Below are 288358 nucleotides of genomic sequence, written 5' to 3' on the forward strand. Positions count from 1 at the left end.
CACTTGTTTTTATTCCTTAGCTGGAAACAGTGAATAAATAATGAAAACATGTTTCTGCAATTGTGGAATGGCTTGAATTAACATAACAATGGAAACTTCCCCTTTGGTCACTTAACAACACATCCGTTTAAGTTCCAAAATTCAAGAGTACATTTTAACATTGGGAGAGCCTGGCATCTACAGATGATGACCAGCGGTAAGGTAAGCTCAAGAGTTAATTATTGCTTTCTGGACACTTCCCTACTTCCCCTGAATATCAACGTTAATGATATGACCTGGTGTGACGGTGGGTGTGTGATATATGGAGATACGGCCACAAAGGGCAAATTTTCCTAACTCCTCACATGATGTGCGATTTGGCTAATTGAGTCCATCTCAGTTGTAAATGAGCCAAAAGAGAGAAGAAGATATTTCCCAGAATGCGGCTTGATTAGAAAAGTCTGCCTTAGTGTATTTCAAGTGCAGGCCAACTGGCAGTGTCCTGAATCACCAAAGAGCACATTTCAATTCTGGGTTTTCTTTTATTTGCTCTCTTCATCATTCCTGATAAGTAATCATTGGCCACTAGGAGCTTTCAGAAAGCATTCATATAAACCCCAAAGCTCTGATTGATTGTCATGTAATAAATCAATTACAGACAGACGCTGTCTGTGGCTGAGCTGTACGTGCTTTATCCAATCATTTAAGCTTATAGAATATCCCTGGTGGTATGAAGAAATTTTAGTATGTAAAAGAAACCCACTGGTGAAACGGATTTATAAAATACTCCTAGAACAAGTTCAACAAAGATACTTGAGAAGGTTAAAGTTTCTCTTCAGGTTATTTTCCTTTATGTCACCAGTGACTGATGAGGGAACATAATGACATTTTATGTTGATAGATAGTATGCCTCTCAGAAGAATTGAAAGCACTATCTGAATGCCATTTGATTCATTGCCCTGTCCTTGAAGTAGGTACGTTGTTTTCTAAAAGGAAAATCTGAGTCATATTTTGAGATATGACTTTCTCATGATCCTAAAGTGCTGGGTAAAATCAGGGTGCCTTTTATAATTTCTAGTCATTACGTGCAAATTCACAGTAACATGTATAGAGTTTATTGAGCACAATTAGATATGCCCAGTAGCCTGTCCTGCAGTCTTTCCATCTATTTGGAACAGTAACCTTATACAGTGGGACTCGTTCTCATCTGCATCTTAAAGATGAGGAGAACGAGAGGTCTAGCTGCTTGTCTGTGGCTCCAGGCAGGGAAGTGCACAAGCATGGGAATGAACCACGGGTGATTCCAGAATGTGTTCTTTCTTGCTAGGTCTGGTTTATTCCTCTTTCTCTAAATAGCATCCATAAGCGGTCTCTTCTGTCTTTTCTGGAGACATTCTGTGACTGTGTTTCTAGCCAATGCTCATTCCAGAATTCATCACGATCCAAGGGTGAGCTCAGTTGTGTGCTCAGTAATCGTCTGTTGAGAGTTTCAGTCCTTGTCTTTGCCATCGTTATGTTCGATCCCATAATGTCACTGCTGCAGGCCAGGTATGGACTGAACTTGGAGCTCCTGAAGGACAGGCTGAGATGCGTCTGTGGGATGGAGCCCCTGCTCCTCAGCCCGTCCTCACAAAGCCAAGACTTCTAAGCTGGACTCAGGCTGAAGATGTTGGGGTGCCAAGTGCCTCCCTTGCATCCCTCCCGGCCATGCTCACATGCATGGCTATTCTTCCTATGGAAAGTAATCATTGTGTGTGTTCTGTATGAGAATGAGGATTAAGTGGAATTATCAACACCAACCCCACGCCCTGCCTCCGTGAGCACATTCCAAGAAAATATTCTGGGAGCCTAGAGGAAGAAGAATAAATAACCTTGGCCAGGGAGATGACGACCAAAACATATTTTGAGGTCAGAATACTGAGATTTAACTCTGCAAAAGTGAGTTGCTGTGAGGACAGTCTGTTTCTCTCAAAAAATATTTTTTCTAAATATGCAACATAGGTACAGAAACACTCCATCTAAAAGCAAAATAAAAGAACCACACAGCTGACCCTCACAATTGAATTATATGAAGTGTTGGAAAACCATTTGGATAACATTCATTGATGGGGGATAAGGGAGACGGGGAAGAATGACTTATTAATATCATCACCCTTAAATTATTTTTCCAGGCTTTTAACCATTATTCCATGTCGGAGGGGTGGGGTGGGGGAGTGACATTCAGCCTGAAAGCTGTTGACCACAGAGAATGGGCAAGGTGCCATTCTTTTCTGATACTCATGAAAGGTCTGTGTTACTTCGACCCTTAACTTTGAGGCCAGGGCCTCCCTAAGAAGAGGTGCTGCCTGCAAAGAGATGCTCAGTACAGAGCACACTGGTGCCTCCCTCCCACAGGTCCTGCCCTTTGGGGCTCACCATCGCCTCTGGCAGACCTCTCCTGGATTACAGTAACTTCCCAGCGGGGACCAGGCCACCTCCAACAACCACAACACCTCATTAAGCCATCACTTCCAAGGTCCTCTCCCACTCCGCCTTCCCGTGAAACTGTGCCAATAGGGAAAGCGGCTGATGGGTTTTTAATTCTATTTCCTTTTCCTTCCCGCAGATGGGGAAGGTCTGGTGAGGCAACTGAGCAGCAAAGAGCCTCAGAGAGAGCTGGAATCGAGGGCTGGGAACTTACAAGCTCTCTGTTAATTACAGGAGGAATCAATGACTGTGGAGCCGTGAGCACTGGCCCCGATTCAGAGAGTGTGTGTTGACCCATGTCACCCTTAGCAGGGTCTGCACACTGAGCTGTGGCCTGTCATCTCTAAATGTCTGCTCAGTCCTCTGCCCATGCAGTGAGCCAGCATACACAGCCCTGCCGGGGTAGGGGTCAGTTCTCTGCCTAGCTCACCATCCATTTCTTTTTTTAATTGACAGATAATTATACATATTTATGGGGTTTGGTGTGATGTTTTGGTAACTGTGTACATTGTGTAACGATGAACTCAGGATATTTAGATTATCCATCATCTCAAACATTCATCATCTGTGATGAGAACATTCAAATCCTCTCTTTGAGCTATTTTAATTTCCATGGTACAATACTGTTAACTATTTCTATTTCTGGAATTTTGCTAAGTCCTTTGTCTAGGGTACCTGCACACCTAGTTGATCCCTGCTACTGTGTTTCTTAGGAAAGCTAGCTATAGCTGGAAATCCTCAGAAGCTCAGTTGATAGAAAAGAACCAGCAAATAAAATACAGAAGGTGGAACAAGGCAGCTGACCTACGTTACAGTCCGCAGCACAGCTGAGGGGGAATGTGGCTTCAGCAGAAATGGGACTAGCGGAGCTGGTGCAGTGGACACGGGCCTTCAGCTTTCATACCTGGAACAGCTGGTCTTGCTTACGACAGCAATGACAGTAAAATTTTGCAAATAGTTTCATGACTAACATGTGAAATGAATATCCTCTCATCCCTTCTTTCAACCATGGTGGAGTCATTTAACAAATAGGAAATATACATCCTACACAAAGAATGTCACAATGCGCTAAATAAATCTTTCCCCTTCTTTATTCAATAGTTATTCATTGGGAACCCATTGCACACAGGGCCTAAGTGAAGTAATCAAAGAATGTATAGGCATCCTTCTCTTAAACATTGAACTTGGGGTTCAGGTTCTAGCAAATTTTAAGTGGTCCTGCTATTGTTCTTGTAAACTGTGGAGTAACACGTCCTTCTTTGGCTTGCGTATACCCGCCTTGCCTCTGCTCACCCTTGAAGCTGTTCTTCTGGTTGTGGTGATGTTTGCAGCCATCCATTTCCAATTTGCTCACAAGATTCCTCTCAGCTCTATGAATTTGCAATATGGCCACCTGAAATTACACACATGGCCCGGGTCACAGAGCTCCGTAGAGCTGCCTGGACACAAGGGACTGCTCTTAGAAACTTGGTGACATGAACCACCCCGTTGGCCAACTAATTGTGAATGGCAAGGAATTGCTGCAGGAGATTATGCTGAATGAGCCGCTGATTCATTTCCTCCTTGCTTAGGGGAAGCCCACAGCCCGTTTGTAGGAATGCTCAAGGCTGCCCAGCTGCATGACTCAGGCCACTGTGGGTCTCCAAGGGCTGGAGGGAGATGGGACCTATGAGTGGAACAATGGTGAGAAATCCAGGCAAGATCTCTACGAGGAGAGAAGCCTAGACAGTGACTCTGCTGAACAGCCCCTTTAGCTAAGAGGCTGGACCAGCCAGGCAGGGTGGTGGCTAAACACGGGCTCATCCAGAGCAGTTTGCTGGATTCCAGGCTCCCCCACTTTTTGGCCATGTGGCTTTGGACTAGTAACTGCCCTTCCCATGTCTCTACTTTTTCATCTCTAAAATGGAATAATACCCCTTAGCTCCCAGGCTTAGTATGAGGACTAGACAGAACAGCAAATCATTTGAAAACAGCACTTGGGATGCAGTGAACAGTGGATTTGGAGACATGGTGGGGCACAAGCTCAACCCTGAGAGGACACCAGGCAACCCGTGTTCTCACAGGGAGCAAATGCACTTCCCAGAGCTGCAAAGAATGTGTGTGAAACCCTCATTCTGGCACCAGCGCCTCATCCTGGCCATAGATAGTGGTATCACAGACAGGAAATACTCTCAGGGACATCCAGACAGCCACAGGGAAAAGGTCCTTCTTGTGGGGAAAAAAAAAAATGAGGTGATAAATGCTTGGGGGGAAAGCATTAGGGTTCTCAAATGTGTTGGGGTCTCAATTTGATCTCAGGAGAAAAAACAGCTTTCTAATATTCAGTCTTCCATACCTAAGTTCCCCTTGCAGGAATGACAGCATTTTGAAGGCTTATGGCAAATTCTGCTGTTTCCTTATAACCCCCCAAAAGTGGCTCTTGACCTTGTATTTCAAGGTCAAAAAATGGAAGAAAAATAATGGCAGCCTCAAAATAGTTACTGCAGGCTCCCAGTTCCATAATGTCGTGCAGGTCTCCTGTCAGGGAGCAGCGAATGCTGCTTTCCCAGGTGTCTGCACTTCAGCTGAGGCTGTCTGATGCCACCTGATGGGTAGAGAGTGTCCCGTGGCAACCATGCTACTCAGCCCACTCTGATCTATTAATGGCTCACAGCATCGAGAACAACAGTTTGGCTTGAAGAGAAAGAAGATAGCTTTCACAGGCAAGGACTGTTTGGTTGAGGTAGTTCCAACCACTTGCCTTCTGGCCCTTTCCTTTGAGATGTGATTGAATGTTGATAGTGTTTTTGCAAGAAGTGAGAAATAAATAAATACAGAGCCACGGAGCTGTCACTAACCATACAGCCACTCATCAGAGTCCTGGGTGTTTTGTGCTTTGAGGTCAAATGCAGGAATCTCCAATTACAAGTGGTCTTTTTCAGAGGGTTTTTCTCTCCTGCTGGTAGAAAGGGAGGGGCAGCAATGTGGTTTGCCTGGATTCTTGTGATGGATTCCACCAAGTGTTGTTTGAGTCCAACTGGATCACTTCACTTCACAGTTCATTCATCGGTAAAAGAGGGACCTTAGATAGGAGGACTGGCTGGGGTGGGACGGGTGACTGGGCACCGCAGATCCCTGCGTCTTGCCGTGCAGTACCCCCGCGTGGAAGGGCTGCCCACCATTCATTTGTTCACTCACTCATTCAATACCAATTGCCTGCAGACATTAACCAGCAAGCTCTACCCTGGAGGTTTCAAGAAAAATAAATAAGCTTTCTGGCTCTTTCCTTTCTTGGCTCAAGCTCCCAGATCCTTCTTTCTTAATAAGCCAAAGATGACAGATAATGGCTTTAAAAGAAACTCCTCTCAGGACTGCTTGCTCTGATTGAAAACGACCCCTTCATGGTAGGTTCCAGAAAAAAAAGGCAGCAGCTAGGAGGGAACCTGAGGGCCCCCCAGCCCTGCCACAGATTTTCTTTGCTGCTCATAAAGCTCCCCTGCCAGATCTTCTTCCCGATGCATCTGGAGTCACTGATGCCTGCTGCACCCCACCGTCACCTACCTTGACAAAATGGCAAACTGCAAAAACTTTTGCAAATCACAATTATTGTGCACCCATCCATTCACTCGTTCTATGTATGATTTGGAAAAACAGCTTTTTCGTCTCTTTAAAAAAACACCTGGAAATATTTTGAAGCTTAATAAGGCAAGATTCTCTGCTTAAGCTCTGCATCCTAATAATAGCAAGAATAACACACAGTTGAATATTTATTATGTGCCAGGCACTATGCATGCGTGTGTGTGTGTATGTGTGTGTGTGTGTGTGTGTGTGTGTGTGTGTGTGTGTATGCATGCGTATGGTGCTGGGGACTGACCCCAGGCCTGGCACAGGCACGCAAGCATTCTACTATGGACCACAGCCTCAGCCCCTCTATGAGCTTTAAATGCACCACATCACCCCATTCTCACACAAGCATTGAAAGAAGACGTGGCTTTTATTTCCATTCTCCTGATGAGGAAACAGAGGCACAGTGGAGAGACTAAATGACTTGCCAGGTTGGCCTGACCTAGAATCTGAGTCCCAATCATTATGTTATTAGTTGCTATCAACTGCAACTAGTTCCTAGATGAGGCTTCAGGCTCCTTTGTCATCTCTAACACCTGGGGTCTCTCTAGAGCACTAAAGCTACTTTAACACAACTTTCCTCCCTCTATTGGGTAATGAATCCCAGACTGCCACTGCTCTGTTTGCACCTGTACTAACTAGTTCAGGTTAAGGTTTGGTCGCACTCAGGCATTGCAACCTTGAGAAGGCTGAAGCACAAATATGCTAACTGCTCAGAGCCTCAGTGCTTCCCTCTGTGGTGTAAGGCAACCAGTCTTGGTCAGCAGCAGTTCCAAGCTTATCTTTAATGGGATCCTTTCATCCTGCGGTCTTAGATAAACCTGGAAGTGGATAAACCTGCTCTAACCCTCCACCCCAGGGAACTTTCAGAAAGTGCCTTCTGAGTGCTTTTTCTTAACGCTTTATATCCCCTGTGTTTTTAGACAGTACAATTTTTTCATTCATTATCCATTCGTACCACAAACATTTAAGGAATGAATGACAAAAAGTTCTTGAACAGCAGCAGAGTTCATAATATCAGATTGACAGAAATCAAGACACTGATTAAAAAAAAAACTTGAAAAGCATCATAATTTCACTGTTCTTCAATATTATGGGGCCAGGTAGGACCAACAAGTATCCTGAGAAAACAACAGAAAAAACCCCAAAACACAAAAAATGCAGAGTTGGAATCCAGGAGGTCCAAGTTCTAGTACCAAATGTATCAACTAGGTGTGACAGAATCTTCCTCGTTGTGTTTGCTCCTTATTTGTAAATTGGCAGTAACGATGCCTGCCTTGCAGAATGGCTTTTTCCCTTTCAGCATACGTATGAGAACTTAATGAAGAATGTCCCCTGGAACCAGACTCAGAAAATCTGAGCACATCCAGACATGGCCTAAACGTGTTTTATTGGCATGAGATCCCGAGCAGCACCTGGAGAACTGTAGAAAAGGTGGAGAGGGGGCTGGCAGGAAAGGGTGGACAGACTGTGAGGAAGGGCAGTGTTTGAGTATGACAGAGAAGGGTGTCACTCCCATGTCTCCCAGCCCCCACAGAGGGAAATGTATGTCAGGTGCTTAATTCTAAGGAGCAGGTCAGGTTGAAAAAAGTGCCCCACAAGGACTGGGGTCGAGGAGGAACGTGCAGACCACCTGCTTCATCCCCACAGCGCTGGTGAGTAGACATGGCTGGGACCTGGTCCTGCCCCAGACACTCACAGAATCCCCGTGCCTCCCCTTCTCCGTCCCAGTAAAGCCCATAACACTTCTTGTCTAGTCCATTCCTCTCCAGTTCCAATCCCTCAATCCATTTTCCTCCTGAGCTTCTAGACCAGCATTATCCAAAAGAACATAATGTGAGCCTCGTGGGCAATTTGAATTTACCAATGGCCACATTAAAAAAATAAAAGAAATAGGTGAGGTCAATTTTAATAATAAATTGTATTTAACTCAATATATCCAAAATATCATTTCCATAAAAATCCAGTAGGATATCATGTACATATTTTTTTATATCGTCTTTGGAATTTTGTATACGCACTCTACACCTTTCTTTTTTATATCGTCTTTGGAATTTTGTATATGCACTCTACACCTTTCTTTTTTATATCGTCTTTGGAATTTTGTATATGCACTCTACACCTTTCTTTTTTATATCGTCTGTGGAATTTTGTATACGCACTCTACACCTTTCTTTTTTATATCGTCTGTGGAATTTTGTATACGCACTCTACACCTTTCTTTGGACCAGCCTTATTTTCTGTGATCACCCGCCACAGGTGATGCTCGAATCTCGGACCGAGCAGCGCAGCTTTAAGGGAAACTCAGCATCTGAGCACCTTTCAAAGTCCTTCAGTGACTCCCAGGGGCTACAAGGGAAGCTCCAAACTTCACCTCTCCCCTCCTTTCCAAAATCACTCCCAACACATCCCATTCCCCCCATGTCAAACTCCTGACAGGTCTCAGCTGTGTCAGACTCCGTTGTCCCAGAGCCTTGATTTACTCTACTCTTTAGCCTCCACCGGGCTCTTTCTTTGGGGTCACCTCCCCACCCCAAGCAATGGGAGGAGTATGGTAGCCTGGGTGTTGGCCCCCAAGGTATCCACATTCTACTTTCTTCCCAGAAACTTACATGGCAAAAGGACTTTGCATGTTTGATGAAGAATATTCAGATGGGGAGATCTTTCTGGATTATGGGGTAGGTCCAGTGTAATCACAAGGATTCTTAAAAAAAAGGGAGGAAGGAGAGACAGACTCCAAGAAGGAGACGTGACAAGGACAGCAGAGAAAAAGAGATTAGAGGGTGTCGCACTGCTGGCTGAAGAGGCCGAGGTCATGAAAAGCAGGCAGCCTCGGGAGGCCAGAAACATCAAGGAATGACCCTCCTGTGGAGCCTGTGAAGATTACCACTAAATAGGGAAGAGAGGTGGGAGGGAAAGGGAGGGAGAAGGGGAATTGCACGGAAGATGGAAGGAGACCCTCATCGTTATACAAAATACATGTATGATGATGTGAGGAGGAAGAAAAAAAAGAGGGAAAAATGTGTCACAGTAGACTAGGGTAGAGAGAAGTGATGGGAGGGGAAGGGAGGGGAGCGGGGATAGGAAGGGCAGCAGAATACAACAGACACTAGTATGGCTGTATGTATAAATGTGACTGTATAACCAATGTGACCCTGCAACCTGTGCACTTGGAAAAATGAGAATTCATACCCCATTTGAATCAAATGTATGATATGTCAAGATCATTGTATTGTCATGAGCAACTAATAAAAAAAAAAAAAAAAGGAATCCATCCTGCATCCTGCTGATGCTTTGATTTTCCCTCAGATAGACTGATTTTGGACTTCTGACCTGTAGAGCTGTGAGGCACATGTGCACTGTGTGAAGCTGCTCAACTTGTGGTAACTTGTTCCAGTAACTAAGGAACAAGGAAGGCCTCTCCCCCTTCAGCTCCAGCAGCCTTGACCTCTTCTTGCAGGCAGCGCTGGTTTGGGCATCAGTACCTTGTTACTTTTCTCGCTTGTCTGTCCTCTAGAATTTGGAGACAGTTTCTCCTTCATCTACTCTAGTTACTCTAATGGCCAGCACTGCCCAGCATCTGGTCAACATCCACTGGTTATTTTAAAGGGTAAATGAAGGTAGGGGAAGACATTGCTTCCCTCTCTTGCAGAAGGAGAAGAGCGGGTACCACCAAGCCAACAAAGCCAGCAAACACATGTGTCATCATCACAAAGAAAAGCAGGAGAGCAGCCCCTGGGACCAGCAACCTGGCAGCTGAGGGGGGCACGGCAGGAAGGAGCGGGAAGGAGCGGGCGGAGGGCCAGCACCCACACGGGTCAGGCCCAGGTGGTATGCTTGAAAGACTTTGAAACCAGAAACATGGAGCTTAAGGACTGCTTTGGATCTGTGAAAACTTGGAAAATAAATGGAATTCTAAGAAAAATATTTTCACAGATCCTGGGGTCACTCCAGGACAGCTGAGAGATAAGGTAGCTGCTGGACTGAGCCGAGAAAACAAAGGCCGAGGGGGAGGGAGAAGCCTGGGGAGCGGGAGATGGGACCAAGTAGAGGCCTGAAGGCGGCTGACTCAAGAAGGCTGTGGAGGCAAGAAAGAGCCCTAAGGGTAGATGGGAGAGGAGGCGAAGGGCCATGTGGGGAGGGAGGGGTTAAGCAACTGAGATTTGGAAACAGGTGTTTAAAAAAAATTAAAGTCGAGTGCAGGGATGGACGAAGGGCTGTTGAGAGCAGGATTTCTCAACCTCGGCTCCCTTGAGCTGAAGGACGCCTCCTTGTATGAAGGGGAGGGGCAGCCCTGGGCCTGGCGGGATGATGAGGGGCATCCTGGCTTCTGGCCCCTGTTGCCAGTGAGTGAGGCACCCACGCCCCTGAGGGGACACCTAAGAATGTCTCCAGACATTGCCAAATTTCCTCTGGTAACAGATTGTTGCTCAGTCAATAACCAATGATTTAGAGGAAGAAATAGGGTCATCGGAGGGGGAGGGACCTACTTAGAGGAAGAGCAAAGGACACAGTAAAGGCTGAAGACAGTAAGTGCAAGCATGGGACCCGGGAGGAATGACAGCCGATGACAGATGAAAAAGAGAAAGGACCCGAAGGCAAGCGGAAGGCAGAGGGCAGAGGGCAGAGGGTAGAGAGAAGGACCCAACAGAGCATCAGGGCCACCGTTCAGGGGTGACACCAGCCTGAGAGGGACTGGGCTTCAGAGGGGGTCACTTGGAGGGTTCAATGACAGGTTACAGACACGCAGGATCAGGGGCCATCAGTCCTCTATCAGGACATGGAGACACCAGAAGCCAAATACATGTCAAATGCCAATGCACGATTTTCAGGCTCACTGTAATTATGCCACAGACAGACGGTGGAATTGAAGTAGCTTCAGAAAGACTCAGTTTGCTCTCCGATGGATGAATGATCATGCCACTCTTCAGAGGCTCCAAACCACATAAACATCTCTAAGAGATACATTCAGGTCTCTACACCACTGATCAGGCAGAAGGAAGGTAAACAACTACCCAGTTTCACCACAAACAAAAAGTGATGCATGCTAATTAAGCGAAACAGACCAGGTCAACTTACTTTATCTGGCATTCCTTGGGGATTCTGCATTGTTGGTAAAGATTAGGACTCAAGAATGCAGAACCATGCTGATATAAAGCATTCTCTGCAGACAAACCTTCAACCTTCGGGACCTGTGGGTGTGTTGTTGGGGGACAGGTGGGAATGGGGGGGAAAGGAAAGAGAGATTCAAAGCTCTCCAACCATCTGTCCCAAACCTTGTTTAAAACCATTCACCTTCCTTTGTTCTTTCTGGATTTCAGTTTCTAATCAAGGGGTTCCAAAGGAAGAGGCTGAACTCTCAAGTTCTCAAACCATTTTCTCCAGGTATTTCTTTGTGGTAAGTGCAAAAATGCTCTCCCTGTTTTCATAATTTCTGAGCTTCATGAGCATTCTAGACCTGATAAGGATTTCTTTCAGGTCCAGGGATGGGACTGGAAGGATGGTGTGCACAAGCACTGGAACTCCAAGTGTTTGGAAACCTAGCCTCCTTCTCAAGCCTGTATTCCCATAGCAACCACTCACTGCCTCCATGAGGACCAGTCCAATGAACACAGATTTGCTAGAGAGGTCAGCTAATACACAAAGGGGGGAACTTATGGGTCCAGCTGGTTGACAGAGCTGCAGAAGAAGGACTGTATCTGTGCATGGACGATGATAGATTCTCAGGGTTATTGGCAACAGCAGTGAACCTTGGGCCTTCCAAAAAAAAAAAAAAAAAAAAAAATTGTCCCTGAACAAAAAACACAGGATACAGTCATTGTCTTAGGAGAGAGTATTTTTACCAGTCTAGGAGGAAACTACCCTGAGGCTCCCTTGTCCAAAAGGCAGTTTAGTGTAGGGTTGAGAGCACAGGTTTGGGGTCAAAACTGCTTTTAAACTCCACCTCAGACATTTCATTAAAACCACTGCCTCAGTTTTCTCACTTCTAAAAATAAAGAGAATAAAAGAATAAATGACAGAAGATTGCAAGAGGATTAAATGAGGTAATACCTGCACATACCAAGTCCTTCATAAATATTTGTAGTTATGTGCCAAATTCCTGGAAAATCACCAATGATCATTAAAAACTTGCAGGAATGTAGCCTTCTTGGCATTATGTTATAAACAGGCCTCCATTTTGGGTTAAGAAATGTATTTCACATCCTTTTGGAATCTAGCTACCTTTATCCTGAACCCTGAAAAATTTCCATGCAATACAGATAGCTGTGTTTTCTTTAAGCCTAACTGATCTCCTGGAAGGCTGTGGGCTTTGCAGCAAAGGCCCTTTACACTGTTGTAAACTCTCTAAGTGTCACCCAGTTGATCAGCATCACAGAAGTATTAAGTGGTAGAAGTTAATTTCAAGCCTATACCAATTTGATTTTTAGGTCTAGTTTCTTTCCACTTTCTAATGTTATATGTTTAAGTTTGTTTCCTTAAAAAGGGAAGTAAGGTCAACTCCACATCTCCAGATTGGAAATGTATTTTTACTTATATTAAGTACAAATGTTTTGATGGCATGGGTTCTATAGGTATTTTTATTCTTTTTTAAAAATTTATTTAATTGTAGATGAACACATAGTATCTTTATTTATTTCCTTAATGTGATGCTGAGGATTGAACCTAGTGCCTCACACATGCTAGGCAAGCACTTTACCACTGAGCTACAGGTATTTTTATTCTACCATAAAAGATAACTTGGCGTATATCAGAAAAATGTTAAAGTCAGCCTTCTTATTACCTATCAAATTGGCTTGATACCATATTATTGAGCTGAGTTCTCCCAGTTCTCTTTTTTTTTTTAAATATTTATTCTGAAGTTTAGGTGGACACAATATCTTTATTTTACATTTATGTGGTGCTGAGGATCCAACCCAGTGCCTTGTGCATGCTAGGTGAGCACTCTACCACTAAGCTACAACTCCAGCCTCTCCCAGTTCTCAATCAGTATTAAACAACACTTTTCCTCATAGACTTAAAGAATAGAAACAGGGTTAGTTCTATAAAAAGAAGGAGATGATGTTGGTATTAGAATGACAGAATCAACTCACAAATCCTGAAATAAGTTGAACACCAATATCTAGACCAGAGACTGCTCAGTGGGGGCCAGCAGTTCTCCCTCATTGAAGGTCCCTTGTTCTTCCTTATTGTTGCTTGTGGGGACTGTAAGAGGAGCCACCCCAGCCAATGTCCTGCAGCCCCCAGTAGTGGCAAAACAAACTGCAGAATTGAATGATGTCTAGAACAGACTTCTCCAACCAAAAAAAAAAAAAAAAAAAAAAAAAAAATCCCAGGTGTGATCCTACACATCTGATTAGCCAAGGAGACTGCTGACTCCTATCTGCTCACCCCTATTATTGCAAAAGATTTTCCTTCAGGAGAAGCCCTAGACTTCTAGACTGGGACACAGAGTGTGTGTGTGTGTGTGTGTGTGTGTGTGTGTGTGTGTGTGTGTGTGTGTTAGAACTTTCTAGAACAAATGTGACATCCAAAGCACGTCATTTTTCTTCATATTCTTGAGACATGCAACCAAGGAGCAAGAAGTTCCTCTTTCTGTATTGTTTGCACTTTCCCTCCCCCCAAAAGTCGCATATCTGTACATAAAGCTAACCAATCTTTAAAAGTTGCTTTTACTTCAAAATTGGGCACAAATTGTGTGACTGTGTGAAACATTTCTTCTTGTCTTGGGAGAAAATTCCAGAGACCCACACCCTCAACAACATTCAGAACTTGTGCAAGTTAAAGCTAAGACTGTCTTAGTGCAGAGGTAAGGGACACACCTCCAAACCAGGGCTTTCCAACTCATTTACTGTACTAAGAACATTTTGACTCTTCTTGCCTCAAGCTATGCTTCACACTGACTTGGGGACTGGCACACTCCAACACTTTTAAGATGTAGCCCTAATTCTCTAAGTAGACCTGGCTGTATGTCAATCAAAACTGAAACTGGGGGAAGCTATCTCTGTCACCTGATGATTTGGGGTCCATCTTATCATGTACAGCATAAACTTGGCTTACCCTTGTTGAATCTTGATTCTATGAAAGGCCTTTACCTTAAAGACAGGAGACTGTTGCTACATGTTAGGGAGAACAGCAGGAAACATCTGTCATTTTTTAAAAAGTAGTTAATAGGCCTTTGCTTATGGTTACATGGACTTTTGTAACTCATCATGCAATTGTCCTGAACTATCTTCTGAGAATCTGAAAACTGATTTGTGATCTGCTTTAAACACAGCACAGGACTTGAATGCTACTTTGGCTTTATTATTCAATCTTGAATTCCTTTGCCTGAACTGCCCTATTTTATATGCATGCACAAAAAAATTAGTGTATTTTTGTGAGTCACCACAAATATTTTTTTTATAAGGAAAATTAAATGTTTGGGAAATTAAATGTCCCAATTAGTGTAGTCTGTTCTTTATAGCATGTTATCTTTTTTGTTGATCTTTCTTTTCTAAGACTATACATAAAGATATTGAAGTGCTTTGAGAACCTACCCTGTGGTCTAATTTTCTATTTTCTCTTTTTCCCCCCATGGTGTTGGGAATCAACTCAGGGCCTTATGCTTGCTAAAAATCACCGTACCACACTGAGTTATATCCTCAGCCCCTCCCCCCTTTATTTTTGAATACTGGCTTCTATCTTCCAGCCAGCCAATCTCAGCCACCCCCAAGCAACATTTAGCAGTTACTTCTTAACAATATCAGTTCCACCGGGGAATCTAACCTGTAGCAAAGACTGCTCTAAGAGCCCTGGGCACAGCCCCAAGCCCCTAGGACATGCTGGTGAATTGTGTAGCTTTCCCATCTCTGGTTTGTTTCAGGGCAGCTGACAGGTCTATATGGAAAACATTACTGAAAAGACATAACCACACAGCACCTCCCCCCAGGAGCATTTAGGTCCATATCATTAATCTTTGCAACAGGCTATGAAGGAGCAAGGGGCAGGTTCTCTCACACCAGGGGTTCATAGATGAGGTGATGGTGCAGATGAACTGGGCTCGCATGGGTCTGGGAGGTCCTGGAGAGAGCATGGGTATGAGGACAGAAAACCTAAGACTGTTGAGGTTCCTAACACATGCAGCCTCGGCACTTACTAGCATCTCCCAGCCTGCAGCCTGAGCAAATGCAATTTGTCTTTTGCAGGACTGTTTAACTTTTCAGTAACTGGAATCCATATATGGTCTTCCACAGCTCCTTCCGCTAGGCTCTGCATTCTGGCCCAAGCTCCTCCCTCTCTCATCTCAACAATTAATGTCTACTGTCAGTAGCTACCAATGGGTTGACATTCCAGGATTGCAGCCAAAGGGTTTTAAAAAGTGTCTCAGTTGCTCGCTTCTTGCAGAAATGCTCTGACCACCCACCCATAAGATTCCTCCCCAGGCAAATCTGGAGTTTCTCTGCAGAGTATCTAGCCCCTCCTCCTCATAGGTGCTGGGCATAGAGGACCAAAAATAAGCAGCTCTGACACAATTTTGTGCCACACAGTTTCATATAATAGACATAGCTCTGTTTTTTATCTTTTTGTAGCTTGCATTACTTTTCTTGAAAGGCTACATGTCCACACACGTGGCTCAGTAAGTGCTACTTAAGGAAGCCAATAACCTCTTACACCATGTTCTATGTAGAACCAGTATCCATAATGCAATAGTAGCAAAACAAAACAAGTGAAGATGAGAAAAAAAAATGGCAAGTTTTCAAAACAGAATAACTGTTAAGAAAATAAATATGGAACCTTCTGCCTGAAAGATGACCTTTCCCCTCCAAGATGGGATCGAGCACTTTTCTGGCACAATTTAAAGTGATCAGTTTTGATAAACTCCAGGATGGGTTTATTTTTCATGTGCTTAGTGAGGTTTCTCTTTAGGAACTCAGAGAACTGCTGTGAAATAGGCTCCTCTTTATCTAAAAAGTGAAAAGCTAGAAATCTAGAAACCTAAAACCTCAATTTTCATGTTGTGCAATAATTTATGTGTAACATAATGAGTTAAAAATCTCCTGAGCTGCAACATATGCCAGGCACGGTGTAAAAATGCTTTATAGGCATTACTGCATTATAAATGATTAAGAGGGAGAGTTCCCCATTTCACAAATGAGAAAACTGCATTTCAAAAAGTTAAATTACTGCCTGCTCAGTCATCTAGGTAACCACACTGCCTGGGTTTAAATCCAGGTTTTTCCCCTCACCTCAAAATGGTTACTCTCAACGTTCTGCAAGATTCTGAAGTGTCTTTTGAATTACCATTTGAAAAATCAACTGTTTTTTGTTAACTAGCAGGACCATATTTCAATATCAAGCATTATATGGACATCTCCTCTCTCTTTGTAAGCTTTGTAGGGAAAAAAAAAAAAAAGCCACCGTATTGAACTAAGGAATGAGATATTTAGGTTCAAGGAATTTTGTGAGAATCAAATTGGGAAAGTGGAAAACCTTTGGAAAAATACAAAGCTTTCTACAGAGGAATGAGAATATCTTTGCTATCCAAAATGTCAGCGTGTTATGTGACGTGCATGAAAATTTTCAGCTGACCAGAATTTCAGGTAAATCAAAACACCTGTCTTCTTAGCTAACCAATGCGCACAGGATAAGTGTGAGCAAAGCTACCCTCTCACATAGTCCTGAGAGGCAGAACGCACAGATGTTACAGATGGGGCATTAAAATCTTTTGCTTTTCCAAATTAATTCCACCACCACTTGCTTGGTTCTGTGGTCCACATCTCTATCTCAAATTTCTCTTTGACAAGCACAGAAAACTCCTGAAATGCACTAGTGTTAAGAGCTAACTTATACGGATCACAATACCCTTCCCTCCCTGGTTTTACAAGGTACCTGTAAACAGGGCTGCCTCAAACAGCACGTAGCAGGACGTGTGATTCACGTGCCCGCCCGGTTCACCCAGGTGTCTCTGCTGATGGGCAAGGCGTTGCTGATGCTGTGTGTGGCGTGGAAAATCAGATAAAAGCAGCTCAGGGCGGGCACCTCGAGAGGGTGGTGCGCGTTCCGAGTTATGGAGGGGAGCTGCGGCAAGTTTTACCAACAAGTGAAACTGGAGGATTTTCTTCGAAGAGACTTTAATGAAAACCTCCACTTGGTCAGTGGGACTATTTCAGGTCTGTAAAAGATTTGGGAGACTCTTGGGGAGACTTTTTCAGCCTTTTAAGCTTCCTCCTCCGGTGATCTAAGAGGAAAACTGGGGTAGCTGAAAAGCACAGTGCAGGTCCTCAAAGGGAAAAGTCAAACCTCGGCTTGACCCTGGGCTTTAGAAATCAACTGACCGCAGGAAGGAAGCCTATTAATCGCTCTCCTCCCCTCCCCTTTCCCGGGGTGAGAATCGGCTCCTCCTCCTAGGCGTACGACCCTGATGCAAAATGCAAACAGCCGCCTGCTTTCCCCACCCGGCTCTTCGCTCCCAGAGGAGGAAGAGTGGAGGGCGAGTCCAGGGCCAAGTCCAGCCACTCTTGTCAATCCAGCGTGAACGTCCTAACTGGCAGCCCTGGCCCTGGGATCCTCACGCCGGCAGATAAACGCCCTCCCTGCGGAGTCTGCATCAGTACGGGGACCCCCAGCCCGGTAACCCCCTACAGACCCTGCGCTTTGTACAGGTGGTGCAAACGCCCCCGCTCTCTGGCGCCCCCTGCCGGGGAGAAGGAAAGCGGCGGCCACGGAGGAACCCGACCGCCCGGCGGGAAGAGAGCTCCGGCGCGGGGAAGAAGCCCGGAGCTTCCCTGATGGTGCCGCCACCTCCTCCGAGCCGGGGAGGAGCGGTCCGGGGGCAGCTGGGCCGGAGCCTGGGTCCGCTGCTGCTGCTCCTGGCGCTGGGACACACGTGGACCTACCGGGAGAACTCCGAGGACAGCGACAGGTAAGCGCAATCGGCGCCAGCGGTGGGCGAGCTCCTGCGGGGTGCGGCGGTCCTCCCACCGCCCACCTCCGCGGAGTTCCGCACGCCTCAGCTCCTCTGGCCTCCTGCAGGCTGCCCATCTGCCCTGGGTGACTCGTACCTCGGCTCCCGTGGAGCAAGCCGCCTGGGCTCCCCGTATCCGTGGGCTGGGGCGCTGCGTCTCCCTGCGTCCAGCCTCCTCAGCGTTCCTCTTCGCTGGGGACTGAGGTCGCCCGGTTGTGAGCCTCTTCTAGCTGGTTGCTACGCGCTCGGGGACCCGCGCCTGCTCCGCGCGCCAGGACGCAGAGCCCAGGGCTCCCGCTGCCCTTAGCCGTCTTGCTGACGTCCTCCCCCCCCCAACTTTCTCATAGAGAAATCTGCTCGGAAAACAAGATTTCTACAACCAAATACCCGTGTTTGAAGTCTTCAGGCGAACTCACGACGTGTTTCAGGTAAGCCCCGGGGCTCTGCGGAGTCCGCCGCCGCGCACCTACGTGGGAAACACCGCGCTGTAAAGGGGCGGTGTGGAGACGCGCTACCAAACGGGCTGGGTTTACACTGGGACGTGCTGGGTGCCTTCTCCTTGGTGCAAACCTTTGTTATGTGTGGGCCAAAGCAATGAAGGACAACGGAGTTGCATCTGGAGTGCCCCAAAACCCTGGGAATGATTATCGCCCTCTGAAATTCTTGCTTGGTGGAGATCCAAAAGGAAAGAATTGCAAGGAGAATGGGTTGAACAGTGGGTGTAACCGGTGGGGTATGGCGAAGGTAAATGACTTCTGGTGTTTTTGTTTTGAAAATAGTCAACAAGGAAAGACTTGCACTTACACTGTCCTGACATAGGTCAAGAGACAGTTATCACTGACAAGGCCTGTGGGGGAGAATCGTGGGTGGTTGATCTTCTCCAGTGAAGAAAACAAACGTCAAGAGTGTTGACACCAGAAAAATGATTTTTTTAAGATAAAAATGTGACCCAACACACCTGGGTGTCATATCTACCACTTGGCTGCTTGTTAGAACTAAGGAATCTAATTTCATAATGTTCCCCAGGTGGCTCCTATCAACCAACAGGAGGTAAGAACAGTTGGTTCTTCTCTCCCAAAGGGGAGAGCCATGGTTTGTGCTTACAGCATTTTGGAGGTGAGGGCCGACTTGGAATTTTCCTCATTCAATTCTTGGCTTCTGATCCAGTCTCTGGACTCAGGAGGCACACACCTGTAAATGTCGGTTGTTTGCCTTTTAATGATACTACCCAAGTTACTGGGATCACATTCTTATAGCAAAATCTGCCTCTGAGACTCAACACTGTTTAGTATACTGGGGTAACTTTTGGGTAATAAAAGGCAACAGCAAATCCCAGGACTGTACTTGAAGTTTTATGTTGTAGCTGCTGAGTCAATCAGTACACCCCGGCTGCAAGCAGTTTCATCCCACGAGCTCAAAAGCTCAGATGTAAAGTGGCACCAAGGCTGGTTAATTTTGTGGTTCAAAGGTACCACCAGTTACATTCATGCACATGGTTTTAAATTGCTTTGGGAATAGTAATGCAATAACCATCACCTGTATGAATCACTAGCTGCTTGGGCTTGGGAAGGGTCCCATCTCCTGTCACATGGAGGGTGATGACTGAACTAGGTGTTAGAGGATAAAAGATGTTTGACTTAGCTGGTAAAGGCTTTCAGTGGTTAGAACTGGGTGAGCACAGTGGCCCAGCTGGTGAAATGACCTGGTGGGGTGGGGAGCAGGATTGCTTGCCTAGTTCCAGCCCCACACAACTGACCACAGTTGTCCTCAGGACATGTTTTGCTATCACTGCCGTTTAAAGCCTTTAACATGGAAAATGTCTGAGATGTTTTGTTCATTCAGTCCTCAAAGGTCAGACTTCACAAATTGAAAGTTTGCACAGTGCACATCAGGGTTTCAGAAATCTGATATGCCTGATGGTTATGCTGTTACTATCAACTTTTTTCAAATTTCTTAAAGCAACAAGCTATTTAGGTCGCTATACACCTAAATGTTTCTTGCCCTGTCTTAACCACACACTATCGGTGCCTCCGAATGTGTTTACTGACAGCTACCCCAAAGTGTATGGGAGTGGAGGGTATTTTGGTCTCAAGGAAAAGATAAGGAGTTTCCAGGTGGGAGAGATTTTTCGGCTTGGAAAAAGTAAGTCCCTCAGAATTTAGTTTTTAGATTCACATGCCCCCCCCACCTCCGGCCCCATGGAAGTCGAGTTCCATGGGCATTCCATTCCATTGATCTTACACTATTCCTGTAACTTCATCTCAGTTGGCAGTTGATACCTTCATCGTGCTCTCGAGCCTTGAGCGTGGCAGAGTGCTGTGTCCTTGGTTGAGAACTGATGGTCCTGGGCCTGTGGCCCTTGCTGCTTCAAGTGTAGTCTAGAAACCCACTGTATCATCTGGGTGTTAGTCAAAATTTTAAGCACTTCCCCAGACCCCTAAATCTGTAGATCAAGATACAAATTATGATTTATTAATGAGATGGACATCAAACCTTGAAGCACTGCCATAGAAAACAGGGTTTGCAATCCTGGAACGTGGAGTAAATCGATTGTGGACCCATTATTAGGAGCATGGGACTATCCATGGAAAAGTGAGCAGTTAGCACTTTCATCAAGTTAACCTAAAATAAGAACCACCTGCTTGCCAGGAAATCACTCTGCAAGGACTTGACGGATGGGTTATGTAACATTACAGTCCCAGGGAATGGACTAGGTAGAATCCCACCCTTTCCAGGTGTTCTTGGTGAACGTTTATCAGCACAAGAGAACTTGACTTGTTAAAGTGTTTTTCAGTTACTGTTACGGAAAGTAGATGTAACTAAAACAAGCACGGTAGGTGAGATCTTATCTGCCATGATAACCAAAAGTGTATGGTGACTTACATGACTTAAAGGTGAACTTGAAGTAGTCTCTCTATCCCCGAAACTCCTGTGGCTTCACCTAAGCACCTTTCAGCTCTTGGCATCTTATGAGTGAAAAGTAGAGCAGTTGCCTGGTAACCTGGCACTCTCCTATGCACTTCACATACACTAACCCACAGAACCACACTACAGCATTTGCACTACTAGTCTTGCAAAGGGAACCAGAAACGGGATTAAATGGGACTAAGTAACATGCCCACCATCTCAAAGCTAAGGTCTCCGAGCCGAGACTTTCATCCAGGTTGGTCAGGCTTCAAAGCCTGGGCCCTGTCATTATCCTGGAGATGTCTATGCATGGGGTGAATGTTCCAGATCTAGGATCTAAGGCGGACTAAATTCGGATGGCGCTGCGTTTCAGGATGGTTTCATAAGAAACCAAACCATCCACATCTATCCACAGTAATCTTTTTATTTCCCTTGAGGTCTGTCTTGGGTAACTGACTTTATTGTATGCAAAACTGGTTTCATAAATGCAAGCTTTCCTTCCTTTTAGGATTTTCTCAGTCTCGGTTGATGTCCTTGTAGACTGTCCACCTCCAAGGTGCATTTGTGCTGAATCCCCAGTTTAAATGCTCTTGCAGTAATGCTAGTGACAGCTTTAAGTGAGGAGTTTAAAGGGAACGAATCTGCTTGGCATTTGAAGTAGGAGCAGTAGTTCAGATAAATCACACCCCGACTCTGATCATAACTATGAATTTATTGCAGCCAAACCAAGCACATGTTATGGTATTGCTCTTCTGTGGCTGTCGGCTTTTCCCACAACTTGATATTTTCCTTTCCTAAACCATGTAGTTTAAACAAAAGGTTTGTTTAATCTTATTGGGTTTTACACCAATAAAATGATAAATGATTTCTTTAAAGAATGTTGTGTGCCAAAGACGAATAAAACCCAGATTTTAGGTTTGTGACTGTATCCAATAAACATTCTAATTTTATTCCTTAATAAATCCTTAACTATTAGCTCAAAATAGTCCTAGAGAATGAGGATAAAAGAATCCAGTCTTGGTCTTCTGTAGTTTACAGGCTTGAAGACTAAAGTCTTACAAACTGCAGCCAATATGCTACATCGTACAATGGAGTTTGAAGTTGTGTAGTTCAGTGCTAATGATGGGGTTGAGATAAGCAGCCAGGAAGAATAGACTAGTTTTCTTAGTGGATCTTTAATGTAGCATCTTGGGTGTTTCAACTATACTAGCTGACTTCCTGCTCCCTTGACTCATGGACCTCCAGGTGGAGAGTGGCACCAGTGTTCCTCCTGCCTCAGCCATGCCTGTGTTCCTACATTAGTTCACCTGAGGGATCCCTTATACATAGGGAATACTTTTGCTCAGGATGGCTGATGTTCCCATGGGAAAAATGACTCAAGGGTGCAGAAACTGACTTTGAGATGATGCAAATATGTTGCAATTCCTACCAGAACATGGAGGCTGATGTGCTATTTTTGCAGTTGCCTTCACTTAGAGTTTGTAGACCAAGATGAACATTTAACTAGGGCAGTGCCATAGGATTGACTGCAGTGGGCTCTAATCGTGGAGGAAAGTGAAGGAAAGTTGCGGTGAAAGCACTATTTGGATCAGGCCCCATGGAGAGGTCTTGATCGTGGCAAAATACTGACACATTTTGCTGCGTTCTGAATCTCGGCTTTTGTTTCATGATCTTGACCAGTTCTTAAATCTCCAGGCTTTGTCTTCACAAAACGAGCATCCTGCTAGTGCTGAAGTCATAGGACTGCTGAAAGGGTTGAGTTATAGAGGCCAAACATTCAGAGACTGAAAACGGGAAGTGTGCTGGGTGAGTGCTCCCTCCCTCCTGTCATTGCTGCATCTCATTAAACGTGGCATGGTGTGCTTGAAGGAGGTGCTCAATGGACACTGCTTATATACGGATTTTCAGAACTTTACAATACTTCTGAAGAGTGTATCTAGACCACAGTCAGAAATGGCTCCACCAGCCAACATGCTTTGTTTCTAGATGTTTCCCCAAGTGTGGGGCAGTTCTGTAACTTGGGGAGCAAAGATGTTAATTTTCCCAAGGTACTATCTACCCAAGACCATAGATCAGCGGGAGGTCATAGCCTTCTAAAACTTGGTTACCACATTTTGCAGATGAACAGAGGTGTGCCCTTTGCCCAGGGTCATGAAGGCTTTTCTTTGAGAAACATCTGTTGCCTCCCATCCTGTGTTGGCACACCTAGGACAGGCATGGCAGATAGTTCTGAATTGTTGGCTCTGCAGGTCCTGCAAGTCCCGCTTCAGAAAGCAGTGTTTTCACAACCAACCACATCCCACTGGGAGGAGTGGTAGGAACAAAAGTTGTGAGAAGTGGCAGGGATGGGGGTGTGGTCTTTGACAGAGGGCCAAAATTCCACGTGGGGAAGGTGGCTTCTCATGTGCACCAGGCTGTCTGCGGCACTGGACTGTCCACCCTCTGAGGGCACGGGTCATTCTCTTGTTCCCAGCCATATCCTCAGAGGCCAGCCTATGCCTGGATGCAGTGGCTGAGGCACATTTGTTAATGAGTGAATGTGTTTTAAAGGAAAGAGTGCTGAGATTTGACTTCTGTTGGGCATCAACAGAAGTCCTAGGAGGCCTAAGTGTGTGTCCTTTAAAAACTGAGAGATTGGGATGCTCTTGTAGAAACCAGGGATGAGCTGTTCCTCTGGGAAGTGATGCCGTTTTCCTTGGTCCCCAGCTCTGCCTGCTTCATATTAGCTGTTATGTTACTCGTGCTGGATTCTTGGGACTGTTGCTAATGTCATGGACTTGCTACTTTAAATACCTGGGGACCTGTGGCTCACCTGTTGGTCTGAAGGGGAGGATGATACCTTCCTCCACAAGAACGGGTGGGCTAAGGCCAGGTTCTGTCTCTTCTCACACCTTCTCAGAAAGGACTAGAAACCGCTGACAACTGAACCAGGCACAAGAGGCTGCCCGATCAGGCTGTATCCTTGGAGATGGAACTGGTTGCTATTCATTCGTATTGTTGTAACGATTGCTGCCTGACTTCCTCTGGTTAACTTCATCTTTCCCAAATGAAGCTGCGGGGGGTGCACCTGAAAAAACCAAATGCATCCTTTATTTTAGATACTCTTTTCTCAAGAGAAGGTTTGTATTTCAGTCTGTCCACATCAGTTGCTGTTCGGCTTCCCCATATCTGTCTTCCTGCTCAGCAGGACCCAAGCACTTCTGTGAGCTAAAGGGGCTGCCCAATCTGGGGTTTGTGGACTATCTGGAGAACAAAGGTCTCATTCTGTTCTAATTCATTGCTTTTGTTTTGCGGATGAAAAAGTAAACAGCTATGACATCTGCGGCTCCTCTTTTGCCAAGCTAGGTTTCTTCCATGAAGCCATTTACTAATTGCAGTCTTACCAATAGCTTTCAATCTGTGGGTGTTGGGTGCTTACCGTGTACCAACTGCTGCTCTGTGCACTTAAGATACATCTGGAATACAGCAAGGCTTTCCCCCCAAAAAAACCTAACCCTCCAAACTTGTGTTCTAACAGAATTTGTGGATTTTAATTAAACTTATCTTTTAGTAGAGGAATTTGAGCTGAAGATGTCTCTTGGGACATATTAAAGATATTTTTGGCGCACATCTGACTGTCACACTTGGGGGCTAGATCTGGAAATTTCCTGTAGCCCAGCTGTGTCTTCTCAGTAGAAGCAGTGCCACGGCTCCAAGCAGGGACAGGAAAACCAGGGATGGTGGTAAAGTGAGCTTTTTCCCGCAGAAGGACTAGCAAGAAACTAGCATATTCCCCAAGTTTCTTCTAAAGATAATTGGAATGTGAAAGCATTACATAGAAGACGAATTCTCTGCCATGTGACCTGTGAGGTAGGGGGCAGTGTCAGAATTGTCCCACTAGGGACAGACACCCCTAGCTCAGATCACCTCCATTGAGGGCGGCTTTGGTTTTCAACAGTGACTATAAGCAGAGGGTTATAAGAAGGCGTGCTGTTCCAACATTCCTAAATCTGTACTACAGCTGTCATAAATGAATCGGAATCTTCTGGGCAATTGTGAAACACTTGTAGGTGGCAGGGTGGTGGTTATGTCTTCGTTGTTGATCTTCGAGGAGTAGGTTTCCTTCTGCAGGACACATTGTCTTCATGTCTGAATCATCAATGAGGTGACTTTTGTATAGTCATCTAGTCAGCTTCATCTTTGAGTCACCTGTGAGCTGCCATGCTCTGTTTGAATCTCTTGACTGAACATCTTTCAATGTGCCTTAGTTTCCCGACCTCCAGGAGTTCAAGTTCTTGTTGAGCTGGAACTCCAAGTCTTTATCCTTAAGTGATACTCTAAAAGAGCCTGAGTTGTCAGTTCAAGAGGCTGGTTTTATTTATCTTTTGGACAAGCAGAAGTCGGGGCTCAAGTACTTTTCTACATGTTTCCATGATAGGCCTTCCTATGCCACTTAGGCAATCCGTGAGCGGTCTTGGGCTTTCTTCCTGCTGCCTTTGACTTGTACATCCATCATATGGTTTGGAAACTTCCTTTCTTGAATTTACACAATACAAAACTTTTCACATTCAAAAACCAAACGATCATGTATACTAAGGAACACACCTGTAGAAAAACGGCCATTGTCAATGAAGAGTACTCCAAATCATAGGATTACAATCGGTTTTACAACTATCAAATTCTATATATACTACTTCACAACTACCTTTGCACAGTATATCCATAAATGAACTTGAACTTAAATTTAATCTCTTTAACAATGCTATTTCATAAAGCTCAAAGAAAACATCTAAATTATTTCTGACGAGTATTGGAGGAAGCAGTAAAGACTGAACTACTTGAAAGAATCTGAGAAGCAAAGTCTGGTATTTTAATGAAGGGGAGGGATGGTTTGAATTCATCTATTTATTAGGAAGGTAAAGGAATGCTGTGGAGTAGAGCAAAGAGGAGAAACATAGGCATGGAAACTTGGTCAGGGATTAGATCCCTAGATATGAGTTATGTGGGAGACGACCGAGTCATGTGGAGGCTTCCAACTTGCTGACGTGTCCATTTGAACTTCAGCTCTAAGAGGCCAAGATAAAGGCAAATGTAAGTCTGTGTCCTAAACGTGAGTTTTGCCATCATCTGCCTCTAGCACTATTTCTTTGGAGGTGGGAGGCCACCTACAAGCCAGCCCAGAGGCCATGCCCTAACTCTTTCACTAACTTGCCTCCTTGGTTTTGTTGAGATTCTCTTGATGACTTGAGAGCTTTCCCACAGAGGAATGGCTCACAACTTCTCAACGGTAGAGTACAGGCTGCCTTCTTGGGAGCACAGACTGTTAAAACTGTGAAGCTCTGCTGCAAGCTGTGTCTGAGCTGCCCATGGTCCCCTGGGGAAGTAAGGCTGCCCCAAAGCAGGCTAGGGGCAGAGCTCAGTGCTCGAGCATGTGCTGAACATGCTTGCGGCCCTGCTGTAGGTTTTTGGCACCACACACAGTATTGGAATCTGTTTCTTAGCAGAATCTAAAAGACTAGAACATTGACTACATTATCAGTGGCCTCTTAGTGGTGAAGGGTTTTTACAAATCCATCAATGGTCATTTTTGACGTTTGCCGTATGTTTTCTGGAGATCCTCATGTGCCTTGGCCTGATGGGATGGGCAGAAACTTTACATAGTAACTCCATGCTTGAGAGGTCACTCAGTCTGGCAGTTTCTAACTGGAACACCTCTGGAAAGGGAGAGGGAAGCTGAGTTTTGAATATCAACAAATATAAAAAAATAAACCCTAAGCTTTGGATAGCCAAAGAGATAAAAATGTCATGTACAATCCTTACAGATGAGTCCCTCAGAATGCCCTGCCTGTGGTGCTCGTTTACTGCCTCCTTGAAGGCACTGGCAGTGGGCACCCTGGAATCACCTGAGCTCTTAAAATCCTATCTCTCAGGCTGTACTCCAGGCCAGCGTACCAAACTCTGGAGGTGCACTCAGAATCTGAGCTCTTTGATTCTAAAAATGCAGCAAAGGTTTGAAACCACTGTCCTTGACTTGGAAAGCATAAGGAGGTGAGCGGCCTATTTTTTTTTTTTTTTTCAGAAGATGGGTGAATAAACTCCATTACCTCATGGCCCCTTAAGCCTGTGACTTTTTCACATATTTAGCACTTGCTGCAGGTTAAGGTTCTTCAGTGGAAATCCATGGCTAAAACCCACACCTGTGAACCGTTAACGTGCTGATGCTCCTCATTCTTGCCAGTAGATCTCTCTTCCCTCCCACTGACATCTCCTTTCTACTGTGAGGGTTTGGGCATAGTCTGGAGTAAGTGATGCTGTGGGTCAAAGTGGACCAAGAATAGAACAGTTTTTTTTTTTTTTTTCAAATTCTGTGTTGAAGCTGATCAGGTCCAAGTCTCATGGTGCAGATTCCGAACATCACTTTGCATTTTGTACTGCAGGCTTATCTTGGTCTGGAGTCACTTAGCCATCTTTGGTACATCTTTTTTTTTCTTCAATTGCTTTGTTGCTGCTCTGCATGAACCTTCTGGAGATGTAAACACAGCTCAGCATATTATAAATGAAAGCTTTCCAGTGTCAGGCTGTGTTATTCTTTCCTTGTGAGCATCAAACAGTTTTTTACCCCCACATAGTATGATAGGAAATCTCTGCTGGCCGAGGTTCTCCCATCCCATCTGTAAGCGGCACCTCGCCCTGCAACCTCCCTTCTGATAACTGAGAGAACGCCTCAACCCCCATGCTTGGCAGACATGAGGCTTTTTATGGTCTTGAGTTCCTTCATGTGACATACAACAATGCTTTCTGTGACATGACCTGATAATTCTAACACAAGCTCTGTATTTACCATGTCTTTGAGCCAGTCACTATTCCCTGAATGTATACATGCATACTTATGGTTAATTGCTTCTTGGAGTGTTAGAACAGTGGTTATGCTGACTAAATAATAAACAAAACCAGTTAGGGATCAAGAAATCAACTGTCCTGTGTTGAGGTGCCCATGAGGTTTTGAATGAGGGGCTCCTTTGAATTTTGAGGCTGGCAAGACGCAAAATCGTTCCTAAGTGACTGAATTCTCAATGCAATTTGAGTTTGACCTTATATTCAGAACAAGGGAGGATGTCACAGGACTGCGTGATCAAAGTGAATGTGTGAAGGGATCTGAGCAACCTGGCAGTCTACTGTGCATCTATCCACACTGAAGTTTTCTGTGAGTCCTTTACCAGAGACCCCCCCCCAGCCTTTTGGGGAGGCATGCTTTCAGGTCTTAGAACTTGTAAATTACAGTTGGTGGAGACCACCCTAAGGTCAATGGGAAAGGGTGCCTGGCCCGTGGCTCTGGCAATTCAGCCGCCATCCTGTGTTGGTGGTGTGTGTGAGGGAGGTCTTGGCATACCTGGGGCCACTCCTGGTCAGTCGCTGCACTTTGCGGGGGGGCTTAAGCAGAAGTTTTTGTGCCCTGTTAGAGATGCTTCAGTGTGGACTTGCCCTGGTGCATCTGAACCATCTGCCTGTTGACCAAGGCTTCCTCGCTGAGCCCTGTCTCTTCACTGAATCCTGTTTCCTCAAAAAAAATGTTTCCCATTGTCCAGCCTTTAAAACAGGACTTGAGTGGCTTTGGGACATGTCTGTCCCTTTGATTGGACACAGCCTGACTCACTATTGGGTTGTCCTCACCCGAGTGGTATGAGCTCAGGGGTGTACTCTTGCGGTGATATCAGCTGTGTCTTGTGACGCTCGGAAACTGGGGCCATGACTAATGTCCGGTGCTTTGAGAAACGTGAGGGCTTTCGTTTCACTTCTTATTGCAGTGGAGATCTAGCCCAGGACCTTATCCATGCTTCTTTAGACCTGAAATCCAAGGGGTTTGATCCTAGGAGATGACTTCATGTGAGGAAGAGCACCATCAGGGGGATGGCTTTCTACCATCCCATGTGACCCCTCCAACTAAGAGGATGGAGATTCTTAGGTTTATAAATGGGACAACCAAGGGACTACAGGATAATCACAAACCCCTCCTACAGGGCTAGGTTGTGACTCAGCTGTAGAGCACTCACCTAGCATGTGTGAGGCCCTGGGTTTAATCCTCAGCATATAAAGGTATTGTGTCCCTACAACAACCCACAGGTCTCTTTATATAGGTCCTACAGGGAAGGGGACACCGGGAAGAGGGGAGCTCTGCATTTGAGACTCCTAAAACTTTTTTTCATAGTGTTGATGGCTGTATTTGCTCCTTCCCTGTCTGTCTTCATAGCATCCTATGACTGACACGCAGGCTCCTCTGACCCCAGCCCTCCAGGGTGATGACTATCAAGGGTCGGAGTGTTTCCTGAGCTTGCGTACTAACATTCTTTCAATTATTACTTACAGAAATGGGTTTATTCTGCAGTTGGTTTTTTTCCACTTGATAACAAGGGCTTCTTTCCTGGGTGCTCACAACTCTACAGCATGAGGTTCCCTTTATACTGTGGTGATGTATCCATCTATTGAACTTTTTATAAGGATATTAGATACAAAGGGAACCCTCATGCTTTCTCTTGAGAGTATAAACCTAAGATACTACTTTCAAATACAGTTGACACTGTCTATAATGGGCTCAACATGACCACAGGAAGAACATCCAGAGGAACATTCATCTGTACAGAACATGGGTGGAGTTGTCATTCACTAAACAACATAGTAATAAGAGCTATCTGTATAACATTTGTTGCATTAGGTAGAGTATACAAGAATATGTGCATAGGTTATCTGACTATTATTTTTGGTGTTAGGGATTGAACCACTGAGCCACATTCCCAGCCCTTTCTGTATTTTTGTGATAGGGTCTAAGTTGCTAAAGCTGGCCTTGTGATCCTCCTTCCTCAGCCTCCAAAGTTGGGATTATAGGCATGTGCCACTACATCAGGATATACCATTTCCCCCTGCCCCTCCAGGGTCAAGGAGTGAACCTAGCTTTTGCATGCTAGGCAAGTGCTCTGCCACTGAGCTGGCCACCAGCTATACCATTTTATACAAGGAACTTGAATGTCCTTGGAACTTTATCTTTGGGGGAGGGTTGTGGTCCTAGAACCACTCAAGGATGCTGAGGGACTGATCATACATTGTTTTAACCAAATAAATTAGAAGGTGACCCGGTGTAACCAGGTAGCACCTTGGTCTGGCACTTGAGATGTGGCCTCTAGTGCCCTGGCCTTTAGCCACACTCGGTGGCAGAACACGTGACTTCAGGGGTCCTCTGAAACCATCTGGCTGTCTGATACTCAGTTGAGGGAGGGTGGGGCTTTGTGCTCCTTCTGGATCTGACAGTCTGATCACTTGCTGCTTGAGAGTGGAGTGAACGGAAGCGGGCTTAGTTTACAACCCAGGGGATTTGCTGGACATCAGGGCGAGTATCTTGGCTGTGGAGATGCAGTGGAAGGCTGGCCAACTTATCTCTAATTGGCTTCAAAGCAGGATGCCATCGTGGGCTGTCAGCTGGATCTCTTGAATGCCTTTGATAGTCTTACCCCAGTTATTTAAAGAGGAAATGAGTCTTTTCACTCCCCAGGTATATGCCTCAGAGGTAGGCCCTCTCTCTGCTACAGGCTGGTACCTTGCTAGTGCAGGAGCCCAGCGCTGTCTTCCCCCCCCCCACCTTTTCAGCTTCTTCCAGGCTGTTCTGTCTCACGGACTGGGAAAGGGTAAAGTACCCCTCTCCTCACTTAGGGCCGCCCTGTCATCATAGGGCACCCCCTCTAAGGAGGAGAAACTGTTTCATTTGGTAAGGCCCATTCTAATGGGGAAAAAGATGTCACTGGATGAACTTTCTCATAAAATTTTTCACTTCTCATCCTCACATACTGGGCTTGACACTTGCATCTTTTATTTACTAAAACTTTAACTACATGCTTACGTTTCAGTATGTGTAAATCCTTCTGAATGTGTCTTATGGACCAAAGAGACTGCCTAGCAGGCTGAGGGCCCTTGTAAAGACAGTGTGTGCATCTGCCTGCTGCAGGCTCGCTGCCCTGTTCCGCTGCCCTCAGTCGGTTTCCATATTTGGCTCTGTTTAGAGAGAACAAGAGAAATGGTGAAACAACACAGCGATACCATGTGTCCCTTTAAAGGCTTTCCTCCCTGGGCCAGATCCCCTACAGGGAAGGATGAGCTTTGAGGATTCTCAGTGACCAAGATAACCATCAAGCTTTCTTAACTCTTCTGTGTGGACAGTCTTAACAGAGGTGTCGTTCTTGAGTTTCCTGTTCGGTCAACAGGATGCTCCGTTAGCTGCCAGCTTGTTCTGGGTAAAGTAGCCTGCCTTCTCTGCCTGTTCTCCTGCGTTCCTTTTGAAAGTATTTTCTCTGGTTGGGGCCATTGGATGGATGAAATGGATTCCCACTGCAGCTTTTGCCTTTTCGATGTGCATGGTTATCAAAACATACAGACCTACTTATTTTTGAGGGTAAAGTTAATATTTTCTCAGAATGTAACTCTTATGAGAACTTGGAGTATTCAAAGAACAGTAGAATGAATTCAGATATATTCACCAAGACTTAAAAACACTGCAAAAGCGTAATTATCATCTGTCCCACTTATCCTTTGCTAAAGCATTCTAAAATCCTGGGCACAAGTCACTTTAGCATTATGGGTTTCAGTATGCACCTCTGAGAAGTGTGGAGTCTTTATACATTACTAAAATTCATCATAGTCCCAAACTGGAACCCTGATGTGAATGTTACCTGTGAACATCTTTCTCCCAGATAAAGTGGATTTTTTTTTAAGTCATGGACATATGGTATTCCTACCATCGCCAATGAATAATTCTACACGTTAACCAGTGTGCTTAATTCTGAGTCAGTTTCCAGAATGAAAGTACTGCATTGTACTTTAGAATGCCACTGCATAGCGCTGTTCGCATTGAGAGCAGATCTGAGACCATCACTGGAGAACTACCTCCTTTTTTTCCCCAAAGAACAATGTGAGGTTATTTCATTCCAAGGCAGTTCCATGTCTTTTAGCTCCAAAGATAATATTGTGTGGTCAGGGTACACCCTTAGCTTCCCTTTACAAGCTGTATCTTCATCTGCTAACACTTTATTTTTACTTATGTACTTATGATTGCATTTTATTTACATTCTTGGCATCCTTTTAAACCAAACTTCACTAACTTTTATAACAAAATTGGATTCAATTTGAGATAAGTCGGTTTCCAGGGTTTACTGTAATGCTAGAATGTTTTTCTAATATAAAAACCCAAACTTACATATTCCAAAGTGAAGGGTATTCATAATCCTTGTTCTTAATATTCTGACATCTATTCTTACATCCCCCCCTCCCCCATATATTGAGTCAAATCCATGACTAATGCAGGAGTTTTGGCTACTGCCTTTAAACCTCTTCCAAGTATTCAAAGAGTCAAATAACTAGTAAGACAGGGCACTCAATACCTCCTGGACCAGCCTATTGTTACCATGGCAACTGCTTCCCAGCTGTTCAGCTTTTTTTTCCACTCTAGTTCTAAGAAACTTGCATACGTATATATTTTTTTCCCCTCAACGTCTCTAATTCCTTCCGGGGAGAAGAGAATTTGCCCAGCATCCGTCACCATACGTGTAATGTTTGCCCTGCTCAGACTCCCAGAATAGTCATCTTTTTTTTTTTTTTTTTTCAGTTGGAATTGGTCACTTTCTGGGATTTACCATGACACTGGAAAGCTTTGGAATTAAAGCCTTGCTGTATGTGATGATCGCTTTTTCCTTCTAAAACTTTTCTACACTAATTGGGGGGTTTGTGTTCAATATATACAAATTTATTAGCAAACTTATCAGCTGTTCTGTCTTTCAAGCTACTTTAAGTGTGCTGCGGGGCCTTGTTCATGCTCAGCAAGTGCCCAACACCGAGGTACACCCCCAGCCCTTTTCAACCTTGAGTTCCTCCCACAACCTTGAGGCCAGTAGCAGCCCAGTGGGTTTCTCACTAATCTGGCTGTGGCCTTGGCATTTCCCTTCTGACTTCCTGCGGGATATTCATCTGTTAGATTCTGGGTTTCCTGGATCCTACATTTCCCTTCTTTCCCTATTGACTTCTTCATTTGGAGTGTGGAGGCTCGTACTCCCCTGAGACTCTTGGTGTGTGGGTTTTCTTTTGGCTTCAGCAATCCCCATACGTACTTGCCTACTCGATCTCTGCTTGGGTGTCGTCATGGTATTCCAAAGATAACAAGCTAAAGTAGAGATGGTGATTTCTACTCGCCCACCCTGCTCACAACGCATGCTGTGTGCCCTCTTGCAGTTGGAATCTTTGGTTAGTGGATCTAGATACGAAGCTAGAAGCTATTTCAAATTGTTCTGCTTTTGCATACCTTTTTCAGTCTTTTCCCTGAACATATCTGATCTCGGGTTGTCTCTTCCATCGTGTCCAAGTTGTCAGTCCCCTTTGGTTTGGAATACCCCAACTATTCTCCTTGCTTCCTATCTTGAGTCTTTACAACCTGTTCCCATGTAGCAGAAGGTAGGATCCTGAGCCTTACAACAGGTGTTCCATACCTGACCCACCTCTAAGAGCCTGCCATGGCTTCTCACTGTTCTGAAACAAAATCCAAACTCCTTGCCTTGGCCCACGAGTCCCTGAATGATCTGGTTTCTCCTGTGTCTCTACCCTCATCTTTTGTGACCTTCCTCAGCATGTGACCTTCCTTCAGACTTTCTGAACTAGGACTGCGCTCTCAAGTGTGACTCACTCTGTGTACTTGGCTGAACAGTCTTCCCCCACTTAAATAAAACACAAAAAATACTCTTAATCATCCAGAATGTAATTATCTCATCATCATTGAGATGCCCCCGACTCTGCCAGGAGACACCCCCATTTCTACCTATAATTCTTCACTTTGGGTCCTTTATTGTAACAGTACTTGTAGCTTTTTCCCTGACTAGATGTCAGGGCAAGGGTCACATCTAGTGTCCCCGGTGCCTGGCCAGGCAGAAGACTCATTTGTGAAAGAGTGGGTGGATATACCCAACTGCTGTGTAGTAAAATTGACCTCTGGAAAAGCCATGTATCTTGTGGATTTAAATTTATGCTTGGATTGATTCCAGATATGTAAGACAGTTTACAATACGGAAAGTAGAAGATAGCATAAATTAGAGGGAAAATTAAGGAACTATAAACAGGACAGAGTACTCGGTGGAGCCCAGAGGTTGAATGATGTGCATTCTTTACCAGGCTTGCTGTGGGTGGGCCCTTGGCTCTGAGCTTTCTAGCATCCGGTAAGATCAGTTACAGAGTCTGTATGGTCAGGTCAGCAATGCCCATGAGAACAGTTCTTTATCTTGATACCACAGAGAAACTTTACCCAAGGATCATTGTTTAAAAAAAAAAAAAAAAAAAAGTATATACTATAAAGATTGTCCCTGTGGGAGACAAGGCAAATGTCACAGGACTTGTTCCAGTCGTCTTCAAGCATGGACTGCTCCTGTCCTGCCAAGTAGTTTGGTTAAGGCTGATGTATGGGCCCATAAGGTGCTGTCCAGGCGCTCCGCGGTATGATCTCCACTGCTGCTGTTTTTGCCTCTGTCTGCTTTAGGCATTTTCCTACACTGGCGGGTGTGTGTGTGTGGGGGGGGACAGCCCAGCATGCCCTCTGCTTCTGTTTGAAACTAATCAAATACTACTGTTTACCATTGCATTGTTTCTCTTTATTTGCTTCTGTTGACCCTCTCATACCCCACTGCTTTCTTTTAAGGCTTTGCTAATCCCTTCTATCCCAGCCCTAGGTCTGGCTCTGGCAGTGGGAGCGGGGACTTCCTCTAGCAGCATTTCCTGCTTGGAAGGTGGTGGACTCCCAGGCTAGATCTGGAAACTGCCTGAACCTACCTTATCCTTACATTGCCGACTGTCAACTCTGGACTTTCTCTGCCCTGAAGCACAATTTTCTCACTTAGCTTCTGAATGCTGAAGGGCTTTCTGTTGGTTCAGTAATGTGTATGTGTGCACAATTACTGGGAATTCTAAAGAGAGTGGAGTTACTTAACTTTGTCCCCCACCACCCAAAAAAAAAAGTCTTGACATGGGAGCTGTCCACTTAGAATGAAGCTGCCTCAAGTGAAACTGAGTTTAAACCCTACATTTCAGGAGTCCTGTGTGTGCATGTGAGAGATGGGCAAGTTGCTGTGAGTTCTAGTTATTGCTTGGTTTTTCTATAAAAAGCTCAGTTATTGAATCCACTAGTCACTGTTATGGAAGACATGCAGAATTAACAAATTCACTTAGCACCATGGTTAGGATACAATGCAGAAATCCCTCCTGCATAATGTCTTCATCCTACTAACTGGATAGGAGAGCGATTAGGGAACACCCTTGGCTTCGAAGCTCCTGCTCTTGATGAAGCTTTCATCATGGGGCACAAAGACTTCTGGGGATGCTTAGTTTGGGTAGTTGACTGATGGACTTTGGTTAGTTCCCTCAACATTCTTATGATTCAAGCTGTGATTTTGACTTTGGGGATTTTTTTTAATCATCCTGTTTCTATTTTGTGCTTTAGGGAAAGCCACAGGTGATAAAGATAACAAAGTGTGTCAGAGTGCGAATGATAGTCTTGGTGGAGATTATCATTTGAAAATGAAAAGCTTTTGGAATAAAACCTGGATATGATTAACTGTTGGATTTGCTGGGGGATGTTTAGGTTTTACAGCTAGAAGCTATTATTAAATTCCTGCAGAAAATGAATTTTGTTATAAATCTGAAATTTTATAGATCTTAAACCCCCTTTCCCTCTGAGAGCAGTTATTTTTATAACAGTTGTCGATTACACAAGATTTTGTAGAAAATGCAAATATTGTGTAATAGAAGACTGTGCTTGTTAAATTTTTTCCGGGCAGTGCCAAATAAGCATGTAATAAATTATATATTGTTTTGCTCAGAAATGGTATTGACCTTGTTTTTAATAGTAAGTGCTCAAAATATACTATGTCCCGGTGTTAAGCATCATATTACTTAACCTTCTCAAGTCTTAAACTATTTTCATCTTACAGACGAGATGACCAATTCTTAGGTTTGAGTGATTTCCTCAGTCACATAGCTCTTTCCTCAGTCACAGCTCATAAGTGGAGGACCCAGGTTTCTAGCTGAATTTGACAGTTTACTCACTTCTTAGTCGCTTTCTGTAGAATTTTGTTCTCAGGTCTGACATCTGTTGTAGCACACGTTACCCTGTGGCTTAGTATGGCAGTTATTCTCTGCTGGTAGTCCTGTGGGTTTGCAGTTTAGGCAGGGCTTGGTGAGGATGGTTTGGCTTCGCTCCTGTGTCGTTGGCTGCGGTGACTCAGCCAGGGCTGGAGGAACCAAGATGGCCTCATTCACGGCTTGGGCCCTGGTGCTGACTGCCAGCTGGATTGCTTCTCTTCTGCTTCAACTGACCTGTCCACTGGTTCCTTCAGTGGTCTAAACTGGGCTTCCTTTCAGGCTGGTACAAGCAGCCCAAGAGTCCACAACCTGGAAGCAGTCAGAGGTAGAAGTTCTGAAGGCCTAAATTACTGAAGACCAGTGTTAAGTATTTTCTCAGCTCCTTGTCAGTGTGACAAACATTTTTGGCTCAGTTTCAGAAGTTTAGAGTCCACAATCGGCTGGCTCTGTCATTTCTCAGCCTGAAGTGAGGCAGAACAGAGAATCCCTTTCAAGGACTTTACACCACCAGTTGGTGACGAAGCCTTCAATCCAAGCCTTTGGGGAAACATTCCAGATACAAACTATGACAATCAGAATAGCATAAGTCACTTTCCCTCCATACTAAAAGCCAGTGACAAGGCCACTCCAGACTCAAGGTGAGGTAGCCTGTGCACTGGGGTAGGAGGATTGTTGGTGACTTTATTGCAGATTCACTACCGTAATCTTCACCATTTCCCTCTGAACACCAACCCTGGGGATTGTGAATCTCTATCATTTCTTTCCTCTTCTGTCTTGTGGGACTATTCTCGTTTTCCAATCACTATAACTACTTCTTTTAATCTATCCTTTATTTCTTTACATAATATTCAGATCCTGTGGCCCCAAGTTCAAGTTGGATTATAATCCACTTAAGATTTCATGAGTAAAGATAGGCCATGTGCGTGGCTAATGTCCTGGTTACTTTCTTCTGTCTTTTTGAACATCATACAAGTTTTGCCCTTGGTGAGTTCCTCTGTTATGGCAAAAACGGCGTCCCTGCCAGACTACTTGTTGCTGGGGTCCACGTTTTCCTGATTCTCTGAACCTGCCCTCTTACCTCCCACCGTCCTTTCTCTGATGCAGCCAGTAATGCCAGCCTTTGGGCCTGCCCTCTTCCCTTGCAACTCAGGCTCTTATCACCTCATCTCTCGGTGAACATAGTTGTTGAAAGCACCCACCTTCTCTGCCTTGTCTCTCCCTGCTGCTTCTGTTCTTCCCACAGATGCTGGTCTTTGGAAGGGCCATTAATAAAACTTACACTCGCTTTCCTCGAAGGCGCTCCCTTCCTTCCACTGGTGGCTGGGGACTTGACCTGCTCTCCCTGTGTTCAAGGCCTGTCAGCAGCTCGTGCCTGCCTACCCCAGCTCCGTGGTATTTAAATAAGTCTCCACTAATATAACTGTTGACGTGTTTTATTTAGCTGCCCCCTGCAGAGGTCAGCTTGAGGCCAGACTCCAGGTTAGCTTTGCATGTCAGTCTGGAATGTAGGTTTCATTTTAACTTTTTAAAAATCTCCTTGTACAGTAGAATGCTAGAATTGATAATCGGGAAGATGGGGGTGGGGTGGCGGAGTGCTTGATAGTAGAATCACTTGCTAAGGAAGAGACAGGCAGGTCCATTGCAGAATGGTATCCATGGTGAGATGATGCATCATCGGGGTTGTCTAACGCGGACTACCCCATGACTGGGAACACATGACTGAGACAAGCCCTGATTATAAGGAGTCTGATAACTGCAGCTTGACCTCATCTTCCCTTAGGATCATCCTGCCGCTCCTGAACTCATGCTGGCTCTCCCACAAGAGCAGCTTCAGGCAGTTGCAAGCCCCCTCCGTTCTCCACGTCTTAGCTTCGTATCTCAACCCAGGTGCCCACCTTTGCAAATGGCTCCACAGTCCTTTGCTCCTGGGCCCCCAAGGAGGCGTTGTTCTTAACTTTCCGTGGTGGGCGTCCATTGCTTACGAGGTAGAGAAACGAGCCTGTGGCTTGGCTGGAAGCCTGGTGGCAATAGTAGGCTCTCCTAGATGTGATGTGGCAGTTCCATGGCCCTGTACGACACCTTCCTGAGCCATTACAGTGGGTGGCTCATGCCAGACCATCTGCTCATATACAATATCCTTTGTCACAAAAATGGGGAACTTTGGCCATTAAGGTTACTAACATTTTGCCTTAAGGAGGACGATCTCCCCGAGCGTAGCCTGGATCCTCTACTTCCTGCCCTTGGCATCACTCCCAGCGTATCCATGGCAGCATTTTGCACATGATGTACCCTCACGTGGTGAACTGATGGATTAACTCGACTCCTGCGGTCTTCCTGCTTGGTCAAAGCCAAGTTCCTCACTGATCATAATAGCCGCAAAACAGACAGATGCTCACTAGACACATTTTCTCTGCCTTTTGAGCAATATGCTTTTCAGTGGGAAACACTTAACCAGGAAGAGCTTGGCCCAGAGTGTATACATGTCAACTTGGATCTGTAAACATTGTTGCTCTTGAGCTTAATACTTCCTGACGCTAGACTTTAGTTTCTACTTTGCCTCCAGAAGAAACGCATGTTTTCCTGTTCACGCATGGTGAAGTGGTACCCACATGTTTCCATGAGCACCGAGGTGTTAGCTGAATCTGTCCGTTTCGGCTCTTACTGTACAAATTGGTGGTTAACGTGATGTGGTATACCCCCTGCTTTTTGTAGCATTTGCTACATAGACTGCTCCATCTAGTCTCAACAATGATTACCCAAGACTTCCCTTCAAATGGGAAAAATTTCTGCAGTCCTGACTCTCCTGTGGTTAGCTGCCTGAGTCTGGCATTCTAGTTTGTTAACCATGGGGGACCTTTAATGTGTATAAACAGAGGGCAACACACTTTCTGTACTGTAACAAGTAAAACTGGGTTTAAAATGGTGAAGAAATGGAACATGGGCACTTAAAGATGCAGTTATAGCTTGAAACAGACTTTCGCCTATGTTCTTAGGAATCAGCTGTTCTGGGGGGAGCACCCTGGCTGATGAGGGGGCAGTGGAGGCAGGGCCTCTCCAGAGCAGTCATGGCTTTCAGATGCTCACAGGTGCCCTAAGAGCAGGGTGCCAGCTGACGCCTGGCACTGCTTGGCCTTTGTGATTGCTCCTCACATCCTCCCCACTATTTGCCTGGAGCAAACTGGCAGAATTGAATCAAATCAAGGCTGCCTTTGGCTAATGGCTTGTGTAAGGAAATACCTCCTCACCAGCTTCCTCCCTTGGGACATGCACGTAAGGTGGCTGGCCCTGTTCCACCTGTGTGTCGGTCTTTCACTTTATTCTGCCTCAGCTCACCCCTTCACTGTGGGTGCTTTCAGATCAGTAACGGGTCAGCAGTTCTTAAGTAGGATGAGCACTTAATTGTGGCAGCTTGCTTTGAAGGGCCGGGTCTGACTGTGGCCAGAGGGCTTGTGTTGAAGCGAGTTTGTGTGGTGTGCTGGTTCTTTTTACTTAGATTGAATGTTGGGAGGTGTCTAGGGAGGATTAATGCTCAGGGTTACTCAATGGGTGTCTTCTTTCTGTGCCTCCCCTGTCTTTCCAGTGATGTCCCCCTGTTCTTTTTTCTTTGGCCACTACATGCGTGAGGACTGTTCTTTCTTTTCTGCGAAGCCATAGTTGCCTGTCGCACAACTTTGGAGGCCCCCGTTATGATCTGTGTGTTCCCACCAAACACGTATGTTAAAAACCAGACCCCTAAGGTGATGGGAACGGGAGGTGAGATCTTAAGGAAGTAGGGCTCTGTCTTCCTAAAAGGGATTCGTGCCCTTTTACCAGGGAGCTATCCGGCTTATTCCCATACCATGTGAGGACATGAAAAGAGGTTGGAAGTCTACAGCTGGGATGAGGGCCCTCCTCAGAAACCCAGCATGCGGGCACCCTGACATCAGATTTCCTGAGAAGCAAGTGGCTGTTTGAGTCACCTGGTTTCTAGTATGACAACCCTACAGGCTCGGCAACTCATCCAAAGCGGAGCTCACATCTCCTGCTCCCCTCCACTGTGCATTCTGGATCTTGATCAGCACCCAGTTCCTGCTCTCCCCAACTGCATTTATGGGACTTGCCCATTTCTTTCCAGCCTTTCAACATTTTCCACACTAATGCGGTCGATCACCAAGTCCTGTTGTTTCTTCCAGAGGGTCACATGGATTTGATTTCTTTTGTCCTTCCTGTTGTCATTCAGCTCATTGCTTGCCCTGGATGATACCCTCTGGGCTCAGCCTCTGGACTGTCATCCTCCCCGCTATCCAGGGGTGCTGATGGCTAGCTTTCCTAAGACAGCCCTGCTGGATGTCTCAGGCTCTGCACTGCAGAGACATGTCCCCTTAGCTCAGCTGATCAACTGACCTCATCAACTGACCTCAGTACATAACTCCATCTCTTCTATCCTGCCCTCTGCCAAGACCCAGCCTCACAGAACGCTGAAATAGACTTGTCATCCAAATTGGGTTACTTAAAAGGGACATTCTTAATAGCTACATGGGGACTGGCTTGGGCAAATCAGGACATAGGTTCACTATCACTCTGGCAAATTCCCATCTTTATCTTTGAAACTAGCCCAGGTATTACCCGTCTTGTGCATATTTTACCTCCAAAGAAAACTATTAGCTTCCTCCTTAGTGCCTGCCACAGTCTGATTCCCACTAAGGGTCTTCCCCTGCCATTACTGACAGAGCAATGTTATTCTCCTTTGTACCCCTAGCACCAGGCCTGGCATGTGGGAGAGTGAACCTTTACAACTACTCGCCTTTTAAAATTAAGCATAGTGAACTTGAAGCTATGCTCTAGGTCTTATTTTGCTATTGTATACCTTTGTGATAGTACTTATGTTCGTACAGTGTTTTAGAATGTATAAAGCACTTAATTCATCAGTACACGGTAATTACACAAAATGGTGGGTTTCCTTGTATACGCATGTGACATTTTGATAATCTGGACCCCCATTAAAACACTTTCATATGGCCGGTGCAATGGCTCACTCCTGTAATCCCAGCGACTTGGGAGGCTGCGGCAGGAGGATTGCGATTTCAAAGCCCGCCTTAGCAAAAGTGAGGCACTAAGCAACTCATGTGAGACCCTGTCTCTAAATAAAACACAAACTAGGGCTGGGGATGTGGTTCAGTGGTCAAGTGCCCCTGAGTTCAATCCCCAGTACCCAAAACAAAACACTTTAATGTTACTTGTGTTAATCCTTCCCCCCACCCTGTCCAAATCTTGTGTGTATTCTGTCTACCAGCAGACTTTCTCTTTACCCGGCTGAATCCCACCTGGGCTTTGGAACTGAACTGAACCATCATGGGCTTCCTGAACCTACTGGTAGGTTCAGTCACCTCGTGAACATTCCTATAGCTTTGACATGTAGTTGTCACTCTTGTGATTATATATTTGGGTGATTATTATTCTAGTGGGGGTGAAATTTATACTAGTTAAACAATGAAGACGAGAACTGTGCTGGTCGCCTTCCTACCATGGTGGCTGCCCTGAGGGAGGCCGTTGATATACAGAGAATGATAAAATGTAGCTGATCCTCATTACAAATAATGTAGTGTACATCACAAAATTTGTAACCCCCCAAATCTATTTCTAGTGCTTTAGAGCTTGGAAGCAGCTGAGTGCCTGTGGGTGCATGTGCTCCCAGCTGAGGTGGGAGGAGACGTTCTGTCTAGCTTTCGGCTCAGACTGCAAAAACTGGAGGAGTTTACAGTACACGAAGCTGTTTTTCATACTTGTTTTGATGTCACTTCTTAAAATGGCCCCCAAGTGTAGTGCTGAAGTTCTGTGCTATGTTCTAATTGCAGGAAGGTTGTATTGTTCCTTGAAGGGAAATCACATGCTAGACGAGCTTTGTTGAAACATGGGTTCTAATGCTGTTCACTGACTTCAATGTTATTTAGTAGACATTGATGATTCATCGAGGTTTGTTGGGGAGAAGCACAGGTTATGGAGAGATCAATGGATTGAAAACGTGAGTACCACAGGCTTTCGAGAACCTCGCCCTGTTTTCCCTAGGAGCTATGGTTCAATATTCATTGACTCGATGTTGGTGGCAAACTTATAGGATGTAACTACTAGAATAATGTGAATCATTTGTGATAGCTCCCTTTCTTTGTGGAAATCAAAGCTCCAAGGGTTTAAATGTCTTGCACCAGAGTAGTTAGCTAATGAGTATAAGACTTATTTGTTCAGCAAATATTTATTGAGCTCCTACTGAGTCGGGCACTGTGTACATTTGACTCTGCAGCTCCTTGGCCTCCAAACCAAATGCATGTGAGTAGTGTCCTAACTTCAGTAAATTATAATAAATAAGCTCAGTTGCACAAATCATCAAACTCCTTTTGAATTTGACCAAAAATATTTACTGTATGTTTTCAGTTTCTAATCTGCAGGCCCATAGAGACGCCTGTTAGATGTCTGACATGTTTTCTTAAGTTGCAAAATCTTCCAGATGAATTCCACAATGGGAGTATGTTAGCAGTATATTGTTGGAACATCTCCAGGGAAAACAGCTTTGGCCAAAGGGAAGGGGAGGGGAAGTACACACAAAAAATTTTAATCTAGGATCATTGAGTAGTCACAGGAGGAAATCGTTCAGAGATGTGTTTATATTTTTCCCCTTAGTCCCACAATCTGCCAGGTATTGCGATGTCTAGACAAAAAGGTATTTGAATCTGCGGTTGACCTTTTAGACATGGCATTATAAAGTTATTCCAGTGTGAGTAGTTCTAGCTAATTACTTTCATGAATCCAACTTCCTGAGCAGTTCAGGAAATATATCTTGATTACTTCATATCACTTTTTAGAAATATTTTTTTAGTTGTAAGTGGACACAATACCCTTCCCACTTATATGTGGTGCCGAGAATCGAACACAGTGCCTTACACATGCTAGGCGAGCACTCTACTGCTGAGCTGCAACTCCAGCCCCTTCATAGAACTTTTGGAAAAACAAACTGTTTTCACTTATTTGTCAGAAGCTGGAGATGAAACTTGGTAGGTGACCTTCCCTCTTGGGAAGCGGTAAAAAGAACACATGCAGAAATGTCAAAGGTGAGAACGTGGACAGTATTTGTCCATCGTGGTTCAAGTAGTTTGTATAGAGCAGATTCTTAACTTGGGCTCAGAGCCTTTGCCCTCTGCGCACACATACCAGAGTATTACAGGGGCTGTGCTCTGAGAAGAGCAATTAAAGTTGGTATCTCAGAATTGGAACACAGTCCACTGAGAATCAGATATTTAGGAGACGGATTTCCTTGGTGAACAAGACTGATATTGGTGTAAAACAAAGACTTGGTCTGTAGAAATCGAGATGTCTTGGTGTTTACAGTTCTGCTCATGTGTTGGGCTGAGTGATGGTTTGTCTACTTAAGCCCTTCACAAACACAAAACCGAGAACTACTTGTGTTTCCAGACGGGGAACAGCAAGTACATCTGCTGCCCTGGTTCGACTTGAATAGTGGTCTCTCTCCTCCTCCCTGATTGGAGGGCGTGCAGGCTGCACTTGAATCCCCTAGGGTTCCCCATGTTCAGGGCAAAGCACATAACTTCCCCAGAGTTTGGGATCTCTCTAGTTATCCGGAGAGCACACGTACTCTGAAACTCATGCGTTGTCCACAACCTGGCTTCAAAGACGTGATTAACGAGAGAAGAGGAAAATGTTTTGCTGGAGGTGCCGGGGATAAAGGGGACTTGGTGACAGACAGACTTAGAACTGGAAGGGTCCGCTGAGCTCTTCTCTATATAATCCCTCCACTTCATGGAACAGCAACTACTTCAGGAGGCTCCCTTGACTGTTTGATCATGCATTTGATGGTGGGAAAAGTTTGTTTCTGTCCACTCAAACTTTCTTATCCCTCTGCATGTCAGCATGGTCAAGTACCAATAGGTGCTGTGGCCAGGCCCTCCTGTGCATCCCTGGGACCCAGGTACTTCAGAAATCCTGGTACAGTGGCCGAGCACATCCCTGGCATGGTTTTCTTGCTACGCAATGGACTTGAAGGGTTTTGTTACATCTTTTTTTTTTTTTTCAATGTGCCAAGCAAAGACTAAAAGTTGCTAAATGTGCAACCAAATCACTTAGAAATTCTGTGGGCAGATTTCTACCTGCCCGTCTTACCATCATTTGGTGCGTGAGAGAGGGTCTACACTGTGCTTTAAAAATTGGTTGTTTGAAAACAATGTAAGATATCTGTGGTGTTAGATGTGGCAGTCTGTATTCTGGGTTTTTATATTCAAAATTAGTTTCTACAAAAATTGTGTGCTTAGATTTAACATTATCAAGAGCATTTTGGGAATGTACTTCAACTTCAGTGTGAGAGGCTCTGTTGCCTTTAACCACTACTCTAGTAACCTAGTTCTTACTATCTACAGGCCCTTTCTCCAAAGAGGTCAGAGTACTCTGAATCCTTATTTCAGGACCCCAGTAGATCTGATATAGATGGATGCCCTGCAGAGGAGCAAGTGGCATGCACAGGCTTGGGCCATTACTCTCATCCATTTTAAATATTCTGTAGAGCTATGGGCACCAATGTAATGATAATGGAAATATAAATTGGCCAAGACTGATTATATAGCCTTGAGCTATATTTTCAGTTCTGGGAACATAATGACATGTAAGAAAGTAGAATTTAGTAGTGCTTATTCAGGATTAGGTGCCTGGTCCTGTTGACTGGTCGCTCCATGTCAGCTAATCCTCACAGTAGCCACGAGAGGAGTTAGGCAGCAGTCATGCTCTCCACCTCAGATGAGTGCACGGACCACCAGTTACAGGGAGTCCTGACTGCATCTCTGTGACTTAACAAGTTTTATTTATGGTGGTAGATGGACAGCATGCCTTTATGTGGTGCTAAGGATTGAACATATGCCAGGTAAGAGCTCTGCCACTGAGCTATAGCCCCAGTGCCTCTTTTACTTCTTTAGGCTTAGGTTTTAATTAAAGGTCTAATGGGTTCGTGTCATTAGTTGTCTCAGGACTCAACTAGAATCAATGAAAGCAATGTTCTCTATAAAAAACTATCCCAGAACTATTATCCACCATGTGTAAGAACTGTGTGTAGAGTCCTCCCTGATCAGGTGTGATTCAAATGGAGAAGGGATTAACTTTTGGGGTCAGTCTCCCCCCTTTTGAGGGTTTCTTAGTTCGGCCACTTCCTTGCTATTTCTTGGGTGTCTTGCATCCCACACTGCACAAGGCCCTGCTGGGGGCTTTGGCATCCTCCCTCTGCTCTCAAATCTGTCTTGGGTTTTCCATGGAAGCTTGGCCAAGTTGCTTGGCTAAATCAACTAATTTACGTTGCATCCATCATGTGCATGTGAGTGGCTTTTTGAGGTGATGTATCTTTGCAAAGGACCTGTAGAGATGATAGAACCAAGGAAATGGAATGCTCAAGGTAGAATTCTAGGCTATGAAAGAAGGAATGGAGACTTCTGAGGGCTGTAACCTGACCAGTGGACAACCTATGAAGCTGCTAAACCACCTCTAAAGTGACCCATGTCTATCTTCTCAGATGTAATCGTCTTTTTGCCTGCTGGGATCTGTGGGCTATCCATCCAGTGGCAAATGATGGTGGTGGTCTCTGGGTGCTGGAGCATCCTGAGAAGGAGGTTTTGGTCCTGTCTACTCTATAAGTGAAGTTTATGGCCAAACGAATACCAAGTAGTTTCTTTTCCCTTTTTCTTTTTCTTTTCTAGGTATTGAACCAGGAGCACTTTACCACTGAGCTACCTCCCCAGTCCTTTATTTTTTTTTTTATTATTTTTTTTTCTTTACTTTAAAAAATATATTAATGTTTATTGATAACAAAGTAATACACACTTCTTCATTGCCATCTTGTTTCCCATCTATAATTTGTTGATTGTGATAGGAATCTAGTGATGGTAAATGGCTTTGTGTTTGTTGATGAGAAGAAACGCCAAGGAGTTTACTAAATAACTTGCCATCATGTTGAGGAAACCCAGTCCTTTGAGACAAGGTCTTGCTAAGTTGCTGAGGCTGGCCTTGAACTTGCTATCTTCCTGCCTCCACCTCCCAAGTTGCTAGGATTATGCTGCATCACTGTCTGGCTGAGTAATTTCTATAGTACTGGAGGCTTGCAAAATTAGCATCTGGTGTATAAGATTTGCTCTTCAGAAAGACTTGTTTACATTATTAAAAGTGCTGACCTCTTAAAATATTAGTCAAATAATTGCCCCTAGATGCACATGCACATAATGAGGCCCAGATGCTATTCTTGACCATCAAGAACAAAACTAGTGACCTGGAGTCCACAGAGCAGTGATCTTAAATTCTTTTAAGACCAATTTAAAGCAGTGGTTCTTGAGAAGGTAAATGAACCTCCGTCTACTTAAAATATATTGCATTGCAAGCTAGCAATTACCAAATACCCAAGAAAATTTAGTGTTCAAGTAGGGCAGTTGCTCTCCTAAAGTTTAATATACCTTAATGCTTCAATTGGTCTACAGTGGGATGAGACGACCACGAATGCTTTCTAGGGTTTTAAAAAAAAATTCTGTTAATAAAAAAAAGTTCTGTACTTTTTATAAAGCAGAGAAAATTTTAGTTGATTATTGTGTCTTCAGAAATCCTACCCCATCCTCTTTAAATGAATACTCTGATCACTTGATGTGGACTTGCACATTGAGAATCTAATTGTGAAATTATAGCATGCAAGTCGACTGGGCTCTAATCTCAAGAGAAGTTACATTTACCTCCTCTTCTTGCCTTTTCCTCCCACCACCCCCTTGTGCTTTATAACGCTGGTTACCACACTGCAGTATGGTGAACACTTTGGTATAAACCGCCAGGCCGTGCTACTTACGGGTTCGTGAAAACATCCCAGACTGGCTATCGGGCTTTGTAAAAGAATGGTGTTCTCTTTGCTCCCAAGGTGGTAGTGTTTGGGGTGCTCAGGTGGGGCTGCAGTGTCTGGGTGGTGGTGGCGGTTGGGAGCCAGAGTCCAGAGACCTCAGAAATGGACTTTGGCCAACAGCTGATGCCAGTGGGCTCTGCCGCCCCTCATGCCTTGGGTGAGAGATTTTGACTCGGGAATCGTCCTTTCTCGGGAGTCGGCACAACCAGCTCCTGGCTGGATCTGACTGTGCCTGCTTTTGTAAATAAAGTTTTATTGGCGTGAAGCCACATTCTCTTAAGTGATGCCTATGGCCGCTTTCCCACTGCAGTGCCGGAGTTGTTACAGCGATACTGTGTAGCTTGTAAAGTCTAAAAGATGTACCATCTGGCTCCTTGCTGAACTTGCTGAAAGAAACTATTCAAATCATTCAAGTCCTTAAAACCTGTTTCCTGTCTCCTCGTGGCACTGACTGGCTTCATGCTTGGTGGTTCTCAGCCTTGATCTGCTCTCCCAAGGAGTGAGCAGGTTTGCAGAGCAGAGCTTGGGGACTGGCTCTCATCCGTGGTCTCGGCCCTTGTCTGGATTTCTTGAGCTATAATTTCCTTATCTGAAGTAGAAAAAAATGGTATTGATCTCATAGGGTGGTTGCTACACGGAAACTGGCAGAAGGCAAAAAGCATGTAGTACTGTTTGTGAAACACCCCAAACAAAAGCCTGTAAGCTGTGGGAGCTGTTGGTGCTTTCACATGGATAAGTGAGCCCCTAATCTGTACTGTCAAACAGGTGCCTCAACAGGTCAGACGGTTCCCCTTACTTGGTGTGAAGTTTTGAGGTCCCCTCCTTTCTAGGAGGGACAGTTGGCTGTTTAGATTCATTGAAGGTTCTCATTAGGTCCCAGGGACAGGAGGCAAGTGTGCCCAGCTGTAGTGCCAGGGGCAGGAACAAGGGCATTCTTAGAGAGCTGCAGGAAGGGGAAGATGGTCAGCAAGAAGGCTTTGTGCAGGTTTCCGCCATGAATTTCGGTGGTTTGGGAACATGGCGAGGAGCTGAGAGGCGAAGCGGTCAGAACAGGAGGAAGGAGCTGTCATTCTAGAGCTTTCTTGGAAAGGACCTTCGCTGTGGGGCAGGCATCAAACTGCTGGGACTGAGAGTCCTTGCTGCAGTGGGGGAAGTGTCACTCTTCCTTGGCCCCATGTCAGTGGGACGCTGCTCTTCCACAGTGGCAGCTTCTGCTTCCTTTACCCCATTGTTGCAGAAGTGTGTGAGATCCAAGCTTTAAGGGATTGGAACATTTACTCTGGGCTGTCGATTCCACATTGAAAGTCAAAAGGGCATTGGTTTGCATTACTTCTGATCCTCTAGAAACACAGTGGAAGGAGCTTGAACACATTCCTGTAGCTTATGGACTTGGGCTGGATCTCTACTGCTATAATTTGGATCCTCAATGCCCCCCAGGAGCCCATGTGTTGAGGGCTTGGTCTCTAGCCTGTGCAGACTAGGTGGTGGGAGCTTTAAGAAGTGGGGCCTGGTGGGAGGTCTGAGGTCACTGGGGACACACCTTTGGGGGAGGGTATTGGGAGCCTGGCCCTTCTCTGCTTGGTTGCCATAAGGTGAGCAGCTCACTGTGATTCTGCCATGATGTTCTGCCTCACACAGGCTCCAAAGCAATGAGCCAAGCAACCAGGAGTTGAAACTTCTGAAACTGAGCCAAAATAAACCTTCCCTTATTGAGTTGATCATCTGGGGTGCTGTCAGGGTCAAAAAGCTAATACAGCTGCCTGAATGGCAGAACAAGACCCATGGGTGCTGCTGATTGGTGATAACCATCAATGAAAACTGAGCTGAGTTCTGCAAAACTTGTTCAAACCCATCAGGGATGAAAGATGGCTGAATTTTCCTCGATTCTTCGACTCTAGGGTTGAGATTTAGGGGGAAGTAAATCATGTACACGACAGCACTGGCATTTCACCTGGTGTCCTTCAGGCTGAAACTTCACTAGCTTTGCTTTATTTCTAAACTGAACACTACCTTTCTGAGGGTCTTGAAAAATACCAAGTTAAAGCTACAGATCAACTTGGTCCCTGTCACTCTCCATCTTGGGGAAAAAAAACCCTAGCTAAGAAATGCTGAGCCATAGCTAACAAATTCTTCGGTTCTCAAAAGAAAATTAACAGTGCAGTCTGGATTTGATTCTGCGATTTCCAGCCTAATATCTGCACTTGGTCTAAAAGAACCAAAACTAGCACGCACTCTTCGTGATAACCTGACTCAAAAAGGTGTCGTCTTGTTCAGAAACGCTGGGTTTTGTTCCAAGCCTAGGCGGTATGTGTGTATATATTGAAGGACACTTGCAGGAACCCCCAGTGCCTGCTGCTCGAGGGTTCTCGGCACTCAGTCATGCTGCCTTATCCAAAGGAGCTTTACCAAAGCAACTAGGTTTTCCTTGGAACACTTTGAAGTTGGGGGAACCCGAGGTCTTTCCCTTTCTGTAGTCTGGGTTTGGCTGCTCTGTTTATGCCTCTAGGGAGCAGAACTAGTGTTATCACAACTTGGGGTGACATTAAGATCCCATTCTATGTGACAGGTTCATTAGGTCTGAAAATGATCTGTACTTGATAAACTCTTCAGAAAATTCACCTGGAGTTTCTGGGGCTACACCAGTCTTTGTTGAGGCTCTGTGGATGGGTGTTCTCTGCTGTCCGTAGCACATGTGCACATGAATCTGTTTCCTTAAAACTCAGGATTCCTGCTGCTGAGGACTGACTCCCCTCCTGCTTGGGAGCTACTGGCTGGGTGCAGTGCAAATGGGAGTGTTCTCGGGTGGGATGTGCAAGGTTGTGCCAGTGGAGAAACTCGACAGTAAACAAAGACGCTCCGTAGCTCAAGAGGCGGCTGCACCGCCCAAACCCAGAATGTGTGAGGGGGACAAGTGTGGTTCTGGAATGTTTGAGCTTTCCCAGGGCATCAGAAACTCTTGACAACTCAAATTCCAGCTGGGATAATTTCAGAGGAAATTACACCGAGTGGAAGCTGGTACTAGTTTTCTCTGAAATGATTATCCTTATACTAAAAGGATTAGGCACCTTTAGCATGTTGGGGACTTTCTGAACCTAATCACGTTAGGAGGATTCCCAGGGGGTGATGAAAAGCCAAAGGAACAGGAGGTTAAATGTCACTCACATGGAGGAACCTGGGAGAAACTGCCTCACTCTGCAGGTTTGCAACACTTGCTTTGCTTTGGAGAGGAGCTTTTTGCTTTGTGGGAACATTGGCATGGTCCGTCGTCCATCCATCCACCTGGTGTCTCAGCAGAGGCAGACACGGGAAGCTGGCCTTTTTAGAAATCTTTGTTGTTTTGAAATGGGTTATTTTACACTCCAGAGTGAGATTGTTCTGAGGGCAGAATCTCTTCTGAGAGGGAGCTCTGTCTATGGATCCTGATGTATTTCAAGTCATCCTTATGGCTTTGCATGAGGGACCCCCAGAGAGGAGGAAGGGAAGGCTCTGGTAGGTGGCCTACAGCTGGGTGAAGATGGTTCTTCACTCTCCCAAACTGTTACTAAAACAAGTGACAAAGGTTGTCCTGGCCTCTCCCTCCCCATGTGCCCCTTCACACAACCTTTTTTCCATTTCTGGCCATGGGTAACACAAGGCCGGAGCTCCCCGAAGATGGTAGCCTTGGCCCAGTGCTCCTAGAGCCGCAGCACCTTGACTGGAGTGGCCCCTGCCCCACAACACAAGCCATTTGCATCCATCTACTCTGGCTGCTTTTTCTTATAAGAGTAGAAAGGTGTTATGTGAAATCCAACAGTAGCCTAGGTCGCGGGAGCATATGGTTGAAAGAACCTGGGCTTCAGCATCCAAAAAAGCAGGCCTTGAATCCAGATTCTGCCCCTTGATAGTTGGAGGCAGTGGGGCCCTGAGTCTGTTTGCCCATCAGTAAAATGATTGCTGTGAGAGGAAATAAGCTGATGTGTCTGGGTACCTGTCATCGTTAGAGTGCTGTGAATAGCTGCCATCAGGCATAGAACCTTAGTTACCAAAATGAAAAGCCATGTGTGAGTTTGAAGAGGATGGGGCGTGGGTTCACCTTGCTTGAGCCTGCGTTTACCGGGGAACATCAGGGGGCTGCTCGGGGTACCTCGTGTATGTGCAGGGCTTACAAAGCTGGCTGTGAGGGAGTCCCAGTTGGGAGGGCCAGGGAGCTGAGCCCAGAGGTACGACCATCAGGCTCAAAGGGGCAGTGCCTGAGTCACTGGTGGCCACTGTCCTCCAAGAAATGGAGAGGGAGGGAAGCTTCCTGTATCTTACACGGTAATCGTGTGCTTCCCCTCTGTTTAGATATACACATTGAGATTTTGAAGACAGTCCCAGGGCTGAGGATGTAGTCTAGTGGCACGTTCTAAATTGGAGTTGATCCTTCACAGGTGGAAGGACAAGCCTGTAATGTGTGCATTTTCTTTGGACTTGGGACTCATTTATGTGGTCCAATTGTTTAGTTACCAAACTTTAAGTTTTCTCTTGTCTAATTGCAAGAGCAAAATGCTGACTTTAAAAAAAAAAAAAAAAGCTTGGACAACATAGAACATTATGAAAGATGAAAGCAATCTGACTGTAATTGGATCAGAGATGAGATTATTTTAGCATCTATACTGTTGGTGCCCTTCCTATTGATCATGTTATGTATTCTCTAATTTTTAAAATTCTTAGACAACACCCAGGGCCTTCCACATGCCAGTCATCATACATACCCCCAGTGCCAAAACATTTATGTATTTTAACTGATATAAAGTAAAAAACTGCATATTTATGGGGTTCCTGGTTTCAATGCATGTATATATTGTATGTTTAAATCAGTAAATACACCTAGATCATCATATACTCCTTTTATGGTTAAAACATTCAAAATACTAGCAGCTTTTTGAAAAACATAGTACATTATGGCTATCTACACTTGCCTTTCTGTGCAGTAGCACCCCACAACTTTTCTCTAATCATGATTGAGTATACATTGACCAACTTTTGTTTTTGACTTAAAATTGTAGTGGACATTTCCCATATTCCCATATCACTAACTACACAGCCGTTAAACTAACATGGAATAATTATATGTGGGGATTACTTTTAATAATAAACTCCACTTTATTGTTGAACATCTTAAGGCTGAACTTACTGTTATTGAATACGTGCTGGATATTTTTAGGCAGACATGAAGCCAAATGTAAATAGAGATTAAAGAAAAAGGTCTGGGAAACTGTTACCACAGTTTTTGTGAAGCGTCTGACTTTGGCTTTTTGCTTTAGTCACCATTTCTATTATTAGACAAATCCACTCAGCAAATTCCTTCTGGAATTCACGCTCCCATCCTTTAGACCCATACAATGACCAGAGTGGATGCAGAGGCAAGGTTTGGCTAAGACTGGTGGTCCCCCATGCTTGATCAGGGTTCACGTGGACTTAAACTTTCTAGGAGCAAATACATGTGGACCCTGAGCATTGTCGTAGCTCCTCCGTATTCACATGACTCTGGTCCCACTCACAGCCTGGCTGGCTGTGAAATCTTTGGATTGACATCTCATCAGCTACAGAGGGGGGCTATAACCCAGGCCTGTGTCAGAAAGGATAGTTCTGGAACTATGGCTTCAAGACACCTGTCAATCTCTGCTGAGGTTTTTTGGGGGCCCTTTATTCCTTTAGGGCAGCTATTCTCATGCGAGGGCACACATACTTCTGTGATTCTGAACAAATAAAATGCATGTGAAAGTCTGCATTTCATGTGGTTTGCACTTCCTCTTGCACAAGCTTGTTCCCAGGTTGAAGGCTTGTATTAGATGCTCTGGCCCCTCTCCCTACCTGAGGCCCCCATCGGCCTCTGGCAGCCTTTTCTGAGCACAGGCCTGGTTCCTCCACACGGCCACGTGGATTCACCTCCTAGTAGTTCTTGGTCATGTACTTCTTGAACAATTCTTCTTCCAGGTCCCTCTTGGGGCAGTCCAGTCCTGCTCCCTCTTTTGGGTCTGAAAGTAGCCCATATAAACTGCTCACTCTTGGCCCTGATAACTTCTCAAAGGGATCTATTTTTAGAATTTACCACATGATTCCACCACTAGACGCTGTGCCCTGTGAATTCCATGCGGCACTTGAGAAACTTCACGTGGTTTTCCAGAACAGCTCTTGAATTAGGTTGCACAACCATGCATGTGTCTCACCTACGTGGCCTGCAGCTTCTGTGAAATGAGGCAAAATCCTTGCCACAGATGGTTTGTGTTAGCTTGTGAAGCCTCTGGATAACCTGAGATGGAAAGTATTCCACTAACATTCAAGCCTAGATTGTTCTCTCCATGGTTGAGAGACCTCAAGAGAGAGCAAGGTAGGAGGGAATTTGGACTGGGAAGTGCTACAGGTGTGCTGGGAGCATCTACAGGACTGAATCTGAAAGGAAAAGGGTAGTTCTAAAATCTTTTTTTTCTCACTGAGTAGCTGGAGGGACTTGCTTCAGCACATTTTTCGTAACCCATCATAATGTCTTCAACCAGATGTAAAATGCTTTTCAGAAGCCATATGCAAACCTGTGTTATTCCTAGGTTCTCTCAATCCAATGGGTGACTTAGATTGGGAGCCAACCTAGTATTTTGATATGGGCATAATTATGCATCATTATGTCTAGGAGAATAAGAATGGACAGCAACAATGAGATACCTCTTTTTTTGCACTAATACCTGGTGAGAAGCAGGAGAATCTTCAGGATTTCACATGCTTGTAAATAATACTTTTTTTGAGGAATTAGCAGGATGTCCGTATAGGAAGAGTGACATAGGTGGAGTCTCTTCTCAACCCTACACACAAGCTGGAGGTCAGTGGAAGGAGACGTGGAGGGAGAATTGGAGGTATTAAGGAGGCATGTATACAGGGAAACATTGTACCAGTTCAAGATAAACTTGTATGTAGCAAGGAGTTTAAAAGGGCAACTAGTCCTTGAAAGGCTTAACTACAGGCACGTGCATTTGGATAAACAAATTGTTCTGAAGTAATGATACTTATGAATGGGAAAATGTCCTTTTGGAACACCCAGCTCTTCACTGTTAAGCGGGTTAAAGTAGGTGCTAGGCTAGCATCTGGCAGGGGTGCCTTGTATATCTAAGGAGCATAGGAACAGCGAAACTTCCACATTCAAATGTGCTCCATAAACCACTAACCCTGTGGGCTGTTACTGGGAGGGAGGAAGGGTCTGTGGCTAAATGCATCCATTAAGTACTACTTGGTCTATCCCAGACTTCACAGCCAACACCAGCATGTTGAAGGTTGTGAGACTTGTAGTTCAGAAACTTGTTTAACTGGACTAAAGTGTTTCCCTAAGTTCAACTGGGAAACACCCTCTGCCTCTGGTGTCAGAGCTATGTATTTGTCATATCGGGCCACCTCCTCTTTGGAGGTTCAGATGCCTTCCTTAACAGCTGCTCTTGAGAAAATGCTTTTCAGGTTGAATCAATTGCCTTTGAGCCAATGAAGAATCTGCTGAAATAGCCTCTTTAGCTTGTCTTCTTTATTTTGGGGGCGACTTTGAGAACCAGTCAAATAAAGTCTGGTTGAAAGATAAGTAGGATGATTTCAGAACCATTGCTCAGTACGGTGTCAGTTGACTTGGTTAAAAGAAGACATCATTTATGGTGAAATTTGATTTCTTGATCACTCATTTTTCTAATCTTAGGCTCCTGTGTCTAGGATAGAAACACCATTTTGGTTATGATGCTTCCCTTTTGTTGTACCTCGTGAGATTCGGCTTGCTGATATTTTTGCATCTATGATCACAAGTAGGATTTTTCTGTAATTTTCTTCTGGATCTTTGGTTGTTATCCAGGATATGTTAACTTCAGGAACTTATCACCTTTGTTTCTGGAAGAGTTTGTAAATTGGATTTACCTGTCCTTTGCAAGTTTTGTAGAGCTTGCTAGGGAGTGATCTGGACCTGGTTTTTTGTTATATTTTTGCTTGGATTTGATAAATAGTTATAGGAATGTTCTGATGTCCTACTTGCTCAAGAACTGTTAACATGATTCCTAATGAAATTCAACTTTTCATGATTTAAAATCAGTTTTTAAATTCTAGGCATGGACTTATTCATTATACTGACTTTAAAAAAAAATCTGCATGTAAAGTTTATCCTGTTTTTCTCATTGATCTCTCCAGGGGTTTCCCTATGTTTTCTTTACAAAGAAACTTTAAGATTTTCTCATCAGTGTACTTATTTCTTTTTTTGTGTGGGGGAGGGGGATGCTGGGGATTAAACCAAGGGGCATTTTACTACCCAGCTACATCCCCAGCCACTGACTTTTTTTTTTTTTTTTTTTTTTGGAGACAGGTCTCACCAAGGGCTTTGCTGAGCTACTGAAACTGGTCTTGCACTTGGGATCCTCTTGCCTTAGCCTCCTGTACTTTGCTTTGTTCTGCTTCTCTCGTTTATGTCTATAGGTAGTTTTTTGTCCTATTTCTTTTGCTTCCTTTTGGATCCACTGAGATTTTAACACTCACTTGTAATTGGATGAATTGGCTACCAAGCTTTCTTTTGTTTTAGTGAAACTTTTTGTTGACTTCAATTTGGTTGCATTAAAAAAAAAAAGATCATTAGCATTACAATGTGAGATTAATGGAACTTGGATCACCAAAGGTGGAAATACTTCAGATCATGAAGAATTAAGATTAGTTCATGTTGTAAGACGGTGAACTCACTTTATAATTGAATGTGTAAATTCCAAGTGTGAGGCTGGAATTTCACCTTTTAGGTTGTGTATATTATAGAGCTTCCTACTTCCTACCTATAAAAATGCCTTAGGGAACACTGCAGGGAAGTATATTGTAGCTTGTAGGGAAAATGAATTTACCTTTTCCTCCTGAATCCAGGATTTCATAAGAATGTTTTGTTTTGACCATTCCTTTCTATTCTGCCAGTAATTTTTAATCGGTATTTTAAAAATGTTTCGGTTCCCTAGACAGCTGTTAGTTTGTAGATGACTTTTGAATTTCTGCATGTTTGTTTCTCTGCTTTTTTTCTTATTTCACCTCAGATCCCGTGATTCTTAGATCCATCCTTCAGTTCTTTTGAAGCTGTTCAGACCTTTTCATTTGCTAAAAATGATTCTGTCCAATTTCTTGAAGGCCAATTTAGCAGTGTGTATGCAATTGTAGATTGATAGTTATTTCCCAACAGCACTTTGAAGTTATCATTTCCCTGTCATCTGGCCTCCATTTGGAGCCATTAAAGTCTAATAACAAATTGTCATTGCTTTGAAGTAATCTGTACTTCTCTTTTGCCTTTATACTCCTTTATACTCCTTGCTTTCTCCATTTCAACTCTGTCACTAGGTCCCTTCTTTCCTTCCTTCCCTAATTAGAATATAGTTGTGCCTTCAGAATCTGAAGATTTATCTTCATCAACTCTGAAGAATTCTGAGCTCTTTAAATCCTTTCTATTTTGCCTTTTGGATTTCCAAACTAGACACGTTAAGCCTTATTTTCTTTCATCTCTTCTCTGTTCTGTGAACTTGGATGTTTTCTGAGAAGTGATTCTTCAACTGCCTAATCTACTTAGCCCATTTCTGAATTTATGATATACCAAGACTAAACATGTGTGTTGCATACTTAGAAATTCTAAGATCTCAGTTCATTTAACTTAAGTTCCTTTCTCATTTTGTTCAACTCTTCAAATCTTCTCAAATTTGGTTATCGCATACTATGGAAGATCCTAGTCATCTGCAGAGTCTGGGCGGGGTGGGGGGCGTTGTTCTGATTCTCTAATTTGCTGTTCCTTGCGTTCAACAGCTCTAGTTGAAGACGTTTTGTTTTCTGAGTACTTCTCGCTAATTTGAGGGGAACTGAGTTGTCTACAGGACTGTTGGAAGGCCTGCCTGCCTGTGGTCACGATTCTCTAGGAAGTCTCGTGTTTGCACTAAGCCAAGCTGCTTTCAGTAGGGACTAGTGTAAGTTCATTTTGGGGATCCCAGATCATGCACTTGGGGTAAATGCAAACCCTGGAGCTATGTGAAAACAGGTCTAGAATTGGGTTCCTGTAGAGTAACCTTTGCTCGCCATTTGGCACTAAGGTCTACATGTTTTCTACTAGCTCCCCATGTTGAAGGGCCAGGGTTTCCTAACTCTTCCCCTCATGAAGCCCATTGTGCAAAATGACGATTTGACTTCATTTTGTTCTGGACTTTGCTTCCCGGCTGGATTCGGGTCCCTTGGATGTTCAGGCTGAGACCCAATTTACGTAGAAGTCCTTTATTTTTCTTTCCTACAATTTTTTGTGCACACATCTGCCAGGCCTGCTTTATTTCCCATGTTGCCTGTATTTCCCTAGGGGGATCAGTGACAAACACTTTTTTTATGCTAAGTCATGTGCTCTCCTAAGCTTGGGCGTTTGTGCAATTTATAAAACCTATTTGTTGGGGGCCCATGTTAACTAGAATGTTGACACAATAAGACTAATATTTGTTTTCCAAAAAAATCAGAGTGGGGATTAGTACAGGAAAAAAGCGGCCTGTCTTTGGATAGATTGGCCACTTCTTGCTACTCAACCTCTGAACTATGTAGACGGTGCTCTCAATGTCTTGCCTCAGGGGTTATTGCTGGCTGAATATCCTTCACTAACTGTATGGATCCAAAGGAGTCTGGAAACGCAGCTTAATGAAATGTACAGATGATGCTTAAAGGAGGGATTTGTTCTATTCTCAGCGGGGGCAGGAGTACAATAGCAGAAGGAAAAACTAATGCTACTAATAACAATGAAACAAGAAAATATGCCTGAACTCGGACTGAGGAAAATTGTCTTTGGGAAGATGATCTGCAGTGATTCTCAGAGCAGTGATCCTGGAGAGAGAACTAGATTCAAGGAAGAAATGTGAGAGGGGAGACTGGGGAGCTAAACCATGGCTGCCACTGTGAGCTCCTTGGTCTTAAGTTGAGCAGTGTTACGTTCTGGTTTTCTTAACTCTTACCCCTGTATAAGAGTAAGTGCTGTGTAGTGCTTTACTGCTTCAAATCTGTTAGATCCATCACTGAAGGTCACTTCTGGCATGTGCTGGACTTTAGATGTCCCACCTCTGAGCTCCTGGAGATGGACTCCTTGCAGGTGCTTGGGAAGGAGGAGGCTGTGTGGATCACTCCCTCTGAATGAGGTTATTTAGGCACAGAATACATAAAGCCAGGAGAGGCCTGACTTGTCTGTGTGGTCCTCCCTTTGGTCTACCTCACATCTTCCTTCATAAACTTGAACCCAGTTGTCAAGTCACGGCCAGAACCCATGTCTACAGTGAGTCCTTGGTTTCTCCTGGGATCCTGAGGTCACCATACAACTTCTGGGGTCTTAGTTTCTTCATCAGTGGAATGAGTGGTCTGGAATGACTTTTCTAACACAAGGTGTGTGACTCCTGTGGTTCTTTTAGCTTGTGGCAGAAATGATCGGTGTTTCTGGACCATGCTGCTTTTGCAGGTGGGGTCTTAACATGATTTAGATTAATACTTAGATCCATAAGGTCACACACTTTAGCATTGTCCTAAGGATTCAAATAAGCTAAACAAATGGTGGCTGTATCAGATTTTTTCTGTTACATTTCTCTCTCACTCTGAAATATCAAACTATTGGTTCTTGGCTTTTAAGGTCCTAATTCAATTTACTTGTTAACCCCCACCTGTCTCCCTGGTGCAGGGGTGCCACCTACTGGGAAAAGGTAGTAACTGTACACTGTTCCCTTCCTGGGCTCCTTAACCTCCTGTTCTTTGTTTAATTCAAGACTGAGAAGTTATCCTTTTGGAGTGAGTTGCAAGAAAGTGACTTGAACCATGCTGCCCTTCAGCATAAGGCAGTAGGTGTCGTCCTGTGTGATGTGACTGTAGCCCTCTGGGCTCTGCTGTTCAAAGGCCTCTCTTCTCCCAGTGGCCTCTCATGTCTAGCTTTGGAGGTTCATTCCATGGTGCCTTTGTTTTGCAGTATACCCGTCCATGACATTGCTGCTCTCACTGTCCCCTGAGTGTAAGTCGGATATTTCAGAAGCAAAAGAAATCCAGTTCAGGCTTGCTTAGAGCCTCTGGAGGGAGTCTATTGTTTGATGCAATAGAACTCCCCTGGGGCTGGCTGGCTGGCTGAGGCATTGAAGGGGTTCAGCCTCTTCCCACTCCTTGACTCAACTCTTGGAGTCACTTTCTGGTGCTGCCTTTTCATCTGACACCCATCACTTCCCCACCCCACATGCTGTCTCCTCCTTCCAATCTGGAAGAACTAGAGTTTATTCTGTGTGTCAGTGTTGGAGTCGATTGCTTTGATGGGACACACTGATGTATTATGGTTGGTCTGAGTCATATGCCCAACCCAGTCACATAAAACGAAAGGGGGAAGAGATCATTCCAGAATGATCTCTGGACTAGCAAAAACAACACGTGGCCATGGCCTTGGGCATGGCTGCTGTGAACCCCTGCAGGCAGCATGCCATTTGTTTTGGTATCCGCTAGTGTTTGCACACTGCAGGAGACCTAAGGTAGGCTTGATAATTAAGAGCGAATGCTTGAGGAACTGGTGGGAAGGGAGGCTACCTGAGTAATCTGAGAAGGGCAGAAAATCAGACACTGGGTGAATTGAAAAGAACTGTGTAGTGGTCTTAGAACACGGCTGCAAATATTTTGAAGCCATTTCCAACAAGGAGATCTGTGTTCTCTCGCCTTCAATTCCAGTTGGTGAGTTTGTAACTTCAGTGCAATATAACGTGGCATTTGGCAGTCACGAGACCATGCAGCCCTGTTCATTGGGGTGCTGGATCTGGGAGCCTAGCTCTACTATGTAAAAAGCTCAACAGTTCACCACACTGGAGAGACCACCTCTGGGCTTGGGACAGTCCCAGCTTGAGCTGAGCCTCCTGGCCATCCCTACAAAGGATCCTGTGGTCCATTCCATCCACCAGCTGAGTGATGCTGTGGAGCCTCTGCTGCTGCCACACCAAACAGAAGAACCATCCAGCTAAGCCCTTCCTGGATTCCTGACCCATGACTGTCGAACAACCAGATGGTCATACTAGGCCATTAAATTTGGGGGTAGTCTGTTATCCAGCAATGGATTACTCAAGCAAACTGCCTTCTCTAATACCTTAATGAGACAGTGAAGACCAGACACGTTTCAAAAATACTTTGTGATCTCAACTCAAATATTTATGAAGAAAAATAAAACTCTTTTTTCTCAAAAGGCTGTGAGATAATAAATTCATCTTCCTCCCACCAGCAGCTGGTTGGCAAGCTGCCCCCTTTATCTCTGGGAGACTAATGCAGCACGAGCCAGAGGCTGGAGTTTCACTTGCTCGTCACAGCTTTGCTGCAGATGGTGGCTGGCTTACAGGTCCTGAGAGACCTGATGACTTCTGTTTCCTTGTGATCTTGGCGGTCCGGCACAGTGTCAGCAGTACTGCAAGATTTAAAGTAGGCTCCCTTTTTGGAAATCTCATTTGTCTTCTGCCTTTTGCAGATGTACTACCCACCCTTTCTCAAGAGCCTTGCAAGTAACCAAGCAGGGAGAAAACCAGGCTGAAGTTTTTGATGTCCTTTAGACCCAGCCCAGATGCATTCTCCTGGCCGCCTTGTCTCTTCCTGCTGAAAGCATTATCCCCACCTCCATAAGCTGTTCAGAACAGCCAGGTCCATGGGCGAGTGTTTGACAACCTGCCATCTCTTCAAGAAGCAGTCCCTCTAGCCAGGGCTTCCTGGGACCACTCCTAAAATACTGTTTCCTACTGCTGATCTCAGATAGCAAAAGTAGGCAGTTTCTTGCTGCAAGAGATTGTCGTGAGATGGTAGTTCCATTGGGTCTTTCCTTTTACCCAAGTGTTCATGGCATTCATCTGGTGCTGGGCATTGCTCTAGATTTTGGGAGTAAGTTCATGAACAAAACAAACTTCAGTGATTGTGGAACTTATCCTCTCTGGTTTAGATTTGGACTGTCCCCCAAAGGCTCATGTGTTGAAACCTTGGTCCCCAATGCCACAGTCCTGAGGTGGGCTTTTGGGAAATGACTGAATCATGATGGTTCTGACCTCATCAACCCAACTCTGTTGTTGGGTTTAGAGCCAATTGCGTTGTTGGATGGCGGTGGAAACGACGTGATGGACCTAGCCGAAGGGAAGGGCTTCTTGCTAGCATGCCCTTGAGGACCACATCTTGTTCCCAGCCCCTTCCTTTCTCTGCTTCTGACTGCCATGAGGTGAGCAGCTTTCCTTTGCTGTGCCCCTCCACTGTGTCCACCTCACCCACGCCCAGAGCAATGGAGCTGGTGGACCATAGACTAAATCCTCATAAATAGTGAGCTAAAATCTGTCCTTATCCTGTTTCTCTTGGGTATTTTGTCACAGCAACCAAAAGCTGATGTGCACTCTAAAGCAGGAGAAGGGCGATTGGTTATTTAAAAAAAAAAAAATGTTCTTGGGGAAAATGATAAATGAATAAAAGAACAGGCCTGGGAGTGGTTGAGGGGATTTGCAGCGACAACAGTCCAAGGAGGCTTCCTTGAACGTCAAAGTGAAGTTGGTTCCACTGTATCTAAGGTGATTCTGAGAAAAGGCTGCTAGTGCAAAGCCCACGGTTAGTAGCAGGAGGACTGAATGTCAACCTCAGACGAGGCCTGAGCACTGTGGGGCTGTTGCTGGGACCTCCAGCCCACAAGGCATGGGAGCCATCGGACAGTTTGGACAGAGGAGCAACAGGATCTGACTTATGGCTGAGTTCACGCCAGTTGGTGGCTGTGAATACGCTGTAGGGACAGGAGATGCCATGGGTGGCAGCTGCCGTGATACACAGGAGTGATGGTGACTGGGCCCATGGCAGTGGAAGAGGTGAAAAATGGCTGGAGTTTGAGTGTTGGTCTGTAACTAGACGGGCGGGGTAGCTTAGAAAGCAGCCTTGGGAGAAGATCAGTTCTGGCTGGGCCACCTCACGTACAGAAAGCAGGAGTACTGGCCATCCACGAGATTACAAGTGGGAAGAGGGGATACACAGACCTGGTGGCCAGGGGTGAGGACCAGTGTTTTGTGATGAATCCCTTCCCCAAAGACTGCTGGGTGGCCTCAGGGCAGAGTGGACAAACAGCTTTGTCACTGTAGCCTGGACTTGGGTTCTTTGTAGATTTCCTTTTTCAAATTCATGAGACAGAAGGGTGAGAGTAAAGAGGGAAGGGTCCCCAAAAAGGGATACCCAAGAGTGGCTATTGTCTAGGAATTTATACAGATCTACAGGTTTCAGGAAGTCGGCCCTCTGCCCAATCCTGGGTCAGGCATTTAGTGTCCATGAAGTATTTATGCAGCCTTTAATCCAATCAAAATAACAGGCATTTTCCCCTCTTTGGAGAGGCATGGACCTCAGTTACATAGGTCCTGATTAAAAAACACCTTTTGTAAGTTTCTTAGCAAACATCGGCAGGTGCTGTCTGTGCTCCTCTGCCCAGGAAGTTCCCCAGGGCCCATCTCCCTGTCCTCCCAGCCTAATCACTGCCTCCTGACCTCAGCACTGGGTTTCAGAATGTGTTCCAGCCCATCATGTCTTATGACCACCATCTGCCCCACAAAGCTGTGACATGGGGACAGGATGTGATGTCTCACTGCACTGTCCAAGGACTTAATTTGGTGCTTGTGTGTTCGGTGCTGGGGAACAGAACCAGAAAACTTGCATGCTAGGCAAGCACTGAGCGATGTCCCCAACCCAGCACTCATTTTTAATACTTGCCTGTACTTAAAAAAAAAAAAAAAAAAAAAAGTCAGGAAAGTCTCTGAAGCCCTGCAGGCATCAGTACATTGTGCCCCAACCTCCTGTCTTAATCTTAGCTTTTATATCGAGGGATTCTGGTTTCCACTTGTGACACTGGTGTCAGCTTGGTAGCATATTAAGCATATTAGAGATACTTGTTGAGTCGGGGTAGGAAAGATGGTGGAATGAGATGGACATTATTTCCTTAGGTACATGTATGATTGCATGAATGGTATCTCTACACCATGTACAACCAGAGAATTGAAATGTTGTGCTCCATTTGTGTATGATGAGTTACACATGATGCAGAATGCATTACAATTAAGAACAAATAAAAAAAAAATCTGAAGTGTGTGCTTTGTTTCTGTGCTGGGTATTGAATCCAAGGACCTGTGCATTCTAGACAAGAGCTCTGCCACTGAGCTGCATCCTCGGCTCTCTGAACTTTTAAAGTAATGAAAGTTCTACACTGAGATAATACTTAAAGGAAGAGTCATTATTGCACTTCATATTCTTTCCTCTCATTTCCAGTTCCACTGTTCTTATTCAGACTTTGGATCTCTGGCATCCAGCCTGACCCCCATGCTGATCAAGCAATGAAGGCTGTGGGTATACCCCACCCCATTCTAGAAACCGAGCTGCGATTCCTTTGTAAATGTCCGTTTGATACTCCTGCACATCACCATCAATTTCTAACCATAATTTATTATCTTGTTTATCCATGACAACATGTTTGCTTCCCCCAACCGCCTCCCCCAATACTGGGGATTTAATCTAGGGATGCTCTACTGCTGAGCTATATTCCCAGCCCTTTTTGAGACATAGGTCTCACTAAGTTGCTGAGGCTGGCCTTGAACTTGAGGTCCTCATGCCTCAGCCTGGGGAATTGCTGGGATTACAAGTGTGCACCACGATTGCACCACGATGCCTGGCCTGTATGCTTTTTTTTTTTTTTCAGATTAGTGTATTGAAATTACCCCAGGTGGTGACAGAAGTGATGAAGGTTTAACTACTGATGAATCTGGGGGAGGTATAAGTGGACCTTGACAGTGGCACTTTGTTGAGGGTCACAGTAGTGGCAAAAGTCTCTGAGCTTTTCCAAGGCTGTTTTCCCCCAACATTAAGAAACTTGATCACCATGGAGTCCAGGCTGGATCCCATTAAAGATCCAAAGTCAATGAGAATAGTGGAAAAGGAAATGAGGGAAGAATAAAATATGAAATGCAGTAATAGTTCTTCATTTAAATATTAGAGTAGAACTTCCACTGTCTTAGAAACACTTCTGATCTCATGAATTGGATTTTAATTTTTTTGATTGAAAGTTATTTCACATGTGCTTGGCACCTAGATGTGTAATAAATTTCTCAAAAGAAAAACTTGGCATGCTTGATGCCACTCTGTACTGTGCTAGAAGGAAGTGGTGGCTCCCGTGGGACCTGGGACCTTCACTCTGTGGCCACCTACATGACAATGCTGAGAAGCTCTGCTGTGCCCAGCTTCCGTGGCAGAAATCCTGACTCAGCAGTTGGTTGCCGTGGCCCCAGAGTACAGCAAGGTTGGAAAGTTGTGTTCCCTAGGAATTGGTAGTTCCAACAATCACAAACATTTTTAAAACTTTAAAAATCGGCTTAAATCTATCACGGGCCTCGTCTTTTTCCACTGTCCCTTATTCCCACCAGCCTCGTCTCCACCCTGAGATGTTCTTGCCTTTGCAGCCGAGTCCCCGTGTTCCCTCATAGCCTTGGAATGGCTGTATCGCAGGCCAAAGAGTTTCAGGCTGAAATGGGAAGGTCTGGCCAGTGAGAGGGAAACAACATCAATAATGTCACCGTCCAGTCCGTGGCCTTGAAGTGAAGGACTGGGCGGGTATCCTGCAAAAACACCAGGAGCTCCGCAACGTGGGCAGCAGCTACACGTCCTCCTCGGTTGCGTTCTAGTGACCTCAGCCGGGGCCCTACCAGAAAGGTAACTCTAAGTTTATAGCCCCTGCCACTTATCATTTGGAACTCCTTACTGCTAGCGGCCTGTGGTTTGGGTCTTGCACCGGGGAACGTAGTTAATGAAAACCACACAATTCACCCTGTGATAGCCTTGGCCCATCTCTCTTGAAGTGAGAAGTTTCTGGTGACGTGACGGGTTTCTATTTTCAGTCTGTATTTTTTTGGTTGCAAAACCAGGCATTCCTTTGAATTCGTGTGTGTCCTTAAAAACAGACCAGCTGCATTTCAAGAGTTCAGATGTGCCCCTCGCTAGCTGCTGGTGGGCTCCTTTATCCTTCAGCCAGGAGGGGGTGGCAAGCGAGAGTCCAAACAAAGGGCCCCCCTCACCTGCTGCTTGAAGGCAAAGGAGAAGCCCCCATAGGGCTGCCCTGCAGCCGGGGGTCTCCCAGCAGGAACAGGATGAGGCTGAGTTTAAAGCAAACTCGCAGTACAGGGTCCTCCTTCACTGCCTCCTTGGTTTGATCTTTTCCAGAACGCCATCTAGTTGGAATCCTCCAGTATGTAACCTTTTCATACCACCTTTTAAAAACTAAGCAGTATTGTCCCTTTACTTTTGTTTTCAAATCATATTTTGGCTCTTTGACGTCCAGAAAATATGAATAAATCTGAATTTCTACTCCTGAGAACACTTAGAACAATATTGTAGGTTAAAAATCGCCATAGAAACTTCTCCCACAAATACCGAGAGGCAGGATGGTTGGATGACACAGGCGGCCACTTGGAAGGGCAGGCTGCTCGTTTGGACAGGTCAGTCTGAAGGGCTGTGCCTGTCTGATCTGAGCAGGACAGAACGGTGTGGCCTTGTATCAGCCCTGCACATGGATCTTCATAACAGGAAGCGCCCTTGGAGGTTACCATGGAAGAAGGAATAACAGGTGAAACCTGACCTGGGCAGGTGAAGGGGGACGGAAAAGGATGTGCTGAGAGCAGTGGCTTCGGGTTAGTCTTTGCGAGGATGGGAAGAGCTGCAGCTTGGGGAGCATGCATTTAGGTGAATCTCCTTGCACTGAGGATGTCAGATGGTGCTGGAAGTGCATTTAGGCAGAGTGTCAGGGGAAGTCCATGGCTGGACTGCAACCAAGGGTGACGTCATCGTGTTGCCTGTGGTTTATCATTTGTGCAGCAGGCTCCCCACGTGGAGTTAAGCTGATTTACTGAAGCTTCGTTTCTGATGTTAAGGCAAAGAATAAAGAGGCAGTGGCTGCGGTCCCCAGAAAGTAGGCCTTCTCTTTCTTTGGTGCTCTGGCCACATATGGTGGAAGGGTAAATAGGGAAATCTGAGCCCATGGACTACAGCGTGGCTCTGGGGTAGGTTGAGCACCTCTGAGCCTCTTGGTGCTCACTTGCAAAAGGAGCCAATGCCATGTTTCTTACCTTTTCACTTCTAACATTTTTTTAGTTGGACACAATATCTTATGGGGTGCTGAGGATTGAACCCAGGCCTCAAGCATGTGAGGCAAGCACTCGACCATTGAGCTCCAGCTCCAGCCAATGCAGTGTTTCTTGATGGCTGTTTTGGGGACTGCTTATTGCCGAGGCCACATGACGTATGAGTGTCGATTATCCTTTAGATTTACTTGCTCCCCATCTCTCTGTGATGGGGCAAGAGTGGGTGCTCAGCAATCTCATCCGTCTACCAGCAGCTTCACTGATGGTTTTGAGGACAAAACCTGTGACTCCAGAGGCCCCAGAGTGGGTTGTGGACAGAGGAACAATTCAAAGACTTAGTCCAAGGGGGAGGAGCCACTGGTTGATCCTGCCCAATGGGCTGTGTCTCTGCACACTGACTGGAGTTGGCTCCAGGAACAGAGTGTCCTCCCTCTGGTCTGAGTGTGCAGGGTCGGTTTCTAGCAGCTTGTCTCGGAGCTGGGTCCACCTGGAAGTGATGGATCACTTCCCTGCAGCCCCCGAGCCCCAGCCACCTTCTCTGAGGCTCTGGAGTCCTGAGAAGCCCTTCTGAGAACCGTGTGGGCTTCCAGGTCCTTGTGTCCATGTCTCACTGTTGTCAGGGATTGGGCTGCTGAGTTGCACTACTACCCTGGGATCTGGGCACTCCTCTTCCTCTGGTCCCATGTGCTTGAAGCCTCTCTGGCTTCCTCCATAGCACCGTGAAGCCTCTTTGCCCTGATGTCCCTGGCCAACGCAGGGACATTATCCTGGAAACCCTTCCCATCTGGCACCTGAACTGGCATGCTGCCACATCATACAATTCTGGGATTTGTGCAGTCCCATGTAGGTTTAAAATAACTCATTTTTAAAGGAATATGGGGCACAGCTTTCGCTGTCAGCTGCAGGGCAGTGGCTCTACCGCAGAGGGGAATTCAGTCCTGTCAGTGGTCCTTTCTAGCTGCTTCAAAGTTCTTCAACCAGGTATGTGCCTAGTCCTAGATGAAGTGGGGTTCTGTTGATCTAGGGTGCTCTAGCACACCAGAAGAGTAAAGAATGAGGAAGCTCTGGGAGCTGAGGTGCAGGGGAAACTCCTAGTCGGCATCCAAGAAGCCTGGAGCCAAGGCTTATAAATGTGGGGAAAAGTGTGCGGGTGTCTGTCCTCTTTCCCTCTCTTCCCCCCCTGCCCAGCCCCCTCCCCCAACCTGTTTTGACTAGGCTTACAGTGGTGCCAAAGCCTGCAGCTGTTGACCAGCCCTGGGAATGTCCTTTGTCCAGTTCTCTGCCCCGAGACCCCTCTGCTTGGCCTGAAATCTCATCAGTGATGTAGACTTGAGAGTTTGTGAACATGGTTTCATCAAAACTGAAGTTAAACTCAGCTTGGAATAATTTTAAACCTCTTTCCTGAAAGCAAGGGGAGTCTTAAAAATCTATGGGCTTAAAAACACCTAAAACTTGTCTGGGGCCATCCACCAGGAAAAATATGTAAGAGAAGTCCAAACAAGAATTATGAGATGTGGCCAGTCTGACCAGATAGTAAATATACACACAGTGCTAAAAATTGTTTTTCAGTCAGTTTGTGTTGGCCAAAAACAGTCAAGTGGAATAGAATAAATCAAAGAACTTCGCATCTCTGACTGTAACATATAATAAAGTGGGTATCAAACCAGGAAAGAACTGTTTATATAGGTTTAGTACAACTGGTTTTCAAACTGAAAAAGAAAATAGTACTTTCTCACATGATTATTCAAGTAGAGATTGGGAAATAACAAATTTTGAAATTTGCTCTTAGGATTTGGTAAGTACATAATATATATGATGATGGCATCATTTCCAATGTGATTATGCTTCTGGAGTAAATAATTGGGAGCTAATATATTTTAAAGATTTTGATATTTTTCTTTAACATTTCTGGGTTTATTCTAAGGAAACTTCAATTTTTTAAACAACTTTATTTTTATGTGAAAAACTCTAGTTCTAAAAATGCTATCATATTAAAGCTAATGTTAGCCAATACAATTAAGTAATTTATCTTAATGTACCAATTGTATCTCTAATTCCATCTGTAAGACATCAGGAAGTAGATGTGATTGAACTACTGTATAGAAGCAACCAGTTTCTGCTACACTTCATGTACTGGAAGAAAATTTAAACTTCTAAATGCCAAAGATCAATATAAACTCTAACAATCTTAATATAACTTTGGAAAAAAAAAAAAGGATGGCATTTTATTCAGTACCAGTGTTGGCAGACATCTGTTGTTTCCTTTGCTACATACAATAAAACATAATTGTAAAATTTCAACATCAAACTATAGCTTAAAAAAAAAACCTGAGCAGGTCACAGCACACATAATAAATCCTGTGCACTTTATTTTATCCTGAGTAAAGATGGATACCTTCTAATGACCCTCAAGGTTTAGTTCAAAGGAGGACTTTTCTGATGAGGATGTTTTAAATGTAAGTGTCAGAAGGTCACCTTGTTGGGCTCCTGGGAGTTCATTGTCTATTCCAAATTTTACATGTTTAAGTTGCATACAAACCACCATAAAATTGGATTAATGCCTCCTTGTGGGAGACCCTGAACTTTTGGTACACAATCTCCTCTAGGCTAGTTCATACTGGTTATTTCTTGGTTTTTCCTGGATTTTTAACTACTTTGAACAGAGCAGGTAGATTCTAGATCCACTTACTCAGCAAACCTTTGGAAGACTGGCATGATCCTCTGATTGGGTTGTGGAACAGCTGACCAATTCTGCATGTCAGGAAAGACTCTGGGCTGATCAGTCCAGGTGCTGGGCCTGTCCTTTCAGCCGGGGGCAGTGGATCAAATACTAGTGTGTTCAGAGGTGGCAGCGTGAGATGAGTACAGGTTTGACTCGGTAATCCCCAGGTGAGGAAAGTGGACTTCAAGTGTCTTTGCTAATTTGGGTCCCTAGAGACCCAAAGCTTAAAAGCCTGTGTGGTCAAGTCCCCAAGAAAAGGGGTTGATCTGAGAGGAAGGCAAGGGCAGGTGGGCATTGCTTTTAACCCACTGCGAGGAATCTCCGGAAAAGTTGCCTGAAGGGTGTTGCCCCTTGCTTTCATCCCACTACCTGCCCCTGTGACCTGCTCTTGGCCAGAGAATGACAGGCAGTCACCCCATGGTGGAAAATTGCATCTCTCTCCATTTTAAACGGAATCGCCTTTCTCGTGTTTCCTGTTCTGTTTCTCTAAAGCTGCCCCTTGAGCTGAGGAGCAGGTCTTAAAATGATACCTTGCCACAGGCCAGGCTTGTGATCACCTAGGTGTCGTCTTCAAAGGCAGTTTTGCTAAGCAATGAGTCCGAGACTAAAATTTGTAAGTCAAACTTACATCAAAGGAGCTGCTGAATGTCTATGGTTTGCAGGTTAATGATGGAAAAATAAAAGGAATGTGGTCCCTGCTCCTCAAAGGTGTACCTGAATAATTCTCTGAATTTCCAGATCACATGAACCCATGAACACCGATGGTCTGGATCATTACCAGCATTGCCATCATCGTGTGAATGGGTCACGTGTTGTGATTCCCTGCTTTGGGGGCTTCTTTGAATCATGGGAAGCTTCAACTGAAACCGGGGTTCCAGACCTAGAGATCCTGATGAATCCCGGGTGAAAGCTGGACAATTTGGTTTGCGCAACAGAATGGGTGGCATCAGCTCTGAAAACAGAAGCCTAGAAGGACAAAGTGACTTGCCCAGTTGTGGGATATAATTGGCCAGTGGCAGAGCTGGGATGGGAAACAAAGGCTTCCCTTGGAAATGGGCCTTGAAATTGAAGTCTGGCAACCCATTTATCATGCCGTGGCCCCTGTGTGAAATTCTTTGGTTATTACATTAAGAATGTTTCTGGGAAACTCAATGGAACTTTTTAGTCCTGGAACCTTCTCAACCTTGTTAGACTGTTTCCTGTGCCCCAAACTCCTGGTGCTGGGTGGAGACAACTGGAACCTTGGAGCCAGAACTGAAGGAGTGGGTTTGGCCCCAAGCCTTGGAGTCTCACAAGAGACGCATTCCAGCCCATGAGACCTGCTCCTCCCTGGGGAGGCATGTTCCCCAAGAAGAACGAGGGCAGTACCCGAGTGTGTCCTGTCCTTAATAACTATACTTGAAGCTGATCCTGTTTCCTAAACATTTTCTAAATGTTAGATAACGCTACTTCACCTGAAGTTTCTCACCTGAGAGTTTGTGTTGATCATATTGGGATCTCATAAATCATGTAGCCACCATTTCCCAGGACACCCACTGGCTCCCCTTTCTGTTTTCTTTTTCCATTTTGCCAATTTTTCCTTTGAAATGAGCATCTCCCAAATCTGTCATCTCTTGATCACTTTCCCTCCACCCTGCACCACATGTTCCCCGCATATCCCTCAGGGCTGCCTGGCTTGAGAGAGAGAAAGAGAGGCCCTTTTCCCCTGAAATGGCTTGTTTGCTTTCATCTTTGTTCCCTTTATCTTCAGCAAATACTGAGTACCTACGATGTGCACTATTCCAGCCAAGTCAGTGCCCAAAAAGAAAGGTCCCAAGTGCATTGTGTCTGCTAAGGTTTTGATGGGTTTGGGAAAGGGAAGGATTTATTTAGCACCTATTTTCTGCCAGGAATAACTTCATATGCTTTATGGAATAAGGCAGCAAGTTAAATAAATACATGTCAAGTATTGCATGGAAAAAGAATAACTTCTGGCCTTATGCTCACAACCTATTTAAGAGAAATAAACATTCAAAATACTTAACTCGCCTCTTAGGTATTTCCATTAATTTTTCTTCTTGACAGCTTGGACCAGTGAAGATGACGCTACAAGTAATCTTAGAATGGTGTCTGAGCAAACAGAAGGTTGCTCTATTGAGAAGAAAGTGGGTGGGTGAAAGAGTAGTGAGCCTGAATGAGTGGTGTTGGGAACAAAGAGGAACAGACCTGGAAATGGAGCCTGGATCAATAATGGGGGGTGACCCTGCAGCTAACTAGAGACCATCCCAGGTATTAAACTTTGTGGGCTGATGCCACCAGAGCTGTGTGCTCCCAAACTCACTTGGGTGGTCACTTGTATTGGAGGGATTGGCTTGGATTCCAAGCCATGGGGGGACCTGCCTTGGGAGAAAGTAACCAAATTTGTTGATTTGAAGGAATGGTATAAATTAAATAGATGGCTTTTGTATGCCTTACAGAAAAAGCAAAGGTAACCCCAAAATGCATCATCTTGGTGACCAGGGAGGTTACCAGAGGGAATGAGGAAGTTGGCCTGAGACTCGGCTCTCCTCACCATCTCTCAACATGTGCTTGTCAGATAGTCTGCCATGCCAGATTCTGGGGCTTCCATCTTGTGTAAGTCAGTTACATGGTCACTCAATTCTTTGGATTTCACCTAGTTAATCAGATAATGCATCTCAAGTGGGAGTTAATCTTGTGGCCAGTTTGTGCAGTTCTAGTAGTGACAGGCTCACTTCTTTCCCCAAATGTAAAGCAGATTACTTATTTTAAAACATTCTTTTACTTATTTTTAAAATTTTTGGTTATACATGATAGTAAAAGGTATTTTAACATACATGGAGTATAACTTCTCATTTTTTGTGGTTGGATGTGATGTGGAGTTACACTGGTTGTATATTCACATGAACATTGGAAAAATGAGTAAGACATAATTTTCCTGTCTCTCCCATTCCCATCCCCTCTTCCTCCTCCCCACTCTCCCTGTCCAATCCAGTGAACTTTCCCTCCTCCCTTCCGTCTGCCTATCGTGAGTCAGAATACACGTATCGGAATATTTGGCCTTTGGGGTTTGGGGATAGGCTTATTTTGCTTAGCATGATAGTCTATTTTTATCCATTTTCCAGAAAATGCCATAAGGCTGAGTAATATTCCATTGTGTATATGTCCTACAATTTCTTTATCTATTCATCTGTTGAAGGGCATCTAGGTAGGTTCTATGGCTTAGCTACTGTGAATTGAGCTGCTATAAACACTGTGGCTGTGTCACTATGGTATACTAACTTTAAGTCTTCTGGGTATATGCTAAGAGGTAGAACAACTGGGTCATAGGGTGGTTCCATTCTAGGTTTTTCTGAGGAATCCCCATACTGCTTTCCAGAGTGGTTGGTTGCACCAATTTGCAGTCCCACCAGCCATATACCTTTCCCCTACATCCTCGCCAACACTTATTGCTGCTTGTATTCTTGAAACTTGCCATTCTGACTGGAGTGAGATGTAATCTTGGTAGTTTTGACCTGATTCTCTAATTGCAAGTGATGTTGAACCTTTCTTAAATTTGTTGATTGTTTCATCTTCTGTGAAGGGTGTGTTCAATTCCGTTGCCCATTCATTGACTGGGGTTTTTTGGTGTTTAACTTGAGCTCTTTATACATCCTAGAGATTAATGCTCTGAGGTGTAAGTGGTAAAGATTTTCTCCCATTCTGTGCTCTGTTAACATTCTTGTTTCCTTTGCTGTGAAGCTTTTTAGTTTGACACCATTCCATTTACTCTTCACTTTTACTTATGTTTTAGGAGTCTCGAGGACTTTGGTTCGTAAGCTGACATGATGGAGACTTGGGCCGATTTGTTTTTCTTGTAGTAGGTGCAGGGTCTCTGGTCTGCCTAGGTTCTTGATCCACTTTTGTGTAGGGTGAGAAATAGGAGTCTAACTTCATCTTGCGACACATGGATTTCCAGTTGTCCCTGCACCCTTTGTTGAAGAGGCTATCTTTTCAATGTATGTTTATGGCACCTTTGTTTAGTATGAGATAATCGTGGGTTTGTGTTCTATGGTGTTACACTGGTTGTGTATACCATTGGTATTCATGTCCAGTTTTGGTGCCAATACCATGCCATTTTTGTAACTATGGCTCTGTAGTATGATTTGAGGTCTGGTATTGTGAAGCCTCCTGCTTTGCTTTTCTCAGGATTGCTGAGTATAAAGCACTTTCCACTGAAAGCAGCCTGTCCCCTCCATCACCATGGTATGGTCCCTCTATCCTGAGAGAAGGTTTGGCCACCTCTTTGGTTCTGTAGCCTCATCAGTTTCGCAGCATGTTCTCTCATGAGGTTTGTGAATAAAGTGCTTGGAAGGATCTTCAAAGCCACCTAATTGCCGTCAAAGTAGTAATGTGTGGACAGGTAGCTATAGGAGGCCTCCAAGTCCTGGTGGTAGTTTGGGTGTACCGGCCAGAGGATGCCGATGGCTGCTTGGTGCTGGAGTGGTGTTGGAGGCCTTGGGGCATTCTGAGGTGCTGTGAGGTGGTGACAAAGGGCCCATGGCTCGGGCTGGCCAGGCTGAAGGATTGAGCACTGTTGAAGCAGGAGACCTTGGTGACTCAGTGAAGAACACCTCCATGGTGAGTCTTCAAATCAAGACTTGTGAGGGTCTGGTCTCCGTGGACAGGGCACTGGATATATGGTTGTCGGGCATTATAATTGGCTGTGTTACGGGGGGAGGGACAGGAGTCGCAGTATTCCTGGTTTCTTATAGACTTGCCAATCAATTGGAAATGGAATGTGCTGTGGTCCTTGTGGAGGTGGAGGGAACATGAGAAGCTGAGAATTAAACGTGGTTTTCCTCACACTGACGCTTGTTCTGAAATGAACCCCGAGACGCTGGATAATGTCACCTCGGTGTATGACAAGTGAATAGACCGAAGAGTCTGCATCAGCTCAGCTTTAGGAAAAGTGGCCACAAAGATGGACAAACCTTGAGGGAGAGATGGTCTAAGAGCCACTGGGATGAAAACTGCAGGCTGGACTTGGGGGAGCTTGGCTGTGGTCCTGGTGTTGAGGCTGACCAGAACTGCGGTCTCTAACCTGCCTGCAAGTGCTGGATGTGCTCCTGTGGCACCCCTTCTGGAGGGTGTTAACAGCCTGGGGGAGATCGCCCCAAGCGTCTGCTGCTCCAGATTCTGTTGACGGGGCTGGGTCAGATGGAAAGGATCTTCCAAAATGAGCTTGGGAAGACATCTTACTACTTTAGTGGGAGAGCATTTAAAACTTAATTTTCCTGTTGACTGTACATTATCTTACGTACTAGTGATACTTAGAAATTAAAACATTGTCCATTAGATAGAAAAATGGTACTCTGAAAGTAAGAGGTCTAGATTCAAATTTATAACTCTGGGAACATGAGAACAAATCATGGTGGTATTTTACATTCTAAGAGTTAAACAACTGAAGTATTATAAAGGAATGAGATGTTTAAAAGTTCTGAATGCAGATTAAAATGTTTTAATGTTAACAGTAAAATTTTTAAAAAATTCCCCTGCAACAAAAGCGAAGCCTTCCTGATTTGGAAGTTTTATTTTAGTTCTCCAGAGAAAAGTAGGGATCTGAATTGAATACACTGAACTGATAACTTTTCAAATACAATAAAATAACTTTGAATGATTTCTGTACACAGCACTTTCAAGGGTACAAGAAAACCAAACTAAATAGATTTCACTGTATCTTGACACAGCTGAAATGGTGGGAGGGATCCCTGTGCCCTGCCTGCCACCATGTGTCTGTAGTGTCCACACCTGGCCCACCCCTCCCCAAGCCGGGCACACATCTGTGTTGACTGTGGTCATTTTCCCCAGAGTGCCGGTCACTATCTTCCCTGACCCTGTTCAGGGAGCTTCCTCAAGATCTGTCTTCTGTCTGAATTCCTTTAGGGTTTAAAGTCCATACCTTGCAATTTAGCACGTAATTATATACCCCTTTGAGAGAGATTTACACACACTGAAAGAATTAGAAGCTAACTAGACCAGGAACTAGTTCCTCTTCCCCACATCTTGATGTCAACCATCTGATAAGCTAAAGACTCTCTGGGCTGTCTTGAGGTTTTTCCCTAACCACTTTTGGGGACGGGAAGTCACACGGCATATTTTAAGAATCCTCTAAGCAGGGGGCTCCCATGGCTTAGAGCTGTGCTGAGGCTTCAGAATGCCTCTGTGTTCACATCTTGGCTCATTATTTCCTAGCTGTGTGATCTTGGCTAATTTATCTTGGCTGTCCAAGCCTTGGATTCTGTGGGCCTTACCCCAGAATCTGGCAAATCGCAAAGCTATGGTCATAAATATTCATTGTTGCTAGTAAAGCCGCTGTCCAGAAACTTCAACCATTCTAGGGAAGAGCAGAATGGCAACATGGACAGCCCAGAGGGGAGGGGCAGTGGTGCTCTGTTAGAGTCCTGGGTGCCTGTTACCTTTTTACTGCTGCCCTGCAGAAGGTGGGAGGTGGGGTCCTGTCTGGACTCGTTCCAAGTTGTTGCTTCAACACTGAGCAAGTGCCTTGGGGAATGTGAAGAACCCGTGCTTCCGCCAAAGGATGAGGTGCTTCTTGGACACCTAGGGTTTGCCCCAGTCACTCTGAACCTATCAGAAAGTGAACAAAACTTGAAGATGCCTTCCAAGTCCATACCGTAGGTTTCCAACTTATGCCTGTGAACTCCAGGATCTCTCGGTAGCATCTGGCTCAGGGTCATGAAGAACCATGGTGTTATGGTTTGGGTGTGAGGTGTCCCCCAAACATTCCTGTGGCCATGTAGGAGCATTCGGAGGTAAATCATTGGGGTTGTGAGAGCTGTGACCTAATTGATCATCCTAGTTTGAATAGACTGGTAATTGTAGGTAGGCGGGATGTGGCCAGAGGGGTAGATGTACCCTGGAAGGGTGCATCTTCCCTGTGGGCCCCCTTCCTCCCCTCCGCTTTCTGCTTACCCTGAATGGCAGGATTCCTCTACTAGTCTTCTGCCATGATGATCTGTCTCCTCTTGGGTCCAGAGCAATGGAGTGAGCCCACCATGGAATCTCATAGTAAACATTTCTGACTCCCAGTTGTGCTTATTTGGTATTTTGGTCACAGTGAGGGGAAACTGTGGCCAAGACACATGGAAAGTCCCAGCTGCCTGTCACATCTGAGCAGAACTCTGAGGTGGAGAGTGAATAGCTAAACCTCACCTTGATCCTAAGACTTCTCAGATGTTTTCTTGGTGATCATATATTTCAGCCAGTCACCCTGAACTGTAAGCTCAAGCCTCAGGGTCAGTTTTGAAATCCTTAGTTCAAGGTCATGACTGTTTTCCTGCCCTCCATGAACAGAAGTACTTTTTCATGATGGTGCTCTGCTTTGATTAAATGTGGGTTTCCCTGAAAAGAGCATAGCCCCCTCTCACATTCTTATTGGTGAATTAGTTGTACACTATGTGGAGTTTGTTACATATACTGTATGTACATACAACAAAACTACAACTTGGGTGATATCAATCCCTTCCCCCCTCAACCCCCCCCCCCCAGGCAAAGAACTTTGAATTACTTGATTGCTTTATTTCTTCGCTCACTGCTCAGGGACTCGGAAAGGCTATGTGCGAGCATGGGTCTCCCAGGTCCTCTGCTTTGTGCACTCTCCAGCCCTGACTAAGGCTCCTGTCAGCTGTCCAGAAGCAGATGCTAAAAGTGACAGCACAGTGACACCTGATTAAACCAAAAATCACGTGCTGAGGGGCCACTGTTCTCAGGTTGGGAGAGCCAGAGCCAGCTGGGCGATGGGCTGGTTGATGTACCATCCAGGTGTGCTGAGCTGGCTGGCTTGTTTCCCTAGTGCTAAGGTGTGAGGTCCCATGGGGCAAAAGCAATTGAGAAAGCTGAACTGACAGAGGCACTGGCTTCGGGGCATCTCGACCGTTGACTCTGGTGCCTAAGGAGGTGTGAACCCTGTTGAATGTTGGCCATTGCTTATTGGCATCCCATGAGGACTCTGGGCTTTGGACAGGGAGGAGCTGCATTCTAAAATGCACTTTTTGGGGACAGCTAGCTGGCTTGGAAGATGATGCGCCATTTCTCCTTTGTCTGTGAGGCTCAGCTCTGCATGTCCCCACCTGGAGGTTGATAGGTTTGTTTTCTAGATGGGCTTTGGAGCCTTCTCAGGAAATGGCTGCAGGTACCAGTGCTGCTTTCCCTGTTCAGACTGGTCACGGGAGTGTAGTTACATCAGACGTGTGAAACGAGAGCCTTTCTGAAGGTCAGCTCTCAGACAAACCATTAGTCCACGTTGTATCCTGGTGGACTCAAATCCTTTAGTCTGAAGGTATGTGTGTCTGTTTTTGTCAGATATTGCTTGACAATGAGTCCCTTTGGGCTCTAGCAAACTTTTCTGTCCAGTGGTATATTGCTCTGTCATTTTGTTACAGGGAAACTTTGGGGAGGGAGAGATTGGGTAATTGAGCCTAGAATAATGATAAATGACCTTTACACTAAAAAATCTTGGAAATTGGGAAACAAGGTATTTAATACATATAAAAATGTATGAGGAAATATAAAACATGCCTTGTACCCATCACCCAGCTTAAGAAAGGGATTATTTCAGTGAAGGCAATACACCCCTTAATCATGTCTTCCTGATTTTAGCCCTTTCCATTCCAGCCAGATAGTCATGGCCCCAAATTTAGACAACAGTATATGGGAAGAATATATCCTACATTTTCACATATGTGTATCTGAAGCAAGAGTATTCACATTTTAACCTTTGTTTAAATATTGTGTGTATCTTTTCCTGCCCATTATTGGGCATGTGTGCTATTACCATGTAGCTCTCCTTGGCACTCTTCTATAATTCTCCATTGCATGAACACACTGAAGTCGGAGAAGGCATTTATTGGTATAGACAAAAATGGAAGTCTGTCTTCTGCCTAATCACGTTGAAATGACTGGATCATTGTCCAGTCCTTCATGAGTATTTATAGTCTAAGATTTGGAAGGTTTTTGCTAACTAAAAAAGCTATTGACTGTCTACAAGAAATGTTCCAAAATGATTTAAACAAATGACATAGTGTTGCTCAACACCAAAAAGTTTGTCCCCGATTACACGTGGCAGTAGGGACTGAAAGAAGGATCTAAGGGATGTTAAGAAGCAGATGCTGAATAGAAACTAGGACTTCATGGTCCAGGTGGGAGACTGATGGCAGAGGAGGGGGTAAGAATGACTCCTGCCTGGTTTGGTCTACCAGGTGGAATACCTAGGAAGCAACTGTTCAAATGATAAAGGTGGCTGTTAAGAAGATTCATGTGGGTTTCACTTGTGACATTCATAGATGCAGGAGGAACTGTCCAGAAGGTAACTGAATGAGTCTAGAGCATAGAAATGACTGAGGCAGAGGTGGACTTTTGAGAATTACTGGGATATGGAGGTGGTTGAAGCCGCTTCAGGAGGGGAGAGTGCATGGGGAGAAGGGAAGATGGCTGGAGATGAAACATGGAGAGTCCAGAAATGTGTGTTTGGGGAGGGGTGGGTGGTGGGGATTACCAAAAGGAGGGAGAAAAGTGTTCTGAACAGAGGAAACTTCAACAAGGAGTAATTAGTCAACAGGACCAAATGTGGGTGGGTGGGTGGGTCAGGGCAAATCCATGAGTCAGTATCAGAGGACCCTGGTAACTTCTGGAGGCCAGATCAGTAGAGCTTAGGGCTAAGAACACAGTTTATAGATGGGTAAAGACTAGACAATGAGAGAAAAGGGACCAAGAATGCAGACCACAAGAGATTGTGTTGGGCCTGAGAGAAACGGATGACAGTAGGGAGTGCTTAAAGGGTTGAGAAAAGTGTGGCTTGGTGCATGGAGAAGGCCCAGTGTAGAAGGGAAAGATGATCATGCACTAGTGCAGAGAGTTGATGGACAGTGGGGCAGGGATGGGGTCTAAAAGGTGGAGCAGCCTTGGGAACAGATGGTATTCCTTTCCCGCCTTAGAGTGCTGATTATGTGGATAAGCTTGTAATGTGGGAGGCCAGGAAGCTGAGGGTGTTTCTGTCCCTACACACTCTGAAGATGATCTTTCAACCACACAACTTTCTACTTGTAAGTTTCTACTTGTAAGCCATTCAGCATCATAGCCACAAGTGGCTAGTGCCATTCTTGAGGATATGTAAGCTTAATTAAATTGAAAACTGGAAAAAGTTGGCTCGGAGTCATCCTGGCCATGTTTGCAGGGGCAGTGGCCACATGAGGCTCATGGCCACCATCCTGGACAGCACAGGGGCAGACTAGAATGATTACGGCATAAGGTTCTGGGCAGTGTTACTCTCTAGTCCCCCTGGCAACTCCCCCAGTAAAACCTCAGCCTTCCTGCTAAGTGTGATGGTCCTCCTGAGCTCCTTTGCCAAGTTGTATTTTATTCACCTACAGTGTAGACTGCTCATGAGATGCCTTTAAATACAGGTTTCATCTTTATATCCCAGTAGCCAGATCGGTGTCTGAGTCACAGGGCTGCTGAAAACTTGGTCACAGAACATTTAAATGAGGAAAACGGAAACATGTATGAAAGAATGGGCGCTTCAGTCTTAGGGTGTTAAGACAGTGAAGCTGGGATTCTCAGGCATTAGGTGTTTTCCTCCATCCACAAATGCCTTGTTCGCTTTTATAGTTTCCCTCAGAAATCCTAAACTTTCTTGAGCAGTTCACAAATTGAGTTTTGGACAAAGAATTCAGATCACTGCATGTCTGATGTGAAAATAAAAATTGGGCCTTATTCCCCTGCTTTCCCTGAACACCTCTTAAGTAGGTGAGAAGGACTGAGGGTAGCACTCCTTAGAGGTGCAAGGATGCTCTCAGATAGCTCTTTTGGTATTACGTTAACACAAGTTTATTGAGGCTGTGTTCATCACAAACAGGAAGTAAGGCTCTGGAGTCTGGGAGAGTTAATTGTGCTGTTGACCTAGAGTTAAAAAAAAAAAAAAAAAAAAAAAATCCTGGGGAAGGAATTCCATGGGGTGGGGGAAAAACAATGGCACCTAATGTTTGAGCCCTGTGTAAAATACTGTACTGAGTCTCTTGTTAGGTACTTCTCTTAATAAAGCATAAGGGGCTTTCTCCATTTTGTACATGATAAACTAACAACCTGAAGTTGGAAGAAGCCTCTTCCAATAATAATGTTGTCATGGACGTGGTTAGAATTTGAACTCGGATCAACTCCAGGATCTGTCTAACGAGTGCCATATTCTCAAACCCCAGTGTGGTGACATCTGAGGCTGTCAAGAGCAGCTCAAGGGAGTAAGAGAAAGAATGATTGTCCAGCTATGCCCTGCCGAAGGGTGATCTATAGGACCATCTAATGGTGTTTTGCAGTTTATCTATGCAGCAAGTCCCCAGCTGTTATGTGAGTTGTTCACTGTCTATATTTGAAATTCAGAATGATTGTGATTGGAAAAATATGAACACCGGTTAGGACTCCAGTCTTGCTCCTCTGAGCCTGTAATAATGCAACCTATAGCTAGTTCAGTCGATCAGATCCAGGACTCGAGGGCCTTTCCCATATGTGAGCTCGTGTGCCGTCTTCCACAGTGTGGGTTGGTATGTGGTTCTCTAAATGAGCCAAAGACCTGCAGCATTAAACTAAACTGGCAACTGCAAAAATACATCATGTCTGTAGGAGTCCTGGACAGGATTTGGGGGTCAGCCTTTGCTTTCCAAGACTAAGTACTACACTCTCCCTTTACCAAGTCTAATTTAATTCATTGAGTGTGGGCATTTGTCAGAAAAGATCTCTTCTAGCACTGTAAAAAGACTATTGATTTTTCATCTTGCCTCTGTAAGGCTAACCCATTTTGGTTAAAGCAGCAGTCATGCTTGAAGTGAGATTTCTCCGATAAAAAGATTTACTGAGTTTTTTCCACTCTAAAACAGCTGGAGTAACAAAAGATCCGAGATTAGAATAAAGCCCCTGGAGAGTTTCTTGATACTCCACCCCACCCCACCCCTGCCAAGGTACAAGGTAACCTTTGTACGTTACCCAGTTGCCCAGTGGCAATGCTAAATACCTCCAGTACTCAATGAGCTCTAAGATGGGGCTTGAAGATCGTGGAGGGATCTATATGAATGTTATCTTAGAAGAAAAGTTGCACTTCTGATTTAGTTTGAAGACACTTTTAATGAGATGTCATAACAGGCACATTAAATATGTAGATGATGGAAACGAAGCCTGATTTCTAAACACCCCGGCAAGGTGCCCAGGAAGTCTGCACGTCACACATGCACTGTGGTTTGCTGTGGATGTTTTCTTTGCCACAGATGCCTTTTGCTTTCCATGACAGGGTCACTGTCCCTGTCAGTTGAGAAATTCCATGCTAAGGAAGTAAATGAATTTCTGGGTGTTCTAATGCCTCTAAAGTTTGTCATGGAGTATGCATAAAATAGGTGTGACCTCTGCCCTTAGAGCTTTGGCAGCATATCTGAAATAATTCATGAGCAGTGAAGAATTAAGACTATGCTGTGTGACAGTCATTTAACTTGGAAACTAGAGTTCAATCCTGAATCATCACGGAAATTCGTGACTGCCGCGTGAGAGCGGTAACATGCTTCAGGCAAAAAGCTGGCAAGGTTCAACATCCCGATTCCTAAGGGTCGCAGGTTTAAAAAACAGCTGGGGCCTGGCCCAGGCAGCTCTTCAGAGGACCAGCTCACTTCCACTTTCCTCCAGAAACATGGCCAGGAGGAGGACAGGCTGTCCCAAGTCTGCTCTGAGCCGTTGTCCCCTGTTCTGGAGGCACCCTCTGGCTTCTCTTCTCTGACCCACATACATCCTGAGCCTCAGTTTGAGGGTTTGTGGAGACATAGTTCGATCCTCCATCTAGGAATGTGTTGTTGGGACAAATGAGAGGCAGAGGAGGGTCCCTGGAGACTCTGAGTAGGCAGCCGTCATCTTCCACTCCCCTGGCTTTCCAGCAACAGCCCAACAAAGGGAGAAATAGCAGGGGAGGGGAATGCCGGCCTGCTGCAGAGCTGTGCCCAGGGCCTGCTTATCTCTGCCCCAAATCACCTAGTCTCACCTGCATCCTGCAGGTGATAGAAATGGGGTTCCCCTCGGTGGAATGGGCTGGCTGAGAAATAAAAGCTAAGAAGAATTAAAACAATCACAGGACACAAAGTAGTTTCGAAAGCCGGGGCAGGATGGGAAAGCGGATCAGACGGATGGAGCTTCTGTACTCTGGCAAAATGGAACCTGCACTTGCTTGACTTACATGAGGGGGAGGAACATCAAGGGCAGTGTCTTGCAGTCAGCAGGTTGATGGACATCTTGGTAGGTCATGTCCATCCCGGGTGCTGTGTGGGATCTCTGGCAGAGCTTGAGAAGTTGACTGCATCAGGTGATCATTCCCCGGGAGGGTCCCAATACCAACCTTCTCCCCTCATTAAGCTACTGTGCACAACAGTCCACACCAGTCCATGGATGGCTTTGCCATTCTGACCACCTGGACCTGGGGACTCGGCTAGAGGGATGTCCCCTCATAGTCTCTCCTCTGCAGAGCAAGGTGCTCCCCTTGGGCTGGAGCCTGGTTCACCACCTCGACCCACACCTGCCTGTGCTCCTTTGGGACATAACCTGTCTTCATCTTGACATCTGCCACAGTGACTGGCTTTCAGCAAATGGAGGAGTGGTCAGGTTTGGATTGTAAAGTTTAGTTTTTACCTGTAACATGTTCTAGAAGATTTTTTTTTTTATTAGAAAGACCACGGTTTGTGTCTCCGCTGGATGGAGACTCTTCCTCAGTGCCTCATGGGTAGCACTCTGCAGGGCAGGTCCATCAGCTCCTGTACTGTCCTGCAGTGGATGCTTTCCTGGATCTTTGCAGTCACATCTGCTGGAACAGTCACCAATTGCTCTGGTGAAAGCACTATTTACCCTTCAGGGTGAGCATTTGGGTCTGTGGTTTGTAAAATGGGGGTCTTGCCCTCTGGGGTCTTTCCAGGCTCCTTATCAATAGCTGGCTAAGGGTGAACGATGTGTCTTCAAATGCTTGAAACAGTTTTAAAATACATTTAATGCAAAGTTGGCACAATTAGGCCGTGCACAGTTCACTTTCTAAGAATCAAGCTTCCTGGTCTAATACCTCAATTATCCTCAGGAGTAGTCTAAGTTGAACATCGAAGCAAATGCCTGTTGAAGCAATCATATGGTGCAGTGCCATTTTCTTTACTAAATCCCATACCTGCTTGTTTCACATCTTTGAATAGCTAATGAGTTAATTCTCCTTTCAAATACAGGTAGCTGCAGCCTCGTACAGCAATAGCTGATATTGAAGGAGTCATCAGTGCATTCTTTTTGTACTGGAGAACCTGGAGGCATTCTACCACTGGACTATGTTCCTTTTCAATTTTTTTGATCTTGTTTTATATCTATCCAGTAGACATATGGGGAGGGTCAGTGTGAGACCCTCAGAAGCTGGTCTCTGAACAAGGGTGTTTTGGGCATGTGTTGCACAGCTATATCCACAGGAGCAACACACTCCTTGCTGGCAGGTGCAGGAGATTTTGTCTGCAGTTCATGTGGCCCTGTAGCAATGACCCTTTTAGGGAATAAAGAAGGGAGCCACTTAGGCAAATAAGGAAGGGTCTAGTGGAGATAGGTAAGTTTTCCAATTTTTTCTACCTTCTAAGAGATAAAATACAGGAGGGATTTCCCCCCCCAGATTGTTTAAAACAAGTCACAGGCAACAGTGACGTGCATTGAGAGGCTTTGCACTCCTTTTCTATGACGGTGCCCAGAGTCATGCCTTCTGCATGTGGAAATGGGGGCTGAAGGCCTTGAAGTCGGAGCAGAGCTTGGATGTCCACCTCAGGCGCTGGGTGCTTCCTTGGATCCCCTTCATGTTTGAACTCTCCTTTCTCCCTTCATGTTTGAACTCTCCTTTCTCCCTTCATGTTTGAACTCTCCTTTCTCCTTGTTTGGTAACTTATGGGTTCAGTCTCCAGTAATTAAACAAGGGTATGAGGCTCTGTTTCTTAACAAAAGTGTTTTTTTAAAAACAGTTTTCTGGGGTGAGGAAAAGAACCAACAACAACCTTGTAGTAGGGAGACGATGCTGATTTCATTTTGTGTTCTTGCTGGATTTAATAACAATGTAGGGACATATAATTACTTAGTAGATAATTCTGTAATTACTTAAAGATGAGCAGAAACTTGAAAATGACCTAGGAAGTTGAAAGGCCTTAAAACAGGGAGACATTCTTCTTGTAGAAGGCCAGAGACTATTCAAGTCAGATGTTTTTATGGAGAGATGAGCCATCTTTATCTCTAAAGGCCAAATTCTGCCTCCTCACAGGGGTGGAGGAGAATGATCATCTTTGGAATCATAATAAAAACTTTATTTACTAAAACCTTTCAGCCAAGGACCTGAACGGCCCAGTTGACATGAATTCATGAAACCTTGCAGCACTTGGCTTCTCTCATTTTCAACCACTTAGAGTTTAAAGCCCCAGGGACCAAACTCCATGCCTTGACATTGGAGGCTGCAGGAGTCACAGCTTTACTTGTAAAGGTCATCTGGAATTTTCTGAGAGCCTGGGGAGCATATGGCTATGGTGGGCATGCCCCCTAAATTGTTCAGGGATAGTTTAAAATGAGGTACTTTGTTCTAATAGTCCTGTGTGTCAGTAGCTAACAAATGGAGTATACTTACGGCTCCAGCACCTTTTTTATCCTGGGAGCTTGTGGGTCCCACTTCAGCCCTGCGTCCTTCTGTCCTCAGGATAACACCATGAGGTTGGTGTTACCAACTTTACTTGTGGTTCGAGACACAGGCTTGGCAACGTGTCTGGGGACACCGAGCCTGTAAATGTGATATGGTGCTTTGAGCCCAGATCTGGCTGACTCGATCCCCGAAATCTTAACATCGGGGTGCACCATTTTGCATTTTTGTCAGACCATGTGTCCTGATTTGGGGTCAGAGATGATGGCCTCTGTACATCCCTCCTCCGTGGTGGTAAGGCCCTGCTGCTGTGGGGTAAGAAAATTTATGTCCCACTCTTCCTGTGGCTGCTTGGATCACTCTGGTAGTCAGATGCCATCCCTTTGGGCCTGGCTTCTCTGTGGCGTCATTTTCCCTGTGCCTGTCACTTTGCCCTGTCCTTCTCATGCCTCAGGTTTCCCATGAAGCCTTTCATGGTTATTCTGGTGACCACACTTTCTCAACTTTGCCCCACTCTTAATTTGGACTTCTCCTTTTAATTACAATGTCTTATTACATACTCCCCCATTATTAGATGTATTTCTTGTTTTCACAGGGTGACATCTTGTATCTTTATAAATGGGAAAATGCACTCGCTTATTGCACTACTCTGTACTATTCAGTTTGTTATAACAAAATACCCAGAGGCAGGATACTTAGGCAGAAAAATTTAAAAAATTTTTTTTTAAATATTAATATTTTAAAAAATATTAAAATATGAGTTTGAGGTTCAAGGACATGGCACTGACATTGGCTCAGCTCTGGTGAGGGCCTTCTGTGCTCTATCACATCATGGCAGATGGCAATGGTAAGTGTGGGATTACAATGTCTTATTATATATTCATACAGGGAAGCCAGAGATATTCGGGTCAGCTTTTATAACTTGCTCTCAGGAGAATTTTCCCATGAGACCAGTATTCCCTTCCAAGGGCAGTGGTCCCCAGGGACCTAAGGACCTCCCATCATGCACCATCTCTCAAATGCCCCACCATCTCCCAGTACTGCTACACTGGGCACCAAGCTCTGATACATAAAACTTCAGGGGGAGTCGAACCATATCCAAACCATAATGGTTTATCCAGTGGTTTTATAATACATTTATGTTCTTCATATAAAAGAACTACAAGTATAAATGTTGGTGTTCTGAATCTTTAGTGCAGTTGTAATGGATCATGATGGAAGAAGGAAGGACTAAATGAGGACGCTAGAACCTCATGCTCTTTCCTAACATTGCTGAGGGATAGAAGCAGGATACGGAGAAACGGATGAATGTTAGTCTTGATAAATTGTATCTCATCTTATTGCTCCAGCACCTTCTTATCCCATAGGGTATTTAGTTTTAGATGCCTGCTGGATCCCTAACTACATGTCTCTGAATTGAATGTGCATGTGTTTATACACAGTCTCCTACATAAGCTCATTAGTTCCAAATAAGATGATGGAATTGATGGCACCCAGCATGAGGCCTAGCACTGAATATAATTTATAAATCTTCACTATAAAAATGCACAAATCCCTCACCACCAGCCTTTATCTGTTCATCGTGCCTCTTCTAACTTTTTTCCTTTGTCCATGGCCTTGTAATTTGGGACCCAGCAATTTCATAGCTCTGCAGCTTCTCACAGTGGTGGGTGAACAGATTGTTTGTAGCGGGGACAGTGTGATCCCTGGGGGATGGGGAAATTTTTGTGCAGCTTAACCTAGCGCTTGCCTTCCCAAGTTTGTAAACCACTGTGCAGATCACAGTACCTGGCAGTAACTCCCTTTGTTAACTTGCTAACCTGGTCTCTGCTCACCGTTGCTGACCCTCCCCCATACAGTGCTGTTAGTGGATGGGGGAGGAATGGACACTAGGCGGGTGATAAGCAGCACTGCACACGTCCACCATGGTCCCTTGACCCTGTTGCTCTGTCTTTGCTGTCTCCCTCTTCCTTTTCCTTCTCTCTGCATCCTCTTGAAATTCAGACTGTGAAGCTCCAATTTGTGCCCCTCAAGGGTTAGAAGTGCACTACTGACCCCCTCTTCCAGATTGTTAGGAAGTACCTAAGTATTTTGGAGTTTCTGACCCTGGTGCCCCACCTTGGGTAGCTGTGTTCAGTGTCTGACATGAATTCTCGTGTCTGTAGATGGGAGTAATAAGACCTCATGGTTCGCTATAAAGATCAACTAGTGTGTCTTCTGCACGTTCCCCTCAGGACTCCCCAGTAGGAGCCTCTTTTCCCCTCGAGCCTTATCCTTGCCCCTTGTTTCCTTTTCTGACTCCAAGTTATGTCGACTGATGGCTATTGAGCTCTTAGGAATCTAGTAATATAAAGTGCTTTGGGGGCATTAGCTCATTTAATCTCAACACCATTTGATGGTGCTTTGGTTATACTGAATAGATGAGATGGAGGCCAGGAGGGAGAACTAGCCTAAGTTCTCTTAGGAATCCGTGGGAATCTGCCAGGCTGATGTGGGCAGTAGTTATGAGTGCAGGTGTTGGGAACCAAGCTTGGCAGACTCAAAAACGGCAAGATCGGGCGAAGGTCTTCACGGGTGGAACAGGTGCTGCCTTCCCCTCCTGAAGATGACATAATAATGTCCTCGGAGCCTGTTGGTCTGCGGATTCGTCTGTGGATTCGTGCATGCTTCCCCACGGCTATTTCGGTGAGGAGCACCCTTGGGTGACCTTATCTGGGTGTGAGTCTGTTTCAGTCCTTTTTTCACTGTGACTAAAGGACCCGACCAGACCAACTGTAGGGGAGGAAAAGTTTAAGGGCTCACGGTTTCAGGGGTCTTGGTCCGTAGAAGGCCGGTGCCATTCCTCAGGGCTCGAGGTGGGGCTGCACATCCTGGCGGGGGAGAGGGGCCGAGGGAAGCGGCTGACATCAGCAGAGACTCCACTTGCCTGACACATCCATACCTAAAGCCACGTCCCCAGTGCCCCCTCCTCCAGCCACACCCCACCACTTCAGTTACCCCTCAGTTACCCACACCCCACCACTTCAGTTACCACTTCAGTTACTCCCTATTGGGATTAACTCACTGGGTTAAGACTCACAACCCAATCATGTCTCCTCGGAACCTTCTGTGTTCTCACGTGAGCTTTTGGGGGACACCTCACATCCAAACCGCAAGTGTCCTTGGGCTGTTCGTAGAACTGGCCCCATGGTGTAGGTGCTCCTTGGGTCCAAGCAGTGGCTCACATTGCAGCTGAGCTCTGCTTTGAAGTGAACCGCAGTGCCTTCTGGATTCCATACTTCATCTGTGGTCGATCATATGTGAACCTCAGGAAAGAAGGTATTTGGGGACCCTTGCCCCCTCAATCTTGTTAAACAACGGGACAGGAACGTCGGCTCTTCTCGGTGTCCATTGTAAGAGCCTGGACTTGTGGGAGGGGGAATGGGAGGAATGAGTGTAGCTTCTATAGTAAAACTGTCGTTTGCTGCTTAAACCTTTTCCCCTTTGTCATGTGCTGTAGCCAAGAATGATTTCCTGCCTTAGCGTATTTCTGAAATAGTGTGTTCTGTCAGCTAAAGCTATTGTAAATGATCCAGATAACTGAAAAGGAAAAATTTCCCTAATGGTCAATTTACGTAAATGGCTCCATGTACACCTTTAGTGTTAAACGGGGAGAACAATTTAGCAAATAATTTTTAAAAAGCAGACTTGAGCCACTAGGATCTGATCTCCAGAGTCAGGGGAGTGGACCCTGATATTTATACTTTCCATGCATCTTTTGCTTCCTTTTTGCTGCAAAACCCAATGTTTTGAGCTATACTTTCAAAAAAGTGGTTTCTTGAGAGAACTGGGGGGGTGGGGAGTTACAGGGCAACCAACCACTGTTCAAACCTTCTGTTTAAAATAAATGACCGAAGGATGCAGTTAAATAAATCAAATGCTCAGGTGGAGTTTTATAGAATCAAGTCCTAGATAATAGGTAGACCAACTTGTAGATATAATTTTTTTGAAAATGTAGCTTTTTGAAAACCGGATGCTTCCAGGAAATCTGCAAGTGTTCTTGCACCCAAACCACATCTTGGTCATTTCTTGGAAGCATCGAAGTCCTTGGAGTGCCCATGGGGGCAGTCACCGAGGGACCCACTTGTAAGAACTTAAACATTCAAATATACCAAGGCATGAAAAACAGTTCAATGTCTGGAAATGTTTTAATGATGTATACACACTTCTAAGTTATTTAATGCTGTGAAATTTGAGAACCAATAGTAGTCACTTTTAATATGCATTAAAAGCAGCTGTAGTCCCCAGAGTGGGAGGAAAAACTTGTGACTAAAGGAACTTACCTTAGTTTTAGAGGGACCCCTGTGATAAAGAACACTGAAACTTAAAATGAATAGGTTCAGTGCTAAGTCATCTTCTTGTGTCACCATAGTTAATCCTGATGATGCCACAAAATTAGTGTTAAAGTTTTTCTCAGATGAGGAAACTGAGGCAATGAAACAAAAGGAATTAAGTTGCCTGTTAATAAGGAACAGAAATGGGATCCAAATCAGTTTTTATGCTGGGACTCACGGAAGTGAATCCAAGTTTTGTTGAAGTTGGCAGAATTGTGGGGAGGAGTGGGTCCTAGCTAGGGGGGAAAATTGCAAAATTCTAAAACGGGTGCTAACCAGGTCTCTACAGGGAAGGAACCTGGAGCTTTGCTTCCTTAAGCTTCCTGGCAGCCCACCTGGGCAAGCTCACACTATCAATGTGTTTCCTGGGTGCTGCCATCATGCACTGGAGGTGCCCTGAGGTGGCAAGAACCACGAGGGAAGAGGAAAGTTGCTATTTTTCATGAGGTTGCCTTGCTAGTGAAGCAAACATCTCCTGCCCCTCATCCAGACTTCTGGGGACTTTGAGGATAGAGGGAGACCATCAAGTTCTGCCAGGGTTTTCTGAGGGGTGTTTTGGGGAGGTTATAGAATTCTTGACTGCACAAAGTAAGAATAAGACAACGCCTTTGGAATGGGAAGGCCCCCTTTGAAAATGGCACCCATGCAGGTACCCACCAGCTCGTGTGGCACCCCCTCTTTTAAAGTCAACCCTTTCAGTGATCATTTGTGCTAACAGCTTGGGTACTAGATAATCGTTACAATTTGCACAACTAGCGGCTAGAAGCTGGAAAACAGGAACAGCTTTGACTTTGCTTTTCCTCCTAAATGCTTTAAATGATCAAATGCCAGTACAAATCAAGAATCTCAGAGCCATTCAAGCCAAAACTGCCTGCAGCCAGGATTATAAAGATTACAAATATCTTGAGAGTTCACAGAACTTGGGGCCTTATCTTGTATAAAAACACTTGGCCTCTTTTAACAAAACGGGGCTATATTTTTATAATCGGTGCTACCAAAGAATTGTGTGCAGATAATCTAAAACAGCTGACGGAGCATACAACTTAGAATTTATAGTTGGTACTGGAATGCATTACAAATGTTGTTGGTAATACTTAGAGCCTATTCATTTTTTTAAAGCTAATCTGAAAATTAGAATGTTCATCAAACATGCAGCATCCAGTAGAAAGAACATGTCAAGAAATTGTATTGAGTGGCAGAAAAATACTAGGTAAAGAGTTGAACAGTTGAGTGGAAATTGACGAGAGATAAGGCATTGTATTTAAAAAAAAAAAAAAAAAAAAAACAAAAACTGTAAAGTGAATTAGTTCTGAAATATCACTCAGAACAACTGTACCGCTTACTGTAAGTCGGGCAGCTAGCAATCATCCCCAAGGTCAACTTTATTTTTCCTTAAGCACCCTAAAGGCTCTCCACATACTGTGTCCTAAAACACAAATCTTCTCTCCCTCCCCAAAAACTACTGTCCTGACCAGTGCCTCCTGGCCTTCATAGTTACATCGCCATGTGTGCACCCCCAGGCTCTAGAATGTTCACGTTTTAAAATTCCACATGCCTTCTCCATCTCTTAACCTACCAGTTTTCCTCATCCTTTCTCCCTAACAGTCTGCCTGTTAAACATCTTGGGCCCTTTTGTTTGTAGAGTTTCCTGCAGTTTGTGTTCTCAGCCTCGCTGAGGTGATGTGTGAGCATGTGAAACGTGGTTCCAAAAGGCCAAGCTACACAAGTGTACTGAAAGTGTCCCTCTCCCCTCAAATCCCTTTATTTCATTTCCATTTACGAATCTCATTAGTTTCTTTATATAGCAATCATGCCTATTTGTATAGATAGTTCTGTCCCTTCCTTGAGTTGGAATACGAGGTGCTTTTACCTCTTCTGCACTTATACATTATGAAGACCCCTGCATATTAATGCATAAGGATCCTTTTTTTTGCAGCTGCAGAGTATTTCAGTATGTGGATATGTTGCAGTTCATTCAACTTATATGTAGGTATTTACTCTTCCCAATACTTCGTTATTACACATAATCCTGCAATATGCACATGAACTTTCATTTTGTTTGAAGTCTGAATTCCTAAGTGAGATTGCTGGAGTTAAGAGAGATGCTTTGGTAGGATTTTTTGACCAAGGTATTGCCTAATATCTTCCATAAAGGCTGTAACAATTTGTATGCCAACCAGCAACACATGGGCATGCCCATTTCTCCAGAGCTTTAGCAAGAATGTATTTTCAAACTTTCACTTTTTTTGATCTGATAGGTGAGGTGGTATCACTGCAATTTTGCTTTTCTTTTGTGAGTAAACTGGAAAATATTTTAATGTATTTAAGAACCATCTTTATGAATTATCTATTCATAAATTTTATCCATTTTTCTATTGAGCTTTTTGCCTCCCTCTGTCCAACTTTTGGTTTTATGATTGTGTATGTAATATATATATATGAGTTTTACTTATGTAAAACACTCTCCCAGTTTTTCTTATGGCATTCTTCATCTTGCAGAGGTTTTTTGATAGGTAGTCAAATTTATTAACCTGTATTTTTTTAAAAAAATTGCATCTGGAGTTTAATCATACTTAGAAAGCTGCTTTTTATATCTAGGGTACAGAGAAATTCCCTCATTTTTTCTTTATGCATAATTTTAAATTATGGTTAAAATAATACATTTTTTCAGAATCAATATTATTTAAATATAACATGAAGCCATGAGATGTTATAATTTAAATAATGAATTCTGGGATATTTCTATCTTCATGTAGATTTTTTTATTTACATATGACAGAATGCATTGCACTTACTACATATATAGAGCCCAGTTCTTCATGGAACCAACCCAGATGCCCTTCAATAGATGAATGGATTAAAACAGTGGCATATATATATATACACACACATACATACATACACACACACATACACACAATGGAATATTACTCAGCAATAAGAATAAAATCATGGCATTTGCAGGCAAATGGATGGAGTTGGAGAAGATAATGCTAAGTGAAGTTAGCCAATCGCAAAAAAACAAATGCTGAATGTTTTCTTTGGTGTAAGGAGGACGATTCATAGTGGGATAGGGAGAGGGAGCATGGGAAGAATAGAAGAACTCTAGATAGGGCAGAGGGGTGGGAGGGGAAGGGAGGGAACATGGGGTAATTAATGATGTGGAATGTGATGGTCATTATTATCCCTCATGTTTTCTTCTAGCCCTTTTGTAGTTTAAAACTTTACATCTATATCTCAGGTCCATTTGGTGTTGGTTCTTACACATGGGATGAAGTTCAGATCTAACCTTTTGCAGCTATTTTGTTGTCCTACTGTGACTTGAGATGGTCCATTTCGTATACTAAATCTCCAAGTAATGAGGTCTGTTTCTGGATTTTTTTTAGGTTTTTTAGTTGCAGATGGACACAATACTTTTATTTTTTAATGTGGTGCTGAGGATTGAACCCCGTACCTCATACGTGGTAGGCAGGTGCTCTACCACTGAGCTACAACCCCAGCCCCTGCCTCTGGATTTTTAATTCTATCCCATTGGTCCCTCTGTCCTCATGTGCTGCTCCCTCCCTGTTGTAAGAAGGCATGTGGTGTGTGCATATCTGGCAGGATTGTTCACCCACATTTTCTTTAATTTCTGAAAGTATTACATGTTTTCTACATGTTTAGTATCTAGCTCCATAAAAACTAAAATTTTTGATACTTCTATTGATCATAATTTTATGGGGATCTATAAATTAAGACACATTGCTGGGTGCAAGGGTGCGTGCCTGTAATCTCGGTGGCTCAGGAGGCAGAGGCAGGAGGATCTTGAGTTCAAAGCCAGCTTCAGCAGTGGTGAGGCATTAAGCAACTCAGACCTTGTCTCTGAATAAAATACAAAACAGGTCTGGGGATGCTGCTCAGTGGTTGAGTGCCACTGAGTTCAATCCCAATATCCCCCCCCCCCCCCCGCAAAAAAAAAAAAACTGACATCTGTCATCCTGTCCAAAAACCAATAATGTCTTTGCATGTTGCAGCCTCCTTTTTTCTTTTAAAAGTGGTTAAAACTATTGTAGATTTTTTGCAAATTTATTAAGTATATTCCTAAATATATCATCTTTACTGTTTTACATGCTACTTTCCTAAATAATTTCACTGAAGAAATTGTTTTTTTAAATGTTCTTAGTTTTAGATGGACACCATCTTTATGTGAGGCTGAGGATGAAACCCAGGGCCTCACATGTGCGAGGCAGGCACTCTACCACTGAGCCACTGCCCCAGCCCCATCACTGTGAAAATACTTTGTTCTTACTTTTTTCTAGGTATACTATCTTATCCTTTGCACATAATTTTACTTTCTGAATCCTAATGTCTCTAATTGAGCTTGCTTAATCAAGTTGGCTGATCAGACTGGTGTGAAGTAATGTAGTGTTCAGCAATAGTGGAGGCATCACTTGTATCTTGTTCCTGACTACAGTGGAAATGCTCCCAATCTTTTGCCACTAAGCCAGGTAAGATGCTGCCTTTGAGTATAAGGCAAATAGCTGCTTATTCCTATTTGAGAACAATAAAGAATGGATATAATTGAACTATATCCAAGCCGTTTTCTTAAACCATTGTAGAAATAACTTCATGGTGGTTCTTCCTACATCCATTAATATAGCAAATTGATATTTGGTTCAGTGGTAGAAAACATCTCGGGACACCCTGGTCCTGGTACATTATAATTCTAATGAGTGATTAGATCCTGTTTTCCATTTCTTGGAATTCTATGCTGATAATCTTATGTGATGTTATAATATCCTTTGGTGCCATCAGTAATATCATTCATGCAACTGTTGTACCTAGCTGTTCCCTGACAGTTTAGTATTTTTAGACCCCCATCTAAATAAAATACAATATAGGGCTAGGAATGTGGGTCAGTGGTAAGTGCCCTCAAGTTCAATCCCCAGTACCCTTACCCGCCCCCAAAAAAGTTAGAGGCCAACCTCAACAACTTGACCTTGTTTCAAAATAAACTAAAATGGCTAGGGAGGTAGCTCATGGTAGAGTGGAATACTCGGTAAAAACTCTATGGGCCTTGGGCTTTAGTGAGGTAAAATTGATCCTGTTTCATGTAGAATGGATTTGTACAGGACTTCTGTCACTAACATTTTCCAAAGAAATTGTATACTTGATGTAGGTTTGTGAATTGACAGTATCGGAAGTAGTTACTAACCTGAAGACGACATAGACGAGAGGTTCCCTTCTCCGCTGTCTGGTCCCCAGGGGTCCTCAAGAGTGAGCTCCAGACCTAATTTTACTTCCTGAATTCTAATGTCGAAGCAGTGGTGCAGTGGGTGGCAGAGTGGCTAAGGTGCTCTGCTAATGGAGGACACCTTAGCTAGGTCTGTGTCACTTTTTGGACTCCGCTTTGAGTCTATAGGCATTTCTTTCTGTGAGCAAGGAAGAGTTGCGTGCACTATGGGAGTCCTCCCTCTAGGCTGCTGGGGAAAGACATCTATTGCACCTCACCTTGAAAATCACTGCAGTCGCCATGAGGTTACAGGGAAAGTCATTGCAGTAGTCTGCTTCAGAGCTACCAGGGAGGGGTCGGGAATGGATGTGTGCTTCACAGGTGACCTTCCACTATACAGCTGTCGGGCGGGGGGGCATACCAAGAGGAGCTGACACATGTGGGCACTGCAAGAGCTCAGTGCTAAGAAGCAATTTACTGCAGGAACCAGAGCTAGTGAAGCCAGACACAGCTGCTTTGCAGGATACCCTGGGCTACAGTGGCTGCATAGAGGGCCATGCCAGAACCAAGGAGTTCTTGCTGCTGATAGAAAATTTGCCTTATTTCTTGTGGTTATGCTAGTGGGAATTGAACCCAGGGCACTCTACCACTGAGCTATATCCCTGGGTCTCTTAAATTTTTATTGTACTGGGAGTTGAACTTGGGGGTGCTTTACTGCTAAGCTTTATTCCTAGCCCTATTATCTTTAAAAACTTGTGGTACTGGGGATTGGACACAGGGCCTTGCACATGCCAGCCAAGCACTGTACCATGAGCTACCTCCCTAGCCATTTTATTTTGAAACAAGGTCTCACTAAGTTGTTGAGGTTGGCCTCTAACTTCTTTGGAGGTGGGGTACTGGGGATTGAACTCGGGGGCACTTGCCACTGACCCACATCCCTAGCCCTATTTTGTACTTAGATGGGGTTCTACTGAGTTGCCTAGTGACTTGCTTTTGCTGAGGCTGGCTTTGAACTCCAGCTCCTCCTGCCTCAGCCTCCCAAGCTGCTTGGAATTACAGGCATGCATCACCACACCCAGCTGGCCTCCAACTTTTGATCCTCCTACCTCAGCCTCTGGTGTTGCTGGGATTACAGGGAGCATTGCCACACCTGGCTATGTCTTACTACTTAAGTATTGTAAAACAGGAACATACTACATGGTTCCAATTATGAGGATGAAAACCAGGCAAAGCTAATTGCTTATGATGGAATCGTTGGTGGCCCCTTAATGGAGAGTTATAATCTGGAAAAGGTAGGAGGGGACATGTTTATATCTTAATTGGAGTGGTGGTGACATTGCATTTACATACATAGAAAATAATTGGGCTGTTCACTAAGATTAATGGAAATTAAAGTTTATTGTATGTCACATTCAAAAGCAGTTAATTTTGGCTATCTACCCTTTTTTGTAATGTCTTATGCTAGTGATCCCAACGTTCTTTTGGATTTTGAATGTAATGTTTTTTTTTTCCAATTTTCATATCTTCTATTTTTCTTGCCAAACTTAGTAGCCAAGACTTCCAGAAAAGTGCTGAATAGGAGTGGTGGTCGGAAGAGTAAGCCAGAATTTTTCCTAGCTAGGTCTGAGTCACTTTTTGGACTCGGTCTGCTTTCAGTCTATAGGCATTTCTTTATGTGAGCAAGGAAGATTTGCATGCATTATTTTGCTGAAAACTTTAAGTGTATTAGCATGTCTTGTCCTAATATAATCATATGAAAACAATCCTATTACTAATTTTCTAAAAATATTTAATGGCTATCATGATTGAACTCTATGAAATACTTTCTGGCATCTGTTGGACTAAATGACTTTTCTTTGATTTACGAATATCTCAAATTGATTATTTGCAATGTTAAATTCCCATTCCTGAAGAATCCCAGACTGGTTATAATGCATTCTATTTTTTTTTTCTGGGCTTGGAATGCTAGTGTGTTTTTTATTTTCCCATTGATGTTCATGACTAGGACTTGGGTTCCTTTCTCATAATTTCTCTGACTTGGTTATTACACTTATAAAGTCCCTTTATTAACTATCTTCTACATGTTCAAAGTTGGAATGATTTATTCTGTGTAAATCTGGAATTCACCAGTGAAATCAACTCTTGCAGGTTCACCGGTTTTTATTTCTAAAGGAATCCACTTCATTCTTATTACCGTAGACTTTATTTCCATGTTTTGCTTTTGTTATCTGTTTGCATCTCTGCACTCATTGAAAGTTGGCTACTTTGTAAGAATGTAATGTACTCAAATACTTTGAGAATACTTTGTCATTTTTCTTGAGGTTACATCAAGTGAATTCCCTCCCCAGTGTCCCTCAGGTGTTTCCTCCAGGTCTCTGCTAAGCTGTGGGTTTTGTGGGAGCTCACTTCACATGTCTTCCTGGTTGCTGTGGCCCGTCACCTGGGGCTGCACAGCAGTGGAGGGCTCTACATTTGCATTATGAAGTGTGGGCTTTACCCCTCGGAGCTCCACTGTGGATTCTGTGCAGGGCCAGGCCCGTAGACAGTACCTCTCCCTCCTGAGCTACGACATCACACTTCGGAACACGTGTAGGACTTGGCGTGGAGGTGTTCTGGGCCTCATGTCGGCCTGCTCCCAGCCCGTTCCCTCTTCCATGGAGCTTGCTCTGGTGGTGTCCTGAGGCCTGTGTTCCCTGAACACAGTGGGGCCTTTCCCGTGGAGTGCAGGGCTGCCGCCGCTTGCCATAGTGATCTTTTCACCCAGATGGGGGTTGTCTTGTTTTCAGGCATTCCTTGAAATTTGATGACCCTAACCCCGACTCACTTCTATGCTCTCACCCTCCCTGTATTTGAAATGGAAGGAAAACACTAAGGCATGTGCTTTTTCCCTAGTATCATGTGACTTTTATTAAAAAGTTGGATTCAACTGGATTCAAAACTGAGATGACAAATCTGAGTAGAACACTAAAGTTACTTTGAGCACTTCCCATTTTCATGAATCTGTCACTTTAGATGTAGAATGACATTTCAAATTTTAAGTCAGAATTTCTTCCATTTTGATATTAGCTTTGTAGCAGAGTATTGAAGACCCAAAGTTTATTCCCTTTATCTAAAAATTTTACTGCTATCTAAAATCATGGCCCTACATTTAGAAATAAGAGTTAAAATGCACGAGTACAGTTTAAAAACATAACACAAATCGAACAGGCTGCTTTTACTAAATGGCTTCTCAATTTTTGGAGCCTGTCGATGCCTACAGATGTGATGTAAGCTGGACACAGGACACAGAATTAGGAATGTGGTACTGGGTCAGAGTGGATGAGGTGATGGGCATCTCCTACTTGGTGTAATTTTCCATCCACATGGGTTTATAGTAGCTTAAAGGCCATTGTGCTGAAAGGTAATAAAGTGAGATAGTGCCAGCTTTCCAATTTTGGAAAACCTAGTTTTTGAGGCATCTAGCATGGTTCTCAGCAAATTCTGATGGATTTGATTCTTCATTCACTTGTTTTCTAAACTCGCATGACTTGCCAAGCCCCAGGCATGGGGTTGGGAGTTCAGGGGTAGCCCATCCTCGGCCTTGCTTTTAGTGGGCCAAGTGCTCAGTGTTGGTGGAAAGACATATAATAATCAAATAGCCACCAAGTAAATCTAGAATCACGATTGTGAGTTCCAGTAGCCCTGAAGCCCCTCTGGAGAGCATTTCATGGGAGTACTTGACAGCTGGGTTCCTGGGGAGGGGAGTGGGCATGAGGGGGGGTTTCCTGGAGGTGACTTGGATGGAATGTGAAGCATGAGTAAGGTGCTCCAGGTGGAGGGAACAGCGTGGTGAAAGGTCTTGTGGCTGGGCGCATATGTGGCCTTCAGGAGATAACGTAGCCAGGAGGGGTGGGCCATAGTGCATCTTGCAAGACAACAGAAGGGCAGGACGTGTGAATTTTGTTTTTTGCATTGATTAGAAACCATTAGCTTGCTGAACTGGAGTCTGTCATTCTCCTTGCCTTTTGAATGGATCCTCTAAGGCCACACACAAGGTCTTGAGTGTGTCCAAAGGTTCCCAAGGAGAATGAGCACATCCTAGGGTGGAGAGTTGTGTTCCCCGTGTAGGAAGTCGGCCTCCCTCAGTCCACCGCACAGGGAGAGCAGCAAGGGGCAAGGCCTCGGCCTGGTATTTTCAGAGGAACTTTTTCCTCAACCAATAAATCTTCAGGGGAATTTTTAGAAGAACTAAAACCAAAGGGCAGTACATTCTTGTCTTCCTGTGCTTTTCGACTTGGGCCAGTTCCTCCCTCTCCCCCGCAGGAGATAAGTTATGATTAGTTATGTAGAAAAATGTCAGAAATAACAGGCCTTAAAATAGTCAGCTGGGCCGATGCCTTGACATTCCCCCTCATGATGAGACTCCCTAGTTTCATCTCTTCAGTAGAGTTTAAGAAAGGCTCTTGTTTTTGTTCTTACCCAACAGCTTCCAATTAAAGCTGAAAGCGCAAGTTTCAACTTAGGTAAAAATGCTTAAAAGAGAATTCATGCCCACTGACTAGGTGACGGATCCAGGACAGCATCAGAGTTTAGCCTGGGGTGTGATCGTGTGCCCCGTAAAGCTTGGCACTTCCCTTAGCTGCAAGTCAAGAGTGAGTTTTTCTTGGTTGTAGAAGACTTTGTTCTCTCTCCTGAATCTGGGCACAGTCTGAATCTAGGGCAGGGCTGTGAGGATTGTTTTGTCACAGTGCCTTTGGTCACCCCAGGGCTGTCCCTCACTAGTCCAGGCAGGATCTGCTGCTGGGTCAAAAGAGCCCGACTTCTCAAGCCAGCAGTCTCCTGCCTCAAATTGTGGTCTCTATCGACACTCGGGATGTGTTTGAATGAAGCATTCCATATTTTATCAAGTACTTGGCATTCACAGTATGGTCTGCTGTTTATAATGATGAGCTGGCACTGGCTTAGCTCAGCAGTCTCAGGCCTGCTCCACATAACCTCTGAAGTCTCTCGGATGGTATGAGGAAGTCGGTGGAGTCTGCATCTTGGGTCACGGTACTTTTCTTTGTTCAGGCAAATGAAAGTTCAGTAGAAAGTTTTAAAATGTAAAAGGATGGGGGATGCTGTGGTATGGATCTGTAATATCCCCCTGAAGACCTATGTGTTGAAGGCTTGGTCTCTGGCTTGGTGCTCATGGGAGATATTGGAACCTTTAAGAGGTGGAGCCTAGCGGGAGGTCTTTAGGTCATTGGGAGCATTCCACTGAAAGGGATCATGAAACCCCAGTTCCTTTCTGGTTTTCTTACTGGCCACGGGGTGGATGAGTTTGTTTTGCCATGTGCTCCTTACATTACTTGCTGCTTCACCAGAGTGAAAAGTGCCAACCAATCTTGGACTGAAACCTCTAAGACTGAGATAAGTCAGTTATCTCAGATATTGGTTACAGTAATAGAGAGCTGACTTACAGATGCTAAAGAAAGGCCTAAAGACCTTCTGGGGAGAGTTCCTTTTGATTTGGACCTTAAAGAATGGGTAGGATTTAGCCTGGTGCAGAGAGCTCTCCAGAAAGAAGAGGAAAGTCAGGACCTAAAGAGCAGAGGTGGGCCAAGTAAGGTGGGCACAGAGGTCCTGCTACAGGAAGGCAGCCTGACCCTGGAAGGTGAGTCAGGTCAGATGTCTTTATCCCCACTGTCTGTGATATGGGTTAGTATCAACAAAATGAGGATAGAAAGAGACATCAAGTGGAACTGCAGATGGGGTTAGAAAGACTCCTGGTGGCAGTGGCTCTCAACCAGGAGGGCAGGGCTGCCTTTGATATCTAGTGACGTCTGTCACAGTGGACAGTGGCCACTGCTAGTATTTGGTAGTAGAAACAAGGGTCACTGCTGAACATCCCACAGTTCACAGACTATGCCCCCAAACAGATACCTCCAAAACCAAGTGTATGTGTCCCCAATGTCAATAACTGAGGTTGAGAAAGCTCAAGTGGCTGGTATATTAGGTTTGGATCTGTAACGTGCCCCTGAAGATCTGTGTGTTAAAGAGGGACCAGAAAGCCACCTTCTTTTAAAAAAAAAAAAAAAAAAAAAAACTCTTTGCCTTGTGTGGTTAAACATTAGTAACTAAGATTTCTAAGCACAGGAAGACAAAAATGTGCTCTGTGGAGCTGGGTATTTCCAACTGCAGCCTATTAGTTGCCCTTGGGCACAACTCTTGCTCTCAAATCCAATATCAGCTACTTCAGGACTTTTCAAGAGAACTGAGGACACACACATGCCTCGAAATTTTTCCATGGGCAATAAAAAGCCTGTTGGGCACACTTATGTTTCTGCTCTCAACGTGTATCCCACTTGGCCACCCCTCAGTGCCAAGCAGTGTGAGAAGTTGTCACTTTGATTTCAGATGTGCTGGCAGCTGTTTCCAAATTAAAGAAAATGAGTAAATTGAACCAGAGGAAATGGCTCAGAGGTCTGGTGCCTTTTCTCATCCCCTGGGCAGGTGGATTAAAACTCGAAGCTGGGCCCACACACCTGCATGTTCTCTGGTCCCTAATACTTGGTGGCCGCACCTATTATGCCCATAGGAATTTTTCCTTTCTTAGAATCTTGACTTAATGAAGAGAACATTGGAAACAAGTGTGTGTGTGTGTGTGTGTGTGTGTGTAGGGGAGCAGATCACAGGACTGAGTCGGAGGTCCTCTGATGTCATCCTGGCCCAGATCCTAGCTGTTATCTTGGACTCATCTGTTTCAGGGACTCCATTTCTGAAGAGCACAGATAAGGTTGAACTGGATCATCTCTAATCCTTTCTGTAACAGCAACAACTGGCTCCATCATCTAGCTTCTAAATAGGGGTTTTTCCTTCTTTGGTTTTCATAGAAAACTCTACTTCAGTCACCAGTGGTTTGCCATCACTGAATTATGGAAATAGAGGAGCTTCAGATCCCAAAAGAATCTTTCTTGCTTTCTCCATGTGCCCAACATCTCCTAGTGGTAAAGGCGGTGATGGGAGCTAGCAATTCAGAACACTGAGATGCATTCTGCTTTCCCGAGGGAAAGTCAGTGCTGGTAAAACAATTAGAAATCCCTGGACAAGAAATAAAATGCCATTGTTCAGGGACAATCCTGGGGAGATCTCACTGGCAGGGTCACTAATGCAGTAAGAGCCCAAAAATTTCCTTCTGTCAGCTTCCGGGCTGAGATTGCTACCACAAACAATGTGGGGAATAGCAGGAAGTCCCCTGGAGAGGCATTTTCTGAGATACAGCTCTTTTTGCCACAAATGCTTTATGGGGACACGGGTAAGTTAAAATTCTCAGTTGGAAGCAGAAGAGTGGCTGTTGTTTCAACCTCTGCTATGTGTTGAGTTAAAAGTGCCTGATGCCCAAGTGACACCCCAAAGCATGTTTAAATTGAAAAAAATGAGGGGAAAAAAGTCTATGGGGCTGCACTCAGGAATCTGTTACCTAAAGATTCTGATTCCATCCTTCTGTTGAGGTTGAAAATGGCTGTTCTTGCAAAGTGTTGATCAGGTGCATGACTTTGTGCATTTAAGGAACTGCACTTAGTTCATGTGCTTACTATATTTGATTTTGATTCAGCAAGTTTCAACAAATCCAGAGGCTAATAATGACATTTGTCAAACACACAATTCTAGCCATTGTCAAAAAAAGACTCTAGAGTTGTCAGAAAAGATAACTGCCTATAGAAGCTTCTAAGGATTTTTGGTTTTGAGAGAAGTTGGCTGAGAAATTGCCTAATATCTCACCTCAGTGTCTAAGATTCAGTGATTTGGTTGCCAATTTGAAGCTGAAAATAATCTTTCAACAGGCAATAAGACAAGTATTCATGCTTATACAGTAACTTTAGTATCTTCATGTCCTTGAAAATAAAAACAAATATCTTCAAACTGTTCATGCTGTGCAGATGGGCTCTTCATGACCAGTTCACTTTGGCCCAATCACATTTTTCTCTATTTACACCTTGGGATTGATTTAATATAGAAATACAGCTGCTTTTGGGTTGTCCCATGCATGTATGGACCCGTGTCTGCACACAGGCTTGTATTCTTCCCTGTGTTCATTGGACCATAGATCCATATGGAACTGATTCTTAAAAGTCCACAAATTCTTATTAACACTTCTTCGTACTGGCAAACAAACTCGAGCATATTTTCATCTAATGTGTTCAGGATGGACCTATGATTCGGCTTGCAAACTGGAAATAGCAGAAGTGCCGTCAATCAAGGACAGTGTAAGCCGGTCCCTCGAGTCTTTCCAGGGGGCTTTCCTTTTATTAAATTAATCTTCAACCCGCTGCTGCCCCACCAGACTTAGCTTTTGTTGGAGAGAAAACCGACTCCAGCTGGAGCTGTTGCCCAGAGGGAGGCTTAGGGCTGCCTCCCACTTAGATCTGCCACGTCTGGCGACCCTGGAATATGGCTCTCCCAGAGCAGGCTGTTAATGCTCACACTTTCTCTGAGACTTTGCCATCCCTTTCCCATCTTCTGCCAGAGCCAGGAGAGCTAAATACTGACACATACCCTCACAAACACTGCTGCTTCCCTGTAAGCATGGGTTCATGCAAGGACCCTTCTGAGGAAGGGACTCGTGTGCAAGGGAGCCAGCCTATGGCTCACTACCAGGGTTTCTTCCAGAGAAGAGGGGTACATCCCTGACGGGCACCAAGTTCAGAAAGAGTAAGGATCAGGGTGGAGCTGAAGGAAAGAGGTCTCATTCACACACCCTGCAGACTTGCTGGCTTCCTCATTTAAGACAGATCACAGGGGAAGGTCTGGGTGAGCTGTGCACGGATGCTTAAACACATGCATTTCATCTCTGGGCTTTAGGAAATGCTCATTCTTTGGCACAGAAACTGAAGCCTTGAGGACACCCTGGTGGGTAAGCAGGTGGGAGAGCCAGCAGACAGGGAAGGGCTGCCTGAAGGAACCCCAAGCTGTCCTCAGCTCCCAGCTACTCTCCTTAGGGGAAGTGGCAAAAGTGATTTCAGTTCCACATTTAATCAGAAGCAAAACAAAGGCAGAAAGAGGCAGCTTTTAATGGAATTTTAACTTACATCTCTTCTCTGCAGCTTTGCTCCATTTTTTTTCCCTTGATCGTAGATACTTAGGTTTTTGCAAAGTCATAGGCATCTTGCTATTTAACGTTTATTTCTAATGAAGCTGTTCACTGACTTCCTAAAATCTCTTCCTGAATGTCAAGTGTAATATGGAGCCCCCCCATATAGGGGATGAAAACTTAAACAGCTGAACCATTCAGACAGCTGTTTCTAAGTATTTTAAAAGGTCAAAATGTTTTCTAAACATGTACTCATCATATGACCCAGCAATTCCACTGATCTACCCAAGTGAGATGAAAACTTGTGCTCAGGTTTAAAACAAACAAACAAAAAAACTCCACAGCTCTATTTGCAATCTCCCAAACTGGACAGCAGCCAGATATCTTTCATCTGGGAAATGCTTAAAGTTGTGATACAGCCATACTATGGAATACCACTTACCAATAAAGGAATGAACGATAATACAAGAATAGGACTGCACTGTACTATTCTTGAATACTGCTAAGTGAAGGGAAAAAGCCAAATGCAAAAAGGCTAAATACTGACACATACCCACCACAAACACTGCTGCTTACCTGTAAACATGGGTTCATGTAAGGACCCTTCTGAGAAGGATCACTAGTGATATCCATTGGTGACCTTCTTGGAAGAACTTCAAGAAACAGAAAACAGGTTAATGACTGTCCAGGGCTGGAGGGAAAGGGGACTGAGAGGGCTGGTTCGGATGTTGACCTGTCCTTCTCATGATGTAGTTGATGACTGTACATTTATCAAATCTGCAGAACTGTGGTTGAGCAGGGGAAGTGGGGGCTCTTACCCAGAACTACCTGCTTGAGGAATCAGAATTACTTCTGCTGAAGTGATTGGGCCCTGTCCTCTAGGGGCTTACCTCTAACCATTGTAACTTGGGACTTAATGAGGACTGAGCAAAAACTGAAGGCCCCAGAATGAAATGAGAACTATGTATCTAACTCCATATAACATAATCAACTAGACTTCACAAGGCCATCTGGTCTCTTTCCCTTTCTCCTCCCTCGGATTCTGCGCTATCTACCTTGATCACACTGTGCTCATCTGTAATAGGTAGTCATTTCTAGTGTTGTATTGAAGTCCTGACTATAACTTGCTGGAGGCTGTTTGAGGGCACTTTCATAAATGCTGTTCCCACTGGCTGTTAGCTTTAGGAATAACCTGGGAAAGTCGTGCACTCTGTCCTTGAACTTGGCTTCCCTTTCATTTGCCTTAAAATCTGTGCCTTATGTAACTTTCCTCTTTGTTGCATGAGTCCTGTGACCCTGCAGGGAGAGGGATGCATGAGTTTTCTAGAGATGCCATAACAAAACACCTCAAAGTAAGCACTTATTCAAGAGAGTTGTGTCAGTTCTAGAGGCTTGAAGCCTGAGGTTGTCAGCAGGGTTGGTTCCTTCTAAGGCCTCTTCTCTAGCTTGTAGAGGGATGCAAGGACTGTTTCTTGATGTGTGGAAGCTGTCGCCTCTATCTCTGCCTTGAACTTTGAGTAGCATTCTTCTCAGGTGTGCCTGTCTGAACTTTCTACAGGACAGCAGTCCTACTGGATTAGGAATCCACCTTATTGTAGGGGTGACCTCATCTTAAGTACATCGGCAATGACCTCATTTTCTAAATGAAGTCGCATCCTGATGTACTGAAGCTTAGGACTTAGCATATGAATTTTCAGGAGACACTGTTCTGCCTGGAGCAGGGTATATTAATTCTTAACAGGGAGAGTCAGCTGCATTGAGGTGTGAGCTGAAGTCTCTCCTCACCTTCAAATATCTGACAAAGTTAAATATCTCCCCAGGCCAAAGGATAATATTCCCCTGTAAGTCTATTTCATGAAGGTGACATCAGGAAGCAGACTGACTTAGCCTCTCCAATCTGAGGAAAGGTTAAGATACATCTTTGTAGAATCTATATGTAGGCTTTTTTTTTAAAATTAATTTTTATTGTAGGTTGTTCAAAACATTACATAGTTCTTGATATATCATATTTCACACTTTGATTCAAGTGGGATATGAGCTCCCATTTTTACCCCATATACAGATTGCAGAATCACTTCAGTTGCACAACCATTGATTTACATATTGCCGTTCTGGAGTCTGTTGTATTCTGCTGCCTTTCCTATCCTCTACTATCCCTCCTCCCCCATCCCCTCCCCTCTTCTCTCTCTACCCCCTCTACTGTAATTCATTTCTCCCCCTTATATTTTCCCTCCTTTCCCCTCACTTCCTCTTGTATGTAATTTTGTATACCCCTGAGGGTCTCCTTCCATTTACATGCAATTTCCCTTCTCTCTCCCTTTCCCTCCCACCTCTCATCCCTGTTTAATGTTAATCTTCTTCTCATGCTCTTCTTCCCTACTCTGTTCTTAGTTACTCTCCTTATATCAAAGAAGACATTTGGCATTTGTTTTTAAGGGATTGGCTAGCTTCACTTAGCATAATCTGCTCTAATGCCATCCATTTCCCTCCAAATTCTATGATTTTGTCATTTCTTAATGCAGAGTAATACTCCATTGTGTATAAATGCCACATTTTTTTTATCCATTCGTCTATTGAAGGGCATCTAGGTTGGTTCCACAGTCTTGCTATTGTGAATTGTGCTGCTATGAACATGGATGTAGCAGTGTCCCTATAGTGTGCTCTTTTTTAGGTCTTTAGGGAATAGACCGAGAAGGGGAATAGCTGGATCAAATGGTGGTTCCATTCCGAGCTTTCCAAGAAATCTCCATACTGCTTTCCAAATTGGCCGCACCAATTTGCAGTCCCACCAGCAATGTACAAGAGTACCCTTTTCCCCACATCCTCACCAGCACTTGTTGCTGTTTGACTTCCTAATGGCTGCCAATCTTACTGGAGTGAGATGGTATCTTAGGGTGGTTTTGATTTGCATTTCTCTGACTGCTAGAGATGGTGAGCATTTTTTCATATACTTGTTGATTGATTGTATGTCCTCCTGTGAGAAATTTCTGTTCAGGTCCTTGGCCCATTTGTTGATTGGGTTATTCGTTATCTCATTGTCTAATTTTTTTAGTTCTTTGTATAATCTGGATATTAGGGCTCTGTCTGAAGTGTGAGGAGTAAAGATTTGTTCCCAGGACGTAGGCTCCCTATTTACCTCTCTTATTGTTTCTTTTGCTGAGAAAAAACTTTTTAGTTTGAGTAAGTCCCATTTGTTGATTCTAGTTATTAACTGTTGTGGTATGGGTGTCCTATTGAGGAATTTGGAGCCCGACCCCACAGTATGTAGATCATAGCCAACTTTTTCTTCTATCAGACGCCATGTCTCTGATTTGATATCAAGTTCCTTGATCCACTTTGAGTTAACTTTTGTGCATGGCGAGAGAAAGGGATTCAGTTTCATTTTGTTGCATATGGATTTCCAGTTTTCCCAACACCATTTGTTGAAGATGCTATCCTTCTTCCATTGCATGCTTTTAGCCCCTTTATCAAATATAAGATAGTTGTAGTTTTGTGGATTGGTTTCTGTGTCCTCTATTCTGTACCATTGGTCCACCTGCCTGTTTTGGTACCAGTACCATGCTGTTTTTGTTACTATTGCTCTGTAGTATAGTTTGAAGTCTGGTATAGCTATACCGCCTGATTCACATTTCCTGCTTAGAATTGTTTTTGCTATTCTGGGTCTTTTATTTTTCCATATGAATTTCATGATTGCTTTCTCTATTTCTACAAGAAATGCAGTTGGGATTTTGATTGGCATTGCATTAAACCTATAGAGAACTTTTGGTAATATCGCCATTTTGATGATGTTACTTCTACCTATCCATGAACAGGGTATATTTTTCCATCTTCTAAGATCTTCTTCTATTTCTCTCTTTAGGGTTCTGTAGTTTTCATTGTATAAGTCTTTCACCTCTTTTGTTAGGTTGATTCCCAAGTATTTTATTTTCTTTGAGGATATTGTGAATGGGGTGGTTGTCCTCATTTCCATTTCAGAGGATTTGTCGCTGATATACAGGAATGCCTTTGATTTATGCGTGTTGATTTTATAGCCTGCCACTTTGCTGAATTCATTTATTAGCTCTAATAGTTTCTTTGTAGACCCTTCTGGGTCTGCTAGGTATAGAATCATGTCATCTGCAAATAGTGATAATTTGAGTTCTTCTTTTCCTATTTTTATGCCTTTAATTTCTTTCGTCTGTCTAATTGCTCTGGCCAGTGATTCGAGAACTATGTTGAACAGAAGTGGTGAGAGAGGGCATCCCTGTCTTGTTCCAGATTTTAGAGGGAATGCCTTCAGTTTTTCTCCATTCAGAATGATGCTAGCCTGAGGCTTAGCATAGATTGCTTTTACAATGTTGAGGTATGTTCCTGTTATCCCTAGTTTTTCTAGAGTTTTGAACATAAAGGGATGCTGTACTTTGTCGAATGCTTTTTCCGCATCTATCGAGATGACCATATGGTTCTTATTTTTAAGCCTGTTGATGTGGTGAATAACATTTATTGATTTCCGTATATTGAACCAACCTTGCATCCCAGGGATAAATCCTACCTGATCATGGTGCACAATTTTTTTGATATGTTTTTGTATCCGGTTCGCCAGAAGTTTATTGAGGATTTTTGCATCTAGGTTCATTAGAGATATTGGTCTGTAGTTTTCTTTCTTTGAAGTGTCTTTGTCTGGTTTAGGAATCAGGGTGATGTTGGCCTCATAGAATGAATTTGGAAGTTCTCCCTCTTTTTCTATTTCCTGAAATAGCTTGAAAAGTATTGGTGTTAGTTCCTCTTTAAAGGTTTTGTAAAACTCTGCTGTATACCCATCCGGTCCTGGGCTTTTCTTAGTTGGTAGTCTTTTGATGGTTTCTTCTATTTCCTCAATTGATATTGGTCTGTTTAGGTTGTCAATATCCTCCTGACTCAATCTGGGCAAATCATATGACTTAAGAAATTTATCGATGCCTTCACTATCTTCTATTTTATTGGAGTATAAGGATTCAAAATAATTTCTGATAATCTTCTGTATTTCTGAAGTGTCTGTTGTGATATTGCCTTTTTCATCCTGTATGCTGGTAATTTGAGTTCTCTCTCTTCTTCTCTTTGTTAGCGTGGCTAAGGGTCTGTCGTTTTTATTTATTTTTTCAAAGAACCAACTTTTAGTTTTGTCAATTTTTTCAATTGTTTCTTTCGTTTCGATTTCATTAATTTCAGCTCTGATTTTAATTATTTCTTGTCTTCTACTTCTTTTGCTGTTGTTTTGCTCTTCTTTTTCTAGGATTTTGAGTTGAAGTATTAGATCATTTATTTGTTGGTTTTTTTCATTTTTTAAGGAATGAACTCCAAGCAATAAATTTTCCTCTTAGAACTGCTTTCAATGTGTCCCATAGATTCCGATATGTTGTGTCTGTGTTTTCATTTATCTCTAAGAATTTTTTAATTTCCTCCTTGATGTCTTCTATAACCCATTGATCATTCAGTAACCTATTGTTCATTCTCCAAGTGATGCATGATTTTTCCTTACTTCTTTTATCGTTAATTTTCAATTTCATTCCATTATGATCGGATAAGATGCATGGTATTATCTCTACTCCTTTATATTGTCTAAGAGTTGCCCTGTGACATAATATATGATCTATTTTTGAGAAGGATCCATGTGCTGCTGAGAAAAAAGTGTAACTGCTTGATGTTGGGTGGTATATTCTATATATGTCAATTAAGTCTAGGTTATTAATTGTGTTATTGAGTTCTATAGTTTCCTTATTCAACTTTTGTTTGGAAGATCTGTCCAGTGGTGAGAGAGGTGTGTTGAAGTCTCCCATGATTATTGTATGGTGGTCTATTAGACTCTTGAACTTGAGAAGAGTTTGTTTGATGAACATAGCTGCACCATTGTTTGGGGCATATATATTTATGATTGTTATGTCTTGTTGGTGTATGGTTCCCTTGAGAAGTATGTAGTGTCCCTCTTCATCCCTTTTGATTAACTTTGGCTTGAAATCTATTTTATTTGATATGAGTATGGACACTCCTGCTTGTTTGCGAAGTCCATATGAGTGATATGATTTTTCCCAACCTTTCACCTTCAGTCTATGTATGTCTTTTCCTATCAAATGCGTCTCCTGAAGGCAGCATATTGTTGGGTCTTGTTTAGTGATCCATTCTGCTAGCCTGTGTCTCTTAATTGGTGAGTTTAAGCCATTAACATTTAGAGTTATTATCGAGATATGGGTTGGTCTTCCAGCCATATTTGTTTATTTATGTTACTAAACATGGTTTGTTTTCCTCTTTGATTATTCCCCCCCATCTTTACTGTACTACCTCCTGCTGTTGGTTTTCATTGATATTTTCCATTTCCTCTTCCTGTAATATTTTGCCGAGGATGTTTTGAAGAGATGGTTTTCTAGCTGCAAATTCTTTTAACTTTTGTTTATCATGGAAGGTTTTAATTTCATCTTCCATCCTGAAGCTTAATTTCGCGGGATACACAATTCTTGGTTGGAACCCCTTTTCTTTCAGTGTTTGAAATATGTTATTCCAGGATCTTCTAGCTTTCAGAGTCTGTGTTGAAAGATCAGCTGTTATCCTGATTGGTTTACCCCTAAATGTAATCTGCTTCCTTTCTCTTGTAGCTTTTAAAATTCTCTCCTTATTCTGTATGTTGGGCATCTTCATTATAATGTGTCTAGGTGTGGATCTCTTATGATTTTGCACATTCGGCGTCCTGTAGGCTTCTAGGATTTGGGATTCTGTCTCATTCTTCAAGTCTGGGAAGTTTTCTCGTATTATTTCGTTGAATAGATTGCTCATTCCTTTGGTTTGGACCTCAATACCTTCCTGTATCCCCATGACTCTTAAGTTGGGTCTCTTTATGTTATCCCATATTTCTTGAATGTTCTGCTCATGGTTTCTTAACAGCTTTGCTGAGCTGTCTATGTTCTTCTCCAGTTGAAATACTTTGTCTTCATTGTCTGATGTTCTATCTTCTAAGTGTTCTACTCTGCTGGTAGTATTCTCAATTGAGTTTTTAAGTTGGTTTATTGTTTCCTGCATTTCCAGGATTTCTGTTTGTTTGTTTTTTATAACCTCTATCTCCCTGTATAATTGATCTTTTGCTTCTTGGATTTGTTTATGTAATTCATTGTCAAAGTGGTCGAAGTGGTCTTTCATTGTCTGATTTTGCTGTCTAATGTCTTCCTTGAGACTCCAGATCATCTGAAGCATGTATATCCTGAATTCTTTATCTGACATTCCATCTGCTGCAGATATTACCTCTTCTAAAGTTGAGTTGACCTGCATTGCTTGTGGTCCTTTCTTTCCTTGTCTTTTCATACTGATCGTGTTTCTTTCTGCTTGGTGAAACTGTTGTGTTATTGATTTTTTTCCCCCTATATATTTATATTGCTCTTGTATAGCTGCAAAGTCTCCCTCGCAGGCTTTGGCGGTGGCTCTGCCCCTCCTCCAATTGAGGCAATGTGCCTACCACGCCAGGAGGCCGCTGTACCTGTACTTTCGATGGGCCTGTTCTTTCGGTGGTCACAGGTCCGCCTACCTTGCAGGCGTGAGCAGCGGCTTTGCCCCTCCGCTGGCCACTAGGCCTGTTCTGTCTGTCGGTTGCAGATCTGTCTACCTAAAGGGCGCTGGTGGCGGCTCTGCCCCTCCCCCGACCGGGGCGATGTATCTGGCGGGCCACTGGGCCTGTTTTGTCGGTGGTCACGGTTCCGCCTACCTTGCACGTGCGTGGAGCAGCTGTGTCCCTCCGAGAGTTGCTGGGCCTGACCTGCCGGTGGGTGGCAAGTGCGCCTACCTTGCAGGTGCGGGGGTGGCTCTGCCGTTCCGCGGGTCACTGGGCCTGATCTGTTGGTGAGTCGCAGGTCTGCCTACCTTGCAGGCGCCCGGTGGCTCTGCCCCTCCCCCAACCGGGGCGGGGCGATGTGTCTGGCCGGCCGCTGGGCCTGTTCTGTTGGTGGTCACAGTTCAGCCTACCTAGCAGGCACGTGGGGCAGCTGTGCCCCTCCGCAGGTTTTTGGGCCTGACCTGCCGGTGGGTCGCAGGTCTGCCTACCTTGTAGGCTCGGGGGGTGGCTCTGCCGCTCTGTGTATTGCTGTGCCTGTTCTGCTGGTGGGTAGTGGGTCCGCCTACCTTGCAGGCACCCGGCGGCTCTGCCCCTCCCCCAACTGGAGCGATGTGTCTGGCGGTCCACTGGGCCTGTTTTGTCGGTGGTCCCAGTTCCGCCTACCTTGCACACGCGTGGAGCAGCTGTTTCATTAGTGCCTGGGCACACTCTCCTTGTTTGCCTCCCTCAGGCCCTAAGTTTGTAGAGCTTGGGGCTGAGAACCCCCAGCAAATTTGCTTACCTTCTGGTAGCCACGCCCCCGTATCTGGTGCAAGAGACCTCAGTTGTCAGCACTGGTGGGAGCGGTAGCTGGGAGACCCGCGCTGCGGGGCTCCCGCCGGCTCCTGCGTCAGCGCCGCCTCGGCTCCCGCCGGTTCCCGTGCCGCTGCCGCGGTTCCCGCCAGCTCCGGCCGGCTCCCGCGCCGCTCCTGCTAATTTAGAATCCGCTGGGAAGGAATCTCTTTGGCCGATCTTTGGTGACTTCCCCTCTCTGCTATGGCGGGCCCCTGGCTCCTTGCAGGAGTGACCGAAGGGAGAGGTGGAACTGGCTTGTCTCTGGTCTGACACAATCTCTGGTTTTAGATCCCAGTTCGCTAATTCATAGAGGCTTGGTTAGATTTCCTTCCTGTCCTCTCAAGGGGGGGAGCCCTTTCCTGGGTGGGCAGGGCTGTTAGCAGAGCCGGAAGGGCACGGGCCTTCTGTCGGGCCAGGCGGGGACCCTTCTGGCTGCGCTGGGCCGCCGGGGGCACCCACAGAGCCAGGCAGACGGCGCCCGCGTGGCTAAGAGCCGGGCGGGGTGACCCTTCGCAGAGCGGGCGGGCCGCCAGGAGTGCAGGGATGGTGGGAGCTGTCTGCCGGCCGGGCAGGGACCCTTCTCGACGAGCAGGGCCGCTGGGGGCGCTTGTAAAGCCGGGCGGCTGCAGCCTCGTGGCTAAGAACCAGGCGGGCGGGATGGCTGGAGCTGTCTGCCGGCCTGGCGGGGACCCTTCTCCTCGAGCAGGGCCGCCGGGGGCGCTTGTAAAGCCGGGTGGCTGCAGCCGCGTGGCTAAGACCCAGGCGGGCGGGGTGGCTGTTTGCAGGGCAAGAGCGGGGCCGCCAGGGTAGCCGGGATTGCGGAAACTGTCTGTCGGCCGGGCAGGGACCCTTCTCACTGAGCAGGGCCACCGGGGGCGCTTGTAAAGCCGGGCGGCTGCAGCCTCGTGGCTAAGAACCAGGCGGGCGGGGTGGCTGTTTGCAGAGCAAGAGCGGGATGGCTGGAGCTGTCTGCCGGCCTGGCGGGGACCCTTCTCCTCGAGCAGGGCCGCCGGGGGCGCTTGTAAAGCCGGGTGGCTGCAGCCGCGTGGCTAAGACCCAGGCGGGCGGGGTGGCTGTTTGCAGAGCAAGAGCGGAATGGCGGGAGCTGTCTGCCAGCCGGGCAGGGACCCTTCTCGCCGAGCAGGGCTGCCGGGGGCCGTTTGTAAAGCCGGGTGACTGCAGCCGCGTGGCTAAGAACCAGGCGGGCGGGGTGGCTGTTCGCCGAGCGAGAGCAGGGCCGCCAGGGTAGCCGGGATGGCGGGAGCTGTCTGCTGGCTGGGCGGGGACCCTTCTGCCGCGCTGCTCTGGGCCGCCTGCCGCTTGCAGAAGCGGCGGGTGGCCGCGGGATTGGACTCTGAGCCCGCGCTGCCGGTCAAGTTTCACTTGTCTGGGGCAAACTGTCACGTCTAATAAACTTACTAATTCTCGGCAGGTCTCCTTTCAACGGAATTTTGCTAGAAGATCCTCAGTAGGTAGAATGTAGCTGTTTTAATGGGTGTTTCTGATCCCGTTAATGTGGAGATATTGAAAGTGCTGCTTCCTCGCCGGCCGCCATGTTGTATCTATATGTAGGCTTAAGATGAAATAACTTCTTCCCCTAAATGCTGGAGATTAACCTCGGGGCCTAACACATGCTAGGCAAGTGCTCAATATGAAATAACTTTCAAAAGGAAAGTTTTTTGAAGTCTGTTAGTGTTCTGATCCAGTTTTAACAAGCCCTGTTTGAGTGCTATACATAGTGCTGGTAGTTGACTTCCCATGTGTGATGTATTGAACCAGGAGATATTTTATGGTGTGACTGTGAGCTTCCACTTTAGATCATCAGTTTACTTCAGCTAAAGTTCTGGAAGGTCTAAAGTAAAGACACTGGGGGGGAAATCTCTGCTACAAAATTTTTGAAAGTGTTGCACTGGGAGTCAGTCTCAAACACTGGCCTAATCCAGATACACTGAAAAGGCCATCCAGCATGCCTCATTGGAAGACATGGGTGACACCGGTGTGAACTGGTAGTTACTGGTCCCAGCCACCATGTCATTTATGCCCACAGCCACAGATGGAGCATGTTGTACTTGAGGGGAAAGTTAAAATAGTATTTATTTTGAATATTTTGACCATTTAGAAAAAAATTAATGCATATTGCATATAGGTTTCCTTTAAAATTCAGCCAATCCCTGTTGATGCTCGTGACAACATGGGGGTAGGGTAGCTAAGCATGTGAAGAGATGAATTGCATCATAGAGTAAAAGAAATGGGAGTATAGATGAATTCTGTAAGATTCTGGGTGTTCATAGTTCTGATTTATAGTAATGATAATATAGTAATATCTTCATTTTCTACTTGAGGATGTAGCACTTAGATTTAAACTAATTAAAAGTTCCTTGACTTCTTCCTCAGCAGATTGAATCCCATTGCTTCAATTGGAATGATGAGAACAGTAGTATTAAATGTTATAGAGACCGTGGCTTAAAACTTTAGGGCTCTATGGGTCAGGTTTCCTCAAAGAAATAGAAGCAGTAGGATATGTATCGTTCCTCAGTATTTGAGGGGAATCAGTTCCGTGGACCCCATGGATACCAGAATCTGCAGAAGTTTGAAATACCTTATGCGGTGATACCTTATTTGCATGTAACCTATGCACATTCTCATGAATACTTGCAATCACCCATAGATGACCTCTAATGCCAAATACACTGTAAATGCTGCATGAGTACTTGTCATACTCTATTGCTCAGGGAATAACAAAGTCCATTTTGCTTAGTATAGATGCAGTTTTTAAAATGACTTTGTGTACTAAAAGTGGTTGAATCCTTTGATGGTTATCCCAAGACCAATGAGTTACCCTGCCTCCCTGTCTAGCAAATAGTGCCACAAAAACGCTAAAGTTTGAAACTAGATCCAACCAAGAGATATAAATTATCATGACCACCTTATGTTTTTTGACATGTGTAAAAGGCTTTTTTTCAAATAATGTGATGTAAAACTGATAGATGTTAAAAATGAAAAGTGATTTTTTTTTTCTTCTTCCCTGGCCTGTTTCATTTGGAAGCACTGTTGAATCACAAGTCTATGCCATTTCATGTGGATTTAATTATCTTACCAAAGAAATCCATATGATATTATTCTAACAACTCAAAAAAAAAATAACCTGTAATGACAGGAAATCCGGGACCTCTTTATTTAGTCTCTAACAATTGGTTCCAGCTTCACAGACCAAGAAAACACTCATAAAATTTGTGACAGCTATAATAATACTGCCTTGGCTAGAGTATGCTCAAATATTAGCTGATCGGGGGATTGATTTGATGCTACAAGACATTTAAAAACACACATTCACCCACCATTGTGGACTTGATGGTTTTTCTTACGCTCAGCAACTATGAAAATGCCAGCAAATGCCACATAATAAGTTCTTTGCATTTTTGTTTTCTTTCTCAGATACCATCTCTGCCAAAACAACCACTACAAAGACTCACTTTGTGTCAGACTTAAGACCCTCTGGAAAGGGTGTAGGGTGTTAATGGGTTTCTCCAGTGACTAAAGACCAGACTAGTCTAAACCAGTAGTCTAAAGAGTTGTTCTGTGTCTAGACACCATTTGCAAACAACTCATCCAGATCCAGATTGCTGAGCTCTATGCCCAGACATTGACATTCAGTAGGTCTGGTGCAGGGCCCGAGAATTCGTATTTCTGAAAAATTCTTAGATTGGGACCCTACTTTGCGAACCACTCCCCTGTATCTGTGATAGAATATCTGTGATAGAAAATGAGAGGAAGTTGAATTGACTGCCTTCGTAAGCCCTAGATATTTTGGATTATCTATTTTATTCATCTGTTGGTTCATTTTGGTTTTTAGTGAGATTAATGTAGCTAGATTCTCAACAAACTGCAAACAAGACATTACAACCTATTGGGGGGAGTAATAGATTAAAATCGGGGGCACTTGATAACTGAGTCACATCCCCAGCCCTTTTTTGTATTAGACATGAGGTCTCAGTTGCTTAAAGCCTTGCTAAATTTCGAGGCTGGCATTGAACTTGTGAACCTCTTGCCTCTACCTCCTGAGCCACTGGCATTACAGGCGTGCACCACTGCGCCTAGCCTACAGTCTAATTTTTAAAGTGAAAAACATGCAAGGAAAAGTTACAGAATATTGCAGGTTAATAGTATATGACGATGTGCCCTAATGCTTCAGGCTTTCCTCACGCCTTCAGTGAGCCAACCTATAAAAGGAAGGAAATTAATCCTGGCTTGATCCACGGTGGACCAAAACCAAAGGAGCACATTTCCCTTTGGGGGCTATTATCAGAAATGCTAGGGTGAATTTCTGGCTCAGGCTCATACTTTGCAACTGAGCAGTCGACTTATCTGATCGAGCATGAAATTGAAGCAACCTGCCTCCCAGATGAAGGACCAGTTTGTGGGATCTGGGCCCAGGACACTGCTAGGAGCCCGTGTAAGTGACGGGCTCTGATGCCTCCATTTGCATCCTGGTTGGTGGGCAGCCCTGCTCACCTGGAATCGGTGGGTGGGATTATCTTCTGATTCCTGGTCCAGCAGAACTGTCCTTTATCCTTTCCAAAAACCTTATGGAGCAGTCTTACTGTGGCATTGATGAGCTGTCTTAGGTCTCAGGGAGCTCCTAGCTCCTGCACATCACTGAGGATGACTTCCCTTTTATTTTCTGGAGGTCAGTGCCCTGTCTACATACCACAGAATTCTCTGCCCCTGGCTGTGGTCTTTGGGACCCTGGTAACTAGTCTTCCTCACAGCTGTCTGGTGCTGGACCCAATTCCAAGAAAACATATGCAGAGTCCTGTAGAATCTGGAAGTGTCTCATCCTTCAGACTGTGTCCTAATGCCTTTGGCTCCCTTGATCGAAAACCTGTTGCTACTTTACTGTCCTTGAGGCCTGGCTTTCAAAGCCCCTCCCCAAGGAGCCTGGCCTATGGGATGTTTTGTCCCTCCTTTGTGTTGGGTTCTTGTCCCTATCACTTTTCCCCTATGAGTTGGGCTTGCAGGACCCATGGTCTGTGGCCCAGATTCCTACTTAGATCTTAACCTCGGGGCTATGGAAAGTTACCTCTTCCCAGCTAGAGTCTGAGCTCCCGGGGGAAGTGGTGGTTCTTTACCTTCAATATTTCCCTTCATGCCTGGCCCAGTGCAGGGTGCACAGCAAGTGTTTGAATGACAGCTACAGGAACAGATTTCAAAATGCAGAAAATCACTTTGCCTATCCTGCATTAGAATGACGTGTTAGAATCTGGCATTATCCTAGGGTTAGTGACTGCTCAAGAAAAAGGAGTTCAACTGCTAAAAATAACACCTGACTGCAATTTCTGTGAAGAAATGTTTGGACTTTGTGCTTCATTTGACTCAATTTACTAGCTGTGTGATGTCCATTAACAACTGTCTTCAATCTACTGTCTATAAAATGATACTTTATCTACTCTGTGGTGGTGTTACAAACATTAAAGGAACAGATGGATACATGCCAAAGATAAATCAACTCCTGGTAGGTCTACTGGCATCTGAAGTATAGGAGATACTCAGAAAATGGTCTTCTTCCTTTGTGGTATAACTCGTATTATTGGCAAGTGTACCATTTTAGAGTAAAATGCAGTTAAGAGGCCAGGAGGAGCCTTGTCTCTGGGCAAACTGCAGCAAAGTGCTCAAGGCTTGCAGTGAGGCACATGCCTGCCCTTGGTGCAGGGCAGATTCAACTGCTTTCTAGACTGGACTGCTTCAGGGAGAGCTGGGCTATGGGGGAGCCACTCGGGTAAGCAGAATAAAACAAAAGAATGGAATCAGTTTAGGAACATCCTGAGATGAACCCCGATGCAGAGGAAATTCGAAACGAGAGCAGTTTCTGAGTGAGTAGAGACTGCCGGTGCAAGGAAAGGGTGGAATGAAGTGGGTGAGAACACACTCAGTTGCTCCTGAGGGTTGGGGTGGCCAGTAAGGGGTGTACTTGGCAAAGATGGCACTATATGGAGAAAATCCTAGATGCTGCTGTTGTGTCCCATCTGGGCATCATCCACCATAAGTCCAGCCCACCTCTGTGGCAGGCACTCTGTTGAGCTTTTTGTGGGAGAGCCTGGGTGTGCAGATGCCCACCTGCAGGGTGTGCCCAAACTCCATCAAGCCCTTCCGGAGAGGCCGAGACCCACAGTGGGGAAAGGAGGCACAACACCTGTCGGATGGGATTGTGTGGTCCAAGGCTGAGCTCAGCTACTTACAGGGGGTGCTCTTTTTGTGCAGGTGGACTAACCAGGTGCTGCTGTCCTGTAAGAGGCTGGTGCAAGTTTTTGTTTAACCATTTTCTTAGCCTGAGTACATGTATGAAGACACGAATGGTGTGGCTATACTTTGTACAACCAGAGATCCCCTATAGGTGTGATATGAATTGTGCATTCTGCTGTCATATAACAAATTAAAATTTAAAAAAAAAATAGTCATTGATTTTTGTTGGTAGCCAACTGGGAAAAAGGGACGTTCAGAAGACTGTTCACCTATGTTCTGTGCCAGCTGATTTCAAGCCTTTTAGGTACCACCCGTGCAATAACCTGTTGAACTGTGTGGAGGCCAGGATTATGCAGCAGATAGACCATCACACAGCTAGTGAGAAGACGGCATTGTGATAGAACAAAACTTAACATTCTGCAGAACACTGGTCCCTTTTAACTCCTAGTAGGTAATTCGGGTTTCAGAATTGGGGTTTTCAGGTCTGGAGAGTGCCAGTTCCTATGCAGGAATCAACTTTTGCCCTGAGGATTTACCCAACTGTGTCTTGTTTGTGAATTTAGCCTTTAAAAATCAAATAGGTTTTAAAAATTAGCTGCTATGTTGATTTTTTTTTTTTTTTTTTTTTTTTTTCCTTTAATGAAGTAGAGTAACATTACAAAAGGGACTGCCTTGGCATGTGAAATGTGTCTACTGATCAAACCTGGGATGAGCCAGCTCTGCTTTAAGTCTATACAACCTTGACAGTTTTATGCATTATATATCCCCATCAGTGTCTTGTGGTGGTTAAGCGAAGTCACATTGGGCAGGCAAGTCTTGGATAATTTTCAGATCATTCTAGGCAGAACATGGGACAACATCAGTCCTAAGAACTGACATACAGAAGAGGCATTGATTACTGTTAACATGTGGATTTTTATCAGTGATCTGCTTGGGTGGCAGCATAGTGTGGGTCTTAGGGTAGAGTCACGAAAACAACACAACCTCAATCATTGGCCTCCCTACACCTCCTGTGTCTCCCCTTAGCTGACTTGTGTTCTCACAGTTGCACCCAAGCAAGAAATGATCAGTGAAGTAAGGAGAAAGAAAAAACATCCATCTCTTTGCTAAAACAAGGAGAGCCCCTGAAAATTGCCTGTTTCTCACTCTTCACTTATAGGTTGATTACCACAAATCATTTTACAAGTTATTTCCAACCTTTTTAAGCTTGTGGGTTTCGTTTTTTAAGGAAAATCTGCTTAGTTTATCTTTTTATCTTGACATGTTCTTAGTGCCTGATGTTTGATGGGTTTTTGGTAACCAAACACTCCAGGAGGGAGCATCTTTGACCTTACCTTGTTGGGGGAGGGGTGGGATAGGAGAGAAAGGAGTAAGTGGTAACATTTCCTAGGAAGTGCGACTGGCTAACCTCTGCTATCATTGAGGTCTCTTAATAGGATGATGGAAGGATTTCATTACGTTCAGATGAGATTTGCACAAAAGGCTCTTTGGCAGTATACAGTAGAACATGCTCCTCTGCCAGTGCCACATGAGGTTCTGGGCATCTGATCACCTGGGTGGGGGGGGGGTTGAGGGGTGCTGCTCTCTGCACCTCCCTGGCCTAATATTAGATACAGAATTTCCAGGGAATAAAACTGTAAATGTTCCTCTAAACACACTAACGAGCTCATCTTCACGTTAAGTGTAAGCAATCCATAAAGTTGACTTAGGTAGAGGATTTTTTTCCTTGAACATTGCCACTTACTTGGAGAAGCAGGAACCTCCCTGCAGGGTCAGGTGGCAGAGAGCTGTGTGGCCACAACACAAGGGGGGCTTTCCCTGCCCCCCTTAAGCTGAAGGCCAGTGGAACAGGGACAGCAGAGTTCTGAGGTGGTGTCAGGCGGGCCTGTCAGCAGCTGTGAAAGGTAAATTACTAAACTCAGGTAATGAGAGTAACGGTGGACGGGGAAACCACACGGGTTCCAGGCAGAGCTCATGTGGTTACTCAAACATAACAAGTCCCATCCAAGTAACTCAGGGAGAGCGCAGCTTCATTATGAAAAAGTGGTGGGGGAGGAAAGGAGAGGCAGTTGTGGAAGTATAAAGTGCAGGAAACCTCTAGGTCACAGACTGGGTTGCATGGGAACTGATACCTGCATTGTTTCCCTTTCTTGGTCTCTGGAGATGCCAGAGCTGTTTCTGCTGCTGTCTGTGCATCTGGTCGCATCTCTTGTCGGAAGGAGTCATTTGTGCTGGAAAATGGCCACCCTTCTGTCTCCAGCTACACTGTTTCACATCCCTGAATGTCCTATCTAATAATATAGAGGTACTGACTGGTTCCTGGTTTACCCATGGATAGGCTACCTATAGATCAAGTGTTTCTGCCAAGCCAGTCGGCTTGTGCGTAAAACTGAGGTTGTGCGTTATTGGCAGAATTTCATTATTTTAACACGTTCTTTTTGATTCTTAAAGTGATCAATGTAACTTAGGTTTATAAATTTCTACCTTGACTTAAACTTTCACCTGTCTTTTATGTCTACACGTCTTACTTGAACTAAGAATTCATAAGCAAGTTCACAAAAGATCTCACTATGGTCTTGTCTTGTCACTTGTCATTTTCAGCTTTTAATGTAGCTTAACGGCACTGTACAGAGTCCTTTTCTGAGGCCAGACTCTGAGCAACCCCACCTAACTGCAAAACTGTCAGTAGTTAAAGGTGACTAACGAACTTGGGAAAACCATTTTCATCCCTTACACAAATCCAAGTCTACATTGTAAGAGTAGGTTTGCTGACTTCATAAACCAGGTATGTATTCATTTTGGCTAGAAAATTGGGATTACCGTTAAGAAAGGTGCATCATGACAATTCACAATAGCTAAACTGTGGAACCAACCTAGATGCCCTTCAGTAAATGAACGGATATGGAAAATGTGTATGTATATACACACACAATGAACTATTACTTGGGAATAAAAGAATAAAATCATGGCATTTGCAGGTAAATGGATGGCATCAGAGAACATAATGCTAAGTGAAGTAAGCCAGTACCAAAAAACCCAGTGCTGAATGTTTTCTCTGATATAATGGAAACTGATGCATAGTAGGGTTGGGAGGGGGAGCATGGGAAGATTAGATGAACTCTAGATAGGGCAGAGGGGAAGGGAGGGAGCATGGGTGTAAAGAAAGAAAAAAAGAAAAGACAGGGTAATGATATCCATCTCATTCCACCAAGTACAAGTATGAAGACAAGAATGATGTGAATATACTTTGTATATAACCAGAGATATAAAAGTGCTCTATGTATAATGTGAATTGTAATTCATTCTGTCATCACAAATTAGAATTTTTAAAAAGGGGGGAACATTGAATTTTGCCATGTGTATAAGAGGACAAATGCCATCTTCTGTCATAATCATTTTATTAAAGGTTATTTTAACACCTTAAAAAGTGCATGAGTGCCTTAGAAGGGAGACACAAGATGCCCCACAAATAACCAAATACAAAGCAGTCTTCAGTTCTTCATCAGGGGAGTCTGGGGGGGTTCTCTTCCCAGCATTACTGTCTCGTTTTTGACAAGCAGGAGTGGTCGTGGTAATATGATCCTCAGGAGGGGAAAAAATAAAACCTTTCCGTTATATTTATGTGACTTAATAAAGCCTTGTGAGGGATTGAGAGAAGAAACAGCGGTGAAGAGATCCATTTTGCAGGCTTACCATTACCCGATTGCAGGTTATGATTTAACCGTCTCTGCAAAGCCGTTCTCTGACATCTAATACTGAGCCTCTGGTCAGAGAGGCCAACACTCAGGCAGGAAACCAGATGTGAAGATCAAGGATGAGGTGGAATCCACAGAGCAAGCGAGAATCTCACTTTGAACTTCTGTGCAGGTGACCTCCAGAGAAGCCAGCGCTGTTGAAGAGCTGTCCATGCTGGCCTGGGATGCGGGGAAGTTGAAAGGGAAGCACAACAGGAATTGTAGGACCTGGGGGTCCAGCTGCTGCCCCGTGGCCCTGACCACACTGTGCCCTACACTAACCCTGAGAACATGCAAAGCCTGCTGCTGCTGCATCGGCTTTCACACACTGCACAGAATGCCCCTGGCGGCCAGCGCCAGCAGAGCCAGGGCTTGAGAAACGGAGTTGCAGCTCAACTGAGCTGACATAGCACAAACGCAGCTGAATCTGGAAATGTGTAAATACTTCCATAAGGAATGCAAACCACCCTTTGCTTCCAGCTTGAGCCATCCACAAAATTTTGACTTAACATGGAGTAACTTCATTTATGAACTTATTCGTGGTGGGCTGGGAAAGTTGCTGTGATTATGTATTCTCCAAATGATTATCTCAGAACTGATTATATCCTACTAAAAATGACTGGCTCTTTAAGCAGAAAGGCACCCTTTAATTAAATTCCAACACACAAGGTCAATGCCTGCCCTTCTACTTGTACCCCACTGCAGGAACTCTGCTTCCAACTGCCTCTAATATTGTATAACCCTTTGTTTTCTGCAGCTGGGTCACATTCAGTAAGTAATTACTGTACATCTGATTAAGGTCACTCCCGGAGCTCTCATTAATCATCTCCAGGAAGGAATGCTGGGGAGGCGAATGTTACTGCAGGTCACTTTCTCCTGTCCTGCTGATAGGAGCCCTTCTTGTCCTCTGCACTTGATCATGACCCCCCACTTTAATCACTCCTGGAAGACGAAACACAGCTGGGCCCTGCATGCCTTGGGGATTTGTCTACAGCTCATATTTGGCTCTATTACCATTTCAAGAGTTTTTTGAGGACAAGATGCCTGTATTTCATGCATTTCCCTAAACAGCCTATGACCAAGTATGGCAGGCAGGTCAGCTGAGATTCCCGGAGAGCAGGTTTAAGGAGGGGCAGGGTTCTAGACCCTGTAGTGACTGAGCTCAGTTTGCCTAGCTGAGACCTGGATAGCCTGTTTCTGATTGACAGAAATCAAATACCCCGAGGTCTGCAGAAAGTCATTATCAAGGCTGCTGACAGCAGAGCTTCTCTGCAGCACCATTGTTGACACCTATAAGCTCCCAATTCCTGAGCTGTGGCTTTACTGCCAAGATAGGACTTCACCAGTGGAACTGTTCATGGTGTCCAATCTGACATATAACCTATACCACATGAAGAATGGCACCACGGTATGTCACATTATCTGGCACTATTTATTTTAAACTTTTGCACATGGAGTGATGGCTTCTGCTGTATGGTTAGCCTTGAACTGCTTCTTAGGAAACCATAGGACTTGCTCTAGGCTGCTTTTCTAATCTTTGTGAAGTAGATATGCAAGGATCTGATGAGCAGACTCTCAAATTGTGACAATGGCCCTGAATCTCTGAGCAGAGCCTAAACATGCCACCTGCTCAAACATAACTGGAGGAGACAAGAACTCAGGATAAGGGTCACGGGAGGTTTCACAGCTTTGACTGTTGGTCTATTACACTTTCCCATCAAACTCGGCTTCCTTCCCGAGAGAAAGCGCTGAGGATATGTACTTCAAAACTTTGAGTACTGAGAAATTAATATTTTCTTGAAAGACTTTAAAATATTTTTGAAAACTTTCCAAATTCCAAAACCATTTATTTATCACTGTCTTTATTAAGGTAGAATGGGTCAGATTTTAAGCTCATGTTGAAATAGGGAGAGCACACATGCTTGTGAGTTAAGCAGAACAAGTCGGCGAATTCTAGGAAATTGTGACCTCCAAATGGTAAACCCAGTGCGTGGCTCATCAGATGCATGCTAGTTGCTGGTGACATTTGATGTATGGAGTTCTTATCCCAGCCCCCTTTGCACTGTACTGTGAAGTTGTCTTATTTCCCCTGAGGCAATGGGGCACTCTGGGGGGACTTGTGGTCCAGTGGCATTGAGTGCATTTCCAGGTAGTGAGTAGACAAGGGGAAGAGCACCAACTGCACTCCGCCCTATTAGTCACCTCCACAAGATTATGCTGTCCCTCCTAGACTCTAGTAATCTCTGTTGGACTGCAGTTACTGTGTGACCACCTCTCACGTAGTCTCTGACTCGTAGGGAGAGAAGAAAGTCCAGTAGTCTCGGGATGTCTACCTAGCATGTCCTTAAGGGTCGGCCACTTTGGCCTGTTGTTCACTAGAATTCTCAGTAGAAGCCCTCCAGCACCCCTGCCTCTTAGGGCCAGTGATCCAAAGAGGACTAGTAATGAGATGAACACAAGTGGCACCACAAAGCTATCTTGATTGCCTAATGGACCTGTGGCTCACAGGTGACATCCAGAAGCTTATGTGTGGTGTACATTGGATCATCTAGGTTTTACACCAGACCATCGTATAGAAACACAGGGCCATGTGAGGTGCTTGCATGGTTTCAAAGTCAGAAATAAGAGGCCACACCTTAAGGCCTTTACTTTGGATTTGTGCTATCGATACCTCCAACTTCTCACCTGAAGTGCTCTTCACCGAACATGATCAATAACCAGTTCTTTCCTTGATGCTGAGTATCTGCAGCAGTGCCTGACCCGGGGGTCTGGAGGAGAATGGAACCCTCCAGCCCCAGTGGTGGCTTCACTTGTACCTCTGGAACCCAGTGCACTGAACTCCCGTGGCCCTCCAAATCACCACAGTGGTGATGGACACTTCATAGTATGGCTGACCAGCATTGCTGACCAGAGCGGAGGCATTGTGTTCCGTTAGTCTCCGCAGAGGTTTTGGCTCTGCCGCAAGAGGCTGCTTCCAAGCAGGGTCTGCCCACCTAAAAAGTGCTTTTCCCAAATACGAACAGTCTTGTAACTGCTCTGGATTTTGTCCCAAACTTGCTCTTCTTTCCTTCCCCACCAGAGTAGGGATGGCTTTAAGGGCTTGAGTTTATGATGCTGTTGAAAAGGTTCTATCGATGTCTCCCAGCAGGTATGGCTGCACGCCCACTGAGAGTCCGTCAGCCTGTCTGTTGATGTCGTAAGGCCTGTCACTGCATCTGCATTACACATGCCTGATTTGTGCAGTGGCTGTTTCTTAACACACTCTGGGTGTGACTATTGAACTGTTTCCTCATCTGTCAAATAAGAGGGTCCTGATGAGATTGAGTTGCATGGATTGTGCTGTAATGCCCCATACCTCTTAAATTTATGACCATAACTAAAGAAAGACTTAGACTGCTTTGGATGAGTAGAACAGGGCCTGTTTAACATTGGTTCTCATTAGTTTGACCTGGGCTTTCTTTTTTTAAAGAACATGTTTTAGTCTTAGGTGGACACAACCTTTATTTTCTTGTCATGTGATGCTGAGGATTAAACCCGGAGCCTCATGCATGCTAGGCAAGCACTCTACCACTAAGCCACAACCCCAGCCCTGGGCTTTGCTTTTATCCTAGAACTAGAAGGGCCAATCCTGATTGTTCATAGTCTGTAATCAGCTTGGCTAGTGGGGCTAGTTTCTGATGCATAGAGGAGCTATACAAAAGATATGTGCATGCAGTTAGAGGAGACCACTGTTCCATCTCTAACTCTTCAGTGTACTGTTCTGTATCTTTGGATGGACACATGGTATAGCCATACAATAGATTCCTGGATGGTCGGTCAGCTTAATAGCCAAGGTGAAAACTGCACCTTAACCAAATATAAACACTCATTTTGAGGGCAAAGATTTACACTGCTTTCCCCACCCTCACTCCCAGGGTGACTGATTGCATGGGCCCTTTCAATGGAGAGACAAGGGAAGATACTTCCAACACATCTTCCATAAGCTGTTGCTTGACATCGTCTATGGGGATAAATTAATTTGACCAGGTATTTCTTTTTTAGACAACTTCCCATGGTAAAGTCCTATTTCCAAATCCAGGTTTCCTAAGAGAAAGCTAGGTTGGAGCTGTTGCCAACTTGGACGTGTGCTGCTTTTGACTTAAGAGATGCTTGGGGTGGCTGAAGAGATGTTGGATTGGTTCCAGAAACGGCCAGAATCGGGATGTGCAATGGGAAGAATTTCTGTAAGACATAATCTTGACAGAAACTGGATGAAGAATAGAGGAGTTCTCTCTCCAGGCCCTAGAGAGTTCACGAACTGACCCTCTGCTGAAGCACTGCACGCGCGCCTTCACTCTGATTGCAACAAGCACAAAGGCACGGATTTCCTGGGGGAAACAGGGCCACCGCATTCTGCAGCCCTTTCATTAGGGAGTGGGGCTCTCTTCCCCACCCCCTTTGGCTTCTCTGGCAAACAGAATGTGACAACAGAATATGACAGGAGATGTGTGCAAGCTCTGGAACCTTGGTCACAAGAGGCCTAGGGTTCTACCTTTCCTTCTCAGGTTCTACCTTCCCTTCTCAGGTTCTACCTTCCCTTCTCAGAATGTTCTGCGTCAAGGAAACCCAGGCTATGCTTCTGGGTGATGAGAGGCCCTGGGTGGGGGAGACCCAGTTGACAACCAGCGCTAACACACCAGTTGTGTGCCCCAGGCCATCTCACGCCCTCCAGCCTCGGGCTAACTGCCAAAAGAGTAGGGCCAGATGGGTGAACCCAAGCCAGAATTGTCTGAGTGGAGGTCAAATGGAGACTGATGAGCAGATTGGCAGATTTAAGTTGCTGAGGTTGGGGGTGACATGTTGCCCAGCAGTAAATCCCTGCTACGTGTTGCTAGGTTGAAATTGAAGGAACCAAGAAACATCCATAAGGTTAAGCAACTTGCTCTGGGGTTGTAGAGGCAGTAGGTGGCAATCATGACTTGAACTTGGTCTTCCTGACTTAACTCTTTGTTTTTCTCTGTCTTCAATGTAAAAGTCCTGGACTGATGGAAATAGTTTTTTCATCTCTAGACACATGGTCTCTAGTCTCCTATAGACACACGGTGATAGAGTAGTGAAAAGGGTCCTGTCCTAGCATTTTCCTGTCTCCACTCCCTGGGAAATGTTTATCAAAACACCCTTCAGGGAATGTGTCACCTGCCCTTTGGGGATTTTATTTATAGAGTTCTTCAGCTGCTAATTTTCTCACCTCATGGTGTTTCTGAGATGCGCATTTTTCCTTTCTTGAGAGAACTGGTAAGACCTGGAAGACAATCTGCTTGAAGAGATGAATGAATCCATTGCAAGGAGTCGGCCAGTTGCAGAATGGTACCGCCAGGGTGGGAGTGTGTTCTGAAGCTTGTGAATTCACAGTTGAGGGTAGGGGCCCCTCTGAAGAGCTAAGCCATCAATTGGGGCCCCAGGAAGCCTTTTATAAAGGGCAGAGAGCAAGTATTGTTTACTTTCCAGGCCACGTGACATCTGTCACAATTACTCTGCCACAGTAGCTCATCAGCCATTGGCAATGTGTAAACAAATGAGTCTGGCTTGTTCCAGTAGAGATTTTCTTAATAAAAATAAGCAGTGGACTGGGTTTGGTCTGTGGGTCACAGCTCTCCTTCAATTCAGGGGACAGCAGAGGCTGTGGACCCTGGAGCCTGGGCGTCTAGGGGATGAGAGACCACCCACACTTCAAGGAGCTGCGAGGATCAGGCACCCAATTTGATCAGTCTGCAAGATGGGTTGAGGATTCATGGAAGCACCCCACCCAGAACTAGGGCCGTTCTTTGGCCTCCAGAGAAAGCAAGGCAGTAAAGAGGGGCGGGGCAGGTGGCTCTCGGGCACAGACGAGGGTACTGGGTTGGCCTGGGGTCTTTGAGTCCCTTCCTGCTATCCGTACAAAAGGGAGGATAATGAGGAGCAGACTTGGCAAAATGGGTGGGCTGTTCATACCACGCTGGTGTCCTTTTCACTCCTGTGCTCCTTGAGAGGAATCAAGTTCAAGGCTATCATCACCCTGTCCAGAGAGCAGCTGAAGATGATTATACTACTGCCAACAAGCTTGGCTGGGGCGAGCCAATTGCTGAAGGGGTACTGTTGGCCACTCAGTTTTCTTGCCCATGATTTGATAGTCTGTTTTGGCATCTCTCTCACGACAGGCCCTCAGTTGGTAACAGAAGGCAGTAGGGGCTTGTTGGGGTGTGCTGTCCACCATTCCCCAAGGCTTAATCGGCTGATTGACAGGTTACCTTCCTGGGCCCAGGCACACCAGATGGAGCTTATTTTTAAAATCGGCCTCAATCAGATCAAATACTAGATTTTCCTAATTCAGTTTGCTTTTTGGAACTTTTCTTGTGGTGTTCAGTGGGATGGTCCATTAACATTTGCTTCTTTAAGCTGGAGTTTGATTTATTTTGTTGGAGTTCTTTTTGGAGATGGCTGAGTAGCAAAAATAAGAATAGTTTAGCTAAAATTTGTATTCAGCATGATGAATTGTTTCACCAGAGCTCACTTCTAGGACACTGCTGTATTTGAATAAGATGTTGTCATCTTAAAGTGTGGATGATTTTTAAACTGCACATGTACAGCAGTGTGGTCTATTTCAAAGTGAAATGAAGAGCCTCGCAGTATGAAATGTCTTTCTTTGATTATGCACTTGGCATGATTATGCACTGTAAATGGCTTGTCACTCTGATCTCATTTGCTGTGACAGCAACGGAGTGTCCCTTGAGGTCTTTTGGGGTACCTCCTGGGGCTTGCTTTCTTATATCACTGTTCCCTGTCAAATCAGAACTCTGCAACTTAGCCAAGCCCTGCATTCTTTACCCACCCTCCTCCTCCTCTACAGATTGGAAAAATCTAAACCTTCCTCCTGTGCCTTTCATTATATGCAGTTCACCATTTTTGGATAATAGAAATCAGAGCCATCTGGAGGTATCAATATAACTTATCTTCCTATCAGTGTGAATGTTCCCACTAGCTGTCATATTGATCTTTTTCTAAAAGAATGCTGGGGGTGGTGGAGCTTTGTCTTGCTCACACAGACCAGAAACAAGCACATTGATCTTAGACCTCAGTTGTCCCGCATGACGAGAACACTGTTTTGGATGAACTACAGGTTATCTCTAGCTCTCGTGGGTGCTTCATGCACAGTGGGTTCATGACACGATGGCATAGTGACTCCTAAGTGTTTTCAATTAGAGTACTTCAGTTCTCCACCTCTATTTGTGCATCCTGCCCACAGGAAGGATAACCACATAGGTGTTAAATCTCCTTAAAATCCTGGCCAAGATAACCACATAGGTATTAAATCTCCTTAAAATCCTGGCCAAGATGTTAAGTTGGGTCATCCTTCATTCCACAGGAACAGAATGATCTCCGCTCTTCTCTGCCATAACTAGAGCAGTAGCCCCAGCAGGCAGAGCCATCCTAGTGCCCCCAGAGCCTTGCTTTGGTTGTCACCTTGCTGGGCAGCCCCTACACGGTTGATGCCGTTCAGGGATGTGGAGGTCCCTGAAGATCTCAAAGCTCAGTGTTTATTTGGACCCTTTCATGTAAAATGTGGCCAAGGAGTTGTCAGCATCCATGAGACTGCACCTGGACACCAGTGCACGTGCTGAAACGTTTACCAGGTGTGTGACCCATGTCCCATCAGTGCTTTTAATGAGCTCCGCTTTTAATGTTTGTCATTTGATGTCACCTTCTGTTTTTCACGCTAGTTTAAGTTGCTGTTTTTATGGCTGTGGATGCTCAAATGAGAATCGCTGTCCTCTTGGGGCCTATTTTCCCGACTAGTACTAACGTAGTGTACACCCAGGTCCTCATCACCCCTCCCCTCCCAACTGGCTCATTTTCCCAGTTCTAACCTCTATCTCTCTCTCCAGTGTGAGCTCTCACTTCAGGACTGTGACTGCTGTCCTACTTACATTGCCTCCTGTACCCTCGCCACGCATTCTGAGTTCCACCTTGTTTTGCTCTAGAGTATGCCATCTTTTCACCTTCTTGTCACCGCCTGTCTGCACTACACCGTGGTCTTTGATTCCATTTCAACCCTATTTTTTTTTTTTCTCATTCTCATGGTCTCCTCAGCCTAAACGAACCAATATGAGTCTGTTTGGTTTTTAAGATTCTGGGCGGGGGGGTGTGAGGATGGCCTAGTGTGGAATGAGATTGACTCTGGAGTCCATCTTCTAAACCATAGCCTTCATTATCTTCATTATTACCTTGGTGCCTTGGTTCCTGGTGGCCACTTCATCCGAACTCCCTGTACTGCTGCTGTCCTTCTCTGACCGCTGGTTTCTCACTCCAGCTTCCCCACCTTTGCATTTGTCACTTAGTGTAAGTCATGCATTACCTGGTCCGTCATCTGGATGAATGTTGTCCTTGCTAGGCTGTAATCCAACAGTCTTTATGACAACTATAAAGCAATGGCAAATACTACCAAAGTAGCCAGTGCCCTTCTGCCATTGACTACAGGAGCCGCAGGGATTGTTTTGTGGCTCTTTCCCTTTGCAGAAGTTCTTCTCCTTCCAGAAGGCCATTCAACTTGATCTGTAGAACAGTTTCCCTTTCTCGGCCTGAAGAAATCTTTAAAGTTGGACTGTACTGGTCCTGGTTACCAGGAACAGAGCTACAGGTTTTCTTCTGGTCAAGGGCCCCCCCAGTTGTCTTTGTTCTTTTTGTATCAAGACTGATACCCCAAGTTCCGTGCTTCTCCTTGGATTTGGACTGTACCATTGGCAACAGGTGGGTAACATTTTTAAAAATTATAGGCATCCATGCTGGAAATTAATGGAGAATTGAGGTCTTAACAGAACCGTCCTATCTCCGTCCAGGGACAATAACGTGAAAAGGCAGAGAAGAATACATGGGAGAAGATACCATGAGGAGGTCCCACCCAGCCAAAGTCTGGGCAGTCAGCCTCGGCTTCCCACATACTCATTTTCCTGTTTATTACCTGGGAGTAGAGATGACTATCTGCCAGTTATTAGGACATTTCACACAAATTAAAAGGTTTATTAGTGATGACATGGGGCTGACAAATGTGTTATATGCTCCTTAGCTTTTTTCCCTTAACCACATGCTCTCCAGCAGAGCCCCATGGGAAGAAATGGTGTCGTGGGTACCATCTGAAGACTTAAAGTCCACATACAGACCCTTTTTCCTTTACAGCTGACTGGTCGTCCTCTGTAGACCTACACTTTTGACTGGAATATTTCATCAGGGACTGGTTTTGTAGAAAGACGGGGCCCCAAACAAAGGATTGTAGGCCTACCATCAGGAAATGTCCAAGTATTGGAAGAGTAAAAAGATATATTCAAAAAGGAACAGCTATCCCACTGCTCACCAGCGTCCCCTGTGGACCAAGATGTGTATTGCAGAGAGCCCTTGCAAGGATGACATGTGCCCACCACTTAAAGGAAGCCTGCATTCCTGAAACTACTTGGCCATTTTTAACTAAATTTCTTGAGTTTTAGGTGTCTCTTGCAGTAGTACAATTTCCCAAGATTTCTTATTGTAGACATTTCTCACCCAGTTTCTTCCAAGTGAATTGAGGGAGGAGAAATAATCACTGAGGCACCATGTCACAGTAGGTGGATGACCCTCCCCCCCAATTATATTTTAGTGCCACATGTTAAAACAGTACCTAAGTGACTCCTATTGCCCAGGTTCAGGAATCAAAACTGCCCTGTTTGCTAGGTGGTATGTGAGCTATGGACTAAGCCAGTCATGTGATTTATTATCACAGATGGAAATTCCTGAGATTTTATCTGCTGCTGCTTTTAGATATCTTAGAGGTCACAAGTGATAAGTCAGTACCAAGTTCTTTTCATGGAAATCCCCTTCCTCCCCCTCCACCCTTCCTGTGACCACAGTCCTAGTAGCCCCCCTTTAAGCCCAACATATTTCTCACTGGGGTATTTGATGGTATTTGACTAATAGTCCTACCTCCCTTTTTGATCAATTTTATTTCCAAATTCATCTTGGTAGCAGATCTAGGTAGACAACCTGCTAATTAACTACACCTTGGCTCTGGCATCAGATGCTTTGCTTGACTGGGCCCCTCGGGGCCTTTCTGATGTTCAGAGGGCACAGCTCACTGACACATCTCTAGAACTGTGCCTGCAGGTCCCACTTCCTGATGACTCACATGGGCACCAACTTCACATCCAAATTCCTACCCTACAGGCCCAGCTCACATGCCATCACCTCTAGGAATGACTGTCTCCCCTCACCATTCTTCAGCCTCATCTCTCCTTGGACCATCAACATTCCAACATCGAGTTATGATGGTCATTGTACCATAACTCATCTGGAACGTTAGCGCTATGGCCAGAGACTGCCCATGCTTTGAATTGGGTTGACCAGTATAAGCACCCAATTCTTATTGAATGAGCAGGGAAATGAGTTGTTTTAGTCAATAAAATGTTTTTTGATGGCCCAGAATGGTGGAGCATGCCTGTAATCCCAGCAACTGGGGAGGCTGATGCAGGAGGATCACAAGTTCGTCAACTTAGGCCTAAGCAACTTGGACCCTGTCACAAAACATAAAAAGGGCTGGGGATGCGGCTCAGTGGTTAAGCACACATGAGTTCAATCCCTAGTACCCCCCAAAAGGTGCTTTTAATGTACACTATTGCCCCATTATGTTTTATAGATATCATAGATATGTGTATCTTTCTTTAAAAAGGCCCATTGATGTAAATTAGATAGTCAGATCCAATGGTTCAAGATAATTTCAGGTAGCAAACACCTTCACCCAAGGAACATGAAGCAGAGCTTTCAGGGTGTTTTCTTAGAGGAACAAGAAAGGAACAAGTTCGAGAGACTGGTTAAAGTGAGATTGCTATAGATAGCTCGAAGTTCTGTTAAATAGTTGGTTTTCAATTACTATACCTAAATTTAGACATAAACCTGGAGGATTTGACTGCATAACTTTGGTAATACAGAAGATTAACATGCTTAACATGTGAAGAACAGACTAGAGAATAGTTTCAGAATATATAAGGGGATGAAGGATTAATATTCCTCAGACATACTGAGTTTATATAAATCAGTAAGGGGGAAAAAACCCAACACTGTATCAAAGCTTTTGTTATCCATTGCTGTTGAACAAACTACCTAAAATGTAGTGATTTTGAACAGTCTCATGATTTTGCAATTGAGTTGTGGCTCAGCTGGGTGGTTCTGTTGTGTCCATGGGGGCTTAGTGAGCAAGCTGGCTTCTTATGTGCCCGGGGACTCAGCTGGGGTGACTGGACCAACCAGATATCTCTCTTCATATGATCTTTCCTGAGAGATGCTAAATCTATATGTGGTGGCTTAGGGTTCTAAGAGTGAGCTTTCCAAAGGGAACAGCCCACTGTGCAAATGTTTATCAAGCCTCTACTTGGGTAATGATTGCTAATTGTCTTTTAGAGTAAGTCATGTGACCAAGTCCAGAGTCAGTGTGGGAGATGAGAATGTGAGCATGCACTTGTGGTTTGAGTCTCTGGGAGCCACCAGGATAACAGTCTACCTCAAGTAGAAATGGGCAATTTATTGAGACAGGAATGACTAATAAACATGAACAAAAAATCTCAACCAAAATACTGTAAATACAAACGAGAGGGTATACTTAGGTAATGGATAAGTATTTAGCACCTAGTTAATATCTAGCATTGACAAGATTTTGGGAGAACTTCATACATATTGGCAAAAGTATAAATTGGTGTGGCCTTTTCAGGTTTATTTGACAGTGCATAACCAAACAGAAAATGTGAATGACCCACTAAGTTCCACTTCTGTATATTAAAATATTTTTGCAAATTACCTGAATGTACGATGTAGGGATATTTATACATCATGTGTTTGGGGGAGAATATGGTGAGCATCTCACTGGAAGGTTCTTCTGTCCAGCAGAATTCAAGCCACCATATATAGCCACCCTAAGTCTTAATATTGCAAATATTAAACCACCCTAAATCTTAATCTCAATATAAGAAACACTCAAATACACTTGTAAAAGCAAAGCCCCTGATCTAGTCCACATGGGTTTTCGAACTAGACAAAGACAAAATGGCTCTGGTGTAAGTGGGTACATCAAAGGCAAGGGTAAGGTTTCAAAAGCAGAGTCTTGCTTTGTGATGTCTTGCAGTCAGGTTGATACCTTGGCAGGTCACACCCATCTCAGGTACTGTGTGGGATTCTAGGAGCTTGAAGGGGAATGTTCATCTGCCTCAGGTGGTCAATTCCTGTGGGGAGTGCCCCAGGGAGTTCCCAGTGCCAGACTCCTTCCCTCAGGAGGTGACAATGTACAACATAGTCCACACACAGCTCGGGGACGGCTCATGACAATGTATAATGGCAGTAAACTAGAACATGGAAGTCTGTCAGTAAGGGAATATGGTTAATTATGATAAAACTATATTATGGAATAGCTACCTGTATTATAACTTGAATTTGTATTGATATGCAATATTTAGATTGGAAAAGTTATGCTTGTTACCATTTCATGAAAACAACTGTTTTTTTTTTTTTTTTTTTGTATATACATGCATAGAGAAGGGTCTAGAACTAGAAGAATTGGGCAGGAACACGTTGTTTTTCCTCTTCTGTATGTGTCCTTCTGAATATATCACTGTCACGATGGAAGAACCATTGGAGGCTCCTTTATCTGTGCGTAGAGTGAGATATAGCCCTGAGGATCCAGGAGAAAGCACTGGATCCCTGGGGATCTGCCTTGAACCTCTCTCGTGTTCAGATCAGCTCCCTGAGGCTTATTCTGTTCTGGGAAAAATAAGGTCTGTGCACAGAAGTACAAATAATAATTTAGTAAAATACATTGTTTTATTTAACATCAAGATTTTAAAATGGTGTATAATCCTATTAACATAATGCTTTATAACTATTCTTGGTGTTTAGAACTAACTCATATTGGAGACTATTATTTTTTTAGAAAACTGACTTCTTAAAAGATGCTCAATCCATTATAAACTTCTCACTGCCTTCTCTACCGCTGACATGGAAATGAGTAGAAATCACACCCAAGATTTCTTCCTGGAAGTTGTAATGGCATCCAAACTAACTACTGTGATAGTAAGTTGGAAGAAGCATTTATTTTATGGATTTGTGTCTTCATGGACAGAAGATGCCCATCAATTTTCCCTCTTCTCTCACTTCCTTAGTGTGGAAGAGAATAGTACAGTTAATTTTTCATGGTGTCCTGTGAAGCTCTTAAGCCACATCAATGGAAAAGAGGACCTGAAAGATACTTTTTAAAAAGGACATTCCAAGAAATACTGCCTAGCCTCACGTGTAGAATCCCATAAAGTTGAGCTCATAGAAATAGAGCAGAAGAGCGGTTGTCGGGGACGAGGTGGGTGAGATGGGTTAACCGGTGTTCACACTGAGCTAGACGGGAGGAAGAACAGAACAGGCTGTTACACAGAAGGGTGGGTCCAGTTGGCAGTGTTGCCAGATGTGAATGCAAGTAGCTAAAGGAGGGTATTTGAATGTTCTCATCACAAATGACTGATGTTTGAGATTATGAGTAACCTAAATACCCTGAGCTGATCATTACACAATGCACATCTGTGTGGAAACATCATAACCCATAAGTATTTTATGGTATTTTCTACAAATTGTTTTTTCAAAAAAAATAGAAAAAAAAAATTTTTGAAAAATCTGAAGGAAGAAAACATCCAGAAAAAATTTCCACCCTAGTCCAGCCAGGTAGGCATGAAATGCAAAAATGAATCTTAGTCTGTAAAGATCACTTGCAAGATGGTATCCAATTGTCCCCTTAAGGACAAACAATGAGGCAGAAATGTACAAGTCATTTTTACTTCACAGCTGAGTAAATTTTCTCAAAGTTAATTTTAAAAAATTGCTTTTAATAGTTTTTTTAAACAAAGTTTTTTTAATGGTGCTATGGAAAGTATCAAATTTCTTGCCATCAGTTGGGAGTTAGGGGAATCACCTCATATGTAGCTGGTGCAACTTAGCGTTCCTGCTATGCTTTGAAATCATCTCCATATAATCTTTGCTATATATTTTATACACTACTCTAACTTTTGTGAACTATGCAATGTAAACAATAAAACGGCATTCAATATTTTCTAAGTATTTTTATAGGCTGCAAAAAAGAGAACTCTTAAGACCCTGCAGCTATGATACATATTTTGGCTTTGTTAACTTTCCATGGAAGGTGGTGATATAAATACACTGAAAATCCCAGAATGGTGTGTGCCTGTCACTTCTTTCAGATTCTCGCATACTAGTCTTGGAGCTACAAGTCTACATAACTTCCGTTCTTCGTCTTGGTCACCATCATGAAATAGTGCATAATGAGTGTTGGTGTATGCCTGGCAGAGTTCTGGATTTTTCAGTTGGTGGGGGTGGGGGTTCTGGGCATCATGCACAGATCGCCTGCAACATGTTCTGTGAAAGGTGATCCTAAGCCCCCAGTCAGGAACAGGGCCCTCAATTGTGCATTTTAACCAGCTCCCTGGGTAATTTTAGAGCAAATTATGGAATCATTAGGATACAAATAGAACAACCTGGAACTTCCAAAGAAAGGGAGCCAAGATCCCGAGGTGGATCCTAGTGATGTTTGTTGGCTCGTAACTTAAGGAATCTTAGAGAATTTTAAGAGGACAAGGCCACTTCTGGGTGGTCTAGGTTTGAGGGGATCTTGGAAGAATCAGTCTTTCTCCCTAGTGGGGTCTCGGAGTTCAGCAATAATGTGGGAACTAGTGTAGCCACCAGAGGAGGGACACGGCGAGTGTCTCAGGAGATTTGGTTGCAGGAGGCCCTTCCAAGGTGGTCTTGGGAATCAGGAGAGCCAGCTGGAATGGCTGAGGGCAGGAAGGGACTGTGGGAGGGGAGGCTTGACACTACCCAGAGCCCCCTGGGGGCTGTGTATTTACAGCAGGGCTGCTAGTTTCCAGCGCTTATGGGGATTTTTGAAAACTTCGCTGGTCTTGGTGGTGTGTTCCATTTTTCAGATGAGGATGAAGCAATAGAACATTAAGAATGACTTATCAGCCCTATTGAAGCAGTAGTGTCATTTAAAAAATACCTTTCCAGGTATTTTTAAATGTCTATAATTTTAATCTATTGTCTTCATCATTTCTCATCTGAGACTTGAGGTTTGCGTTGAGAAACAATTCTGCCTTTTTGTTATAAATAGTATGTTTCATGGATGTGTTTTAAAGAAATTCTAGAATCTTGCATTTGCAAAGGTTGTTAGATCTCACTTTGTCTACATCCCCTTTAAAGACTTCAATATCAGCACCAACTTCATTTCTTCCCTGAGAATCTCTAGCAGTAGGCGCCCAGGTTGAACCAAGAAAGTAGTTCTTTAAAAAAAAATTACTTTTATTCTACTTAGTTGTACATGACAGCAGAATGCATTTCAATTCTCTGGTTGCACAAATGGCATGTCTCTACACTGTGTGCAATCATATGTACCTAGGGTAATGTCTATCTCATTTCACCATCTTTCCTAACCACCAAAAGCCCTCTCCCCACCCTCCCCTTTGCCCAATCCAAAATTTCTCCATTCTTCCCATGCCTCCCTCATCATAGATCAGCATCCAATAATCAGAAAACATTGAGCCTTTGGTTTTTGGGATTGGCTTACTTCACTTAGCATTTACCTGCAAATGCCATGATTTTATTCTCTTAATGCTGAGTAACATTCCATTGTGTATGTATACTGTAGTTTCTTTATTCATATATTGATGGGCATCTAGTTGGCTCCACAGTTTAGCTATTGAGTTGTGCTCCTATAAACATTGATGTGGCTGTGACCCTGTAGTATGCTGTTTTTAAGTCTTTGGGGTATAGACTGAGGAGTGGGATAGTTGGGTCAAATGGTGGTTCCATTCCAAATTTTCTGAGGAAATCTCCACACTGCTTTCCATATTGGCTGCACCAGTTTTCAGTCCCACCAGCAATATGGTGGGAACACTTACTATTGCTTTGTATTCTTGATAACTGTCATTCTGACAGGATATACATTCTGTTGATTGTATATCCTCTGCTGAGAAGTGTCTGTTCAAGTCCTTGGCCCACTTATTGACTGGGTTGTTTGTATTTTGGTATTAAGTCTTCTGAGTTCTTCATATATCCTGGAGATTAGTGCTCTGATGTGCGTGTGGTAAAAAATTTTTCTCCCCTACTGTAGCCTCTCTTCACCTCACTGATTGTTTCTTTTGCTAAGAAGGTTTTTAGTTTGAATCCATCCCATTTATTGATTCTTGATCTGGAGCTAATAAATGAATTCAGCAAAGTAGCAGGATATAAGATCAATATCCATAAATCAAGTGCATTTCTATATATAAGTAAATCCACTGAGAGAAAAATCGGGAAAACTACCCCATTCAAAATAGCCTCAAAAAATATAAAATACTTAGGAATCAATCTTAACAAGAGGTGAAAGACCTCTACAATGAAAACTACAAACACTAAGGAAATTAAAGAAGACCTTAGATGGAAAGCTCTCCCATGCTCTTAGGCAGTTAATATCATCAAAATGGCCATACTACCAAAACTGTCCCACAGATTTAATGCAATTCCTATTAAAAATCCCAATGACATTCTTCATAGACCTAGAAAAAGCAGTCATGAAATTCACTTGGAAAAATAAGAGACTCAGAATAGCCAAAGCAATCCTTAGCAAGAAAAGTGAAGGAGGCATCCCAAAACCAGACCGTATACTACAGAGCATAGTGACAAACGGCATGATATTGGCACCAATATAGACATGTAGACCAATGGTACAGAATAGAGGACAGAGACCAACTGACATAGCTATCTCATACTAAACAAAGGTGCAGGAAACATACATTGGAGAAAGGATAGCCTCTTCAACAAATGGTGCTGGGAAAAGTGGAAATCCATATGGAGCAAAATGACATTAAACCTATCTCTGACCATGCCCCAAACTGAAAGTGGATCAATGACCTAGGAATTGGACCAGAGACCCTGTGTCTAATAGAAAAAGTAGGCCTAAATCTTCATGTCAGAGTAGGCCCGACTTCCTTAACAAGTACAGTTCTTTCGAGAGTTCTAAATGTAGGAAAGTTATGTGTTTTTAAGATTATGCAGGACTCACCTGCTTGGAGACCAGTTGGAAGAGGTCTGGTCTGCCTCTTCTACCATACATACCCCTTCACCTATTTAAACAGGGTGTCCTGTGTCCTCCTTCGCTTTATTCCTTTAACTCTGTCCATTAGTCCTATGTCATGGCTGCTTCCTCCTGATCAGCATCAGGCAGCTCCAGTGACCCTTAGGTGTGTACACTTGGGACTGAATCCATTTCTAAGAGCATCTGAATTAAGAGTTTAGGAGGAATGTTCCCTCCCTGGATGCTATGTACCTACTGACACGGCTACAGGCTGGTGCCTCTGCAGGAAGGTAGAGAGGGTATTTGCAAAGTGCTTGTTCTTAGTAAATCCTTCTTGATCCCAAATGTCCATCTCATTATGAAGCTCCACTTAAATTAATCTAGGATTTTGTCTGATTACTGTAAATCTCCCTGGCATATGGTTGTAAGTTTCACCTCATTTGTCCTTATTTTTGGTTTCCTATCATTAGAACACTTGTCTTGATTCTTCTGACTCTTGAGGAATACTGAACATAATTTAACTTACTTTTTTCCCACCCTCCCAGGTGTGGAACATCAATAAAAACTTAAAAATGGTATATACTATAATTAAACAGTATAATTTTTTTTATTATTTTTTGTAGTTGTAGATGGACAGAATGCTTTTATTTTTAAGCAGTGCTAAGGATCAAACCCAGTGTCTTACAAATGCTAGGTGAGTACTTTGCCACTCGGCTACAGCCTCAGTCCTTGTTTTAAAATAATGTAACTTTAGAACCAGGCATGGTGGCACACCTGTAATCCAAGCTGCTCTGGAGTTGAGGCAGGAGGATGGCAAATTCAAAACCTGATTTAGGAATTTAGGAATGCTCTAAGCAACTTACTGAAAACCTGTCTGAAAATTAAAAAAAAAAAAACAAAACTGAAGATGTCTTGGTTGAGTGCTCCTTAGTTCAATTCCTGGTACTAAACATAAAATAAAACAATTATAATACAACAATTAACATAATTAGATATAAGCGCTAAAGTATGATCTCAACCTATTTTAATGTACTTGTATCAATTTCATTGAAATATTCAGAGTTAACACTGGGATTTAATGGGTTTAGCTACTTATGACAAGATAATTTCATGTAACTCAAGTTTAATAGCAGATACCATATTAAACATCAATGAGAAAGAATTATTTTGCAAGTTACCTATGCAAATTATGTCAAATAACCCTAACAGATGGATAAGAGATTAATCTTAAGTGAGGAATAATCTCAGGGAATTTAAATTAATTGGTAAGGTTGCCACATGAGAGGGAGTGAAGTAAAGATTCAAATGGAATTCTCTGGACTCAGTTCAGCTCTGTCTAGGGAAGAGATAACTAGACAGTCTTGGACTTCTTATTCTAGCAGCTCTGCTACTTTACTGTAAAGTATTTGCAGGACACTTTTCATTATGCTTTTAAGAATAGCAGTTGGCAAACTTTGTGAAGACCAGATATTAAGCACTTCAGATTTCATGGATCATATCACAATCTGTGAAAATGTTCATGTTAAGAAAATCAATAGGGGGGCTGGGGTTGTGGCTCAGCAGTAAAGTGCTCGCCTCACACATGTGAGGCCCTGGGTTTGATCCTCGGCACCACATAAAAGTAAGACCACAAATTGGTGCAGCCAATATGGAAAGCAGTATGGAGATTTCTTGGAAAATTGGGAATGCAACCACCATTTGACCCAGCTATCCCTCTCCTCAGTCTATACCCAAAGGACTTAAAAACAGCATGCTACAGGGACACAGCCACATCAATGTTTATAGTGGCAAAATTCACAATAGCTAAACTGTGGAACCAACATAGATGCCCTTCAATAGGTGGATTATGTGACATATATACACAATGTAATGTTACTCAGCAATAAAGAATAAAATAATGGAATTTGCAGGTAAATGGATGGAGTTAGAGGAAGATAATGGTAAGTGAAGTTAGTCAATCCCAAAAAACCAAATGTCGAATGTTTTCTTTGATATAAGGAGTCTTATTCATAGTGGGATAGGGAGAGGGAGCATGGGAGGAATAGATGAACTCTAGATAGGACAGAGGGGAAGAGAGGGCATGGGGTAATTAATGATGGTGGAATGTGATGATCATTATTATCCAAAGTACAGATATGAAGATACGAATTGGTGTGAATATACTATGTATACAATCAAAGATGTGAAAAATTGTGCTCTATATAAGAATTGTAATCCATTCTGCTGTCATATATAAAAATAAAGGTATTTTGTCCAACTACAACTAAAAATAAATACTAAAAAAAGATGATATTGTCACTTTAACCCAAATCAGTTTAAAACAGTAGCAAAGGACTTACCCTATCCAGCCTGACTTCTCCCTTCTCCCCAATACCACAAACACTTGGTACCCAGCTTGACCATAGTCCAGCAAGAACGTGGACAAAACACCTCACTGGAATGTGTCTGACCTGAATTACTCCAGTTTGTTTATAAGAGACCTAAAGTGTATTGCCTCTTTTTGGTCCTAATAGGTAATATTCTTGGATAATGGATGAAAATTGAGGTTCAGAGAAGGATTTGAGGTTCAGAGAAGGATGGTGCCTCCTAGCTCCAGTGGTGGTAGGCAGGAGTTGGTTTCTGCTGGAATGCTGAACAAGTGGTCCTTGATTCTTCCCTGACTGTGTCACCCTTGGTCCACTGCCAAATGGGCCTCTTCAAAATGGCAGCTTCATCAAGCCCCCGGCCTCAGACCCAGCTGGCAAGAGAGATCATGGTCTTTTAAAGCCTGATTACAGAAGGGACTTCCTGTTATCTTTGCCAGATCTATTGGTTAGAAACGAGTCCCTCTCTTTAGGGGAGAGGATTACCCAAGGAGGCAAGTACTAGGAGACTGGAATCACTGGGATTGGAGTGTGTCTATCTGCCCATCACAGGTGTCTCAACTTTCTCCTGTCAGGAAAATCCATCAAGTTGGCTGTAAATGTCACCAGTGTGTCTACCCTGGTGGCCCATTCTTGGTTGTTCTGTCTGGTCTCCCCCGTTATGTGTGCAACACCCATTAACTGGTAGGTCCCACAATGAAGAACAAATATTTCAAAGTCCTTAAGTTGTCCTTTTGGGAATTTGTTATTTAATGAGGTAGCTAAAAAGCATGAAGAGGGGACAGGAGTGACAGATCTGGGAGATGTGGGTGTAATATTTGCATCTTGGTATTCCTTTCGGAAGTATTATAGTGGATACAAAACCATTCATGCTAATATTTCTCAGTTTAGCTCAGTTCTGAGGAATAATTTTACTGGAGACATTTAGAAATATAAAGAGAACTGTATTTTTGGCAAGATGAACATTTGCTTGAAGTTTTTTGAAATTTAAGTACATCTGAAATTTATGGTGACTTTGAGAATGAACTCATCAAATTTTACAGCTATTCCATATTAAATGTATTCATGTTCTTATCTTTGGTTTATGGGACCATAAATCTCTAGGTACATTATCTACTGGATAGGTTTAATGAAAAGCAAGATGTTTTGACAAATACTAGCTTCTCTCGAAAATTATGCTTATAATCATATTCATTAAAATTATATATTGCGTTTACTGTGTTCCAGGAACTCTTCAAAAATATTTTAAATTCATTTAATTCATTTAGTCCTTCTGACACTCCTAGAAGTAGCACTATTATGTCAATTTAGATATGGAAATTAGCCTGCGGGAGATTCTGGCCCAAGGACACATGCTAGGAAGGGAAGAAGGCTTGAGTCGGATTCTGTTGAGGTTTATCGTGTAATCAAATTTGGAGGAGATTAAAAATGTCTTGAAAAGTTTAAAAAAAAAAAAAAAAAAAAAAAGACTAGCCAAATTCTTCAGAGATGCCGTGAACACTGCATACTTGATAAAGTACCATTTTTGGCAGCCACACTTTGAGTATGTGTCACCTTGGTTTGTCTGGGATTGAGCCACAGAGGCTATAATTATTCTACAGAACACTCCCAGAATCCGAGTTTGAAATGTAGAGACAAGACTAGAAAAATGGCATTCTTGAAAGTGGACCAGAACTAATGTAAAACGGGTGAGATGAACTGGAAGTTCCAGCCCAGGGAAGCTTAAGTGCCTGATGAGAGCAGGAGCTGTGTGACGAGAATTATCTGGGTGTGTTAGTTTATAAGCTAGCCAAATAAAGAATTGTCCACAGTGTGGGTTTAGTGTTTTTTTTAATGCCAAGGAACAAAGGTAACTGCACAGGTTTACTTCAGGAAAGTTGGTGCTGATCACTCTGCCCCTTTGCATTTTGCGCCATGATTGTTGCCACGTTGTGTGTCTCCTGCATGTCGTTACTCTCACCTGCCTTTTTCTGGGAAAGCTGATGTTTTCCTGTCCTGAGACAAACTTCTCTTCCCTGTATATACGCATCTTTCTGGCATTGTCTTGGATAATTCTAGATGCAGATCGGCTTCTTGCGTGTGTTGCAGCAACTAAAGAACTCGGGGGTTGAGGAGGAAGCTGGAGCCGGTCGTGTTGCAGGGGAGAAGGGAACCCTAGGAGAGGATGCGTTCTGGCTTCCTGACTGCGTGCTGTGCACCAGGCTCTCCACAAATGCGGAGCACCTGACAGGCAACACACCATCTGACCCTCAGAACTTTCACACCAGCTGAGCAAACAGTCTGAGACTAATTTGATCAAAGTCCTGCTACTAATAATCGAGATTGCTGTCAATCTAGATTCCAACTTCTATCTTCTAAGTGATTTTGCACAGAAGAGTGTAGAGAAGGTCGTAAATACTTCGTATTCATCTAAAATGGCACACACCCCAAACATAATTGAAACCGTTCCTTCTTGCCCTAGAGGTACGGTCTGTCTTCAGTAGCTGTGGATTCCATCCTGAGAATTCAACCAACTTGGGAGAGAAATATTGGAAAAAAAAGAATTGCATGTGTAATGAACATGTTCAGACTACTTTCCCCTGACATTATTCCCTAAGCAATACAGCTTAACAGCTATTTACAAAGCTGTTACGTTGCACTAGGTATTATAAGTAATCTAGGCATGATTTAAAGAATACTGAAGACCATGCATGGGTTTTATGTGAATACCGCACTGTTTCATGTAAAGGACTTGGATATCTGTGGGTTTGGAATCCAGTCCTGCAGCCAGTACATGGCGAAGACTGAGAACTAGACACACTTTCCCACCTTTGAATTGTAATATTTCTCAAAAATGTCCTCATTAATGTGTATGTGTTCCTTAGCAATAAATGCTATTTTCAGGTATTTAATTTTTAACATTCAATAGTGTTGTGATTTGTATCTATCCTCATATAGCTTGTTTCTGTTTTACATTGTTTACTCAAAACACTTTTTTTTTTTTCTGCAGGAGTAAACCAAAGTTTACTCATCACCATGTAAATGTTCTCTTGTTGATGGACATTTGGGTTACTTCCAATTTTTTTTAAGCTGTTTAGAGCAATGCCTCCTGGTCGGGTCCTTACATTTCTCAACATTCTCGTCAGTACATTTAATCCTGGAGCTGTTGGGGTAAATCATACTTTCAACTTGACAAGGCATATTGCTCTTCACGATGGTTATTTTGTGGGTTTCTTTTCTTTTTTTTTTTTTTTTTTAAGAAATCCCACTGACTTTATTGAATTGTTAAGGACAAGAATAAGTTAATGAGACCTCAATAAAAGGTCATTCTTTCCATTTGAATTTTAAAAATACTAATGAAGATTTTAACTTCAGTACGTGAAACTGATGTTATAGGTGTGTTATTCTTAGGTAGCTAGACCTTTTAGATCTAAAAGGCCTGGCCTGGAAAAGTGTTCCTAAGACGGTGATCATCACGCCTTCACTTATTATCCAATGCTTAGTGACCCCTTCCACATGTAGATCATGAAGGAGGAACAAGGTGACTGACAGATCTCCAAATATGATTGTTGATGGGGATTTCACAGTGAAATAGAGCCTCCCAGATCCAAGGATGCACACAGCCAGGGCGTGGCGTAGCCAAGATACTGGTTACTGTTTCAGTGTATGGTTGTAACTCAGGGGCAAAACCACATTGATCTGTCTACTTATGTATTTATCATGTTTATCACATGAACAAGTTGGACATCATGAAAATGATCTCTATATGGAAAAGCAATAATTTTTTAAAATTGTGAATGACAAAGGTACAGGGGAGGAGTTCTAGGGTGCTGGAAAAGCTGATTTAACTGAGTGATGTTTACGCAGCTTTTCCTTGATAAATAGAACAGATTATCAGTTTTTTTTTTTAATACCAGAAATTGAACCCAAGGGCACTTAACCACTAAGCCACATCCCCAGACCTCTTTAAAAAATTTTTTTTAATCTTGCAAAACAAAAGGGTTTTGCAAATTTGTCAAGGCTGGCGTGTGATCCTCCTGCCTCGGCCTTCTGAGTTGTTGGGATTGCAGGTGTGTGCCACCATACCCGGCCAGGTTATCACTTTTATAGTGATTTCTGTATGTGCTTTGGTTTTAGCTTTAAAGCATTTTATTGTGAAACAAACTAGTTAAAACCTTTTTTATATTGTTACAATTTTAGAAGAGCCATACATACACATATGTAAACATACTTTGTATACGTCTGAGGATTAAATATTCTCTTTATATATAACCTTCATTTTTATAAATTACTATTCCTGTGTTGGAAAAGGTAGTTGAGCTTATAAGTTTTCTAATAACCTTGATTTTTTTCCCCCCACTTTTTACTTTTAAATTGATGTTATTTTACTTGGACCTTCATTTTGTTCATTTACACGCAGTGCCGAGAATCGGACTCGGTGTCTCACACATGCTAGGCAAGATTCTACCACTAAGCCACAATCCCAGCCCCCCGTTTTTACTTTTGTTTCAAATGACAAATACGGCTTGATGATCTGCAGTGGTAAATGACATGTATATCCTTCTACAACCACGAGCTCTCCATTTTAACCTAACAATTCTGACGGTTTCTTTTGGACTTACTGTGCTTAGAATAAAATGTAATTTCTAGTTGTAATCTACTTTATCTAAGAACTTTGTGATACATTTAATGGAGGGCCAAGAGTAGCTTGGGGGGGGGAGGGGAAGGGAAAAAGGAACTGGAATCGAGGTTTCAAAATATTATGAAGAGGAAAAAATCGAATGCAGTACTTCCCTTTCATGATGATCTCATTCTGGTTCCTCCGCCACCACCCTCACTGAAGTGTTCTGCAGACAGTGGCCCTTGGTGACCTGCCAGGCAAACGGTCATAATTACCAGGCAGATGCAGTGGTCTTGTGTGCTACTGACAGGATTTAACAAAGATGGCCAAAGCCCGGATATCCCACCAAACATCTTATGTAATGGATCTCTCTGGAGGAAAGTTCAATCTGAAGTGTCTCTATTCTGAAGTGGCCTCGCATGGTAGAAAGAACATGAACTTTGGAAGTCAGACTCCCTGCTACTCAGGACTGTTAGGATTAATCCAAACTAATGGACTTGTAGCATCTATGAAATGTGTTTTTCAGTCTGGGGTGGGCAACACAATTCTCAAGCTTTGGGGGAATGACATGAGACCCCAGGTGATCCGATGAGAGACAAGTTGTGATGCTCTTCCCTGTCCAAAACTGGCCCTGGTGCCAGCAGCTTCCCCAGCTCACAGCTTTGTAGTTGAGCAGAACGTGGGTGCCTGTCAGTGTTGCCTGGGGCCATCTTTGAAAGGAATTAATTGAATGTGCTGCTGACCTTGCTTGTGAACACAGTCTGTCTTCTGGACTTTCTTCACATAGAGATAATATAACCTTAAATGAAGAGAGATGTGTATGGTTATAAGATTACAAGTGTATTGTGTCCAGTAGATGTGGAAATTATTTGCCAATGGGATTTTAAATCGACCTCAACTGTTACGCCGCATACTCATTTTGGGACCAAAGTGAGGAAGCAGTGCTACTTCAAGGGGTCCCTCTAAGAGGCTGTACTGAGTTGGTCAACACTGTGGTTGACGGTTCCATATCTACTCTGGAGTCCTCCCACCTTCCATCCTTCACGTCTGGAATTCATTTCCAGCATCTCAGCACCTGTCAGTTGGAGGAAGGAATCCCCCATAGCTGGGTGGAGGAGTGGCCTGTGGGCTTGCCCCCGCGTACGCATGAATGTTCTCATGAGACTTTTTTTTTTTTTATTGTTGGTTGTTCAAAACATTACATAGTTCTTGATATATCATATTTCACACTTTGATTCAAGTGGGTTATGAACTCCCATTTTTACTCCGTCTACAAATTGCAGAATCACATCAGTTACACTTCCATTGATTTATATATTGCCATACTAGGGTCTGTTATAGTCTGCTGCCCTTCCTATCCGTTACTACCCCCCTCCCCTCCCCTCCCCTCCCCTCCCCTCCCCTCCCCTCCCCTCCCCTCCCCTCCCCTCCCCTCCCCTCCCCTCCCTTCCCCTCTTCTCTCTCCACCCACTCCACTGCAGTTCATATCTCCCCCCTGTATTATTTTTCCCTTTCCTCTCGTTACCTCTTGTATTTAATTTTGTATACCCCTGAGGGTCTCCTTCCATTTCCATGCAATTTCCCTTCTCCTTCCCTTTCCCTCCCACCTCTCATCCCTGTTTAATGTTAATCTTCTTCTCATGCTCTTCGTCCCTACTCTGTTCTTAGTTACTCTCCTTATATCAAAGAAGACATTTGGCATTTGTTTTTTAGGGATTGGCTGGCTTCACTCAGCATAATCTGCTCTAATGCCATCCATTTCCCTCCAAATTCTATGATTTTGTCATTTCTTAATGCAGAGTAATACTCCATTGTGTATAAATGCCACATTTTTTTATCCATTCGTCTATTGAAGGGCATCTAGGTTGGTTCCACAGTCTTGCTATTGTGAATTGTGCTGCTATGAACATCAATGTAGCAGTGTCCCTGTAGCATGCTCTATTTAGGTCTTTAGGGAATAGACCGAGAAGGGGAATAGCTGGGTCAAATGGTGGTTCCATTCCCAACTTTCCAAGAAATCTCCATACTGCTTTCCAGATTGGCTGCACCAATTTGCAGTCCCACCAACAATGAACAAGTGTACCCTTTTCCCCACATCCTCGCCAGCACTTGTTGTTGTTTGACTTCATAATGGCTGCCAATCTTACTGGAGTGAGATGGTATCTTAGGGTTGTTTTGATTTGCATTTCTCTGACTGCTAGGGATGGTGAGCATTTTTTCATGTACTTGTTGATTGATTGTCTGTCCTCCTCTGAGAAGTGTCTGTTCATGTCTTTGGCCCATTTGTTGATTGGGTTATTTGTTATCTTGTTGTCTAATTTTTTGAGTTCTTTGTATACTCTGGATATTAGGGCTCTATCTGAAGTGTGAGGAGTAAAGATTTGTTCCCAGGATGTAGGCTCCCTATTTACCTCTCTTGTTGTTTCTTTTGCTGAGAAAAAAACTTTAGTTTGAGTAAGTCCCATTTGTTGATTCTAGTTATTAACTGTTGTGCTATGGGTGTCCTATTGAGGAATTTGGAGCCCGACCCCACAGTATGTAGATCGTAGCCGACTTTTTCTTCTATCAGACGCCGTGTCTCTGATTTGATATCAAGCTCCTTGATCCATTTTGAGTTAACTTTAGTGCATGGCGAGAGAAAGGGATTCAGTTTCATTTTGTTGCATATGGATTTCCAGTTTTCCCAGCACCATTTGTTGAAGATGCTATCCTTCCTCCATTGCATGCTTTTAGCCCCTTTATCAAATATAAGATAGTTGTAGTTTTGTGGGTTGGTTTCTGTGTCCTCTATTCTGTACCATTGGTCCACCCGCCTGTTTTGGTACCAGTACCATGCTATTTTTGTTACTATTGCTCTGTAGTATAGTTTGAAGTCTGGTATCGCTATACCGCCTGATTCACCCTTCCTGCTTAGCATTGTTTTTGCTATTCTGGGTCTTTTATTTTTCCATATGAATTTCATGATTGCTTTCTCTATTTCTATAAGAAATGCCATTGGGATTTTGATTGGTATTGCATTAAACCTATAGAGAACTTTTGGTAATATTGTCATTTTGATGATGTTAGTTCTGCCTATCCATGAACAGGGTATATTTTTCCATCTTCTAAGATCCTCTTCTATTTCTCTCTTTAGGGTTCTGTAGTTTTCATTGTATAAGTCTTTCACCTCTTTTGTTAGGTTGATTCCTAAGTATTTTATTTTTTGGGGGGATATTGTGAATGGAGTGGTTGTCCTCATTTCCATTTCAGAGGATTTGTCGCTGATATACAGGAATGCCTTTGATTTATACGTGTTGATTTTATATCCTGCCACTTTACTGAATTCATTTATTAGCTCTAATAGTTTCTTTGTAGACCCTTTTGGGTATGCTAGGTATAGAATCATGTCATCTGCAAATAGTGATAATTTAAGTTCTTCTTTTCCTATTTTTATGCCTTTAATTTCTTTCGTCTAATTGCTCTGGCCAGTGATTCGAGAACTATGTTGAACAGAAGTGGTGAGAGAGGGCATCCCTGTCTTGTTCCAGATTTTAGAGGGAATGTCTTCAATTTTTCTCCATTCAGAATGATGCTAGCCTGAGGTTTAGCATAGATTGCTTTTACAATGTTGAGGTAAGTTCCTGTTATCCCTAGTTTTTCTAGCCTTTTGAACATAAAGGGATGCTGTACTTTGTCGAATGCTTTTTCTGCATCTATCGAGATGATCATATGGTTCTTATTTTTAAGTCTATTGATGTGGTGAATAACATTAATTGATTTCCGTATATTGAACCAGCCTTGCATCCCAGGGATGAATCCTACTTGATCATGGTGCACAATTTTTTTGGTATGTTTTTGAATCTGATTTGCCAAAATTATTGAGGATTTTTGCATCTAGGTTCATTAGAGATATTGGTCTGTAGTTTTCTTTCTTTGAAGTGTCTTTGTCTGGTTTAGGAATCAGGGTGATGTTGGCCTCATAGAAAGAATTTGGAAGTTCTCCCTCTTTTTCTATTTCCTGAAATAGCTTGAAAAGTATTGGTGTTAGTTCCTCTTTAAAGGTTTTGTAAAACTCTGCTGTATACCCATCCGGTCCTGGGCTTTTCTTAGTTGGTAGTCTTTTGATGGTTTCTTCTATTTCCTCAATTGATATTGGTCTGTTTAGGTTGTCTATATCCTCCTGCCTTAATCTGGGCAGATCATATGACTTAAGAAATTTACCGATGCCTTCACTATCTTCTATTTTATTGGAGTATAAGGATTCAAAATAGTTTCTGATTATCTTCTGTATTTCTGAAGTGTCTGTTGTGATATTGCCTTTTTCATCCCGTATGCTAGTAATTTGATTTCTCTCTCTTCTTCTCTTCCTTAGCATGGCTAAGGGTCTGTCGATTTTATTTATTTTTTCAAAGAACCAACTTTTAGTTTTGTCAATCTTTTCAATTGTTTCTTTTGTTTCGATTTCATTAATTTCAGCTCTGATTTTAATAATTTCTCGCCTTCTACTTTTGCTGTTGTTTTGCTCTTCTTTTTCTAGGATTTTGAGATGGAGTATGAGATCATTTATTTGTTGGTTTTTTCTTTTTTTAAGGAATGAACTCCAAGCAATGAATTTTCCTCTTAGAACTGCTTTTAATGTGTCCCATAGATTCCGATATGTTGTGTCTGTGCTTTCATTTATCTCTAAGAATTTTTTAATTTCCTCCTTGATGTATTCTATAACCCATTGATCATTTAGTAACCAATTGTTCATTCTCCAAGTGATGCATGTTTTTTCCTTCCTTCTTTTATCGTTGATTTTCAGTTTCATTCCATTATGATCAGATAAGATGCATGGTATTATCTCCACTCCTTTATATTGTCTAAGAGTTGCCCTGTGACATAATATATGATCTATTTTTGAGAAGGATCCATGTGCTGCTGAGAAAAAAGTGTAACTGCTTGATGTTGGGTGGTATATTCTATATATATCAATTAAGTCTAGGTTATTAATTGTGTTATTGAGTTCTATAGTTTCCTTATTCAACTTTTGTTTGGAAGATCTGTCTAGTGGTGAGAGAGGTGTGTTGAAGTCTCCCATGATTATTGTATGTTGGTCTATTAGACTCTTAAACTTAAGAAGTTTGTTTGATGAACATAGCTGCACCCTTGTTTGGGGCATATATATTTATGATAGTTATGTCTTGTTGGTGTATGGTTCCCTTGAGCAGTATGTAGTGTCCCTCTTCATCCCTTTTGATTAACTTTGGCTTGAAATCTATTTCATTTGATATGAGTATGGACACTCCTGCTTGTTTCCTAAGTCCATATGAGTGATATGATTTTTCCCAACCTTTCACCTTCAGTCTATGTATGTCTTTTCCTATCAAATGCGTCTCCTGTAGGCAGCATATTGTTGGGTCTTGTTTTGTGATCCATTCTACTAGCCTGTGTCTCTTGATTGGTGAGTTTAAGCCATTAACATTTAGGGTTATTATTGAGATATGGGTTGTTCTTCCAGCCATAATTGTTTATTTATGTTACTAAACATGGTTTGTTTTCCTTTTTTGATTATTTCCCCCCCTTTACTGTCCTACCTCCCACTGTTGGTATTCATTGTTATTTTCCGTTTCCTCTTCCTGTAATGTTTTGCCGAGGATGTTTTGAAGACATGGTTTTCTAGCTGCAAATTCTTTTAACTTTTGTTTATCGTGGAAGGTTTTAATTTCATCTTCCATCCTGAAGCTTAATTTTGCTGGATACATGATTCTTGGTTGGAACCCATTTTCTTTCAGTTTTTGAAATATGTTATTCCAGGATCTTCTAGCTTTCAGAGTCTGTGTTGAAAGATCAGCTGTTATCCTGATTGGTTTACCCCTAAATGTAATCTGCTTCCTTTCTCTTGTAGCTTTTAAAATTCTCTCCTTATTCTGTATGTTGGGCATCTTCATTATAATGTGTCTAGGTGTGGATCTCTTATGATTTTGCACATTCGGCGTCCTGTATGCTTCTAGGATTTGGGATTCTGTCTCATTCTTCAAGTCTGGGAAGTTTTCTCGTATTATTTCATTGAATAGGTGGTTCATTCCTTTGGTTTGGACCTCTATTCCTTCCTGTATCCCAATGACTCTTAAGTTTGGTCTCTTTATATTATCCCATATTTCTTGGATGTTCTGCTCATGGTTTCTTAACAGTTTTGCTGAGCTATCTATGTTCTTTTCAAGTTGAAATACTTTGTCTTCATTGTCTGATGTTCTATCTTCTAAGTGTTCTACTCTGCTGGTAGTATTCTCAATTGAGTTTTTAAGTTGGTTTATTGCTTCCTGCATTTCTAGGATTTCTGTTTGTTTTTTATTACCTCTATCTCCCTGTATAGTTGATCTTTTGCTTCTTGGATTTGTTTATGTAATACATTGTCGAAGTGGTCGAAATGATCTTTCATTGTCTGATTTTGCTGTCTAATGTCTTCCTTGAGACTTCAGATCATTTGCAGCATGTATATCCTGAATTCTTTATCTGACATTCCATCTGCTGCAGCTATAACCTCTTCTAAAGTTGAGTTGACCTGCATTGCTTGTGGTCCTTTCTTTCCTTGTCTTTTCATATTGCTCGTGTTTCTTTCTGCTTAGTGAAACTGTTGTGTTTTTGAAATTTTCCCCCTATATATTTATATTGCTCTTGTATAGTTGAAAAGTCTCCCTTGCAGGGGCGGGCGGCAGCTCTGCTCCTCCTCCAATTGGGGTGATCTGTCTACCACGCTGGCGGGCCACTGGGACTGTTCTGCCGGTCGGTCGCAGGTCTGCCTACCTTGGAGGCGCGGGCAGCGGCTCTGCTCTGCCCTTCCTCCTATTGGTGTGACGTGTCTACCACGTCACCACGTCCGTGAACCCCTGGGCCTGTTCCACCAGATAGTCGCGGATCTAACTACCTTGCAGGCGTGGGCGGCGGCTCTGCTCTGCCCCTTCTCCAATTGGGTTGTCGTGACTACCACGCCGGCAGGTCGCTGTGCCTGTTCTGGGCGCAGGCTGCGGCTCTGCTCTGCCCCCTCCCCCAAGTGGTGTGACGTGTCTACCACGCCAGTAGGCCGCTGGGCCTGTTCCGCCAGTCTGTCGCAGGCCTGCCTATCATGCGGGCTCGGGTGGAGGATCTGCTCTGCCCCTACTCCAATTGAGGTGTCGTGACTACTACGCCGGCCGGTCGCTGGACCTGTTCTGGGCGCGGGTGGCGGTTCTGCTCTGTCCCCGCTCCAATTGGGCTGACGTGTCTACGACGCTGTCGGGCCGCTGGGCCTGCTCCGACCGCGGGCGAAGGCTCTGCTCTGCCCCTACTCCAATTGGGGTGATGGGTGGCGTGTCTACCACACCAGCAGGCCACTGGGCCTGATCCGCCGGTAGGTCGCAGGTCTACCTACCATGCGGGCTCAGGAGGTGGCTCTGCTCTGCCCCTCCTCCAATTGGTGTTACGTGTCTACCACACCAGTAGACCGCTGGGCCTGTTCCACCGGTCGGGCGCAAGTCTGTCTACCTTGCAGGCTCGGGCGGCGGCTCTGTTCTGCCCCTACTCCAAATGGGGTGATGTGGCTGCCACTCCGGCGGGCTGCTGGGCCTGATGCGGGCTCGGGGAGCGGCTCTGCTCTGCTCTGCCCCTCCCCCAGGTGGTGTGACGTGTCTACCACACCGGCAGGCCGCTGGGCCTGTTCCGCCAGTCTGTCACAGGCCTGCCTACCTTGCGGACGCGGGTGGAGGATCTGCTTTGCCCCTACTCCACTTGGGGTGTCTTGACTACTACACCGGCAGGTCGCTGGACCTGTTCTGGGCGCGAGTGGCGGCTCTGCTCTGTCCCTGCTCCAATTGGGTTGACGTGACTATGACGCTGTCGGGCCGCTGGGCCTACACCGACCGCGGGAGAAGGCTCTGCTCTGCCCCTACTCCAATTGGGATGACGGGTGACGTGTCTACCACACCAGCAGGCCGCTGGGCCTGATCTGCCGGTCGGACGCGGGTCTGCCTACCTTGCGGGCTCCGGGAGGCAGCTCTGCTCTGCCCCTCCTCCAATTTGTGTGACGTGTCTACCACACCAGTAGACCGCTGGGCCTGTTACACCGGTCGGTCGCAAGTCTGTCTACCTTGCAGGCTCGGGCGTCAGCTCTGCTCTGCCCCTACTCCAAATGGAGTGATGTGACTGCCACGCTGGCGGGCCGCTGGGCCTGATCCAGGCTCGGGGAGCGGCTCTGCTCTGCCCCTCCCCCAAGTGGTGTGACGTGTCTACCACGCCGGCAGGCCGCTGGGGCTGTTCTGCCAGACTGTCACAGGCCTGCCTACCTTGCGGACGCAGGTGGAGGATCTGCTTTCCCCCTACTCCAATTGGGGATTCTTGACAACCACGCCAGCAGGTCGCTGGACCTGTTCCGGGCGCAGGCGGCGGCTCTGTTCGGCCCCTGCTCTAGCCGGGGCGACGCGACACCACGCCGGCAGGTCGCTGGGCCTGTTCCGGGCTCTGGCAGCGGCTCTGCTCCGCCCCTCTGGCCTTCACAGTATTCAGCAGGACCCGGACCGAGAGACAGTTTCCGCGGGTTCTTTATCCCTGGGCCAGAGCAGTTCCGGGAGCCAGAATTCGGCCTCTCCGGACTTGGTGCATGCTCCGACAGGAGCAGGCTCCAAGAAGCAGTTTCCGCGGGTTCTATAGCCCTGGGCCAGAGCAGCTCCAGTAGCCGGAGCTCCGCCACTCCGGGCTCGGTGCGTGTTCTGATAGGAGCAGGCTCCAAGAAGCAGTTTCCGCGTGTTATTTAGCACTAAGTCTGAGCAATTTGTCTGCGAGATGCAGACAATTGTCAGCCTGAAATTACCTGTCCTATAGCTGAAAGAGCTGCAATCAGTCAAAAACAAGGATGGTGACGTCAGCTCTCCAAGATGGTGGCCGCTGGCTTCCTCCGTGGTCTGACCGGTGTGGAGAACCGAACTGGACCGTTTCCTTCCCCGTCTCCAACCCAGAATTCAGCTCCGAGCTCAGCAAATGCCTAGCTGGCAGGAGCCCGCAGAATCAGCATCGCTGTATCTCTGCGCCACCAGCCCGTCGTTTCCCAGTGCGCTCCGCAGACTCCAGCCGCAGGGCGATCTGCCGAACAATCTGCGCTCCGTACGGACAAATCGCTCGCTTTTGAGCCCCTGAAGCTGATCCTCGTGCGATGAAAATCCTTCCACTAGGTTTTGGAGCACCCCAATTTTGCTGGAAATTCCTAACCAGATAGCTTTTAGCCGTTCTAACTCATCATTTTCCCTCACAGTGACGCAGTACTCGGAGTTACTGCACTCCCTTCGCGGCCATCTTCCTCCCCTCTCCATGAGACTTTAATAATGCTCTCAGAAGAACAATTGCTTTGGAGGCTGAGTGAGGATCTGTGGGGCTCTTCAGAAGAACAATTTCCAGGGTACTCGCCTACTTTCTGGAGTTTTCTCTACGTTCACTGAGGTTTTTGGTTATTGGTTGCTTTTCAATTGGAACCCCAGAATTCATTGAGCATCATTGTGTCTTGTGTTGGCTGTGGACCTTCGACCATCCATTTCAAAGCGGTGACCAGGCAGGGGCTAGCTTGCACTCCAGTAAAGCATCCCACCACTGGGCGTGCTCCTGAGCACTTTCCTAGGCAAACTTTGCTTGGGTTTCGAGGACAGGGTGAAACCTTGGCATACCTAAGACGGACCGTTCTCCAGTTAGTGTGCTCTACTTGTAGGGTGAGATGTGTTGGGAGGTTTCTCTAGGTGGACTCACGGCCTACAGGTTAAGATAGATCCCGGAGCTGTCTGTTCACTTCTGTGTTAACAAGTCACATAACTGTATGCAGCAACCAACTGCTAAAATAATACTACATAAACACTGAAAAAGATGATCACTTTTTATTCACCAGGTTTTATAATGTGCTTTGTGATTTTTATCTTCACAACCCTATGAGGTAAGCACTGTTCTGTGAAATCCTGTGCTGGAACTAAAGCGTGTTTGTCGGTTATTTCTTTTGTGGTCATCTGCCTGAATGCACGTGACCTCAATGAAGGAATTGGTGGATAGCCAGAGAGAGGTCTCCAGGTTAGGAGAACAGTGACAGGACTGGAGCTGAGACTTGCATATCCTAACCTGGATTCCAGAGCTCTGTGACCTTACGTGGTGTTAAAGTATTTCTGGGCACATATGTAGACAGTAAACTTTTGATGATAAAGAAAAACAAGTATGTCATGCTCGTTACTACCATGGTTCTCCAGACACCATGCCAGCCTCTGCTGAGTGCTGTCTAGGGTTCTGATCTGCACCCCACCCTCGCCTCTCAAGCTGTGGCCCCTGCCGTCTTCCATAGGGTCTTCTTCCCTCTCCAAGCCCTGGGCTTTGTGCAGTCCTGAACTTTCTTAAAGTTTCATTCATATGGTTAATTCTCATTATTCAAAATCTGATTTTAATCCCATGTCTTCCTGCCAGCTCCCCCACCCCACCGCCCCCACCCCCACCCACTTCCTGCAGCTTTTAGGGTCTCTGCTGCTCACTCCTATTGGTTGTGTGCTAACTTGCATGGCTCCTTCTTATGCTTTGCTGTGCCTCTTGGCTCCTGGAGGGAGCCATTTGAAGACATTACTTCCTGTCTGAGTCCTTTAAATGCATAGTGCTATAGAATTTTCTTTGTTCCTGAGGCAAAGTTGTTGGTGGTTGCTCACACCCATTTTTTTTCTATTCTAATAAGTCTAGCCCATGAGATTCTTGGACGAGAGAGGGAAAAGAATCACATGTGCTTGAAAGTAAGCATGGTTTTTGTTTTTATTTTTAACATGTCTCGTCTCATCTTTCACACTGGCCAGGGCTCAGATGAGGCTGTATGTCTAGTGTCTGGATCGTTGTTTTAATGTTGGGAGTTCTTCTTGTTCAGTAATCACATGGCCAGCAAGTTGATTTGGGGATATTAGATCATTGAGCTCACCCTGTGGTCCCTTGTTATGCTGGAAGAACACTGAGTACCCAGATGTATTTAAGAACACAGCCCTCTCCAGAGAATATTCCAGCTGAGATTTTGGTATTTTTAACAATTTTGAACCCTGTAATTTAGAGCCAGCCCTTGGCTGACGCAGAAGAGTTTACTTATTGTCAAAAAGCATCCTGTTAAATTGCCTATGGTGGTTGTTTTCTTAATAACTAAAAAATAATAATTTGGTACAGTATTAAAATGGGAAAGTGTTTTTGAAAGCTATTCAATAAAAAACACCTAATACTATTCTCTTGTTATGGTACTGGAGATTGAGCCCAGGGGTGCTTTGCCACTCAGCTATGTCCCCAGCCCTTTTTGAGATAGGGCCTCACTAAGTTGCTGAGGGTCTCACTAAATTGACCAGGTGGGCCTTTAACTTGTGATCCTCCTGAGTCTTTGGGATTACAGGTGTGCACCACTGTGCCTCGTTAATACCTAATACAATCAATAAGATCTTTGAAAAGGAAATTAGAAATAGTGTCTTACGAAATTCAGCGCCCCCCTTTTTTCCAGTGTTTATCACTGTCCTTATGCTTTGCCTCTCTGATTAGACCATAAATCTTAGCCTAATTCAGATTCTCCAGAGAATTACAGAAGCTAGATCAGGTTTACAGACTCCTTTACAGAGTCATGTTTGAGGTTTTCTTTTTTTTTTTTTCCTTCCTCAAAACAGCTCCACAGATCTCTGTGCCAGTTTAGAGTGGGGTGGGGATGAGTTTCTAAGGTACAGTGGACTTCCTATGAGTGCCATGGGCTTGGAAGTCCTGTAAATGAACAGTCCTGCAATGACCACATGTTCCAAGTTGACAGCCACCTTAGAGTGAGGTTCAAGGGGAAAGGAGGGTGTGTCAAACATCGATGTGGCTGGCCCAGAATAATAGGGTGTCATGGCAATCCTAACAAAAGCCATGGGAAATGGTCTGTCCTACATCACGAGCTGGGGTATAAATGCTGCCACCTGTTGATGGCCCTAGTCAATCGGGAATCCACAAGCCATAGCTAGAGAGGCCAGACTGCTGCCACCATCCTCAAGTTCATAATCCCTCTTTGTGGGGCCTCCACCTCTGACCTCCTTGTGCCTCTTCAATAGTGGACAGCCTGTCCCATTCATCCTAGTTTTATCACAAGTGGAATCCAAGAAGAGAAAGGAGGGTGTAGAACAGAGATCATCAAAGTAGATGAGCAGAGTCGGCAGCATCTGGAAGCTCCTCAGAAATGGAAATTCCTGAGCCTTCCTATAGACCCTGCTGACCCCAGCTATAGGGCTTGGGATAGGCAGCTGTGTGCTAATGAGCCTCCAAGTGGATCTGACACCCCTTGATAGAGAAACACAGTTGTAGACTCTGCAGACTCAAGACAATAACTAGGTTTGGGAGCATAGTTTCTTCCAAAGTCTCCATGTGATGTTAACTATCAGTTTTAAAAAACAGATTTTAAAAAACAGATTTTAAGATAACTTATTTATATTTCTTTCACATTTTTTTCCATCTTGCAAGCTCAAAAAAAAATCTATTTTTTGTTTCCTTCTGGCTGAAGTTGGCAAATGTTTACCACATAAAATTTCATATCAAGTTTCACAAAACTAAACAAAGTATAATTAACCTTTTGAATGTTTTTATAAAAGCTTGTAGCACTTTTATTTCTGAAGTTATTAGTCTCACCAGTCTTTTCAAAGTATGTTTCTCAAATGACTGTTCGTGCTAATAAAATGATGTTATTGATCTACAAACTTCAGATAATTTAGGAGAGAACCTGTTTATCAAGGAGTCTCTTTAGAAGAGCTGAGCATTGAGGGTCCAGGTCTACCTGCAGGAATTTCCCATTGACACTCCCCCCCCACACACACACACCATGCCTGGGCTCGCCCACAAGGACTCCAGAACCAAATTTACGAAATCTGATTACACAAAAAGAACCACCAACAATATATATGTGTGGGATGAAAAAGACTCTCTGACTATTCCTATTTCATCTGTCTAGAAACTTCTATCTGTTGGTAAAGAGCCCATAGGTGCAATGACCACATGTTCCAAGTTGACAGCCACAGTCCTTGGCATTTACATTGCAAATCTATTGAAGCCTTGGTTCATTTTTTCCTCTTAGGGTTAAACCAGAGGACCCCCTTACTGACTTGCAAAACTTGGATGTAATGGCTAGGTGGTTTTTCCTCCTCCAGCAAGAGCCTGTGGAAACTAAATCATGAATGAGAGCTGGCTGATTCTGTTTAGTTGGGTAGCCAGGTCAGGATTCTGTAGACATATGGGGGTTGGGGGTTGTGTTTGGAATATTGATTTTTGCTAAGTTGCTGAGACTGGCTTTGAACTCACAATCCTACCTCGTTCTCCCCACCTGCTGGGATTATAAGGCATGTGCCACAGCCCCAGGTGACAGACCTTTTTAGGGAAGGCTTAATAGCCAACCAGCCAATTCATAAGGCTATGTAAATGCAAGAGACATGAACTGTTCTTAGGCTTAAAAATGAGTCCATGGTAGAGACTAAAGAGAGGAAAACATGATAAACAACTTAAAGGAAAACTTACCACAGTGTTAGAATAAGATGAGGTGAAAATATTTTAGAAAGCTACGCAATTACACTAGCAGCACCTCGTACCACTGAGTAAGAAGACCTTTGCTGTCCTGGATCTGAAGGAGATTCTCAGGCCAGGCACCAGAACAATTGGTCTCACTTTTCTTTCCCCTCTGCCTTCAATCAAGGCAGGATGCCAAAGCTAACCTGGAATTGTCTCCGGCTGAACAGACATCCTCCCCCACACAGCCTGCCTAGATAAGGAGTGTCCCCTGGAGGAAGTGTCGGCTCTGGTCTTTCAAATGTCTTCAGCTGGACTAACAGAAGCCCATGGAAGGAGACAGTCCAGGTGTCTGCACGTGCTCTCCATGGGTCTTCAGAAGAAGTCACAACTTAAGGATTTGGTCGCTGTATTCTGTACTCCTCCATTTTTTGGATTGACTATTACATGGCTTCCTTCCTGGAAGGCATCCTGAGACTGGGTTTTCTTGTGGCTTTATAATTGGGTGAAACTCCGAAGGTGCTCTGTAGGGAATGGTAAAACGAGTCTACCTACGGGCTTTTGCTCATAAGGGAGGAACTCTGTTATGACCTCACCCCTGGGTAGAGATCTTCAGCTACAGAAAGCTTTCCTTAAATCAGTGCATCTGTAAGTGCAAATATCTCGGGATTTCTCATAGTAGCAATCACTGATGTAGAAGTTGTCCTGGGCAAACCTGTGACACTACAGTGCAGACAGCCTGGGGGAGGAGACTCAGGCTAGAAGACTTTATCCTGGCTCTTCCTATTTGACCTTTACCTTAGTTCTTATCTCCTTAATGTTTAACGTTATCTGACCCTTATATTCTCTTCGGATTGGTCTTCAAGATAAAGTGAAACAAATGGACATAAAATCACCTTGACAGTCCTCAAATGCGAATTGGTTGTAAGATTGTCATTCTTTAGTAACAACTGTAATGACAGAATGGTAGCTGCTATTGGTTGAGCACATACTGTGAGCCAGGTGGTGTTAAACACCACAACTTAAACTTCACAGTCCTTGAGATGAATACTCTTACATCTAGCATTCTACAGTTAAAGAAATTGAGATTCGGAAAGGTTAAGTAACTCGTCTAAGACCACCTACCCAGTCGGTAAGACTCTGATTTTGAATCCAGAACATCTGACCTCAAGGACTGGGCCCTTCTTGGTGCACCCACAGGCCTCTCTACTGAAGTAGTTTGCCCACCACCGCTGGGCTCCGTTGTATGTGGGGGGTGTCTTATCCTCCGACAAAAATGACTCAACGCATGCCTATTCAACAGGCACTTGTGTTATGTCAGTACTCAGTGCTGAAGGTCATGGAGGTGGGTGGTGACATTGGGCTCACAGGACTGTTGAGTTCTACAGAGTAGTTAGCAGTCAAGGGTCCTTAAGTCCTACTTAGGAGTCTATATTAAGGAGATGGCAAGAGTTCATATAAAAGATGCCCGTTAAAGGATTGTATGTCTGACCATCAAAATTCAGACAGTAGAAATATAAAATAAAAATTTAGCTTACCCTGATGGAACATAATCTAGCTAAAAAAATCATGTGTTGACAAAACATGTAGTAATAAAGGAGATCAGGAGAAGGGACTGGGATGGGAGAGGGTGGGGAAGTGCTAGGGAGTAATATTGGCCAAATTATGCTCTGCATCTGTTTGAATATGCAACAACAGATCCCATTATTGTGTACAACTATAATGCACCAATAAAAAATGGAAAGATAATGAACCCCCAAATCACTTCTCTTATTCTGGAGGTGACCCTGATTCTCCCTTCCTAAATCAACCTGTCTATGCCTCCAAAGAAAGAATTTAGTAATAAAAAAACCTTTCAAATTAAAGCTAAAAATGAAATAGCATAAAGAAAACAGCTCTAATTTGCATACATGTATATGTATTAAATAAGAAATATAAGCAGTTTCTTGAGGATTATGAAATTTGTGGCATTTATTCGTACTTTACATTTTCTAAACTTACTTACATTCATAGTGTACTGGTTTATTTTGGGGGGGGAAGCATTAAAGGCTTTTCCTCAAGTTTCCTAAATCCAATGAATTTACTTCTGAAGGTAGAATTTCTCACAAATCTTTTATTCTGCAGAGTCTATAGATTTCAGTTGCATTTTCTGTGCCTTAAAGTACTAACGACATAAACGAAAAAATCGGGTGGCATGATATTTTGACTTGTGGGGGAGAGGCAGAGGCCTTCTTTGACTCCTTTTTAAATCACTAGTTTATCACCTGAGCCTGGAGCAAGGCAGTCAGAGAGGCAGCAATCCTTGACTGGCAGGAGTAGCCAGAGCGGTGTGGGTGGAAAGCAGAAATACACCACAGAAGAGGCACTGCATCCACTGACTGCAAAGGCCATGTACTTTCCCAGAATCCTCTTGGAATTCCCTGCAGGACAGCCCACCCCATCAGTGTTTTGGGAAATGTCCTCCCCCCGTGAAGATGTATCTGATCCAGACTCATCTGCAGCCCCATAACTCAATAATACATTTCTCCATTGTCATCACAACCAAAGACTAAGGAAATCTGTATTGGAAATCTAGTTGTGTTGAAATCCTAACATGAATCCAAAATCACAATTCTGATGCATCTTAATGTCAGCTCGGGGATTTTTATGTGCATATTTTTTTTTTTTTTTTTTAGAATTTGGCTTTTAATCTTCAGCTTTGTAAAAATTCCTGTTTGGTTAAAATTGTCATGTCAACTTTTATGAGGCGATATTAGAATGCAAATATAACACAGAAGACTGTTGGCAATGAAGGTGAATGACTCCATTTGTGACCATAAAATCTGGACTTCTTGCTGAGGGTGAGGACAGAGGTTAAGGACCTAGACAAGTTCAGCCTTCAGCTAATGTACTTCCAAAATAGACCTTAAAAATCTTATGACAGATCGGGGAAAAAAAAAATCTGTTCAGTTTTTAAATATCACTTTCAATGAAGCACCCAGTTGTACTGGGTGGATTTGCACTTAGTATGTCAGGATTTAAAGACTTTGAAAGGAATGTTTTAAAGAAGGAAACGATGCTCATTTGGTCATCATCCAAATTCAGCTCAAAATTATCATGGGAGTTGAGTATATGTACCCATCTGGTAGATGGTACCCTATAAGGAAACATGCAATCAAATATTCTGAATCTTAACTTTGTTTTCTTCATGGGGTTTTGTCAAGTAATTGGCATGTAGTTGTGTGTAAAATTGCAGCACATTGCATCTCCCTATGTGGACAACTTAACATTTGCTCAAGAGCTCACTGCAAGAAATCACTCAGCAAAAATTTGCAAAAATTCAAAATAATGTTCTTACTTAAAACCTGCCCTCAATTCATTGTTAAATCTAACAGATAAACGGCCTATGCTTAATCATTAAACTGTTGAGGGACCAAAGTTGTTATTTCACACCTACTAAAAGACGTTGCCAGTGGTATGTGTTCTGCACAACAAATATATCCAGGAGAAACAGCTTTGGAAGAGGCAAAAACCGTTGCTGTAGAACTCATTTCTCCTGGGTATATTCAGTAAAACCTATCATTTTTAGGTAGGAGTGGGTCAGACTGAAGTGTCACTTTGATTTTATAACTTGGAGAATCAACTGTTTTCTAGTGATGTAAATTTTTTGAATTTGGCTTTTAATCTTTCAGCAGCATTTTCTGAGCCTTAAAGGTGATATGGAAGTCTCAAAAACCTGAAACAAGTAATTGAATCCAAGAGGCATTAGGTTGTGGGCTGGTTTTTTGTTTTTAATATTGTTTCGGGTGTTAATGAACCTTTATTCACTTATTTATATGTGGTGCTAAAAGTTGAACCCAGTACCTCACACATGTTAGATGAACATTCTACCCCTGAGCTACAACCCACAGTTCTAATGGGCTATTTCATTTTAGTACTAGAGATTGAACCCCAGAGGCACTTTACTACTGAGTGACATCCCCAGTCTTTATTTTTTGAGACGGGGGTCACACTAAGTTGCTGAGGCTGTACTTGAACTTGGGATCCTCCTCTCTTACCTCCCAAGTTGCTGGATTATAGGGTATGCCACCATACCCAGCTGGGCTAAAAATGGTGTAGAACATAGTAGTAAAATTTGATCTAAAAATAGAAAATGAGATTTTTTTCAGCCATCAGAAATTACAGTAAATATGGAGATGTTATGCTACTATAGTAATATATGCTGATATTTCAATGATTTCACCTGCTCAAACAAATACATATGAAAGGGTAACTGACAAAATCCTGATATTCTGGGTTGCAGAATTGTTTATTTTCTTGTAATTTCTAAAATTTTACATACGTGAATGCATTAACTTTTTTTAACTGGATTTCCAGTTCTTTTAATACCATCTGGCTTGTGGTCACTAGGTCATTATAGGGCAATGAAAAGCAGATGTATTTCGTTTTTAAATTCTAATTAGTTATACATGACAGTAGAATTCATTTTATTTATATGGTTTTGGTTCCAGAGATTGAACTTGGGGACGATTTCTTCCTGAGCTACACCCCCAAGCCCTCTTTTTTTTTCCCCCTTTAAAAACAGGGTCTCACTAAACTGCCGAGATTGGCCTTGAACTCGGGATCCTCCTGCCTCAGCCTCGTGAATAGAGAGGGTTACCACATCTGGCATATTGCCTTTGTAATAAAGGGGTAGTAAAAAGTTTGAAGTTGTTATTAAAATGTTAAAGCTTGAAAGTATAAACTTTTTGCATCTTGTGTACAGGGGTACCTATACACCCACATATACCTCCCCTTCATATGTAAGCTGTCTTAAGGCAGGGAGGGGATGTTTCTGCCTTAACTGAATACTTGTTAACTGGGATTAACAATGAGTAGTATCTTTAGTCAAACGTATTCTTTTTTCTTAAAAATCCATCTTTGTCAGTGAACAGCATCCACTCTCTTCCTACTAGGGTCACTCTGCTTTGGTTTCAGAGAATTTCTTCCTTTCACTGGTTGATTGCCCTCCCATCCTGGTCCCAGGGTGAGTGCACATGCATGAGGTGCGAGTCGGTCACACTTTCCCCAAGTTTCAGTGATGAGTGCAGAATTAGGCACATGGCCCAACCTCCCATAGAAGAGAGTAAATCCTGGACTTGTACAGCCCTGACCTGAGACATGTAAGACCCTGGGGTTGTGGTATTTCCAGTTGTGAGCCTGCAGCGGTGGGAGGGCCACCGTGCAAACCCCAGAATGGAGCAGCCCCACCCAGGGCACAGGCTGAGACGGGGATCCTAATGGAACCTCTTGTGCTCTGGATCCAAGCTGCCCCTCTTAACCTGGGCTTTTCTGGTTGTGTGTGACAGTAAGTTTCCTTGCTGCACGAGCCAGTTCAGTTAGATTTTCTTATACTTTCAACTAAACACCACCTGATACAGAAACCAGACAGGAAAATGATAAGCAGATGCTGAGTCACTTGCTTCCATCCTGTAGGCTGTCATACTATCCAAACTTCACCTTTGCCTTTGTTGTGGGAGCCTATAAAGCTAGGAGTGCCTGTCCCAGGGGTATTTAGAGACTGACGTTTGAAACAGTGGTGAAGAAGTATCTCCTGGGGGTGCCTGTGTCTGCTTTGTGACATTGTTGGAGGCCTAGGTGTCTGATTTTTCTCCTTGATTTAAAATTTTGTTAGTGTTAAGGCATTACAGATATTAAAGATGGAGTTTTCACCCTGCTTAGAAGCAAAACATCTGGGTTTTTTTGTCACACTGGAAATTCATGTTCTTTCTTAAAAATTCTTTTTAGATATACGTGACTATATTTTGACACACATGTGCAGTATAACTTCTATTAGGATCCCATTCTTGTGGTTGCACATGACGTGGAGTTTCACTTGTGTGTCCATATACGAACAGGGAAGTTAGGTTCCATTCATTGTATGTCTTCCCTCTTCCTATTCCCTTCCCCTTCATCCCGTTTGTCCAATACAATGAATTTCTATTCTTCCCTCCCCTACCATTGTGTGTCAACACTCACATATTCACAGCCACGTCAATGTTTATAGCATCTCAATATATAATAGCTAAGTTGTGGAACCAACCTAGATGCCCTTTTTTTGTGGAATATGTACACAATGGAATGTTCTTTAGCCATAAAGAAGAATGAAATTCTGGCATTTACCAGTATAATGGATGGAACTGGAGACTGTCATGCAAAGAAACCCAGGGTCTTATGTATGCTAGACGAGGGGGTCCGGTACTGAGTCACACTCCTATTGTCTCCTGCATTCACATTCTTGTATTTTAGCCTGAGAATCTTTTCCCTGAGCTCTTATGCATTGATTTGAATGTGAAGTGTGGGAACGGTCCCTGTCTGGGATATCATACTTGGTTCCTCTCTGCTCTTCACTGAAATAATTAAAAAAAAAAAAAAAAAAAACTCAGTTTAAATAAAATTTCTTTAGTATTACATACCGTTTTACAGAATTTAAAAAACACTACTTAACAATAGTAATTCTCATTTTTAATTTATTAAAAAACATTGTTTAACATTTAAATTGGGTAATTTTATAAACATTGAGATTATACAGTAATCTGCTTATATTCTGCTTTCCCACTTATTGTTATTAACCCCTTCATGTATTATAGTGGTTGCATTACACTATCATTTAAAAAAATTATAGTACTCCATTATATGGATTATATTATTTTAGAAATTCCTAATAGTTGGATGTTCAGTTTATTTTCAGTCTTTTTCCTCTTTCCCAAAATAGGACAAAGAACATCCTTTGTGTACATTAGTTGTCATTTTGTTAGAATAAACCCCTACACAGTGGAATTTTCTGGATACAAGTTACTTTTCAGAAAACTGCACCAATTTACATTTCAGCCAGCGTAGTATGAAACGGCTTGTCACACTCATCTACTCTGGGTGTTAGTAAAAGTCCCTTTCACACGGGCAGTTTTATGAGTAGGATTTAAAATCCTCCCCTGCTGGACTGTAAACCCTGAGGACAGGCTGAGCACATATTCTGCCAGTACCTCCCACGGTGCCTGGCAGAGAGCGTGTGCTGACACATGATTCTGTGGAAGAGAACACATGATTCTGTGGAGGAGAAATGTACATGAGAATTTCAACTGCAGTTCAATGAGCATTAACATTTTGCCCCCCAAACTTTAGAGTACCACATCCATAAAACCAACAGGAGATCCATCTTGGCCACAAATCTCACATGTTAAGTGGCACTGGAAGGTCACTGTCATCAGAGCTCAGCCTTTTGAGATGCACCAGCCCTATTTAAATGACTGAATTTGTGGTGTTCCATCCTCTTTCCGTGCTGTTTTAACAATTCTACAACCAAATGAGTGACGTCTCAAGTTTTCTTCAAAGGCTCTTGAACTCTTTGTGACAATGTTTCTTGAAGTCATTCAGAAGTTTCCTTAGAGCTATTTAGCATCCCAGAGTCCTTGATTATTCTCACGCTTACACCAACATCCCCACTTATGATGGTGCCCCTTATGATTCTCAACTTTATGATGGTTCAAAACATACCCATACAGTCACCTGTCTGTCGTCTTTAGTATTTAATAAATTACACGAGGTACCATATTCAACACTACTATAAAATTGGCTTTGCATGAGATGATCTTGTCCACTTAGTCTAGTGGAAAGGTCAGGAATGTGTTTAAGGTAGGATCAGCTGAGCCAGGATGATTTGGTAGACTAGATGTATGAAATGTGTATCTGATTTGATATTTTCAATTTATGGTGTGTTTGTCAGGAAGTAACCTCATTGTAAGTTGAGCGACACCTTATAAGATTAGTCTGGAATCTCATGGTGTCTCTATATATTTCTTCCTCTTTTAGTGCTGGTCATGAAGCACAGAGCATTGTGCATGTGGCATTATGGAGGCAGAGCCATTAAGTTACTGGGAAACCTTGCAGCAGTCTTGGTGGAATGACCCCCCCACCTTGTGTCCTCATGTTTGCAGTGTGTGGGGAGTTGCCAGCTTCCTTCAGGAAGCATCTCTGTCACCTCGCCTATTGATCTGCTGGCACATCTGTCCACACAGATAAGCAAAGAGACACATTTAACAAGAGCTAAATCTACAGGGATTATAATTGAAGTCAAGAGCGACTATGAAGGCCAATTAGGGAAGATCCGTTAGCAAACAAGTCCTCAGAATTCTGATCATAGTTATATTATGAAGTTTTCTTCGCATTACTTTATTCAGTTTTCTTTATTCAGTAAAGAAGTGGTGATGAACACTGCTTCATGTCCAACCCAGGCATGGGACAGCGTCGCCTTTCTCCTGACACTGAGGAAAGGCACAAGCTCCCTCCAGCCCCAGCTTCCCAGAGAAACACCCTGCTGATTCAGAACCACGGACAGTGACGCTGGAGGTGGCATCACCCAGCAATCTTGGACTTTGGTGAACCTGCGACAGATCCCTCTCTTGATTTCTGGGACTTCGTAGGCCCTGCTGAATGATGGGGGAATGTTCACTGTCTCCCCTAAACTCACGGAAATGGGTCATTGGTGACCCTGAATCCCTCGCCAACCTAGTACTAACACCAGTAGAAAGACTGGGTGCTCTGGAACTTCTTTGCATCCTCTGTCAGCGGCACTTGTTTTTAAGTGTGACTTGGAAAGGAATAGAATTGATGAGGTGACTTCACCAAATCAATGCATACTTGCACTCAAATCATAATGTGCAGTTTCCATGAGACTGGGGGCCTCTAGGGCCCAGTGATATTTGGCAGAGCAGCAGCGAGATAATGGTGTTTATTACAGGGGAGTCCGTGAGCTTTGGCTTGGGGTGTGGTTACACCTGGTACTCCCAAGGCATGAAATTCTTTGTGAAAATGATTTTTTTTTTACCTTAACAGCCAAGCTGTCCCTCCATGAGGCATACCCTTACTTACATGCATAAAACAGGCACAAATTCTTTCTCCAGTGAAAGGAAACTCTGACTACAAGACAACTAAATTGAATAGTCCAAGAACTCCAAATGGCCGAGATTTCTTATAAGTAGCAGCAACATACAAGATCAGTTTGAGTGTGAACCATGGAATTAGTTCCCAGTAGTGCAAGCCAATTTGATGCCTTGTTTTCTTTTTCTTAAAAGGGCCAAAGAGGTGATCAGAACAATGAGTTGCTTGTACCATTTTTCTGCGGCTTGCCAACTTCCAGTGTTGCTAAAATGGGGAAAAAGAAGCTAAATGACTTGTATTATCAGAATCTGGTCCTCGGTTATCTATCCCACCTCCCATAGGGAAAAAGGTGTGTGGGGGGGGCAATCTTAGTTTAGACCCTTCTTCTTTGTACAGTTTAAGTGTATGAATATGAGCAGAAATAGCAGGAAGTGTATTCAAGTCACCTTGCTACACTAGGAAGCTTAGGAGCCTGAGATATTGGTAGGAGAAAAGGTCATGCAGTGCCGAGGAAGACAAAGTGGAAAAGTTGAATTTTGACAAACTCACATCCTGGCAGCTGATGGCATGAACAGCCAGGGCAAACCCTCACCGATACACTCTTGATGTTGGTGTGATGTCTGGCTATGTGGCTGTGTATCCCACACTCCTATGCAGTCTGCTGAAGCCCTGCTCAAGAGAGCCGGGAACTGACCTCCAGAAAGTCTGGAGCCTCAGGAACCAGGTCACAGTGTAAGAACCAGTTAAACAGAAACTTGGCCAGCAAACCAAGGAGGGTTGTGGTAATGAGCCAAATTATGTCCGAGGAAGAAAAACAGACCCTGAGCGAGTCATAAGAGGAGGGTAAACAAAGATAAACTGCAGTGACCTCCGAACTCGCCTTTCAGCACAGATGCTTTCACCCCGTATCAGTGGAATGTTAATGACTTGCATCCCTCCAGAGGTCCTGTTGCAACAGCAAACACTGGCATCTACTATCGCCCCTTGACAAGTTTGCTGGCCCTTCTCATCCTCACTGGCTCTTTTTTACCCTTCAGCCTCAGTGAAGACTTGCAGATATTTGCATTCCTAGCAGGAGAAAGTCTTAAGAGGAAATTCTATGTCCTTATCCCCTTTTCTTCACAGCATGGCTTCTAAGGATCAAGGCAATTATGGCCTGCAAAGTGACTTAGAATAAAGAACGCAAATAGTTACGGAGTGTTAAACACCATAAGCCCTGAACTTAAGCCTGCCTTCAGTTACCTCTTCCAGTCTCCCTCAAACCCATGAAGGAGGTCCTCCCGATAGGCCCATTTTGGAGATAAGGGAACTGACCGGAAGATGAACCTGCCAAGTCACACCTGGAAAGTGACAGATTTTTTTCACTATGCAGTTTTCATCAGTCTCATTACACTATCTTCTCTTCTCCTACTGTGCCTGTCATAGGCTGCCTCTCAGAGGGCTTGTGTGCCCCATCCAAAGGACTACTGCTCAGATAAAATCAGAACATCACAAATTGCTGGCATCAGAGATGAGAACTGAGTAACTCTGAAAAGACCTGGTGGAGCAGAAATTTTTCTTATGGTGGAGGGCGGACACTGGGGGTCGAACCCAGGGGCATGCTTTACCATTAAGTCACATCCCCAGCCCTGGAGAATTCTTCTTTAATTGCTGATAGATCTTTATTTTTTTATTTATTTTTTTAATTTTTATTGTTGGTTGGTCAAAACATTACATAGTTCTTGATATATAATATTTCACACTTTGATTCAAGTGGATTATGAACTCCCATTTTTACCCCGTATACAGATTGCAGAATCACATCGGTTACACATCCATTGATTTACCTATTGCCATACTAGTGTCTGTTGTATTCTGCTGCCTTTCCTATCCTCTACTATCTCCCCTCTCCTCCCCTCCCCTCCCCTCCCCTCCCCTCCCCTCCCCTCGATCTTTATTTTTTAATATGTGGTACTGAGAATTGAACCCAGTGCCTCACACATACCAGGCACGTGCCCTACTACTGAGCCCTAGCCCCTGGAGAATCTTAAAAAATAGGCCAAATTTTGCCTCCCCCAAAACATACCATTTCCAATCTACAACTTAAGGCTGTTAGCATATAAGGAGGTTAGTACTCCTAAGTGCTAACTGCTTTCTTGTGTTCAGTACCATCTGGTTTTTAGTAGGCACTGGATGAGTAGTGGCTGTTTCTGATAGAGATACATTGTGTTTATTCCTGAATAATTAGTTTTTTTTTAAAACAAAGCTGTTATTTGTACAACTACAATGGAGCTAGAAAACTTTGAGGGAATATGGGAATTGACATGGTTGGTGTGAAAACGTGACAGGTGTAGGCTATCTTGGGTCTCATTCTAGTTTCCAGCTATCTTCCTACCCTTCACGTACATCCACGAATTATCCCTTTTCTCTTGCATTTCATGTATTACTTCATGTGACCTTATATCATCTTTGGAGATTGCTGAACATGCCTAAGTTTTAAAAATAAATACCAGGGCTGGCCGGCTTCTCAGCTTTGCAAACACAAAAAGAAGAGTGTGTTTGTGAACGTGGCCTCGGTTACTATAATTCTGTGCATCAGATGAGCTAGAATTGGGAGAGTCAGAAATTGGAATTGGAGATTTATTGATAATCACTGAAAAACCTAAAGAACTGTGGCCAGAGTAGCTTAAAATGTACCTGCTAAAACTGACTTGTCCCTGATGTTTTAGTGATTGAAACCAAAGGCATTCACTGTTGTGGAGAGGGTGCTCTGGAGCAAGGAGTGAATGTTTGTTCTTTAAAGTCAGCAGATGCCACTTAGATTAGGGTTGCAGCCTTTTAAAAAAAAAAAAAAAAAAAAGTTTAAGGGGGAATAAGAGAAGAGGAAAACATGTCCGAATTCCCCCTGGGAAGCTTGTATTCCATAGAAAACAAAGCCCCAGCCAGCAGCTACCCTTGCATACACAGTCAGCTCCAGCCTCAGGGACTGAGCCAGCTGAAAATGTCCGTGGCTTTCCCAGCCACCCTATCCCATGTGGTTCCCGGTGTTGGCAGCATGGAAACCTGAGCTGCAGGGAAACAAAGAGGTGGATCAAAGCAGAGATGAGCGCCCTCAAGTCTGCTGCTCTCTTGAGGGGGCCATGTGTTGACAAAGGACCCCATCTTGGAGTGCCCAAGAGTCTAGGCACAATCAGCTCATGTTAAGTGCCACTGTGAACCGGACTGTCGGCAGCAGTCGGCTAGGTTCAGTAAAATGTGGAGGCTCCACATCTATGGGCCTCAGTTCCCTCTCTGCTGCAGGGAGCATGTCTGTTTGCAGTTAGGTTTTTGAACACAGTGTTGCTGTGAAAGAGAATTGGCCTGTCCTTCAAAGAGCCCGTGAACTAATCTTACAAATTAGAGATAGGCAAGTGGTATGGTGTGTGCATGCTTATTAGAAAGGCGCGTGAAGCATGGCTTGTATAAGAGGGTGATAACGCTGTTTTTGTTACTGTGTCACCATGCAAAGATGCCCAACCATGTCCTTGGATTCTTGAGGAAAGAGCTTGAGGGTAGCTGGTTTCCAGCCCCTGCTCCTACAACCTCTGAAGCAGAAACCTATTATGTCCTCCCTCAGATGGCAGTGTGGGGACTGATGGAAGCATAAAGGAACCATTAAACCCAAAGACAGCAAATACGGTGCCTGTGTGCCTCGCATGAGCAAGAATCACAGGCTGTCATTCGATCTGTTGCCTTAAATACCTATTTTTTCCCATGGTTTCTCTCTGGATCTGCCCTTTGTTCTCATCTTCCTGTGCTTTTTCAATTTACACAGGTCCCACACTAAGGCTGCCCTTGCTGTGGAGTTGCTCAGTTCTTCCCACAACTGGTATTAATCTACTCTATCAAAAGTCCTAAGCAAGCCAGTGTGGCGACAGACATCTGTCATCCCAGCAGCTTGGGAGACTGAGGCAGGAGGATTGTAAGTTTAAAACTAGCCTCAGCAACTTAGCAAGGCCCTAGGCAACTTGGTGAGACCCTGTGTCTGAATAAAATACAAAAAAGGCTGGGAATGTGACTCAGTGGTAAGTGTCCCCCAGTTCAATACGTGGTACCAAAAAACTCCTAAGCAAATTTAATCGGCTCAGCCCAGCTATGGTTGGCTCCCTTAGGCAAGGATCCTCTAATGGGAGGGATTCTAAACTGGGATGCACTGGGCAGAGGTGGTGCTTTCAGGCTACAAAAAGGGTCAAATTCCCTTGAATTTAATACTTACCATTTGGCTTGACTGTCATCAATTCTAAGACAGTTGCATTTTTGATCTCTGAAATGGGGATGCATCTTTGCATCTGTTAGCAGGCAGCAGAGAGCTACAGGTGCCACTGCCTGTAGGTACACAGTGAATACACCATCATCAAAACTTGCATCAGGACTTCAGCTAGTTGGAAACCCCGAAAACCAAGCATGGGTCATGGGCTAATCCCATATCCTCAGCATTCCCGAGCAGGGGCCATAGGCAGGCTCTAGTGTTCCTACAGCCACTTCCATGACCTAATTCTTCAGGGATTCTTAAAATGCCATCATTGCCAGGGCTCCCAATAGGATGAAGGGTATGTTTTGTGGTGTGGCAGAGTTGCCAAGACAAAGTTGAGATTCAGAAGAGTTAGGTGCCATGTATGAAAGTGTTTGGGACTCTTCTCCAAGCTCTTTTGTTGTTATATGTATACATGCCTGCGATACGTTGTCTAATTAGGATCTAGAACTACTTGAGTAAATACAAAAGAGCTTTAGCAATAATGAAGCATTAATTGGCAACTTTAAATTTTTTTTTTTTACTCAGACTAAAGGATCATCCCACAACTAATAACTGTCTCAGTCAATGAAATATGGTGACATCAACGGAGGTAGCAGAGTTCCGAACCTTAAAGATGGTTAAATCTTAATAAATGCATCACTTCGCTCTCTCCCTCAGAATTCATGCCCACAGACATGGCAGACAATCCCGTGATTCTCTACCAATCCACATGGCAGCAATAGTGGTCATACAGAATAGACACTGGAGTATACTTGTTCTTCACAAAGACATCACAATGTAGGGAGCACCTGGATTCTGTCGTGACAATGGTTCATGTTCAGTTTTGAACTCTCAGGGTCACTGTGGCTTGGTGTTCAGATTCTCTGGCTTTTATCTGGATTCCCACCCATGACCGCCCCGCGCCCCCACCAGGGTTCTTGGGTAACAAAGGGCACCCTCACTCCGTTCTCCAGCCTTCCCTTAAGCCACCTTACTCCATCCCTTTGAAAACATTTTGGGTCATTTCAACAACTATTTGACTTCTCCCTCAGCTCATTAATAATGACATTCACTAAATCGGCTCATTTAAAAATATCTTTCAGAGAGAAGAGGGCATCTGAATTTCAGGAAGGTCAGCAAAGAGCACACATGAGATAATTATTTTCTAATTCCCTCCTGTATGAAAATGGCTTATGTCCACTAGGCCCTGAAGTTTCTCTTTCATGCGGTGTACCACTGCAAACTTGAGAAATGTGTGAGATTCAAAATGGGTCCAAAATCTCATTGTTTCAATGTGTGCCCATGAGGAGTTCTGGTTAAGGACCAAATTCTTTGTTTTTCTTTTTGTGTCCCCTGGTATTAATTACATTCAAAATAAAATGGTGACATTCTTTTAGTTTTCATCATGCATCTAGGAGTGCACAATGAGAATGGAAACAAATTATTTCTGGAATTTTATTAATTATAAAATTATAAAATTTTATTTCTGGAATTTATAATTTAATGGAATTAAATTATTCCTATAAATTATATATATTCCTGACAATTAGGAGTTCGGTTTATGTTGATAGCAATTGATGTGTAGATGGTATCTAAAAATTTTGATCAAATGGATTGCTATCAATTACAGCTACTGCATAGATGGAAATGAGTGAAAGATTAAGTGCATCTTAATAGAGATAACTTGTACAATAACTTTTTCTTTAAATGTGCTGCTGGGGATTGAACCCAGGGCCTTGTGCATGTGAGACAAGCACTCTACCAACTGAACTATATCACCAGCTCTGCACATTAGCTTTTGATTTTGACATTAAGCAATGCCCAAGAGGCAGTGAACCATGTTGATGAACATGGAAATAATGACAGCCACTCTTCCTGTGGCCAGAGAGTCTGACAACTTCACTTAGCATTATCTTCTCTAACGCCATCCATTTACCTGCAGATGCCATGATTTTGTTTTTCTACTGCTGAGTAATATTCCATTATATATATATGCCACATTCTTAATCCATTCATTCACTGAAGGGCATCTAGGTTGGCTCCACAGTTTAGCTATTGTGAATTGTGCTGCTATAAACATTGTTGTGGCTGTGTCCCTGTCATAGGCTCTTAAGTCTTTTGGGTGTAGATCGAGGAGAGGAATAGCTGAGTCAAATGGTGGTTCCATTCCCAGATTTCCAAGGAATCTCCATACTGCTTTCCATATTGACTGCACCAATTTGCAGTCCCACCAGCAGTGTATGAGTGTGCCTTTTCCCCCCACAGAGACCAGGGTGGCACAGAAGCCTGCCCTCAGCAAGGTGGTCCTCACCACCTACTGGGCCATAGCCAACCTATGTCCCAGTAGGTGGTCTAAGTAGAATAGTCAAGAAATGATCCTTGGAAGCCAGGGGCTGGATCCTGGCTTTTATGAAGGAGGGCGTGAGGCAGGATGGGTCATGGAAGAAATGGAACATGAAGAAGGCCTTGGCCGTGGCCAAGGTGGATTTGCTGGAGACTAAGAGCCTGAGTTCCAGTGTAGAGTGTGTGCCATCATTTGGTCACAGATGGATGTGGCCTAGGTGCAAGGACAGTTGTAGAAATGGAAAGAAACAGGTGGGAAGAATCGCATTAAAATTGACAGGTCTTGACATCAGGAAGAAGTGAATGAATTTGAGGGTTTAAGTCTTAAAATGGTTTAGAGAAATTGGATGAGAAATTCTGAAGTAAATGTTGGTTTTGGAAGAAAACACAGGGTTGCTTTTCAGATGTTTTGACTTTGAACAGTTTATGAGGTCCCTTGGTGAAGATTTCCTGGGGTCATTGGAAAATGGGGCTCAGACTGGAGTGAGGTTGGGCTGAGGATGCAGTTGTGGGAATGAGCAGTTACAAGAAAGGCCCTGATGAGGGCCACCGTGGGGACAGATGAGCAGTGGGCTGAAGAGAGGCTTGAGCTAAGAAAACCTCACCAAAGACGACTGGAGAAGAGGGCAGGGTGGGGAGAAAGACCAATTAGGTCCTCAACATTGTTTTTCAGGGAGAGTAATAATCGCCTTACAGGAAGCAAAGGTTTAGGTTGATACTCCTCAGCTGTCATCCCAGAGACTGTGGTTGTGAATTTGATCTTTTGTCTGCACCTCCAGGTGTTATCTTCCACTCTTAACTCCTGCTCTCATCCAAGGAGGCTGCCTATGCACACAGGCACATAGGCCTCCTTTGCCCCATGGCTCCCTTCTTTCAATGCCATGTCCTTGTTGTTGTTGTTGTTGTTGTTGTTGTAGATGGGCACAATCTTTATAATCTTTATGTGATGCTGAAGGTCGAACCCAGCACCTCGCACTTCCTAGGCAGGCGCTCTACCACTGAGCCACAACGCCAGCCAAGGCCATGTCTTTTGAAGGTCATTGCTCCTCCCAAAGTGATACCTTTTCTCCTGCTGGGCGTGGCTGCCTCTTCCTCTGTTCCTTTAGGAAGTAGGACGGTATTTTAGTTTCCTTGGGCTGCCATGATGAAGGACAAGGGGTATCTTAAAACAACAGAAATTACTTCTTTCACTGTTCCGGAATTCAGAAGTCTGAAATCCAGGTGTTACCAGGGTTGGCTCCTTTGGAAACCTTGAAAGAGGAACTGTCCCTCCTCTATTTGCTGGTGGTTATGATACTCCTTAGTATTCCTCGTGGGTGCTTTATACTGCCTCTGCCTCCGCCTGCGCCTGCATGTGTCCACCTTCTCTGGGTCCTTTGTGGTCATTAGATTGAGGGCCCACCCTAGTCTAGCATTGATCTTAATCCTTATTTCCATCTGCATGGACCCCTGTTCTGAGGTTCCTAGGTAGATGAGAAGGGGGGGGGGTGTACTATTAACCCCCTCAGCTCTACTGTGCCCTTGGCCCCAAGTTCCTGTACTTGCTGTCCTCATTTCCCTGCCCCCACCCCCGTTTTGATTTCAGTCCTTGTGTTAATAAACCTTCCTTGTCTCATCCTAATTTCAGTGTGCCCTCCATCTGGAGTTGGTTATGAGTGGTTAACATACTGTCAGTAAAATTTTTTAACCTCGTGTACAAACCTAGATTAGAACTAACTGTTCACATCTCCCTTTTTGGGCTCAGCAGTCAGGAAACCAGCATTCAAGTGTAGATGCTCTCTCCAGCCTAAATTTCTGCTATATTTATCCTTTATTCTGAGTGACTCTTGTTTTGATCTCATTTTAACATGCTTTTGTTATTTTAGAAGAGATGAAATTGGATAACTTAGTAAGAAAAATGCTTGATCTCCAAGTCTCCCTTTCTCTTGCCAAATCAAATCCAAGTATCTATTTTTCACATTATGGGGGATGAACAGTGGCTAATCAAAAGCATCATTCTTGTTCACCCTGGTTGATTATGACTGAGAGAACATGTAAGTAGTGTTTCCTGAGTGTGTACTTCCATGATTCTATACAATCGTGATAACCCAACTTCAGGATAAGGGTTTCACAGCACAATTAATACAGCTCTGGTGTCCGGCCCGGTGATGGGCTTGCATCCCGCTGGGCTGGTGCTTGGTCTTGTGTTTAGTTTGAGGATGCTGTCATGGGGGCCTTGGCAAGATGAGGAACATGAAAGACAAATCCTGTTGTTTCAACCCTTAACAGTTTGAATGTGGCCTTTCTCCTCTTCTCCTTCCATCTCATGAGGGAGCTTTGAAGCATTATCAAGATATCAGGCAATTTTTGTAGAAATCTAGACCTGGAAGACGGTAACCCCAGAGTCTGTCATTTTTGCAATGAGAAGATAAAGGCCCAGAGGGGCGGATCCATCCCGCAGTGCCTGGGATGCCTGCAGGTAACAGCGGTGTGGTTGACACTTTGGTCTCCTGTGGCAGTGTGATTTGTTCTAGGTGACCGTGGCAGAGTCCGAGTGACTACAAAGAGCACGTGCTGTAAAAGTTCGGGGGGGGGGGGGGTGTCACTGGCTGCTTGGCTTAGAGCCAGAAAAATGTCTATGCAATTGTGATAAGATAACGTTGGATCAACCCTGAAAGGTGCGTAGAGGTTAGGTAGGTTCTGGTTCTAATGGATCAGGCAGGAGAATATTCCACACTCCAGCGGGTGGTCATTTAAGAGAATTTGCCACCGAAACTGCCTGTAAATAAATAAATAAATGCAGCTGTCTAGTTAGCACTCCCAAGGCCTACGCTATTTAATTTGCTGGTCAACTTAAGTCATAAGCTTTTCATTTAAACAGGAGAGGACAGTAGTAATCAACCAGAACACTCAATTTAAAAAAAAAAAAATAGTACTTGGGGATAAGAAACAAAAGGGTGCATTCTAGGATCAGATACTACTGATAATAATGGCGAAGTTTTACTGAGGAAAATAGTTTTGAGTGGAATAAGTCTAGACTACCCTACTAAGAGCATGTGCATAGCTCACATCTAACTTAAACTGAGTTTTTTGGATTCATTCCAGAGCTGCATCAAATGTATCAAACTCCAGTATGGGAATTTATAAAGACTGACACTGAGACCCCATGTGAGTATATTCGGCTGTCAGAAATTCAGTGATCTTTGATGGTTTTCTTCCACCTTTGAGGTTTTCTGTTCAGTGAGTGAATTGGCTGAGTAACATGGTTAGCGCTGAACCTTCTGAGGGAATTAGAGATGAGCAAGATGCACCTCTTGCCTTGTAGGAGTTCACGGTCTGGATGGAAGGACAAACATGTCAAAGAGGAGTTGGAGGAGGAGAATATGCTGCAGGGGGCAGGCGTCTCTGGGCTGAGCCCACAGGTGGAGCCGAGGCTCTTCCTAGAGAACTTAGATATTTGCTGTGTGACTGATCAGTTGGAAACAGTAGGGAAGACCCGGCAAGAGCGTAGTGGGGCCACTTGTGCTTGGCAAAGGATTTGAACTTGATTTGCAGGGAGTGGGAGCCAAGAGGTTATACTACGTGAGGTGATAAGAAATTTTTTTAAAAATTTGCACTTGATGTAATATAGACAGAGAGGAAAATGAACTAAGAGGGTCTGAAAAGGGTGAGAGATCTTAAGGTCTGTTCAGACCTTAAAGAATGCTGGCAGCAGAGATGGAGAAGGGAGATGGATGTTAGAAACATGTCTGGGGGGCAGTGCTGGAACTCAAGGGGTAGAATAATAGCATAATTGGCAATCTGGGCTTTGGAGTCGGACAGATCTGGGCACAAATTCCAGCCCTGCCACTTACTGGCTCTAGCACCTGGCCAAGTTGCTCTACCTGTCCCAACCTCAGTTTCCTGATTGATGCCTGTCTGTGGTACCGGTTGAGAGCCCTCAGCAGGGTGATTGAGTCTGTAATAACACACTCAATAAATAATAGCTGCTGCCACTGGTATTACACCCAGGTATCCCAACTTCCAGCTGGTGAGCCTCCAAGTTCTATTCCAAGTACCGTTACTGTCAATGACACTTGATGGGGGGTGTGGGGAACTTGACACCTGGGCAGTTCACATTGCTCACTCCTGACCACCAGCTACCTATGTATCTCAGCAGGCTGTGTCACGTCCACATCACAGGCTGGCCCTTGAAGGGAACAGGCACAAACCCATCCCCATGGAGGAATAATGGGTCAGGGCACCAGTCTGATGGGACATTGGGAGCCTGTATCTTGTGTGAGAGCCTTTCCTCTCACTGTTTGCTGGTTGTGGCTCAGTGGTCTCGGACCCTTTGCTATGGGATTTGTCATTGACTGGGGACACAGAAGTTAGGTGTCCTTTGATGGGGGAACAGTGCAGAACTGGAAGGGATTCAGCAGGCTTCCTCCCAGCCAGCGAGAGAGGGCTGTTTGGTTTCCGCAGCCTAGCAACTGAGTCGCCTCAGCCAAGGAGCAGGGGCTCTTGCAGCTCCGCTCTGGCACGCCTTTCATTTCTGAAGTGGAATTTATGGCTTTGTCCCTAATGTGCCTTTTTTTTTTTTCTTTTGGAAATTAGATCCACAAAGCCAAGTCATGTAAGCTCGAAAATTCCAAGGGCTTGGGAGTCGGGCTCAAGTTCACTGCTAGACCAGTGTTTAGAGCTGCCCTCTGGCTCACCTTTGTTTAGATAAATAATTGAAAGTGTGCCATTTACAAGGCTGGGGCTCAGAGGCGCACAGAGGAATCTGGCTGAAGGCTCCTTAATTGGAAGCAGCAGATAACCAGCAACACAGCCTGATCCTCCCTTGGGAAGTTAACTGGGGATGCAGAGATTATCATTTTTTTTTTTAATTGTGTTCTTGGGTTGCCCAAATTAAAGGATGGCATGCATGTGACCCTTACCTGACATGAAAAGCAAATGTGCTCCTCTATCCCACTGGGGGATGGTTTAGATCACGAGGTGACAATGCTGCCCTCTGCTCACACTTGGAGAGCCATGACTGGGAGGCCGGGGTGTGCTGAAGGGTGGCATTGAGGGAGGCTGGGGCCTTGCCCTGGAGCACCAGCCAGGTGGAAGAGCAAAACGCTCTAAAATTCCAGAACATTACAGATGGTGTCCTCAATCTTGGTTGCTGTTTTGTGCTGACTCCAGGATCCAGCCCAGAGATGGGCTTGATTGTTCCCTTCCTTGGACCTGGGCATAGGTCTTCTTCGCTTAGTGGATTGCAGCATGCAACCAGGACAGAGACCCACTGATTCTTTTTTCCCCTAAACATCCTGAGGTTGCCACAGGTGGTAAGAATGTGGGTGTTCAGTGCAGTGGAGATCCCTCCCCAGTAGATGAGAATTCAGGGAAGGCTTCCAGGGGGAGAAGGAAATGGAGCAGAACTTCAAAGACAAGAGGGTCAAATGAGAGAGGATGAGCCACACGGCAGCTCAGCAGCAGAGGACTGGAGCATCGCGTCCCTGCCTGGCTCATCGGCTTCTTAGAGTCGTTCATCTCTCCCCTCAAATCTGGCCAGTCACTCACACCAACTGCCCACGGTCCTGAACTCCATCTCAGAGTGAACTGGTCTGTCCTTGTGTTCCCCACTAGAGCGTGGGGATGGAAGGAGAGGTGCTGTCCCCAGGAAGAAGAGGACCCAGCACAGGTTCCCAAGAAGCCCCCTCACCTGGCTGCTCCAGCTGAGCATTCTTGGTGCTTCTGGGCTTAGAGGAAGCTTTGCTAACAAAGGCCCAGGGTGTCACATTCACAGTCTTCTCATTCAGATCTTGTCAATGAGCAACTTTTCTGAGCCAGATGCCTTGCTTTAGACTCCGGGGATGGAAATCCTGGGTCTAAGCCTTCTTCACTTACCATCCGACACTTAAGAACCATTTCTTGGCCTGTGAAGTGTCGATTGTCACAGCGTCCACCTTGTCCATGATTGGAGGATTCCATGGAGCTCGTGCAAAGGGCAGCTGTCTGCCATGTTACTGGGCTCTGAGGCTGCTGTTAGCAAAGCCCTCTACCCTTTCTGTATTTCCCCTGTCACAAGGAAGAGAGATCTGACAGTAGCAGAGACATGGTCCTTTGCAACAAGGGTAGGCCCTTCCTTGGCTGCTTTCTGTGGAAGGGCACCATGGCACAAGGCCAGGTGAACAGGGAGAGAGCAACAAATGTGCCGCTGCAGGTGCCCTTGGGCTGTTTCCACGGGCAGAGCATGCTCATTAGGAAGGTGGGGTGGGGACTTAACAAAATACCACTGACAGTCTGTTAGAAAGAGGCTGTCATTTCTGGGTCTCTACCTGCTGAAGGTTTCCAGATGCCCAGGGGACCGAGACCGCCTGGAGTCCGCACACCCTTCAGCAGGAGGAGAGCAATGAGCTAAAGGGAAGTGCTGGCCTGGCCTTTGGTCTAAAAACCTTGTTCCCACTGCTGTGAGGGCTTCTCCTACAGGGGAATACAGACAGGGTGGTGTGGTCTTGCCAACAGAGGCTTCCGGTACTGAGCCACAGGGTGGGAAATGGCCACTTCAGGGGGTCTGCTAGGATCTGTAGAAAACATTCTGCTTTGGGTCCAAGTTGTTAGTATAAAGGTCACTGGCACAATTATGCAGTAGGACCAGGTTCTAATGTCCTGTATAAAACTGTGCCATTTAGAAAGAGTGGACCATGACTTAGTGTACACCCCCTTCTCCATGCTTGCCCAGAGCCCACCTAGGTTTTAATCCCTGGGAAGGGCCTAGCCCCAATATGGGAAGTCCTTAGGGCAATTGTGACTTCCTTGGGAGGCTCTGCTGATCCACACCTGAACTCCCACCACTGTGCATACACATACTTCAGACCAGGGAGACCTCAGAATCTCCCTAGCGAGGAAGTGGTACCTTAGAACCAGAGAACCACTGCTCTGTCTAGAGAAGACAGCACCCACCTAGACATCAGAAAGCGCTCCCTCTTCCCTTCCCCACTTAGCTGTCACTCCTACCACAACATTCAAGATTATTACAGCGCCTGACATTCCATGTCAGTTATTTCTCTTAGTTGGAAGCCATTATCTTAAAGTGGATGCCCTAAAATTGGTATCTTAGGTACCAATTTCTCCTTGTAGATTCTGGCGTGACAGTGTTCTAGAATTTAGTGATGGAATGCTCTAGTCACTTGATTTTTTTCCAGCAATGCTTAGGATGATGAATGATGCCGAATCTATGCCAAGTCTTCAAGGTTACATATATCATTTAATCACATGGATCTGTTTGCTCTTTATCTTAAATGCCTGTACTTGGGATGGGGAAGAAAATTCACACTCTCCAAATTCCAAGAGCCACTTGGCCTTGGAGTACAGGCGAGGACCACAGGAGAAAGCATTTTGAAGATCTGGGGGAGGTGAGTCAATTAATAATGTAACAGGAGTGATTACTACAGGAGACAAATGCATCTATCAGCCTTATCACTTATTCTAATGGACCCTCTAGGAGGAATTTTGGGGGGAGAGGAGTGGACCCTGGGGAAAGCAAAACAGAAGACCAACAGCAACAAGGCAGTGCCAATGGATTGTGCACTAAACTTGGCAAAGACACTAGGACTTCCATGTTTAAAGCAAGCTTGCATTTACAGAATTCATTTTCTGGCTCTTCTGCTTGCTTGGTTGTGCCTGGTACAAATGGTTTCTTGTTTTAAACTTACACTCCAATTCTTTGTCAAGGTTATCTGTAAATAATTCATGAGTGTTGTAAAACACGCGGACATCCAAATGTTGATAGAATCCGAGTCTCGGTACGATTAAAAATGTTGACATTTGAGCCACCTGAATGACTTCTGTCTGCAAAACAGGAATTAGAGCTTTGGATGAAACAAAGCACATTTAGAAACCTACCTGTGCTTGACACTCAAAAACTTTATACACTAATACTTCCAAAAATTAAGTCTTTTCTATGTTACCAGAATAGCTGAAGAATAATAAAATCTTGGTTGTAAAGAATAGAAATACCAGGTGAATCTCAAGGATACAGGGAGTTGTGGTTGTCAGAAAGTGAGGCTCCCCCAGGAATGGCTCCTCCCTCTGTCTCCCCCAGAGTCTCTGCTATCAATGCCTAGTTTCCTAATTCTCATTCAGGGTGTCCACTGGCTCTGTTCTCTCCAGACCGCTTCCCACTGTCAAAGCCTCGGCTACATACCAAGGCTGCTGAGCCTGACCACTGGGCATTTGTTGGTGAGGGCCATGCAGCAGTGTGTGATTGGTCCAATGCCTTGATATGGATTGGGAAAGGAGGCTGGATTAGCTGGGAGATCCCTCTCCCAGTCCTTTTAGCCTGGAGGGGCGGTGCAATACCTCGTGGTACCAAGCCAGGACATCCATACTGCGTGATCATAAGACCATGGGGACAGTTTTATTTAGGAAGATCTGTGGGCCATAAGCACAGTGGCTGATACCGCTGGTCCAAGGGATACTGAGCCACATTATGTTCTAGATAACAAGACACCAATGACCATCACCGTATAACAAGCGAGTAAAGCAGTGTTACGTCTCTTGGCCACGGTGAGGAGCATCTCCTCATTGTTCTCTATATGTCCTCATTGTGCCCTAGTAGGACCATCCAACCCGAGATCCAGATCCCATCTCAGAAGAACTCTCAAGGCTGTGCCCAGCTGGGCCCACTCCATTCTTTGGAGATTGTTAATGAACTGGGTGCTGTTTTTATTTTTAAAGCTCATGTTGATCAACATTACTGATATCCTGTGTTCTCAATGATAGTTCAAGCTCTTTTCACATAATTCTTTGCATTTCCCCAAGGCATATGTCAATGACATGCCCAAGGTCAGCCTTCAGTTGTTGATGCCTCTAGATTGCTGTGTTGTGATCCTTCATTCCTGTACTTCATAGTGCTTCATCATAACTATGCTAAACTTTCATTTAATATATACCTCAACCCTATGATGAGGGACAGTAACGATCACTATTACTCTGTAACTACCGCTTTCCTTCATGGGACATACCCTATACAGCAGGTATTGAACTAAACAGCTCATAAATCTTACTTAATATTTATAGTAACAAAGTAGATATTGGTATTCTACTTAGAAGAAATGGATTATTTTTACATGTAACTTATATCAATGAAAAGAGTGAGTGGCAGAGTCAGATCCTAGTCTTAATATGTGCCTGTCTTTAAAACATTTGCCTGTGACCATGATGCCGTGTGTCACCTCCCCATTCTTGTACTTGTTTATGGTTTTGATTAGTCAGGACCCCTAAACATACAGGCCTACATGATGCATAGCAGGAGTATAAAATGAATGTCCTTGGCTGCCCTGTCCAGCTAAGAAGCTACCAGTCAACCCCTGGGTCCAGTGTCACCAGTAATAGCTTGCCTGGACTGCCTGAGACTCCCATTTCTTCACCAGAAACAGAAGAGTAGATGGTGCCTAAACAGATCAAGTGGAAAGTTTTCAGACCCAGGAGGCTGAAGATGGTAAAAATGATCCGTTTGTCATTGTTTCCTACAAAAAAACATGAGTGTATACCATGTGCCAGGTACTATTTTGAGTCAGTATCTGGCTTCTGGCAATCCTTAATTCCTTTTCTACCCATGATACAGAAAGGAGGAAAGAATGAATGAATGAGAGCCCACAAGAGACCAGGAGAGAGAAAATGAAGAGAGAAAGCCATAAACCTTATTTTTATAAATAGCATCTTGGATAGGTTCTTCGCAAGGAAAGAATTCTAGCCAACTTCAATTCAGGAAAAACAGGCTGAGCATCTGTGATCGTTCATACGCAGGCTAAATGCTCAAGACAACTAAGGCTCAACCCCTGCTCTGTAGCAGCTCATGGTTAACAGACAGGGTTATGTGATACTAGCAGTGTGAGTGTCCTCCCGTAACCTATAAGATATTCTGTGGAAAGTTACCTTTCATCCCAAAGCCCAAAACCATAGTAGTTGTTGTTCAGACTTACTTATTCTAAGACACATGTTAAAATTGCAAAAAAGAAATGGTAATTGACGAGTCTATAACACATTGAATAGAGAGATGGGCAGCCCTCCCTTTAATTAAATTGTTCAGCTGTCAAGGAGCTTAAGTTGTATTGAAAGTGGGTCTGCTTTGCGCTAAGAACATCTGTCTAGTCCTGGCCTTGGAGGACCTTGTCAAATTTAGCCATGTGTTGACCAACAGGTGATTCTGTTTCGGAACCACCACTGGAGTAGATACATCTGGAAATCATTACCAGGTGAGAGTGGCAGGTGGCCAGGGATCAGGGCTGCTGTGTGCTCCCCTGTGCACCTTAGACTATCATAAAAAACCTGTACATTGTCGCAGCTAAAGGTACACCAGAGGTGGCTCTTATGTGTTTATAAAACACTTTCAAGTAACATATCACACCAGCATCTGGAGTGATCAGACTATCTACTTTAAACAATCCTCTCTAATGCTTTTTTTTCCCCCTGAGGACCACCCTGAAAAAGGTACCTATTAATGGGACATTTCATACTGTAACTGTTTTATATAAGATGTACTACTTGCAGCCAGCATTTTTTTTTTAAGTTGGAAGAGACTTTAATGATTTCCCACGTCCAAGGTCTGCCCCGCTTTTTCCCTCCTCCAGGTAGAGGAAACAGACAACGCAGGAATGATTTGCCTAATCTCATAAGTTAGCTTCTTGATGTCACTTCTGACTAGTTCTTTTTCTCTCGCTTCCTGAATGTGTTCAGTTCTTCAGGAGGACATGTTCCCAAGTCTCCTTCTGGGCCCCCGACCTCCTTGGGTGAGAGTGTCAACTGCTCAGCTGTGTCTGCTGCTCTGGAGTCAGTCCCTGCCCACCTCCACCTGCTGCTCGCTCTCGGGCTGCCTAAAGCCCTGAATACGTTAGGCAGATGTTCCAACTGATGGGAGGTCTTCTAGTCATCCCAAAATCTCTGCTCCAAAAATCCAAATTTCACACTCTGCAGACTTAACCTGTGTTAGAAAATGACAGGATCATTCTTCAGGCAGCAATGTTAAAATAACTGTCTCAACTGACTTTTCATTGTTTTCTTCACACCCAGCAGTTAGGAAGTCCTATAGAGTCTCCCTCAAATATTTTTAAAGCCCATTTTTCAAGTCTCACTACCCTGATGGACACACTCTTCATCTCTTAGATGAAACATTTCAGCAGCCTTTTTAACTGACCTGTCTGCAGTCTTTTTTTCTTTTTCCAGCCTCTCCTCTAACCACGTACTATGGTTCTCTGTACCCTCGTAGGAAATAAATTCATGTTTGGGAAATGGACCCTATAAACTGTTGAAGGATATCCTGAATGAGCATGAAGGAAGCTATTGCCCAGGGGAAGCTGAGATCACCCAGCTCAGGCATCACTGTATTGGGACTGGTTCCAGGCTAACTCATGAGCCCTATCTTTTATATCCCCATGAAAGGTAAACACCTCATGGAGCCTGGTGTCTGCTGGGCAGGGGCACCTCCAACACACTACATACTTCTCTGCCCCTGAGTATCAACTCAGTTGCCCTGAGAGATCTCATCGTAGGTCTGCTGGGTTGCTCTTAATGCTCTTTTGTGTTATCCCTAGCTGTGCGAATGTATTTCTCCCACATTGTCATTGAGGATGAGTTGCTAATCTTACTCATCTGTCTCCTATACCACCCAGCTCAGGGCAGAGGTGACCTCTGGAACCCAGCCATCTAGGCTCATGTTTCACCTCAACTCCTTTGGAAAACAAGTCATTTGAGAGAATTAAGCTATGGAAAACGCATAGCAAGTGCTCAATTAGTATTGGTTTAATTAAGTCAATGCTTCAGTTTTTAACCTGAATTAAAATTTTTACTGCATTATTGGCTCATTATTTTAAATTCTGACCTTTATAAATAAAAGATTCTTATCTGCAAATGATTTGGAAATAGATCGTACATTGGATGTTGTATGAGTTTCTCCAGGGACTTAGACATGAACTGATGTCATGTGTATTTCATTCCCTAAGGGTTTTATGCATGTGGGATAGGATGGGTCATATCATGATAATTAACCTATAAAGGAAGACTTCTGATGGGTCCCTGGTCTTTTCAAATTTATCACCAGTGAAACTTTGAGATTTCCTCACTTAATTCTCAAGTGACTGGCCAAAAAAAGGTAACAATTTGAATCAGCAAATCTATTGCCTCTCCTTATACTGAGATCTCTCTGGAAACGCTTCATTTACCTGGTGAAATGCATGAAAAAAGGGACTGAGTGCCAGTGAAACTCTGCCCACTGGGGGGTGAAAGATGGTTTCCCTGTTAAGACAGAGCATCATTCAGCCTTGAACCATTTACAAGGAAATTTCCAGGTATTTACATTCCAAAGATTAACATTTCATCAGGTTCAAAGGCTCCATTCACAGTTGTTGCTGGAGCAAAACAAAGGCCATATCTCCTCTGCTCACCTTTGGCTTCTTAACCTTCTATTTCAGTAGCTTTTCTCTTTAGGAACCAATTCTGGCCATCATTTTAGCTTTGTGTTTTAGGCTCCAATAACTAAACCAAAAATAGCTTATCTCAAGACAGTTTCCCCCACTTTTATATGAAACTGTTGGGTGTCCTGGGTGCTCATGGTGATGGCACAATGCATTGGATTGGGTTCTTTGTATAAGATCTTCCCATCACCAAGGTATTTCCTCACATTGCCTGGGTGGTGTACCACCACCACAGTTACATTCCCCTTTGTGGGAAGTTGAAAAAGAAGGGAGAAGCCATGTACCCTTCCATTTAAGGCACCATCTGAAAGTTGCAGACCTCATGGTCACTTGCATCTTGTTGGCCAGGCCAGTTGTCAAGCTGGAGGTGGTGGGATGAGAGGCTGAGAAATTCTGCTATTCTGGGTTCTTAAGTACCCAGCTGTATCCCGGTTTCCATTTTTGTAGGAAAACGGCTGTCTGTGCCATCGTAGTAACTCGAAAATGCTGTGGATGGTTTGGGTCTTATAGAAGGAAAAGAAAAGGCCATATTTAAAAGCAGGCCTGTGGGTAGTTTGCCTTAGAGCTCTGACTCCATTAGAATTGTTTCCCACCTTGGCAGTCAAAAAAAACTTTATTTTTTCCATTAACTTTTTTCTATTTTCTCATTACAAATGAAAGAGCTTGTAATTCGAGGAAACCAAAATATAGTTGAGCAAGATGAAGGTGCTCAAGGTGTCTAGGGTTTGCCATTTAGGAGTCTTGAGCAGAAGGTCAGAGTTGAAATCCTCAGAAAGGACCTACCCTTTGAGGAAGAGGAGTAAGAAGGCAATGGCTGAGCTTCAGGTAGAATCCACCCAGTGGGAGGATATGGCAGGAAAGAAAGCAGAAACTTTGGGGATTGGGCAGTAACCAGCCTGGTTGAGATGCTATACTAATTGTCAAGCATGATACTACTACTGAAGATACAGTCGGCTTGGTAAAGCTATTGTAGCAGTATTTTTAAAAAATAGCTTTTAGTTGTTGATGGCCCTTTATTTGTATGTGCTGAGAATCGAACCCAGTGCTTGACACATGCTAGGCAAGCACTTTTCCACTGAGCTACAACCCTAGCCCCTATTGTAGCATTATTAAGCATTTGGGCATTACTATAACACTTAAAGGGGAGCCTCAAAATAAAGAAATGTCTAGGACTTTGACATTAGTCCCACAGTTACTGCATGCAGCGAACCAAATTGCTGCCAGGGAGCGGTCTGTGCTGTTCCATGCCCTGCCTTCAGAGAATGACCACAGAGTAAGATTTCCAAGCAGAACTTCCAGAAGTAAGCAACTGTGGGAACTGGTGAGAGCAGAGGTTGGTTGGTTTATATGTGCCTCACAAATGGGAAAACTGTTCAATGAACATTTTCCTGTACAGCGAACCTCTGTTAAACCAGTTAAATGAGGTGGAAAAGTTAATGAACAGACTACTGAATTATGCTGTAATTTCCTAAAGCAGTTTAATGATTGCCACATACTGATTCTCAGTGACTAGGCTGAAAGCAGCTTAGCGGAGACCACCTTGGTCATGGTGACTTCGTGAAGGAGTCGCCTCCCAGTCTTGAGTTGGTTTAGTGGATCCTGGTCAGTGCAGTCCTGCTCAGACCCGTGCTCCTGAATGTTACATTACGCTAAACCAGTTTCCAGAACCAGAAGTTTCTGAAGCCACTGCCAAGCCTGGCATGAGAAAGGTACCAGAAGACTTGAGAAAATGATCCTTGAGTTTTTTCCTTTAGTTCCTTTTATTATAAACCCAATTAATGCTCATTACAGAAAAATTAAGAAAACACAAGAACATCTTTTATATTGCCCATATAGGGAGCACCACTTGACCATATTGTGGTGAATACCTAATCTTATTTTCATACACTTAATGTAAAAATGAATCTCATTCTTCATATGTAAGCATGCATGTAGATAACATTTTTTGCAAAGATAGCTTCGACCCACTCCCACTTCTCAATTTCTTATAGTTAAAAGAATGTTGTATTTCTTAACATTTAAAAAATAATCACCATATCTGAATGGTGGTGGGAGGGGAAAGGCCACCAGCAATCAGGATGATGGTTGCCGAGGTGGACACTCACTTGGGGGAGTGATGGGAGGGGAAAGGGGCTAGGAGACAGCTGGAGTATGTAGCGTTGAGGTTAGTTGTAAAGAGGAAGTGAATCCAAGCCTCTCATCCCTGTACTCTGACCACCCATCTGCTGAGGGCCTTGACTCTGCCTGTGGAGCTCACTGGTATGTGGGAAGATCCCACCGACTGCCGGAAACGGCTCAGAGGGGTGACCAGGTGTGTTCTCAGCCTGGCGGTAGGTAGTTGCATTTTCCTGTGAGCTCCCATGCCAGCTTTCCATAAACGGCTCCTATCAGACACCTTCACCTCGGAGAGGGATGATCTCAGGGAGGGGTGTCTACTAGCCTGAGAGGGCTTTTCTTTAGGCTGAGAACCATCTCTGTGCAGTAGTGACAGGGAGACATGACGCACCTCCCTGAAGTGCTGGTCCCGTGTTGCTGTCGGGGAGGCCTGACTGCCGCTCAGTTAAAGCCATGTCTGACAGCCGTCACCCTGGCAGGCATACTTGCTTCTTGGTCTGCCTGCTCTGCTGCATCATAATGTCCTTGGTATGGGCTGGGGTGGGGACACAGCAGGTAGCTTTTCTGTTGGGCTTGATGTGTGCCAGCCCTTACTAAGATCTTGGTGGGTTGAGCTTGTTGACCCTCACCTGTAGGTTAGGTACTATTGCTATCCCATTCTGCTGATGAGGAAATTGAGGTAGAGCCCACGGAGGAAGGTGGAGAACCTGGATTCAAACCTGGAAGTTCATGTCCAAGGCCCAGGACCCTAACCCCCAGCTCTTCTGAGTATTTGATGAATATCTGTTGGCTGAAAACATTGCTTGCAGTCTTGTTGGAATTTATATCTTCTGGTTGTTTTCCTGCCCCCATCAAAGAGTAATTCTCCCACAAATACTTAAATTTTTCCCTCATAATTCAAATGGCTATGGTTCAGCTGACACCGTGACTAAGGGTTTTAAAGTTTAGAAGAATGACTTCAACTGTGTTGCCTCTTCATTTAATCACATAATGTGTAGCAACATAGATAAAAAAAATTTACCATTCTAATCATTTTAAATGTATAATTCTGTACCACTAAGTACCTTAACATTGTTCTGCAACCATTACCACCATCCAGTTCTAGAACTTTTTCACTTGCCCACACTGAAACTGTAACCTCATTGAACAGAAAGTCCTTGTTCCCTGACCCATCATCCCTGCGGCAGCTGTTCCACCTTGTCTCTGAATGTGACTGTTGTAAGTATTTCATAAGCAGATTCACACGCTGCCCTTTTGCGCCTGGCCTCTTTGAATGAGCACAGTGCCTTCAAGGTCTCCCTGAGGTGCAATCTCTGGCAAGACTTCCTTCCCACATTTTATCTGTTCCCCTGTCAATGGACACTTGGGTTGCTTCATCTTTTGGCTATTATGAATACCTGAGCCCCTGCTTTCAGTTCTTCGGAGAAAGTTGAAATGGAATGACTGGATCATAGGGCGACCATTTCAGTCTTTAGGAACTGCCATACCATTTTCCTCAATTGACCTTAATCATCAGTAACTGTATATACAAGCAGATTAGGCCTAAAATGCCCATTAAGAGCCTTTCCACATTGACCCCAGGACTTGTAATAACAAGTGCACATGGGGATGAATCAATGAGTTTGGGGGGTTGGTTTGGCTTTGAGTTTACCTTGGTGATTCTGAAATGGAATGACTATTACATTTGCCTAGGAAGAATCCTCTTTCTGGTTAAAAGGGTGGACCAAGCACACCCAAATCAGTGAGTTGTTTTATTCACTTCTGTTCTCAGGACTAGTGTAAAAGGAATTGTGGTAGCTCCCACAAAGTTGAGCGAGGTTCAGTGAAGGTTTCAGGAAAGGGAGAAGGTAAAAGGAAGAGAGGAAAGATTGCTCACTGTAAGGCATTTCACAAAGAAATTCAGAACCACTTTTAAATCTTCAGCTCTTTAAAATAATCCCTAAGGGATCATATTCTGTGTGCTTCCTGGCCAAAGTTTCCTATGGACTGTTCTCGGGCACACTTCAGGATGGTAGGAATGGTAAAATAAATCAGGCAAATGGGGTTTTCTCACTTTTAAGTCTCATGCTCGTTAAGGGCTTTCTTGGTTACTCAGTTCTAATCTCTTGCTTTTTTAAAAGCTATTCAGGAGAGCCTGTTGTTGGAATGAAATACTAAATTGAAGGATTTCTTTAACAATATCTGGAAATTCTGTGTGTCTATGCTCTGGCTTGGTGTCCCATAGCCTGGAACTGGGTACAGTTTTCCAAAACAACTTGATTGCATTAGTAGGCAAAGAATGTTTGGCCAATTGCTTGGAACTGGAGAGGGAACTCTGAAGTCCAGCTTTTCATCAGATTTTCAGGTCACCTCACTGACTTCTGGCCTTCACTTTCTTTGCTAGCTGGCTTAGCTTCTTTCTCCATGGTAACCATCTATGGAGGCACCTAGGTTTGAAGTTACTCCTCTCTGCAAAACCACTCCCAACTTTTCATCCATTTGCCACATTCATATATTGTGTTTCAGGGTTAATTTCCTAAATCCGTGGAGCATGCCGTTTGTGAGCTTATTATTATTTGAAGTTAACGAAAGAGCAGGTGGCTTTAAAAAAGTTGCTTTTCTGCCATCTTGAAATCAAAAGTTTCTCTCCTTCCTCTTCCATGGCCCCATTTTGGTTTTGGAACGAGAGAAATGACTGGTATTGAGTAAGAAGTGGAAGAAAGGTTGGTTGTGAGGTGAGAGCAGGCAGAAGAGTTGCTTTTGCTGTCTGCAAAAAGCTGCAGCTAGAACACGATTCTTACCCAAGCCAGGCCCATATTCATCATATTCTCTCTCATCCCTGCAGCATTCCTATAAGACAAATATTATTTATCCATGTTTTATCCACGTGTCTGAAACTCAGCAAATTTAAGAAGCAAGCCTAAGGTCATGCAACTCTAAGGTCATATCCCCAGCTTGTTAAATGTTAGAGACAGAATTATAAAACCAGATTTGCTGGGCCCCAAAACCAGCAAATGGCTTGGCACCAAGAGCTATAAAATTGTCTCCAAAATACAGTTCTCGTTTTTTAAAACAATCTGATACCTAGGTGCATAAGTAGGCAGTTATGTAATGGAATTCAAGGAGAGCTTAGGAAAATTTCTGTTGTGGCAGGAGTTTATCTACTGACTCACTTGGCTTTCGGTCCCTGCTAGTCCTCTAATTCTGTAGGCAGATTAAAAAAAAAAAATCTAGACTCCAGCTCACTATCACACCTTGTGGATGGGCTGTATTTCTGGCTGCCCCCACCTCCCCTTCTTATTTTTTAAACTTCTGACCGTTCTCGGGGGCACCCAAGGGAAGCCTCCCCAGGCTGCCTTAATTACCAGAGTCATCCTTTCTATGTAACAGCCATCTAATCGCAGCCTCCCTTGCCAAGAAATGCGAGAAACATTTGCATTTGGAAAAGCCAGCCCCAACACGTGATGCATGGTAAGAACCACTGCCTCCCAGAGTCCTCATAAGTGTTCCTCATCTTCGTTTGTTTTCCTTGAAGATAAAAATTGCACAGCGGTGTTTGTACTGAGATCTAACAAGTGCCCTGGCTTGCATGACAAGATTTCCTTTTGGCCGTCTCGACTTTGTTATACGTAAATAATGTTGTAAGTCATCCTTGAAACGGTATAACATGAAGCCAGTGTTTATTTTTTAGACTTTCTTGTATTTCATTATTTAAATGGTGATTTATGATTGGATGTTTAACACGCAGAATACTGCGTTCCCAGGAACTCTGAGGAAGGCAGGAGGTTGAACTGCAATCTTGCTCCTCTCTTGAGCAGAGAGCTGGGTCAGTGTGCAATTAAGAGAAAATCCGAAGGGGAAGTTCATTCTTAGCCAGGCAGGTAAATGATATCTGCCCATCCAGAAAGTTCCATTTTCAGACAGAGATCTGTAGCCTTTTAGAATCATGTCAGATCATATCACTATAGTTTAATTTCATAAAAAGCAAATGGCAGGTTGCTTCTGGTACCACCGTGTGGGCAATTTCAAGTCCTCAAAATGCTCAAGAGTCACAGTGCCCAAGTTCAATGTTGGGATGTGGAGAGTGTAAGGGTCGTATCCAGTTGTTATAAACTTTAAAATGCCTTTAAACATCTGACACTGTACCTTAGCTGCAACTTTTAAATAGAAACAGTCAAATATAACCACATGCTTAAATGTGGTGTGAGATTTGAGAATCAAAAACACATGTGTTTCGTGCCTGAATTTTTCGTGGATCACTTGAGTTTCTGACCATCTAGTGCGTTGCTCATCCTCTTGGAGCTTTCTACAGGACAGCCCCAAGTAATACAGTAGGTAATAACTGGCTTTATAGAGCACTCATTATAAATCTAGCAATTTTTGGTTGCTAGGAACTTTTTTTAAAAAAACCATGGAAAACTAGGCTGAGTTTGAGTCCCTTGAATTGTAAAGGTCGATTTGCCACGTCTGTTGCAAATCATCAGCATCATTTATAACCCCCTTGGGCATGTAAGATCATATTTTAGTTGGAGATGTTAGGAAATTATGCCTAAATTCTGGACCTTGCCATATGTCATTAATATCAGTAAGTTAGATGGGTACATATGATGAAGAAAGATTCAGATAAATCTATACTGGAAGATGAGTATAGGCAGGAAAATGTATGGGGGAGGGAAGGGGAACCTTAACTGTTTCACTCAACCGTGTTTTGAGAGCATCCCAAATGCCACTGTTTTCCTTTTGAAAACTCTTCTCTGCTTTTGAAGTCAGATCTCTCCCACAGCTGGGCGGCATGTGGGAAATGCTGCAGAGGGGAATGGAGTGGTGTAGCTGTACCCAATTGGACTGCAAAATTCTCCTGGAAAATGTAATGCTTGTAAATTTCATTTTTCTTAAGATTTATAAATTATGGATTTAATTTTGTATAGTAAGATTAAGTTTCTCCTATGAAAGGTAAGTCACCAGTTGATACAAATTGATTTAATCAATGATTATGCAAATTTGCAAAAGTTTAAAAAAAATAAAAAGTCAGGAAAAATTAGATGTATTAAAAATTCTTAAATAGAAGTCCTAATGTAACCTGGTTGAGCATTCTGACCATTTGTTGAAGGTGAGAACTGGCTTCAATATATCTGCAGATATACCTAATTTCCCAGATGAGTAGTTTGTGCATCTTTCTCCACTACCATATATGTAGTATATTCATTCCAGTGGTCTGTATGCTGCATGCCAACTGCACGCCCAGCTGCTAGACTATATTTAACTGAGCTTCTTTCCCACCTAGACAGTGTGTCCAGACATAAGTGAGACTGACATTGCGATAGCAGTAACCTTGCATCTGACTTCTATTACAAAGAAGTTTTTTTAAATTTAGCTATTATGTCAATTCAAGGTAACTTGGATTGTATTCTTGAGTTTTGAAGATGAATTGAATATGGTAACTCTGCCTCTGTGTGATGTTGGAAGTGGTGAAGGAAAGTTCACATGGACTCCATCTGGGAGAGACGGGAAGGGAAAGTAGCAGGAGCCGTGGAAACGCATAGGGACATTTGCTCCAGTTCCAGTGGAAATGTTGATGTTTTTCAGGTAAAATGTAGAAACTTGTAACCATATAGGTCCGTTTCCCCCTAGTTATGATTTTTTATTGCATCTACATTATAAAGTTTGCATGATATTATAATACTTGATAAAAATTAAGAACAAAAATAATCTTCTACAAATATCCACATATCTACCACTTGTGATGTTCTGCAGTCCTTCCTGTAGCTCATATCCCTCAAGTACAATTTGTTTGGCCTGAAGAACTTTCCTTAGCATTCCTTGTCTTGCAGATCTGGTAATGAATTCTTCGTTTCCTTTTATCTGAAATGTCTAGTTCATCTTCATTCTTAAAGGATATTTTCACTGGATATAAGACTCTGGGTTGACAGGTTTGTCTGTTCAGCACTTAAATGCCATACCACTTTCTTCTGGCTACCAATACTTTCTTTTTTTAACGAGAAGCTCATTGTCATTAAAATTATAATTTCTCTGAATATGATACATAATTCTCTCATCTTCAAAGTTTTGTTTTGAGCAGTATGACCATGATGTCATTAGGGATTTTGTGTGTGTGAGTGTGTGTGAGAATGTGTTTAACCTATTGAGTATCTGCTAAACTTTAATTTGCAAATTTGTCTCAGAAAAAATTTGGGAATTTTTCAGGTTTTTTTTTAAAAGCACTTTGTTCCACTTCATTCACTGCTCTCCTTTTGGAATTCCAAACAACCATATATTGGTTATGGTTATGTTAGACCTCCGATATGGCCCCACATGACCCTGAGTCTCCATTTATAAAATATATCTAAATTTTTTTTTTGCTTGAGGTTGGATCATTTCCATCAATTTGCTTCCAAACTTCCTAGTTCTTTCCTGGATCGTGTCTCCATTTTTCAACCTTATCAGATTTTTCAAAAAAATTTTCAGATACATTTTACAGTTCCAGGAATTCCGTATTCTTTTAATAGTTTCTCTTCTGAGATTTCCTGCTTTTTTAATTCATTATATTTTTATTTATGTCACTGAACATAGTTAATTAGTTTAATAGCTAGTTTAATGTCTGATTATTCCAATATGGTGGGTTTTCTGGGAGTTTGACTCACTGATAGTTTTCCCTTATGAGAAGGTCACATTGCACATGTTGTGGAGACCCTGCATCTTTGTTATCTTGTTCTTGGAGAGGATATTTTTCCTTTATTGTGCAATTTACTTGGTTAGATTAAAAGTGAAATCTCTAGCTCATGATAGGTGGCAGCTCAAGTTGTCATCGTTCTTTTTATAGTGTAAGTACCTTGACATCTCAGTTCATTACTTCATAGCATTCAGAGGGTTGATTTCATGTATTTTGTGTCAGATCCTGTGGTCCTGTTCTGCAATATTTTTCTGTTTAATTTTAAATGACTTAAAAGTATCCTATCTCTATTTTATTGCTTAGTTTTTCCTAGGCATAAGTTCTTTCACTCAAAAACAATAACCAAAAACAATTTTATTCTTAATGTCATAGTCATCATAATTAAAATGCCTTTTTGTTTGTTTGTCTCTTAGGAAAAAGTGCTGCAAAGGGTATAAATTTGTTCTTGGACAGTGTATCCCAGAAGGTATGTAATGTAAAAGATGGCCTCATCTTTCTATTCATGACTAATCATTAGAAGTCTACGAAGTTCAGATGTGTATAGAATATTATCTGTGTTTATGTATAATTCTTTCTTGGCATAAAATTCCTTGCTAATTTAGACATGCTCTATCCAAATCATCACATGAGGTATTCATATACAGTGAGGTTTTTTTGAGATATTATACTTAATAGGCTATAATTCCCTAATCAGCATTTCATAGACAAATTACAATACAACCCTCCTCCTTGTTCCCTCTACCTGGTTTTCATGTGCTAAACTTTAAGCCCCTTTGCATGACCATCAGGGGACGCTATCTAAATGCTCAGCCTAGCACTGCACACAGAGATGTTAAAATGAGCCCAGCCGTCAGGTGTGTACTGCAGAGACAGGAGGCAGATCATATGGAATCAGACCTGGATTCTAACTGAGCTTCCACATCCTACTCAGTATGACCTTGGGAAAGTTAACTTTCTAACCCTTAAGTTTTTACAGGCACGGAGTACAGGCAGGTATTGGTACTAGGGTCATATGGACGTTTAAACTTTGCCTCATGTACTTGGAACAGGAGGCCAGTTCTTAAGCACTCAGTAAGTAGTGGCTGCTGCTGTCACTATTAGTAGCTACAGTGTGTGCCTTAGACAATTGAGTGCAGCAGCTGTTCAAAGGTAACACACAACATGGAAGACCAGGTGGACTTGCAGGGATACTTAAGCTGGGTTATCAAGGAAGGCTGCCCAGGTCTTAGCCAGGTAGTTGGAGTGGTGCAGAGGATTCCAGTCTAGCAGGGACATAGAAAGCACCAGGGACTGTCGGGGGAGGGCATTTGGTTTGGTTTTTGCAGTACTTAGGGATTGAACCCAGGGCCTGGCACCTGCTAAATAAGCACTCTATCACTGAGCTTCATCCCCAGCCCATCAGAGACTGAAAAGCCTGGGGTTAATTTGCTCAGTCTGGGATGGAGCACGTGAAAGAGCTTTCTTCACTACTGCCCAGGAAGCCAGGTGTCTCTAGAGGGAGGATGTGGAGCCCAGCCAAGCTAATTCTGTTGCGTTGACTCACGGAGTACAATGTCTTCATCAGTTAGAAATAGATGAATCCCTCCTGTGTGTTGCTGTCTTTGGTAGAAGGATGCAAGAGTTCATTAAATCATGACTGACCTTTGAGAAAGCTGCCATGGACAGATGCTTAGGGAAGTATTTCACATAACATTGTTGAGGCCTGAGGTCTCTCTAAGCCGAATCTCTCTCTGCAAGCCAGTTCTATTGATCAGAGCCTGGCAGGAAAAAAACCATGAAAATCAGAATTGCTTTTCTTTATGAGCCAGCTCTTCTCGGTCAACAGCTGTGTCCTTTCTAATGCAGTTTGGCAGATTCCAAAGAAAATTAAGTCGAAGCCAATTTAAGATCCTAACTAAAGAAAGACCTTGCTCAGTGTTACTGAAAAATACATCCTATGGATACCCCATGCTTAGTTTCTTTAAATGTTAGATATTGTGGTTTCAAATGCCTAGGCTTTCTCCCCTTAAAATGAGAGCACAGCACCTGTGACTAATGTAACCAAGGGCTGAATATTTCCAGGAAAAGTGGACTCTACTGCCAAAGGTTCCTTTGCCATGATTTCTGCTCTTCTCACCAGAATACATTTTCAAGTTGATTAGTTTTAATCAGTGGGAATAGACTAGTGATTGTTTCCTTGACTAAAGATACATTTAGTCATAGGGATTCTATCACCCACAAATGCAAAGTACAAATGTAGAATTCCAATAAAGTCTGTATATTAGGGGCCTGGGGTTGTAGCTCAGGGGTGGAGTACTTGCCTAGCATATACAGAGGCCCTGGGTTCAATCCTCAGTACTAGAAGAAAAAATCTGCATGTTAGTATTCTCCAGAGACAAAAAACCAATAGGCTATGTATGTGTGTGGGTGTGTGTAGTAGGGGAGACAGATTTTGATTGAGATTTATAAGATCAGTTCATGAGATTATGGAGGTACAAGCCCAGAATCTTCAGGGTAAGCCAAAGGCACTCTCCTGGCAGAATTCCCTTTTTATCAAAGCAGGTCAGTGTGTTTTGCTACTAATCCTTCAACTGACCAGATGAGGCCCACCCCATGCGGGAGGGTAATCTGCTTTACTCAAAGACTGTTAATCTCATCTAAATACCTACACAGAAATGTGTAGATCAGATCATCTTAGAATAATATGAGATCAAATATCTGAGTACTTTGTCCTAGTCGAATTGATATATAAAATTACCCATCACAGTCTACCCCTTTTCAACTTGGCACCCATACACATTTAATCTCTTGAATTTAATCTCCAAATGGAAACGATCATAAGGCCATACCTCCACCTGATGCAATGCTGCTACCCCCATGTTAAAATGCAAGGACACCTTCCCCAGAAACGGATGCAAAGTAGTATTTATTTTTCTCCTCCATATGCTATAATTTAAATGCTGTCATGTTAAAGTTCACCATATTTCAATGCTGTGATATAAGTTAATACATCTTATTGATATGCAATATGATAAGAAAGATATTTGCACACATACACACACATTCTAGAATATAAATGCTCATGACAATCATGGCCCTTGTTTCTGTAACTGGTCACATGGTCATAGCTGCTATTCATAACTACTTTCTTCCACTATTTTTTTCCCTTTGCCTCCAATAAGCTCCTCACCTGGTCATGTTTTTTTTTTTTGTTTTTTTTTTTTGTTTTTTTTTTTTGTTGTTGTTGTTGTTGTTTGTTTGTTTTTAAACCTGGTGAGATATTCCACCTCTTTCTTCCTGAGACGTTCATCTAGCCTGAACTGGGTGGTTGTTTTCCGTCAACTGTAATTGCAGGACAGAGTAACCCAGAGACACCTTAGGATATTCCTTATATCCAGACACTCCTCTGCTGAGGAGTAACCATCCAGCTTCCCCTTGTTATAGACTGTCACCGGGCCAACACAGCGACTCCCTTCCTTGCAGGCCTATGAGGCATGAGGACCCCAGTGTCCAGATGGCAAACCTATGGAAGCATTTTTTTCTCCTCCTGCAAGCATCCTCCATTTGAAACTAAGAGCATAAAGTCACAGGAATGGGAATCAGAAATTCTGCTAGTAGAAGTGGATCTGGTTTTGTGAACATCTAGTTCCAGCTACTTGGGAGGCTAAAGCAGGGGGATCATTTGAGACCTGCCTGAGCAACAGCTCTATCCCCAAAATGAAAAGGTCTGCTCTAATAGATCATGGAGATGAAACTGGGCAACCATGAGGGATGCCACTCTCGTTTCCACACCTTGATTCCTGATCCTGCGAATGAATACTGGTCAAGGGAGAAACCACACTATATATCGGGTACTAATTCACAGCATGCACACTCTCTTGGTGGACTTTAGACCAGATGTATAGGTAGCATGGCCTGGCCAAGTTAACTAATGCAATTAACCATCCCAGGTAACATGTCTGTTTAGACACATTAGTTTCTTTTTGTTAACTGATGAGTGGAAGTTAGTTTTTTAAAATGTTTCTGGCTCATTTGTTGCTGAGTCGTGGGCAGTGACCTGTGGTGGGGCAAATCTGGTCCATTCCCTGCCTCTAGAAATAAAGCTTCATTGAAACGGGACCATATACCTATTCACTAAAGTAGTACTTATGGCTGCTTTTGCATGACGGCAGTGGAGCTGAATAGTTGCAAGGGAGATCTGCAAAGACAGGATCTGGTGCCCCTACACCCGCCATTGTTACCTTGGCCGTGTGATAGGATGATCCGATTTGTTTGGCTCAGCAGTTATGAACTGAGCATAGAATGCGGGGAAGAAATCCTGGCTGTTACTCCAGGGGCCATAGTCCCTCCCATGAAGGCAAACAGTGATGGGAACCAGCAGCAGAAAAGCAGGTAGAGCTTTCCCTGTGTGTCAGGCACTGTGCTTAACGTGTCATCTGGTTTCACATCCACAGAAGTGAAGTGGGTGTTAGTATTAAAAATATTTTACAGGTGACGAAACTGAGCCTTAAAGAAACTGAGATCACAGAGTGGCCGGGTGGGTACCTGATCATTGTCAGAGCTCGTGAGTGGAAGACGGTCAGAGTTCCATGGCCTTGAGAGGAGACAAAATAGACTGGATGGAGATCAGGGAAGGCTTCTAGAAGGTATGGCCTTTGCAGTGAAGCTTGAAAACCTGGATAGAAAACCACAGTTACAAGGCACTGAGAGGGAGGGTGTCAGGTTGGACATTAATTACTAAGGTGAAGTGACAGAAGTATGTAAGAAAGAAGGTATGACTGGGACCAAAGACAAAAGTGAAGAGAAGCTCAAAAGTAAGTCTTAATGTTGGAGAAATCTCAAGGAATTTAGTGCCCAACCTCAAATGCAAGAGTGACCCACCCAGGCTTCATTACTACAAACTTGAGGATCGTTATCTGAAGTGCTTAGGACCAACCAGAAGTGATTTAGGTTCCAGAGTTTCTTGAAATTTGGAATATTTGTGTAGACTTCACTGGTTGATCATTCCTGATCCAGAAATCTGAAATACTTCAAAATCTAAGACATGGTGCTTGAAATTCTTGAGATTTCCAATGTTCAGATTGTCAGAGATGCCCGGCCTGTTTAGAACTAGAAGGCTGTCTGAGCACTGTGTGTTGGTCAGGTAGCCTCATGGCAGTTGTGCAGAATGGATTTAAAGGAGAAGGTTCTTGGGAGTAGGATCCTATTTACATAGACTATGAAGATCTGAGATTGGAGCCAAGAGAAATACAACAGAGTATAGAAAATGTGTAAATTTTAAAGATAAAAGCCACTTGACTAAGTTGATAGGCTCTAAACAAGTTTTCAAAAACAAAGGACAGTAAATTTCTTAGCCTTGCCTCCCCTGCAGAAACTCCACAAAAATGGGGCAAAAATGAAAAGCCAAAGACATACACCCACAAGATTAAGGAGAAAGGAAGAAGAGATAACAGCAACAACATTTTAGAAGCTGAAGGACAGACAAGGTAGTAAATAATTCAGCAAAATGAGAAGCCTGAATCCTCAGCCAGCACCAGGGAAAACTAAGGAGCCAACAGTTTATACTGAAACTGATGACAATCAAAACTGAAAACAAGGGTTGAAGTGAAAACAGGTTAGATTTAAAAGTCTGAAAAGTCAGACTATGATGTGCCTCTACTCCATGCAACCAAAGTTATTGCCCCTTTTACACCCAGGCAGGAAACCAAAGATACCCTCTTCTAAGAGGGTAAAGCAGAGGTTCTTGGGGCTGGCTGGGGAGGACCACTCAGATGAAAGTAAGAACTCAATATCAAACATGGAGGCATTAAGAAAATGCCACACACTGAAGATTTACATACCCAGTCCTCTGCCTTCCTAGTTCAAAACTGACTTACTCTTGGAGAGGGATTTGTACATGCTGCCTCTGGACATAGAGCAGACACAAGGAAAAGCTCTGGAAACTGATATTGGAAGGCACCAGTCGAGTCACTTAAGCTGAAGCTTGGGATTTATAAAAATCCCATGTGCAAAGAGCTGCTGTTGAGCTATTTTTAATACTCCACAAGTAAACTAGAACAGCACCCAAGGAGCGCCAGATGTTAGAGGAAAGCGTTCAGAAAGAAACGTAAGGGAAAGTCTTAGAGAAAGCATGAGCTACCCAGACAGAGGGAAACTTGGCATTAATTCAGTTAGACTTCAGAAACAATACAGAATGCATCAAACAAAAACAGGGTGTCAATAAAAAGGAACAGAATGAAGAATTCCTAGAAATTAAAAACATGACAAATAGAACACAGCAAAAGGGTTGCTGAAAGGTGAAATTAAGGAAATTACCCAAGACCTAGAGCAGAAAATCAAAGAAATGAAAAATAGAAAAGATGAGGAACAGTCCAGGGAACACAACCTCAAGATAAATTAAGTTACACAGAGAAAAGGAGTTGTCATTGAAGATGGAATTCAAGGAAATTCTCCAGAATCTTCTAGATAGAAAGGGCCCATCAAAGAATAACAAAGCCCCACAGGAAAACCTCATTATGAAATTTTAATACAATGGAAACACAATTTCAGAGGGGGAAGAAGTGAAATTCATATGAAAGATTTACTAGTAGAATCTCCTAGGAACTCAGCTGCAGTGAGCCTGAATTAGAAAACAATGGAGCGATGTCTGCATACTGTGGAGGTAAACTTCTCTTACAGTTTTATGCCCAAACTATCAATCACTAAAATATATTTTTAGACATGCATAAGCATAAAAATTTTTACCTCTTATGACTTTTCTCAGGAAGCTACTGGAGTATATGCTCCAGTAAAACTAGAACATAAACCAGAAAAGAGGAAGACGAGGGAGGAGAGGGAAGCATAGGGTCAAAAGAGTGGATGGAATCTCCAAGGTGACAGGGAACAGACACACCAAGAAGCAGCCACAGAGATTTCTGCTGGGAGAAGAAACTTCCTCACTCAGAAATATACAAATACATAAACATCTTGAGATCTGAAAATTTCAGGGAGTCCCTAGAAATAAATCATAACTGTCATCCACAGGCTCTGTTCTTTGAGAGCATTTGATAGAACCAATGACTAGACATTGAGAACTGAAAAGTCAAATGGAAAACTCCCCCAGAGGTAACAACCATGTACGGTAGCTCCCACTTCTAAGCCAGGGGAGCAAAGAGAGGCAGGAGACCCATTAAGACATAGAAGCTCAGAGGAGGTGCCACTGGGCTGGGACCCAGGCCTTGGAGGCACTGGGCAGCCGGTGAACTCAGTATGTGGCTCATGGATCTGGGAACCCCACTTGGGGGAAGGAGCACCAGATCACTGGTGCGGGTGCCCCTAAGATGGTTGTGGGGAGGCTGCTTCTCCAAGTGTTAGAAACTGCAAACTGGCATTTACTGCTACTATCCAAAAGGTCTGGATGGAGTTGGGTGGGACTGAGGTAAGGCTCAGGAACAACAAGCACAGGCAGAAAGGTGCAGAGCCCCTCTTCCAGCCTCCATGTGTTTGCGTGGGTATCTGTACCTACACCTCCCCGCAGCACCCCTTATTGAAAGCACCCAACAGGCTGGAGAATTGTCTCCAGAGCCTCACGTCACCAAGTAGCTGTTGGAAGAAGATGGAGCAGACTTGAAACTAAATGAGCTCAATGACTGGGACCCCCCAAAACACACAAGGCACTCCCCTTAAGGACGTCAGACAGTTCTCCAGGAAAGGGCAGTTCAGTGGAATGTAACTCCTGACTCTGCCCAGAAGAGCTTTTATATTGTCACTCCAGAGTAAATGCTGGAGATTTACCAAACTGAAATTGCAACAAAACTCATTGACCAGACAGAAGGAACCAGAAGTGCCAAGTGCTGGGGTGGGGAAATGCAATAAAAATGCTAAGTGTATCTCGTGACTGGAAGTTAATAAGGAACCTTTAAAGTAAAAGCAATATTTAAAATAAAGGAAGCAAAGCAAATTGGATACTTAGAGGTACAGGGGTGAATATGAAAACAGCTGGAAGAGTTTAAATGGCACCTAAGAAGCCAAGCAGAGTGGGAACGGCTGCTTCTGAAAGCAAGACCTCATTGGGCACCACAGCCAACCAGTGCCTTAGATGGCCGCTCTGCCTCCTCCATGGCTGATCCAGTAATGGTGACAGTTGGCAGGACAGGGCAGCTCATTACAGGTCACACTGAGACTTGACTTTTGAGCAAAAGGAACACAGAACTTTGGTTGCCTGGAGGTGATGCTTGATTGAGGAAAAGTTAGCCAGATAGTTTGTAGGCTTGGTCAGAACCCAGGCTGGCAAAGCAGACCTGGAGTCCCACTTGGGGGAAGTGTCGTCAAACAAGGGCCGCTCAGCAGGTCATCACCAGAATGGCATGATCTTTGTCAAAGTTGACCCTGTCTGCATCAGAGACGGCTCACTTCTTTCCCTTCACATACAGGAGAGCAGACCCAGGTTCACCTGTGTCTCAGGAGGGTCCATCTGGGACTAGTACCTGGATATGACAGGAGATGCTGGAACTGATCTGAGAATATGTCAAAACTGAGCTATTTAGGGCCAGAGGTCCTTCAGAAGCTCATTAAATATCCATTCATAAGAATGGAGAGTAGCAGATGCCCCAATTCCTGACACATTATAAGGCACTCACCCTCATGTGCACAGGCATAGGGCCAGCAAGAGATCTGCAGCCAGTCTCGCCCAACCCCTTCTCACATGCAGAATCTCTACACACACACACACACACACACCCTATCCCATAGTGTCCACACCTACCACACTCACTTGTGCGAGCATAGGCTCTCTGAAGACTCATATCTATTCCTAAAGCTGCCCTCATTTTTCTGAGTCTGCCAGCCAGCCCTTCCTCTTACATTTGGGCACCAAAGCCCAACAGTGCCCTGCTGGAAGGACTTCCCTATTCCTCTAGCAGTTGAAGATCAAAGACACCCCCAGGAACTGCCACGGAGCCTGGCTGACTAAAGGATCTTTGTTTCGGGTTAGTGATCAAGACCCAAGGGCACAACGAGACGACTTCAGAGAAAAGCATGAGTGATGTTTGCCTTCTGCCACCACAGTGCTCCCAGAAGCTAACGCCCCTGTAGGTGGGGCTGCTCACAGGTCATACCTGCTCTCGAGCAGAGGGCAGCCTGGAAGGAGAGCTCCAGGCCAGGCTGCCCTACCTCCCACTGTGGCTGACGTGAGTGCATGCTTTTGTTCTTTCAGATTATGATGTTTGTGCCCAGGCTCCCTGTGAACAGCAGTGTACAGACAACTTCGGCCGCGTGCTGTGCACCTGTTATCCAGGATACCAATATGACCGCGAGAGACACCGGAAGCGGGAGAAGCCCTACTGCCTGGGTGCGTTGGCAATGCGTGTTATTTTCCAGCTCCTAACTGGCAGTGAGATGTAAAAACCAAAGACGGGGAACCAGGCCAGATGTAATAGAATAATGCAAAACAGGAAATGAGTGGTCTGGAATGTAAAACGGAGAAGCGAGAATGAGTGTTCTCAAGAGGTGACTGGGGAAATGGAGGTGTGCATGTGGCAGGAGGTTAGGGGCAAACTTGGGCTGTAACTGAGAAGTTGCCTGGCCATCACCAGGGGCACCAGCTTGTTCTGGTCGTTCTCCTTGACTGGGCAGTCTTAGTGCCCTCCTTGAATTCCTGAGGAGGTTTAGGGCTCATGGTCTGGAACCGTGTGTTTGAGTGTGGCAAACCCATAGCTAACCTGTCTCCACAACGGGGGTCCCTGCTTGAAAGGTTCCTGGCCCCTCCTCCAGACATAGTGAGCCACAGCTCTGAGGATAGGTCCGGGGATGTGCATTTACATGAGTGCTATGCTTAGTGAAGTTTCAGGTCAATTGGAACAAGAGTAGAGACCTCAGATGGACCCAGGTAGGAAATAAGCCATCTGATATGAGCAAGGCTCCCTCCTCCATCGGGGACCTGGGGTCCGCAAGGGAAAGTCTAGCCATAAGTCCCTGGTTTCTCCCAAAAAGCATCCGGGAATGGTACCCCACACTGACAAGCAAATGGAGGAGGGTAGGAGGGACTCGGGGTGCCTCTGACAGAGCGCATGGGCCACTCAAATACAGTGCTAGACCCATGGGCTCTCCTTTCAGTAGATGGGAGCTACGTGCCCTAATTCCTTTCCTATAAACATTTGGGGATCGGCAGTACTTTGCATTCTATTAAGAGTGTCCTCTGTGGCCAGTGGAAGTGCTTCACTCTGACATTAAGGGTGGGAACACCTGGAGAAAAAGGCAGTCAGCCTGAGGAACTGCAGAGGAGGCTCCAACCGTCGCGTCCATCCAGGCTACATATGACAATAGTGTACACTGCCAGAGGAACACCCGAATTACTGTGCTCGCTCTTGGCACCCAGGGAGCCTGCCAGAGCTGGGTCCTTGGCTGCTTGTCCAAGCTAAAAAGTTGTCGGCATCCTAAAGTTCAAGGCTGGGCTCTGTCTGCCCACATGTCATGATCAGGGCCTGTGTGTCCTGGTTCCCACCCACTGCTACTGGGTGTCTTTAGCCAGTGAACAGGAAATGGAATTGAGCCTGTCTTCTCATGGTGGGAAACGTGTTGTTTCTACCCAGTGCAGCAGGGGCACAAGCCCATGGTGTGGGCAGTTGACGCGGACCCTCCGCGGTTACTCATTTGATGGTCTCATGCCTCATTTCCGCAGCTCATCGGGGGTCTGCTTGGGTCATTGATGAGGCAGAGATTTCCTAGGGAAGCCTCTCTCCATTAGACATCCTGTGACTATTTTGTCATAAGTATCTTTTCCCAAGTATATTGTGTCCCTTAGCAGGCAAGGGGCTTTTCCTAAGCGGCCCTTGTGTCACATGTAGAATTCCAGCCATAAAGGAGAACTTTAAAAACCTCAGCACACTAGGCTGCTTGCAAAAAAAAAAAAAAAAAAAAAAAAAAATCCCTTAGCTAATGTCTGCTCATCAGGGTGTGTTGGCCCCAGTCCTCTCCTGAGGAGCCCTGGGAAGTATTTAGGGACAGGCTTCATTATCATTTCCCGGGTGAACTCGCTAAAGGCCAGCCGAACCCCCATCGGGTCCTATGACAGCCAGGAACCCATCATTGGTTGATCTGTAATGATAGTCACATGGCCAAGGTGCTGCTTCCACAGATGGCCCATGATCCCAGCGTCCCACCTCATGCCAGGCTCTGTCCGGTCAAGGTCTGGAATAGTGTCCTTGGCACAGGTATTATGAGGGACAAGTCTCGTGCCATCTGTGGCATAAGTAACTTCTCAGAAACTGAGCGTTTTCTGCATTTGGTTCACACCAGACATCGACGAGTGTGCCACCAGCAACAAGACGCTGTGCGAACACATCTGTGTCAACACCGTGGGCAGCTACCGCTGTGAGTGCCGGGAGGGCTATGTCCTTGAGGACGACGGGAGGACATGCACCAGGGGGGACAAGTACCCCAACGACACTGGTGAGTGAGGCATGGAGTTGCCCTCTGTGCATATTTTTATATTACATGTCAGTTTGGGGGACTTCCAGATGATTATTGTGTAATGTTTATATTTTAAACATATTGCCTATTACACATGTATCTCATGTTCCCACCCACTGCTACCCAGTGTCTCCAACCAGTGGACCTTTTATCTATAGAATGTATTTGTCTATTTTCCTTTATATTATATAAATAATGCATATTACATATCTATAATGTTACAGGTGCTACTGTAGCCATAGGTATCTCATTTATATAAGATTCTCAAGTACCTATATCATACAAAACATGTACAACATAGTCAATATTATATAGCTGTATTTTAGGTAATATGTAGTATTTTCATGTTGTACATAGTGAGCCGTAACATAATCTATGTAATATGCTTTTAATATGTATCATGTGTAACAATTATACACAGGCACTTGGGAGCCCAACCAGGTTCCTTGGAACAAGGCAGGAAGGGACATTTACATGGACCCCGGTGGCACCTGGGGTCTGAGGACGTAATGTTAAGACCCCTCCTAGAGAAGAGGAATTAAGGGGGCAGTGATGCTTATTAGCATGGAGGGGGTAGCTGGTGTGTTGGAGGAGGGTGGTGCGCTCCTAAAGAAATCAGTAGTGCTTGATTTTTGTATTAAGAATGAACAAGAATGAGCAGAGAGGAGACCAGAGATGTTTCCCCAAGGAAACGGACTGAAATATAAATACAAATCGCTTTCACATTAGGTACTACTCCACACGTACTAGGCAAGTGCTCTATCACTAAGCCACAACCCCCCCCCATATCCAATTTCAAGCAATTCATTTTGCAAAATTATCAGTTCACAATCGGAAAAATCTCTAACAGCTGGTTGTCCAACACAGTTAAGCTGATTCACGTACAGCTACATAGTACCGACTGCATTGTACATGTTTTGTATGATAATATAGGTGCCTCAACTGAGATGTCCCATCACCTAGGCATAAGGTCAGCCTGGTCTGTTGGGTTACATCCTTATTTAAGTTTGGAGGAAAAAAATAATAAAGGGGAGAAGGGAAAAGAGCCCCCAAAGCTGCTGTGGGTGCTTCAGGGAATGCCTTGGTGAGCAAAATATCATCACGTTCACATGTGAACTCTGGGGTCTCTGCCAAATTACAAGTGCCCATCCTTAGAGTTTAGGATTTCAGCCTGTGTGGAGGAATGTCCCAGGCCTTCCGGTCAGGATGAACTTTAAAGCAAATTGTACTCCACTGACCACGGTTGACTGGACAGGTTCCCTGTGGAGAAAGTCCTCGGTCAGTCAGAGGGCCCGGGGCTGGACCTCCCTGGGCTCAGGACGCGTCTCCTGTCTACTTCCCTGGGAAAGAGAAAGTTGCTGCAGTGCTGTGAGGGGGTCAGCTGGGCCTGGGCCATCCCTGGGAGGGGCACAGGTGCCCTGGGCAGGTCACGTGGATGAAGAAATGAGGGACATCAAAAAGCCACAACCATCCGGGCGCTCATGAGAGCCCAGCTTCAGAAAGGGCTGGGAAGACGGACAGCTGGGGACCAGCTGCCTCTGGAGGAAAATCTACAAAGTGAAATGAAACGCAGAGGAGCAACTGGGTTGAGTCATGAGGAAGCCGCCATGTGTTGGAAATCGATGAAAAAGACTATTTGGAGCCACCTTGGCTCTGGGCAATTGGGAGTCATGTAAATGAGCATGGCCCTCAAGCAAGGGCAGACAGGTTAATGAAGTTAAAAACATTTATAGACTGTTCTTGTGTTCAAAAGTAAAATCGCTGCAATTTGTGGTAGGAGGAGCAGGGATGTGTGACTTGACTATAAATTATGTCCTTTATTGGGAAGAATCTCATGGGAAAATGGGGTGCAGCTTTTTATCCACTGTAATGTGTGGACCTTGTAGAGAATAGGTCACAAGAAAGCAGCTTTGCAATTTTTCATTTTAGAATTGGGTTTCCAGCTATGCTCTGAGCCAGGCAGATCTTGAGCTGTTGGGCTGTAGGCTGCTCAACCTGGCAAGTGTATTGTCTCTGCCTCACATTTCTATGTAGAAAGAATCTGCTTTATAGGGGCATGAAGGAAGCCTGCAGCAACTTGACCAGGCACAGAACAGACACTTGCTGCTGAGTATCAGGGCAGGAGTCCATGATCTGGCTGTAAAAATAATAGGATCTCCCTTCTATGAGGAGTCCCAGTCTGGTGGGATGGAGTGGTTGGTAGTAAGATGGACCACAATTATCTGGGACCAGAGTCCAGGTGGGAGTTAGACAACAGGTAATATTTTATAAGCCGAGTTGAGTTGCTTTCGTCTTGGGTGACGTCGACCTCCTGCAGTAACTTCTCACCTCCTGCAGCTACATTGCCCTTCAGTTTGAAGGGATGGCTCTGGGTCAGAGTACAGCGACGAGGTCAGCCTTGGTGACAGGTGCTCACCGGTGCCCCCACCTTCAGCAAGGTGAAGTGGAGCCATCTCATGACATCTTTGAAATTGGTCATTACTGTATTAAGTCACTACTGAGGCTTCACTAACCTGGTTGATTCCCTGACAAGGGTGGTGATCTTATAAAAGTTTGCAAAATAAGAGTTTCAAAATAAGACAGTTTTATTTGGGTGACAACCAGTTTGACTTCCATGGCTGAATTGAGTGAAAAGTCTGAGTAGCAGTATTAAGAAATGTATATAGCCAGCACGGTGACACATGCCTGTAATGCCAGCAGCCTGGAAGGCTGAGGCAGGAGGATCACAAGTTCAAAGCCAGCCTCAGCAACAGTGAGGTGCTAAGCAACTCGGTGAGACCTTGTCTGTAAATAAAATACAAAATAGGGCTGGGGATGTGGCTCAGTGGTCAAGTGCCCCTAAATTCAATCCCCAGTACCTGCCCTCCAAAAAAAGAAACACATATTTGCAACTTTTTTCCCATCTTCCTTGGTTTTTAAAGATGTATTTTTATCTCAATAATACCTTGCAGCATTCCCCTATATTGTGATCAGACTTGGGGGTCCTGTGTGGTGGTGTGAAGCCTTTCTTCAGGTCTTATGCTCAGATGTTTGGGAAAGCATGTACTTCTGCATCCACTCACAATTCAAGTTCAAAGTTAATTTCGATTAAACCTACATTTTGCAAAATTATTTAAGAAATCTTAATGTCTCACAGGTAGTGATATCCTAAGAAACATGGTTTGGGAAACATTTATTGTCAGAAATCTTGGCTATGGGGCCAAACTTGATAGGCCATCTGGTGGAGTCTCAGCCAGGGGTGGGTGTTACCAACACATGGAGCAGCCCAAGTCCAGGGGAGAGGTGATTTATTGTGGAGTGTCCAGCATCAGTGAGTGAGAACAGCACAGCGCTGCTTCATCCCACCATGTGGAGAGACACTGGGTTCCTCTTCCAATGCTGTAAATGGAAAATGTTCTCATGCTTAATCTTGTAAGAATTGTCTGGTGGTTCAGTCGTTGGGCCTTATTTTAACACAAAGCTTATCAGAGATTAGAGCAGGGACTCTTCCCCTTCTCTTCCCCCACTCCTCATCCAAATATAGCAACTTCAAGTAATTAGAACAAAAACAAAAGCCCTGTTAGGATGCCACCATCTGCTACATCACACTTCCCCAGCAGCAGCCTTACGAAGCAGTCTCTCACTATTCAATTTGCAGTAACTAATCCCCACTGAACTCACCACAAACATATAGAAAACTAGCATACAGTCTTATATTGTGCTAAGAAACATTCCAACACCAGTGGCCGGGAGTCTTTGGGGGTGGGGACTGAGGAGTCATTCCTATGTAGTTAAGTAATTAACCAAGGACAACAGGTATGTTGTGTGCCCTGAATGTTCCAGTCCTGACTTGAGTGGTTGGGCCAGTGAGGAGTTGGGGCTAGCTCTGATGGGTTCCTGCAGAAGGAAGGAAAAAAGTGCCCTAAAGTCATCACATTTGACAGCTGTGGTGCCAGGGGACGTTCCTTGACGTGGAAGTGAGGAGTGAGAGTAACAGGGCTGGTTCAGTCTTCACTAGTTGCATGAGGCTGGCAGTCTTGGAGCCTTGGTTTGCTCATCTGTAGATGGGTGTGTTGAATTCCATGAGTCCTGAGGACCTTTCACCCTCTTAAATCTTCAAAACTGGTTGTTGTATGGTGTAAGTAGTAGTAGCTCCTACCAACTCGGGGAGTCCCTGACAGTCTTCATTCCTTGGTCCTCTGAACAAGTACTGATGCTTGAAAACCTGCCCACCTTCAATGCCTTTTAAGCAGAGAACTTTCAGTATCTTAGAAGATGAGCAACTGTGGGCTGGGGTTGTGGCTCAGTGATAGAGCACTCGCCTAGCATGGGTGAGGCACTGGTTTCGATCCTCAGCAACACATAAAGATAAATAAAGGTATTGTGTCCATCTACGACTTAAAAATATTTTTAAAAAAGATGAGGAACTGAACATGCAAACTTTCATCTCAGCAGTAAGAAATGTTTCAGGTCCAAAGAGCCGTACCTCCTGGAAGAGCAGAGGCAGCTAAGCAGTTTCATCTGCTCTGGACTAATAAGCCCCAGCATTTCATCACCTTTTTTGATAAAGAGAATGTTGCGTTTAAACACATGGGGTCTAAAGTCGCCTCTTCTTCCTCCTGTTTTAACTTTGTTGTCCAGTGTCTGTAATGTTAGTCAAGAATTTAAAATCAAACAGGCAGAAAGTAGAAGGGAACATGGCCCTCAAATGGTCTCTGATGATTGAAAGGTTGTCACAGGCTTGGTGACACAAGCCATCTGGCTGACAGGCATTCACTCACTTTGATTTTTCTCTTTGAAAATACTGAGCTGGAACCAGTTTAGTCACCCCAGGGAGTCAATGTAGCACCATTTGGGAGACAAATTAAGGAAATGTTGGCTCCGTAGTAATTAGGTTACTAGTCTTTATTTTTCAGTTTTTGTTTATTTTCTGATAACATAACCATGACCTTCGGCGTCACTTATTAAAGTTCAAAGTGTCAGAGACAGCCAGGTGTTTCATGTAACTTTCAAGCTCTGCTAATCCATAGATGAGTGGTTCTCGGCCTTGGAATCACCTGGGGAGCATTAAAACACTGATACTGTTGTTTTGCTACCACTCCAGGTGGTTGGGGTGCCCAGATTCTGCAGGATTTTTTTTTCACCCCACACCCAGGTGACTGTAATGTACTGCCAGGGCTGGGCACTACCACCGAACACAAAGGGGCATAACTTACAAATGAATGTGCTTTGTTCACTTGTGGCACTGCCCACTTGGAAGATTCTGGGAATATTCTTTGGCTTTCCGAGGTATATTGGGTATTGCTACTATCATCATTTGTGAGGCATTATATTTCTAATGCTTAGGGTGTACAACCTGCTCAATGAGGGTAAAATTTAGAGCTCTGCGCCCCCGTGTGGTTGATCCGTTATATTGCTCCTTTAAAATATGAAGAACTTGGAGCAAAATTTAATGGCAGAAGCCCTTTCTGTGAGACGCACGACTACATCGCTGAGAGGACTGAAAACATACAGGAAGGAGGATATCACGGCTATCAAGGGCCCTACCACATGTTCTCTAACTTGATAGGGAAACAATAAAATCAACAGCAAGGATACATTTAGGGCACCTGCTGTGGGCAAGGCAGTGTTCTGTTTCCTACGTGTCCGATCTCATTGACTTCTCATGTCAGCCCCAGACGACAGGTGCTATTGCCATTCTACCGTTCAGGGTACAGAGTCCAGAGAGGCTGACTTACCTAAAAGGTACTCAGTTACAGCACTAAGATTTGAATCTTGTCCAAGTCGGCCAGCCCCTACACCACTCCCCCCAGTGCTTCAATGTCAGTAGGAGCTTTGAGTCTTCTGGATAAATGTTAATCTTGATTCTCCATCTTCTGGTAATTCTACAAAGGAACAGAAAATGGCCCAGGCCTTTCCATGGAAAAGATTGCCCAGCAGAGCTTCCTCCGTGGAACCTGCCTGGCAGATAGCTCTCGAGTGTTTTCAGTGGAACTTCTAGTAGCAGTCTTGCTTCATGCCTGCCTCCCCCTCCCAAGGGCCAGTTGGACCCCTGTAAGTGCCAGGTTACTGTATACAGCACTGATTTTCTTCTTTGAGTCTTATTTTCCTTATTAGAACTAAAGATATGCCAGTTGTAATACCCATGATCCAAATGAAATAGATTGTAGGGCCTGGTGAAGAGGTTTATCCTATCTTGAAGTTGTCTAGTTGCCCAATTGCACTCAGAAAACTCAACTGGGCATGTGAAAATAGAAACAGAAAGACTTCTAATTTGTTCTTGCCGGCCCAGCTCTGCCAACAGGCCTGGCTTCAATCATAAGTCGTTGAACTGGTGTCTTCGTTTACTCTGCATTTGTATCACCCCATTCAGGGCCTAATAGCAGATGCTCCACAGAAGGATGGGAGGAAAGGAAGGTAGAATGAATGGCAGTTGGACGAACAGATAAATGGCTGAAGGATGGATGGATGAGGTATAGGTAGAGGGAAGGTAAGACAGATGGATGGGATTGTGTAAATTGTGTCCTTGTGAAGCCCTGAAGCCTTAGTCACCTTTGGTTGTGGAGGCTGGTGGGGTTCTGCATGAAGAGATGAGCCAGGCTCCAGGTCCGTTAGGCTTGTTGATACCAAAGGATGGTTGAGTGGCCTCCATCTCTCCCATTCCGATCATCCACTCCATTGGAACCGGGACAGTCGGGTTCACATTCTGGCAGTGCTGGTCTGACTCCTCTCTTGGGCAGAGTTCTCTTTCCTGTCTCTACTTGTTAGGCCCCACTCGGCCTGTGGAGCTTCTCTGAAGACCCAGGTGGCCTGGGGTGATGAATGCCAGCTTGGAGTCCCATGGCCTGAGCTGGGGGATATCGGCAGCCTGTGAACACTGGCCCTCTGTGGACGTTGTAAATCATGTCAGATTTACAGAACCCGCCTCCAGGAAAGGCACTGATAAAGTGCCATTTCAAACATGAAAGGTGTAGATAATCAAAGGGCCACAGTGCACTTCTCCACATATCTCGGATGCCTGACTAGGAAGAGTTGAGCCAAAGGGCAGCACGGCTCTGTCACCCCTTCCTGTCTTCCACCTGGATGGCAGGGACCTGAGAACCGTATAATTGTCGGCATTTACCCTTCACGTGTTCCACTGTAGGCTGCTCTGTGACCTCCCCCCACAACCTGCCCAACCGGGGACTGCCTTCCTGCAGCAGTTGCCCTGCACCTTGGGTCTCCTGACCTTCCATATGGAACTGAGCCCATCCTCTTTCCCAGGGCACGAGGAGAAGTCTGAGAATGCGGTGAAAGCCGAAACTTGCTGTGCCTCGTGCAAGGAGTTCCACCAGATGAAGCAGACGGTGCTGCAACTGAAGCAAAAGGTACCGAGGGCAGGCGGGGGCCGTCTGGCGGGGAGAGGAGGGCTGGCCAGGTGAGGTGTGGGGGCCTGGGGTCAATGAGAAAGCAGATCACCCGCACTGCACATTCTCTGTGGTTGATGCCAGCTGGCTGTGGACTCGGAATGGTCCCACTGAAGCCACCAAGGGAACAATGCAACACGAGGCGAAGAATCAAGGAGGTGATTAGACACTGGCAAGGTCCGTGGGCATGGCAAAGCTGTGGCACTTCCTTCTAAAAAGGAATGTCTGGACACGGCCTGGGGTAGCCCTGGGTCATTGTATCTTATGTGTGCTTCAGCAATAGGAAATATTCTTTCTCTAAAGTTCTGTCAACTGACGACCTTCTGCAGTGGTCCTTCACTTTTGAAAAAGTACGGCCTGCCCTTCATCCAGCTCCTTGCACCTAGGGAAGCAGGCCTTTGGGACCTCGGGTCACCAGGCATGAAGACTGACTTTATGAAGGGCTCCCTGAATGCTGGACAGGATACCAGGTCTCCAGCAGTGTCACGCTATGAGTAGGGTCTCCATGGCAGATCTGGTGATTTGACATCTTGCACACCTGTCCTGACCCAGGGAGTGCTAATTATACCCGAGATCAGCGTGCTGGTGTGTCAGCAACTCAAATTGCTTTTAAGCTGCTACAACGTAAACTGTTTTGTTTATTTAATTGCTTCCACTCAAGGCTCTTAGTAGATCAAAGAGGTGTGTGTAATCTATTTAACTTTGGCAACCACTTCTTCTAAAGGGCAAAAGGGCAATCACGAGAAAATCTTTTTTCCGTGTTCGACAAACTGGCAACCAGCCACTAATGAGAACCACAGCTATCAGTTAAACAAGCGAATCAACAGACTAAGTCGCTTTAGGGTCTCTTAAACATTGTGGCTGAAGACGTCGTTTACCTTAGCAAAGGTTCTCATATATGTGTGTTGTATAATCATAAACAAGACACAGCTCCGACCCCGAGTAGCTTGTGATCTGATAGGAAGATCGGGCAGCTCACCTTGTGTGTGCCAGTGTAGACACAGGGGAATAACTAAATGCCAGAGATCCCTGGGTGGAGTCTGCATTGACACTGGTATTCATCAAGGGGACTTAAAAGAGGGTGCGTGGAATAGTTACAGTTGCATTTTGTAGGCTGGAGGATGGAGGCAGTGATCAGTGTCCCAGGCTTACCTTCCAAGGCACAAAGCCACCTTCACTTTCCTTCCCTGGAAATACTCCATGGGCTGTAGGGCAGTTCTTCCCAGTAGAACAGCAGAGTTAAATATCACCAGTTCAGAAATTCAGGGGCAAAGTTTGGCTTTCCTTTCACCTCTTTACAGTGTATTGTAATCAATGAAAGAAGAGCTATTAATAAGAAATTGAAAATGTGTGTCATGATACCTGTCACCCCCAAAGACCCTGCTGCACGCTGTATATAATCTACCAGGCTGTCTGATCCTGCAGTACACCCATGCGGTTGGGTGGGCTGGCTGACAAGAGGCCTTCCTCCTCCAGAGTCTCCCTACATAAGCATGGTGACAGTTCTGAGAAACTGGATGCAGACCCTTGAGGAACATTATGAGGAGCAATTCATTTTTAAGGTACCTATTAGAATGTGTTGCATTATATAGTTTATAAAGAGCAGTTTTACATCCAGAATCTCATGTCATTATTTCTGTAACCCTGTGAGAAAGGTACTTGCATTCCCGGGGGTGAAGTAAGTGCCCAAGAGGCCAAACCTCACACCTAGGTCGTCTCACTTCTATTCGGGTGCTGGTGTTCGTACCATCAGTTGATTTTTTCATATCAGCTGGCTGCTGCAAATGCCATCGGTTTTTGTTCACAAAAGAAATTGGGACAACTGCCCAAATAAACATTGGCCAAGAAGTGGTACCAGGTGTCCTGGTCTGTGGTCAGCCCCGCCGTATGAAGTGACGGGCACCTGTTGAATTGCGCCACTGAGCGTGCAGTCGGCCGAATTCCACGTGTGGGATGCTGCAGGTCAAATGCCCTGGGGCCTTCAACAATAAATTGTAAAGGACAGGGGAGGTGGCAACCTACAGAACACAAGGGACTTAAAAGGCCTGCCATTTTCTAAAGGAGAAGGGCTAAACCATAGCCTCTAGGCGTGGATGATAGATTATTTTCTAAAACACAGGAAGTGATATTAAAGTGAGGTTCGGTGTGGGAGAAAAGTGGTGTGGCTGACTTGAGTGTGTTTGAAAGGCTCCTTGCTCTCCCATCATGTACTAGGATATGTATCTGGTTTTTGAGGTTTCTTGTTTATCTTATTTTCCAGTGAAGTTTGTTTTTGTTAATATGATGCAGACCCCAGGGCCTCTACCCTTTCAATTTTTTTTTTTTTTCCTGTGGTATGGGAAGGAAACAGGTGATTTGGTGAGAAAAGGGATTTAGGGGAATAGATAAAATATGTTGTTGAACTTCTGGATCAGTTTCGGTTCTGCTCCAGCACTGTGAAAAACTAGAGCCACCCAGCCTGGGGTTTGGGTTTTGTTTTGTTTTTTTTTTTAAGCTATTTGTACCCAGCTGCAGGGACAGTTTGAGACTGGGATGGCTACGGAGTCCCAGGGGAAGGAGACTTGAGAATGAGGGGCCAGTCTGGACCCTGCAGGTTCCATGGTGGCCACTGGGGAGCAAAGGATCTCTTTAAACTAATAACCTTTCCTCTGGTGAGCCATTAAGGGGAGAGTGAATCATGATTCTGGAAGTGTTTATGGAGCACCTCCTGTGCCCCCCACAGTGGTCTGGGAAATGAGGAACATAAAACAGTATGGAATTAAGTCCTGCTTTAAATAAACATACTGTCCAATGGCACAAACGGGCCCACAGTGTAAGTCGACCAGTAATGGCCAAAGGCAGTGGGCTAAATGGTCAAGCTCCAGGAGTCGGAGTCATGAGGTTTCAAAAGACAACAAACATGAATATGCTGCTCTGCCTGCTCCGTCTGGTGCTGCCTTTGATGTCCGGTACATTTGCAGCTTCCTTGCCACCTTGATCTATTTATTCTGTAGAATAAACATTAGGATTGGTGGGAAGACTAATCCCAATATTAATGTAGCTAGATTTCTCGGCCAAATATACTAATGTGGCTAGATTTCTTGGCCAAATATCATAGTAGCTAAGAGGCTGTTTGGGACAATGGTAGGAACATAGATTCTGGGAGGTGAATGGCTGTTTTTCCTTCCCCATCACTTGATAACTGTGAGACCCTGAGTTGGCTATTTAAGCTCTCTGTGCCTGAGCGCTATAAAAAGGGGATAAGTCACACCTGCTACATAGGATTTTTGTGATCAAATGAGTTAATATTTACAAAGGACTTAGTGCCTACCACCTAGAAAGAGCCTTGTAAACGTGTACCAAATAATTAACATTGGCATTCTTTAGAACTTTACAGGCAAGCCGGGCATGGTGGTGCACGCCTGTAATCCCTGCAGCTCAGAGGCTGAAGCAGGAGGATCGTGAGTTCAAAGCCAGCCTCAGCAAAGTGAGGCACTAAACAACTCAGACCCTATCTCTAAATAAAATAAATAAATAGGGCTGGGGATGTGGCTCAGTGATCGAGTGCCCCTGAGTTCAATCCCTGGTACCCCCCCACACTTTATAGGCAGCATCTCACCAAGTTGCACCCAACAGCTTGGTGAGGTAGATGCTGTTATGAAGCTAGTATGAGATGATAGTTTTACTGACTGGAATCCAGAGGAAACGGAGACTCTGCTTGCATTGCTACATAATTCTTTCTGAACAGCCTGGTCCGGCAAGCCCATCTGCTGAGTTTGTACAGATAGTTGCCTCTAACACCAGAACCTGCACCTCCCTCTGGTCTTGCTGATGCACAGAGGAACTGAAGGGAACTGGAATGTGACTGCCCAGCAGGCTCAGCCAGGCTGTGGGGTCAACCTTTCCTCGATCACCTCATCAATCACCATAACAAAGTACAAAGCCTCCTGAGGGGTGCTGCAGAGCGGCTCCCAAGTCTCATCCCCCCCTGCTCACAAAATTTTTAGTAGGAAGACGTGATTATCTGGTTCAAAGCTCTAGTTTTGTAGACAAGAGAAAAGCCTAGAAGGGTTAAAAAAAATTATCTAAAGTCACACAGCTACTTAGAAATAGCCAGGAGCAAGTCCGGGCAGAGCATTTCCATTTTGTTATTGACAGTGACCAGACACGGGCCCAGACACGTTAAAGGCATCAGCTGCTTAACCCTGGGGCACCCTTGTAGGTGGATGTGCAACCCCCTTTTTGATGGTGAGGAAATCAAAGTTCTGTGGCTTATCCCAAAACCTACAGATAGAGGCAGGGCTGAGATTGTAATATGAGTCTGCCTAGTGCCAGAGGCCGCTGCCAGAATCGACATTTCAGTGTCTTAGTTGGAAGTGAATAACAGAATTGGACCTGCATTCAGTATCCGTGTGGGGCCCCGCATCCTGCAGTTGGAGACTTAGGATCCCTTGCTTGTCGGTTCACTCCAGAACTAGGAACACCCATTTGCAGATTGGAGCCGACTGTTGCTGAGATACCATGACACCGGCAGTGTTTTAAATAATTCCCAGAAGACGGGCATGTCCTAGTGGGGACTCTGAACCATGAGCCCTGGCCTGAAATTTTGTGAAGATGACTTTCACGTTGTACAAGATTGATTCCTACAGTTACTTCCATTGGATTCTGAATAATGATCATAGGGGAATTGAATGGGAGACATCTCAGCTGGGTACCCTCCTTACATATTGCAAGAGAACATGAGGTTTTTTCAAAACGTGGAAGGCAGTGGGTAGGTAGTCCAGAGTCTCTTGGCTCTCAGACTTACATAGCTGTCCATGCCCAAGGACAGGGCTCCAAACTCCCTGGTGTGTGTGCTCGGGAGTCCTGAGGATATCAAGGAGCCCATGGAAGATAGTTTTTGACGACTTTGAGTTCCCTGTCCCCAGAGCACCCTTGCACGCTGAGCTAATTTCAGCCCTCTTGAAGTGCAGGACCAATCCTGCCTTAAATAGGACAGCTGGGGAGGCTGGAATGGGGTTGGGCCCTGTTGATTCCAGGAGAGCCTGGCACCGGCTTTGTGGGGGTGTGGGGAACTACCCTATCTGCCTGGTGGCTCTCTCCCTCCTCCTCGCCAGTAGTAGGGATGTCACCAAGATATCCTGTTGAGCTTTCCCATGGCCTTGCCTTGTAAACAAAATATCAAGTGCTTTGTTATAGGGATAACGGGGGTTTGTGAGACGAGGGCAGTCACCTTACGAAGGGGCTGGAGGAATTCATTTTCCTTGATGTGTCAGGTAAAGGTTGATGCCAAGGTGCAAACCATGTGATGTAATGCTACCTTTGTAGGATGTCAGATTTCTTCCATGGGCAAGAATGTCTGTGGCTAAGAATCATCATCGGCTCTAAGGCTGTTTCAGGGCCCCAAACCCAGCAGGAGAATGAGATGGTGGCCCCACAAGTTCTTCAGAACTGGGCTTCATAATGGGAGCATGGTGTACACTAGGGCCGAATCTTCCTGCTCAGAAACCAGAGACTGAAGACTTTCTGAAGCCAGTTGAGAGCTTCCTGGGCTGCTCCTGAACTTGACTTAGGGTCTGCAGTATCTTGGGAGGAGGAGGAAATCTCTGAGGAAGGGAGAAGTGACGAGCCTCTGTAGTTCAAATCAGCGTTTAAGTTTCTTCGTCCCAAAGTCATACTGCAGAGTTGACGTCCGTTCCAGAAGGAGAACCTGGCACAACTTTTAATTTAGTGTTGATCCACACTAGACACGTTTTCACAGTGGCAATCGGTCACCCCAATCATGCACTGGGATCAGGTACCCCTCGAAATCTCACCCAAAGATGGGTTCAGAGCCTCAGAGCACATCAGAGGCTACAGATGGGATCAGTTGTGTGCATACGTGAACCTGCATTTCCCTCTAAACAGAGGGTCTTCAAGCAGGGCCTTGTCTTGGAGGATGGATGCAAATGCAAGGTGCTTTGGAAAATGGTGGAGATGCCCCATTTCTACAGAACTCTGGGATACAGAGAAGTGTTCTCCATTGGATCTTGCCTCTCTGGATTAGCTTCTTGGAGGATGAGACTAGGACCCCCACTTACCAAGCACTGTGTTTCAGGTCCTGTGCTCCCGACATCCACTTCCTGACTTATCAGCCCTAGAGGTGGAGCTCTGTCCCCTGTTCCATTTGCCAGGGAAGAAATGGAATCTGTAGCCTTTGTTTTCAGCAAAGTTTTCATGGATCCACAGTGGACCCGACCTCTAGGAGCACAGAGATCATTCATTCATGCAGTCCTCTGGCCTTTCCCAGACAGAATCATCAAAGACGGCAAGCAGCAAGGTGGATGTTGTGTCCTTGGGTCCCAGGCTGAGAATCCAAATGCTGTGCTTCTGTCACTCTTCAGTGAAAGGTTTCCAAGAACAGGCCATGGGCAAAGGGGTGGAAGGTTAGTCTCCACCTTTGAAAGAAAGCCATAGTATTTGTGGGTACATTTTAAATCGCCACAGTCACCACTTCCCACGTGTGCTGAAGGTCAGCCCTGAGTGTGTGGGTGAACCATCAGGCATGTTCTCTGTCTTGGCTCCCAGTGCTGAGTATTCTTTAGGGACACAGACCTTTGGAACCTATGAACTAAGCGTGGAGCCTGGCACATAGGAGATCAATAAAAGTTTGAGCCAACTAACAAAAGTTTGAAATCAATTAACAAATTGGAAGTATGAACCATGAAGGTTCTGGTCATTGAGGGGGGTGATGAGCACTAATCACATCTACACAATCAGGCATCTATCTAGGTTCACCACTGACTAGCTGAGGGAGCCCATGCAAGCTGTTCACGTTGGAAGGCCCCTAGGCTGAGAAGGAATTCTTCAGTCCTTATGAGTTTGAACTAGAAAACAATCCAGGGAAAGGCTTCACGGCCTCTGCACACAACCCAAGAGCTGGGAGTCTCTCTCAATGGGGCTACTGTTTTCTGACCTGGGTTTCCTCTTCTCTTTGCAGATTGCACTGCTCCCTAACAGTGCCGCTGAGCTGGGCAAGTATATCACTGGTGACAAAGTGCTGGCCTCCAACGCCTACCTTCCAGGACCACCTGGCCTGCCTGGAGGCCAGGGCCCTCCCGGTGAGTGTGGAGAAGGGCCCAGGAGGCTGGTGGAGTGGCCAGCAGAGGCCTCCCAAGAGCTCAGTTTAGCTCATGTGTCACTGGGAAGCAGAACTGTGTCCAGGGATCTGCCGCGAGCCTGTGCGAAGGGGGCGTCAGGAGATGGCCCGTCAGCCTGAGAAACCCTTAGCACTGATAGTCGTTTGGGAAGGAAGGGTGATTGTCTTGAGATTGGTTAAGATTCCTCAGGATCATTTTAGAAACAACTGAGGAAAAAATTTGAACTTTATTAAGGAAGAAAACTTAACATATGCAAGAATAGAATGGTCTAAGATCTTCTATCCCTTAGTTCTTTCACCTTCCTGTATTACTTAATACATTTACATGTAAGTTTACTGTTATATCTATTTCTCCTTGGAAGTGGACTTTGATATATTCAGTAAATAAAATGCACTCAAGTTATAACTGGGTGAGCTTTGCAAAACTTAGTTGCACCCTTGTACCAAGGCCCTGTCATTCCAGAAAGATCCCTTGAGGCCACTTGTGGTCAGTACACTCTCCAGATCAGGGTATCCACTGATCTGGAGAGTGTACCAGGGAAGAAATTGAATCTGTAGCCTTTGTTTTCAGCAAAGTTTTCATGGATCCACAGTGGACCCGACCTCTAGGAGCACAAAGGTCATTCATTCATCCAGTGTGGTTGGCCTGTTGTGGGACTGCATGTCAGGAGAATCCTGGAGCTTATGTTCTTTTTCTCTGGCTGCTTTCACTCAGCATATAGTTTTGGAGGTTTGCCTTTATTAATTCAACGAAAATCCAAAATGTCCTCTCATTGCATCAGGAAACATACAGTGAAAACTTCAAAATAGTTGTGTTATATTTTATGAGGCCATCCAGAGATCAATAGGTTTTTTTTTTCCTTAGCAGTAAAGGAAATTTTGTATTAGGAAACTATTTCTTAAAATATTTATTAGGTGTAGATGGACACAACACAATGCTTTGATTTTTATGTAGTACTAAGGATCGAATCCAGGTCCCACCTGTGCTAGGCGAGCGCTCTACCGCTGAGCCACAATCCCAGCCCCTTAGGAAATTATTTAAACTATTATATCCCCGGTCATCATTGCTTAATAGGGTGCTTGGTCCTGACATCCTAATCAGAAGGACAAGACACACATGGTGGGTGCAAACTGAATGAGTATCCACTTGCCAAGAGATAAGAACATGATGCTTCCTGCCGTGGAAGTTCAAAGGAGAGATTACCATAGCCCAGAGCAATCTGGTGCTTGGGGGTTTGATCTGCACACAGAAGATGGGTAGGATTTGTCCAAGCCAAAGGGACATGGGAAAGTTTTAAGTTGGAAAGTCAGCAAGAACCAGCTCAGTGTTATTCCAGAAGGATTTTCTCTCTGCTTGGGTCTTGGTTTTCTGGTTTTTATCAGACGCTCTGGGCCTCCATCTGTGCAGAGCAGAACTGGCCCAGGACTTCGGTTTATCATCTTGTTCATTCCCTTTGCCTGAGGTTCTCCAGGTCAAGTCAGAGTTTCCTCCAGATGCCTCACGCAGCAGCCTATTGTGCCCTAAGCAGACTGGCGGGGGGGAGGGGTGTCTCCTTACAAACTGATTCCTTGCAGTGTTTCCCATCCCTCTATTAGAGAATGCTCCTGCTTGGCTTCCCGGGAAGAAGGTCATCCCAGGCCAGTGTACACAGCACTATGAGCGGACAGATTGGCTGGCAGTTTTCTTAATAAATGACTTGCTAGCTCTCTTCTCCAGCTCTGCCATCTGGTTTTCAACATGTTTTGAGCTGTCCAGGGTCCTTGATGGAGCATGGAGTGATTGAGGATGAGTGGGCTTTCGCAGTAGACCAGGAGAACTGCATGGAGCTTTTATAGGGGGAATGGCCCACTCTTACTTCCAGTGTTTGTGATGCTCTTTATCGGGATGTATTAGGGCAGCTGGGAAGCTAATAGGATTTCTCTAAGTGAAAGTCCAATCTATTTCCTGGAACACCAACACAGGGCAGCACCCTGGGTGAGAATCCTTTGGCTTTGATGGTAAGGGGGTGGCCCCTTATGAAGTGCCAGTCACTTGTGCCAAAGGCTGAATTGTTGTTCAGGTTTTAGTTTGTTTTCAAACTAAAGCCAGAAATTCGTGGTTTTATATGAAGTCTCAAAATTTTAAAATATAAGTGTTCAGACGTAATAACACATAGGAAAACATGGGTAGTGTGTGTGCACATACATTATATACATACACTACATATTCACACATTGCACTGAAAGTATAATAGTGTGTGGTGAGGCAAGCAGATAATTCTCTTACAGTGAAAGAGTACTGAGATGTTTTTGGAGGTCAGTGGTATAATGAGTTTTAATTTTACACCAAGGGGAGTTGGTGTAGGGTTTTCTTCTCGGGCATCAGTGACATGTAGCCTGTTTGCTCTACCGTTTGAGGATGCTCTGTTTTGCTTTTTGCTTCCTCTGTTTCATTTTGGATAATTTCTGTTGATATAACTGAGTTTCCTGGTTCTTTTCTCAGCTATGACTGGCCTGCTAAGTCTATCCAAAAAAGTTTCATCTCTAATATTGTGTTATTTCCATTTTACCATTTTTTTCTCTCGCTTCCATCTTCTCCACTGTCCTATTTAACAGATAATCATTATTTTAAAGTCCCTGATAATTCCAACATCTGGATCACCTCTGAGTCTAGCTCTGCTAATTGTTTTGATGATTGACAGTGCTTGTTTTGCTTTTGCTTTTTAAACATGTGCCTCAATTATTGATTGAAGGCTGAACATAGTTTGTGGGGAGAGAGTAGAGACTGCTACATAGTAATTACTTCTTGTGACTGACACCCTCTTTTGTCTGGTGGCCAGTAGGGAGTTGAGTCAGTCTAACGAGCAATTGAGCTGATTTTTCGTTTTGTTGTCACTCGAGTTATCCTCCGTGTTTTGTCATATTCAAGCTGTCTGGTTCCTCCCATGGTGGGATATTGTTCCCTGATGCTTAATGGGGGCTGAGGATGCCAGTAGGTTGCTGTTTGTACTCCCCCGTCGGCAGCTCCTGCCCACTTCTCGACACCCTTCAGTGGGAGACCTCTGGGCTCGGTACCTTTCATGCTAGAGTTGTGGGAGGAGAGAACATCTTCATTTCTCTGTAATCCTAACCCTGACCTGTGCATCTGAGCCTACAGGTGAGACGATCTTTGCCACACATCTCCAGTGTGCCTTGTATGGGGGCAAACTTTGCACAGGAAAGCACTTCCCACCACTCAGGAGCAGGGGATGTCTGTCCAGGGCCCATAGGAGGGCAAGTTGGCTGCCTCACCTCAGTGGATTGAGGCTTTTGCACCAAAGGGTTGAAAGTGGGAAGTTGCATAGTAGGAGTCTAGAAATAAAATGCGTATAGAAGCATAAAGAATGGGTGAAGAGTGTACAAGGCTGGTGGAAAGTAGAGGGAGCCTAGCTGTGAGGCAAGAGTTTAGGGGAACAAAAAAAGCCAAAGGCCCAACAGATGAGTTTTAACGCTCACTGTGCATGAGACACGATGCATAGTATCTAAAATCTTGTTAAATGAGATTTCTATGAGGAAGATTTCTTTAGAAACGAGAAACTGAGTTCCAAAGAGCTCCAGCAACTTAAGGATTCAGTATAGGGCTCTCTGATGGCAAAACCTGTGCTTGCAATGACTGTCCAGAGGCAGTAGCCACTGCCCTACATGATGGACAGATTGAAGCACAGACTGTTAGTGGTAAATTGGGTAGGAGCAGGTCACTGATTTGGCAAGGAGGTTGTGGAAATGGGGTTATTTTAGGAAGACTCGGGTTTCTGATATGAGTGGACGGGTGACTGGTGGCCCATAAAAGAGGAAGGTAGGGAAGTCACTTTTGATCAGGTTAAGTTTAAAATTCCCAGGGACAACTTCATGGGCAGGCATGTCGGAAGGCAAAGAAAAATGGCTGAAGTCGGGGCTCCTGGACACGCTCTTCAGCCAGAGCCCCGTGTCGTCCTCTGAGGCTGAGCACTAATGAGCTGTTCTTTGATTGCAGGTTCACCAGGACCAAAGGGGAGCCCGGGCTTCCCAGGTATGCCGGGCCCTCCTGGGCAGCCCGGCCCCCGGGGCTCAATGGGGCCCATGGGACCGTCTCCTGATCTGTCCCACATTAAGCAAGGCCGGAGGGGCCCTGTGGTCAGTATCTTATCAGAGATCCACTTAGTTCTAGGGAAAGGTGTCCCATACTCTTTCCTCCTGTTAAGCCATGTCCTGTGTTTCTTAGGGTCCTCCGGGTGCACCAGGAAGAGACGGCTCTAAGGTAAGTCTTCTGAGTGGTCCTTACAAGCTGGAGCTCTGTTCCCACCTACTGCACAGGCATCGAACAGCTCCACCCCACAGAGCAGATGGCAAAGTTGACACACAGGTGGACAGGTTGAGCGTTCCAAACCCCAATTCCAAAACGCTGCAAAATCGGAAACTTCGTGAGCACTGACAGAAAGCTCCCCAAATCCTAGATTTTAGTATTAGATTTTCAGATGAAGAAAGTTTCAACCAGTAAAGTCTGTGCAAATATTCCAAAATCTGAAAAATTCCATAATGGGAAAGTCTTCTGATCCCAAGCATTTCAGATAAGGGATAACTCCATCTGTACTTTGCCCCCAATGCTAGGAACAAAAAATAAGAAGCAGTTTTCTTTTTTTTAATATTTATTTTTTAGTTTTAGATACAATATCTTTATTTTTATGTGCTGCTGCTGATCGAACCCAGTGCCTCACGCATGCCAGGCGAGCGCACTACCACTTGAGCCACATCCCGAGCCCCAGAAGCAGTTTTCTTAACGTGTGGAACCAACCCTAAAATCAAGAACCACCACCACCACTCCTAAGATAGATGACCTCTGTATTTCAGATGAGCCTCGTTTGTGATCATTACACCTTTTCTCATTAACCAGTATTGTTTTGTAGGATGGTTTTTTGTGGGTCCACTTTTCTTTAGATGTTTGAGTCAACCACAGGAGTTCCTTTCTGGGTAGGTGGGTGGCTTCACTTTTGAGTTGTCACATAAAGAAGTGGCATGCATTACTGGAGTTTGCTGCTCCAGGCACTGCTTCCAAATACGGTTGATCCTCTTGATCTGGTTTGAAAATATATGGCTCTGGGGGAAATCAGCATGAGTGACACTTGACCCAAGAAGTTCTATTCAAATAAATGATCCAGAGTCTGCTTCAATCGTATGTTTGAAAGTTTCCTGCAGAAAAACTTTTTTTTTTCCATGCAGGGAGACCATTATGGGTGATGGGTGTCTAGGTAGTGTGGTGGTGACATCCGTGTGGTCCAGAATGCTAATGCTGGCCTTTCTGTTTTTAGGGGGAGAGAGGAGCACCTGGGCCCAGAGGGTCTCCAGTAAGTGGCACTTACTCTTTGTCCTGCTTCCCCAGTGAGAGTGTTCTCAGGGATATGCAGCTCTTGTCTTAAAAGTCTGTAAGTAGGTCTTAGTAGCAAACTGCAACTGGCCCTAAGACTGACCAGGGCTCTGTGGTTAGGCCAGGAAGCCTTTAGCAGATGATTTGGATTTCTTTTTTAAATTTGCTTTCTGTTGTTACTTCTTCTTTTATTGTAGCTAATTTCCATATAGAATGTCTTCCTTTAAGCCCAGGATGTCATGAGCCTATATCCAAGTATATTATAAAATATTTCAAGGGACTGGGATAGACATCCGTGGGCTACACTAACTTGGAACACTTGAATGTAGCCACTGCTGCAGTCAGAGCTGGTCGAATGGCAGCCCCCTCCCAGAAGTGCAAAGACAGGGCTGTGCTTGACACCTGAGAATAAATTAGACACATACATGTACAGTGTCTGGAGGTTAAGTGTGAAGATAAGTAATATCCAAAAGTAGAGGAAATGTGTTTCTGAAGAAAGACCAGGCACAGTGGCCACAGAAGTAGGTGGTCTGGGTCCCTTCTCTGCTCTCCTACCTGTTAGCCTTCTGAACATAGGCATGTCAGGTAGCATCTTTGGGTGTTCACTGCCTCACCTGTGTGGTGCCAGTTAGTGGGGTTTGATCTGCCACATGCCAAGTGGTTATCTTGAGGGTCAGAGGGATACTGCAGTGTAAGGGCTGCCATTAAGCTGCTACCTGCAGTCACAACTGCCATTGGGGTGGTGGTGAGTGGGGAGTAAACAACAATTTTACCTTTCAGCTTCCAATAGGTCCAGAATATGCATGTTTGTACACTTTTTTTTTCTCTTGCCTTACCCACAACACTGCATGCTAATTAAGGCATAATGTTATATAATGGTAAAAAATATATAGAAAAATTAGGAAGCTTTGTTTTGGTCTTTCCTAGTCAAAGAGGAATTGGTATCTTTACAATATACTTTCAGCTTCATTTAGTTTGGAGTTAGTCATCTTATAAAGATCTTAATGATCTCATATTTAAAATGAATAATAGCTAATAATTTTTGAAATTTTATTATGCATTAAGCCCTTCATTAAGTCATTTAAATCTTTACCTATGAACCCCTGAAAACCTGTGAAATTGGGATAATTATTGTCCTTATTTTACGGATGGGGAACACAGAAACCCAGAGAAATCGAGTAATTTGCCCATGATCCTACAGGTTATGAGGGGCAGAGCTGGGATTCAAGCCCAACAGAATCCCAACCTCTTAATCACTATTCTCGTACCTTCATGTATATTTCCCATATTTATTTGGAAAACTACCTAAGCTGGTTATTCTTATGTTCATTCATCTACCAGATTGGGTGTAGCCTAGAGTTAGGAGAGAGGAGAGACGAATATGTCACCAGGCTTATCGGTGAGATATGGGGGATTAGAGGATAGTCCCCAGGGTCACAGGCTACCCTGAAAGTCTATACACTTACTCCACTGGGGGAGCAGTTACCCACAGGTAGTTGCCAGCAAGCGACAGGACCAGCAGATCACGGAGCCTCAGGGATCGCCACTCATGTCCATTTGTAAATTGCAACTGTGATTCCTCCCACCCGCACAGGGACCCCCAGGGTCTTTCGACTTCCTGCTGCTTATGTTGGCTGACATCCGCAATGACATCACTGAGCTGCAGGACAAGGTGTTCGGGCACAGGACTCACTCTTCAGCAGAGGAGTTCCCTTTACCTCAGGAATTTTCCAGCTACCCAGAGAGCATGGACTTTGGCTCTGGAGATGACCATCCAAGGAGAACTGATGAAGCCAGAGACTTTCATCCATAGCACGTCCCACAGCTTCACCCCAACGGAAGAGCAATGAAGGAAAAACCACTGGAGACCTAGAAAGGATATTTTCATCTTCTTTACTCTTGCCCTGCTTTCTCCCTACTCTTCTTCCAAACACTGTTTTCAGAGTGCCCCACTGGACCTGCTAGAGACACAAGAAGAGATGGCTTCACATACTCTTCAGTCAGTCAATCTGGTAGTCTACATTGGGACTTTTCTTTGAAATTTCAGGAACATTTGGGTTTTCTGAGTTAACTCCTCCCCAACACCCTAAAATTGGACAAAAGATTTAAGAGGGAAAACAGCAGGGTGAGCTTTAGAAAATGTGAGGCTATTTTTTAAAAATTGTGTTCAAAATAGACTAGACCATTCTTCCTCCAATATCAAAATTGGGACTCTTCATTCAAAAAGGGTGGAGAGGACATATAGATGTACCTTAGTGGATAATTCTCTTTCCCCATGATTCTAATAGATTTTATTATATCCTGTTATTCAACCTCATTTCCCAAATTTGATTATAGAAAGAGAATTAAGGAATAGGGATTAGGGAAGATAGAGAAGAATTACTACTCCTAGGTTGCCACACTTTAAAATTTAAATGATTGAGTACATGCCATGCTTATCTAAGAAAATCCTACTAGCAGAAAGTTATTTGACTGTAGGAATAAATCCCCTTTTCCAAAGACAATGAAATGCCCTGATTCACGTTGGAACAGTGAGCTCCTGGTACCAGAACATTTTAAGTATTTGATCAAAAGTGTGGTCCAGCTCCATAAACCAGTTTACTTATTAAATGAGGTGACCAGAGGCCTTCGGGTGCCATTAGGCTGTGATCCAGGCTGAGTCATTGTACAGTGGGGCATGAGGCTGGAAGGTCGTCCCTGGTGTAGGTTGTTGGCAAAGGGACAGGGACCCCACTGAAGCCCTATCGGCCAGTGCAGAAGGTAATGGGCTCCTCTTGGGCATTAGAAGTCCTTGCCTAGAACCAGCCAAGCTTGCCAACATGCCGAGAGTCACTCTGTTGAGATGATGGGAAGGGGAAATAAATGGTTTTCCTGAACTGACAGAAATTTTCTTCCCGATATTCCCATTTTTCCTTAATTTTCCCTAATTGAGTCTAAATTGCGGTTCTTTCAGCCGCCTTGTATATTTTCCCTTAGGAATGTGGGAAGCAGTTTATAAAGAGGTACATTTCCCAGCTTCTCGTGAAGTTGTAGTGTTTTCAGAGCACTCTGGGTCCCAGGGGAAAGCATGTTCCCAACAAGGCTGTCTTTGGAGTCCTGGGCACCAGGAGCCCGAGGCCAGCAGGAAGACCCGCTCCATCCTGACAGCACAGGGCCCTGCGTGGTGTCGGCAGGCAGCTTACAGGTTTCTGAAGATGGACTTTTCTCCTGGGACACACAGAATGGCTTCTCCGCTACCTATTCAGGAGAACTTCGCCCTTACGTCGAGTTTCACGTGATCAGACTCAAGTTTGTCCACATTGGGGTCTCCCACTTCCCATCCTGCTATGAACCCTTGCGTTCGTCTCTGAGCAGTTTGTATTGTGCTTTTGTCCCTCTCTTCTCAGCCTACGACTCTTATCTCTGCTGTTGTGACCCCTTGTTGGAAGACGGTCACTGTCGTTGGCTTTGTGTGCCGCTTTTCAGGTATCTTCCTGAAGAACGCTGAGAAGGGGTTCTGCCTGCAGATCTCGGGTAGCATTAGTCTTTCTTCCCTCTTTGCCACTGTTAGGAATCGGGACTGCGGCTGTGTTGAGAACTGGAATCCTGGAATCGCCACAGTGGCTGCATCTTTTACAAACACTTGGCTACACTGTTTCTTAATCTGGCCAAATCCCTTGACAGTCCACTAGCATCTTCAAGGTGAAGGCAAATGCACTTGGGGTGCATTTTTCTATCTCTTCTGCCTTAAGTCTCTCTGACCCGCATCACAGAGAACCTCATCATCCAGAGGCTCATGAAGAGATCGACTGTCCCTCTACTGAGTCCCACCTGGGATACGTTTAAAGTTTGCTTGTGCAACTGTGTTTAAAGGGTGCAGTTTAAGAATTTAAGAACCAATAAAACTAAACACAGCTCCTTCTTTACTTTTTTTAAAAAAATGAGGATTTGAGGGCTAGGGATGTAGCTCAGTGGTAGAGTACTTCATCTAGAATGCCTGGAGTTTAAGCCCAGCATTTTGTTACCTTTGCTGGTTTTTTGACAGCAAACTGTTTAGAAATGTAATCCTTATTGTCAAATGCTAATAAAATGCAGTGTTTGACCAGAGACAAGGATAACATATTTTAAAAAGAGCTGAAAATCATGACGTCTGGGATTTGAGTATTCAGGATGATGATCTCCAGCAAAACGCAATAGCCTATATTTTATCATCTTGATGGGCTAGACCAGATCAACTTAGAAAATCAATAATCCTCAACTTCAAAACTTGGACACTATGAAACTATGTACTCTGTGCCCAAATTGTGTTTTTAAAGATAAGACTTCATAAGGTATTGTTATTTCTAATGTCTTTTAAGTATGGATTCTTAAAGTTTCACTAAGACTTCTCAAAGCCAAATAGAAAGGCCTTTTTTTTTTAATGGAGGTAAAAATTTGCCTGTTTTACTAAATTAATTCATGTTCCATGGGAGGAAGAGATCTTTGTACATTTCCTTGACCCAGAAGTGTTGCCATCAATTTTTTTTTTTTTTTTTTGCATCATAATTAAGGGTTTAGAATAGGGCTGTTTCATGTGTTCCCTGCTTTTGGAAAACAATGGGAATTTTAAATATTGTAAACTAAAAGGCAAACCCTTGTAACTATTTTAAGGAAAACTTCCTCCCTAATTCCAGAGGGAGAAATGTTTTCTTACTCCAAAAAGGAGTGGGGTACAAGGAAATGCTGGCATTTCTTGCCTTCCGTGTTAATCTCAACACCTGCTAGAGTTAACTGACCAGAGTTGTGTCTATTGTGAGTCTCTGAAGCCTGACAGGTAAACAGATGTTGATTGGCATGGTGTGGGAGGGGGAAAGTCTAACCTGACCAGATACCACATGCAGAGCACCCTGGTTGCTCATCTTCCCTTTCCAAAGTTCATGACCACTTTAGCCCTGGGATAGCCACTGCCAGGCATGCAAGGAACAGCTAGACGTGGTCAGGCACCAGGCTTCTGTGTTCTCAGGCGGCCATTCTACATAGCATCTGGGGCATCCCATCCCTCCATCTCCCCATTCCAGCTGCCCCACAGAGCCAGTCTCAGCAGCCTTATTCTACACACTGATCTTCCAGGCTCCCTTCCTGCAAAGGAAAGTTATTTGCAGAAATCTAGGCCAAACAATTAGTAGAATAAAGATGTCTAAAGTTATTTATCATAAATTCAGGGAAACTGATGAAATTTTTCCTGGCATAGTCAGCATGGATGTTTCACAACAAATCAAAATAGTTTTCCATTTGGAAAAGTGACCATGATTGTTAAAGCATAAAATCATGGGCTTTAGCTGATCATTCTACAAATGTTTCCACTTTAGAGAAATCATAGGAAAGTACCCGTTTACTACACATCCCTCGGGGATCTTGGAGGTATTTGTTAGATTACCAAATCAAGTACCCCAAGGAATCCCATGTGTGTTGTGAATTTGTTTTTATTTCCCAGTGACGAGTCATACATACTGCGGTAACCCTGTTCATTATTTATATCAGGTCATGTAACAAGCAAATATTCAATAGTTATGGATGTGATGCTATGAAGTATTTCGTATGATTGTATATACTTAATAACAAAGTTATTTTTCTTATGTGGCTCTACTGTGTTTTGTCCTGAAACTCGGTCCTGTGAAAGGAGTCATACTTTTACCAGATGAATACAGGAAGATGGAGAGGTGCATTGCTCAAGAGCTGGAATCTGAACTCTGGGCCTACCACTTCCTGGGGTCCTGGGTATGGTCCAAGTCTAAACCAAGGTCTGAAAGACCAGCTTCCACTGAATCTGGGTGTCAGAGGCCCGTTTCTCAGTGGTATGGATCATCTGGATTCCCCTGGGTGGGATTTTCAGAGCGACTCTCTGGGAAATCATTGGGGTGCCTTAGGAGTGCACTGGCGACAAACTCATCAGGGTTTACTGGAGAGTACGCCCACTCATGCATACAGCACTCATTAAGGTTTAAGAAATCTAAAACCTGAAGGGTAAGACAGGCTAGAGACCCAGGGATGAATTGATGTCATAGTTCAAGTCCAAAGATAGCTTGCTGGCAGAATTCCCTTTTTTTTGAGGTACTAAGGGATTGAACCCAAGACCACCTGCATTGCAGGCAAACACTCTACCACTGAGCCACACCCCCGTCCTCAGAATTTCCCCTTGAGGGAAGTCTGTCTACCAAGGCCTTCAACTGATTAGATTAGGTCCACCCACGTTATGATGGGTGCTCTGTTAAAGTTGATTTAAAATATAAATCTCAGTGCTGTGGCTTGGTTGGTAGAGCACTCGCATCACATGTGCAAGGCTGTAGGTTCCATCCCCAGCACTGGGGGGAAAAAATAAATAAAACCCCCACTAATATCTCAAACTCATTCACAGAAATACCTAGAAGATTTGACCCAATGTGTGAATACTCTGGTCTAGCCAGGTTGATGCCCAAAATTAACCATCACAATATATATTTGTATCTTTAAAAAATTGAGTGGAGTGATGGAGGTGGGGAGAAACCTCACCAACCCAAGTAGAGATCTGAACAAAGGGAGAGGTGGGCCATGTTGTATTGGGAGAAAATGGTTCACCAGATGCTAGCAGAACCCCAAGTTGGACCTGCTTGGTGCTCAAGGAATAGCAGTAGGGTCCGTGTGACAAAACAGATTGAAGGAAGGGAAGGATGTGCCTTGGAGATGCAGCCAGAGGATAGGTGGGCCTCAAGACCCTGGGTTAGAGCTTTGCATCTCCTAATGGACCCTGGAGGGTTTTCCAGAGGACAGGGATGGAGTCCCAGAAACCCCTTCCGAGACTCTGGAAGCCATGTACTTACTGTCCCTCTGAGAACTTGCTGTTTATCTGCTCCTTTACCAGACCCAGAGGCCTTAGGAGTAGGTGCTTTGTTTATCTCTATTGAATTCCTGGCATCTGCCACAATTCCCAGCATATGGTAAGAGTTGAATGATTATTTTTATAGTGAATTGATTGAATTAGCATTTAATTTTTTTTTCACAGAACTCTATAAGGTGGGTATCATTGTTCTCCCCAGTGTGTATATATCCTGAGAAGATAAGTTGCCCCATATCACAGAGCTAAAACATCTATAATGGACAAAGGCATATTTCAGAATAGGCACTAACTCACCCTGTCAGTTTAATCCATAAGACACCGGTAGCCCCACCTTCTCTCCCCACTTTGGAATCACCAAATAGACCTCTGTGGTACAGGTCACAGGGAAAAAAAATGGCTGACCACCATTCAGTGTTTTAATTTACACTGGGTTGACAGCCCTTCTGACCTTCTGCTCTGAGGTGCCTGACAAATGCATAGTAAACTACTAAGGGCATCTCTTTTTTTTTTTTTCCTCCAGTGGAAAAGAAAATGAAAGCATAACTTTAGCAAAACTAAAACAGTTACATTAGCTATGGCCCAAAAAGGACTTGGAGTCGGGACTCCAAATGGGAAATAGATGAGCAAGTTAATAACAGGAAACATGCAATCGTTCGGAGTTTGTTCTAGATGCATACCTCAATAATCCTTATGGGGTAGTCAGTGGATAGCTTCTTACAAAGCTTTGTGCTACCCATGAAGGAATATAGGAAGCATGTTTTAGTTCAGATGCCTGCACCAGGGCTGAGTTACCAAGCTACAGGTATTGGTCAGATGGGTAAACTTGAAGGGTAGTAAAGCACAGACTGTCTTGGAATAACCAAGCCTGATTGTAAGATCAGCAGTTTTCAAATGTTTTCAACTGTGACCCACTGGGAAAATACAGTTTACACAATGACCAACTCCCAGCACACATCTATGTAACTGAAGAACATTTCACAATATTTAGCCTTAAAATATAGGATGCTCTGATGTTTTCCTCTGCCATCATGCTATTTTTTAACTCATCACCACCGCTAAATTAATTGTGTAACTTGATAGTGGCAGCCCATAGCAAAAATCACTTGGCTAAATCAATACTTCTCAAACTCCATGGTGTATATGAGTCATCTGATGAGTTTATAGAAATGAAGATTGATTCAAGGGGCTTGAGATTTGCATTCTAACAAGCTCCCAGGTGATATGGATGCTGCTGTTTTCAGAATTCAGTTCTGATTAGAAGAGACTTATTTTTCCCGTGAGTTTCTGCTCGGTACTCAGGATGTGAGCAGTCAAAATTAAAACGGACGTGAGTCAGGAATTCAAATATGACTACTATATATCAGTTATTCAGTTGCTGGGTCTACCACATTTTTTAAAAACAGTTGGGCTTCCATAGGTTGTATGTCCTTGGATTCTACCATCTGTGGATTTTAAAATGTTCAGGGAAAACTGTACTGCTCCTTCAGAGCAGCCTTCCAAAGCAGCAGCCAAATACATTTTCTTTCAGGGCTTATTCTTTCACCATTGATTGACTGCTGAGATCCGGTGCCACCAGGAAGATTGACACAGGCTGTGCATATAAGTGCTCACATAAGGTGGGATGAAAGTCTGGGGTGACGTGACTGGATCTGGGTGTACTGAATAAAATTTTTTCCAGGCATTGGCCTTCTGGGACACAGACATGGGATAAGATCTGAGCACAGTGTGACAGTTGACATAGCATTTACATTGTACTGGATCTTTATAACTAATCTAAAGCGCATAGTTTTATGCACATATGCCCTGAGGATATTGAGGGTGAACTATGGATTCTTTAGAAAATGACACTTTCAAAAATGCCACCAGTAAGACTTCCCCAGAGCATTTTTGCAGGAATCAGGTTGATAGCCAGCTAAGGGGAAAGATTATATCTGGAAGGAAAATGGGAAGGCAGAAATCACAATGGGCTTGGCCCACTTTCTTGGCACCCTGCAGCCGGGGCCATAGCCTTGCTTGCGGATGCTAAGATTTTGGAGCTGGTTCCCAGATAGGAGGGAGGGCAGAGACGAAGCCCATGCCTCAGGTTGGACCCTGTGACGCTGGACTCACCAATTCTTCTGCCTGGTGGTGGTCTCCTCAGCATCTGTGGTGGTTCAAGTACTTCTGATTCTTCCCCATTTCTGGCCAGGTGACAACTTAATTTTGAATTCCCACTTCTCCAGCCTATTTCCTGTGGCTTTTTATCCTCCTCTGTCTCTAACATCACTGCCAAACACACCGGGAATGGGAGCTGCAAAGGAAAATTATGAAACCAGAAGGAAAGTTGTACTGATAGAGTCACATTCTGCATTAGTTTTTGTGAAGCATGAGGATGGAACAGTTTCCAAAGTCAAGTTTTGTTGGTCTTCTCACGGCAACCCTTGAGCGAGCGTGCTTGGCTGTTTCCCTCAAAATGACATAGGAATGTCCTGTACCAGCCTGACTCATCCCGGAGACAGCTGTGTACCTCTGTCCCCCAGAGTTCTGGAGAGAACACACAGTATCCTGCTAGTCTTCCATCATGCCATGTAATTGAAGGACCATGTAATGTGGAAGAAATACTTGTCCCATGTACTGACAGAGTCATTTACACATCAGTAAACATCTCAGCCAAAACCAGTGGAACATATATATGACTATTAAGAGCCGTCTGTGGATAGTTTGCCTTCTGGAAACAACAAAAAAAATCTGGAAAAGAGAAAGGTGTCCCAAATTGAATTAGGCTCAGTTTATCCAGAAAGGAAATAACAGCTGGAAAACATTTCAGAAAGAGGTTCCTTCAGAGCAGCCTTCCAAAGCAGCAGCCAAATACATTTTTCTTTCAGGGCTTATTCTTTCACCATCGATTGACTGCTGAGATCGGGTGCCACCAGGCAGATTGACACAGGCTGTGCATATAAGTGCTCACATAAGGTGGGATGAAAGTCTGGGGTGACGTGACTGGATCTGGGTGTGCTGAATAAAATTTTCCCCAGACATTGGCCTTCTGGGACACAGACATGGGATAAGATCTGAGCACAGCAAGGATTAAATCTGAGATTTTATAACGCAGCACCTTCTGTTTTGAATTCTTTGTGAAGTAATCAGCAACTTTGTTGCTCGTGTCTTTTTCTGCTCACCCCCCGATTTCTGGACTGGAAGTTCCACTTTAGTGGGTAATCCCTGGTCACATGGGACTGGAGGCAGCTGTCCCGTGACCTCCCAGCATTAAGTATGAACTTTGATATGGGTTTAGCAACCTGTAAGTCCTGCCTAGGAAATGGGGTTTCCCTACTGAAACCAGATTGTGTTTTAGGCTGAGAAAGAAATGTACTAGGGACCCCCACATTGTAAAGGTAGCATCATTGGGTGGCTTGGCAGCAGCCACCTCTCCAGACTGAGCAAGCAGCTCCTGCCTCCACCACCACTGCCCCACCTGACCCGGGCTGCAGGGAAGAGGACCTGGGGAAGAGAGGTGTACACAACCTTGGAGGATAGTGTTCTTGATGACAAATGAGTCCCTACCTATCCTACAGCCAAATATGTCAAAATGCTGCTCATAACAATCTGGGGTGCTCTGGAGTGTGGAGGAGGGTGCTGAGCTGCAGAACTCTGGCCTCTCATTTGCTGCTAGAGCAAGGCCTGACATAAGGATTCTCGGGAGGAGTCTCCAAGTCTAACTTGCTTTCCTTTTCAGTACAGAGAGGGATGCTTGGCTTGTGCGCCTGGAAGAGGTAGGACATGCTTATGTTTAAAGACCAACACCCTCTCCAGGGAGAGGAGAGTCTGGTGAGAGCAGCCTCTTCCACGGGCTTGAGAGGACTATGGGCGATTGCCCCAGCTGTGTAAGGACCCGCCTGCCTGTGAAGGAACACAGAGGAGACAGTGGGAGCCCAGTGCCAGGGACTCTCCCTCTGACACATCATCAGCCACCAAAGTTGGCCCTTTACCTCGTGCTTCTTGCCAACCCTCCAGGAGTTTGGATTCATAGAAGCAAAGGTCAGAGGAGTCTCAGAACCAGACCCCTGCTTCCTTCCAAACAGCCAGGCCCACAGCCCTGGCCTCCACTGGGGGTAGGAGCAGGGAAGAGCCAAGCTTTTAAAATGAACGGGGGGGGGGGGGGGGGGGTGGACTTGATCTTAAATCCAAAGGTGACCAGCAAGTTAGAATGTAAGATTTCACAAAAGGAGCCACAACCAAAAAGTCAAGGGGAGAATTCAAAGATAAAAACCATTCCCTCTCCCATTAATTTAGACTTTGCAGTAAACCATTTGAAAATGAGATGCATTCTTTAGTACTTGGGGGCTTTACTTCAATTATTATTTTTATTTATAAGTGAAGTTAGCCTTTTTTAATCTTTGAGGTCTGCATGGGTCTAATTACAATCCAAGGCAAGTGCCCACCAAAGCTGTGGATCTGGAAGCTCTCGCCTGTTTCATCTTGTTGAGATGTAGCATCTGTTGCCATGAGCACTATCCTTCAGAACTCTCCACATACCGCAGAAGAGACATCTCTGTTAACTGTTCTGGAGTTTCACAACTGTTGTCTCTAGCACTGTGCATGAGGAAATCCATACACGGCAAAAAAATTTCCTTCAAATGCTGAGGGCAAGTGAAAAATGGAAGATGTTCATGGCAAACCAAATATTAGGGCCATTTGGTTCCAAAGTGGGAGGGAGAGAGACACACATATGTGGATTTGTCTGCAAAGATTCATAATTCTCTGGACCTCAGGCCAATAGTCAAATTGTGCTATTGGCATAGGGGATGTCCAAATGTCTCCATAATTATTCTTGATTGAGGTGACTCATTTGGGGGCAGTTGGAAGGTTGGGAAGGAGAAAAATGATTTTTTTTTTTTTTTTGGCCAGGTTTATCTAATTCTGATTTTGGGGTTTGTGGAAATTAGTCTATGATACCATTAAGACATTTTATATGGGTCTTATGGTTTTCAAGACCTCATAAAAACAGTATAATGTCTGTCTGATATCTTTAAAATCTTATGGGTAGGAAAGTAGGTAAAACATTATGTGCTGATAATTTTGAGAGCTGAGTGGGTATTTGTTGTTGCTTTGGTCTGAATGTGTGGTACTAGGAGGGAAGGCTTTGGGAGGTGATTAGGTCCTGAGGATAGAGTCCTCACGAATGGGATTAGTGCCCTTATGAAAGATCCCAGGGAGCCAGCAAGCCCCTTCCTCCCTGTGAGGACGTGGTGAGATGGTGCCATCTGTGAACCACCAAGTGAGTCCTCAGGGGACATCAGAACTGCCAGTAGCTTGTTTTTGGACGTGCAGCCTCCAGAACTTGAGAAATGGTTGTTGTTTGTAAGCTTCCCGTTTCATAGTATTTTGTTTAGGTGCCCAAAGACCATTATAACATTCTCTCTATATATGTGCATTTTTCAAAATGAAAATAGAATAAGCATTTACGAATTGCATAAATTTGGGAACTTAAATCATTCACCAGTTTTCAAATGCAGTGTCCATTTGTGCTGCAGGTGACTCCCTCAAGGGGAGCTTTGGAGGCATCTCCCTTTCTCGAATAAGTCCCCATTGTAAAGCATGGGCTCCACCCCAGAGAGACCAGAGCCGTGTGATGTGCTGAAACGAAATCCCATATCTGTGTTTCACTGATTTCATTCCTTAGAGCATGTGCCCAGTATTTGTGGAAGAAGCTGAATTATTCACTCTTCACTTCCATTTTGGGGCAAGGTTTTTCCTCTAGAAAGTTCTACTGGGCAAAGACATTGGCAATTTGTCACAGTCATTTCCTGACTCTCCCCATTGCCACAGGCAAAAGCACTAGGATTAGGTTTGGGCTCAAATGAAAAGAATTCTTTCAGGTCCCAACAAGCTACAAATCTTGACATGGAATTTTCCTCGGGGCCCTTATATACAACAAGACCCACTAATTTATACCAGCTTCTCTCCATGTGTCTCTGAACAAAGGGGATATGGGTGGAATTTGGATCTCTAGGAAGAAGATTCTAAAGATGTTCTATTTGTTTCTGTCCCATGGGACCACTCAGTAAATTTCACCCACTGGGAATGAGAAACTTGGGTTTTTATGAACAAATAGCACCCACCATAGGATAAGTTTATCTCTGTTGTCAGCTATGCAGAAATTCTTCCTCTTTCTGGTAACAAAATACATCTTGTCTTTGGGAAACCTGTTGGATAGGGTTGGGATGTGGCTGGCCGTGCCTCAGGCCCTGATGCTATGCAGTGCCCAGAACACAAGAAGTGAATGAATGAATGAAATCTCAGCTACAGTGATGATTCATTAATGAGTATGTCTCTCAACAGTTCTCAAACTTGTTTTATTTTGCATCCATTTATACTTTAAATACTATTAAAGACTCCAAGGGTCTGCCTTTCATGTCAGCAAGCCATCTTTTCTGCTGTGTGGAAAAAGAATGAAACCAAAGCAAGGGAAAAGAGAGCCCAGAGAGTGCCCGGACCACTTGATTGGAACCCCTGGAACAGGCCTGCAGTAAAACCTCCCTGGCACGGCTCAGTTGTATGAGACAATAATGTCCTTTGCTGTCAAAAACAGACTCCAGTTGCAGCTATTGGTTTTTGTTTCTGATTGCTCGTTGTGTCACTCACTTCCTCTCAGAGCATTAACAGTGCCTCCAAATGGCAGTGGAATGTAAAGCTGAGCAGGCTTTAAAGACTCCCCTCTGGGCTGCCTGATGTCAGAAATTTGTAAGACAATATTTTTGAGATCTCAAGGTCCAGGAAGGAAAGGCCTTGAGCTGTGATGGGTGTGGACCTCACAGATATTATAAGAATGGGTGGACTCAAGGCAAGAGAGCTGCTGCCAAGCTACATGGCCGTTAACAAGGCCTCCCATTGAATGATATGGGCGCTTCTGAGCATGCCTACCTCCATTCCCTGGAAGAGCCTGTTGGTTGGAATCCTTGATAAATCCTGATCATGTCTGTGACCCAGAGGAGCGCGTTCATGTTCTCACTGGAAAAGCCACACACTGAGTCCTTTCAGAGAATCACAGAATGACATTAGCAGTCTCAGAAGTCTCCAAAATTTGTTCCTTGGGAAGTTGTGAACAATAATCTATTTTAAACTTCCTCACCATCCAACAGACCCGTGTGACTTACTGCAGTTGATGAGGCAGAAGTGAGAAAAAAGGAGGTGAATCTATCAGCAGAACTGGCCAAGAAAAACCTCAAGTGAGAGTCTGAGGTGGACTTACAAACACAGAAGTGATGTGCATGTAATCGATAGTGGTTAAGATTGGACTTCAGAAAGTCTCTGGCTCTCCCCCTAAGTAATAAAGCTCCTGGTTTTAGCCGGACTCATGGCCATCCAAAGCAAAGACCACATTTCCCAGCCTCCCTTGCAACTGGACATGGTCATGTGACTAGACACCAAAGAACTTGAGCAAAATGCCATGTTTGACTTCCAGAACATGTCGTTTCCTCCTTCCTGACAACTGCAATTTGGATGTAATATTGAGACTGAAGCAGCCATTTAATACTCTAAGTAGACCCCTTATGGGTGACCAGAAAGAAAGGGTGGCAGAGTCTCTGTTGACTGTGGAGCCCTCATCAGCTGCCAAACTCTGGCCTTGTATGCAAGAGAGAAGATGTCCTCTTAACCACTGTAATTATTGACATATACTAACATTTTGAGTTTTCCATAACATGCCATTGAACCTGACAAGATCTGATAAAACTCTGATGCAGCAGACCAAAGCTCTGCGAGCGAGGATCACCAAATTCCTTGCACCCCTATGGGAAACCCTCCAGGACTCAGCCTCAATTCTGGGGTGGGCAGCATCCCATAATGTGTTCCAGTGGAGAGGGCACAGTCGCTCAGTCCCTTGCCCTTTGCCACATAATAGACCCCAGAGGAGGTGCGATCAGTTCTGTAAAGATGAGGACTGCAGATAGATTACTTTCTTTGATTGTGGCACTGAGTAGCTCTGAGTGGCTGCTTGCTCTCAGACTTCCTTTTCTTCTCATCCAAAAACTTGGAAGAGGAGGCAATTAAATGCTAAAACTTACATGTGTGTCTGGGGTAGGGCTGGAACATGTGAATTTTTTTAAGTATTTATTTTTTTTAGTTGTCGATGGTTGGTGGTGCTGAGAATCGAACCTAGTGCCTCACACATGCTAGGCAAGTGCTCTACCACTGAGCCACAACCCCAGCCCTTAAACATGCACATTTCTAAAAAGTTCTATGAACTACATTTTGAGAACCCCTGTAATACGCTATAAATAGAAATCAACAGGAAGCTCCTTTTGCTATTGGTCTTCTCTTTGACCATGGGGAACATGTGAGCGGACATAAATAATGATCATGTACCAAGATACTCTACTCAGAAGTGGAATTGAAGGAGAAAATGTGAAGGAAAAGAGAGAATCCTGCAGGATGCATCTCACTTAGAAAGTAGTGAAGATGAGAGAAAAACTGTCCCTTCAAGGAAGGCTCTGCAGAGCTGCCCAGGCAGACTGGAGAAGGCAAGGCAAGGGGGTGTGAGGGGAGGTCGTGGTCAGGCTGTGCTATGCCACAGTGAAAGTGAGAGGAATACAGTCAAATCACTTTTTAAAATGGCATGCTTCCATGAATGTCCTTCCTGTTGAGAACTGAATTATTGTGAAACCTTGTTTTGGCAGAAGCAAACAAATCCTTGCACTACTCGTTAACTTGTAAGCATCAAACTTAACTGAATCCAGCCACCTCTGTGTATTATGGTTGGATCTAACATGCGGGTGGATGATCTTCATTTGATCACCCTACAAGTGTGCTGGTAGGACAAAGAGTTATTGGAAGATTACTTCAATTTAAAAAAAAAATATCAGAACAAGACCAATTTAAATAATTCTAAATTTTTTATGATCATCTCATCAGTTCAAGTAGTATAGCAATACTGCTAAATATTTTCTTTTTCTTTAAAACATAGAATTCTTGCCAGGATTACATTTTGGTTAGTTTTCCTATCTCGTGGTACCTCATGATGAAAAATATTTGGAAGGTTTATTCAAAAATGTTGGTCACAGTAAACCAATAATTTGAAATTCTTTCTGATGGGAAGTCAGGTAGGACTTCTGCATTTATCTTATATCAAAAAGGGTTCCCATTTTCAGGAATATTTTGGTCTAAGTATTCAGAAAACCACTCTTTTTGTGAACTTTGACATGATTTATATAATTTTTAAAATATCATTTTAGGTGCATGGTCAACTTGGTGGAAAACCAAGGAGATTATTTGCAGGTCAGATGATAAATGCAGAAAAGCAAGTCAGAATTTGAGTTGTCATTTACCCCTGGGTATCTGCTGGTCCCTTGTCACTTGTTAGTAGACCAGGCACATAGGGACTGGAAACAAAGCCTGAAGCAAAACCGCGATGTTATAGATTGAATCATGACCACCACATTTCATATGCTAAAAGCCTAGCCCCCCTTTCATCAGAATATGACCTTATTTGGAAATAGTGTGGTTGGTACAGATTCATTAAGATGAGGTCCTCATCCAATCTAACTGATGTCCTTATGAAAAGGGGGAAGTGTGGACACAGATGGGCGCACAAGGTGAACACCATGTGAAGATGAAGGCAGAGCTCAGGAAGGTGCTCCTACAAACCAAGGATCACCAAAGATCACCCCCACCACCAGGAGCCAGGAGAAAAGTCTGAGACAGATTCTCTAACGTCGCTCTCAGAACCAACCTCACCAACACCTTGACCTTGGACTTCCACCTCCAGAACTGGGCTGTTCAAGCCACTGAGTTTGTGGTACTTTGTTACAATAGCCCTAGGAACCAATGCAGGGGAGGAAATTGGAATGGGCCCTGGGGCCAATGCCTGGACAAAGAGCAGCAGTTTCAGGGGTGATCTGGAGGAGAAAGCATCCACCAAAGAACTAGTAAAGAGGCACCCTCACTGTCACCAGCTCAATTCAAGGTACTTCTGAAACACTCTGAGATGAACATTTGTTTTCAAATGACCCCAGTCAGGTTGATGTTTCCAAGCATCTGGCAGAAGTAAGTGAATGCAAATTCTTCCAGATGGACATACTTTATTTTAAACCCAGACCACAAAGAAAAGTCCCACAAGTAAATTCCCAAGAAACATCAGCCCCTGGTCAAAAATCATTAAACACACAAGGAACCAAGAATGAGTTGATGGAAATGCTGATGAGCTAAAACAACTGCAGAGAACACAGATGAAATTTTTATGTACCAAAAAAAAAAAAAAAAAAAAAAAAAGTGCATTTAATGTGATTTCGGGAAAAAGTCTTTATAAATACAAAGAGGAACCTGGAACATTTGAATTTGAACAGTCATATTTGAAAGAGGAGCAAAATCACATCTATAAATGGAAAAGATAATTATCATCAAAATGGTGGTTTAAATAGCAGGTGAGTTACAGCAGAATTGGTGAACTGAAAGAGAGGTTTAAAGAAAATAAGCAAGTTGAAGACGAACAAGAAAAATACGAAGAGCTGTGTGGGGCCATGTGACAAGGCCTAAAAGACACTAATTGAATTCTACATGGAAGAATTAGAAAGTGGCAGGGTGATATGTAAAGGGATAATGGCAGAGAATGTTCCTGATTTGCTGAAAGGCAACATTTCTCAGATTCAAGAAGACAAACAGATGTAAATAATTGGGAAAAAAAAAAAAGACAACCCTACAACCCCCCTAGTAAAATCAAATATCATGATTTCCAAAGATGCAAATGTAGGAAAGAAGAGAGAAAACTAACACTATTTGCAGAATACACAATTGTCTATTTTTAAAAACCTAAAAAGTCACAACAAAAAGAGATTACAATTAAATAACCAGAGACTAAATCATAACACAGGCATCCACAGTTTTGCCATGTACCAGACATAAATAATTAGAAACTCATTCTTAGAAGTTTCTATGCAACATAGCAACAAACATGATAGAGGATCCAGAAATAATCCTAACAAGATAAAGATGTGATCCTTTTGTAGAAACTATAAAATTTCCCAAGAACATTTAAAAAGCTAGAAAAATTATTACAAATGCCATGCTCTTTGATAGAAAGTCTCAATATTGTAAATTTTGTCTTCGCAAAATTAATTTATAAAGTTTGAAACAACCCCAAATATTTTCAACAGGATTTTCCTGTAACTTAACACACTCATTCTAGAATTCTTAAAATAACTGCACAAAAGTGGCCACGCAGATTTTGAAAACAAAGTTTTGCCCTATTAAATATTAAAATGTCATAAATGTATTACAAAGGCACCATATTTAAAACCATGTATTTTTATTCCAATAGGTGGATAAATAGAAAACCATTCAAAGATAGAATAGGTATCAGAAATGAAAACCTATATGTTGAAATTTAATTCATAATAAAGTCGGCACTTCAAGTCATCAAAGCATTAACAAATGTTTAGGTATAGACTTTACATTTTGAAAAACTAGATTTGGTCCTTCACACCTTTAACACCGGTTAATTCTAATTAGATTAAACATACACATAAAAACTCAAATATAAAGCCCATCTGTAATGATTTGGCTGAATGTGGAACATTTTTGGTCAAACCCCAAAACTAAGTCATAAAGGGAAAAATTTATATCAAAATTTGCTACTGTTATTTCAATGAAATAATTCTATGTAACAATAAGACAAAGAGTTTTATAGAAAGAAGGGCATAATAGGCTATTAAGGGAAAGATTGGCTAATAAATACTAGAATAGATACTCAGGCTCAGTAAGAATCAGAGAAATTCAAATTTCAAAATTAAGGTGACCTCCAAAGGAATGCCAAAGTTTAAAAATGATGAGTTGGTTAAGAAGATGGAACAGATAGGTATCTCTAGTAAGTACATGCACTTTGGAAGAGCAATTGGTCTGTATTGGTATTTTTAATGCTCACACCCTCCTTCCTGGCAAGTCCACCTCATGGTATCTGTCCTTGAGGACCTTGCGCATGTGCAGAGGCATGCATGAGGCCCTGATGCAGCATTGTTTATAATAACACAGGCACCAAAGCAAGTCTGGAAGCACCCCAGATGTCCATCAGCAGAAAATCAATTGTGTCAGTTATGGTATCTCCATTCCACAAAATACTTTTTAAAATAATGAGTCCAGTCTACATGCTCCAACCTGGTAAGATCTCTAAATTGCATTAAGTAGGGCAAGGGAGAGAAAGAGCAATTTGAAGACCGCACATTATTTACGTAAAGATATCTCCTAATATAGTAATGCATTTTTAAGATAGGAAAAGATGTGATCCTTTTGTAGAAAGGAAGTGAAAAGTGATAAAGATATCCCCTAATACAGTAATACATTTTTAAGATAGGAAAGCAAGTGCATAGAAAAGGTCTACGCAAATACATACCATTTCCCTTTGAGGGTGTACTAAGACAGTGTGTGGAGGTGTACTGGCAAAGTAGGTCAAATGGTTTATTATCTGTAATTTTTTCATTTGTATAAGGAGAACATATAAATGAATGTGAAATCTGTCCTCTTTATTGCACGAGAATGCTAAAGAGCTAAATTACAGTTTTATTTTTGTCTGCAACAAAGCAGTTTGCAATGGAGTCTTCCCATCATGCACTTCCTAGGTCCTGAACAAAGTTCAGTTTAACAAGATTCTATTTGCAAATATCATTTCTCATCTATTTTTGCTGTGTAAAGCAAAGTATATCTTCTCTTTGGGAAATGGTGAAGGAGGCAGCCAATCTAGAATTAATATAAGGTTGTGGTCCCATTTACAGGTGTAATATTCTATCTCTGTGTCCACCTTCCATTCTCCACCTATGAGACCAGGCTTGAGAAGCAGGCAGAATTCAGCAGGTGATCAACTTTGGGACCTCAGACAAATGACCTAAGGATCAGATTCGATATTTCTGAAAATCAGGATAGCACATATTTCACAGTGTTGCTGCGCAAAATAAGACATTAAAAGTGAAATTGCTTAACATAGTGTCTGATCAACATTAGTTTCCTTACTATAGTTTTTGGGATCACTTATAAAGTCAGGCATGCTATTTAACAGTTTTGTGAACGCAACCAAGAAATGGAACCTTTGAGTCTGTTTTCTCCTCTGTAAAATGGGAATAATAGAACACGCTCCACGCGTGCACTGTATTAGTTGTCCTGTCAATCATTGTGACCCTTCCTTCTCCCCGCACCTCCTTTCCCAGTGCCTCTGCAGTTCCCAGCTTGCTCGGCAGGTGGCGCAGGTGAATCGCACAGTGAGCCTCTGCTCAGAGTCATATCCCCAGGAGATCGCGAGAGGTGCTACTTTCATTCAGCACAAATCTGTATTTCTTCTGGAAGTTTAGACTATAAGGGCAGCGGTTCTGGCAGAAGGCGGCCATGGCGGAGTCACAAAACAGAAGTTTCGGGTTAAAGCCAAAGACTCCTGCCCCACAGTGAGACAGTCTAGCAATGCAGCCAGGCACCTGCTGATTTCCTGTAGGAATGCTCTTCAGGACCCAAGTTCTTGTCCAGTTAACATTCTGTCTCTCAAGAAAGACCGTGTAAATTAATTACCCAGGTTTAGTAAAGATTTTTCAGTTTTTGAAATCCAGGAGATTTGTTGGCTTTCATTTATTTATTTATTATTTATCTATCTATCTCTGGATGAAGCATTATTGGTATTCTAGATTGGACACAAGACTGGAATATGATATTCCCAGGCAGCCCTTTCCAACCCAGTCCTCAATTATATAGCTTTGATCTAGCACCAGTCCTTCCAGGATTCAATAAACATCACCCCACATGCTTCAGGAGGCTGGGTTAGTAATGGACCAACATAACAGCAGCATCTGAGAAGTTGCTTCAGTGTGCCAGGTCAGAGCTTCCAGCAGTAATATTCCAAAATACAATTAATTTCCATTTTTTCCAGCACAGCCAAATTGCTGGAGGCTGCAAGTTCTATTTAAAGAGCACTTCTCAACCTAATGCCCCTCCATATCTTAAAATGTACAGATATTACAACTTGCTTGCATGTGATACTCCAATCACTGTAATATGCTAACAGTGATATGAAGAATAAATGAAAGCAGAGTCATTATAATAAATATGTATTTCTGCCGCAGTCTCTGGCTGGGCACAAATCACGAGTCTCCACACAGCTTGTAGATTCAAACAGCAATTCTTTATTCCCGAACTCACACCGGCCGTCTACAAACACGTTCTGGGGAAATCCACGTTCTCTGCCCAAATCCACACCGCATGGGCTTCTGTCTCCCAAAATATACTGTCTGACCCTAAGCACTCAAGAGGAACTCAGCAGCAGGATACGCCCTATTCTAAAGGGGGAACACCCTAATCTCCTATTATGCTAAACTGCCCTATTCTAAAGGGGGAACACCCTAAACACGGATCCTGCCCTGGTCCTTGAGCAAGGTCACCTTTCAGAAGTCCTTCCACTAGACAGCATGGGAGTAAGCTGGCAAGGAATTTGTCATACCTACTTGGCTGATGGCTCCCAGCATATTTCGACATGTAAATGCTCAGATACAACTATGCAGGAAGATGTCAGGAAGTGATCTGATGTTAGTCCTTGTTCCCAGCATCACCCTAAATGTGATAGACACAAACACAGACTAAGTGTTAGAAGCGTATCCCTAAGACCTTGAGGGGCATTGTGTATGTGAGTAACTCAAGAAAATTCCAACTGGCTGTAAGTATAATCATTCTTTACTTTGCATACGATTATTATAGGTTTAAGCCTTAAAATGTCATTTTGTTTATATGCAAGATAGGTTCTAGGCTCCCCATCCTTGTATCAATAATCCTCTTCCACAGACACACACACACCCCTAGGAGGCAGTGTTGCTGCTGTGGAGAACTGCTGGTGGAGGGCCAGGGAGGGCTGCAGAGGGAGGGGAGGACCTTCAGCTGCCTTCTAGAATTTTTAAAGTATCAGGTTCTCCAGATGTTTACCTAAAACTTCTCCCACTGCAAAATCCAAGACCTTGGCACACCTGGCATCCGGCTTGAGAACAGAGTAGAGACCTATTCCTCTGTGGCTCTGCCTTAGGTTCCTGGGTGAGGCTGCAGTATTCTCAGCCCTGGGATGGGCCGACACTGCCGCATAGCAAATCAGCCTGGGAAACACAGGCACAAAGGGACACCTGGTCCATGCCCTGAGCCACTCTCCTCCACAACCCATCTGGACAGGCTACCAAGGAAAGGCCTGGAAGCAAGGCCCACACAGATCTCCATGCCACAGAGCTGGCTTAGTTCTGCACCAGCAGGATTATTTGGTAATTAGGGGTATCCCTGGGCTGCTGACTAGTTAACCAAGTATCCTGGTTACTTTGCAGTTAATTCACAATGCTCTTCATCCTTGTAAGACAAGCAATGGTTAGGTTAGTTGCCAAGATTCCTTTTTCTTTCCTCTATTTTCATATTTTGGGGTTATCATATTTTTATGTTAACAGACATGCAGTTAGCAAACCAAGGAGTCTAGTTTCCTGATTTAGTTCCATAGTCCATTTTACAAAACTGAGGTTTTGTTTAAGTTTAAGAACACTGGAAGGGGCTATTCTTTGGTTTTTTGTTTGTTTGTTTGTAATGGGGATTAATCCAGGGGCACTTTACCTGTTTTTTTTTTTGTGTGTGTGTTGTTTTTTTGTTTGTTTGTTTTGTTTTGTTTTGTTTTGTTTTGTTTTTGAGACAGAGTCTCAAGTTACTGAGGGCCTTGCGAAATTGTTTGAGGATGGCCTTGAATTTGTAATCTTCCTCCCTCAGTCTCCTGGGCTGCTGGGATTACAGGCATGTGCCATTGTGCCTGGCTGGATGGGGCTATTCTTGAGACTGAGGCAGGAGGATTATTCCAAGCCAGTTTGAGCAACAGAGCACAACCCTGTATCCAAGAAAGAAAAGGCAGCTGGGAGATTGCAGGCTCCTCTCTCTGAACAGCTCTCACTACAAAGGATGAAGGTGCAGGCCCCACAGGGCGGGCTTCATATGGGTTCTCATCTCAGGAAATCTGGAATAATAATTTCTACCAATTATTTTGTGTACTGTTGGTTGGAAGTCTTCCTAGAAGCAGATGCACAGATTCAACGTGCACAGATTCTAACAGAAGGCCTGTGAGAGACATGGGGAAGGAGTCAGATAGAGCTGCCAGTCCAGGCAGGCATATCCCTGAATAGGTGTTAGTGTAATGATGGAGCTGAGTGAAAATGGACCAGATTTACAAAACATGAGTACACTAGGAAGACTCCTCTGTCTGAGATCTCACTCTGCTTCTCAATACTTTGAAGCAGCATGGTACAAACAAGTAGTCCTAAAACATCTCTGATCAAATCAGAGGTAGTTGAGATTCAGGTAAATGTTTAGGGAAAAAAATGATTAAATTTTAGCATAATTCTACACTTTTATTGTGTTGCAGTGTTTGGCAGTTTAAAGAAAAAAACTGGAAATCATTGTTGATGCATTAAGGATATCATTTGTGCAAAACATTTGAGGAAGATGGATCCCATGCAAAGGAAAGATGACGGACTTAGAGGTCAAAGTTGGTATAAATATATATTCCTATGCTTTAAGCTAAATGAAAATGGTTGCTTCTTTTAAAAGTCCATGATTTGATGGACTTTCTCAATTAACCAGCCAAATGCTCTCCTGAACACTAAATGCATGTACATTTGTTAAATACAGCTCAACTTCCTTTATCACTGATGTTTAAATGTGGGATGATAATGGAAAAAGATGTTCCTGGGATGGAGGGAGTATATGAGAGTCAGTGTAGCATTAGGGTTAGGCCCTTTCATTCAGGAAACATTTTCTGAATCACAAGACACAGATCAGCCAGAGGGCTTTTCTACTATCACCTATGTACTCCACCAAAGATGCCAGGAAGTGTTCAGTTATCGTCTGCATGACATTTCAGCTCTTTCTGAAGGAAGAATTAAGTTTTGATCCTTGGGGTCCATCTTCAACCCCAGGCTGTTTCTTGAGGTTAATTCCTGCATGCAGAGGGAACAATGAGGAGTTGGCCTGCAAACCCTCAACAAACTTCATGAGCTAGTAACCCTTCCAATGTTGGGGGGGGGGGGTGGCGCAGTGTTATGGCCCTCTTTAAAATTCCTTCTGTGGTTTAAAATTTCAACTACTGTAACATCCAATCATAATTCTCTTTCCTCATTTGAGGCATGACAATAGAAATGTTAAATCAGCAAAGCAAGCATGATTTCTAGACAGATTTCTCATAGGGATCTGCCAGAGGTATGGTCACTCCTCTGAGAGGTACTGTGTTATGGTGATCTTCTACAACTGGGTCCCACCCACTGTGAACTCCTCCAGGATGAGGCAGGCATCTTTGAATCTCCAGCACTTGGAGGGTGGTACCTGGCACAATAAATATTGTGAATTGGTGGATCATTTGAACAAATGTCCTGCTTTTATCCAAAAGGACAAAGGTACAATGGTCACCATGCAGAATGGATTCAAAATATAAAACATGATCTCATACTTAATTCAGCCCATGGCTTATATGACAGTTATGGCAGCTCATGCCACGGTCCAAGCACGGCACGGTAAGCAGCCTCCAACCCAGAAAGAGAAAGCCAAGGAAAGGAGAGGAGGATGGAATAAAACAAATATATCCCCATGGAAAACACGTGCTGACCCCCCAAATCTCAACTGGGGAGCCCCTCTTGAAACTTCAGAAAGGCAAATAGGGCCACTGAAAAATGTTGTCATGGGTCTCGAAGACTTATTAAGTGCCTTGGTTGAAGGCAGACAGTGGTTCTCAAATGTTATTAGATACCAGAACTGTCTGCCGAACACCCTGGGTCCTTCCCCAGATATTCCAGAGTGGTGGGGAGCTACAGGATGGGGGGCAGGGGATCTGGAACGCTGCACTGAAACAAGCTGCAGGTAGCTGATGTTGGTAGACAGAGTAACACGTTTAGACAACCCTATCCTGAGATGGCTAACGCTGAAAGCAGAGTTTCTTACAAGATTTTAGCTTAAAAAAAAAAAAAGGTAGACCCGGTAGATTCTTTTTTGACTTTTTATTATGAACACTGTCAAATACACACAAGAATAGAAAGACAGACATAAAACCCATGGACAGCACCACCCAACTTCAGAAATTACCATTTTGCCAAACTTGTTTCATTCACCTCCACATACCTGTTTTCCTTTTATTCCTGAACTATTTTAAAGCCTATCTCAGACATATCATTTGATCTGTAAATACCCCAGTATTTTTCTTTTCTTTCTTTTTTTTTTTGGTAACAGAAATTGAACCCAGGGGCACTTTACCACTGAGCCACACCTCCAGCCTTTTTTTTATTTTGAGGTAGGATGTCACTAAATTGCTTGGGGCCTTGCTTAGTTGCTAAGGCTGGCTTTGAACTTGTGATCCTCCTGCCTCAATCTTCTGAGTCCTTGGATTTCGGGCATGCACCACCACACCCAGCCAGTAATTGTTTTAAGCACTATTTTTTTAAATTTATTTTTTAGTTGTAGTTGGACACAATACCTTTATTTTATTTATTTATTTTTATGTGGTGCTGAGGATCGAACCCAGGGCTTCAAACATGCTAGGCGAGTGCTCTACCACTGAGCCATGACCCCAGCCCCCAGCTAAGCACTCTTTTAAAATTTATTTACTTACTGAGGGAAGCAAAGATGTTTGAAATAAGTTTCCTTCTTTAAATAACACATAAGTTTATTTCAGATGTAAAAGAATGTTAAAATTGACAAGTGTGATTCTCAACTGCACCAAGTAAACTTAGCCATTTAAGTATGTTTAACATTATTCCCTCCAAAACCCAAGGAAACTTTTCTTCACCACCACACACCACAGCTTCCCAGCAGTTCCCTTCGGAAGGAGTTTTGATTGATGGGTAAACTGCTTTGCAGCTATTTCAGATCTCCTTTCCCCAAAGGAACATTAATCTGGACAAAGTATATTTTTAGTAGATTTCTCTACAGACTCTTTTCTTTATAACCTCAATGCAAGTACCATACAGTATAATTTTAAACCTATTTTCCCCACAGTAAAAACTATTTGTCCTGAAAAATATGGTGGATATGTCCTGTGATCTTCCAGATGAAAGAATTACTATTTTTCCCCAAAGATTGTTTTCATCATATATCAAAATAACCAAATCAACATGGGACATTACTTTAGTCTTCACCGACTCGGGCATGTGAACTGGTGCCCAGCTTCTACCACTGTACATCTTCTTCTTCCCTAAGTGGGTGGGATTATTTAACACAAGTTCAGTATGGAGCAGTTAACTCCTTACAAACACTTAGGCTTAATGTTAAGTCACTGACTCGCATGGAAAAGAAATGATAATGATGGGGAGCCTGCACCCTCAATTCAAACTTTAATATTTTTCCATCTTTAAATAGCTTGTACCTGGTTGTCATGAGGCCACTATTCTGTTTTTAATAACCACATTTAGGGACATTCATGGGGCTGCTTAGTCCAGGTGAACTGGTTAGAGAGGCAGTGTCATCTCAGAAAATTCAGTCCTGTATAAAAATCTATTTTGAAATCTGGAAGTTTACCAAAAGGCTGAATTCTTCACACTAGAGATGTTTTCTATAACTCACGCACTCCTCTCTTGGCAAGAGCAGGCTGCGGCTTATCCACGAAGGTCAAGGTGCCTAATGCTAAAGTCTCCTCCTAAGCTGACTTTTGGATTAAGGAACAATAACAAAGAAGCCAATGTGGTCTTTCTACCTTAAGGTTAGAACCCAATAAGCTCTTTCATCGGCCATCTTCCTCTCAGATTTTTCTTGGCACTAAGTTACGACTGTAGAAGTCTATTTTACTTTATACTATCACATTTTCAAATAAAAACTTAAGCTTATTTTAGTTTCTGTAAAATAATTTCATTATTTAACCTATTTGGAGATGAGACTTATACCAGATGAGACTTTATAACAGAATCACACATAAGAGTTTAATTAATATGAATCAAACTCCCTTTTAAGTAGAATGACAGAAAACTCAAGCCCTGTGCTTTTTTTTGTTTCTATTTTTTTTATTTGCTTGTTTGTTTGTTTGTTTGTTTGTTGTTTGGATGGGTTTTTTGTACTGGAGATTGAACCCAGGGGCACTTGCCCACTGAGCCACATCCCCAGCCCTATTTTTGTATTTTATTTAGAGACAGGGTCTCACTGAGGTGCTTAGTGGCTCACTTTTGCTGAGGCTGGCTTTGAACTTGTGATCCTCCTGCCTCAGCCTCCAGAGCTGCTGGGATTACAGATGTGGGCCACTGTGCCTGGCCCATGCATTGTTTTAAATTCTAATGAGAACATTTCTTGAGCCATCATTACTGACAACCTAAAAACTTTTAAATATTGAAGATGAGACAGTGGGGGAAGAACAGAAGTATTTCCAAAGTCTTTCATCTTATAAAAAGTGATCAATCTGTTACAGCCGCTCCCTACAGGCCAGAAAATGTTCTGGCAAAAACTAGTCCTGTCGGTAGAGGAGGTCACAGGGATATTTGCATTATTATCCCTTTGTGCTTCTACCTAGCCAAGAATAGAAGCAGTTTGTTTCACAGTTCCTCTTATGGATGTTTGGGATAAATTTCTAAGGCACTTGAACAGGGAAATCTGTGTTGGTGAATCCCCAGTTCTGGCTGACTGGATGCTTCCTTGATTTCTATCTCGGCTTCTAGGCCTTTGCTTGGCCTGTGCCCCTACCACCATCACTCCACTCACATCTTTGCTCTTCTCCCCTATGTCAGCAGATCGAAACACTGCTCACCAATGGGGACACACCCCTTTCTACTTACACCCTCCAGCAGCAAGTCACTGGGCCCTCTGACACATATTCCAGTCTGATGTATCTCATGACAGTGATAGAAAACTTTCTGCCTTCTGTTGCCCAGTATATGTCTCTTGTCCCTAGAGGACTAAAGATTCCCTGTGGGTGCCATGTAGAAAGAGCCACACAGACCTGTGTTCTACAGTCTCTCCACCACCCATAGACAGTGTGATCTGGGCAGGGCCTTTACCTCCCTGAGGCTCCCATCCCTCCAGTCTGCATAAGGAACAGAGCCTGTCAAGAGCCCCAAGGAGAGCAGTCACTTTAGTGCCTGGACTCGGCTGGACACACAGCATGGACCCACCCCCCTCACTGAATGCATCTTCCCACTGGAAAGCTCTGGATGTGTCTTGACAAATTGTAGGCATTTTGCGGTTGGTGGTTGACCAGCTGGCAGTCTTGATGTAGCTGCCATCACCTGCACGTCTGCAGGCTTCCTCTCCGTTGTTCCCTTCCATTGAATTAAGGGCAGCCTTGGTGCATGCAAGTTGAATGCAGCTGCCCTTTCAAGTGCTTCAGAAAAATTCCCCTCTAATTCATCATTGAAACATAAAGTTATTGTTTTATGTGCCCAAAAAGGCACAGGACTCAAATAGCTGGACATGGATTTGCTATTAGTAGAGCGAATATTTTTCAATGGGAATATGACCATAATTCTATATTCTCTAACATATTACTTTAAAAGCCAAGAAAAGCATACACACCCATAAGCAAGTAGAGCTGAGGTAGCTACATTTTGGTTTACTGAGATACAGGGCAATTGCTTACCACACTCCAAGAAATGCAGCAGGAGGTCAAGAACTGGTGAAATCATTAGAATAGACTCAGGAAATGTCAAAGCAATAAAGGGCCAGAGACGTCATTTAGTGCTTTGCAAGGGCTGTTAGACTGCATCGTGGCTTAATGGGTGCTGCTTTTTCTATTTTAGTGATACTTAAATAAGAAGGGTGGGGGGTGTTCTAAGATCCAAAGCATCTTGAAATTGATAAGGCATGGTATTTTCTTTCTTAAATAAAATCAGCAAACTGTGAGAGTCATCTCTGTTCTGAGGCCACACTGTGTCCAGTGAGCTCAGGTAAGACAGAGCTGAACAGGGTGTTGCCCCAAAGGAATAGGGGTGGACAAGGGGGCTCCACCTTTGACCCGATGACCTGGCCTTTCTTGATTTCTCGTCTTTGCTAGGTCCCACTGCTCTTCTGGCTTTTGGGACCCCTCTAGGACCCACAGGACCTCTTCCAGTGCTTTCCGCCTCTGTGCTGACTAGGTCTGCCTGGTTCAGTCCTCACAGTCTCACCATGGTGTTTGCCTCCTCCAGGACTCAGGCTCTTTCTCAAAAAGAGATCATGAGTTTTACTTCCTCATCTACCTCCTCTTATCCGGGCTTCTCACAACGCAGGGTTTACATGTGTGGGTGGCAGCCTTGAGAGTCTTTTAAGAGACAGCTCTGTGTGCACATGCAACCCAACCTCTTTGACCCTCTCCAGTAAGTAGCCTGTGGTTTGGAGCAAGATTCTTATATTTAGCATCCAAATAACTGTTTACTCCAAAACAAGAACAATAGTTGTCTGAATTTTCTGAATGTAGGGCTGGTGAGTAAACTAAATATTCTGATTATTAGATAAATATCAGGTATACCATAACAGAAAAAAAACATACAAAAAATGTACAGAACACTTTATTCTGAACACAACACTACAGGATGTTACATGCTTTGTTCTAAATATCAGTTCTCTTCACACAGTAGAGCTAAAACTCCAGGTTTAATAAAGAGGCCTGATTAATAGAATTCTACGAAAACCAGTGCTTCTAACCTGGGTTTTGGAGGAAATTCATCGGTTTAATTGCATATTCCATGTGGCTTTCACTAGTTTTAAGCTTTTTTTTTTTTTTTCTCTTCTTCTTCTTTCACTCTGAGCATTGAATTCAGACATGCTTTACCATGGAGCCATATCCCCAGCCCTTTTTTATTTGTTATTTGAGATAGAGTCTCACTAAGTTGCTTGAAGTCTCACTCAATTGCTGAGGCTCATCTTGAACTTGAGATCCCTCCCACCTCTACCTCCTGAGTTGCTGAGATTACAGGTCTGCACCACCACCCCTGACTTGGTTTCAAGCTTTCTATCTCCTTCAAGAATAGCCTATGGCTGAAAGGTCATTTTTCTTTTCCTTTGGTACAGGAAGCTGAACAAGCTCAGAATGGCCTCTCTCTTCTCTGAAGCCCATCATGGTGCTCAGAGTTGAAGACTAGGGGCAGAATCTTCATGTGCATGGAGGAAACCCTGAATGCCAAATGATCATCCACAGCTCTCCAAGTTCCACAGAACTTTGAGAGTGGGGGCATAAGCAGAAGCCCCATGTTGAAATTGCCTTGCAATTCCAAGGCAATTCAGGTGGAGGGCAGTCTGGGGAAGCCCTGGGAGCAGCAGCAGGTACTCTGCCCCATCACTGCTCACAAATGTTTTTGTTTGTTTGTTTGTTTGTTTTTTATTTTTAATTTTGGCTTTAGCTATAGACGGACACAATCTGTGGCAATTGCTCTACCACTGAGCCATGATTCCAGCCCTCACAGAAGGTTTTAAAAGAGGAACTTGGTGAAATTGGCTTCCCCTGTGCAGGAGACTTGGGTACACTGGGGAGATGGAAATGCTAAGAAAGCTAAGTATTCTGATTACGGCAGAGATTTGAACTTCTGCCCATTCTAGGAGGAAGAGGATGTGGCTGAGCATGGCTCATTGATGCCCACGGGCAGAATGGATGCTTGAGAATCAAACCACCCATAAAGTCAGGCATTATAAATGGACCATGAGTGTGGCAAGCATTCACTTTGGGTAACAGAGGTACAGATTTGCTAACTAAGTGTCATGGGTGAGTGAATGGCAGGGCTTGGAGACAAGGAGTTTCCCTGGGAATCCTGAGTGCTCTGGGGGTGTTTTGGAGTCAACAAAACCAACCTTGGTGAGATCTGATGTCTGAATAGGGCAATATGAAAAGCCACAAAGAGATGTCAGCCTAAATCTCTTTTTAAATAACGTTGGTGGCGAGAAGTTTCCTGTTAGAAAGTTTCATGGTATTTTCATGGTAAATTATAGATTCCACTTTGGAAACAAACAATGCAGTTTGAACACACTGCTCTCTGCGGCTAGAATAGCAGGCTGTCGGCTAGGCTTTGCCTTGGCCCAGCTAAGCCACCCACCTCCTCATAGAGTAGACAAATCACCCCCTATGGTCTTGCTGCCCTGCCTCGACCCTTGAAAAAAACTTCTTTTTTTCTGTCCTTCTTTCTTTCTTTTATGTACATTTAGTTCCCACAGGCTTCTTTTATCAATATTTCAATTGGTTGCTGCTGACCTATACTTGAATCCAAATATTTGCCCTATTCAGTGTGAATTGTCCATTCAGCCAAATGCTTGATTATGTCTGTGCTCTTTTGAGCAAACTGAATGGGCTACTTGACCATGTAATGCCGATATAACCTGGTCATTAGTAGTGTTTGTTAGAGTTGACCAGATATAGCAGAGAAGGAAGCGGGTAGGAGCAGAGGCTTGAGTCCAGTTTTCCTTCCCATGTAGCTTCAATCTAAGATGAATCAAATGGGGAAGGAATCGAAGGAGATGGATGCCCTTTAAGGTTTACAATTTTACTTATTTGCCAGAAAATTAACCTCTGTGAAATGAATATGGTATTTTTGAATGGTGACTGGCTTTCTTATTTTCATTGTTTAGATCAGGACCATGAATTCCAATAAAGCAATTCACATCAAATGTTCTTGTCGAGTACTACCCCAACCCTGATTGTATGGTATTTCTGTGTCACATGGACCCCATATGAACTTCATGACTGCGCAACTTTTCTGTTATTGTTGCTGTGCTGACGGTACAACTTTTAACTATCCTATGCTAAACCATATTTTATACTGTAGGAAAGGAAGATCTTTCTCTGTAACTGTTCATATTTGGTGATGGGGGCTCTGCGAATTAAATTGATCAAAAAAGACATTAACAAGAGGGGGAAAACAACTGATTTGAACATGCAGTGCTCTTAGGTGTGAGAAAACTCAGGGATGATTAACTAAAAGAGGAGGCTGAATTTGGAAATTATATACCATCTTAACAAAGAGTGATAAAGAGTAGAGAAGAGGTGAGACAAAGGAAAGAAGGTGGGGACATTTGGAGGGTGAGGGGTATAAGTTATGGGCCAGTTACTAAGAAAAGTATGGTAATTAAGGGCCATTTAATGAGGTTTGCTGTACAAATAAGCATCCTGGCAGGTGATAAGCATTGTCTCAGAGCAGTTCTCTTCCCTTTCTAAAAGAAGGAGACTCCTTAGTAACACACATGACACCTTTGCAAAGAGAAATTTAATGCCCTACTTTTAGGCAAAAAAGAGGAGAGCTAATTGCCCTAAACTCAAAACAATCCATATGCCAAAGCAACCTATTTTGCAATGGCATACTCTGATCCCTCTCAATACAGCCATCATTTATTGACCACCCACGACATGCCCAGCACTGAGTGATATTGTGGAAACTTCCAACAGAGTTCAAGTTCAAGTTCAGATTCTTTCCAAAGAAGGAAATTATCCCAGGTCCAGGAGGGTTTTGCTAGAAACAAGTGGCTTTGAAATGGAAGTTAATTTGGCCTGTACGCCAGAGAGGAAGTGGTGATAAAGAACTTACCTATGTGTTTGTACCTGCCCTTGAGATGTCCCTGGCTTATCAGCAAAAGCAAACATGTAAACCATGTAGAAAAGTTAGGAATAAAAAATTTGGGCAAGACACCAATAATGGTAATTATAGGCCAAAAAGAAAAGAAAAGGAAAAACAACAACCCATAAATAGAAGGACCTCCTACTCTTTGGGAGCTTACAGTCTTTTAGGGGAGATAATTTATGGATATAATTAGGTAGAATTCAAGTCAATCTGTACTTAAAGGAACCCACAAGGTAATTCAGAGCTGGAAGAGGTCATGTCCAAGTACACTGGATATGTGTAGCCTATGCTTTCTAAAGCCTTACTCAAAGTTCATGGCTTGGTGCTCGTGCAAGTTCAAACCATAGGTACTTTAAATTTGTCTAAACTTTACAAAAATCTCAAAGTGTTCTTCCACACCACCCTTTGATTATCACTAGCTACTGCTCTACCTCTCTATTACCCTGATTGCAAAGCCTGTTGTGTAAAAGAGGAGGGGGTGGAGGGAAATGCTCATTTATGAAGCACTTTCTATGTCCCAGCTACTGAACTAGGCACTTTCAAATCTGTTTCTAACTTAATTATGGAGATTTTCACTCACTCCTTGGTTCTGTAGAAGTTCAAAATCAAGTTGTTGACCAGGCCAGCCTCTCTCTGAAGAATCCTGTGCCTCAAAACTCTAAACCCCTCTTTCCAGCCCTCTCCATTCACCTTCCTGTGGGCAGAGGAGGGACTCCGCACACCCTACGGCTGGTGCTTACGGCTGAGAAGCCTTAGAGCTTCTTAGGCCGTCGGTATTACTTGGTCCTTAGAATTATTTCTAACAACAGAGGATGAAAATCCCATTGTGACTTTTCTCCAAGCTCGTTTCCACTGGTGAGTTCCCCTGACTTCCAGGCCCTCTAACACTGGGCCCACACAGCCCATGCACTGTCCTCTCCAGGGACCTTCATCACGGCCATCATCCTCATGTCACTTGAAAGCATCCTCAGCCTTTCTCCTCCACCCACTAGTATGTTGAGAGGGGCACGTAAAACTATTATTGGAGTCCAACTCTGCTATTCGCATGCTGTGTAGCCTTGGCAAATCTCTTAGCCTCTCTGAACCTGTTTCAGCACATGTAAAAATGGGTATAACAATGTCTGTCTCCCAAGCTGCCAAGAAGACTAAGGAGGGAACTAATATGTCAAAGCCTGCAGCCCAGTGCTCAGTTCAGAAGATGTACTTGCTAATGTTGGTCTTTCTTGTCTCTGCTTTCGGGTGGTCATGTATAAATACAGCATGAGAAGCAAACAGCGTGGGGAACCCGGGTGTTACTTTCAGCCCTGATTCATCCAGGACAAGGGGTAGCAAGGAGCCAGCGTCTCTGGACAGAGGACCAGGGCTCTGGAGTCCCAATCACCAACTCACTGTGCTGCATCCTAACTTACTGTGACATAGAATTTTAACTCTGTGCCTCCGTGTCCACTACTCTAAAAGGGTGTGACAATAATAGCAGGGACTTTATAGGATGTTTGGAGAATCAAATTGAGATGATATACGTCAAGCCTATCTTTTCGTGCCCAGTCATAGTCAGTGTCCAGTGCTCAATATGCCTGTGCTCCAAATATGTAATTTCTCCTGATTTTTGAAAAGTACATGCTAAATCTTCATTTTGCCAATAAGATATTATGACTTCCTGCCCAGAGTGAGAAGGTTGCCTTGACATCTGGAGTTCTCTGTGGTCAAGAACACCACAGAATGAAGCAGCCTATAGATACAGCATTAGACAGAGGTACGGAGGAAGTGGGGAGGGGAGGGGGGCTCAGAGGAGTGTTCAGAAATATCTTTTTCTAACACATTCCCACCACTGGCCAAGCTGTTATTGCTTTGAAGATCTTTGGAAGAAAAACAGTTGTACAAACAAAACCAAAAAAAATATATTGCTTTAATAAGAAAATACTACACAGTTATATAATGCATCGCTGTATGACTAATAATCACAATGACCTAAGAGTAAGGCCCATTACTTGTAACAAGGTTAATGAGTCAGTCTTAAAGATATTTGCATAGTGCCTATATTTGTATTCTAGAGGTGCCAAAAATAAAGTACCATGAACTGGGCGAGTTAAAGACAGCACTCTATTTTTGCAGTCCTGGAGGTTAGGAGTCCAATATCAAGGTGTGGGCAGGGCCGGGCTCCCCAGTAAGGCACCAGAAGGATCTGCACCAGGCCTCTCTCCTCAGGTCTCTGGTTTTCCAGCAATCTTTGGTGTGCCTTGGCCTGTACACGTATCCTCCAACTCCCCCCAGGTATCTTCACCCTGCCTTTGACCATGCGTGTCTGCTTCTGTGCCCAGATTTTCCCTTTTTATAAGGACATCATTACAATGAATTGACATCCTATTCCATTAGGACATTGCCTTCCCTAACTACATCTACAACACCCCTTTTCCCAAATAAGGTTTCAGTCTGACGTACTGGGGTGAGGACCTCACTGTACTTTGTGGGGGAGGAGGAACAGGAGTCCGCTCATAACAGCATCCAGTTTCCAGCGCCCTTCAAGCAGCCTGGAATCTAGATGGAATACATTGCCAGGACTTAATCCCCCTGGTGTAACAGTTTATTGATATTACTGATGTGACAGCAGAAATTTCTCAATTAAGAAGAAGGGCATAATTAGATTCTGCACAAATCTCTTTTATATCAAGGGCCCAAGGCCATATCTAACAGCTGCACTCTGGAGTACGGGAAAGGGGACAGGGGCTTGCCATGGGGTACCTGTTGCAGATGGCACTGCGTTGCGGCAGGCATGTTGTTCACATGACCTTGTCCATCATGTCATGGAGGCAGGAAGGCTCTGAGCCAAGCCAGCTGCTGGGGTCCTCTCCTTTCTCAGTCACACACACGCACTATACACAGGACAGAATGGGTGACTCTGCCGCCTGAGCTAAAGGGATTCAGTAGCCGTCACAAAAGACGACTTTCCCTGGGAAGATGAGAGCAGGCTCTGGATTCCCAGCTCTTCCAAAGCCTGCTTGTGTTTTCCTGTTTTCAAGTCAGGCAAAAAGTCTTGATGGAGAACACACAACGGCCCTTGCAACAGTGACCCAACCCAGCAAATTCTGACCAAAGGCGGGAAAAACACTGGTTCTCACATTGACATGATGTATCATTTGCTCAAACAATATTAAGGGAAATATTTTGCCATGCTGATGAAGAAAACAGGTTTTGTTTTGTTTTGTTTGCAAATAATATGTTTGGGTTTGACAATGAAGAGGAGGTCGGAGTACATGCCGATTCTCTGATGGGGTTGTAATGATTTGATTTAAAAGTACACTTTTCTCCCATTGCTGGTACTTTCTACAAGATCAGAGGTACCTGTGTTCAATGTTTGTGACCCAAATATAAACTTTGCTCAGAAATATCTGGAGTATTTTAAATGGCATGCTTAGTATCTGATGATTTTGAAATAGTTATCCACTAAATATTAAATATATGAATTAATGCAAAAAAAAATTAGAAATCAATGCATCTTGGGGCTTTTCCAAGGTAGGTATTTATTTTGGTTCGATGAAAGACTTTTGTCAATGCCCTCCTTCCCCGACTCTCTGCAGCTTGCATTGTTCACATATTTGCTTTTCTCACGTGTGATCTCGTCTCATCCTCACAGGCGTGTATATTATCTCCATTAAACAAACAAGGAAACTAAGGCTGGGAGAACTCCAGTATCCCCCTCACTGCAGAGGTGGCAGAACTATCTGGCTCCAGGGCCCATATGCTCTCCATTGAGCCTCCTTACGGCCTTATTGGTTGCTTCTGGTTTTGAAAAACAAGCAATATGGTTTTACTTGTTTGCTCTCTCTCTCTCTCTCTCTTCCTTCCTTATCACTGGAAGCCCTATCTTGCCTACAATAGTGTGAAGATTATAAATAAATAAGTATGTTTCTGTCAGTCTTTTAGATAAGGTGACTCCCCTGCTCCCCCAACTTTGGCTTAATGAAGGAAGAAGACCACTTTGGGTCCAGAAAGACCCACGCCATCTATTCATGATTCACTGACACTTCAGGACCTGTGTTCTGCATCAATTTATATACTGTCACCTAGGTACTGCCACCGGCCTGGCACCGTCTGGCAATGTTGATGGTCTCCTTTATATACAACTTGAGATGGAGCCAAAGTAAACACACTTGACCTCCGGATGCTGCCTTCAAAAATCAAAGTGTCATATTTTACCCCATGCTTCTACTGCAGGGGTTCTGGACCTGCGCTGGCCTCCGTGATTCTCAACGACTCCCTTAGGCCCCTGAGCTTCTGCTTTGTCACCAGGCCCCTGACCTCTAAGTCCCACTTCACGGGATTATTGTAGCACGTGAGAAAAACTGAGGAAAGGGTTTCTTTAAAGTTAATTTTCCAAGGTACTGTGACTTCAACAGTGACAGTGGCTCGGAGCTCACCTCCCCAGGCCCTGGTAAGGTGTTATCAGCCACCCACTTGCCTGATCCCTGCGCCTCAGGTTTTAGTTTTTTCCCTGGAAGCAATACATACGTGGCACCCTTCAAAGCCCGTGTTAGAAAGCACGGATAATAAATTATGAAGTGAACAAAGCCTGAGCTCATCGAAAAGCTATTGCTCTGTGGGTAAATAGAACCCCACTGTGTATTAAACAAAAATTAAACCCCATTTTCTTTTTTATAGTTAAGTTGCCATCAATTCAAATACAGAGAACAAGGCCCTGGACATAGTTAATAGTCCGCAGACTGGCCAGCCCTGGCTCTGAAAGCATTTAAGCTTCCCTGAAGTGCTGCTTGTGCCCAATTATAACTCACTACTGACCATCTTCATAATTTAAATCTGTCCGCCCCTCAGGGGGGAAAATTTTTTGCTAATCAAAGCCATGAATGCACCTTTTTCCTTTTGACAGCATTCAATTAAAGCTAAATGGTCGGTTTTGAATGAGTTACTGTGAAGAATAAAGGCATTAATGAGGTAATTTCATTATGGAGACTCGTCCAGGCCTATGTGAAAACGAGGGAAGTAAGTGGAGGGGAAAGCCGCTGAGGAAATTAGGGTTCCTTCCACCCTAATTAATGTTTGGGGGCATTTAGTACAGGCTCCAAATTAACTGCTCCAAAGAACTCTCATTGAAAAAAAAATACATTGTTGCCCTCCCTTGTAATTAGAAGACAGTACAAGGAGAACACTCGGGAGGATAAAGCCAGCCTTTAACTTATTCTGCCACAGAAAATACGCCATTAGGGAGCTGGAGTTTAAGGAAGCCCAGGGCATACAATATAGGATTGTTTAGGTCCTTGGGCTCTCTGAGCTGTAAACAGGTAGCCTCTGAATGAGGAATTATGAGACTCCTGGGAGGCCTGTCTTCCCAGCAAAACAGTCTTAAATGCATCCAAAAGGAAGAAAGAAAGGTGAATAGGCCCAGTGTGGGTCGCAGAGAGAATGCTCAATGCTTGTCTTAAGTGATTACATGATGTTGTGCCCGGGGCCCCTCTCATTGAGTTATCTTTACACTGCTTTTGTCTCCTCTAATTGGAGCTGATGAGGTGCTAATTGGGGGCCTTTTTTAAAAGCCCGCTACTTTAATCATTGGAAAAGCGAGGGAGGCTGAGGGAGTGGAGTTAATGAGACGGAAAAAAGAGAGAGAATGTATATAGTGTAGCTCGACAAAAATAAAGCTGTGGTCTGTGTGGATCTGGAAGGGGAGGTTTGATGGGGAGAAAGAGGAGCCCGGGATAGTTTGTTTTAAAAATCTTTCTATACCACCTTCCCAGATCAGCTGGGAGAGATGGTTCTGGCGAGTCCAGCGGTTTCTGCCCTTTAATTCCCACACTGGTCCAGGATTCAGCCCAAAACCATTATGTCCCTGTGCGCTGGCTTGCGTTCAGAACCAGAGGAAGAAATTGCATGGATGTGGCCAAGTCCCCGGCCTCCCTGCCTCTCAGTGAGTTTTCCTTGAGTTCTTTGGGTGTGGTTTGCCATCCCTTCTGGCTGTGGACAACGCTCTTCCTCTCACGTCTCCTCCATGTCATGGGCATGGGATCAAACAGAGTGACCACAATGTCCTCAAGGGGTGTTGGCTGGGAGAAGACAGAAGTGACTGACCCACAGTGACTCCAAGAGCTGGGTGTGTTTGGGCTGGGGTGCTTCTCCTCTGCACTTTCCCCCGACCCTGCTTTCCCAATCTCTAGAAATAGTCTGTATAACTTATAAGAAAAATAAAATTCCAATCTCTTCATTGAAGGCAGTTTTCATTTTTGGAAGTAGGACAGAAGCCAGAATGGATTAAGAGGCAGAGAGGAGCTGTGTGCTGTGCAAAAACAGGCTTCCAGAAACATCTCAAGGGCACTGAGCAGGGCTTGATGCTTCCGCTATGTAACAAGACCCCTGGAAAGTCAGGACACCATAGAAGTTTGGAGAGTGACATCAAGCACATGGGTTACCCAGGCTCCCTTTCAACTCTCCTTCCTCTGAGCTCTAGTAGGATTTATGAAGTATTTATAAAGTATCTTGGAGGATTTATAAAGTATGCCTCGGGATTTAGCACTTCACATATATCTCGTATTGTGGTCAGACGCTTCTTGGGGGTTAATTTCCGGGCACACCAAGAGCCTCCTCTAGGGCAGTGGCCCTGCAGTTTATCTTCCATTTCCACAGAAGTAACCCAATGCTCAGGTTCCCTTTTCCACACCACCCTAACATAAAATCCAGCCATGCCGCAGCACATCAGTCAGAGAGATGTGAAATTGACATGACAACGGTCAGCCAGTAAATAGGAGCACGTGATGTGTGCAAAAGCTAGAGGGATCAAGTTTTATCCTTGGGAAATGAGTCAATACCTGTCAGGGGCTTGGAACAGTGCCTGGCACACAGTCAGGGGTCAGTAATTTAAAACTGACATAGGGTGACTGAGAGGGGGAGGGAGAAAGCTGGGAAGCAGAGTCTTGAAAGGCAAAAATGATTAGGCAGCATGGGGTTTGGCAAACTGTAAATCTCAGGAAGAGCTTCACTGGGTGCTGGGAGCGGGTATTTAGAATGAACCTCCTCTGGCATTCCTTGGCTGAGAAGACAGACTGCTGATATTCTGAGCTCTGGATCAGTGAGCCAACTTTTTCCATAGAGAGGACCTTAGGATCTCCATGCTAGAAAGAGTCCAACAAGTGCTCTGGCCCCAGACCCCTGTTCTGCAGATGAAGAAATGGGTTCAAAATCATGTAGGCCACTGAAAGTGTTTGAGTCTGTCCCAGATTCTAGATCTTTCATCTACCAAGTTGATGCTGTTTCTACTAAAGGCGCACAGACTCATGGGACAAGAACTCGCCAGCTTCCTGCACTGAAGTTTCTGAGTAACTTGGGTAGAATGGCAGAGGCCTGTTTTATGTATGCATGCAAATATGTACATGACACTGGCATGGTAGCCCAAAACTGGGGGAATATTCTTCTTTCATGCACAATTTGTACATCAAACAGAAAGTCACTGTGTGCCTGGAAGGCTCTCCCTCAACCTGGCTCTCTGTCACTCCTGCACCTACGCATTCCGTATCCAGCAAATATTGGGATACCCAAATACTGAGTGCTCAGGATATGGAAATGAGCAAGATGCGACATGGCCTGCCCTCCTGGAGAGAGCTGTCTGGTGCACCAGGCAGACATTACACAAATATCTATGCACAGAACACTTTGAATCATGATGCTGTGACCAGCACTATGGAGGAAAAGCTCAATGTGTCTGTGTGCAGCACCAGAGTGGCTGTCATAATGACCCAAGACTCTAGGGGACACCAAAGCAGCTGCTTCAAAAATGCTGAGCTACAGTCACAGACAGCAGAACCTCTCTCCAGCTGCTATTGAAGCAGCTTCTAATGAGTTAATGAGCAGCCCATGGATGGAGGGCAAGGGCGGGGGTGGGGGGTGGGGGTGCAGGTTGGAGGGGCCCTGGTAATCTGCAGAGCATTAGCAGATGCTCCAGCAGGAGGCTGGGGAAGCTATTTGCCAGTTGGCTGCAGCTTCTGAAAGAGCAAGCAGAAGGGTCAATCCATGTGGCCTTCATCAGTTCAGTGACCATATTTTAAATAATAATAATAAAAAGTCTTGAACACGTAATCTAACACTTTTTTGTTTTACATGTGAATTTGATAAAGGAACTAGTAAAAACACAAAACTTAAATTGAACTTTATACAATTATTTAATTGATTTATTGGAAAAATACATAAGGACTGGAATACGTGAGATTCATAAATGAAGATCTCGGCATTTTAGCTTGAGAGGAGAATTTGAAGATTGTGAAGGCACACTTCCTAGAAAGGAAGAAGAGAAGATTCAGAAAAGATAAATGAGCACATGTCAGTTCACACCAATGGTGAGGTTAGAGCACAGGGCTCCTGGTCTATAATTCCCGGTACTTCTGAGTACAGCATGCTGCGTGACTTGACCTATGGACTGGTCAGCTGCAAACTTGATACATCCATCTAAATGCACAAGAAATGCAAATTAATACTCAATTATACAAGTCTTCACTGTCAAGTTAGAAAAGTTCAAGAAAGAAAACTACCAAGATTCTGGGATCCGTTAAGAGGACCCAGGAGACGACATGAAAAGGCTCTCCCTGGAATGATCGGAACAATTTTAAGGATAATAATGGGGTAAAACACATTAAGTATAAAATGCACGAGTTCAAAATGATACCAAACAAAGAGAAAAACAGGACAAGCCACAACCATGAAACATGAAGATTACTTCTGGAGGGTGTCAGGGAACCAACTCTGTAGTTTGAAACTGGTGTTAAAGGGAGGAGGGAGGAAGAAAAGGAGGAGAAGGAAGAGGAGGAGGAGGAGGTTTTCTCCTGTCCACTAAGAGATGTAGAACAAAGAAAATAGTTGATAAGAGAATGTTACCTTCCACAGAAGCATCTCCCCAAGAAGAGATAATGGAATAGGAATGTTACCATTTTATCCAACCCAATGAGATACAGGTCTCAGAAATAATGTTTAGTGGCCGTTCCTCCCCCCACCCCACCCCCGCCACGACATGATGTGCCTCCCAGTAGACCTGCACATTCCCCACTTCCAGTGAAACCTTCTTGACTGGCCTGACCAGGGCTCCTGGTGGCTCAGCAAACTTGGCCTTGCCTGAACCTCAGCAGCTCCCACTTGTCGTTGCCCAACAATCTGCTCCCTGGTCCTCCAGCATCTCGAGGTCCTCCAGATCCTTAGCTTAAACCATCAGAATGACCCCTGGACCGCACAGCTCTGTCTGTGTCTCTCCTCTGCTCTAACTGGTTAGGTCCTTCTGTGAGTTGACTTGTGTTCGCCCTAAAGGACATGTTCAAGTTCTAACCCCTTGTGCCTAGGAACATGACCTCTTGTGAAGAGTCTTTCCAGGTATGATCAAGTTAAGACATACTGGGTCTTCATCAATAACCAGTATCCTTATAAAAAGGAAATTCAGACAGGAAGCCATAGACAATCGATGGCTTTGTAAAGATGGAGGTGGGAGTGTTCTGCAGGTAGGACTGCAGTCAATCAGCCCCCACCAGACATGAGCTCTGCCAGAACGGGAAGAACACCTTACTCCATCCATAATCCCAGTGCCCAACAGAGTAATAATAACATTGGTGTTCATTAACATTGTGTACACTATTAAGCAGCTAATGAATGGAGTGATTCCTACATTCCACGCACTGTTCTAAGCCTTTCCCAGGTATTGACTCAGTTAATTCTCACAATACTGAATCATCATCCCCATTTTATAGATGAGAAAACAGAAACACAAAAGATTAAGTGACTTGCCTAGTATCACACATAATAAATGGTGAAGACGTGATTCAAGGCCACTCTGGTCCCAAAGCTCATGCTCTTAGACACTGTTCTCCACCACCTCTGGAGACATGGAGTAGTGTAGGTGATGGGGAGATTGCATGGATCAATGAATGAATGAGCAATAACTTCTCTTCACAGGAATTAATATCCAAATCCAATCAATCCAGGGTTCTCCGTGGTTTCTCAGGTTACCTTGCAAACTCAGAGTTGGAGGTAGTGTGAGCATCAGTCTGCGTCATGTTAATTGGAATGGCAAAGAGATATGGTTATTTTTATACGATTTGCAATTCATGAGTGTGTGAATCCAGATGAGGAAATTGTTTCTTTTCAGTACTCCCTTCTGGATTTCCAAAGTGCATGCTCTCTGCCTTCTCATGCACCTTTTCCCACCTTCTGCCCCTAGCAATTGTTCTTTCAGTTCCTTTGTTTGACCTTATAGATCTGCATTCCACTTGGCCTAAATGTGCCACATTCTTTTGTCCTGTAGCTTCCAACAAGATATTGATTCGCTCTATTAGGTGTTTTCTCAAGGCAATGTATGTGTATGTTAAGGTATTAGTAGCCTATCGTTAAGAAATGTTACAGAATTAAGACACATTAGGCCTGGATTTGGTGGCCCATGCCTGTCATCCCAGTGACTCAAGAGGCTTGAAGCAGGAGGATCAAAAGTTTGAGGCCAGCCTTGGCAATTCAGCGAGATCTGGTCTCAAAATAAAAATAGAAAGGATTCAGTGGAAGAGCACCCTGGGTTCAAACCCCAGTCTTGAAAACACACACACACACACACACACACACACACACACACACAATTAGTAGCTACCCACTAAACCCACAAAAATGGCCTTTTGGGAAATACTATTTGGTATGTTTTCTCTCTTGGTTTTTATAGTCTTTTGTTATTTTTTAAAATCATGGTAAATACATATAACACAAAATTTACCACTAGTGACACTTAGTACATTTACCATGTTGTACACCGTCAGCACCATCTAGTGCAGAACATGTCCATCACTCCTAAAGGAAACCCTGCACCCACTAAGTAATCATTCCCCTGCCCCTGTGCCTGGCAACAGCCATCTGCCTTGTCTCTCCATGGATTTGTCCATTTTGGATATTTCATATAAATGGAACCATACGTATGTGACCTACGTATGTGTCTGGCTTCTTTCACGCAGCATGTTTTTGAGGTCCCTCCACGTTGCAGCATGAGCCAGCACTGCATTCCCTTCATGGATAGCTAATGTTCCAGTACATGGATATACCGTGCTTTGTCTATCCCCTTACTGGGCACTGAGTTGTTTCTGCCTCTTGTCAGTTGTGAATAGTGCTGCTAGAAACATTCGTGCGCACAGTTTTCTTTGAACATCTGTTTTCAATTCTTTGGAGTCTGCACCCCATAGTAAAATCACTCTAAATGGGTGACCTTATGTTTACATCCTCAAGGAACAACCAAACTGTGTTTGCAGTGGCTGCACCACTTTATACCCCCACCAGCAATGCATGAGGGTTCAAATACCTCCATATCCTCACCAAAGCTTGTAGTTTTCCTTTTTAAATTTTTGTTGTTATTTTGGGAGGTGCTAGGGATTGATTCCAGAGACTTCCATGTTCTAAGCAAGCACTGAACCCCTGAGCGACATTCCAGCCCTGTCATTTTCCTTTTAAAAAGAATTATAGCCACCCTAGTGGATGTTCCCTAGAGTCTTTTTAAAGCACAAATATGATTGTGGCAGTGCTTCTCCAAGTTTCATGTACGAATAATATTAAAATCTAAACTCTGATATAGTCAGTCTGGGTGGGACCTGAGATCTCATGTTTTTGACACGCTCCCGGGTGTTGCTGGTGCCGCTGGTCTGCTAGATTGGTTTATTGGCAGAGATCACATAAGACTATACTCATCCCTTGCTTGACACCCTCCAGTTGCTATCCACTGCCATTAGAGTCCACCATGTTTAGAAGGCTGCTGCCGGTCCTTCTGACCTTCTCCCCTAGCAGTCTCCCCTTCTGACCAGTCATTCTGGGTTTCTCATGTGCTCTTTAAATGTGCCATGTCTCTCCCACCCCAGGGCCTTTGCACTTGCTGTCCCTCTGTCTGGAATGCTCCGCTTCTTTATCCTCCGGAGCCTGGCTGTGTATCCCTCAACCCTCAGATCAAATGTCTCCCCATAGAGAGCCTTTCCCAGAGCTATCTACCCAAGGTACCAGCTTTCCCTACCCACCCACTCCCCCTGCTCACCCTATCTCCTTTGTCTGGTTTTGTTTGTTTGTTTTAACAGCACTTATCGATGTCACAGTTTGACCTTTCCTTAAAGATGTTGAGAGTTTTATTGTGCTGGGGCTCAGAAAATGATACCCCTGAATGAAGATCTCAAAAACAGCCCGCGGGACCAAGTTTCCCTGGCCCTTCTGTCCTCCTTGTCTGCTTCTCCCTTCCCTTCCACCAAAAGCAAGCCAGAGGAACTAGAATCTCTCTTCCTCAAGGCTGGTCGTAGAAGCCGGAACCCTTTCTCCTCAAAGCAAGCTTTAAAAACTAAAGCTATCACCCTCGCCTCCTCCCACCTTTCTGTCCTGGAGCTGGCCGGGAAGACATTCCCTGGCTTGCATTGTCTGACAGTGGATCTAAGACGCCCATTTCAGAAGGATCCTGGCTCAGAGTGTGAGGAAGAAATGCTAGAGCTGAGGGGCCAAGAGAGACCTGGCTGCCAGGACTTGTTGGGTCCCCTGCAGTCCGTTTCCACCAGCTCAGACCCTCTGAGTCCCAGCACATTTTACACGGCCATCTCTGGGCCATTGAACCTGAGCACCAACCTGGACGGTTCACCATGGGCCTTGGGGTCTTCATATAAAACCATGATCAAACTCACTTGTCACCTGTTCCTCTTGTTAACCTGCCATTGCTTTAGGGACGTCCCCTATGTCCCTTTATCATGGGCAGGGAAGGAATCGCCCACTTTCCCGTCTTCCAGTTGTTTCTCTGTCCTCACGGCGTGCCAAACACGAGGGCTACAAGACCTGGTCCCTCTTCTTCGCTGCCCTGTCTCTGTTGCCTAGAACAGTGCGCAGTCTTGTGACCTAGGCACACCAGGCACGCTTGCTGAAGGAGTGTCAGGACCACCTTCTTGTCCATTGACATGGTTTTCAGCTATGGCCAGGGATATCTGAAATCTATACCGGACAAGGTTATAAATCATTACCGGAATTACAGACATGGAGCGCCTTCAGGCAGACTTGCGGGCCATTGAAATAGCCCAGACAAAATGCTGCAGTTGATCTCAAGTCTCCTGATTGGCCCAGGCATTGTCTGTGCTCCCAGATTTACTTTCTGCCTTAGCCCTCTTAAATCTGTTTGCAAAGACTCTGAGAGAGGAAGATAGGACGTCCCTTTGGCAGTTCTAGTTCCCTTGGTAAACATGTACGGCTCTGTGGACGTCTCCTATGGCACTTACCACGCCCATCCACTCAGGGGTACGTTTTCCCCATGTGTCATCTCTTCAATGTACAAGAAAGCGCTTCCATTCCCCTCGGTGGAGCTGCCTTTGGGCCTAATGCCTTCAAATTTCTTGGGACCTTCCTTGGGGCTCTGCCTACTACTCATTCAGTGACCCTATTTTGGGTTTCAACTCCCAGAGTGCTTTGAGCTTTATTTATCCTACAGGCTTCCTTTTGTCTCTTCCACCTTTTGTGAGTGTTGGCTGTGGATTTCTGTGTCAGTCAGCTTTCCTTCACTCTACTAAATACCTGAGATGAGCAACTTATAACAAGAAAAGGTTTATTTTGATGGACGGTTTTTACAAGTTTCAGTCTATGATTGTCACCATGGCTTTGGGACTGTGGTGCCATAGCATGGTGGGAACAAAAAAGAAGAGAAAGGGGCCAGAGTCTCATCCTCTTCAAGGCTACATCCCCAGTGACCGGAAAACCTCTTAAAGTTTCCACCCCCACCCCCACCCCTCACCCCCCCGCAATAACACCAACCTTGAACACATGGGCTTCTGAAGGACATTTCAGATCCAAACTGTAGCAATTGGCCTTTATTACTTCATGATCATTATCATCATTTCCTAAATAAATGTCCCACTCAAACTACAAGACACAAAACCCAGGCCTGTCACACTGTTGCTGAACACAGGAAGGGAACACACTGTCCAGGGTGCAGCGAGGTTCTGAAGGGTTTAAGGACGGGAGAGGAGTAAGGGCTCAGAGCTGTAGAATAAGGAGCAGAAGAGGAGCCCAGAATGGCTACGAAGTTATAGAAGGCTTTAAATTAGTCCATTAGGAAAAAACAGATTAAAAAAAAAAAAAAGACAAAGAGAAATTGATTAAGAGAGGAAGAGCGAGAGGAAGCATTGAGGGAGTAGAGGATTCTAGAATTTTCCACTCTCAAGTTCCTTGTGAACACGCTGTTGATTTTCTTTCTACCTTATCACAGTGTCTCCCTGGTCTGTGGCCTCAGTCCTCTCTGCCACCTTTACCAACCTGGCCTAAAATCCTCTTCTGGAGCTTATCTGGGCCACCTTATCTTACTTTCTGGTCCAGTTTGAAGTCACAAAGACTCTGAGGGACAATATCACCTTTGTCTCCTCTTCCACAGGTCCCTTGGCCGCTCTCCTAGGCTGGTGTGGGAACTGAAGCTGCCCTTTAGGAAAAGCCAGGTTGTGGGGTAATTAGGTCATAGAAAGAACTGAAACCAGTGGATTCAGTGGGAGACCAGGCAAAATTCATAAATAAAGACTGGCCTGGCTTGAACTCGCCATAGGGTAGGAGCAGACGTGTCGGCTTTGTCTAGCAGAACAATGACACTATATCCATTCTCTAAATGTTTTTCCTCCATGGCTTTTTGAAGCATTTCTTTTCTATCCTGAATCATTCAATAGCAATATAATTGTTATATCCATTTTCCAGGCTCTAACAGGTTTGGGAGCCAGTTACCTTTCCCAGTTCATTAACTGACTGGCCTTCGAATTAACAGCCCCACCATTGGGGGTTGCCTTGGAGACAAAGCTTCCTGTGGGTAATCCAAGATTATCTAGCTCTTTGTCCTACATGTGACCCATAATTACTTGCTAAATTAGAATGGTTTTCTGAAAATCACAAGCGGAGGTTAATATGTTCTTCCAGAACTGGTCAAGCTAAGATGACACTGAATTCACAGGGAATTCAAGTTACATGATCCCTGAAGGCGTCTCTTTGAGTAAGAAGATGAACTCTCCCCCTGGGAGGCACTGCCCCCCCATAAAGCCCCTGTCACTCAGGGAACCTCCGCCTGCTTTTCTGGTTGTGGTTTAATCTCAGGACAATTCACTATGTCAATATTGAGTAGATTCATTATGGTGCAAGTTCTGCATCCATTTGTCCTTGATAACTAACTGCTTTAAATTTAAGCACATATTTGTTTCATAATTGCAGGTTTTTACTCTATATGTATGCAATTATAATGCACCAATTTGAGAAAAGCAAGGAAAAAGAGGAAACTATTTAAAAAAATAGAAAGTAAACAAATTGTGTAAAAATGTTTGGGCACGAGAGTGTCTTCCTAACGTTTTATCAACCTCAAAAGGAGATTAGCAGAAAAGAGGGACTCTTAGAATGCACCTAATGAGGTGTCTCTTCTAATGCTTTTTTTTTTTTTTAGAAGTAAGTGCCATGTAAGTAAATGCAGGTATTGAATGAGAATTATCTCGAGAGATTATACACCAGCATTACTGGATTTATTCACCTAGACTATAAGTGACTGAGTAGAATTTCAGAAGTAAGCAACAAATCACTGTCTTAAATTTTTAAATAGTACAACTAGTTCTCAACATTAAAATCTCAAACTAGAAACAGTACAGAATCTAGAATCTCACAAGCACCTGTTCAAAGGGCATTTAGGAAACCAAACTAAATTGAATTGTGTTAGAATTAAACATCATTGGTGATTTGACACTTCAGATCATTCCTTCAGATTTCTGAAGGGGCTGTTGGCAGATCAATACCATCCTATTCAATCCAAATGCTTGACTGATTGCATATCAAGCTTTGTGTGGTCACGATCATGTTGCTTCTGCCAGGTCCCAACTTTACAAATGCGTAAGCATCTCTTGCAAGTGAAGTGTCTTGCAGTCTGCATCTTGTTGGACTGTAGTAGTCTAAATAGAAAGTAGCAAGGTCCTGTGAAAATCACTGTTATGTTGGCTCCCATCTTAATCATGTATCTTAAACCCCAGGACATGGACTTTGTGAGACACTTGGATTAGCTGTCACACTGAATCTTAGAGGGAAGTTTGGTAAATGCCGGTGTGGTTACCAAGGGAAAATGAGATGTTCTTGGACAATGTTTTTATGTAATTTCGTTTTCTAAAGTGTGTTCCACCAGACCCAAGTCCTGCAACCTATCATTAAGTGTTATGCAAAACACATTTGGTATCAAATGACCTTGAAAAAAGTTGGGTTAAAATACAAAAGTTTTTAATTAGGCTTCAATTGTTTTAAATGAGGCTGATTTAAAACATTTAAATTAGGCTTCACCACTAAAGAACTCCTATGAACTCTTAACACTTAAATGTGCATTTTCAAAGCTCAAGTCTCCTAAACTTATTTGCTTAAGAATTGCCATTCTCAGTAGCATCTCTTAGAACCCAGGAGTTCCAAGGAGCACCTTTGGGAAGGAAACACCTTTATATTTTTATTTTCCTGGCCTTGGCTGATAGCTGCAGATAAAACCAAACTAAAACAAAACAAAAATGATGAATCAAACATCTCACTATTACCCTTAAAACCTAATTTCTTTTAAAAGATGATGGAATGTCTTGATTCTTTTTATAGTTCACTGATTTCCTTCAATTCAGTAATTCAGTGATTACTACTAACTCCCACCCACAGGAGATCGTATTATTTTTCAAATTATTCCAAATATATGCTGCCCCTTTCTGTGACAGAATCATCTGGACCTGCTCCATTGATGTCATGTGATGGCCAATACACTGCAAGTAAAAGTGACACGTGCCACCTCGGAGCGCAAATTCAGCAGCCACCATGTGGCTCTGTTATATGTTCTCCTTCTTCTATCTGAACAGCCCTTCGACTTCCTTTAGCTCCTACTTTATGAATGTCCCAGGAGGAAAATGTGGAGCAGAACCTTAGCAGACTTGCACTCAACATGTCACGTGTGTGAGGAGGCTGTCTGGTTTGCAAGGCATTGAGATTTGGTAAGTCCCCCACCCTTCCTTATTCAACCCGGTTCCAGGAACAAGAGAAAGCGATACTCATGCTGGGGCACAGGAGATGTCCTACTTTGCTCACTCTACTTCCTGCCCCAAAGGCCCCCGCTGCCCAGCTCATCTTTTTCAAGGCCCTATCCAACTCCATGAGAAAACCATTCTTCCTCTCCACCGCTGCCAACGTGGCACTGATGGTTCTCTCCCTTCTCTCTCTCTGAACCCCAGACCAAGTATCCAATTTCAGTGTGCAGAGACTCATCTTCATCTTCCCCCCACTCCAAAATGATGAAGCGGGTCTGGGCTTGGGGGATCCATTTTTAAGTAACACTCTCAAGTGACCTGGATCCATCTGTTCGGAAGACACTACTTGGAGAAGCGCTGTGGTGTAGAGTACAGGGCACCATTTAGTTTGCACACTTGACTACAGCCACTAAATGGTGTCTTCCTTGAGAGCAGAAACTGAATCTTGCTTAACATTAGAGCAAAAACACCTAGACTGGCTCATGGTGAAACGTCAATAAAGTAGAAATTTATGTCACAATTTGTCTTTTGAAAAACTTTCATACTATAAAAAAACTTAATCTGAAGACTACCTTCCAAGAATTGTTCTTTGGTAAGAACCAAATGAAATAAATCATGAGACAGCAGACACCCTTAGAAATCAGATAGATTGTGGTCATCCATAAATAAACTCTCATTGTCAATAAACTTCTCTATTCTGTACTTTTTCCCTAAGAGAACTCTATCACTTCCCTGAGAACGTATCTCAGTACTTCACCACTGTGCTTCCTTAATAGGAAATGCTTTCTTTACCTGAACTTAGTTCTGAAGTCTTAAAACAATACTCTCATTCAGTGCCTGTTGTGGTTTGAATCCTCCCTCTGAAACTCATGTTGAAGATGGGACAGTATTTAGAGGTGGGACTTCGTTGACGTGGCTTTCACTCTGCTTTACCCCTGGTCCAACAAGCAGGTCCTGGAGGTTACAGGGTATGAAAATGCAAAGGGGTGCATGCAGCTCCCCAGTCCCCTGAAGACCAGCATTCTGTGCAGCTCGAGGCCATGGCAGATGGCACCAGCAAGGGGGCTCCTCAGGACAGAGAGGCCTAGAGCTTCAGTCTGGGCAGGGAGCACCCCAGCCTTCAAGGACTGACATGCCATCATAGACGGCAAGTCCGCTGTGCCTTGGTTACCCCCTTCAGTGCCTCTCTTTCATGGCATTATTGGGCCTAACCCAGGCCTAGTCTCATCTTCCTTGCCAATGACCCCCCAGTTGGTGTTTAAAGATCCAGGAAGTTGAGAAGCCAAAACTAACCTTCAACAAAGAAGCTAAGTGACCTTAGCCAAGACAGCCACTGGGTTCTGTTCTCCTGCTTCCTGATTATTTCAGGGAAAGGCCTGTGACCTAATCAGTTTGCAAAAGCGAGTCTGACAACTTTTCAAGGGCATGCTGAGACAGTGCTACTCTCCTTTGGTGCAATCTGGAAGTGCTGCAATCCTTTTGCTATCATCAGAGAGGGAGACTGAAGATGGAGCTGATGCATGGAAGAAAGCAGAGGCTGAAGCCCTGATCCAACTATCCCTGAAGCCTAACTGCCACTCATCTCTTTCACTTATATGAGTCAATACCCTTTATTGCTCAAGTCAATTTGATTTGGGTTCTCTCTCTAGGCCACTAAAATCACCCAAATTGGTTTAGATCTTAATTGTTCCCTTTGGAATTTTGTTTAAAACAAACAAAAATGGGAGTCAGATCCAGGGGTATCTTCCAAGTAAGAAATTTTGCCTAGACCTCAGATGTTCTTGGATGACAGTTCTGGTAATAAAATGTTGTATTGGAACTCAAAATCTCAGGGAGGAAAAATAGTAGGTCATTTACAGCTCAGATTAAGTCGATGGCCATCTATGGAGCAAAGACAGATACTTCAGGGTCTTTGGGTCCCTAGGGCAGCAGAAAATAAAAACCGGAAGATTTGCTGACTCTACCCATCCCCAGTTGCTTTACCACATTACATTAGGAGACACAGTGTAGGATTATATATTTGCTTGTAGCCTTGGTTTCAATAGAACACTGCTAAGGAGCTTCAACTGGGTGAGCATTTTTAATATCTTTATTTTTAAATATGCAAAGTAAATAAAGTTGCTACAGTTTTTTAAACAAACAGGATTGTGTCCCATTAATCTCTGTACTTTCCTTTCAGTCTTAAATATTTGGGGGTGGGGACAACAGTTGCAGCTGAAGCATTTCTGTGAAGCTCTTCTGACAAAGTTGGGATTTGGACGCTCCAGAACCTTCTTAAGAGTTAGAAAAAGACTGGGGGAAATGATGGATTGGGCTCCAAACTTTTAAGAATTGTGGTAATACGATCAATTCTCTCTGGCCACCTTTTCTGTGCTAGCAAAAAGGGTCTGGAATGTCCGAAATTAATAGAACCATCTGGGGCTGGGGAGGTAGCTCAGTGTTAGAGCACTTTCCCAGTATGCATGAGGTCCTGAGTCTCACCACCAGCACTGAAAAATAAAAAGGACTGTCTCATTTATTTAAAAAAAAAAAAAAAAAAAAAAAAAAAATATATATATATATATATATATATATATATATATATATATATATGCATATAGATAGATAGACATAGATATAGATATATAGATATATATATATCATGGTACAAGTTGATGCTGTGCTCTTGGGTGATCCCAGGGACAAGGAGCACATTGTAGACATCTTTTCCTCTTGGTAACCTTCATGTGCCAAGGGCCCCCTGAGAATCAGTGGATTGTTTTTTAGTATTTAGTGATCAATTGAAATTTCCTTTGTCTGAATGATTAAAAGTGTTTGTGAAATATTATTCATAATAGTAAAAAGCCAGAAACAATTCAACTGTCTTTTAAGTTAAAAAAAGTTATGATCAGTCTATATGATAAAATACTAAGAAGTCTAAAAGTCTACCCTCTTTTGTCTCTTGGACACATTCCTGCTCAGGACACAGTGGTACTGGATAGATTAATGCTTAGAAACATGGGAAAATACCCAAGTATATTGTGGAAAGAAAAAAGCTTACAGAATAAGGTTATATCACATGATTTCATTTTTTAAAATTCAAGGGCATATATTTTCGAATATGAATAATAGGGATTTTCCAGAAGGATGTACATCAAACTATTAATCATCAATTACCTCTGGGAGTAGGGTCAGGGCACAGATTGTTTCTACTTTATACAGTTCTACATTATTTTAAGTTTTACAATAGTACATTTAGCATTCATGATTTTTATCAAAATGTACTTATATTAAAATTATAAATGGGCCTCATTAAAAACCACCCTCGTTTGTAACCCGTCTGTGCAATTATGTCCAAGACATGCAGAGAAAACAATGACTTTGTACAATATGAAGAGGGGGTGACCTAGGGAGAACTCTATCCAACACTACATTCGTCTTCCTTAGAAAACTTGCATCTTGTATCCCTGCTGATTAAAAACCTATTACTTAAACTATGGCATAAGCTTGAATTGGAAACTCTTTGGGTTTATCCTGTTATCATGTCCTTCTAATTTGGATCATGTGTGCATTTTGGTTTTGTTTGTTTGTTTTTTGGTCATTTTGGTTTTGTTTGTTTGTTTTCTTGTGCTTTTGTATTAGCTAAGCCCACCAATAAAATATTAAGAAATATTAAACAATAGTTGTGATAATTAGCATCTTTTCTTGTTACCAACTTTCATAAAATGCTTCTAAAATGTTACTTGTAAGACTAATGTATGTAAGTATACTCATACGATGTTGGTGGGACTGAAAATTAATACAACCACACTGGAAAGAAGTATGGAGATTCAAAAAAACTAGAAATGAAATTATGATAGGACCATCCCCCTTCTTGATATTTTTCCAAAAGAACTAAAATCAGGATACTACAGGGATAAAGTCACATCAAGTCACAATAAACAATTTATGGAACCAGCCCAGATGCCTGTAAACAGATGAATGGAAAAAGAAAATGTAGCTATATACACAATGGAGTTTTACTCAGCCTCAAAGAAGAATGAAATTTTGGCATTTGCTTGGATGAAACTGAATAACATCATGCTAAGTGAAATAAGCCAGACTCAGTTTAATTTGCTTGGTTGTTAAAACAACACTGTTGAAAGAAATACAGTGTTGTTTTAACAACCAAGCAAACTAATCTGAAATTATCACCATACATTTCTCCTAAATAATTAGGAGAAATTGCCACACATTTTTACCTTTTAAAGTAGATTTAATGTCCTGCTATTATGTGTTTAACAAACATTTTCCCCCTTAAGGAATATAATGAAAAAAATCACCCCAGTGCAAATTTGGGCAAAAATAGTGGATGTTCCAAGTTATTGGAATCTGAAACAAAATGAATTTATTGAATTCTTGCTATTTTCTGAAGAGGACAGGAAGCAAACCTTAATTCTGTCCTGAATTAATGAGGCATTTATTTTCTGGTAGGAAATTCACATTGCTGAGCATTCATTATTGATGAAAGACTCTTTCTAGTGTCATCTTGCTACAGGTGTCACAATGCCAGGTAGTTTGAAAGAATTAAGGTAAAAAGATATTTCACTTATAAAGCCACCTAACCAGTAGCTGCAAGAAACCATTGTTATTGCCTCACATGCCACTGAGATTTCTTTGTGTTTCCAGAGTGAATATAATTCAGCATTCCAAAAGACTTTGTCCCTAAGGAATTCATAAAAAGCTCCTAAGAACTCTGGGTTAGTAGCACATAGCAGAGGGCACTATTTCTCCCATGTGCACATTCTCCTTTCTGTAGATTCAGCTTAATTCCCAGTTTACATGTTTTGCTCAAACTCTCTTTTCCCGTCCTTTCTCATCTTGTGTTGGGAAATCAATATCTGCAAATATTTATTCTGCAGTCAAAATAGCAAGAATACCATGGTGCAGATAAAAATGTTTTCCTCCCCTCTCCAGACATTTCTTTCTGTCTTTTTTTGCTTTCCATTCTCCCGAGTCCCTTTTCTTCTTCTCCTGTTTCCTCTCAACTGTTCTATGAATATGTCAAAGTGGTTGAAAAATGTTTTGCCCCATTGAAGGTACAAAGACTCACATCATTTCTGACCTTTTCTAATATGAAGAAAGTCTCATTGGTTCTGTGTTAGAGCAAACAGTGTTAGCTGGTGTACACACTTGAGCAAAACTCTTAATTGAAAAAAAAAAGTTAAGGATTGGCATGGGACCAATTAGTGTTATCTAAATAGCAGGACCAGGAAGAGTAGCTTTGCATACATTGACTTTATAAGACAAATATTTTTTGGAAGCTTATGGCCCCCACGTGACATATTAATACATACACAAAAGATCTTGGTGCACACTATGTCAAATATGGCGTCATCCTCTCTTCTCTTTAATTTCCTAACTGGCATTCCATTTTTTTTTTTTTTTTTCTTGCAGTGCTGGGGATTGAAACAGGGCCTTCTGTATGTTAGGCAAGCTCTCTATCATTCAGCTACATCTGTTGAAAGGCACCTATGTTGCTTCCACAGTTTAGCTATTGCTAATTCAGCTGCTATAAACATTGGCATGGCTGTGTCACCTTTGTATGCTGATTTTAAGTCCTTTGGGTATAAGCTGAGGAGTGGGATAACTGGGTCAAATGGTGGCTCCATTCCATGTTTTTTGAGGAATCTCCATATTGCTTTCCAGAGAGGAGCCTCAAACAATTCTTACCTACATTTTATTCATTGACTATAAGGTAAATCTGAAAAATCAATCTATAGATTTATTGTAAATGAAAATTCTTTAATGCTAACTACAATGACAGATTATACAAGTAAAATATCAATTATATGAGCTTCGCTCTTCCCGATCTGTGGGAGACTCAGGCCATTCACAAAATGTCTGTCTGCTCTTTCAGAAGTTAGGCCATTTATGTTAATATATATTAAGTCTACAAATACTTCAGTGTTCACTGTTCAGCTCTCTCTGCACAGAGTATGTTTCCTTATTTTAAAGTGAAGAGATGGAGGTGAGATGAGGAGCCACATATTCTGCTGGAGGTGCCCAGATGTGATTGATTTAATGGGACAAGATGGGTTTCTCTTTGTTATCAGTAAAGAGTGAGGAAATGTCAATAGAATTAGCTAATATTTACTGGGAGCTTAGCAGGTACAGGCACTGAATTCTCTCTAAGACAGTTGATGTCATTATTGTTATTTATCTCTGTTGTCCAGAAGAGGAAACCAAAGGGCTGGGGTGGTGGCTCAGTGGTAGAGCACTTGCCTGACCCCTCCCCACTGCCCACATGTGAGACACTGAGTTTGATCCTCAGCACCCCATAAAAATAAATAAATAAAATAAAGCTATTAAAAAATCTAAAAAAAAAAAAAATACAGAAAAGAAAGCGGAGTTTTTCAAAGATTCAATGTCAGGACACACATTGGGATTAGCTATTGCTAGGATTCACCTCAGCCAGTCAACTCCAAAACCTTTTGTGTTTAATCACTGATATTTAATTGGTGACAATTTGGAGAAAAGCTCAAAAGTGGTCAAAATGTTATCTTAGGGAAAGTAGATATGTGGTTTCAGAAAGCTGTTTCTCATAAATAGGGGAGAAAAAGGCAAAAGCCTCCATGTTAAATGAAAATATTGGGTTAATTTCATTTTCAATGAGCAAATGCATGTTTATCAACTACAACAGTGCTGGGAGCCATCAGCCAAGTAGGTATGACAATCTCCTTGCCAGCTTACTTCCATGCTGTCTAGTGGAAGGACTTCTGAAAGGTGACCTTGCTCAAGGACCAGGGCGGTTTAACATAATAGGAGATTAGGGTGTTCCCCCTTTAGAATAGGGCAGTTTAGCATAATAGGAGATTAGGGTGTTCCCCCTTTAGAATAGGGCATATCCTGCTGCTGAGTTCCTCTTGAGTTCTTAGGGTCAGACAATATATTTTGGGAGACAGAAGCCCATATGGAGTGGATTTGGGCAGAGTAGTGGATTTGGGCAGAAGTGGATTTGGGCAGAGAACGTGGATTCCCCCAGAACGTGTTTGTAGACGGCCGGTGTGAGTTCGGGAATAAAGAATTGCTGTTTGAATCTACAAGCTGTGTGGAGACTCGTGATTTGTGCCCAGCCAGAGACTGCGGCACAACAGTGCCTGATACATATAGCACTCAATTCCTGTAGAACATGGTAACAGAATTGCAGGCCAGAGAAAACCTGGAAGCACTGGCTTAGATGGATGGGAGTTTTATCTCAGAAAATAGATGTGTGGAGATAGGGGTCCTGGTGTGTTAGAGAAGCTCCAGGAAATCATTGATGATAGCGGCTCCTCTGGCTTCCTGCACCATTGTTCTTAGTGGTCTCAGGATGACTGGTTAATCTCTAGGCACTGGGTACACACTGCAGGCCAGGAGAAGGGCAAACAGGAAAAGGGAAAGCCTTTACCCAGCGAGATCTGCCTTGCTATATGGTAGGTGGCTCCCTCCACAGGCATTTCAATCTACCTGCCATGAAAGCCTCAGCAGGCTGAGGAAGACTGTTTAGTTGGACACGTTGCTGTCCCAAACATGGTGGGTTCTGTTAATTAGGACAGAGAGTGGAAGGGTGTTGGGTAGCTATCTGGCAAATCCACCCAGGCTATTGTGACCTCTACTGAGTGTTCAGCCTGAGGAGACAGGAGGTGGACAGCAGGGTGAGGTGGGTGGTGGAGAGATGAGACAATGCCTGGTTTGAAGTTCTTTCCCTTGTCAAGTCCTTGTGCCTCTTTCTCTTCTGCTGCCCAAGCTCCTATCCTGCTCCAGGCACCAATCACCTCTCACCTAGATATTTTTCTCCTTTAACATTATTATAGATTCATCCCATGTTTTAGGGGACTTATCCAAACTCCTTAAATTAGTATGCATGACCTCCTGGAATCTGACCCCTTCTACTTGTCCATATTGTCTCCTACTTCCCCCTTGCATGAATTTCGGGCTCCAATCAAATCGGCCTTCTCATTGTTCCCTGTATAGAAACTGCTTGCCTGCCACCAACTTCAGGATAGTACCAGTGCTGAGGAAGCCTGGTCCACCCTTCTAAAAACTTCCCTTCAAGGTATAATCCCTCCCTGCCCCAAGGAAAGAAAACTTATCAAACTAGAGTTTTTAAATTTTCCCGTTCTATAGTTTTAATAGTATCAAAGTTTTGACATTTATCTAGGATGAAGGCTGAAAGTTTCTCCAATCACCACGTTTTGGAATTTCTCCACATGTAAATCACCTTTATGAGTAAGGAGATTTTGATAAGATCAAGAAGGAATATTAACGCATATACTGGACAGTTAGCTACACTTACAAAGTGATTTGCCCTCAAAAGACTGTCAAATCGAAGTGGAGGTTATTGGAAATAATTTTATTATGCAACTATAATTTTGATTCTAAAACCTTATAAGAACTCTGTAAGGAGGGTAAATTACAACATATTCTCTCTCAAGAATCTATATGGTAAAAGCTTAAGAAAGACTTCGCCCCTGCGCACCTATGCAGTCCGCCTGACCCTTGCTCTTCCCCCGCTGCAGATGGTGCTTCCAGGGAGAGCCATGGCTAAAGAGCAGATGATGTGATTCGTATCTTGTCCTCAGCATGGAGGATCTCGACAGTGGTGGGATTCCCTGCTGCAGCCCTCTGCAGAGTGGGATTTGCAGAATGTCAGGCAGACCCTTGCCCTGCTTGTGAGATGGGAGAGAGAGGAAGCCACCAACACAGCCATGTTTTCCTCCGCTCAGAGGCAGACAAAGCTCAGCTTCTGGATTTTAGGGGAGACCTTTACTGGCTTTCCGCTTGGCCCTCATCCAGCTTCAAGTTTCTTCCATCAAATCAGATAATGTCATTCGCGCTTGTAGCCTTGTCAGGGAGGCAGCAAAGCAAGGAGCCAAAATAGTTTCTCTGCCAGCTCCATCCCTGAAAAGGATGCTGGGAAGTTATATAACACCTGTGCTGTCTTTGGACCTGATGGAACTTTACTAGTAAAGCACAGAAAAATCCATCTGTTTGACATTGATGTTCCTGGAAAAATTACATTTCAAGAATCTAAAACATTGAGTCCTGGTGATAATTTCTCCACATTTGATACTCCTTATTGCAGAGTGGGCCTGGGCATCTGCTATGACATCCACTTTGCAGAACTTGCACAAGTGTATGCACAGAGAGGTTGCCAGCTGTTGGTGTATCCTGGGGCTTTCAATTTGACCACTGGACCAGCCCACTGTGAATTGCTTCAGCGAGGCCAGGCTGTTGATAATCAGATATATGTGGCTACAGCCTCTCCTGACCGGGATGATAACGCCTCCTATGTTGCCTGGGGACACAGCACTGTCGTGAACCCTTGGGGGGGAGGTCCCAGCCAAAGCTGGCACTGAAGAAATGATCCTGTATTCAGACATAGACCTGAAGAAGTTGGCTGAAATACGCCAGCAAATCCCCATTTTTAAACAGAAGCGATCAGACCTCTATGCAGTGGAGACCAAAAAGCCCTAAAGTTTGTTTCCAACATCTCACAAAACAGGAAGATACAAATGTTTCTGTAGCATAGCTTCTGTTGATTCTTGTTTTGTAGGGGTGCTGAAGATTAAACCAAGACTCATGCATATACCACTGAGCTACATGCTTAGGCTCCTATTGAATTCTTTAATGGTTTTTTAAATAAATTTCAGCCTTTTCCTCCTGGAAAAAAAAAAAAAAGCTTAAGAAAAATCCAGAGATCTATAAGAATAAAAGGATAATACATTTCAACCAACTGGAGCTTATTCATAATGTGATGTTGAATTTAATATTTAAAAATCAACCAATGTAATTTGCTAAACAGGAAAAAATATGAAAGATAAGGAGATCATCGTGTTGGTTGGCTTTCTATCATGTGACAAGTACCTGAGAAAATCAAATTAGAGGAGGAAAGATTTATTTTGGTTCATAGTTTCAGAGGTTTCAGTTCATAGTAGGTTGGCTCCATTCTTTTGAGTCTGAGATTCGGAAGAATGTTATGGCAGAGAGGTATGACATCTCATGGCAGCCAGAAAGCAGACAGAGAAGAGGGACAGGAACAAAAAAATATAGTCTACTAAGTCCCACCCTTTACAGTTTCCACAACCTCCCAACAGTCCATTCAAACTATGAATCCATGAGACCAGAGGGACAAGACTAAAGTCCTCATGATGCAATCCCTTCCCCAAATCCCCACCTCTGAACACTGCTGCCTTGGGGACAAAATCTTCAACACATGAGTCTGTGGGGGACATTCCAGATCCAAGCCATAACAATTACTCAATAGAAACAGAGATACCATTTAATAAAATTTTATGCATATTCATGTTTTTCAAACTTAGCAAACTAGAAGCCAAATGGAAAACCCCTAATCTGATCATTTAAAAATCTTCAAAAACCTGCAGAAACATCCTACTCCATGGTTCACTCAGGAAATTAGAAATGAAACAATGATGCTGATTTCTATAACTTTTACTCAACATTATACTGGGGGCCTTAGTCAGTAGACTAAAGAGAAATAAAAGCATAGAGAAAAAATAAAACTATGGAAAAGAGCCTGGTGCCATGGCATATGCCTGTCATCCCAGAGGCTTGAGAAGCCAAGGCAGAAGGATCACAAGTTCAAAGCCAGCCTCAACAAAATTGAGGTGCTAAGCAACTCAGTGAGACCTTGACTCTAAATAAATTACAAAATAGGGCTGGGAATGTGGCTCAGTAGTCAAGTGCCCCTGAGTTGAATCCCCAGTACCCACCCACCCAAAAATATGGAAAGCATAAAAAGCAAAAAATATTACATTGTCATATTTGTAGAAAACATGAGATCATGTATGTAGATAATCTTAAAAGTTCTATGGACAGGCAAAATTGTTGGATACAATATCAACATTCAAGATTCAACTGCATATTAATATTCCAGCAACAAAAACAAACAAAACCCAAAAATGTCATTAACATTAGTGTAAAGAAACATCAAATGTCTGTGAACAAATCTGATGAATTGCATTCAAGACCTCTAAATAGAAAACTATAAAACATTACTGAATATTTTTGAGGAATAAGTAAATGAAAGAATCTATCACATTCCTGGATCAGGAGCATGCAATCTTTTTTTTAATTATATATATTTTTAGTGGTAGGTGGACACAATATCTTTATTTTATTTTTATGTGGTACTGAGGATCAAACCCAGTGCCTCATGCACACTATGCATACTAGGTAAGTGCTGTACCACTGAGCTACAATCCCAGCCCCAGGAGCACCCAATCTTATAAAGATTTCAAATTTTATTTAGCTGACCTATAGATTTAATCCAATTTCAATCTTTTAAAAAATTTATTTATTTATTCTAATTAGGTATATATGACAGCAGAATCCAATCCCAATCTTGATTGCAGCAGTGTTCCCCTGGCAAATTGATTAACTGATATGGAACACATTTGAAAATGAAAGAAACCAGAACAGCCTCAGCAATTTTAACAAACAGTGTAAACAATTTTATGCTACCAGATATCACTGCCTTTTATAACACTTTACCCTTAAGGCAGCCATTGGCACAAGAATAAACAAATTGACCCATGAAACTGCACAGAGTCCAGAAATAGACCCACTCATGTTTGTTATCTGATTTATGGCAAAAAACTCACTGAACCTCAGTGAGGAAAGAATGGTATTGTTAGTAAATGGTTCCCGGTCAACTAACTATGCATATAGAAAAATGTGTATCTTTGTGTCTTCTTCATTCAATATAGAAAATCATTTTATACAGATTGCTGAGTTAAATGTGAAAGGCAAAACAATAAGACTTTCAAGGGAAAGTCATGGCCTTGGAATAGGCAAAGATTTCCAAATAGAACACAAAAAGCCCTAACAATAAAGGGGAAAATGATAAATTCAACTATATAAAAAATGATAAACTTCTATTCATCAAAACACACATAGTGAGTTAAGACATCCCATAAAGTAGAGAAAAATATATATATTTATATCAAGTATTTTGATATATTGA

At 43.8% G+C, this 288358-nt stretch overlaps 1 protein-coding gene and 1 pseudogene across 1 annotated transcript; both read left to right on the forward strand.

The window, feature by feature from the left end:
• The first annotated feature begins 17816 nt into the window (after positions 1-17816).
• Ccbe1 (collagen and calcium binding EGF domains 1) lies at positions 17817-228943 on the forward strand. The gene is made up of 11 exons (XM_076837187.2): positions 17817-17950; positions 18340-18420; positions 196161-196213; positions 204920-205054; positions 207001-207153; positions 214417-214520; positions 221518-221638; positions 225668-225807; positions 225896-225931; positions 226980-227015; positions 228630-228943. Exons 1-11 carry the CDS (start codon positions 17817-17819, stop codon positions 228846-228848), a joined length of 1212 nt encoding a protein of 403 aa, XP_076693302.2. The 3' UTR covers positions 228849-228943.
• A 42555-nt stretch (positions 228944-271498) lies between these two features.
• LOC143382985 (omega-amidase NIT2 pseudogene) lies at positions 271499-285945 on the forward strand (annotated as a pseudogene).
• Positions 285946-288358: the final 2413 nt, after the last annotated feature.

This window comes from Callospermophilus lateralis, chromosome 17 (genome assembly GCF_048772815.1).
Source record: "Callospermophilus lateralis isolate mCalLat2 chromosome 17, mCalLat2.hap1, whole genome shotgun sequence".
In the NCBI taxonomy this organism is placed as follows: Eukaryota; Metazoa; Chordata; class Mammalia; order Rodentia; family Sciuridae; genus Callospermophilus; species Callospermophilus lateralis.

Coding starts and splice junctions, on each gene's coding strand:
- Ccbe1 (XM_076837187.2), top strand. CDS start 17,817: ATGGTGCCGCCACCTCCTCCGAGCCGGGGAGGAGCGGTCCGGGGGCAG. Junction 18,421..196,160: donor GAACTCACGACGTGTTTCAG/GTAAGCCCCGGG, acceptor TTTGTCTCTTAG/GAAAAAGTGCTGCAAAGGGT. Junction 225,808..225,895: donor AAGGCCGGAGGGGCCCTGTG/GTCAGTATCTTA, acceptor TGTGTTTCTTAG/GGTCCTCCGGGTGCACCAGG.